Genomic DNA, 288358 nt, shown 5'->3' on the forward strand with positions numbered 1-288358 from the left:
GGTTTGAGGGCCAAATGTGCACCAGGCCACGCAAACATAAATTGAAAGAAAAGATGCTGCAAGGAAAATCTAGATGCTGTTGATTGTTATAAATAGAAATAGAGTTCCACTAAAAGCATAAGTTATCCATAACAAACAACTAATGAAGAGGTAGGGCCAGTGTCCATCAAAATAAGTGCAAACAAACAACAGTATTTTTAATTTAGAGATCCTGGGCACATTTGTGCAGCTCTTGAACCTTTAAAAAGGACCTAGAATTGATAGATTTTATATGGGAGCATCTAGCATGTATACACCTGTTCACTTGATAAAAACTAGTTTTGTAAGCATAGGCAGCATAGCATGTGTTGCTCTCCCTGGATAGTTTATGTAGCTTTCTTTTAACATTCAATACTAGCATAAAGTAAGCCTTTGCTTTAGCTACTTATTAAGTCCAAATACACATTATTGTGTTGTTTCTGCTTTGCTGATTTTGGAGGAAAGATGTTCCTGGGCTGCTATCTCTCACATAAGTCGGACAACAGATTCATTTTACTAGTAAAACCAGTAGCTATAGAGATGTGTCCTCTTCTATTATGTATGATTAACCAGGGTATCCGATTACGAGACTACGTCTCTGGGGCAGGTGTGCAAATTCCCATTATTATGCATTGTCCGTGCCTCTCTCCACCTGCTTGTTTTGACATACAATGTACTCTCTAGCAGGCATTTATGATTTCATGCTCAAAGAATTTATTGTTCTATTGAAAAATGATCATGCCATTCTACTTCTCTCAAGTGAAATAGTTATTTCAAAGGAACACAGTTGCAACATAGTTTCCCCTTTTTGAATTTAAATATTAATACTTGTATTTAACGTTTTCAACTTTAATACCAATAATAGTAATGTTAATAAAGTTTTACCTTAAGAAGAATTGTTATGGGCCAGGGGCTGCAAGAGTGCTCATTTGCTAAGCACTTTTGCCCCCCGCCTTCTGCGCTCCTCACTGAACTTCAGATGAAAATTCTGGCACATGGGGTGTTGTTAATGACCCCTCTTATCTCTTCCACTCTCATAGCTCAAAAGACATCCCCATGCAGCAATATAGTACAATTATAATAAGCTTTTCTTTTTTAAGGGCTTATTTACAAACTCAAGCACCAATGCAATGCAAATATTGCATCCTCGTTTCTATGCAACATTCCTCGTTCTTGCTTCTGCTTCTGTGTTGCTAAATAAGGTGTAAGGTGCAAAGTACAGGGTAAATTGATACAAGGGAGCCCTGGAATAAACACCTGCCTTAAAGGAGAACGGAAGTGGTTAAAAAACGTTTGGCCTCCCTTCCTGCACCACAGCAGTCCCCCAATACTGCCTTGTTTGACACAGCTGTACAGAGTAGCTAAGCAGGGCTGGCAGCTTCCATGTTGCTGTAAGTCATCATCACTGAGGAAAGGATATAAATCAACGCAAGGTGATGGTCGCCAACCCTGCTGGCCTTTTTATCAACATGTAAGACAAACAGAGCAGTATAATGGGAACGCATTAAGGAGCCTAAAGTGTTTTCTACTTTTGCTATCCTTTAAGGAAGAGTTGCTTACAGAGCTTGGAATTTTGTAGAAAACATGGATTCTGGGAGAATTTCCTACATGTTTTGTAAATTAGCTAAAATCCCTGTATAAAGACAGCTGCTTATTGCCACAAATGAGAATAATCACTAGAAAACCAGAATAAACATCTGAGCAAGCACAAAAGCAATATGCACAATTTATAGGTTAGTATTTAGGTAAAAGTAGACACTTAGGGGGTTATTTACTAAACTGCGAATGCAAAAATCACGAAAAATTCATTCATTTATTCAAAATAAAATCGGACTTTTAAAAAATCATGAATTTTTCAGAATTTATTGAACCCCGTGGATGGAAAAGTCAGAATCTGAAAATCCGGCATCTCAGACCTGTAGAGGTTGCATACAAGTCAATGGGAGAAGTGCCAATGGCTTTTTGATGTGCGCTGGGTTTCATGCAATACCCCGAAGTTTTCAGACTTTTTCGGGTGAAAATTCAGAAAAAATTTTGAAAATCGGATGAAAAAATCTGAAAAAATAGTGAAAATCTGATCACTCAAATCAAATCACATTTTCGGGAAAACGTAATAATTAATAAGTGTAAAAAACCCGAGCAGATTTGATGGAAGTTTTTAACAGAAAATATTGAGATAAATTCAGACAAATAACCCACTTATTCTGGGATAATACCAATTTAAAATATTTTGAAGAATTATTTTTATTATTTTTGTGTTTAATTTAGTACAGTTTCACCTCTTTATAACTGATTACATTAGTAACACTTCTGATGTTTTTTTACTATCCATTTCCTTATATATGCACCATGATTAATTGTATTTAGAGAGTGCTGCATACATACTTTTTCAGATACAGTGGAGTTGGTTTAAGAAACATTATATCGAACAGTTAAGGATTTTGGTCCTGCTGCTAAGACAGCTAGAAACTGGAGTTCACCAACAGCTCAGGGGAAACCTCATGGCAGGAAAAGGCAACATACATTACTGATTATTTATCAAAGTCCAAATTTATCTCAACATGTTCTGCCAAAAACTCCAATTACATCTGCATGAGTTTTTTCCACTTATTTATTATTAGATAGTCCCAAAAATGTGGTTTGCGGGAAAAAAATCTGAATTTCAAGTTTTTTTTGGAATTTCCATCCGAAAACTCCAGTTTTGTATGCTTTGAAATTTGTTTTGCAAAAACCTCCGAATTACAGGAAGCCCAACTCATATAGACTCCATTATAAGCAAATAATTTGAAATTGTTACGATAATTTCCTTTTTCTCTATACTAATAAAACAGTACCTTTAACTGGAGCCAAACTAAGACATAATTAATCCTTACTGGGTTTATTTAATGTTTAGATTATTTTAAGTAGACTTAAATTATGAAGACCCAAATTACATAAATATCAGTTATTCGAATATCAATTATTCCGGTCCCGAACATTCTGGATAATAGGTCCCACATCTGTAGAGCAATTTATTACTGATAAAATACTGTCCCTCACAGTGCATTGATAATATGACACAGATAATGCTCTGGTATGATAATGGAATTATCAGGTAATCATAAGATATTCTCCCTATTAAATGGCCACAAACCTCTGAAACTGAATGTAAAAGAGTGATAGGGCATTGAGAAATATTAGTAAATACAACCCTTTGATGAGATACAAAGCAGTCAGAAACAATCCTGGTGTAAGGTGCAGATCACCTGTGCATTTCCAGCCCTGACTACCATCGTCCATTGCTAGATGTGAGAGAGACACGAGCGAGAATACCCATGCTCCCTTATGAATACATTACTGCCAGATGTAATGGTCACATTTGTAATATGTAGGCTAATTGGCAGCAGAATGTATTTTAAACTGGGGAGGCCAAGAAAGAGAAAGCAATGTGCAAAGCTTGCACATACGACACCCCCCTAAAACACCCAAAATATTTAAAGCTGTTATTGTTGCAAAATGCGACAAAGTGCTCCTGCAATCAGCATTTCATTGAAATTACATGTTAACATGTTAATGTGTATGTGTTATTTGGTAAAATGAGAGAATAGGTCATGGTCATTGTGTGTTTAAATATATATATGTATTTGTATATACCGTATTTATAAAATTGGCTACGGGGTTTCATGATTGGTAGAAGTCAAAACAGGAAGTATTTTATTTAAGCGGCACATTTCAACAGGCAGATTAATTTCGAAATAAATTGTTCAATACGGATGTTGGTGTTTGAATTCTGTGCTTACAGGTTTCCACTTACTGTGAGGACAGCTAAATTGATTTTATAGATAAGCACTGTTTTCACCATTTGATAGTGTCACTGTGCTTTGAACATACTGTATCCCTAGAACAGTGATCCCCAACCAGTAGCTCGTGAGCAACATGTTGCTCTCCAACCCCTTGGATGTTGCTCTCAGTGGTTTCAAAGCAGGGGCTTATTTTTGAATTCCAGGCTTGGAGGCAAGTTTTGGTTGCATAAAAACCAGGTGCACTGCCAAACAGAGCCTCAATGTAGGTTTACAATCCACATAGGGGCTACCAAATAGCCAATCACAGCACTTATTTGGCACCCCAAGAACATTTTTCATGCTAGTGTTGCTCCCCAACTCCTTTTACTTCTGAATGTGGCTCACGGGTTCAAAAGGTTGGGGATCCCTGCCCTAGAAGCTGGGTCACCGCCTGCAGTCACATGTAAAGCAAGTGACCGCTTTACACTTTTCCTGTTGTTTTAATCCATTTTATTGACCCAATGAATAATTACCTTTTGATGCACATACACTGTATCATACAATGTCTTTAACATGATATCAACTTTGCTGAGAGCTGAACTGATTATTTGGGCTTTGTGTGTTGTATTAGTGGCTAAGCCTGTTACTGTAGCAGCCAACAAACTGGCCCAGTGGGGACTGAGATCAGACCGGGGCAGAATCCCCGAATACTTTGCAGGTAAATACTGGCCCCGCCTTGGCTGCTATTTTACTGGTAAAATACAAGTGGAAACTCTTTGAACATCCAAATGGAGCCTTAAATGGTACCCGCAATAATAAGAACAACTCCCTCAAATGTATGACAGCCTGCACAAAATTTACTGTACATACTGTATGTATTTTCCTGCAATATGCACAGTTCTGTAGGAAAATTTGAGAGTAGTTCAGTAGCTCACAGCTTCTTCAACATTTTTCATTCATTACCTTGTTCAGTGCAAAAATGGCTACTTTAAGTCAGAAATTCAGTATTCCATTACACATACTGGTCTTATCTGAGGATGCCCATACTTGCAATATATTTCCAACTGGATTAAACTAAGTCTGTGTTCTTACTCTTTTTTTCCATGTGAGCAGAAGTACCTTTTGGTATTGTTTTCTACTCTGTATTTTCTGCAAGAGTAATGATTCAGGAGATTAAAAAAAAAAGTCACATTTCTGCGTGCCAATGACGTACATACTAACTTGACCAAAACTTCTAAGTGCCCCTGAGTATCAGCTGAGATTGCCAAGTTCTTAAGAAAAGAATCATTGTAAAGTCAAACAATGAAATCAACTATTGGCCCATTAAGTCATTCTATTGTTTCACCTTATAACAGGCACAGCAAGAAAAACGTGATTTTCAAAGGATTTACAGAATTAATGTATGTAATGTTTACAAAGCAGAGAATATAATTTTATTTTGTCTTTGTCTTTCCTTATTCAAAGTCAATACAATATGAATAATACAACATACTGGATAATATATGAGGAAACATGTTCATAATGGAAAAGAACCTTCATAATGAAGGTTAAGGGAGGGTTAGCCAATAACCAAATAGACAAAAAATACCTGCCATGTATAATTACTTTACTATACTAGAACTATAAATTCTCCAATGTATATTATGCAATTACAAGCTCTCCAATGTATATTATGCAATTACAAGCTCTCCAATGTATATTATGCAGTTACAAACTGTCCCATGGAAAGTCAGCTGTTGGTAGTCTCTGCAAACAAAAAATGCATCCTATAATCTTGATGTTCATTTATATCAAGGGAAATGAAGAATGAATGTGAATAGCACCAGTGGCCATGGCTGGACCTTTGCATTTGAATAGTTTGATAATTTGATCAAACTAACTCTGGCTTAGAGGGTAAACGTTATTTAGCTAAATCTTGTTGTGTCTAATCAGATTCTTCCATATGAAAGTCATATTTACTCAAGCAAATTTCTGCAAGGGTCCCAAATGTATTTAACTTTGTGTTGCAATTCTACAGAGTTTTTGTAGACTGTACAACTGCAGTCTATAGACAAAGCAGCTGAACTTGTTTTAGCAATTTTTGTAATTTATACATGTAGACATGAGACATAGAAATGTGTAAATTAACTGTGGGAACAAACATCTGCAGGCTTAAAAAGTTCCATAGAAACTAGTGAAGTTATTCAATTGGCAAGCTATGCAAAATTCTTATGAAATTTTAAGAATATTGCAGGCTTTTCATCTTACAAGCTTTTTACAGGATTAGGAAGTGAGGAACAAGGAGGAAAAAAAGAGTATTGGGGAGTTGTATACCCAGAAAGAGCTTTGGCACCCAAGGCTTTTCAGTTCAATTGTTTCCAAATATTACACAGAAATAATTATTTTTTTCAAAACAGTTTTTTTCTAATTTTTTGATGTTTCCTAAGATTTAAGCTAATGTTCTATTTTCCACCCTTTCATGTTTTCCACGAATATGTCATTAAGTGAAGCCATTCTTAGGGATGCGCCGAATCCACTATTTTGGATTTGGCCGAACCCCCAAATCCTTTGCTAAAGATTCGGCCGAATACCGAACCGAATCCTAATTTACATATGCAAATTAGCGATGGGAAGAAGAAACCATTTTTACTTCCTTGTTTTCTGACAAAAAGTCACGTGATTTCCCTCCCTGCCCCTAATTTGCATATGCAAATTAGGATTCGGTTCGGCTGGGCAGAAGGATTTTGGCCGAATCCGAATCCTGCTGAAAAAGGCGGAATCCTGGCCGAATCCCGAACCGAATCCTGGATTCGGTGCATCCCTACTGATTCTATATTCTGCAGTACCTTACAGTGATTATACATCATTTGCATCAGTTCTTGGCCCAAGGGTTTGAAATGTGTTGGAGTGATTGGAAAGTTTATTGAGAGGGGCTGGGGAAGGCCTGCCAGTCTTGGTACCAGTGACAAAATTAGAGGAATGGGGAAAGACCTTTCAGAAAACTAGGTGAAAAGCTGAAGGTGAGGATTTTTATGGTACTCATCTCAGAAATTACCCATGCAACATGCTATATTAGGAAAGCAGCAGTACCTTTAGGCGATTAATGCATGGCTAAGGCATTGCTGTAGGGAGGAGGACTCTTGTGTTTTTAGAGAACATCGGCTACTGGTTCTTTGCCAGGGATGGGCTTCACTTCAGTGTTGATGGTGTATCTATTTTGGTGGAGAGGATGACTAAATGATTGGATGAGATTTGAAACAAGGTATTGGTGGGATGGCTAGTAAGAAATTCTGTACAGATCAGCAAAAAAATGGAATGGACATTTAAATGGGGAAATCCAGGTTCGGACTGGAGCAATAAGTGCTCACCACGACTGCCACATGTATGGCCCTCCAGGCAGTCACCGGGGGCCCCCTCCGGCTTCCCTCTGTGCTCCTGTGCGAATGCAAAGGCGCAACTGTTTTTTTTACGTGGGCACCGATCGGGGGAACAAGTTTGGACTGGTGGGGGCCGATGAGTTTTTTTCCCTGTGTCCCGTCAGCCCAGTCCGACACAGGGGAAATTATCAGGGAGGCCCAGAAGTCATATTTATACATTATGCAAGCTGGTACCAATAAGAAATGTATGTTTACAAAAAGAAGAACGTAAAATTACAGAGCTGGACGTAATGACACTGGATGAATCTGATATCATTGCTAAAACATGGCTGAATGAGTCAAATGACTGGGCAATAAAAACAGAAGGTTATACTTTGTTTCGGAGGAACAGTGCAAATAAAAAAGAAGATAGGGTGTCTATACATAAAACAAGATTTAAAATCTAGGTCTACAGGTTTATGGGCAAGTTAATTGTAGGTGTATGTTACAGATTCCCTCACGTAATGGAAGAGGCTAGAAAAGTCTGCTAGTCTTAAAAAATATACATTGATTTTATTGGATTTAAGTGATTTTATTGCAGGCTGCATTGTTCTTTATTTCTTATTTTTGCCCAGGAGAATTTGGATGCTCTGAGACAATTGTAAAAACTTTCATTAAAAATGGGGACTGATTTATCAGCATTCCAATTCGACTTGTTACGACTTGTTCGACTTGTAACCAGGTGGTTTAGAACTATGAAGATTGGCATGCAATTGTGTTTTCAATGAAACTAAGGCATCTTTAATTTAATTTCAGATTTTCTTCGATTTTCTTCGAATTGATTCTGTTATAAAATATTGTATATTACTATAACTGAATGACTAAGAACATAAAATTTATCATACAAACTAACAAAACATACAAATAATATGTTCAAACATTACTGTCCTTCTGCTAATTCACAAACCTCACCAATAACTTAATAAAAACATTTCTAACAAAATCTAAAATCGAAACATCTTGTCTTTGTCATTCTAAATGAAGTTGTCATGTACGCATACTTGTAGATTATAATACAAAAGGGAACTCCTCAGTTACTTCTAATATCTTTATAAATTGCCGTAGGGGGTACATAAAATATATACATTAGATATATGGTTTTCTGGGGTCCGCTTGTTTCTTTTTGCATCTTTTACCACACACAAAACAGGCTGAATGTTTTGAGAAGGACAGCTTGAAGCTTGGTATTTTGGACTAGAAAGACATGTTAATCAATTTTGTATTGAGCCAAATGTGTACTTTCTAAAAATGTACTGTATATACTGTAGGTATTCTTGGGTAAACTTTTTTTGTGGCTTTACCCCACATACAATGCAGTGAGTGTGTTTTGCAATAGCTGAAGTTATCCCCGTCACATTTCACATGCACTATTTCCGTTTGGGGGGGTCTCTACTTACCAGATACTTTGGTAACCATGCCAAACTGGCATCAAGCTGTTTTTTTCTTTTAAATAACATTTTTTATTCGAGCAATATTTCCAAGATAAAGTTTCCATTACTACATGTACATTTTCCTGAGCAGAAATCATGTACATCTTCACAGTAAAGGTATGACAATGACAGCAATTAACATTTACAGATAATAATAACAGGTAAAGCCTGTACACGTGGTGGCTCGGTTTGCTCAGGTTGGTTCCGTGTGTCCTAGGTCTCATTCAGAATCCAAGTGTGCAGAAATGGAGGGTCAAATAGACAATGTAGTGTCAGATAGGAAATCTTAATGTATTATGCAAACTCATAAATGCAAACAACATATTAACCACTATGTTTTCCAACAAACAAAAAGAAATAAAAATTAAACGATGACCACGTAAAGTACTCTTTCTATCTCTTCACAGGTCTCACCATGTCTCCAAAGCTGCGATGCCGGAAGCCCCATCTATAGTGCTATACACGCCCAATCATATATTGACAGGAGGGGCATCAAGCTGTTTAATGGATTCATTGCATTCATATTTATGATGTGACATCTTAGTAAAACATTAAATATGACATATGGGAGATATAATGCTGTAAAATGAGGCAATTTTTGTGTAATGTGAATGTGTACTTTCCAAAATTATTTGGTTTTATGGGGCAAACTTAATTTTTGGTGGCTATACCTCATATTAAATGCAGTAAATGTGTTTAATTTGCAGTAGCTGATGTGATCGGTTTAGTGGACCCATGGCTCTCACTTTTGTGATGTTTTATCTACTGATATGTGGGAAATATGATCCTGTAAATTGCAAGCTTTGAGGCAATTTTCAGATATTGCATACAAAAAGTTAAGCAATGTTTGAAACAGAAAGACATATTTTAGATTCAGACGAGTGTGTACTTAGTATGCATACTGGGCATCAGGCCCAGACTGGCAATCTGTGGGTTCTGGCAAATATCAGAGGGGCTGCTGTAAGTTGCCATATACAGTCACTATTAATTGGGCTGGTGGGGGGCTGTTTGGGCCTCTGTTTACCTGAAATGCTAGGACATATTTGATTCTCAGTACAGACCTACTCAGCATCAAACTATGCAGAAACCCCTTGCTGATTCATATTAACCCCTGATTTACATATTCAGATTTGTGTTCAATCAATAAACTACATCTTTGAAAAAAAAGTTGGCTTTAATTGTCCAATTGCCATAGTATGTTTATTATATTGAACATGTGTAATGTGTAAAATTAATGTATTACTGCACTGCTTACTGAATTTCTTCCATTTCATGCAGAACCATGCTATAGTTTCTAACCTGGGTGACTGCACAGGCCCGGGCCCGGATTTGGGGAAAGGCCGCCTAGGACTGGGCTTAGGCGGCAGGATTTTAGGGGGCGGCATGCTGCCCAACCACACCCACATTGCTTCAAAAACACTGGGAAAGCGCTGGAGATACAATCATTTTTTAAATTTCCCCATTGATGAAAATTTGCATGAATAAAGGGGAGGGCACAGGGGCAACGAATGGTAGTGGGCCTAGCGGAGCCCTCTATGTAAATCCGGCCCTGGCTAAATCTAAACAGAAATGTGTTGAACTCAACACATGTAAAAGATTGATTTTAACTGGCTGTTGGGCTATATTCATGCTTTAACCTTTCCACAACTACCCAAGTAAATAAACACTGTGCCACCTTGACACTGTGCAAAGTGTTCTTTGTAACATTAAGCTTCTCTAGACCTTAGCATATTTAGAAACAGAACATTGAAGCCGGTGGCATTAAAAATAGGTTAAATGTGCTGTAAAAGAAAACTATTGATACATTTAAAGGGGGAAAATGTAAATATTAGATGTAGTTCCCCTGGAAATATTTTTGGGAACCCCTCTCAGACTGCATAATAATTTATACCACTTTCAACAAAAAAGATAACAGTGGTTATGTCTTTTATTTACCAGGAACATCTGAGTCCTGAGGTGTTTTCTGAACAAAGATTTTTAGTATTCAGTTGTATAGCAGTATTCAGTTGTATGAAATGATATCAAATGTGAAAAACTGGCTGTGGAAAAATTTAGGAACCCTTGTAATTTTGCTAATTTGAATGCATGTATCTGCTCAATACTGATTACTGGCAACACCAAATTGGTTGGATTAGCTCGTTAAGCCTTGAACTTCAAAGGCAGGTGTGTCCAATCATGAGAAAAGGTATTTAAGGTGGCCAATTGCAAGTTGTGCTTCTGACTCCTTTGAAGAGTGACAGCATGGGATCCTCAAAGCAACTCTCAAAAGATTTGAAAACAAAGATTGTTCAGTATCATGGTTTACAGGAGGGCTACAAAAAAAAGTTATCTTAGAGGTTTAAACTGTCAGTTTCAACTGTAAGGAATGTAATCAGGAAATGGAAGGCCACAGGCACAGTTGCTGTAAAACCCAGGTCTGGCAGGCCAAGAAAAATACAGGAGTGGCATATGTAGAGGATTGTGAGAATGGTTACAGAGTAATGGTAGACATAACATGCGAGCACTCACCCCAGACAAAGTCCCGTGCATCCAGACAAACACCTGTGCTGCACGAAGATAACGTCCCTGGAATTGGATGAACTGGACAGCAATGAAGGCAATTGGTACGGAGCACACGGTGGTCCAGAAATAAAACTAATTTATAAAACCAAGTTAGCCCCACCTTTTAAAACCATTTGATCCACAAAGGGTAACATAAGTTTCTCCTATTGGTGATACCTAGTGTCAGCCTAATAACGCCATTAACCAGGTTAAAGCTAATCTATAGGACTAGGTCAAATAAAGATTGCCACTAACACAGGGAAAATTATACAAATATAGAATGGTTACAGACAACCCAAAGATCACCTCCAAAGACCTGCCAGAACATCTTGCTGCAGATGGTGTATCTGTACATCGTTCTACAATTCAGCGCAATTTGCACAAAGAACATCTGTATGGCAGGGTGATGAGAAAGAAACTCTTTCTGCACTCACGCCACAAACAGATTCGCTTGTTGTATGCAAAAGCCACAGTCATTTTGGAACATTTGAAATCTGAAATTGCGTTATTTGGTCATAACAAAAAGAGCTTTGCATGGCGGAAGAAGAACACCGTATTCCAAGAAAAACACCTGCTCCCTACTGTCAAATTTGGTGGAGGTTCCATCATGCTGTGGGGCTGTGTGGCTAGTTCAGGGACTGGGGCCGTTGTTAAAGTCGGGGTCGGATGAATTCAACCCACTATCAACAAATTCTTCAGGATAATGTTCAAGCATCAGTCACAAAGTTGAAGTTACACAGGGATTGGATATTCCAACAAGACAATGACCCTAAACACACTTGGAAATATACATAAGACATTTATGCAGAGGGAGGAGAACAATTTTCTGGAATGGCCGTCACAGTCCCCCGACTTGAATATCATAGGAAATCTATGGGATGATTTGAAGCAGGATGTCCATGCTCGGCAGCCATTAAATTTAACTGAACTTGTGAGATTTTGTATGGACGAATGGTCAAAAATACCGCCATCCATAATCCAGACACTCATCAAAGGCTATAGGAGACGTCTAGAGGCTGTTACATTTGCAAAAGGAGGCTTAACTAAGTATTGATGTAATATCTCTGTTGGGTGCCCAAATGATGCACCTGTTTAATTTTGTTGTGATGCATATTTTGTGTTAATCCAATCAACATTATGTCACTGCTGAATACTATTGGCATGTTATAAATGAAAAGGAAGTTAAAATGTTAGAAAATGTATTGTAATGGATATATATTGAAGTTGCTTATAATTATGTTTTTTTATTAGGCATAATTGTATTTTTTGGGTTGCCATTCCCTTTAATACAGTGTTTATGTTCCCTGAATACACCCTATTTCTTGTTAGAGGGGTATTTGAATTGAATATTGCTTCCAACAAACATACTTTTTGCTTTAAATAAGCAAACAAAAAATAAATAGTGGGCGTATGACAGTACTAGCCCAAGCCTTCACAGCTGTATGCAGGGGCCCCCCCATCTTGAATTTTGTGAGACTATTGTTGGAGTGACAGTTACACAGCACATGCTCTGTGTCCTCTATTTTTGATTTTGCTTTAGACTTATCACTACTACATGCTGTATATCATGATCTGGATACAGGAAAACATTCCTAGACAATACCGCCTACTGTATATTTCTCTAACTTCTTTAATTTTGTTGACATTACTTTATATAATGCATTTTGTTCATGGTCCTCAATAGACAGATGGATGTAGTCACGCATGCATCAATATACATAACATAAGTCTGACACCTTCTTTTTCAACTGCTCCCAAATAGCCAAGTACTTGGCAGTGTTAAGAGTGTTTTTACATGGGCCAGTGCATTTTTCTCCTAACAGAAGTGCCAGCCCAAGCAAAAAGCAGTCTATTTCACTGAGGGCTGCCTTACCATTTGGCACCCCCCAGTGAAATATACTATACATTAGAGATGCACAGACTCCACTATTTGGGATTCACCAAATCCTGGATTCAGTGCATCCTTACTATACATGTCCTTTAAAGTGAAAATAAACTAGCAATTGAAAGTCAGTGACATTCTGTGAATCCATGATCTAATTACTTCTCCTTAGGTTATAGCACGAAAATAAGAATCAGGGAAGTATAGACACAAACTTTTCTTATCCAGAAGGGGCCTGAGAACACAGTGTTCTTTCTGAACAAGAATCAGTGCAAAGTTTAGTGTCAGACTTTTGACCAATAAATATTAATAGCACAAAGAAGGGGAGTGTTAATAATTAATATAGGCATAGAATCAGCATCCAGATAGCTACTAGACTAGAGCATCCTGCTAGTTTCCTACTAGTTAAAGTACGAGTTGTGTTTTCCAAGGCACATTCGATATAGATCTTTGTTTGCCCATGAGCTGTGTGATATCCTTATTAAAAAATGTTCAGTTCTACTCTGGTTATTTCATCGTCATACACTGATTTATTTTACCTATTACTTTAGTGCATATACTGTATCGGGTATCAGTTCCCCTACCTCATTGACCCGAATTAAGTTGTGTCTTCTGCTTACACCTATCGCTAGTTCTGGCTCTGATAATACCAAGGTGTTTAACAGAAAGTTAGAAAAAGTCACGGCAGGAATTGAAACACCATTTCATAAAATTAGAGTTTCAAAGAGGGTGTGACCTTTAGTCTGGAACAATTTGTAGACAATTCACTTCTATCTGCATCAGAGGTAACCTATAACAACAAACCTTAAATACGCTCTGATTATATATTATTGGATTCCGAGCTAATGTTGCCATGGAAAATTGGCAGAGATGATCAGCATGGGGTCAAGAAACAAGGCATGTAAATTCTTATCAGATAATCTAGAAGCTGTGCATGCAAATAATAATCTGTCATGAGATGCAACACTAGTAATTAGTCTGTTATAACTGGTTCTTATTTGCGTGCAGTACAATATATCATTCAAAGCTCAGCGTCATCGAAAGGATAAAAGACACTTGTTTTTCAAACTTGCACCGAAACATAAAAAAAAACTACAAATGATACCCCATTTACTTAGAATGTGGTATGTTTTTTGCACTTTGCATTGCAGAAAAAAGTGCAAAGATCTGAGCCTCCCTGATGAATAGATCTATACCAGCATTTGTCAGAGCTGTATTCATGAAGAACAGGCTTGGGGAGCCAGACATGTCCCCTATCTTGCTTCATTCAGACATGCAGTTTGTGGAACACCGGTGGGCAAATCATGCAGCCACGTCCTGTACCTACTACTTGCCCTATGGCCAGGGCCGGAACTAGAGTCTGGCAGTAGAGATGTACCTAGGAGGGGAGTTGTCAGGTACCTTTTGAAAAGTTTTCTGCCTACCCCTAGTCTGTGCTCTCTTGCTCCGCTGCCTCCCCGGCTTGTAATCATGTGCACCCCCTGTGTTACGTCACACAGCATGCACACGCAGATGGGGGGTACGGTGGGTGACCTTGTTGACTAGGGTGCCAGGTTGGCTTGCAGAGCTAAATACAGGGCCAGATTGTAGGTTCTTGGCCCAAACAATCTCCTTATGCTTCTCCACCTTCTGTTCTGAGTGTGCCTAATGATGCAGGGGAACCCTGGAGCTAAGGTGCCAGTTTTTCCATGATTCCTTCAGTGGGATGTGTCAGCACATTTACACCTAAAGAATCACATTCAGATATAATTGAATTTGTAATCATGACTATAAAAATGTAGGCATATGAGTCCAGATGTGCATTTTGACACACCGGCCACATTTGAGTCAAACATGGCACACTGCACTTGCGTAAGTAAAAATAACCCTTTATAGGATATCAGTCTTAAGGAAATACTAAAAGGAAGTGCAAAGGTAGAAAGCTCAAGAATAGATTAGAAGAGCTGCTAAGGTTATTTCCCAAAGTGTGTCATAACAGTTTTGAATGCTTGTTATTTAAAGATGCCTTGTGACGGAACTATTTAATGCACAAAATGTCACAATGAAGGAAGGTCAAATATATCCATAAACAAGGTCAAAGACATACAAGCCAGGCAAAGGGTTGCCTATATGCCTTTTCATGCCCATTTAAATTACTGAAACTTTTTCCCACCAGAATGGAACGCTGCTGTTGGATCATTTAGAAAGGTTTTCAGCTATATCAGCCTTGAGATGTGACCTCAATAAGGTTCAACCACATTTGTTTAGAGTAAGAGCAGCAATTTCAGTAGTTATGGAAGGGAATGCCAACAAATATATACTATGCCTATGTCGATGGACATCAAAGGCATGGAAGGGTTATATTAGGCCCTTAACACCTGCTGTTCAAAATGAATTATTTTCCTTACTTTAACGGTAGTCAAATCTTCCTGCAATATCCATATAGTGGGACTGACAGTTTGCTTGACTGGTAAGAGCATATGAAGGTCTCCCGACCAATCATGGTTCCTTAATACCTTCATACCTTGTAACAACACACTTTAAGAAGTCTGTCCTTTAAAAGGTGCGTTCCTTAACAGAGGCAGGACTTAATAGTAAAGCTGGTGGGGTTTACATTTTGGAATGGTCCATTTTACCTTGTACCTGATTATGTGATCAATATATTAAAGGGATCCTGTCATCGGAAAACATGTTTTTTTCAAAACGCATCAGTTAATAGTGCTACTGCAGCAGAATTCTGCACTGAAATCCATTTCTCAAAAGAACAAACAGATTTTTTTATATTCAATTTTGAAATCTGACATGGGGCTAGACATTTTGTCAATTTCCCAGCTGCCCCTGGTCATACAACTTGTGCCTGCACTTTAGGAGAGAAATGCTTTCTGGCAGGCTGCTGTTTTTCCTTCTCAATGTAACTGAATGTGTCTCAGTGAGACATGGGTTTTTACTATTGAGTGTTGTTCTTAGATCTACCAGGCAGCTGTTATCTTGTGTTAGGGAGCTGTTATCTGGTTACCTTCCCATTGTTCTTTTGTTTGGCTGTTGGGGGGGGGGAAAGGGAGGGCGGGTGATATCACTCCAACTTGCAGTACAGCAGTAAAGAGTGATTGAAGTTTATCAGAGCACAAGTCACATGACTTGGGGCAGCTGGGAAATTCACAATATGTCTAGCCCCATGTCAGATTTCAAAATTGAATATAAAAAAATCTGTTTGCTCTTTTGAGAAATGGATTCAGTGCAGAATTCTGCTGGAGCAGCACTATTAACTGATTCATTTTGGAAAAAAAATGTTTTCCCATTACAATATCCCTTTAATAATGGTCAACTTTCTTCTATTGCACAAACCTTTGGCAAACAATCATATTTGTTGCTGTCCTTAATCTTCCTGCGATTGGCTTAAGGCACATGAGTTATATAAGATAAATGTGTATAGGCTATTATGCATATTGGATTGGGGTTTGAGTATATAATTTGTATTAGGTATATGTATATGGTATACAATTTGTATTAGGGCTTCTTTATTTTTTGTGGTTTATGAATTATTTTGTTTTTTGTTTAGTACAGTTTAGCAGCTATCTGGGTTGCTTGGGGTCAATTTACCATAGCAACCAGGCAATAGTTTGAATGACAAACAGCATAGGTGTTCTAGTTTAAATTAAAAATCTCATTCCCAATTTATTTTCTCAAAGTGATTTAGAAGGACCTTAGAGTCAGGGTTTTTTTTTTAAAGCACTAGCACTAGTTAATTATTTTTGCAGAATTTATAGTTTATATATTTATTTTCAAGGCACAAGAAATAGCACTGAATGGAAATTTACTAGTACCATGAAACATGAAAAATGTTTCTTTTTTTAAACTATTTTATTCTGCTGGAACAAACCTGTTGTCACAGTAACCCAAATTTCTTCAGTTAATAATTGTATTGCAGCATTCAGGAGACATGGGACTTTCTAAATCAGTTGTATTTGTTTTTATGAAATACAAATGGTTTCTGTTATATGTCTCTATTTTTGAGCAGATGTTTTTGAAAAACAATCTATAGCTTTCCTAAGTAAACGAAAAACCTGGCCTCAGTAAATGCCCGTAAATTGAAAAATTTACAAAATGTAGCTACAGCTAAATATATAATAAAAGGAAGATAAACAGAAATTAAATGTGATTTTCTAGAAGCTGGAATTTCCTGAACTGTCACATGAACTATACACAGTTAAATAGTGATGTTATTACAATAAATTGTGTTCTTTACAGAGGTTGCTGGCAAGAAAACTGGAAATTCTGGTTTGAAACTAACCAGAGACAACTTTTCATCCATGGGTAAAGATTTCTCACCTTGTCTTATGGCAAAAACATCACTGCTTAAGAAAATAAGCCCACATATTCTTCATATTATATCCCAGAAATGATAATGTGTAAAGAAGTAACTATGGAGACTCTTTTAAGTGTAAATATATTGAAAATGTAACATATTACAAGGACATCCCATTATATTTTTGTTTGTTTGTGGGCCGTTCTGTCCAAAGTTTAGTCTTCAACAAGTGAAATGCATGCTCAATTGGGTTCAGATCAGGTGACTGACTTGGCCATTCAAGAATATTCCATTTCTTTGCTTTAATAAACTCCTGGGTTGCTTTGGCTGTATGTTTTGGGTCATTGTCCATCTGTATTATGAAACGCCTCTCAATCAATTTGACTGCATTTAGCTGGATTTGAGCAGACAGTGTCTCTGAACACCTCAGAATTCATTTGGCTGCTTCTGTCCTGTGTCACATCATGGATAAACACTAGTGTCCCAGTGCCACTGGCAGCCATGCACACCCAAGCCATCACATTGCCTCCACCATGTTTTATAGATGATGTGGTATGCTTTGGATCATGAGCTGTTCCAAGCCTTCTCCATATTTTTTTCTTGCCATCATTCTGGTAGAGGTTGATCTTGGTTTCATCTGTCCAAAGAATGTTTTTCCAGAACTGTGCTGCCTTTTTTTTTAATGATTTTTAAAAATCTAGCCTTTCTATTCATGATGCTTATGAGTTGCTTGCACCTTGCAGTGCACCTTCTGTATTTACTTTCATGCAGTCTTCTCTTTATGGTAGACTTGGATATCAATACGCTTACCTCCTGGAGAGTGTTGTTCACTTGTTTGGCTCTTGAAGGGGTTTCTCTTCACCATGGAAATGATTCTGCGATCATCCACCAATTATGTCTTCCGTGGACGTCCAGGTCTTTTTGCGTTGCTAAGTTCACCAGTGCTTTCTTTCTTTCTCAGGATGTACCAAACTGTAGATTTTGCCACTCCTAATATTGTAGCAATTTCTCGGATGGGTTTTTTCTGTTTTTGCAGCTTAAGGATGGCTTGTTTCACCTGCATGGAGAGCTCCTTTGACCGCATGTTGTCTGTTCACAGCAAAATCATCCACATACAAGCCCCCCCTCAAATTAACTCCAGTGCTTTTATCTGCTTCATTGATAATGAAATAAAGGAATTGCCCACACCTGCCCATGAAATAGCCTTTGAGTCAGTGTCCAATTACTTTTGAGCCCCTGAAATGAAGTGATTTTGTTAAAAAAAGGCTTTAATTCCTCACATTTTTGTGCAATCTTTTTGTTCAACCCACTGAATTAAAGCTGAAAGTCTGCAGTTCAACTGCATCTGAGTTGTTTCATTTAAAACTCATTGTGGTAATGTACAGAACCAAAAATTAGAAAACTATGAATGTCATGACATTTATTAAAAAGATCCGAATAAAAAATTACAAAACTAACAGAATGCGCTGAAAAATACGAATACCTCTAAAAACGTAAGGTTATCGGACAATTCCTAGCGAAAAAATATCTGAAAACTTCTAAAAGTCTGAATTGATTTAAAACGGCTCAAAAGGATCAGCGCAGCTCCCATTGACTTCTATAAGACCTCAACAACCTGGCAAAGTTTTGTATTGGTGGTTTCTGTGATTTTTACACTTAATAAATCTCAAATTGTTAGAGCTTGGAAAAAAAAAAATAGGAAAACCGCACATTTTTAAAGATTCATGGAATAAAATGAAATTTGATTGTTAGTAAATGAGCCCTGTAGTGTCAATAGTGATGTACCTTTATTCTTTATTTGTTTTTCTATTGATTTCTTTTCTATGGGCACCACATCAACAATGTAAAGTATTTGTGTCTGCGTAATGAAACGGTCTTCTCATCCTGCAGGACAATGTTTGAAATTCAATGTGAATTTATCAGTACAATAACAAGTAAAACTGTAATGATGTACAATACATGGCATTTTTAATTGATTGCCAGCAGTGAAGTCCTCATTTAGGGAACAAGACAACATTTCACAAGAAAAGCTGTCATTAACCAATGAGCATGCACTGTACTGAGGTTTACAAAAAAAGCATAATTTAAAAGTATGGATATCTTCCCTTATACTCTCCTATCATAATTCTATAAAACAGGCATCCCAAAATCTATTAGAAATGCCAAAGGTTTCTCCAGCAAGAATGATCCATACAGGTGTATCATCAGTCATCTATCATAATAGCGAATTTGCACTAGGCAGAAATGAACGCTAACGAAAAGTCACCGCGTTCGGCACCCTTGACAAAACCCCGCATTTTAGTGAATTAGCATAGTCTAAGTGAATTTTTGCCTGGCAAGTGTAGCGATGGGCGTGAAGCAGTCGCTGGCGACTTTTCGTCCTTTAGTGAATCTGCCCCATCTCTCTTTGCTTCCTGTGCATGTTGGCATAACTTTTCCTCCTCTAACTGTACTGAACTGCCCAGTTGCAAAGCCTCCTGGTTCCACCTCCCCTCACTACTACCATCTACTCTTTTAGAAAGGGAGCATAATTATTAGCACACAAACAACCCAACATCATTTCAACCCTCTTGTTGGGCATGGTTCTTCAAGCATTAATTGAAAATAGATATGTTAAACTTATATCACAGAGGGAGGCTGGTAGCTGCTTGGTAATTAAAATGTGCAGAAATGGGGCTCAACATAGCCCTACTCTTTGTGACATGTGGGGCACCAATATCTGCTCCCAGAGTACAGAGTAACTTACTTATTAGGTGATCAGTGACATATACAAGAGTGTCTCTAAATGGTCTTTTTTTGAATGAAAAAACTTAAATCTGGAAATTATTAGAATTTTTGTTTGTGAATATGGAAAATGAACTTAAACATGTTTCAACACCACTACATATGTTTTAACACCATTATCACCATCAAAAAAAGTTCTCCACTTTTGTGAAATCTCCAAAGTGTGTCAATAGAACCAACTAGCCTGACACATTGGGGTTTGAGTTGTGTTTTCCACGAAAAAAATGAGTTTTCAAGGTTAATTTTGAGTCAAAAATCAATTTTTTAAACTCAAATTTTTCGAGATTTATTATACCTGACCCTGGAAATAGCTCAAATCCGAAGAGGAGTCAATGGCAGAGGTCCCTTGAACCATTTGAAGATGTTTAAAGCCTTCATGATGTTTTTTTCAGATAGTTTTGCCAGCAAACTATATCAATTCGAGCAATTTAAATTTTTTGCTGAAAAATCTGATTCTGATTTAACTGACGGTTTAGTTTGCATTGTTTCCTGGCTGCTTGGCTGGATTCTCTTCAAAGTGTCTAGAACTTTTGCAGAATAACAGCTAAAAGTGCTGTACTGTGTATCCAAACAACATGTTTTGGGCTTATGCTGCTGGAAACATATTTTATGTAGTTATTCTGCAGATGCTTTTGATTCCAGTTTTCTACACTCTGAAGAGAATCTAGTGGATGCCTGTTTCAGAACATCCTAGGGACGCGATCAACAACCAGTGGTTTGTGATCAACATGTTGCTCGTAGTTGGTGCTTATATTTGAATTTCTGACTTGGAGGCAAAAAGACCATTTGTATTGTGAAGCAGAGCCTCCTCTAGTCTTACCAGTCCACTTATTCGGCACCCCCTAGGTACTTTTTCTTGCTTTTGCACCTTTCCACTTATTTTTATATTTAAATGTGGCTCACAGGTAAAAAAAAAAAAAAAAAAAAGTCAAGATCCCTGAACTATGTTATAGTATGTCACTCAGATATTGCTTGGGTGGATTATTTGGATTTATAAATTAGTGATGCTGCTATGCAAAATACAACTGATGTCATCCAAGTCTGAAGCAGATGACTGAACTCATATGTGATTGGTTATACATTTATTTTGTCGCCAGTAAGGTTTAGGCCTGCCTGTTAAATTTATGTCTGCTTGATAAAGGATTTTTAAAACTTACTCCACTGTTTATTTCTTATTTCAGCAACGTTATTACTAAATCATATTGTTGCTTATACGAAATACAAGCAGGGACGGACTGGGGTCCCAGGACCCACTGGGGCTTCGGTCTCAGGGACCCCCACCGCAGCTGCAACCCCCCTTTCAGGTGGGTCAGGAGCAGCAAGGGCAGGGAGTGGGTCTGGTCCGACCCTGAATACAAGATTTATCAAGTACATAACAGAATTGTATTTATTTTGTAATGAATCCCCAAATGGCATGGGACATGCTTTCATTTCAGTGTTTTTCTTTTTTAAAGTTTGAGGTATATGAAATGCAGGTGTCTATTTTCTAATTATAAAAGTGTGTACACAATAATCACATATATATTTACATCTTCATTTTGTACCACTTTGGACCTAGCAATATCCACAGGAATCCATTGGGTCCAATACAAGGGAAACTATGTATGTCATATGCAACTTTACTTACGGGGCTGATTTATCAATGGCTGATGTTTCTGAAAAAAGCTTTGCTTCCACAAATCAAGATTATTTTGCTATTTCTTGCATCTTTTCGCAAAACATTTCTGGAGGGCAAACAGATTCAAGATTCATTGAAAGCAATGGTACCAGCATGTATTTCAATTGAACTATTTCTATCGCTTCTTTTTACTGGATAGTGCTCAAGCAGATCTATGGGTACATCATTCAAGACAAGAAGGTGAATAGTCATAAGCACAGGCTAATCAACCATGTTTTTCATACAATGCACTGTGATGTTATTTGTAATTCTGCACCTCTTTTATGCTGCTATACAAATATTCCCCTTTGTGTTTGCCTTAAAGGAGAAGGAAAGCTACAGAGGCATTTTATTGCCAATACTGCAAGCTAGAATGCTATATTTATTCTGTAGAATGTTTTACCATACCTGAGTAAAAAGCTCTAGAAGCTCTCGGTTTGTTTAGGATATCAGCTGCAGTATTAGCTTGATGTGACATCAATTCCTGTCTAAATCTCTCCCTGCTCACTTAAAGCTCTGGGCTCGGATCACAGCAGAGAAGGGAGGGGAAGGGAGAGGAGCAAACTGAGCATGCTCACGCATGTACACAATAGAAGGAAAGAAATGCTGTTTCTTTTGACAGAGGACTCAGAGCAGCATTAATTTGAGGGTTGACTGGTGTATTTATATAGACCTTTCTGATACTTAGTTTTAACCTTTCCTTCTCCTTCAAAGCCTGGATTTAACTAAGAGGGAGAGAAATTAAAGTGATTGTATAAGGATGTGCCCTTTTTACTAGCTCAGATTGCAACCTGTAATGAAATAAGTGATGTTATTTTTAAAAACATAGTAGTGTACAATATTACTTTGCATTCATACTATGATTAATATGTAAACAACCTAATGTATTCTTCATTAAATATTTATATAAATATATGTTTTGTTTGCCCTTTGCAACTTTGGTGAGATGAGCAGGAAAACAATGTCAAAGTACTTGATTTTGCATAAAAAAAACTTGCTATTCCTTTCCACAATAGCAGTTCTAGAAATTCAGGGTGTGCTTTAAAGTAGAGTAACAAGTAAAATGGAAAGGATTAAAGATTCATAGCAGGTTTAAGTGATTAATAGCAATGACGTCATTATTTTTGGAACCAGATACCCTAAAAGCAGTGACTGTATTAGGAGGTTTAATATAAAGAACAATTAAAGGGTAAATGTAAGACTTATTTGTTACCCCTTGCTCTCCAAAAATGAGTTACAGATGCAAAAGGATTATTCAGCAAAATACGTATTCCACTGTGTTAGTCCTCCATCACCATCTCACTTTTATATCTTCATATATCATATTTCTCTAATTTCATTTTCAATCCATTAGGAATGTGACAGTTGTAGGCATGGACACTCTACCAGGAGCCAAAATCCAGGAAAGTCTTCCTTTGGACTCAGCAATTTGCATCCACATAAGAATGTACCAAAGTATATTGAATACGGAATAGGGATATCACAAAAATGTGGTGAAATCACAAAAATATACGCATAGTCAAGAGAACTGAGCAGTCCCATTGAATGCAAAAAGTAAGCAAGTCGCAAAGTGACCTGATAGTCTAAGCCCTTCCTGCTCTACATGTATAACATTTGTTGTAATAGCAACTTATTGTCCATGTTGCATACATTTCCTATGTTCTTTCTACAGTCAATAATGTATTGCAGTTGCTTGCCTTTCTATAATCAGTATAACACTTATTTGCAGACATATATGTTATAAACAAGTTAATTAAAAAATTAATTTCACAGTTAAAAACACACTTTATGCTGTCAGATATGTTTGATACTAAAGAGATATTTCCATCACAAGTTTGTACATATACTTTCCATTGCACCTTGAGTTGGTTGTAGTTACAGACAATTCAACATACTACATAAAACAAAATTTTTACTAAACTGCATAAGAAGTGATTTAACCTTCAAGCCCACATATTGCTGGGTAAATGTGCGGTTTGCTCACAAAGAAATTTTTCCTCATTAATTGGTAAAGTCAGTATTATAAAAAATACAGCTGTGGCCAAAAATATGCATGTTTCCAAATAACTCCTCAATACTATTCAATAAATAGAAATAGTGACAAGATGACAAGACCAACTTTCTACAATTTTTGTATCACTGTTAAGATGACAGAACTGTTATTCTATACATAGCTTTCAGATCTAAAGAAAAAAAGAATGACAACTGTCAACATAGTGAATATATTTGGTAGCAGCCATTTTGGAAAGAATATCTGAAATATGACTATGAAGATTTTCATTCATCCAGGTCATGGTATATCTAGTATAGGTAAATCTAAAAACAACTGGACTTGCCGAGTAATCAATGAAGACGTTTCACTACTCATCCGAGCAGCTTCTTCAGTTTAACTGACTGGTGTGGGAAGTTCTCGTCATTTAAACTCTTTCACTAATCCAATCACAATGGCACATTGTAACTCTTCAAAGAGGTGACATCTGAAGAAATTCACAGAGGTGTAGATTTTGTGTAGTTACTGTGATAGGATTATCCAATGTGTCATGCAACTCCTAGAAAAAGGTGTTATTTGTGAGAGTTGCATGAATGGATGTGTGAAGTGTTCTGAAACCGCCGGGGTACAGATGTTAGAACAGCATTGTATGTAGCAGACAGGTGGTGTTGAAGGCCCCCACCTCTGTTCAGGGATGGTTTCTCCACCTTGACATGAATCGCCTCTTTCACGCCTCGTTCAAACCAGCGGTTTTCTTTATCCAATATTTGGACCTTGCTATCTTCAAAGGAGTGTCCCATGTCTTTTAAGTGTAGAAAGACAGCTGAGTTTTGCCCTGTAGAGCTTGCCCTCCTATGCTGAGCCATTCGCTTGGTGAACAGTTGTTTTGTCTCCCCAATGTTTAGATCTGTGCACTCCTCGCTACACTGGACTCCATATACCACATTGCTTTGTTTTTCTTTAGGGGTTGGATCCTTTGGGTGTACCAGTTTTTGTCTCAGTGTGTTGCTAGGTTTGAAAAACACAGGGACGTGGTGTTTGTTAAAAATCCTCCTGAGTTTCTCAGACACTCCAGCTACATATGGGATGACTATGTTTCGCCTATTATGTGTCTCCGGGCGGTTATTTCTATTGGTGTTCAGGTTGGGCTTGGTTGCTGCTGTTTTGACAAAGGCCCAGTCTGGGTAGCCACACGCTTTCAAAGCTCCACTAAGATGTTTTTGGTCTTTGTCTTTGGACTCTGTATCAGTTGCCACAACTTCCGCCCTGTGGTGCAGAGTTCTAATGACACCCAGTTTGTGTTCCAGCGGATGGTGGGAATCAAACAATAGATATTGATCCGTATACTTCCGTCTTCAAGTTACCCCCCTCTTGAATTCATATCAAACAGTCCAAAAAAGCAAGTTTGTTCTCGTGGACATCTTCCCTTGTGAACTTGATGTTGTTGTCCACTGAGTTAATGTGTTCTGTAAAGGCCGCCTCTTCATTGGATCTGATTTTAACCCAAGTGTCATCCACATACCTGAACCAGTGACTTGGTGTAGTTCCCTGGAAAGTAAGTAAGGCCCTCCTTTCCACTTCCTCCATGTACAAGTTTGCTACAATAGGAGAGACTGGAGAACCCATTGCACAGCCATGTTTCTGTCTATAAAAAAGGCTCTTCTACATGAAGTACTGTATGTGGTGTTAAGACACAAATCTAGCAACAAACATACTTGGTTGGGACTGAGTTTCGTTCTGCTGCTGAGTGTGTTATCTTGTTGCAGTCGATTTCTTACAGTCTCAATTGCCTCTGTCGTAGGTATACATGTGAACAATGAAGTGACATCATATGATACCATTGTTTCTTCTGCCTCTAGTGTAACGCTGTGAATCTTGGTTACAAACTCTTTGGCATTCTGGATATGATGCACTGTATTGCCTACCAACGGGGCTAAGATGTTAGCCAAGAATTTTGCAATGTTGTATGTCACTGAATTTTTGCTGCTGACAATGGGTCTTAGTGGGGCTCCTTCTTTGTGTATCTTGGGGAGTCTGTATAAACATAGTGTGGCTTCTCTGGGGTACAGGCGGTGGTATAAAACTCGATCAATGGTTTTCTCTTTTTCAAGTTGTTGTAGGCAACCTATTACCTTTTTCTTGTAACCGCTGGTTGGGTCTTTACTTAAGGGTTCATATGTATTGCTATCACTGAGTAGAGTGGTTATCTTGCAGGATTAGTGGAAGAGTTTATAAGCCGAGAACTTCCCACATCAGTCAGTTGAACTGAAGAAGCTGCTCGGATGAGTAGTGAAACGTCTTCATTGATTACTCAGCAAGTCCAGTTGTTTTTATATTTACCTATACTAGAATTATCTGAAATAGAGTGCTTCCTATAGCTACGCCAACACTTTCTACATCTCACAAAAGAATGTGGACCACTCTGCTACAGTTCTCTTTCACTGCACTTTTCAGAGGTCTCCAGTGCTTAATGTTATCTAGGCTAGTTGCTTGCCACTTCTGAACAGTCCACCATTATTAAGTGCTTTTTAAAGGTTACGTTGAGTGATTGTCCTGCTCGAATACACAATCTGCAACAGAAACCTAGCCTGGGTTTAATATTGCATGCCAATTATGGTTTAGTAGCCTGATTTCATAATGCCATGCACAAACTTAAGACACCCAGTTGCAGGGGTAGCAAAGCATCCTCAAAACATAAGAAAACCTCCTCCATGTTGACTGTCAAACCCCAAGTTTTCTTATTTTCCCATCAGGTGGGGTCTTCCTGGGTCTCCTACTACAGAACCCCTTTCACAAATTTGGTGACAGATGGTGAGAGTTAAAACTGTTAACTGAAGGTCAGCTTGACCCTGTCTGGCAGTCGATCTGTATTGTACAGGGGTATAGTTTTCCTTTAAGGTAAATTTCGCTTTCACATAAAAGTCAAGATTATTAAAAAAATATGCACTATTCAATAAACTGCTGATAAAACAGAATCAGCATTTTAACTTTTTTTGCCAATATTTTGCATTGTAATACTTTGTATTAATGTATACTTCGAATAAAGCATTCTGGTTAATATCCTGAGTGAATCTGAAAGGTTCAAGTCAGACCCAGGCTCGATTTGAGTAAAGGTGGCCATTCACATAGATATCCACTCGTTCGCTCCGCAATTTCGCCAAACGAGCGGATCTCTCCCTGATATGCCCACTGTGGGACCGTATCAACGAACAGATGCAGTCCGTGATCCGATGGGATTTTTTCCCTGTCCGATCTGCATCTGCCCGAGGGCAGGGCCCCATACTCGGTCTGTTGGCAGCTTTTATCAGCCCGTGTATGGCCACCTTTAGTATTAATTCAAATCCAAGAGAAAGGTACTCATTGTGGGCAAGAATCATATATCCCTAATGGAAAATCAAATCGGGAGACCAGCTAGAACATATGAACCCGACATTGATCATTTATTATTACATTTTATAAAAAAAAATATGCACTATAAACATCTCAAGTGGCTAGACACAGTACATGTAACCCAAGTGTGTGGCCCCAGTCACAGTGTACGAGCCCAGCAAGCAGTACCCTACACTGAACTCATGAAAAGTTATCTACAAATCTTTGGTTGAAGAGTTGCTTTATTTTCCTACACAAAGGAAGCAGATTTACTGTATTGCAGAACAATGCTCCCATTTCCCAAGTCTCTGTTAAACTGTAAAGGAGAGAAGTCCATTTGTTTTTCACACCATTTGGCCACTGTAAGGAGCTGCCGCTCACAGAAAGCACGGCCGATGAACTGAAGGCCAAGCGGCAATCCCCTACTAGAAAGGCCTGCAGGGACTGTTACAGCTGGGAGACCTGCAGATAACACATAAAAATGTTAAGATATTTTAAATACATACTTTAGCAGCTAAATCATATCAGAGGCAGCAAAACAACATCCCATGTAATGATAATATACTCACAATTTAAAGGGCCACTATAATAAATGTTGGACACTATATACCAAGATACCTGTGATGTCAGATTTATGTTATCATTCTGGTTAGCTATGGGTAAACAAAGCCAGTTATTACTTCTGCTTAGTTAGATTTTACTTTTTCTGACTTGCCACACTCCTAATGCCATCAGCCACCCCTTCTTATTGACTTCTGGTATTAGGAAAGCAACAGGTGATCAGAAGGAAGGTTGCAGCCAGTCAAAAGACATACAGTACCCATGAAGTTCAACAATTTTGCCTAGCTGCTAGTTGATCCAGAGGAAGGCAAAAAGCTGCATGTGAAGCATCACCAATTTTCTTCAGAGGGGGAAAAAATGTCTTCCTGACTCCAAGAGAGCAATGAGACCAGTACCTTGATCAACTTTGCACTGACAGATCCTTTCAGGTAACACAAATTAGTAACTACATTTTTTAAATGAAGCCACAGTCTCAACTATCATATAACTACTGAAATGTTATTACAAGAAAATTAGGACTTTTAGGCAATGCTCCCATCAAACCCAGTTACAGCCAGAATGCTCATGCAATCCAAACTCCACCTACTTTTCCATTATTTCTGCCCCTTTTCAGATCCATGATTTGTGAGCACACAACTTCTTTCATACTTCATGATCGCTGCTTTTTTAAAAATTCAGAGTTATTTAAAAACAATTGTAGATTTATAGGTAGGGCTTTTGGGGGAAAGTTGTGAATATGTATTACCTATGCTCAACTGAACAGAAGGTTTTCTGTTTAGAAAACAGAAAGGTTTTGGTGTTACTAGACCTTTAATGTTACAGAGAATTTAAATCGTAGGAAATTGTATTTGCTGGTGTTGGTGGCACCTTTAACGTGTAATAAACCTTAGACTCATATAAATGATCTTACCAGCCATGTTGGTACACTGAGTGAAGACATCTTCTTCAGCGCTGCGTGTTCTGTTGTCTTCCTGGATGAACTCTAAATAGGGTGCGGCATCTCCTAGCGTAGTTGGAGTTAGCAAAACATGGACGCCACTGTTAAAAACCTTGACAAAATCATCTGCTATGAGGCGCCGAACTTTCTGAGCCTTCACAAAATACTTTTCATAGTTCCTAGAATCAGACAATAAGCAATCAGAAAGAAATTCAACAGAAAGGAGCACAAGGAAAACCTTTACCTAAGAGCTAAGAAATACTCTAGTTGTTCTTGATCTATTTTTATATAATATAATATACTCACAACACACCAATATGATTGACACAATGAAAGATACCACTAAATCTTTTGATTTTTAAAAAAGTCAAAGAGAAAAATTCCAATATTATAGATTCTGTTCTGCATTTGCAGAAGTCCAGGTAGGTGAGGTTAATGGAAGGATATTTCACATAAAATACTGTATAAATAGTAGTAGCAGTATTTTTTTAAACATTATATCTACATTTTGAGCTTCTTACTGCTTTAAAAGAAAGTAGTTTCCAGACAATATTCTTCCTCTCACAACATCATTGAAGCCTTCTCTCCTGGTTGCTGCATACATTGCTTCTGTTGAGTCATCAATATCAGAGCGGTGCCCTTTATAAGAAACAAAATTATTGCATTAACTTTCAAACTTGACATATGCACTTGTTTTAAGGTTGCCTTAAATAAGACAAGTAGATAAAGAACAGGAAGGCAACATGGATAATTGTTTCTGGACTGACAACTTGATTCTGTGATGGTCAAAATGTAGTTTCCACTGCTTCTCAATGATCACCCCTTCTCATAACTGAACATACTGCACAAAAGATTGATTTCTGTGTCTAACACAGAAATTACCCACCAATGTTAATAATTAGCCTATAATGCTGACTGATCCACCTATGATACTGAAAGATCCACTAAGACAAATACGGATGATGGGGGAGGTGGACAGGTTGGAAATCTGTTGATTTGTAGCGGTCAGCTGGTTTTGTCTTATGTAACACCTAACTTTAATGTTTTGTTCTCAGACAAATGCACTCAAATATTAAATAGTAACTGTACTTTATAAAGAAATATTTTAATACAAATATGTGTACAGCATAGAGAAATACTTAAACTGGGTAGTCTTATTTCCTGTTAAGCTTTCTGCTATTCTTGTTATTCGTTCTGCACCTTCACCTAGAGCACTTACAGGCAATTTGTCAACGAGACAAATATTTACGTGTCTGAAAACACCTTGTGGTGCAGAAGAATGGGGATCGCCACATTTAACTCATTTTACATAGAACAATCCTGATTTTCTGCATAAAATTGTATATATGGAAGGCGGCCGTTGGTCACTGTCCTGCTTCTTCCAAGTATATCAAATCACTATGTACTTAAACAATGGTAACATATACCAGAACTCCAATAGTTTCCAGCTAGTACACTTCCATCAACTCAGCTCAGGTTAGTTTAGAAAAAGTCCCGCTACAGATCTCCAGCATAATTTTCCTATAATTAACATGTGCAACTCAAAAGTCCCTCTACTAGGCTTACAAGAAACTATTAGTCACAATTTGAGTAATTAAAAAGAAAACAAAATTGAAAAAACAAAACACCACACATTTATATTTGCATAATTACTGTTAATGATCCTATATGCTACAAAAACATACCAGAGTAAGAAAAAAAAATACCAAAACAGAAAACACACGTGTGTAGACACTACAATTAGGGAAAATATCCAACTTGCTTCTGCATTAGAATTGTAACCATTCACATATCACAACTGTATTGTTACATGGGCTAAAAACGAAAAAAAAAACGTCAACATATTATCAGTACTTTCATAGATCAATTGAAAAGAGATTTATGATTAAGTGAATGCCTACAGCATACTGCTATTTTCAAGAATTTTATTTGAGAATTTCTTCCTCGTTCCTTCAGCAAAGCAAAACCAAATGAACCAGGAAAACTAAAACCTGAGAAATGCCAGACACTATAGTCACACATCCAGTAAATCAGAAGAATAATTAATTCTTTCATATTTCCCAGAACAAACCCGATAATTCAACCCAAAATACTTTAAAAGGGTAGTTCAACTAAATTGTATAATGTACACATTCATTTTGCAAACGGGCTTACATTTTGATTAGGTTCAGGATTGACAACTCTCAGTGCTTCAGATCTTTTAGACATAAATGGATCATTCACCTTAAATATTAACTTTGAATATAATGTAGTGATATTTTGAATAAAACATGCAAATGGTCCTCATTGTTTCTGTTTTTGTTAACTGAAAGATAACTAACCCTTAAAAGAAACACTGATATTGCATATTCAGTTGTATTAATTTAAGTAGTGGTGCCATAGCCAGGGTCCTGGGGTAGATCTTGGTTAATTTAAAATTGCTGAATTTTACAACAGCCTTAAAATACAGTTATGCCCATAAATCTTTGGACAGAGACAACTTTTTCTAATTTTGGTTCTGTACATTACCACAATGAATTTTAAATGAAACAACTCAGACGCAGTTGAACTGCATAAAATGTGAGGAACTAAAGCCTTTTTTTTCTTAACACAATCACTTCATTTCAGGGGCTCAAAAGTAATTGGACAATTTAAAAAACTGAAAATAAAATGTTCATTTCTAATACTTGGTTGAAAACCCTTTGCTGGCAATGACAGTCTGAAGTCTTGAACTCATGGACATCACCAGATTCTGGGTTTCCTCCTTTTTAATGCTCTGCCAGGCCTTTACTGGAGCGGCTTTCAGTTACTGTTTGTTTGTGGGCCTTTCTGTCTGAAGTTTAGTCTTCAACAAGTGAAATGCATGCTCAATTGGGTTCAGATCAGGTGACTGACTTGGCCATTCAAGAATATTCCACTTCTTTGCTTTAATAAACTCCTGGGTTGCTTTGGCTGTATGTTTTGGGTCATTGTCCATCTGTATTATGAAACGCCTCCCAATCAATTTGACTGCATTTAGCTGGATTTGAGCAGACAGTGTCTCTGAACACCTCCGAATTAGAAAAATTTTCCAACCAAAATTAGAAAAACGTTGTCTCTGTCCAAAGATTTATGGGCCTAACTGTATATACACGACTTTCCAAAAAGCACCATAAACGAATTTGCTCCCATAGGGAATAATGTATAGCAACCCAGCTTTAAGTACTCTGTGAAGAGTCAGGGCTGTATTTTTGGTGGAATTGTACCCTGAATAGGATTTTGAATACTGTGGATGCCATTTCTGCCTTAGTTTGCAAGCTGAATTTGCCTGGTTTACATTATGTTAAACAATCAGTCATTTATTTGAAACACCACCGCCTCCGAATAAGCTTCTCTGCTCAACACGAAAGACTCTTACCATATTCCAAGCCATCAAATCGAGCCATGTTAGAAGCCACCTCAGCTGTGCACAGGACATGATAACACACAATTGAATAGGGTGTATGTGGCAAAGAAACTTCCATGACCTTGGCTCCAGCTTTTTCCAACAAGTCTGCTGTCTTTGACCAAAGTGACAAGATTTCTGTAGACAGACCGGGGGCATGGTATTCCTATAACACAAGAAATTACTCACATCAATTAAAACCTTATAGGTGACTGTTACTTGATCTGCAGCATGACTTCTGTAGATTTCATTGTAGAAGAAGGAAGACGCTAAGATAGAATTCATTTTAACTATATGCTCTTGCTAATTATGCATTGCATTATACAAATGGTCAGTCAACATTTACTGCAGATGTGGTTCTCTTTCAAGACTTGTGTAACATGGTCTCCCATAGGCTAAATTCTGAAAAATATAGAAATTTTTTCATACTCACCGTAATTTCTATTTCCAAGTCACTTCCATGGCAGCATTCACCAACATGGGGTTAATCCCGGGCCTATCAGGTCACTGGGACAGGAAAAGTGTTAACCGATCGGTTTAAATACCTTGCTCCTCCAGCAATCCTCGTCTAGTAACAAGCTCCAGAAGAAGGGAGGGAAGTTGGTGAATGCTGCGCATGGAAGTGACTTGGAAATAGAAATTAACGGTGAGTATGAAAAAATTTCTATATTTCCCAAGTCACCCCATTGGCAGACAATTCACCAACATGGGATTTCCCCAAGCCCTTTAAAAAAGGGGGGGGACCAAATTTTTGATCAACCAAAAAACTTTTTTGCATAAAAAAAAGATTGCAAAAATTTTTTTTCCCAAAACCCCTTTTCATCTTGAGACAACATCACATTCCCCCCCGTAAATGAGAATGAAGGTACAAGAAGTTTTTCCCCCTAGAGCCTTTCAGATAGGTCTGGGGGGCCCTGGTTCCCCCGCCCAGGGGAAAAAAACCCCCCTCTTGGGAGAGTGAGCCCCCCGGGGGGTTTAATCTCATTGCCTTCAACCGATTTTAAAAATTTTTGCAATGCAGGAACAATTTTCCCCCCCGGGGGGTCGTAGATTTTAGCTGGTGCCATTTCCCCCTTTTTTGGGGGCCCCCGGGGAACAGGGGGAAAAAATTGTCCAAAAATTTTTGGGGCCAAAAAATTCGTTGGGGGCAGATAATGCGGGGAAAAGGGCCCCCCAAACCCCCTCCAAAGGGGGGCCCCTTTTCGGCCTTGTTAGGGCTTTGGGAAAGGCAGAAGGAAGGGAGTGGTAATTAAATTTCCCCAAAAAACCCTGAAATTTTGGGAAAAATTTTTTTTTTGGGGAAAAAAAACAAAAAATGGTTTCATTAAAACCTTTTTTCCCCGGGGACAATGTGTCTGGCTCTTTTGCTGACAAAGCAAAAATTCTTCCAACCCCCCCCCAAAAAATTTTTGGTTTTAAAAACGACCAGAAATAGGGCTTTCAACGTCGGGGGGCCCCCCCCAGGCTTTTTTCCCAAAAGGCCCCCAAAAAGGGGAAGACCAAAATTAAAAGGGGGGTAAAAAAAATCGTAAGGGCCCAAGGTTGGGGAAAAATGGATTTCTTGAAAGGAACAACCCCCCTTTTTATTGCGGTTTTTTGGGGAACCGGGTTTTAAACCGGGGGGTCCCCCCCCCCGGAAAAAACCCCCCAATTTCAGATAAGGGGGAAAAATTGACCCCCCCGGGGTTTTTTTTTGCTAAAATTTTTCTCTGGAAACCCCAAAAAGGGGGAAAAAAACACCCCTTTTTTGGGGTTTGGGGGGTAGGGTATTTTGGGGGAAACTTGTTTTTGTACTCAAATTCTTTGGGGGAAAAAAATTCCCCCCCCTGTAATATTAGGGGGGGGAGAACCCCCCCGCCTTTTAATAAGAAATTTTTCCAGATCCGGGCCCCCCAAACCAAAAATTTTCTAGCCTCTGCCTTTCAAAATTTCCCTTTTGTCAGGGAAGGGGAAAAAACTCCCTCGGTTTTTCCACTGGGCCCGGGGGGGAAAAAAACCGGCCCCCAAAGGGGGGAGTCCAGAGGTGGCTCTTTTCCAAAAAATGCAGGGGGGGAAAAAAAGGGGGGTTTTTGGCCAATACGGAATTATGGCTTAAAACCAAAAAGGGGGTTTTTTTCATCCACCCCTTTTTTTTCACCCCCCAAACATTGGAAAGGGGGGGAAAGACAAACCCAAAAAAACCTGCTCCAATTTTCCCCCAGGGGTGGGGATCCAAGCTTCTTTCCAGAGGAAATGGTCCCCCGGGGGAAAAACCTGTGCATTTTTGGTTTTTTTCCGTCCCCCAAAAAAACGATTTTTTGGGCCCTTCCCCAAAAATTTTTTAAAAAGCCCCTTTTTAAAGGGAAGCAGACATAAACTCCCCCTTTCCCGGTTTTCCCCAAGGGGTTGCGAAATGAGAAAAAAGCCTCCCCCAATTTTTTACTTTTTTGGAAAAAGTAAAGGGGGGGGCACCCTTTTTTAGATTTTCCCCCTTTCCCTTTTTTTGGGGCCCCCTTTTTTTAGCACGGGGGCTTCTGGGGCCAACCCCTTTTTTTTTCACATAAGACACCCGTTTAACATTGTTGACTGAATCTTTTCCCCGGCATGTAGAATCTTTTTTAAAAGGGGGCCAAAAAAAGCCCCTTTTACGGGGGCCCGGGATTTTCCAAAAAAGTTTGGGGGGGGACAACCCCCGCATTTTGGGGTTTTTAAAGGGGGCCCCAGGACCCATTTGGGGCTCCCCCTTTTTGAAGGGGGCCCGACCGCCCAAAAAAGGAAAGTTTTAAAAAACCGTGCCCCTCAAAACTGCTGGGGGCCCGAAAAACCCCCATCCATTCTTCCCCTTTTTTTTGTTTTGGCCCTTTTTGGGCCCCCAAAAAAAAATTCTCCCCTTTGGGGAAAAAGGGCCTTTTTTTCCCCCCCTTTTTGGGGGTTTTCCCCTTCGTTAAATGTCTTTTTCCCGGGGGAAATCCTTCCCCCTTTTTGGCCCCCCTTGAAACCCCGGGAAAGGAAAACCCGGGGTTAAAAGGGGGGGGAAATAGGCCTCCCCCCCCCTTTTTCCTGAATTCCCCTTTTCCCCGGCCGGGGGAAAAAAAAAACCTCTTTGGGGGGCCTTTCCCCCCGGGGAAAAGGTTCCCCTTAAAGGGGGGGGAAAAAAAAAAAATTTTCCCCCCCCCGGGAAACCCCCCCTTCCCCCCAACCCCCGGGAAAACTTAAAAAAAAAATTTCCCTTTAAGGCCCCCAATTCCCCCCCCCCATTTGGGGGCGGGGCCCCCAAAACCTTCCTTTTAGGAACCCCCAAAGGGGGCCTAGGGGTTTTTTTAAGCAGAAAAATTTCCATAATCCAGAGAGGGGGGTTTTTTTTTCCCTTTTTAATTTTCCCCCCCCTTAAAAACCCCAATTTTTGGGGAAAAATTTCCAAAAATTAAACCCCCGGGGAACCCCCCTTTTAAAAATTTGAAGAAAAAAGGGTTTCCCAAAAGGGTTTTTTCCCCCAACCCCCTTTTTTTGCTCTTGATGTGGAAAAGGGGGAGCTACCCCCCCCGGGCTACTAAAATTCTCCTTTCCGCTTTAAAAAACCCCTTTTTTTTTTGAATTGGGGTTTTTTGGGTCCCTTTCTTTTCCAAAAATTTTTGGGGGGGGCAAAAAAAAAGCTTGGGGGGGCCCCCCCAACCCCCCGGGGGAAAAATTCCCCCTTTTTTTTGCCCCAACCCCAACCCCCCAAAACCCCAAAGGCCCCCCCACCCCTTTTGGCAGAATTTTTTCCCAAAAAATTTTGAGAAACTCCCCCCCCCGGGAAAAATTTTTTGCCCCCAACCTTTCCCCCCCGGATTACACCTTTTTCTCCCCCTTCCCCTTTTTCCCTTTTAAAAACTGAAAATTTTTTTAATTTTTTTCAAAAACCCCCCCGGTTTTTTAAAGGGCACCGTCTTTTTCCCCCCAACCCGGGAAAGGGGGGAAAAATTTTTTTCCCCGCCCCCACCCAAAAAACCCCCGGTTTTAACCTTTTTTCCCCCCAAAAACAATTAAAGGGGGTTTTTTTCCCTTAACCTTTTGGGGCCCTTTAACCCCCCTTCTCTATTTTTCCTTTTTGGAAAAAAAAAGCAAAAACCCCCTTTCCCCAGAAAAAATTTTCCTTTTCCTTTTCCCCTGAAAAAGTTCTGAATTTTGCGTTTCCCCCAAGGGAAGGAAAAACCCCAAATTTTTTATCTGAAAAACATTTTCCGGGGGAGACTCAAAAATTTGGCCCCAAATTTTTTCTTTTGGAAAAACCCCCCCCTTAAAAAAGGGTTTCCCCGGCAAAAGGGGGTAAACCCCCAAAAAAAAGGGCCCCCGCATGTTGTACAACCCCTTGGTTTAAGGGGGGGGAAAAGGCATCCCCAAATTTGGGGCTTGCAAAAAGGGGGGAGGGTTTTTAAAAACCCATGGGCCGGGAAAAAGAACCCCCCTTTTCTTTTAAAAAAGGGGGGGGTACCCTTTTTCAGAACATGAAGGTGAAAAGGGGAAAAAACACCATAGGGGCCCCCCCTTATGTTTTCCCTTTAATTTTCCCTTTTAAGCCCCTTTAGGAATTTTTTGGGGGGAAACCTTTTTCCAAAAGCCAAAAAGGGGTCCATGTAAACCCTTTTTCCCCTTTTTCCCTTTTTAAACAATTTTTAAAATTCCAAATTTTTAAAAACAAATTTTTTCCCCTGAAAGGGGGGCCCTTTTTAACCGTAAAAAACCGGGGGAACCAAAAAACCCCCCCCCAATTTTGGGGGAAAAAATTTCTATCACAAATTTTCCCCGCCCCCAACCCCAAACTCTTGCACCGGGGGGCCAACCCCCCTTAAGGGCAATTCCTACCTTTTTTCCCCCCCCTCAATTTTGGGGCCCTCTTTCGGTTCGCGATTCCCGGGGCCTCCAAAATTTTGGCCCGGGGGACCCTTTTTTTTTCGGTTTCCCCTCTTTCTTCCCGGCCAAAACCCCCCCCCCCCCATTGTGTTTTTCCCCCCCTCCCCAACCAAAAAGGCCCCCCTTCAACCCTTTGCTCCGCTGAGCCGGGGGGCGCTTTTTTGGGCGTTCCTTTTTCGCTGGGGGAAAAAAACCCCTTTTTTTCCGGGGGGATTTTCCCTCTGAAAACGTCCTTTTTGGCGCCATTCCCTCCCCCTTAGGGGGTTCTTAAGGCCCCCAGCACAAACCTGCCCCCCGGGGTTTTTCACCCCCAAAAACCCGATTAGGGGGGGCAAATTGGGGAAACCAACAAAAAAGAGGAAGACCATTGGGGGGTTAAGGCCCCTTTCACCTTTTAAAATCTGGGTTTGGGGCCCCCCCGGGGGACCCCCTTTTGGGCCACTGGAAGGAAAACGAGGGGTTTGGGGGAAAAAGGGTTTTTTTAAAAATCTTAACACCCCTTTCCCCCTTTTTCCCGTAAAAAAAGGCGGATTACCCAAAAAATTTGGGGAAATTGGGTTTGGGGGCCCCCGGGGCAAAAAAAAAATTTAAAAAAATTTATTTTTAAAAAGAATTTAAAAAAAATTTCCCCCCTTTTTAAATAAATTTGTATACAACAACTACCCCAAGGGAAAAACTTTAAAGGTTTCTAATTTTAAAAAGGGTCCCTTGGGGGTTTTTCCTTTTTTTTAAAAAAAACTTAAAAGAAAAAAATTTTTTTAAAAGGGGCCAGAAAAAAATCAGGGTTTTAAAAACAAATGCCAATTAACCCCTTTTTATCCTATTCCCCAAATTCCCCCAATTTTTTTTTTCAAAGGAAGGTTTTCTTTTTTTAATCTTGGCATTTTTGGGGGCCCCGGGTTTTTTTTTCCCGCAACAACCTTTTAAAAAAGGCGTACCCCCAATTTAAAAAACCCCAAATTTTTAAAAAATTCCTTTTTGGAATTCCCCCCCTTTTTGCCCCAAAGGGAAAATTTTTTAAAAAAGGTTTTTGTCATTTAAATCTTTTTTAAAATTTTTCCGGGGTTTTTTGGGAATTTTTTTAAAATTTAAAACCCCCCGGGGCCCCCGGGGGAAAAGCCCAAGGGGGTTTTGGGAACAAATTTTCCGGGGAAAAGGGAGATGGAACCCCCTTGGGGGAAAAAAGCCTTTTTTTTTTATAAATTTTCAGGGGAAAACAAACCTTCAGGAACCAAAACCCCCTTTTTTTTAGGAAAAAGTTCAAAAACTCAAAAATTTTAAAAAACTTTTCATTCCCCTTTTTAAAATCAAAAGTGTTTTTTTGGTTTTTTCACCGGGTTTTAAGGAAAAAAGCAAATTTTGCACACTTCTCATTGCCCTGTTTCCCCCAAAAGCTACCCCCAAAAAAAACCCCCGGGGAAAAAACCCTTAAAAATTTTTTTAAAATTTTTGGGGTCCCTTCTTTTCTTTCTTGCCATTTAGCCCCCTGAAATTGGGAAATTTTGTAATTTCTATCAAGTAATTTTAAAATTTTAAAACCTTTTTAAAATTTGGCATTGTTTCCCCCCCAAGGGCAAGTTTCCTTTTTATTTAATTTGGCCCCCCCTTTTCCCCCCGGCCCCTTTTTTTTCCCCCCTTTTTTAGCAGCAGTTGGGAAAAAAAACAAGTTCTTTTGGGGCTTCCTTTTCCCGCCCAAAAAAAAATTTTTCCAAATTTTTAAAACCGAAATTTTTCCAAACCCCAAAAAAAAAATTTAAACCCCAAAAAACTTTTGATAAAAATCTGTCCGGGAATAGAGTGAAAAACCCAAAAAAATTTTTTGGCAAAAGGGGGCCCCCCAAAAGGGGGGAAAAGGGGAAAAAAAAATATGAAATCGAAAAAAACTTTTCCCGAATTTTTGGGCCCCCCTAAGGGGAAAAAAATCTAGGGAGGGTTGGGGTAAGAGGGCTTGATTTTTCAGAAATCAATTTTTTTTGTTTATTTGGGGAAATTTTTGGAGGGAAAAAAAAGGCCCGGGGAAAAACCTTTTAAAATTTTTTTTTTTTTTTGGAAAAAGTTCCCCCCTTTTAAAAAAAAACCAATCCCCAAAAATAAAAGGGGGAAAAAAAAAACCCCCCTGGAAAACAATTTTTTTCCGTCCCAGAGTTTTCCTCAACCCCATCGAAAAAAATTTCTAAGCCCCATTTACTTTATTTTTGGAAATGTTTTCTTTGAAATCTGCATGTTCTTAAACAACAACAAAAAAGGTTTTCTGTCTCTATCCCAGCCATTCATAAATTTCCATAGATTTACAGTCCGTTTGGTTCAACTTCCAGTCCCTCTTTTCTGTGCCACATTTGGTCAGGCACATCTTTACTCAAAACAAGGTTACAGATATTTGAAGTCTGATAATCTTTTAGAGGACAGATGCGACTTCATTTTAAAATTTCAACCCATGGGCCCACCTAGAGGATCAGCCCACAGTTTTGTAACCTTTCCTATTCTATTTACCACTTGCACTAAAGCAGACTGACCATTTTAGACATGCACTTCAAAGTTCTTTTAGTATTTTTGACCTAGACGTCTCAGATTGATAGCCTCACTGTTGCTCTTTCAGTCTGGAACCAACTGCATACATAATCTGCCCTGCTGCCTTCATTTGTTGCTGTCTGTCAGTGTATATCAGCAAAATTATTCTCCAGCGTACTGCAGCATTCCATATTTAGCAGCTTTCACCCAGTGGCCATTTTTCCTCTGACACATCATCAGTGACACTAACATGCAAACAGGACATGTATGCTGTAAAGTTCATGCAGCACAGAACGCAGGCTTACACAGGCACAACATACTTTGATAAAAAGTTGTGCTGGGGTTGAGCACTGTAATGATTAAGCTGAGCTCAGGGTAGGCGGTTAAGAGGGAAAAAAATAGGATCAGCAATGAAATCTCTTGATTGGCCGTTAGACTGGAGGGTGTGTTTAGTAATCTGAGCAGAGAAGAATTGACCATGCTCATGTGCCTAGAGCCAAAGTAAATTCCTGAGGAAGGGGGCAGAGTGGGTTAGAGGAGAAGGATTTCTAAGTGATTAAGGGGAAGCTGCAGCCTTACTGTTAACCTTTTAACAACAATGGCAGGTATCTAAAGATTTCAAAGAGGCTGTTCACGGATTACATTTTTGTGGGGAGGGTTCACATGTCCTTTAATTTGTTTTCAAATCTACTTTTGTAATTCACAGGTAGCAGTGCCAGGCAATGCCGGCCAGGCGCCTCAGGCAACCACATCGCGCCCCAACCCCCCCCCCACGCGCAGTAGTGTAAATGCAAATGATGACGTGCATGCTCTTTGTAGTCAGCAACACCCAGTTAACCTTCTTCAGTGGCGGACTAGGGATAGGCTGCTTATGAGGTTCATGCCTGAGCCTCCAAGCTTTGCGCCCTAAGCACGTGCCTCTTTTTCCTACCCCTAGTTCTGGCCCTGACAGGTAGGTTGGCAACTTTCTATCCTTCCATGTCAGTAATATGCCAGCCAGACTGACTGACATACAAAATAGTATTAATACCTGCATGTCACAATGAACTGCAAAGGTAAAAAAAATTTGGGATATCCATGAATCAAACTCAATAGCAGCTATTCATTAAGTGCAGTGTCTCGACAGACATTTGTCAAGTTGGCCCAAACCAGGCTGAATTCAATGGTGCTCATTGTGTTTCCATTAAAATCCAAAAAATATTTTGAGGAGGCAAACAAAATTACAAAACAAAATTTTTATGAACTCCCAGGTTTCAAATTAATGACAAGAGCAATAATTATATAAAATGCTTGGCAACAGGCTTTTTTTTTTTTTTTTTTTTAAAAAAAAAAAACCATTTCATTTCAACGACAAATGCACAGTATAAGCACTCAGATTTGGTTTTAGGAAAGGGCTGGTACCAACTGAAAATTGTATTATTGCAGAAGGTCAACTCTTCTGTTCAGGAGGTTTTATCAATTGGATTGCTAGGGAAAAAAACTGGTCTTAAAACTGAACATTATATATAATGGAGTGGCAGTTCCAGAACACCTCACAGTGAAGGGGACGCGAATAAACTGATAAAGAACACACATATTTATTAGCCCAAATGATTTGGCCTAATAAAAATATATTTCAAGAATATTTCAGAATTATAGCATACTCCCAGGGGTGATCCTTGGGCTGCTGCTGCCGCCTGGGGCAGCAACCCCAATGCCACCCCCCTCTCCTGCTCTGCACTTAAAAGTTTCGCGTTGGAGCGGGTCAAAAGGAGCTGCATCGCTAGTGCAATGAGCGCTACACTGCTTGCTTCACTAACAGAGCCAAATTTCCAGTTAAAGTTTAAGGAGGTGGCTTTTTGTAGCCCCTTGTAACTTGCCGCTCACTGCCGCCTGAGGCAAGGTTCTCACCTGAGCTGAAAAGCATGAAGTTGGATTCTGGCTGTTTTATTAGACATCTGTTCACTCCAGCCTTTATCCATTACATTTTTGGCTAACTAACTATATTAGAAACATTTTTTTTTTCGCACAGTCTATCTATTTACCCAGTATTTATTTTCACACTGAACGGTTCCTTTAAGGGACAAGGAAAGTTAAACTAAAGAACTAGGCTAGAAATGTTGTACGTTATTGTTTTGAGCTTCTGTACCAGCCCAAGGCGACAACAGGGAAGATCTTTGTCTCCAAAGATGCCCCAGTAGCTCCCCATCTTCTTTTCCGCTGCTTCACTGCACATGCTCTGTGCTGCTGTCACTTACTGAGCTTAGGGACCCACTCACAATATACAGTACACATAGAATAGAAATGTCACAATATAAGGCTGATTAGTAATTAATACAGATAATTACTACATGTCAGCACAGAAACCAGTACAATTCGCATCAGAATTTAATAATCAGCCCTGTAGCATCAGCTTATATGACAGGCCAACCTAATTTTCTGCTTGAACAGCTGCTCAGAGCCCACTGAGCATGTGAGTGTCGCAGACACCTTCCAAGATGGTGACCCCGTGATAAGTTTGAAGTCCTGGATCATTGCTGCTATTGAAAATCCGAAACTTTAAGGTTGGTGCAACAAGTTCAGTATATAAAACATGGCATTTTTAAACCTATTCATTATTAGGGTTTAGTTCTCCTTTAAGTGCATTTTTTTCCAAAAACACAAGGCTCACTGTGCAGAACATCAAGGACTAAAAAAGAAGGGAAACACACACTTGCAACTTTGTTGGTGTAATCAAATACCTCCATGTTGTTTATTGTAGAGTGTAAGCATAAATACCAAATGTTTCAAGGGCATCATGCCACTACATTTGAATTAGTAACAGCCCTAAAGTGCAATACAGAAAGAAATCTTGAGAGCAACTGTAAATTATACAATCCAGTAAAGCCATTGGTTGGAATCTCGCCCTTACGTGCTAGCATCAAGCATCATGTGAATGAATGTGTCTGACTTATCGTGACACTTGTTCATAGAAACCAATGATATTCTATCCATTCAATAAGGCCATAAGGTGTTACAGTGATCAATCTGTACGTCCATTTAGCTTCGTGTTGTCATAGAATACTCTCCCTACTACCACCCCTCTTTGGTCTTGGAATATGTTTCAGTATCTGAAACTTAAGTCAAGATGGATTGTGACCTATTTCTTTAAAATGTCTAGCTACAGAGGTATTCTTACTTGTGGCAAGATCTGATTTGTATTTTGCCACCCTGCCCTTAGCACATAGTATGGGTTTCCCCACATAACCAAGGCAACAAGGGCACTTCAAATAGTAGACAGAAAATGTGCCTGTGCAGGTGTGGTAACCACAAATTGGTATTGTTTTCCCTAAACTTGAATGCATCACAAATTCCCCTTTGATAACACTATTACACTGACAACAGATCCTACAGGAAAAAGTCCCATTTGGTAAAAACCTTTCGAGTTTTAAACCACCAATTCGAATCCGAGATTTATCACCCCCCTACCCTGGGAGTAACTCTATTCAATAAGTCGCCACCTAAAACCTGCCACGTTCATGTAGAAGTTCGAAGTGTTTTTTTTTTGTTGGTTACATTCATTAGAATTTAAGACAGAGTTTTTTCATAAATAAGGTACCATTCGAGTTGTGACTACATTCAAGTTTGAGTAAAAAACAAAAAACAAAAACACAAACTCAAACTGACATTTGATAAATAAACCCCTAAGTATGATGTAGAGAGTGAGACAAAATTAAAAAGGTTTTAATTTTTTATTATTTTGGCTTTTAAATTATTTAGATTTTATTCAGCAGCTCTCCAGTTTGCAGTTTGAGCTATCTGGTTATTAGGATCCAAATAATCCTAGCAATCATACATTGATTTAAATGTGAGACTGGAATATGAATAGGAGTGACCTGACCAGAAAGATGAGCAATGCAAAGTAGCAGTAACAATATATTTGTAGACTTTCAGAGCATTTGTTGTAAAAATGGGGTCAGTGACCCCCATTTGAAAGCTGGAGTCAGAAGAAGGCAATTAATTCAAAAGCTGTAAATAATGAAGACCAATTGAAAAGTTGCTTAGAATTGGCCATTCTATAGCATACTAAAAGTTAACTTGAAAGTGAACCATCCCTTTAAAAAATTTTTTTCAAAATATCCCATTGTTGCTGGTTCTATTTGAAGATTATATAAACGTCAGACGCTTTCATGCGCATGATGCTTGAGGCAACTATGCAAGGGCAAGTTTCCCACCAATGGCTTTATTGGGGTATACAGTATCATTAACAGTTGTGCCTAAAATGCCATAGGTTATTGCACGTTAGGGGGTGTTACTAATTTAAACGTAAAAGGAAGTTTAACACGGCTATGGTTGTGTGTGCTTTACCACTGACAAAAGGGGTGTGAGGCCCTTGAAACGATTGTTATTTATGCTTGCACTCCGCAATAAACACCTTGGAGGTATTTGTTTACACCAATGCAGCTGTGTTTCTTTTTTCCTACTTTTTTGCTCCATGAACCTGTACAGCTCCTGAGTCTGTCCATTATACTTTGCTAATAGACCATTAACTTCAAAGCACAAAACTACCTGGAAGAGGCAGCCTATCTTGACAAGCGAGGCTTCTCTCCCTGTCAGGAAAACCCACAGGATAGACGGGCTGCCACAAGGAAGACAAAGATCCCTAGTCATGAGGCTTAGATCATCCAAAATCATTAGTTAAAAAGGAACTATTGCGAAAATTAACATTTAACATAAGCTTCGGCATAGCGAAATAAGAAACTTTCTAAATACAATCAATTAAATAATCTGCAGTGTTTCTGAATAAATCAAGTTTAAGTTCTATCCCTCTCTCAGCATTGGTTTCTCTTCATTCTGTCTTCATGCAGGAGTTGGGTGTCAGATATGCATTGACAGTTAGATCCAATATATCTTATAGGGGGCTTCCTTTCCTAGCAGATGAATTAGAGCTCTGATTTCAGAACAAATAACATAACTGCCTTTTGCACAAATCCTGCATGTAGAGAGACACAATGGCTGGTGATTTTAACAGAGTGAGCTTTAATACATCTTCTAGGCACAAGGACCCCCCCCCCATAAGATATATTGGATCTAACTGTCAATGAATATCTGACACGCAACTGCTGCATGAAGACAGAATGAGGAGAAACAGATGCTGAGAGAGGGATAGTGAAGATAAACTTGATTATTTCAGAAACCATGCAGAATTGTTAATTGATTGTATTTAGAAAGTTCATTATTTCAGTATGCTGAAGCTAATATTACATTTTGGCAATAGTTCCCCTTTAATAACGTCTGTGCAAGTACTTGCAAACTGACTGTCACAATGTGGCAACTTCCAAATACCATTGGACTTTATGTATAAGAAATCCATGCCCATTTACCTGATGTGGGTCCACACCCACCTTCATGACAACAGGCTCCAGAATGATGGTATATTTGGATTTACTAAAGGCATCAGACTTTGTGCAGTAGCCCTATATTTGGGCTGTGATATCATGTTTTGGATGCAGATCCAATTTCACATGGTGGGTTGACTCGTCTATTATATCCAAACTGAACAACTCAAGATTAGTGGCAAAAGTAGTATACCAACATTTTTTCCACTCTTGAGCTTAATTGTCACCCCTGCTTTCTGCCATCAAGCTCCAATCTATCAAAATTAAGCAGGACAGAGAACAGATGTAAAATGACATCCTCAGAGTACGCACATATCACCAGATGAATTTAATGCACCTGGGCATTTCATCAGAAGAAAGTTTTATCTCTTACCACACTCATAATGCACCACATGGCTTGATTCAAATTAGATTCAGTAGGGTAATATAAAAAATAAAAATATATTTGTGATAGTGAAATGCAATGTAAAATATTATCATCAAGAAAACTTAAGTTACAAACAACTATAAGGAATAGAAAATGTGCAAGTGGGAGCTAGAGGAGGTAATATAAACAGTGCTGACTCAAGAGATTGGATTTAAAATTGGATTTATTCTGGCATTAAAGGGGTGGCTCGCCATTCTGTTAATTTTTAGGGGCAGATTTATTAAGGTTCGAATTGTTTATTCCAAAAAAATTTTAGTTGTATTTTTGGTCCAAACTCACAATTTCAAGTTTAAAAAAACAAACAAAAGAACCTCGAAATTCGAGATTTATTATACCTCGACCCAGGATATAACTCGAATCCAAAAATACACCACCTAAAACCTGTCGAGGCTCTGTAGAAGTCAATGGCTGAGGTCCCTGGTACCATTTGAAGAGGTTATTAGCCTGCTTGATGTTCGAGTTTTTTCAGAGGATTTTGCCCAAAAACTCAAATGTTTTGAGCGATCAATTTGAGTTTTCGGGTTGCAGGACTTGAACTTGCAGAATCGGGTTTTGCCATTTGATTTTTTCCTTAAATAAGATACCATCGAGTTTTGAGGTTATTTGAGGTAAAAAAAAAATAACACTCCATCTTTGATAAATAGTATAAAATAGTGTTTTATAAAATGCCCTATTCCTAAGAACTTTGCAATTGGTTTTCCTTATTTATGGGTTTTTAATTATTTGCCTTCCTCTTCTGCCTCTTTCCAGCTTTCAAATGGGGGTTACTGGCCCAGAACAATTTCTCTGTGTGGCCACAACTTTATTTTTACTTTTAATTACTCATTCAAACTATTGCCTGGTTGTAAGGTTGAAGACTCTAGCAACCAGATAACTGCTGAAATACCAAACTGAGAGCTGCGGGACAAAGCGCTATGTAATGGAAAAACCATAAAAATTGAAGACCAAAGAGGCAAATTGTCTCGGAATGTCTACAACATACTAAAACACTTTATTTTAAAGGGATACTGTCATGGGAAATTTTTTTTTTCAAAATGAATCAGTTAATAGTACTGCTCCAGCAGAATTATGCACTGAAATCAATTTCTCAAAAGAGCAAACAGATTTTTTTATATTCAATTTTGAAATCTGACATGGGGCTAGACATATTGTCTATTTCCCAGCTGCCCAAAGTCATGTGACTTGTGCTCTGATAAACTTCAAACACTCTTTACTACTGTACTGCAAGTTGGAGTGATATCAACCCCCCCAGCAGCCAAACAAAAGAACAATGGGAAGGTAACCAGATAACAGCTCCCTAACACAAGATAACAGCTACCTGGTAGATCTAAGAGCAGCACTCAATAGTAAAAAAAACCCATGTCCCACTGAGACACATTCAGTTTAATTGAGAAGGAAAAACAGCGGCCTGCCAGAAAGCATTTCTCTCCTAAAGTGCAGGCTCAGGTCACATGACCTGGGGCAGCTGGGAAATTGACAAAAGTCTAGCCCCATGTCAGATTTTAAAATTGAATATAAAAAAAAATCTGTTTGCTCTTTTGAGAAATGGATTTCAGTGCAGAATTCTACTAGAGTAGCACTATTAACTAATGTGTTTGAAAAAAACATGTTTTTCGATGACTACCCCTTTCAAATACGGTAGGGTATATGATTTGAATTATGTTTAGTGGAAAATTATGGGTGTGGAAAACCAATAGCTCACCTCTGATGAAATGCACGAAAGGGGTCAGGTGATGTGAGTAACCTGAGGATGTCCTGTATGATGATGTTTTACTTGATGATTCTATATGTTTTTAAGATGGTTTTTACCCCAATGGATTAGTTTCTGCAAATTAGGTGCAGACATTGGTCATAGTATTAGTGCACTAATGTTACCATGCCACATGATACGTCTATCTTACTGAACAGACAAAAATACTACATTTTTGGTACAACTGAACAAGACATGAGCAATGAGTCGTCTGTGGTTTTTGTAACATGCATGAAGGAATATTACAATTCTCTACGTACAGATTCTCAAAACCTCAAGAAATACTTAAACAGGTTTGGGATCTACTATCCATAGTACTCAGGACATGGGGGTTTCTGAAGGGGAAATGGATCTTTCCATAATTTGGATCAATATGCCTTTAGGATGAAATAAACCCAAAATGATTGTTTTTATGCCTATAAGGGCTAATTATATCTTAATTTTGTTCAAGGTACTGTTTTTTTATTACTGAGAAATACTAGTTGCAAATGGATTGTTTTTCTACTGAAGAATACCTGCATGTTTATAAATCTTTAGGGTAGAGACACACATGGAGATACGTGGAGATTAAGTCACCCGGCCACAAATCGCTTCTTCTTCAGACAACTCATCTCCCCGAACTGCCTTCCCAGCTAGAATCTAAACCACCGGCAGGATGGGCGACTTCGGAAAACGAATCGCTCCAAGTGCCATCCCGCTGACGATTTAGAGGGGAGATTAGTCGCCCGAAGAAGACTAATCTCCCCGAATCTCCACGTGATGCCTCTGCCCTTAAAAACCTGAATAGGATATTTTTAAAATAAAGATCCTTCACATGCCAATAAAAAAATCTTAACAGTGGCCCATTGTTGCAGTAAGAGAGAAACACAAAAGTAAACAGTAGTAATAACACAGAACATTTACTTACCCCATACCAAACTCATCCAGGTTTGTTTTTCCCATAAGCACAGCTCCTTGATCAAATAATTTCTGAACAACTGTAGCATTATATGGAGCAACATAACCTTGAAAAACAATGTGAAAGTCTATTTTTTACATTTATTAAAAAAAATCTAAACCTGCAGTAATGGACTGTCATGCTGGTCTATTGTAATGTTTCTGGGACACAAAGTATTAATTTAAAGGGGAATTTTCACAAAAATTAACATTTAATATAAGCTTTCTTATACAGAAAAGATGTTTTGTAAATAAAATCGATTCAAAATTTTGAACAGTTTCTAAAATATTCAAATTACTCTTCACTATCCCCCTCTCAGCATTTGTCTCTCTTCATGCAGTTGGGAGTCTGATTTTGAATGAGTTAAATCAAATATATTTTTAGGGGGGCTTCTTTTGTCTAGAAGATGTATTAGAGCTCACTCTATTAAAATCACCAAAAATCCTGTCTTCCTACATGCAGAATTTATAGCAGCGAAGTTGTTTGGTTAGATTGTGTTAGATTTTGTACAGGTATGGGACTGGTTATCCAGAATGCTCGGGACCTGGGGTTGTCTGGATAACTGATCTTTCCATAATTTGGATCTTCATACCTTAAGTCTACTAGAAAATAATGTATTTCCCTAATTCTGAGCTTTCTGGATAACAGGTTTCCAGATAATGGATCACATACCTGTACTGGAATCAGTTTTTTGAGTGAGCTCCAACACATCAGCTAGGAAAGAGAGCATACCCTATAACATATATTGGATCTTACTGTCAATGATTATCTGACACCCAACTGCTGCATGAAGAGAGAATGAAGAGAAACAGATGCTGAGAGAGGAATAGTGAACATAAACTTGATTATTTCAGAAACAGTACAGAATTTTTAATTGATTGTATTTAGAAAGTTTCTTATTTCAGTATGATGCAGCTTATATTAAATGTAAATGTTCGCAATAGTTCCCCTTTAAATTATTATTATTACAGTATTTATAAAATAACATATTCTAAAGCATTGTACAAGAAGTGGGTGCATACATTAAACACCAAAAATCCAAAGAACAGACGGCACTTCTGTAAGGTGGGTTTTATTGGAGGTCCTGCTGGAAAAAACCTTACGCGTTTCGGGAGTTATCCCTTAGTCATAGGTTAAAACTTTTAACCTATGACTAAGGGATAACTCCCGAAACGCGTAAGGTTTTTTCCAGCAGGACCTCCAATAAAACCCACCTTACAGAAGTGCCGTCTGTTCTTTGGATTTTTGGTGTATATACAGTGGGGACACTGTCTGACAGAGCACCTGTGTTGTGAGGGGAGAGCGGTGAGTTGTTTGCGGTCCCCTTTTTTTTCCTCTTTTCTATCATACATTAAACATACAAGAAAACCAGGGCCTGAACTAGGGGTAGGCAGAGTAGGCACGTGCCTAGAGAGCAAAGCTGGTGGGGCGCCAGGCATGTACCTGCTCTGTCGCCTACCCCATGACTGGTCCCCTAACTCTCCATCTTCCTGTGCTTCCTCACATGCCGATTGGCGCTTCTGCACATCGGCGTCAACTTGCCAATGCGTGGCGGCGTCAACTCGCACATGTGCGCGCTCAGTTGGCACTGCTGCCGGCCAGGTTGCCTAGGGCGCCTGCCTGGTGTGGCCCGGCTCTGAAGAAAACCCTTGCCTAGCCCAAACGAGTTTAGATTAAGATAAAATTCAAATTGTACGAATTTTTTGGACTTTACTCCCAAAACGCAAAATTTTTGTAATTATCGCCGAAAACCCCCCACATTTTTCAGATCATCAAACTAAACCCAGGGCAGACCACGACAGCTTTAAATTGGGATAGGGACATCTGCCATTGACTTGCACATGACCTTGACAGGTTTGAGATGCCGGGTTTCAGATTCTGGCTTTTTGCAGCATTGAGGTATAATAAATCAAGTCAAGTTTTTTTTCCCCACAAGAGTTTTTGCCCCAAAAATCCCAAACAGAAAAAAAAAAATTGAGATTTAGTAACTTACTCCCTAAATGTATTCCCAGCAGTGAAAAAGATATGAAAGAGTTCTTTTAGGAGTTTGTGATGGGGTTAGAAAAAAAAACAGGAGCTAAATAGTCAAACAGTGCAAGTGAAGTTTATTTTTGCTTGACTAACATCATAAAATAGGATTTGGAATTAAATTAATTATTTCTTAAGGTGACAGGTCCTCTTTAATGTTTACATTTCTAGTAGACTTAAGGTATGAAGTGATTCATTATCTGAAAAAACCCTGTTTTTGAGCATTCTGGATAACAGATCCCATACCTGTACCAGTTTTCCCATTTCCTTAAATTTAGTGAGGGAGGGGGGATCAGTAGCATATTCTTAGCTCCATCGCAAAACAGGTTAATGCATCAACCCTTCTAGGAAACTCTGTGATCTACCACTAAGCCCCAGAGGCAATGTTCCCTACAAAGTTGGCACTCATACACAGAAGTTATGACACCATCACACACAAAAAAAATGTAACGAGTACAGAAAATTTGGAATGCTCACAGTTTTTTAAAAAGTGCACACGGCCTTCAAGGAATTAGAGGGAACATTCCCAAAAGGTCATTTTTACCCGTGTACTAAGCATTAATATGGAAAACTGGGTATAGATTTAGTTGCTTGCAGAAATAATTTAAATCTCAACATAAGGAACATAAGGTACAAACATGTGTGGTCTAAGAAAAAAATGGAATTTCATATAATTTATTTTTCATAAAAACGTGCAACTAAAAGGTGGTTAAAGCCGAAACAATAAGGGTCTGCTGTGCATAAAGGATGTTTTATTTCACTACTTCATTCCAGTGACCCCAAGGGCAAGAACTTTTTTTCTACCCCCATTTAACTGGAAATGATGTAACTATTCACAAGTTTTATCGATTGATTTGCTGCAGACTTCCAGTGTCTAATTACTTTCAGCTTTGCAATGATCACTTCAAAAGCCCCACAAAGCAGTGCCCCTGTGAGGAGACTTACACTCACACAACTGGTTTAGAAGGCTGTTGGGCCAAAGATGCCTATAGCCAGTGAGTTTATAAAAATAGTTAAAGATGCGTTCGTAAGCATGTCATTTTTTCCCCAACAGAACTAATAACACAAAATTAATGTTTACCCTCTGTAAAGACTGTGTTATTAAAAAATGATTCAACAATGTTTTGGCGGATGCTCATATCATAGCTGGCGCCCCTGTTTGTTTCTGCCTAGGAAAAAAGCTTGGCCATCAGCCAATAAATGAAAGTGCTCCTGCAAGTGCCAACATTTTTTTTTTACAGCAAGCTAGTGGCAAAATGTACTCCATTTTCCTGCAGTATGCACACCTTCAAAGTTAAACTGCATCATTGTCATCCTATCCTATATAATAAAGTTGAAGTGTCTCTGCGTCCAGTCCCTGTGTCCGTGGGATTGCGCTACTGCGCATGTGCCCCACGGACCGTCTCTGGCGAATTTTTTTCTATACCCAAGGACCGTCTCTGGCGAATTTTTTTCTATATAATAAAGTTGAAGTGTCTCTGCGTCCAGTCCCTGTGTCCGTGGGATTGTGCTACTGCGCATGTGCCCCACGGACCGTCTCTGGCATTTTTTTTAGACTAGAACAATTCTGTTTTTATAAATGTTTGACTACATATGTTCTAGCGCCCGTTAATTTAACGGGCTTAATGTCTAGTAGACTATAACATGGTAATTGCAATTTTGATTCTGGCTATCTGAGTGAAACAATCAGTACTTTATACCTTTTAACATTCGTGATGCGCATGTTGTCTCTATTCCTGCTGTGCTAAAGTTGTCCTTAATTGCTATAGGAATTCCGTCTAATTCTCCCAAGGGTTTGCCTGCAAAATAATAAGAATAGTTTTTACACCTGAAAAGCAAGAAATAGTACTAGTTCTGCCACAGTCATAGTGACAGAATTCTTGAAACATAAAGCAAGATATTAGCAATTTTATGCTGCTAATATCATGAATGTGTATCAGGATCACCCTCCGCAGGTCGCGGGACAGACAGAGGGCAACATCTTAATTTACTGTTGCAGAAAGTATCTCCTGATGCTTACCCATTCAGGTCTATCACTCCCACACATTGCTGCATCAATAAATTTAGGTTTTTGCCATTCTGCCCAGCCCAACAAACAACCAGTAGAACATCTAGCTACTCATTCAGGACATTAGTAGCATAGAACTGATTATATGATTAAATCTAAAAAAATATAGGTAAAGTAGATTGCAAAAGTGCTCAGAAGAGCACGCTGACCAGTTACATTAATTGAATCTAGATGTTGTATTGCCTGTGTATCTCTGTAAGCAACAACATTTTGTTACATGTCCTTGGTTTTGATCCTGCCATTGGATATTTTTTGTTCCTGTAAATGCCACAGGTTTTTAAAAATGACAACTGGCACAGGTTAGCCTAGCCATTGGAAATCTGTGCATTAGCTCAGAAAAAGCTCAAAGTAATAAGCAATTCTAGATAAATCAGAAATTGGTGGTGGATATGAACAATAATATGTCCCCAAATTTCAAAAGCACCAAACATAAAGGAGTTACGAAGACTTGCCTGATAGTGACAATTCTGGTAATAACAAATACAGATTACCTTGGGCGAATCTTTTATCTGCTTCAGCTGCCTGCTTTAAGGCAATGTCTTCAGTTACAGTTATGTAGGCATTAAGGAATGATGTTTCTTTGATCAAAGAAAGACACTTCTGGCACAATTCAGTAGGTTTTACTTGTCCAAGTCTCAGCACAGCAGCTGCCTAGAAAAAAGAAAACTGTAAGCAGTAGTATGTTTTGATGGATGTTCAAAAAGCTAACAACTCTCTTAAAGGAAACAATAGGGGTCATTTGAAGCCACAAGAGCATGTGAGCAAACTGCAAATGGAGTGCAATTGCCATATTTTTTTTCTGGAGATTGGTTTGAGAGTGATGTGCCAAATTCTTTAGAAGTGTGATGCAGGGTGGCGAGGGTACTCTGAATTTACAGAGATCACCATACCTTAAGTCTGCTTTATAACATTTATACAATAAGTAAATTCAATAGGATTGAACCAATATGGATTCATGCCCCTTAGTTAGGATCAAGTACAAGGTAGTGTTTTATTACAAAGAAAAAGGAAACAATTTTACAAAATTAAAATTATTCTATGTGAGCTGACCTTCCTGTAATTCTGAGCTTTCCAGATATCGGGTTTCCATATTAGAGCTTTCACACCTGTATTTAGCAAGCACAGAGTAGCATCAGAAAGGGGGTCTTTAATTCTGAAAATAAATGGTATACAGGGTGGTGTATATGATAGAACAATTGCCACATTCTTAATCTAACTGTGACTTATTTATTTATATAAGAAAAGAGAATAAAATGGTAATAACCAAATCCACTGCAGTGGGGCTTGAATTGCAGGTATGGGTTCTATTATCTAGAATGACTTGATACTGGAATCTTTATGGACATTTTTATGAAGTCATTAAAAAAACCTTTATTGATGTTTTTCATAAACATATGCTGTTAGTTTACGTCATTACAGAAAAAGCAAATCAGCCAAAAGAGAAAATTAATGTGAATGTAACCAGCCAATTTTGTGACACAATATCAGTGTTTTCCCCTGAAGTACTCTAAGGGGCATGTTTATTACAGTGTGTCAAAAACAGCATTCAAATAACTAGATATCTGCACTTTAATGTATACTATGTATAGTCAGGCACAATAATAACACTGTTTAGTAAAATTTGGCAAATAGCAAAGAGTACTATTCTGGGGTAAAAAAATACAATAACAAAATAGCATTGACCTCTATACTTTTTCCGCCACCAGAATTTATATGCTGCCTAAACTTAGCTCCAGAACAGCCATCAGGCGGGCGCAGCTGTACCAGGCCTGATGGTTTTTTAAAGGAGAAACAAACCCTTAATAAAAAAAAACCCTACCCCACATAGAACCTCCCTCCCTCCTAGCCTAGCCCCCCCCCTGGCAAATGTCCCTAAGTCTTTACTTAGACCTCTGTGCAGATTCTGTCCATCGGAGTTCACAGCAGCAATCTTCTTCTCTTCAGTAATCTTCAGAATGAGACCGGTGAAGCGGCACATGCGCAGTTGGAGCAATTTTCTGTTTAGCATGCGTCGAAACTCACGAAAATTGCCGAAGCAGCCATCTCATTCCGAAGATTACAGAAGCGGCTGAAGATGGCGCCCGTGAACTCCTCTGGACAGAATCTGTACGGAGAGGTAAGTAAAGACTTAGGGGCATTTGCCTGGGGGGCAGCTAGGCTGGGTGGTCTATGTAGGGTAGAGTTTTTTTTATTAAGGGTTTGTTTCGCCTCTAAGTTTGAAGGGGGGCCTGGCCGTGCATCACTTCCCCTGCAGTTGTGAAACAGCGCCGAAAGCCAGCGCCGAAAGCAGTGAAAGTTGGAGCAGAAGCGGACGGATGGAGCCAAAGAAAAGAGAGAGTGTGAGTGTGTTTTGGAGGGGGGGGGGTGATACTGTTGTACCTTTCATATCTTTGTGGCCTTTTTACTGTGGGGTGGTTGGGACTTGGGTCTGGGGTCTGGGTGGAGACCGGGGGATCCTGTAAATTTTGTCGTATGGGGCCCCATGATTTCTAATGGCGGCCCTGCTTGGCTTGCTCCAATGTTGCCACAAAGCCAGTAAATCACCAGCAGGGCTGGTCCTATCAAATGTGGGGCCCAATTGGAACCATGTTGGCGGGGCCCCTAGACAAAGTGTTGCTGGCTACTGACACAACAAGTATTTAGGAAAATAGGGGCATACAGGCACAAAATAGAAAGGAAAGGGGCAGACAAGGTAAGAGAGTGAGAGGGATGAAATAGGGGCACAAAATAGGGGCACACAGGGTAAGAGAGAGAGGGAGGAAATAGGAGAGTGGACTGGGCCAATTAGTTTGGGGCAGGCTGGGCCAATTCAGCTTGGGAGCAGGCTTGGTTGGATTGGGGGCAGGCAGGGCCTATCAAAGTTGGAGGAAAGCTGGGCCTATGAGAGTTGGGGGCGGGCTAGACCTATGGAGTTGGGGGATAGGCTGGCTTATCAGAGTTGGGGGTGGGCTGGACCTATGGATTTGGGGATGGGCTGGACTCTCAAAGTTGGGGGCAGGCCAGGCAGCATCATGTGCTGGGGGAAATACTATCTGTGCTGCCCTCTGGTGCGGGGCCCTATTGGGCCCAATTGGTCCAATAGGCCTAAGGCCGGCCCTGATCACCAGCTGGGACTGGGCCCCTCTGCCCTATCACCTCTTAGGAGTACTCAGTTTTTGCTCTGTGTTCCCACCTCTGCCCTAATCATGTCCCAAAAGGTGGCAGCTCTACTTGTGGCAGAGGTAGATACTGTAAATGAGTGTCCCTGTAGTAAGACAAACACCAATAAGATAAAAAAAAAGAATGCTATAAATACATAGTTTGGTCACATTCGTATATTTCAAATTCATTTAAAACAGTTTTGTTTAGGAAAAAGAGTTATATCTAGCATTTAACAGATACTAGTCTGCTCTACAGCCCTACATACGATTTTACCATTTCATTTTCACGGATTATAAACGCCACTCACCTCCCGCAAACTCATTCCCAGCATTTTAACCTGTGACTGTCACCAGTTTATAAGGAATGAACCAGACATGAAAGACAACCAAAGAGCCGTGATACTACCGGGAGCTGACATGTGTTGATTGGCAAACAAGCAGGCTTAAGTCGAGGGCACGTATTGGCTAACTATTCAGTTACCACTGCTACGATTTGACAAGAGAGGGACGAGGCTTGGAACGCGGAAGCTGATAGAGGACACGGGGGAGAGAAGACTTGTAGCAGCAAAGGGAGGTTAAATGAATAACAACAACTGCATTAAAAAGAGTAGCGATCAGGGAATCAGGTTTTTAACTAGAAAGTGATATTTAATTGAGCGACTCATTAGCAATAGAATTCTGACTATCTGTAAAATTGCATGTATTATAAACGCAGTGTAACTGGCTACATTTCAGTCTTTGGAATTGAACTTTTGGCCATGAACATGACAATCACAGCGATATCATTGTAAATAACTTTCCTTCAGCGCAGTATTGCGTGTACATAACATTTATTAGTCTTGCCTTTTTGCTGAAAATGTTTAACATTGTTAGATGGAACTTCATAAGTGGGGTAAAGACTCAAAGACTCGGAGCCTTAAAACAAGCTGTTCAACAAAGATGCTCCCGTGTTCGACAATTCAGCAGTTCCTTCAGGAGAAATACAGTCATGCCTGCATGGGTTATTGACAAGTATGGGGGCAATGAGGTGCTACGTTTCAATAGCAACATGACATTTCCTGTCATCAACTACCCTAATGAAGTCATCATTAAAGTGCACGCCACAAGTATAAATCCAATCGATGTTAATATGAGAAGTAAGTTGTAAGGGGGGTTGTAATGTGGTTACCATACCTTAAGGGGCAGATTTATCAAAGGTTGAGGGGAAGTTTCGAAGTGAAAAACTTCGAATTTCAAGCTATTTTTTGTGTACTTCGACTAGGGAATAGTCATACTTCGATTCGAATTTGAAAAAACTTTGAAATTCGAAGTACTGTCTCTTTAAAACTTCGACTTCGACCATTCGCCACCTAAAAGCTGCCAAAGTGCTGTTTTAGCCTATGGGGGATCTCCTAGAACCTGTATGGAGGCAATTGGGGGAGTTTGGGAGAACGAAGGTCGAAGTTAAAAAAACTTGGAATTGAAGTACTATCGTACGATGTGAAGTAGGCCGAATTCGGCCCACTTCGACCCCAAAAAAACTTCGACCTCCATTCGGTTGGTCTTTTTGAATGCAAAGTTTTTTAACTTCGACCTTCGATAAATATGCCGAAAAGAAAATTAGAATTTCGTGTTTATTTTAGTGTAATTCGACTAGGGAATAGTCTAAATTCGATTAGAGTTAAAAAAAAAATTGAATTTCAAATTTTAACTTTAAGAATTTGAATTCGACTATTTGCCATCTAAAACCTGCCGAACTGGTCTTTTAGCCGATGGGGGGCCTCCTACAATCAATCTGGAGTTGTTTTACTTATTTTTTTGGTGAAATTTTATTCAATTTGCAGCTCGATCCTATACACCTGCTTTTAAAAAAATCTTTTTTTTTTCAATAAATTTCAATTAGTCATTTTTTTTCGAATTCTGAGTTAATGGGAGTTGATGGGAGTTCTTAAAAAACTCCCATAAACTCGACCCTTGATAAATCTGCCCCATAGTCTACTGAAGAAGCATTAAACGGTAAACAAACCCAATAGGATTGTTTTGTCACCTATATGGATTCATGCAGCATAGTTACTATCAAGTACAAGGTACCATTTTATTATTATAGAGAAAAAGGAAATAATTAGGATATAAATGTTATGCATTTGGAGCAATTGTTTTGCACTAGATTTACTCCAATCCACCTGTATGCTTCTTGTCCCATGTTTTTGAAAACCAACATTAAATCATTCCCAAAAAACTGCAAAAAGCTTTTTTTAACCAAATACATTTCTCACTTTTGAAGATGGATATGGATCTGCAAGTCTGAATATGTCCCGTGATCCACTAAATGTAAAGACTTCTGGCAGTGAATTCCCCCTTGTGCTTGGGAGAGATGTTTCGGGAGTTGTAATGGAGTGTGGACTTAATGTACGCTATTTTAAACCTGGAGATCAAGTAAGTATATTTTCCCTTTAAAATTATGTGTCTTAAATATTGTGTCTTACGATGTACTGTGTTGGAGTTTATGATAAACCCATATATTATATTTTGCATTTTGTGCATATTTTTAAGGTTTGGGGAGCTATTCCCCCTTGGAAGCAAGGTGCATTGGCAGAGTTTGTTGTAACTAGTGGCAATGAGGTAAGACTTTTTATTTGAATTACTAATATGATAAGCAGAGAAAACCCTTTAACAGGAGACATTTATAATGCGTAGTGTAAAGTTGCAGTAAATCTGTATCCCTTTGGCACCTCAGCGATCATGGATATTTTATGTATTATTTTAATCAGAGTATTGCTTTTGTTTAGATATCAATGAAGCCAAAGTCACTTAGCCACATAGAGGCAGCATCATTGCCCTATGTTACTCTTACAGCTTGGGCTGCTTTGGTCAATAGCTGTGGGCTGAACAAGGAAAAATGCCCTGGAAAAAGGTGTGTATTGTATGTTGTTGTTCTTATTACTAGAGAATTACCATATACTATTACTGAAAAACAAGGGATTTTCAAGTTTGACTTTCCTTACTGGAAACCCCTTTAAGGGCAGATCTATGAAAATACAGTAGTCTATTACATTACACTACAGTTAATTATATAAGACAGCAAGCCACACTGAGAATGTTACTGTTAATGCCCAATTACATTATCAAACATAACAGCATACATTTTATCAAGTCCCTAATAATTTCTGGCCTATCTCTAACAGTATAATGTTCCTTGGGTTTTTGCTAAAATATTATGTTTTTATTATTTCCATAAGGTAAACCCACAGAAAAGTAAAAAAGAAAGATCTGGCCTTTTAAGTTCCAAGTTCAGAAACCACAAAAAGCATTAAAAATAAAGACCAGTTGTAAATTGTCTTAGAATTCTGCTTTCTAGTTCATATTTTAAATCAACTCAATTTATGTTAAAAATGTAAGCAAAGCTACTGTAGTTCTGAAGAAATTATTTTATCAAAATATATGTAAGTACCAAGCTCCATGTAACTGTGCGGAAAATAATCATATTGGATTATAAACATAATTTGCCCCTTTTTTATGAGAGTATGCCTTTAAAAATGCATCTTCTCTCAAAGACTAATAGACCCAATAACAATTCCATATACTTTCTTGTTACAGGGTATTGCTTATAGGAGCTTCTGGTGGGGTTGGCACTGCTGCTATTCAGGTATGTTTATAATGTTGCAAACTGTTTGTTCTGCATAAATTGATTCAAAGGGAAAGCTTTACCTGTCCGTTAATAATACTAGTGGAAAGCACCAGGAAATGCTCCGCACTGCTCAATATGTTGGCACCCTCAAAATACATGATATAATAATTATAATAATAATAACAACCTGCAACTATGATAATTCTTATTAGCATGCCAGTTCCCTTAAAGTGGTAATGAAACCTCTAGGCCAGTGGTTACCAAGCTATGTGCTTCCATCCCTGGGATCCTAAGCGGTGGAATGGTTAAATATTGATTTATTTTCTAGGATATTCGTGAACCTAATTTTGGTCCACAGAGGTGTGTCTGAACCCAAAATGTCTGAGGAATTATAGATTGATGCATTTGACTTGTTTAGTTAAACAATGAAGTGTGCATTTTTAATGACTTTATACTATCCAGAATGCTCGGGACCTGGGGTTTTCCGGATAATGGGTCTTTTCATAATTTGGATCTTCATACGTTAAATCAATACTGACACGTTCCTATAAAAATCATAGGAACATGTCAGTATCAAGTAGTTGCTGCACCCGGAATATTTTCCCTGAAAGCCCCCTTCTAAGCCACCCCAGCCCCGTGAAACTGCTTTGACCCGACCCTCCAACAAAGGTTTGCGGGGCTGCTTTCAGGGGAACTATTCCGGGTGCAGCAACTACTTGATAGTGACACGTTCCTATGATTTTTTATAGGAACGTGTCTGTATCTCTTTAAGTCTGCTAGAAAATCTTGTAAACATTAAATAATGCCAATAGGCTGGGTTTGCTTCCAATCAGGATTAATTATATCTTAGTTTGGATTAAGTACAAGCTACTGTTTTATTATTACAGAGGGAAAAGTAAATAATTTTTTAAGATTTGGATTATTTGATTATAATGGAGTCTATGGGAGACGGCCTTTCCGTAATTTGTACCTTTCTGGTTAACGGATCCCATACCTGTGATATATAAATATAACAGTGAATATATATCCGTGATCCCCAACTATTGGCCTCAAAGCAGTTGCTTTTTTTTTTTTTCATGTAAGTTTTATTGTTTTAAACATGTAAAAACAAACAAAACACAACAAAACAACCCATATGCATTATATGGAGTCAAGCATGAAATACAAGTTGACATATAGAGTAGTGCAACACTAAAAGCCATAGTGGGGATTAATTGGACACACTTAGAAGTAGCCTTTGTGCTCTAATATTTAGTTCACCGTTTGCTCCATGCTGGATCGGGAAATAGCATATTTGCGTTATGTAGGGGTGTACACAGGCTACCCTACTTCTGAAACAGGATCAATATCACACCATGGCCCCCAATTTGGTGGGCGAACCTCTAATTTCATATGTGAGTTTGAAAAGTGGGACAGCTTTGTTAAACAACTACTTCCACGCTCCAAGGGAGGATGGAAAGCTACCTACAGTATCTAGTGAATTGCCACTGTTTTCTTTACATAAAATAGTAGGATACGGGACCATAACCTGGTTTGGCAGGGATTATAGCCTCTACTATGCCCAGGAGGCAGATAGCTAGTGTTATTACTCAGTGAAAATCCAGGTTAGCCACCAGGTAAGTTATGACTTGGGAGCAGAAGGTAAAAATTGGTGGATATTACCAAATAGCCAAGCACAGCCTATATTTTGCACACCCAGGAATTTTTTTTCATGCTTGTGTTGCTCCCCAACTCTTTTTACATTTGAATGAGGCTCACGTGGTTTTAAAAAGTTGGGGACCCCTGATATATATAATATAAGCAGGCTCAGGTGCTGTAATCCTTTATGTTTTACTATTAATAGTGATTGGCCGCTATGTTTTTACTTTACTTAAGAGGTTATTGTATATATGGTATGGTATATTTGCCTTGGCATTAGCACTCTATATTGTTTGGCTAAGGCTATACTATTGTAAAGCATGAGTAGTACAGTTGGATTTCATATTGCACCTTACAAACATTCCTAAACCTATGGATTTTACCAAAAGAACATTTGTTCTTGATGCACTTTCTGATTGGAGTACTTCTTACTTGCAGTCAGGCTGCTGTGTGGATATACAGTAATCTGCACCATTAATAAAACCTGGGAACAGTTTTACGGCCCACAACTTCCTGATCACTTTATTTACACAGCTCTTGCCTCGAACTTCAAGCTGGACTTCTAACAGTAACAGCCAAAATGTAGTGATTTTTATTCATGTTCCTTTTATAAAATGTATTCTTTTTCTGTGCACTCTAAAGTTATTGAAGGCCTGGGGAGCACATGTAACAGCAGTTTGCTCAGAAGATGCATTTACTCTAATAAAAAGTATTGGCGCAGATGATGTTGTTGATTACAAAGCTGCACAGCTGTCGGAGCAACTGAAATCACGGGAACTGTAAGTTTTTACTTGCCTATGCTAGTCTTTGATGCAATAAAATAGTACTGCTGTACAGTGCAGAACTGCACTAAATTGTATTACATTCTTGTATTTAAGGAATTGTTCAGTGTAAAAATAAAAACTGGGTAAATAGATAGGCTGTGCAAAATAATAAATGTTTCTAATATAGTTAGTTAGCCAAAAATGTAATGTATAAAGGCTGGAGTGATTTAATGGTAACATGTCAGTCAGAACACTACTTTTCAGCTCTCTTGGTTTACACTGACTGGTTACCCTGGTTACCAGGCAGTAACCAATCAGAGACTTGAGGGGGGCCACATGGGTCATATCTGTCTCTTTTGAATCTGAGCTGAAGCTGAGGATCAATTACAAACTCACTGAACAGAAATGTACCATGTGGCCCCCCTTCAAGTCGCTGACTAACTCAGAGTTATAGAGCTGAAAAGCAGGAAGTTGGATTCTGGCTGTTTTATTAGACATCTGTTCACTCCAGCCTTTATATATTACATTTTTGGCTAACTAACTATATTAGAAACATTTTTTATTTTGCACAGCCTATCCATTTACACAGTTTTTATCTTCATACTGAACTATTCCTTTAAGAGCAGATTGTGATACCCAAACTTCCAGGAAGACCTGCTGCTGTTACTTTTTTGCACTTTTAAACAGACTTTTATCATAAATTAAGGAGTCCTTTCCAGTCTCTTATTGTCTGTTTTTGTGAAATAAGGTTTTCCATCTCCAGTTGCCGTAATGATGACTCAAAATATAATGTTGCCTTTGCCATTTCTGTGACTTGCAAAAATAAGATTTTGATCCTAATGCACTTATCAAAGGAATAGATTATTCTTTATTGATTAGATACTGATGTTAAAGGGGAACTATCGTGAAAATGAAAATTTAATATATGCTTTATCATACTGAAATGAGAAACTTTCTAAATACAATCAATTGCATTTTCTGCATTGTTTCTGAAATAATCAAGTCTGTGTTCACTATCCCTCTCTCAGCATCTTTTTTTCTTCATTATGTCTTCATGCAGCAGGTGGGTGTCAGATATTCATTGACAGTTAGAGCCAATATATCTTATAAGGGCGGCTTCCTTTCCTAGCAGATGGTTCACCCTTTATTAAATATGCCACTGTGCAGTCACAATTTCCAAAATGCTTATTTCATTTGGATACTTTGCGTCTCCTTGAAATGAGCAGAGTTGTTGATATCTTACAATGTTTCAAACCATGAAACTTATTCCTATTACTTGACATTTCAGTATGTGCTTTCATTTGTAGGTTTGATGTAATTCTAGACAATGTTGGAGGAGCAACAGAAGCTCTGGCACTTCAGTTTCTTAAGCCATGGTCAGGAGCCACCTATGCAACGCTAGTAACTCCATTTCTTTATAATAATGATCGGCTGGGCATAGCAGATGGCATGATGCGCACCGGCGTTACTCTTAGTTGCAAAGTAGTAAAGGTAACTTTTACTGTTCTTTCTTATTTGGGCGAGGCTACACAGCGCATTCTATATTTTTATGTTTATCTTGCGGGGGAATGGGTTAACTGGAAATCTATTGGGCCCCACAGGATAACATTTTTAGGGCCCTTAAACCTTCTTGTAAAGTCAGTAAGCAACATATAATACTATAGATAGTAGTATCCAAATTCATACCTCCAAATTTACATCAGTTCAGTTATAATATTATAGTCCACACCCCATCTGCTCCTGTCCTGTCTAATTGGGAACAGTTGGAAAGTAAGAGGATATTTTGGGTATGTGGATGTGAGTAATAGCAATGAGTAGATGGCACAAAGACAATAAAGGCTGATTATGTAATGCAAGTAAAGCTGCTCTGAGTAATTACAATTCACGGATGTGTTTTTTTTCTTTTGATATACAGAAAGGTCCATATTACATGAATACCATCTCCCAGTTGATATCAAGCAGCTAAATTGAATTAGTTAAAATCATTTTTTTTTCTCTATAATAATACATCTTAATCTTTACTAAGCTGCTTAAAATCATATTGATGGAAACACAAGCATTTTGGGTTTATTTAATGTTTACATGATTTTTGTTTAGTAAACTTTGCGTATGGTGATCCAAATCACAGAATGATTCCATATCTGAAGAACCCCAGGTCCCAAGCCTTCTGAATAATACATCCTATATCTGTATAGTTCCCATTAAACCTTATTTTGAAATCCCCCCCCATTTGTTCCATTCCATATCACCACTAAGTATATATAAGTAATATAATAAAGTATATCTTCTGACTTGGGTTGCTCTTTCTTATTTCAGCACCTTTGCAAAGGAGTCCATTATCGATGGGTATTTTTCTCCCCTAGTGGACCATCTCTGGATGAGATAGGAGAACTTGTTAAGGATGTAAAGGTATATTATAACATAATAACAGTTAAAGTAGATTCCTATTTGGTATTTTTAAGTGTTTGTAACAGAAACAAGGCATGTCGGGAATCCTGTTGATTAGCTGTAAGCAATGAACAACTTTCAGTTACAGTAAAATCCTTATGTTCCTCCTTCCAGAACCGAAAGTCAGTTCCAAGCAGCACGATTTTTTTACATAGCAGAAAGCTAGCAGTGCGGACAGCCATGAAACCTTTGCACACAGATAGTGTTCTAGCAGAAAAAGATGTATACCAGCTTCTATTATCTGTGCACTCTTGGCAGAGTTTAACATTAATCCCTCTTTTCAGAACAAACAAAGTATCCTGTACTAGGAGTCTGATGCTCTGCAGTAAATAGATTGTGTTCCCATTATTCCCCTAATCTTCACTAATCATAACCCATTCAGCCTGCCACAGCCCCCTGCCACCTTTTACAGCCCTAACACCGGAAGCCTTTTTTATTTGTCGGTTGATTTCGACAGTGACTGGATTTTATGGAACCATGTTGAATGGTCAGCCTTTTGTGGATTAAGCAGACAATACAGCAAATACGGATGAGAATTTACTAATGCTTTAGATTGTGGTTATCATCATTTTTGAATTCATTTCTTAGGCCTTTGGCTATGCCAGGTCTATTCCCACAATACATCTGATGAGCAGTTACAGATCAGCCTTGTAGTGATTCACTGGATTATACACTCCCATATTGTAAAACATAGCGACTAGTCACATTGGACTCTCATGACTATATAAAGGCTACAGACTGAGTGCATTTATACAGGTCACTGGACTCAAATGCCACTTTTATTATTTTTATTTTGAGTTATTTATTTATATTTTTAGTTATTTATTTATAAATATTATCTTTATTTTTGTGATGTGACATTACTAAGTCAATTAAGCACTGTATATTTTGTAGGATATTTGATTTTTGTGTATTACAGTATAAGCCCTTTTTGTGTAAATAATTTTCCTTTTTTTTTTATAATGGAAGCCTTATTTGTACATCCATATTATTTACATACTTGTGTTTTAAAGGGGTTGTTTACCTTTAAATGAACTTTTAGTATGACGTAGAGAGTGATATTCTAAGAAAATTTTCAACTGGCTTTAATTTTTTATTATTTTTGGTTTTTGAGTTATTTAGCTTTTTATTCAGCACCTCTCCAGTTTGCAATTTCATCTGGTTGCTAGGGTTCAACCATGCATTGATTTGAATAAGAGATTGGGAAATAAATAGGAGAGGACCGGAACAGAAAGATGAGTAATAAAAAGTAGCAATAACAATAAATGTGTAGCCTTGCAGAGCATTTGTTTTTAGATGGGGCCAGTGACCCCCCATTTGAAAGCTGGAAAGTGTAAGAAGAAAAAAGGCAATTCATTAAAAACTATAAAATGAAGGCCAATTGAAAAGTTGCTGAGAATTATAACATACTTAAAGTTAACTTGAAGGTGAACCACCCCTTTAAGTAAATATCATTGACCCCATTGGCCATATTAGGAATTAAAATGGTGAAGCCTTGCTGGTCTTTAAAATCCAATATTTAATTATATTTGAGATATTTATCTCCAATAGTATGGATGTACTTCTCATAATGCTATTCCATTATAATAATGACTTGTCTGATTTTTATTGCAGATTCGGCCTGTGATTGAGGAAATATTTTCATTTTCTGATGTTCCGAAGGCCTTCAATAAGGTGGAAAAAGGACACGCAAGAGGCAAAACTGTCATTAGTGTTACAGAAAGTAAATAAATGTTGCTTATTTGTACCACTGGTGGTTTCCTCTCATTTGTACTGTAATTAAGCTGAAAGTTTCAAACTGTCTGTAATGGTGTTGTTTTTTTTTGAGCAGTAATTTTTATGTGTAGGGGACCAGTTCTGTTTGCTAAAAGTTGCATATGAAAGGACCTATGTCGGCATTTAGCTGTACAGGGGCAGCCACAGTGGTGTTAATAACCCTTTTAGTAGTTCAAATGTATTGCTTTAAGGGCAAAATGTTGAATTGTAAAAATAAATATAAACTAAAGAGATAAAAGACAATAATCACCTTTCTCTGTCTCCTCCAATATGCTTTGGGTACTACTCCAACTACAAAAGCTCCAGATGTGCTGTGTTCAGAGGGAAATCCTTCTTGCTGATCACTTATGTTGATTATTTTCACCTTCCCTGAATATCCTGGAATTGTGGTTGAATAGTGTCTGGGTCTTTCACTGAAACTAAATTATTATACCTGTAGTTTGGTAGCAGGTTCAGACAGTCAGTGGCATGGAGCAGCTCTAACTGGCTGTGTGGGTTATGTGGGTATAACTGCAGGTGGTGTGTGGGTTAGTATTTATTGTAGTATTAATACGGCGATAAGAAGAGTAAGTATCATGCATACATAGATGCTAATGTACTTGGGGGCAAATTTACTAAAGGGCAAATTTTCGACCTCGGAAGGCTCCGACACACTTTGCGCAACATCACCAGTCGTTAATTCACAGCGCATACACTTATTTATCAAAATGCCATGTTACGTCTCGGCAGAGGAACGCTAGTGAAGTTTCGCCAGCGCAGGCATTTCTAAGCAAACTTTCGCTAGCGTTACTTTGTTCCTAGTGAAACTTCGTTAACATACTTGTGCTTTTGAATTTAAATATGGAGGGTACATATAGGTCAAATATATTTATTAGTGATGGTGAAATTGCTGGAAGCGGCCACTGAATGTCAAGCAAAATAAAGTCAAAAGAGATCCTCTATTGTCCTAGACATGAGCCCACCCTAAAACAAATGTGGCATGACCTTCAAATGGTTAAAAAATTTTACTAAAACATATATGTAACAGTTACAACTTTTAAACATAATGCCACATTGAAATATAAAAAAACGCCAGGGTTTTATCTTTTTTATGACTTTTCGGCATACAGGATATGATGTCACTAAGATTGTTGAAAATGTAGCTTCAATTCGCCAGGTATTGCCGTAAAGGGAAACTTAGTGGAAACTTTGCACTTTGATGAATTTGCGGAGTAACGCTCGTTCGCCGCAACGAAAATTCGCCTGGTGAAAGGGCATGAAACTTCGTTTGTGCTAGCGAATTGTCGTCTATGCCTTTTACTAAATTGCAGCTTTGGCGAATTCATGCTAGCGACGGCCACTTTGCCCTTTAGTAAATAAGCTTCATGTAAACGGTTTCTTAGCCCAGAATGGCTGTGATAGATGGGTGACATTTTTATGCCTTCCCAGCAATATATTTCAAAACCATTATCTTTCAGGCTTGAAAGTTTCACTCATCATGAAATGCTTTGCATACCGTATGCAGTTAAAATAATAACTTTGTATAACTGGTCTGAAGGTTCACAAAAAATTTCCATCTGGTCTCTCCTTATTTTTATTAACATGTATTTATATAGTGCCATATATTGCGTAGCACTGTAAAGTAACTGTGATTATACAACTACATCACATGAATTACATACATAGAATATATGGAGTAACAAACATCGATCCTATCATCGGAAAACATGTTTTTTTCAAAACGCATCAGTTAATAGTACTACTCCAGCAGAATTCTGCACTGAAATCCACTTCTCAAAAGAGCAAACTGATTTTTTTTATATTCAATTTTGAAATCTGACATGGGGCTAGACATTTTGTCAATTTCCCAGCTGCCCCTGGTCATGTGACTTGTGCCTGCACTTTAGGAGAGAAATGCTTTCTGGCAGGCTGCTGTTTTTCCTTCTCAATGTAACTGAATGTGTCTCAGTGGGACATGGGTTTTTGCTATTGAGTGCTGTTCTTAGATCTACCAGGCAGCTGTTATCTTGTGTTAGGGAGCTGCTATCTGGTTACCTTCCCATTGTTCTTTTGTTTGGCTGCTGGGGGGAAAAGGGAGGGGGTGATACCACTCCAACTTGCAGTACAGCAGTAAAGAGTGATTGAAGTTTATCAGAGCACAAGTCACATGACTTGGGGCAGCTGGGAAATTCACAATATGTCTAGCCCCATGTCAGATTTCAAAATTGAATATAAAAAAATCTGTTTGCTCTTTTGAGAAATGGATTTCAGTGCAGAATTCTGCTGGAGCAGCACTATGAACTGATTCATTTTCAAAAAACATTTTTTTCCCATGACAGTATCCCTTTAAAGAAAAACAAAACATTGCATAGTTAAATAGTTTCCTATAGTTCTGTGCTGACACCTAGTGGTAGACATATTAAAAATCAAGACGTCCATTTTTGCAATGTGGGTACTGGTTTCCAGATAAGGGAACGTTCAGTCACTTGGATCATCATACCTTATGTCTGTTAAAAATCATTTAAACATTGAATTAACTCTATTGAATTGTTCTGCCACCATTATGGATTCATTCAGCATAGTTAGGATTAAGTACAAGACTCTGATTTATTATTACAGTGAAATTATTTTTAAAATATTTTTAAAAATTATTTACTTAAAAGGATATGGCCTTGCTGTAATTTGAAGCCACCTGGATAACAGGTTTCCAGTTAAAGGATCCCATATCTGTACTAACCCTTTGGGAGGATTTTTTTGCAAAGAGATTCAGTCATTGACACAAAACACATGTACATGAAAAACAACCATCCTAAAAGAATTGCTGAAGTCTTTTCTGAGCACTGGATGTTTGCATGACTGTCGCCACAGAGGCATGCACTTTATTCTTATCACATTTATCTGTCTACATTTTGTAGAAAAGCAGGATATTTAATGGTATTTCAACTTTCTCAAGGTCACTTTGAGAAAATGCCTTTCACTGCAATAGGAATTTAAAGAACCAGTGACACTAAAAAAAGTCGATCCTATCGATTGTCAAGCCAGACTTGTAAAATGTTTTGCTCCAAGCTGATTTCCATTGCAGTGTATCTCTCTGCTCAGCCTTAGACTTGCCAGTGGTTTCAACTTATCTTGTTATGACGTGTACCCTAAAGTCTCTGTGTGAGGTGTTGCAATTAAAGGATACGTAAACCTTTAAAATAAGTGAATGTGAAACTGACGAGGGTGCTATTCTAAGAACTTTTGCAATGTACATTGATATTTATTTTTTTAATTCCAAGATATTAAAGGATACATGTACTGTTAATATGAATTAATTTTGTTACAACAGCAAGGAAGTGGACTGCATGGTGGTCAGAATGGTCTGAAAATTAGAAAGGAAGAATGCCCATCTGAAGTTCTTTTGGTTATAAAAGATTTGAGAAAGGTTTTTAATTTTCTCCCTAATGAGAAGAACCTCGATCAGCTCACCTTCCTTCCTGTGCATACATACTAACTGAGGATACAAATAGAGTCCAAGTTCAACTGTAAAACTCTATGTATGGGGCAGATTTACTAAAGAGCGAAGTGGCTAATGCTAGCGACTTTTCACCAGCGTTGCCACCCGCAGGGACATCGGCAATTTACTAACAGGCGCAGACGACAATACACTAGCGAAACAGACCGCTGCTAGTGGTCAATCTCACTCTCACTTTCGCGAGGTGACTTTTTTGCCTTCGCCACCTCAGACCAGGCAAAGTGCTATAAAGCTGCCTCAATCTTCTGTCACATTATATTCTGTGAGCCGAAAATGCATCAAAGTTCAAAAAACTTTGGCGACTTTTCTTTTTTTCAGAGTGATAGCTTGCAAATGTCTCAACAAACTTTTCGTGGGGGACCTTTTTTTTCCCAGACATTTCCTAACATTAGTCATGTGTAGGGCATTATATTAACTCTCTTGTCTTTATTAAGGTTCCCTGGACATGTGTTTTAAAAAGTGGACTTTGTAAGTATTTGCAGCAACATTTAACATAAAAATGTTCATACAACTTTACATTTCCCGCCCAGTGTTCAGCACTCAGGATGAAACTCTGTATATTAGTGGATTGGCATAGTGTGAGCACATTTGCACGTGGCGAAGTGTTGCGATGGGTACGAAACGGATGCTGGCGAAAGCTTCTGATCGATGATCTCTGTTGTGTAATACACACAACAGATATGTTACACTAAAAAGAAACAGAGAATTAGTACAAAGTTCATAACAGTAAACAGTCTGTGTCGGGGCCACAAGAGGTCGCTGATGACTTAATATTTAACAATGAGATTGTTATAATTATTTCAGTTTTTTAAGTGTTGATAGTGGTGAAATTAAACCGATTTCCCCTATAATAATCCACTATAGCTTTACAAGGAACACAGCATTTGTTAATGAGGTAAGAAAGAGCATATTTGTTTTAAAATAATCCACCTGGGCCTGAGTGTATAGCCTGCAAGAAGGATGGAAGGAGAGATGTTAAATGATCATGGTGTAGCCATGTAGGTAAAATAGGGATTCCAGACTACTGGACGTTTTGTTAAAGGTAGGCTACATGGACAACACCGAAAATAAAAAGCACCATTTAGTATATAACTGTAATTTACAACTAATGGACGGCATCTACATTAGATCCTCATTTATCAACATGAGTACAAAGGGATCATAGAGGAAATGATAAGACATAATGGATAGAATTTTGGGTCAGACCAAGGATGTTAAGGAAGAAAAATACAGAATATGCTACTACAGAGGCCATAGATAATTTTAGGATGCAGTCAACCCATAAAAACAGGGGAGTAGCTCTTGGATGGCTTTCCATGTATGAAGAGATTCAGTAAATTCTCCCAACATAAGCAGACCTGAAGCTGACCCATAATCCTTCTATATATAAACAACTGATTATGGAGGCATATGAGAGGAGGAAAGTAACAACTAAGAAGACATACGCACACATATACAGTATACAGTAATTAATAAAGTTCCCGCTATTGTAAAACATAAGGATATTATAAGTTACAGAGGCGTTCCATGACCATATAAAACCATGAGGACAAAGGCCGAGTGCTTTTATACAGGTCATGGAACTCCATCCATTTATGGGTGTATATTCATACAGGAGATGTAAAATTGTGGGGCCCATGCACAGGCCACTCTAATCAACTGCATCACCTATACCCCTCCCTGGAAATGCATTGTAGCTTAAAGGATAAGTAAGCCTTTAAAGGCGGAATATTATGTAAAAAAAATAAGAATGTACCAGTACATTATACACTTTTAGATACAGAAGGAATGGGTTTTAAAATGTTGTGTTTCTAGTTACTTTATTGAAAATTTCTGCAAAAACCCTACTAGTCCCACCTATCTGTTCCACTTCCAGCTGAATTGTCTGGCTGTGCAGGGGAGCCAGTGACACTCAGCACACTGCAGTGTAGGATAGGAACCAATCAGCAGCTAGGCTCTGACCTGATAGGGAATTGAAACATATCTTTGGTAGTGTGACTGCAGGGCTGTGATTGGCTGTCCCCCTCCTACTGTGCTTCTGGCAGGGACCGCTAGGACATGCCCACCCTTCATTTGAAACATGGACCGGGACCAGCGAAAATCTATGGGAAGCTCAAATAAAGGGGCTAATTTTGAAGAGAATATTTATTTACAGCCAAAAGTAAAACCAGCAACATAAAGTTTACTTTATTGCCTACAAAATGTGTTTTTATTTAAGTTATCCTATATGTTTCCTTTAAAATAAGTGCATGTACAATTGATGATAGCCGTATTCTAAGCACTTTTGCAATTTACATTATTTTTTTTATTTCCAAGATATTAAAGAGGTTGTTCACCTTTAAATTAACTTTATGTATGACATAGAGAGTGGTATTCTGAGATAATCTGCAGTTGGTTTTCATTTTTTTTATTTGTGGATTTTAAATTATTTAGCAACTCTCCAGTCCAGTGGCCCAAGCAACCGTGAATTGACTTGCATAAGATACTGGAATATGAATAGGAGAGGACCTGAATAGAAAGATGAGTAAAATAAAGTATCAATAACAGTAAATGTGTAGCCTTACAGAGCATTTGTTTTTTTAGATGGGGTCAGTGACCCCAATTTAAAAGCTGGAAAGGGTCAGTAGAAAAAGGCAACTAATTCTAAAACTATGAAAAAGAAAAAATGAAGGCCAATTGCAAAGTTGCTTAGAATTGGCAATTCTATAACATACAGTATGAAAAGTTAACGTAAAGTTGAAACACCTATTTAAGGGATGCATGTATATGATTGAATTTTGTTAAAACAGCACCACCTGCTGGTCAGTTTCAGACCATCAAGTAGTCAAGGAAGTTGTCAAGAGAAAGAAAGAGGGTTGGTTTGATGTTCTTCTGATTAGAAAAAAAAACATTAGAAACCTCAAATAACCAGAAGAACATCAGACCAGCCCTTTCTTTCTCCTGGCAACTTCCTTGACTACTTCATGGTCAAAACCTGACCAGTGGGTGCCGTTGTAAAAAATGCATTCATATTAACAGTACATGTATCACTTAAAGGGATACTGTCATGGAAAAACATGTTTGTTTGTTTTTCAAAACACATCAGTTAATAGTGCTCCTCCAGTTTTTCAAAAGAGCAAACAGATTTTTTTTTCTATTTAATTTTGAAATCTGACATGGGGATAGACATGTTGTGAGTTTCCCAGGTGCCCTTAGTCATGTGACTTGTGCTCTGATAAACTTCAGTCACTCTTTAGGGTGGTTGTACATGGGGAAATCTAGTCACCTATGATAAATTTTCGCTACTGTGAGCGACTTATTTCCCGAATCACCCAAAGTTTCTGTGTGAGGCAACTTCGGGCGACTTTGGAAAACTAAATCGACACTTATGCCATTCCAACAGCGACCAGCATTCTTGCTGGTGGGAAGGCATTTCGGGGAGATTAGTCGCCGCAGTAGTGAAGATTTTTCGCAGGCAACTAAATCTCCCCGTGTGCCACTACCCTTACTACTGTAGTTGGAGTGATATCACTTTCCTCCCATTCCCCCAGCAGCCCATCAAAAGAACAATGGCAATGTAACTATATAACAGCTCCCTGGTACATACGAGAAAAACACTCAGTAGTAAAAATCCAAGTCCCACTGCAACTCCTTCAGTTACATTGAGTTGGAGAAACAATAGCTTATCAGAAAGCATTTCCATAGTAAAGTGCTGGCTCTTTCTGAAAGCACATGACAAGGCATAATGACCTGAGATGAATGCCTACACACCAATATTACAAGTCAAAGAACTTGTTTATACTTTAAAAAGGAGAACATTTGACGCAATTGATGGAACACATAACATCAACTGGGTACATTTAAAACTCTGTAGTATGTGACTTTGCAGTCAGTTATCTATGAAAAGTTGCATCAGTTTTAAACTTAAGGAGAAGTAAACAGTTTTCAAAAGAGTATTGGCGTGCCCATTGAATGGAGTAATATTCTTTAAGCGCCGTATTTGTGATAATCTTTTACATATTTTAATTTCAAACACAGTTACACAGGTTCAGAGTTATGAATTATTTTGGTATATTTTATGGGCTAATGCCTGTCCACTTCTTTGGATCACCTTTATGAGATCAAACACCAAGCCACTACGAAGGAGGCTAATAACATGCATTAAACACAGACCAATGACTGTGTTTACTATATGTATAGTGGTCATTTTCCATAAGCTTTGGGGGGGGGGGGTTGGTCCTGTAAAGATTTGTCTGTGTGGCCCAGTGACTTCTGGTTATGCCACTTCAAATGGAATAAGGGTTCATGGAAACTTCCAGCTGAACTAATGAGTAAGCCTCAGTACTTATGTGCACAGAACAGAGTATTTTATCCATACATATGTTAGACTGCACCTCTTTGTGAGGGTGCAGCATGATGGTGTACATTTAGCACACTTCAGAAAATGTTTTCACTTCTAAGAAATCACCAGCACGTTGAAGGAGATGTTAGTTAACAGATGTTTATTTTCAAAAAGCAGGTTTTAAAACAGTTTGTAGAAAAACGCCCACAAGTTTTAAGGACTCGGCAGTACACAAAAATCAGCACATATTTTTGAACAAATGACTACAATAAATGGGTAAAAGTCCAGTGTTTTTTTCACCTTAGCAACATGGTGCATTTCAGCTCTATGACAGTCATTCCTACTGTTACCGATCTATCTTAGGGAGTGAGTGTGATGCTTTTCATTTTAACAGCAGTCAAACCAATCATTTCCCACTTGATCCCCACTCTAGTGTCTGTGGAAGTTGATGTATACCTACACATGGTGGAATGTATCTTGATGACAGAAATGAACTTCCCCATTGAGAATTCAGAGCCCTGGATACACTGTACATTCCATCCAGGCAGCTTGTGCTTATACCTGTACATCCTATCCTCCATGAAATCATATCTAATGACAATGAGAGGTTTAAGAGGAATTGCAGCACACCTACATTTTGGTTATCAGCTGGAGGGAGGCTGCAAAGCAAATCAGGTCACTGTCTCAGCAAAGCCTGGAGTACATTAAGCCCCTTTATTTAAATGAAGTTCAGCAATTTCAGATGCAAACCTCTCCGCTCTGGAAACAATCCTCAAGAAATGGTATTAATCACATTCAACATTAATAGCTAATTCAGAAGTGACTGGTTGTTGCCAATTGTCATTAAAATGAACTATGTAATTATAAGGCAATGCTTATAAAAAAAAGCTGTCAGTAGATTTCGCAAAAAAAAGTGGTATGGCTGTGCCGTTTATAGTGGTTTCATTCGTACTTGAATGGGGAGAGCTATTTGGCCATACAGTATTACATTGGCCAAACAGTATTACATTGGCCATACAGTATTACATACAGCATATATTCATATATAGCGCTGGTATTCATACCTACTTATTGAAGGATGAGAAAACACCTTCTTAAGGTTCCCTTATAAGATACATTTGCGCTCATTAGTATGAGGCAGAGAAGGAATGAGCTAAATGTTCCCTTTAAGGTCCAGACAGGCATTCATGAAGTCATTAGCTCTTTGATATAATAATGTATTTCACTACAAAATGTGCAAAATGCATGAAGAGTTGAGTTCTAATAAACTTTACATTCAATTAAGTGAGGATGTGAAGTTCTCTGGGAAAGGGGGATTTTTAGTTTTATGCAGGGACTTACCCACAGGGAGTGCAGATGTCAAAATGGCACCCTTTCCCCATGGGCACATGTAATATTTCAACAGAGAGAACACATGCAAATATTGTGGGATATGGCTGGACAAGAATTCTAAGGAAAGTAAATTTGAGATTTAAAGTTTCAGGGGCTTATGCCTTTTGTTTCTAACTAACATGTTATGTGTGTTTTGACTAGTTACATTTTTTCAGACCCCTTGGGCTAGCAGATCCAATAAAGAGCAGTTCTTTTTATGTATAGTCCTAAGGTCACCTTAAAAAAGAAATAATAACAAAAGCACACTGGATGGCTTACATTTCCACAGTGCTGTTTTAGTGTAAAGGGAAAGTAGTATATCACAAGGTGGTACCTCAGTCTCATATAATACAACCAACAGAAAACTGACAACCATCTGAACAAACAGACAACAAACAGACAGGCTTGCGGGTGAAATACTGTAAAGGTTCTGACATATCCCTTAATTTAAGGGGCTTCATCAAAATTGCAGAATCCCATGGGGTAAACATGTTTGCAAATCAATTTGGTAAAAATGAGTATATTTGTAAAAATGTAATTTTTGTTTCAGGGTTCTGATCAGAGTCAGTCTTTTTTCTTTTCTTTATCTGATTGAAGTATATTTACAGCTGCAAGAAATCTGGTATGATAAAGCTGTCCCATTCACTCTCAGCACTAGATTCAATAAGTGCAATTCCAGACATGCTCAGTGAAGTCGAGTCCAAATGACATCTTCAGGTAAGATCACCTCCAGCTTGAAACAGTATTTAGACAGTAGATATCCTTAATGAAAAGGTCTCTTATGGCACTGGGCCTTGCATAAGAAATGGTTTGTTGAGGAATTCTTTCTTCTCTTAGCAGTGCAGGTCAGACACGAAGCAATTCTACTGGTTCCTCAGATCCACAGTAGACTTCCCTTACAGAATGCATACTTCCCACAACTGTGTCAGTTTCCCCTCTGTGAAAGGGTTCAGTATAACATGCTGCTGGTCGTACTGATTTCCTCCTGAAAGCAAAAACACAGCAAATGAGATTAGCTTTAATGATGATCCACATGCAGTACAGTAAGTGCTAGCTCAACGTCAATTAATCATATACTTTGCCATTACACATAAATATTCACATGTCAGATTGCAAGCTCTACAGAGCAGGGCTCTCTTTGCCTCTTGTATTGTTTATTGGTTGTATTTTCTGTGTAATTTGTATGGAATGATTTATTGTACAGCCCTGCAGAATATGTTGGCACTTTATAAATATATTTTAGTAATAATTATAATGAAAATAATATTGTAATTCCTGGGGATGTTCAGCTCATTAACTTATGGCAATAAAAGTCCATCGATTTTATTTTTATGCGGATATCCAAGATTAAGGCCAAGCAGCAAACTTGCCTATCAATTTATTAAGAACATATAAGGAAAACTGAAGCTAAACAAGTAGGGTAGAAATGTTTTACATTATGTTTGGGCTTCTATGCCAGCCCAAGGCAACCACAGCCCTTTAGCAGTAAAGATACAGTATGTGTCCCCACAGTTGCCCCTGTATCTCCCCATTTTTTCTGCTGATTCACTGCACATGCTCTGTGCTGCTCTCAGTTACCTTAGGGAAAATATACTGTATATATAGAATAATAAATGTCACAATATAAGGCTCATTAATAATTCACCTTTTAAGTGCCTCAGATAGTAGAATCTATGGTCTGCAGCTCTTCAGGCTTACACAAAAGGACAGACAGACATTGGCTCAGCTGCTGCCATATTTGTTATGAGGCTGAGAGAAGCAGATCTGCACCGTGGCTTATCTCCACTGATTAGAGTAAGATCTGCTTGTATACACATAGCGGAGGTCACCCCAAATATATGAAAGCAGGCTACTCCACCTCCACTCTGCTGTGTGACTGTATGCAAGTGGAGACGGGGCATGGAACAGATCAGTTTCTCTCAGCCTCAAAAAGAAAAATGCAGGATGAGAGCAGCAGAGCTAGCACTCACTCTGCCCTTGGCCTAAGGCCAGGAAAGTGATAATGAATCGACATATCACCAAAGCAGATAGATGTGTCATTTAGTCTGAATGTGTTTGATTGCTTGAGCACTGGAGCATATGTATTGTTAATGTGATCAAATGCAGATTCTAGTGTGGTCAATAAATTGTTACATCTAAGATGCTCAGTATTATTTTACCAGTGATAAAGCTCAGTAACAATTACCGTTTATTAATAAATTTGCCCCTTATATTTAAGCTTCTAAATTTGCTGTATTTGCTGTATTTTGATGATTTCCTTAACTAGCTAGTCATTTCAGGTACTGGAGTGAATTACAACTCCCAAAAGACATTGTGAGACTACACAAAATTTATGCAGCCAGGCTGTTTTGGAAGGGTGTATCGCTCAGCTGTTTTTCCCATCTTGCTCGCATGGCTTCCCAGTCTTGCTCCAATCAAAAGTTTTCCTGCAGAAGCCAGAGGAGTGTTTGCTGAAGTGTGCTGTCCTATTGGCATATGTAAAATGAAGGTATTACAGTGCATGTGGGTTGGGGAGGCACATTTAGACCCCCCCTATATCACCCCCCCCCCCCGGTGTTTCTTCTCGCAAATACACTGTGCAAAAGATTAATTTGTTAAAAAAAAAACACACACAATATACTCAAAAGTCTTGTTTCTATGGGGTGGAAGTATGTCAAGGCAACACAAAAATAAAGTGATTCCAAACCTAGTGAGCCTGGAACCAATACCAGGGCAAAATTACTTTAACTGTGAATATTTGGTTGCCAAATTACTTAGTGAAAAGGAGATAAAAAGGACACAGGTCCATCAAACATAACCTTCTGTCCATGCGAAACTGGCCAAACTTCTAGCTTGAAGAATGTAAAAATAACACAGGGACAGTCATCTTCAATTTCAGACAGAGGAGGGAATCAGAACAAGTCTCTTGATTAACTTTCTAATAAGAATTAATTTCAGCAACTCTGGATTTTCTCATTTGCTAAGAGGTCATCTGTCCCTTTCTTGGAGTTCTCTAATGTATCTACCAGTACAACTTTAGGGAGAGAATTTTATAACTTCACAGCTCTCACGGTAAAACTATTCTCTGTACACAATCTCTTTTGTTCTCTTTCTATAAAGTAGTATCACCACTTAGACCATAAGGTCTTATCTTACAATCAAACATTAATGTAGCAAAGCCTTGGCACTAACACCACTGGCTAGTTTCCTAATAATTACTTCAGTTCAATGACTTCAATGAGTTTGACATCATAAAATTATGCAGATTACTGCTCATAATGCCATTACCCAGGACATAATCTTGAATGTGAACATTAACAAGCCTTTAATTATATTGGCAATCACAGATGTCAAAGGCTTGTCAAACAACATGTGTAAGAGCCCTAAGTAATGTTAATATGAACAAGACTATAGGAACTGAGAGAATACACGCATAACAAGTCTAATGCAAGTCAATGGAGATGGTTTTGGGGTACTTAAAAACACTGTGCTTTATGCATCTACATTCCACCCATGTGCCACTGAAACTGAAATAAACTCTGTATAGTAGTTTTATGTCTTTTTTCATTGTCATCAGGGTGCCTCCCATCTTAAAACAAACTTTAGCTAGAAGTTGTATCTTATATTACAAGAGGATGGGTGGTGTTTAGTTGTTTGCTGTTCTGTTCTTCCTCTCTAACCTGAAATTGAAAAAGCTGTCTGACTGCCAAGTTCAGCAATTAGAATTAGGCTAGATTTTTTATTATTTCTTCTTCACTTCATCGATCATTCTGCTATTCAAACCACTGTCGAGTTGTTGGAGCCAGCAGCAACCAGATAAGAGTGTAAAGTGGTGGTTCACCTTTAGTAAGTTATACAATGGCTAATTTAAAGCAACTTTTCAATTGCTTTTCATTTTTTCTTTTTAAATAGTTTTTGAATAATTCGCCTTCTTCTTCGGACTCTTTCCAACTTTCAAATAAAGTCACAGACCCACCAAAAAACAAATGCTCTGTAATGCTACAAATGTATTGATATTGCTACTTTCTTTTATTTTTTTATATCATTATTTTATTATTGAATGTATAATTGTATCATTTATTTTATTGTTGTTGCTACTCCTTTTTCTATGTACGCCCTCCTTATTCATATTCTCTAGTGTCTTATTCGAATCAATGTTTGGTTGCTAGGGTCATTTATACCCTATATTGAAACAGATTGCTGAAATTGCAAATTGGAGAATAGAAAATAATAGCATAATAGAAAATGATGTAACTCAAAAACCACAAATAATAAAAAATGAAAAACCATTGCAAATTATTTTGATGCAAAATTCTCTATATAATACAGGTATGGGACCTGTTATCCAGAATGCTCGGGACCTGGGGTTTTCCGGATAACGGATCTTTCCGTAATTTGGGTCTTCATGCCTTACGTCTACTAGAAATTCATTTAAACATTAAATAAACCCAATAGGCTGGTTTTGCTTCCAATAAGGATAATTATATTTTAGTTGGGATCAAGTACAAGCTACTGTTTCATTATTACAGAGAAAAAAGAAATAATTTTTAAAAATTTGGATTATTTGGATAAAATGGAGTCTATGGGAGACAGCCATTCGGTATTTCGGAGCTTTCTGGATATCGGGTTTCCGGATAAGGGATCTTTTACCTGTACTACAAATTAATTCAAAGGTGAATAACTCCTTTAATTACTTAACTGTAAACAATAGCATTAAATAGTTACAAAACAAATAAATATTGGCAGATCAAAAAATTGTTCTAAGCAAAATCCCCATTAATTAGCAACATTTAAGGGTTAAACTTGATGAGCATGTGTATTTTTCCCTATGTTACTAGTATAATCTTAATTAAGAGCCATTACAAAAATTGAATAGGAGGCCTTCTTCTAGTACAGGGACACCTTTTGTAGTGAAACACAAAGACTTTACTGACTGGACTATCTTTCACAACTAAGGGCCAGAAATGCTAATAATAGTACCATCAGTTTCACACACATTGGGTTTTTGGTAAAAATCACATGCAGTTCTTTTTAAATATCTCCCTAAAATCACATGTATTAGAGACTCATGAACTACTTATGTTCAATGCATAACCTTAAAAATAAGGCTATCCCCAAAAACAAAGTTTTACAATTGACTGTGTATGGAAAGGGTACTTTGTGCAGTATTATATTTACAGTCAGAAGGTGGCAGGATAACACTGCCAGCTCTCCCATACCTAATTTAATCAGGTTTGCATCAGCCATTTCTTATTTTAGATGTGGAGGACAACATTTTACCATTGCTAGATACTTGTTCATCTAATTATTAGATTTGTGTCATTGCTTCCATTTATTTTCTTGTGCCCTTCCACTTTGCAGTCCAATAATCATTACATTTTAATCTCTCATTGAAAATGATCTGATCTTTACCTCTAACCCAGGGATCCCCAACCTTTTGGACCTGTGAGCAACATTCAGAAGTAAAAGTATTTGGGGAGCAACACTAGCTATGAAAAATGTTCTTGGGGTGCCAAATAAGCCAAATAAGTGCCGTGATTGGCCATTTGGTATCCCCATGTGGATTGCCAACCTACATTGAGGCTCTGTTTGGCAGTACACCTGGTATTTATACAACCAAAACTTGCCTCCAAGCCTGGAATTAAAAAATAAGCTCCTGCTTTGAGGCCACTGGGAGCAACATCCATGGGGTTGGAGAGCAACATGTTGCTCACGAGCTACTGGTTGGGGACCACTGCTCTAACCCCTGCATATTAGTTTAAAAATGAGATAGCACTACCAGAACGTAAGAAATATTATGGGATATGTATGTACTTATTCTCTGCCTGTGACCACACGGGTTTCCTTCCAAACTGGAATAACAACAAGCAGGTAAACTGGCTCCGGATTAAATTGACACGTGTGTGTGTTTGTGCATCTGTGTGAGAATTAAACTGTAAAGTCCACTAGGCCAGGGACTGTGAATAAACATGCTTTGTGCTGCAAAAATATGCTTTACATGTTTTATAAATTAAAGTAGAATAATCACAAAACACAATTAACAGCAGACCTGGCTTCCTTAAATAGCCTAAAAATAGCATTATACCATTATCTACATACTTAATATCACAACAAACAATGTAATGCCACAGACGTGCCATCTGATATTAACATTCACAGCCTTTTGTCATGTTTTCAGTTTCTTTTGCTTCCCATTAAAATGTTTACACTGTGTATATCTAGACAGGCATCTTGTCCTACCCACACATTGCAAAGCCCGGAAGCATTAAACTCTCTACAGAACAGATAAAAGCTGTGACTCATGGTACAATGCCACTACAAGAACAAACAGGTTTCTGACAGTATTATTTTGCAATAGTTTAAGACAAGACAGATGGCATTTTTATTTGAATTACTACACAGCTGCATCTACTGCACTTTTCGTTACTCTGCACTGAAAGGAATACATTGATATTTACTTATTTCATGTTCAATGACTTTTAGTACTCATTTATGAACACTAGCCATTATTACAAATTATATTAGTGGAACAGACCAGGTAGGCACAGTAATCTGCTGCAAAAATGCCTTTTATTCGACACTACGAGGCAGATTTACATAGGGTTGAATATCGAGGGTTAACCCTCGATATTCAACTGCCGAAGGTAAATCCTTCGACTCTGAATATCGAAGTCGAAGGATTTACCGCAATTAGTTCGATCAAACGAAAAATGGTTCGATCCAACGATTAAATCCTTTGAATCGAACGATTCGAAGGATTTTAATCCATCGATCGAAAGATTTTTCTACGACCAAAAAAAGCTTAGAAAGCCTATGGGGTTCGGTAGGTTTTAGGTGGTGAAGTAGGAGATCAAATTTTTTTTTAAAGAGACAGACTATCGAATGGTCGAACGATTTTTAGTTCGAATCGTTCGATCCGAAATCGTAGTCGAAGGTCGAAGTAGCCAATCCAATGGTCGAAGTAGCCAAAAAAATCATTCGAAATTCAACGTTTTTTTTATTCTATTCCTTCACTCGAACTAAGTAATTGTGCCCCTACATGTTTCGAGCCAAATTGCCCTTTGTCAAGTGTAAAAGGGCAATTTGGCTCGTAACATGTAGTGTCGAATAAAAGGCATTTTTGCAGCAAATTACTGCGTCTACCTGGTCTGTTCCACTAATATAATTTGTACTGAATACTAGTGCCTTGGACTAGGTACAGGGACAGACCCTAAGGGGTTAAAAAGCTACGGGAGAAACACCCCATCCAGTGGAAACAAGGAAATTACTAGCCAAATTATGCTTGTTCTCGTCTACTGGAATTGAAAGTTAAATCTATACATACTAAAGGAGTATTTCTATATATTTTTTTAATCGTTTGCCTTCAAATTTAGTTTTTTTAAAGTCTGCAACAAAAATACTGTCATCATTCTCATTAGTGCTTCAAAACAAATATTGAAATCATTCAAAAACCACAAAAGTAAAATTAATTGCAAATTGTCCACTGTCTAAAATACACTAATAGGCAGATTTATCAAAATATGAGATTACAGCTCACTATATGAACTCACCCACCTTCTATTCATCGATTCTAAATAATCCCATAGGAAAGACTAGAAAGTGGTGATTTCTGTGGTGAGCTCTAATTAGGCATGTTCTTTTGGGCCCTCTTTTTGGGCCTAACAAGAATTATGATAAAACCTCTTGAGATTCAATCGTTACAGATGAATCAGGTTGGTTTCTGACCATTAGGGGCATATTTATTATGCTGTGTAAAAACTGTGTAAAAAGCTGTGTAAAATAAATGGAGAATTTTCCTAAGGTGTGTGTAATTGGGAACGTCAGCTTTGCCGCAATTATTTAACATTGCTTCTGGTGGAAGTCGTTCTGGGAAAAAACAAATGAAAATGTTCCGCTAGTTTTTACGCCGCTTTATTACATGGCGAAGCCTGGCAATGTGTGTTGCATTATCCGGCTGTTTTTTACATAGCATAATAAATATGCACCTAAGTTATGTGCCAAGAACCTCTGATAATTTGGTCTCTATTTGTCTTGGCTCAATATATCACAATCCATGTGCCTTCTACTGATATTATCCCTATTTCCTCTAACTGATCATATACAATTTAACTTGTACTGAAAAAACTTGCCTCTGCTTTATGACCTACTGTCATGTCAGAAGCAGGATGTAACATGCAATGAAGGACAGTAAAAGTCTAAGCCTCCTCCTTGCTTAAACATGTCATGTATTGTAAACTGATGCTCATTAAAGCCTTATTTTTCAGCTGTTTTACACAAACCCCTTTCTTCTGCTCATTATTATGATCTTTGTGCTACCCTATTCTGCACATTGCTGATTTTATAAGAATGATGAATATATAATTGTTTACAAAACTACTAGATACAACCAAACATGTACAGATAAAGCAATGTCCGTACATACAGTAAATTATCAACTAATGGCAGTAAACAATATCTGTGAGGACAAGACACTACAAGTCCTATATCACAATTTCTCAATATTTTAATTCACTTTCCCATGTAATTAATATTCATTTTACCTTTGATATCCAATACAAGGTTTGGCTTTGAGCGGGTGTATATCCTGCCATCAGAGCTGATATTCCAGTGCATGCTTGCTCCTGTCTGTTCCAGAGTCAGACCAAGTTTGCTGCCAGCACTAATCAGGTTGCCGGTTGTTGCAAAGGTACAGTCTTCAGCAATCTATTTGTAGAACCAAAAAGAATAAATACAGTGTATTGTCAGGACATTGGCATAACATTAAGATTAGATTAACATTTTGTCTCAATAGCCAAAGTAAATGTAATGGGTGAGCATTTATGACCATTAATAAAACAGAGCATAAAAGCTACTGTGCTTGCATCAAAAATTCAGTACAAGAAGTTGTTTCACACTTAAGTAAGCACACAAGCATAAAACAAACTGTGAGCCAAAACATATTTTCTGAAGACATATGGGAGCTTGTAATGCTGATGTTGCACAAGATTTTTGGGTGAAATCTGAAAAAGAGTAGGTGCCTGCATAGAGTTGCAATGACTGTAAGGAAATTTTTGATTTCTTGGATTTTGCAATTCTGCAATTTTGTAAATAACCAACCTTTCATGCTAACACAAAGAAGCAAAGATTGACAACATTCCACATGAAAATGTGGTGCAATATCTATTACAACTGGAGACCTCAGGAAAAAAACTGGTACACTCTCAAGACCCTTCAAAATATGTTACAGCAGGGTAAAGCCTTCTGACTGAATGCTCCCACAATACTACATCACTAGGAGGAGTCCTAGGGGAGCATCATGTATGCTTGCATCTCACAGTTAGTCGCAGACAAAAACCAGAAAATCTGCTTTCAGAAATGTCAACCCCTCCCCATGATTTTTAATCTGTTGATTAAATGATGATTATTTTAAGATGAATACAACAGGTCATACAGCTAAAATTGCATTATGGTTGAATGGGTTTATCACTGTTGCCTCGCAGTGCTGGGGTTGTACAACCCATTCCTGTGTGGGTTTTCTCTGGGTACTCCTGTTTTCACCTGATATTCTGGTTTACAAGCTCAGAAAAAAAGTGACCATAATATGTGTGTCTGTGGAGTATATGCACCACTGCAGACAGGATTTATGTGTATAATCTCTGTAAAGTACTGCAGAAAATACTATATAAAGAATAAGAATAAAAACACAGGCCTTACTCGACAACGAATGACTCCTTCATGATAAACCCAGATCTGATCTTCAGCTTCTGTGTCTTCCATAACTTGTATCCTCAAGAGCTTTATGTCACTTAAATTTCCATTTGTAGAGAGAAACATTCCACTTTCCTTATTCCGAAGCTTGAAGTAAAGGCTTTTCTATTGGAATATATATGATTAATGTTCTACTTAATGGACCGAAAGGTATCATTCTTTTAAATAAATGCTTTTTGTTTCTAAATGTAACTACAGTCAAGATAAATTCACTTCCTCACTAATTTTTCCAGGATCACCCGTGCATGTGATTCAGTTCACCTCTTTTAAATTATAGTGCTATCTGAACACTTCTATATTTCCTGCTGGTCAGCACTGTGATACTTAAAGGAGATTTCAAACTTGTTTCCTCTTTTTTGTATTTCACAAATGGAAACATTTAGAGAATAAAGTATAATGATATGCTTTTGTGTGTGTGTGAGTGTATATCCAGTACTGCATGTCACAGTTGTACTGAATAATGGCTTACGGACCTAAAAGTGCATTAAAAATCTATATTTTCTACACTCAAATGCCCAGTAAGGATGTAATAGCATTTACAAGAAGACAGAATGTGGGCAGGTATTAGCATAAATTGAACATGACCTGACATTACTGGGGTTCTAGCTCAAATTTCTAGTTAAATGCAAATCCTCAAAAAAATGTTAGAAGTTAATAAACCTTTACTGGCAATTCTGTACTGCCAAGGATTTTGAGAATAGTATGTGCCAATAGACAGGGGCCATGATGTCACTTTGAAAGGTGATCTGAGATTACTGCAGTTTGTTATATACAGTGCCCTTACCAGACAAAAGAGTACAGCATGCAAACCATTAACTGCACAAAACTGAGTTGATGTATTTTAATAAAATATTAACTTGTACTTTGCATATCATATCCATGAAGAAATATTCACCTATATCCCACTGCACCCATCTACTTGAATTTGTAGCATATGACCTATGTCATACAAATTCTTGCAGCATATTGCTTGGGAATACTGAGGGACAAATCTTCCATCAAACATGAGGGCATCTCCCATTCAAGTAAAGTGTGCAAGGAAGAATATTTTGATCTCTGCTGTTCTTAAGAGCATTCAAAACATCCTTTGTATGGTGGACCCTAATGTAAAAATGTACATAAGATCTGCACATGTGATCTGTTTATACCAACCTGTTGAAGTGGGCGTAAAGATCCTATCATATTCCATTCACTAAAGGTACGCCAATCGTCAATCTTGCTAGGTGAAAGAATTATCTGACGACCTCTGTAGTTGCTATACTCATAAAGAACCCATCTGAAAAATATGGTATAGCTCAGAATTAACAAGGCCACTCATCAAAAAAGGTCACCAGTATACATAAACCACTTTCCAGCATAGTATAAATACAGTCTAAATTTATATAGGCCCATGCAGGTGGCCATGTCAATGGTCTGAAAGAGCTTGTTTGCTTTTTTTGACAGTTTGCTTGTAAAAGCATACAATCACTTGAAGAACACTTTCAGGCGATTCCATGAAAACTGAATGGGGTGATTCTGAAATAATTCAAAATGCCCAAAACTGCCCCATGTGCCATAGACCCTAGGCTTCTTGTTCAGTGCAATAGCAAGTGGGACAATTTTGGCTCTTGCTTGCTATATTGTTTAGTCTGTTAAACAAGTATCACAAAAATGTCCTCCATTGACCTGTATGGCAATCGCCTGAAAGTCATCACTATGTTCTCTGAAAACAATGTTTTTCATTGTATTTCACTGTATTCAGATGAGTGTAAGGACAATAGTTTATATCTATACAGGTATGGGACCTGTTATCTGGAAACTCATTATCCAGAAAGCTCTGAATTACGGAAAGGCCGTCTCCATAGATTCTATTTTATCCAAATTGCAAACATTTTTTACTTTTCACTGTAATAATGAAACTGTATCTTGTAATTGATCCAAACTAAGAAATAATTAATCCTTATTGGAAGCAAAACCAGCCTGTTGGGTTTATTTAAAGGGGTGGTTCACCTTTAAAGTAACTTTTATTATGTTATAGAACTGCCAATTCTAATCAACCTTTCAATTGGTTTTCATTATTTATTTTGTATAGTTTTATAGTTATTTGTTTTTATCTTCTGACTCTTTGCAGCTTTTAAATGGCAGCCGCTGACTCCCTTCTAAAAAACAAATGCTCTGTAAGGCTACAAATGTAATGTTATTGTTACTTTTTATTACTGATTCTTCTATTCAGGCCCTCTCCTATTCCAGTGTCTTATTTAAATTAATGCATGGTTGCTAGGGTAATTTGGACCCTAGTTACCAGATTGCTTAAGATGCAAATTGAAGAGCTGCTTAATAAAAAGCTAAATAACTCAAAAACCTTCAATAATAAAAAAAGGAAAACAAATTGCAAATTGTCTCAGAATATCACTCTCTACATCATACTAAAAGTTATCTTAAAGGTGAACAACCCCTTTAATATTTACATGATTTTATAGTAGAATTAAGGCATGACTATCCAAATTCTGGAAAGATCCATTATATAGAAAACTCCAGGTCCTGAGCATTCTGGAAAACAGGTCCCATACCTGTATTTGTACCTTGAAAAAGATCCCAGTTTGGGATCAAAGTCTTGATCTATAAAGCTGGCACTCTGATTCTGCTCGGAATCAAGGTTTAGGATATAGTTTAACACAATATTTTTAATGCTAATTTTCGATACAATTTATTAGAAACCATTAAACAAATTACCCCAGCAGAACCACTTAACAGTGGAAAGCAACATTAACCCAGCACCACCAACAAACAAGAACCAGATTTGAGATTTGACAGGGGCATAGAAAACACAAATGTTTCCATCTTTTATGCTAAATAATGTGGACTATCAAGACAATAGTGGAAGTCCTACCACATGGCTATATCAGATAAAGTTGGATCTAGGAATAGAACCTACTGGGCCCTTCTGGTGTTTCTTACTTTACAGCCTGCACAACTAAAAACCAAAATATTCAAACATATAATATGCAATAATGAAGTTATTACTTACATGCCTCCAAGGACTTCAGCAGACAGAAAATCTGGTGAGTAGCCCATGGCCTGAAGATTTGTTGTTTCTGTGCTTAGTTTAACTTTTCTTCCTTGGAAGTTTTGTTTTCCATAAAGAATAATGCTTGGTTCTGAAAACTCCTGTTGAAGTTGGAAATGTTAAAGCAAGTACTAACATAAGAAAAAGTCATTTTTATTTTAGTCTGATGTTAAAGTCCCAAAATATTGCCAATAACTTAAAATGTCTTTTGGCCACTCAAAACGAAATACTTTTAATACCCTAAAATGCTTACTACTGTCCCCAATTAGCATTTGTAGTGTTTTTAATTAATATTGGAGTCATTTTGTGTGTGCCTCAGTGCAAACTCTGTGTTGTCATATATGCATCAGTGCAGGCTAGATAACATCACATGAAGGAGATTTGCCATGAATTGTCCCAAAGATACTGGCAATGCTTTTTGCGAAGGTTTTATTTCCTTGTGTAAGGAGCAAGGGGCTGGAGGTGAAATTTGGGTGTAGATATGATTTGCTGTTTTAGATATCTCTGTACCTATAAGAGAGTGACTTATAACAACCTTTGCATATATTTGTAAACATGTTATTGTCTTGGGTGACTTAAAACCTGCCAAGTTTTTATTTTTTTTCCAAAAATTGGAGAGAATTCAGAGAGATGCAACTAAAGTAGTAAAGAAAATAGAAGATTTAGACTATGAAGGTAGACTGTCATGGTTGGTTGGAGTTGTTTTCTCTGGAAAAAAACCCATTATAAACTCTGTAGTTTATCTTTACATACCCCACCTAATATAATACCATTGCATATAAACCTATTTTTAAATACAGGTTTAAATAAATCACAAGAATATACTGAAAGACTTTAAGTGCAAATGGTATTTACAGATGACAGCTTGCTATTTAAAATGTATTTAAAAGGTGTGTTGCAGGTGTTGCTTGATTACACACACACCTCTTTAGACTGCTCACTTCTTATTTCAGATTTAACTGTAATGTTGATTAAAGAAGTGTTTTTTTAAAACCTTTTTTCTTGGATACATATAAACTTTACAAATGCAGAAGGTGCTTATTAAAATTGTAGTATAAATAAGGCCATTAATATTATATAAATATATAAATAATCTTCCATAACCTATAAACATAGCCTGCAAATAAATTCTATTATTAACAAGGGCATGCAGCCATTATGTAAAAAATGATTATTATGGATTTTGGGAATATAAAATCTAAATATATGTAACTATATTGATATACATACGTTTATATGTATGTAAATATATGTAACTTTCCTGAAATAATTTTTTTCACTATACAACAATTATACAACATGAGTTCTAAAAAAAAAAATCAAGCTGATAGCAATCCCTCTCGTCCCAAGTTTGATGCTAAATTAATTTCCCCCCAAGTCTTTTTCATGCAAGACTCTTGGATTCTTATCATTTTAATTTAGTAAAACTGCAGTGATTAAGCCTGAGCAATTTTCATTCAATTGTGGTTAAATTGCAGCTATCATTATTTATGAGTGATGATTGTTTTGCTTCTCCAAAAGCCTACAAGTGATGTCAAGCGACAACTAACAAGTGATAAATGCTGCGATCAAACAGGTCTCTCTGTGCCACTGCCCTAAAGGTGACAGGTAACAGCCAGACTAGTGTTTGATTTAAATGAGATTTCATCTGGCACCATGCAAAAAACACATTCACAAGTAAATGTCCTTTATCCTTAAATAACCTTATTTTAACATTTTCTGTGCATTGCATACCTAAGGATGAAGACCAAAGGGATATAAGTGAAAATGCTTACATAGTTTATAATTTGCAAAGAGCGTATAGCTGTCTCCTGTTGGCATCCCATTGCGCATAAACTGGGATAGTTGCCTTCTTCTAATACCCAGAGATTTCCTGAAAAATCTTCCTTGTCATAGGCAACCCATCTAGTTGGAAAAAAAACATGAATACATTTTTTTTTTAAATATTTTACATAGATGTTGTCCACATAAACAGAACCTAGAAAAAGAATCAATAAAAAATATCTCCTTGTAGTTCAATGTATTAAATTTAACATACATGGATAGTAAAGAATGACTTTTATACATATGAATTGGAGCTGCCAAAATGCGACCTCTAAATATGTATTCTTAATAAATTTAAATCTACAGAGAGGCTACTTACAGCGACCACCTATTTATATACATACAGCAATCAAAGTCTATAGATGTCCTAAGCACAGCCAACTTTTCACTATACTACTACACTAGGGAAACTGGTGGGTCTTGACATCAAAGGAAACAAGGTCACAATTATGTGTTTCGTATCTCCACAGACACTTAATTATAGACTGTGGAGATATGAAATGTGTCAGGCTACTGTTTTTTACACGTCTGTGTGGAGGATTGGTCCTTTGAGTGTTGGGTCTTGACAGCCTAAGGGCAATGGCCAACGGGGAGATTTCCTCTGGAGGCAACTTCGGCAATTTAGCGATAAGTTGGGCATACCACCAGCAATTGCAATTATTTGCAATCGAGAGACATTTCCTGGAGATGTGTTGCCCGCAGTCGCTCATAAAAAATTGTGGGCGACAAATCTCTCCATCGGCCACTGCCCTTATATAAGCCATGGGCATCAACAGATGCCAAATTTATTTAATTAACTTTGTTTCATATAAATATGCTTTCACGTTTTGTTCATACGATCACAATCAAAACAAATCAGCAGCCCACTGTAGCCTTTGTTAGGCTTTCAGATAAGGAGCAGCTCATTATTTAGAAGGCTTCTCGGTGGACTGCTAGTGTTTTTATCTGTGCTGGTACAAACATAAAGTAGAATGTGAATTAACTTTAATTTCAGATTTTGCACTGTTTAGTGCAATAACTAACAAAAACCATCAGGGCCAGATTTACATTGTAGGAGCCCTTAGGTCCGGTGCCATTTGTCTCCCCGTACATTCGTGCACATGTGCAAACTTTCATTATTGGGTCCGGAGCATGGGGGATTGGCACATGGGAAATTTTAATAACTATTGTATTGCCTGTGCATTCCCAGTTTCTGAACCAATGTGGCTGTGGTTGGGCAGCATGCCGCCCCCTAAAATCCTGCCACCCTAGGTCTGGGCATTTGTGGCCTTTCCACAAATCCGGCCCTGAAAATCATAGGTATGTTGGAAAAGGGGAGTAAATTGCCACTTTTAAACTTTGCAAAGGTCTTTTTGATTATAGGTTGATTATAGATGTTCCCACCTTAAAATTGGGACTCAATCATCAAAAACAAAAACGGGTTCTCAAAATCTTATGAAATGACCCAGGAATAGCATTATAAACTAAAAACTACTGAAGCAAAAATCAGGTGTTAAATTTAAATAAAAAAAGAAACTATGCTTACCGGCCTGAAAATATCTTGCAAGACTTTGCTATGAACAAATCCTCAATACTATTTGCATCCCCTTCAAACATATGAGTGCTGCCTTTAAAGTCTGGCTCTGAAAACAGTTGAACCTTAAAGAAAGAAGAAAAATTGTTTGCAAAAAATAAATAAATAGTTTTCCATTCTGCCCATTCAGCACATCTTTTATATCTATCTGGAAAGTAGGATTCCAGTTGTGGACCTCATGAAACAAAACATTTTATGGAAAACCATTAACATCCCTTCAAAGCAATTCAACAATTGGTAACATTCTTTTATAATGACTTTTTATTTTAAATAAAACTACAGATTATTTCACTAGAACCAAAGGCTTCTAATCTAAACATTTAAGAGCAGCGAGAGTCCATTTCACAAAAATAATTTTTGCCAAAGGTTTTTTGCCCAGCAGGTTTTTGGCTGTACGCTCAAGATTTTCCAGTACAAGTGGAAACAGACTTTCCTTCTCCTTTAAAGGCACTAATGAGGCACAGCTTATTTACAAAGATGCAAGCATACTGAAAAACTAATCAGGTGGACTTTCTGCATATTTACTATTTATAAACTGAAACTGGAGACCTGCAGGCCAGACGCAACCATAAAAAGGAATTTTATAGCCACCAAATCAGCCTATATTTGTTTAACATGATAATTTTTCCTCATAAATATTTGGCCAATAAGGACACTCATCTGGTATTCTAGCAGCCACCCAGATTGCTTCAGTAGTGGACTCTGGCCGCTTCATCAACATAATTTATTTGCAGAACATATATACTAATATTTCCCATCACAATTTGTAAGATGCTAAACAGATATTTACTGGAAATGATCAAGCTGGTTGAAAATGTCAACCCATATTTGGCTAGCTCATGGGATTTACACCCCTGTGTGTTCCAAGAGATGAAATTAGTTTCAGAACAAATAACAAATAAGCAAAACATTGTGTAGCACTGCATATTAAAACGTTTTAATTAAAGCCAGCAACAATACACCAACCATTAACACTGATCATGCGAGCAAGGAACTTACAGCCATGCTCTTTATCAAGCTGATATTTCCATACTCTACAAACAAGCAATTAACGTGTGATGGGTCAACGTGTTGCCCTGGCACAGTCAAATGTAAAAGGCATTTAGCTAGCGTGTCAACCATCAGAATTTGGATCTTAAGTGGGGAAATAACAGCTTGATAAATGAATCGTTCTGAAACACAAGACACTATATAAAATCACTGCTCACATGATCATTTTTTTATGTGTTGTTGCTCGTTTTATAATGGAATATGTAATATAACCAGCACTTCCAGTGCTAAAGGCTTCTTAAAAAAAATTGAATGATCTATCCCTAAATGTTATAGGATATACAGTTTAGCAAACCTGTTTTTAAAGAGTATAAACACCACTGAAAACAACCATCTGCCATGAGCCTTAAATATTGAGGCTTGCTTAAGTTCAGGATCATTGAAGAGAATCTTCTACCTACTACTTTACTTTGGTGCACATGCTGCATGGGAAGGGATTGCCATGCACTGAGCTTACTAAGCAGAACAATCTCTTCCAAAACAGGGAGTCCAGGGAATTTTTACAAAAAGGAGCACGGACATTTAAATAAAACTGCACCCCTTCTCTTCTGTGGCTTCATGCTCTTCTTTCTACTCCTAGTTGCAGCACTGATAAACATTGAATGAAAACTAGATGACGCTCTATGTTTTGCCTTGTATATAATGTTTAACTTAAAATGGTGGAATTCTTACCTTAAATCCACCCCTCGAATTTTCAACTGCATCCTTGTTGACATGAAAAAAAAATACATTATGATAAGGGAATCACTACTACAAATGTGTGAATTAATTCACAAACATAATTCCATGCATGTACAGTAGGTTTGGTTCTGAGTTTATTTTTTTTATCCTTTTTAATTGTAAGTTGAACAGTCAGAAAGTTACACAAACCTGAGCTCATGCAAGGCTTGCTTTAAAGCAGGGTGGTAAAAAGATAAAGCATTTTGAAGCACTGTTGGATCTATGTAGCTGAATAGTCCACATGAGGAGATTCAGGGAGATTACATCCACAAATAGACTATCATTTAGTCTTCTATAAATATTACTACCCCCATAATACACTCATAAAAAACTATTCTGTTAGCAACACAAACTGAAAATACTGCAGGTCTGGTTGTGTTAGACCTCTTTCTGTGATCAAGAAAATAATAAGAGTACCTTACCATTACAATTGGCTGGACAGAAGAAATCTTGAAGTCCTTGGCACCCCAAGCAGCAAAGTGAGAGTACATTCCTTTCTCCAGAATGTACTGCTCCCCTGTGAAATCAGGGGTTTCATATGCTACCCACCTATACAAATCAAATCAGGTATGCATGATTCAGAAACTGTAAGATCAGCTAAACTAATTATAACGAACATAATGAATATAATTGACTACTCTGATAACAAATAACACACTGCTGTAAACAATACAATATACATATCAGCTGTGCAGATGTTGTTAAATTAAAAAAAATCCTAAAGGTGTTCAATGTTTCTTACACAAAGTGGTGTAGGTGTGGGATCTATTAGCTGGAAACCTGCTATACAGAAAGCTCTGAAATATTTCCCCCATTGTGCCCATTTAAAAAACAAAAATAGTTTTCACAGATTGCATCTTTCTAATACAGGTATGGAATCTTTTATATGGAAACCAATTATCCAGAAAGCTCTGAATTATGGAAAAGCCATCTCCCAAACGGTCAATTTTAAACAAATAATTCCAATTTTAATTAATGGTTTCCTTGTACTTAATAAGCTGCATGACTCCATATTGGTCGAAAAACCTTCTTATTATGTTTATTTAAGGTTATATGATTTTTTTTTAATAAGGGGTTTGTTTATTAAATGAATAAATCCATTAATTAATAAATCCTATTAATAAATCCAATAGGCTGGTTTTGCTTCCAATAAGGATTAATTATATCTTAGTTTGGATATATACGTAGCATTTTGGATAAGAGTTTTTTTGGATAACAGATCCCATTCCTGTACTTGTATACCAGACCTGTGATCATAGTAGTTTTTTTTTTTAAGACAGGCAGATTTAAAGTTACAGTACAGTATCGGTAGTTGATTCCATAAACTTAATCCCTAATTTAAAAAGAAATATATGACAGATGAACGATTATGCATGAGGTAAAAAGGGGATGTTTTTTTTTATGCTTCCTTGGGATCATCTAAAGGCTCAACAGAAATTATGTGAGCAAGGGGTTAAACCTGACGGTCATGGTTCTTTTTGCAGTATCATAAACTGTCACATAAAGGCAGTGTTGGACTGGCCCACCAGGATACCAGGAAAAGTCCCGGTGGGCCCAGGTGTCTGTGGGCCCTCATGCTATTAGATATTTGGCCTATTTCATGGCCATTCCCTATTTCAATGAGAACTAAGTGGCTTAATCAGTAGTGTAACTAGAGGGGGGCGGGCCCTGGTGCGTGACGTGCAGCCGGTCCCAGTCTCCCTCCGTACGGCCCGCATTTTGAGTGGCGCACGGGCTGCCGGGGGGGGGCCCTGAGGGGGTGCGGGCCCTTGCCTGCTCGCACCCCCAGCTCTCCCGGTAGTTCCGCCACTGGGCTTAATAGATGAAATAATAGATTATAGTATTATAGTATGTAAAGAAAAGAGACTAGGAGAATAGAGGTTGAGTGAGGAGAGGAAAATAATAGTAGTGAGAGTAGGCACCTGGTCTAAGATTACTTGGTGGGCCCCTGGTGTCCCAGTCTGACACTGCATAAAGGGGTGGTTCACCTTTAAGGTAACTTTTAAAGGTAAAAATATGTTATAGAATGACCAATTCTAAGCAACTTTTCAATAGGTTTTCATTATTTATTTTTTTATAGTTTTACAGTTATTTGCCTTTTTCTTCTGACTCTTTGCAGCTTTCAAATGGGGGTCACTGACTCCCTTCTAAAAAACAAATGCTCTGTAAGGCTACACATTTATTGTTATTGTTACTTTTTATTACTGATCCTTCTATTCAGGCCTCTCCTATTCATATTCCAGTCTCTTATTCAAATCAATGCATGAATATCACTCTCTACATTATACTAGAAGTTATCTCAAAGGTGAACAACCCCTTTAAAAAGACACAGACACCAGAAAATAAACCTTTTTTAAACATCAAAAAAAAAAATGTCTCTGCATGCTATTTATAATTCTGACATAAAAGTATTTGCTCAAAAGCCTAATACCTATTTTATCCCACATGTTTGTCTATAAGGGGGCTGCCATATTTGTGCAGCAGTAGCCTTTTGGTATTAAAAACTCTGTCAGGTTGGCAAAAGTCAGGTTTAGAAACAAATTACTTTACAAAAGCAGCCTATTAGTTTAAAAACGAACATAACGACCTATAGGTAACTTTTACTGTACATTCATTTTTGAAGAGTAGTATTTTTACTGTCAGTATCATTTTAAGACAATTCAGCAGCTGTTGTTTCAAGTAGATATTAACACAGCAAATCTAACGTACAGGTATTCAATGTCTAAGTATTGATGCGAGAACACGTCATAAAAAGCATGGCATAATGTGTATGCTTGCCATCATGCCCTCCAGATGGAAGCTTAAAGCTGTTAGCAAACAAGTTGCGCTATGTGCTGAGATTAACTGTCCAAATGATTTACTGTTTTAGAATAAGAGGCAAAGTGTTCACGTTCATATTTTCCACAACATGCTGGCACTGGCAGGAGCTGTTGCTTGCCACTCCCTTACAAGTATACAGCTCTGCCAGATTCATAGAAACTCATTTATCCAGGCAAACGAATCGGAGACAGAGAATTAATTGTAAAATTCAGGACACCGCAGACATAACTGAAAGAGTTATGAGAAAAGGCGACAACGAAAACCTTTCAAGTGGTTTTACTTGCCGAAAAAAGAACAGTGATGGTATTGTGTGCAAATAAGAAGTTGAATGCTGAGATCATTAAAATCTTAGTTACCCAACACCCAAGCCTTAATCTGGTTTCAAAGGGTCCAATCTTGGTAAAAACTGTATTTTCTGGCTAGTCAGGGCCTATGTCTGGGAATGGGTATTTGGGAGTCAAACTCTTGTATCTGACCTTGTATGTGTCATAAAAACAAACCTGTAAGGTAGCCACAATTTTTACACAATGATGTGACTTGTTTATCTGATGAAAACTGACCTGTGTAGGATCAGCCAAATCTTATATCACATTATACTTACTGATAAGACTTGGCAATGCCAGTTAAAGGCATTCTTATTTTAAATTGTGTTTTCCTTTTTCACTAATTTCATTTTTTGCAGGTTTATTCAGACATGCAACATAAGGGTACTTTGCAATGTGTATGTTAATAATTACCAACAAGATATGCTTAAAGATTACAGTGGTACTCATCCTTGGCAGACTACTTATAAACTGTGCATGCATAAGACTATTCTTTGCAAGGGGCACTGGGAAAGTGATGCAAGATGGCATTCATTTCTGCATCTATATATCCATAAGGAATCTGAACAATTTGTTATGGAGTGAGCAATATTTAATCACAACCCTGAAAAGCACTTCTAAGAAAGTGAATTTGATCAATATCAGTTTGTTTTTTTAATGTATCATTGCCCATGTAATTCTATAAGATTTAATATTCCAGACTAGACTTTTGGATGATGTAGTATTAGAAAACAAATACAAATTTTATTAAATATTTAATTGGCAAGTTGGATGAAGTCCATCAAAGAACTCTGCAGGATTCTTAGCTTGAACCTTCATGTTGTGTGCACCGTAGTGTATGACTGCAATAATGCTGCATTTGGGTTTGGTCAATGGACTGACAGTGCACCTTGTGGGAGTTGGAGTGTTGGCGAGAAAGAGAGAGAGATTGTGCAAATGCATGTTAAATTTAGGGGTTCTCGTTTGCAAATCCTATCATTTTATTATATTCACAGTTGTATCTGCCTTCAAGATATATCTGCCTTATAATGAGAAATGGCAAAAGGTTGGCGACTACAGTAGTTTTTACAACTATTACTTAAAAATGTTTATGCATAACTTAAAAATGGTAAGTGGAAAAGAACATTCCATTAAAAAAACTGCAAAAACAGAGTCTTTACCACAATGCATGCAGAAGATGCGTTAACAGATGAAATTGTGTGCTTGTTTACATGTTATCACCTAACTGTGCTTGGGGAAAAGCAGGATTCTAGGCTGTTTGTGGACAGCGTACTTAGCACTACAATTCTAAATGTCCCCTTGCCAAAGGATGCAGTTCTGTTGCATAATCAACTGCAGAATAATAACGTAAAAAGTATCAGAACCTCATTAGTGATTTTTGTGTCCTAATGTGCCTTTTCTTACTTTGCCATAAACTTTAGAAAACTCTTGAAACTTGAAAAATCTTCATTCTCTTAAACTCTTGATAAATGGATGTTTGCTTTTAAAATAATTATAACTGATGAATTTTTAATCAACATAATTTAATTCACAAAAATGAAAGGCAGTGGTATTGAAACTATTTAATTTATAAAAACGTAACTTACACTCCGCTCCGAACATGAATGGACTGTGTCTTTGCTCCATATCCTGTCTCTTCCATGTTTGAAATAATTCCCAAAACATTGATATTAGGTGCTTTCTCATCAAAGTCCTTCTCATTGTACATTGTCATATGAGGTGTTGAAAAGTCCTAGTTAAAATACACATTCATCAGTCATTTGTTATTATGATTAGTGCATAAATTAATAGCCAACACTTTTGCTATATCAAAAAGCCATGCAATGTAACATTTTTACTTATATGCTTTATGGCAATACATTTACATACATTACATACTACTACAGAGATTCTTTTAGTACAGTTAAAAAACAATGTCTATTGATGTATGTTGAATTAGAGAAAATAGAATAGTAGTATAAACGTATTAAAAAGGAACTTATCTTATTACGATACAATATGGTGAATGGTGAAACTACTCTCTTATATCCTGTAGTAAAGACATGGGTCTACTAGTTAATACCAGCATCATGGTTATATACTTACAGATACTATTGGCCGTAATGACTGTAGAAATCCATCAAAGCCACCCCACTGACTCCACTCTTCATAATCACCTTCTTCTAGTAAATACTGATGACCTTCAAATCCTGGCTTCTCATAACCAGCCCACCTGGAAACAATATATGAGCTTTAGCCTTTTGTCTATCCAAACAATATAGTAAGATGTACTAATAATACAATGTAAAAAATGTTTTTCTCAAATATTTTATTAAATGCATCACACTGTTCAAGCTATTACAGGATGAGTTACATATCCATGCCTCTGCATTTGTTTAAAGCATTCAATGTTAGATAAATTCAACAAGTGGCAGTGACAAACAGAACTTTGTTAGAAACTCTTTAGCATTACTGAATGAGATAGCAAGATCAGAAATAAGGGGACAAGAACAGCTGCAAAGGCATAAAAATGCCCTGTTTTCACTAAGTACTGAGTTCTATAGTTGATGCATTAAAAGTTGTAACTGGTCTGATAACCCAACAAATAACAACAAACATGTGACTGGTATCTTCAGTTAAACGTTGTCCCTGAGAACATAAACATGTGTCTCTCCAGCTAAAAAAACAGTGGGTTAAAATCAAAGTGAACATGAACTTTTAATGTAAATCGACATTTAAGTTAGGCAACTAAAAGGAGATGTTAAATATTCTGCCAGGTAGTTTAGATATGTGAAAATTCTTTACTCACAAACCACTGATAACTCTCAGTGATCCAACAGTAGTAAATGGTGCAAATTCTTGTTCTCCGATAGCTTCTCCAGTTTCTAGATCTTTTAGCTTTAGTACTTCTTTCTCAAGCTCCACTTGCCTTCCTTCAAACAGTGGCTTTTCATAAATAATAATCTGGAATGTAGAACAGAATGGGAGGCAGTTAATGAAAACTTCTAAGAAAGATACCCCTCCAAAACAATGTCAGCTAAAGCTAAGCATACACTTCTAGATTCACTGCACTTGTGAGGTTGCTAGACAAGCAGATCTTAAATTAACCACCAACATGATGGGCCAAATTGGGATGATCTGACGGTTTGGCTATAATGGGGCCAACAACAAAATGTCTGGAGAGGACTGTACAAATGTGACAGGATTTTTACACCTGCACAACAGATATCTGCCTTGTCAAGCAGGTGTCAGAAGGGCCCCATACACAGGCTGATAAGCGCTGACTTGGTCTGGAGGGAGGTCAGCAGGTTTTACAGGAACATGCTTGGCCAGTTCAAGTTTATTTCTTTACAGAGGAAGATAGAGGCACTGAAAAGAACGTCACAGTATTTTTAGCCAGTAGAACAAAAAAACTTGAATTATCATTGCTGGTTTATTGTTTTACCTGAATACAAAGCAAGAGAAATTTCTTGGAAAATCGAAATTCTGTGTAGTAGAGTTTATTCTGATTGATCTAATTTAAAATCCAGGTTGCTAAAAGCTGAAGAAGTCAAGAGAGTGTACTTATGTGGGTCAACTGCCAGATTAACCTTAATTTCTGTTTAATCCATATTTTTTACTTGCTCACTTATATTCATTTCAGAGCCATTGAACGTGTGCAAGAGTGCTAGAAACCAAGGCAGAATGATGGAGGAGCTACAGTGGTTATGCCCCCAATTACTAATCATAGCACTACCCCTTATACCACTATTGTGGCCATAGATTCAAAGATCCCATCATTAGAATCCTCGAACAATCGGGCTTCCCCATCTCTCGACCTGCCACTAACTATTCAGATCAAATAAAGTAGTAAAAGAACAGATCAGCCGATGTTCTGCCCTTGACAGCAATCGTACGAAAGTTAAGTCCGACAAAAGCTAGTGACAGTCTCCCACTGAAAATCGTACAATCGGCAAAACATTCAGAGAAATTTTTGGCAGACGACAGAAATCTTTTAACCTGGCCGATTGACCAAACGAACGATCTCTGTGGGACGAAAAATGTCGGGACTCTCCACACAAGGTCCGAAAATTGTACAAATCGAGGATCCGTATGATCGGATCTTTGTGTCTATGGCCAGCTTAAGCCATGCAACCTATTGTGTTATTGTAAACCAATTACACACAATAGTATGGCTCTGGAAGGCAGTGCCCAGAATGACAGATTAGGCAAATCTAAAACTGCAAAATGGATTAGTTAGAAAATTACAAGGAATATTCCAATTTTGCAGGGTTCCACCAAAATGGTAAGACATTGCAAAAAATACATTTGTATCTGATCTCAGGATAAAGTACAAATGCAGAGATCAGAAGCAGGTAATAAAAGGAGAGTACAGCACAGCTTTATCTGATAGTATGCGTGGCACAGCTGTCCTCATTCACTTTACAACTAAAGCGATTGGCTGCCAGTAGAATAAATTGTATGCAAATAGGTGGCATTTGGTAGGCTAGTATATTTCTAATTTACAGTAGGGGGTAGTTAATCATATGTATGTGGACCAGTACCCGGTACTATACTGCCTGCTGTGAATAAATTAATTAAACTCTGTGGTCTCCCTTGAGAAGCAAGAATATATCCTTTTTTTTTTTTTTTTTTTTACATTTTTCTGACATGATCACTTTGCTCTACTGTGTCACACATGCTACAATCAGTACATACGCATTTATATCTTACCTTTGGCTCGTATGGAATTTCAACTTTGCGGCATCCCTGAGGAAAAAAAACAGATTGCATTTTTTAAATCTTTGTCTAAAAAACAATGTGCAACTGGAAGGATGTCTATATTGTAACGAGAGGATTTCATATTGTTTGATGGTGTTCTCACCTCAAAAACAATTTTCTGCAGAATGAGAGAAAGTGTCATTCTAAATAACTTTCCAATATACATTAATAAAACAATGTCAGAGGCTTTAACGTTATTTGTAAATGTAAAATGAACACCCAGACAGACAGTGCTGCACATAAAACTTACATAAAAAAAAACTAATGAAAAAGTTTATTCAATGTGTATTGGAGAGTTCCTTGTTATTCACATAGGCACTAAAGTCTTTATAGAAATAACCGTAGTAACCATTAGTTAGGAGGCAGCCTCAGGATGACATTAAAAGGAAACTACAACTAAAATCTAGTCTATACATATAAAACATAACACTACATTTGTTGCATCTTTACTTTCAAGTCCTCAACTTGTTTTGCATATTTGTACTAATAATTAGTATACCATTTTTAAAGGTCTTAGTGATCCTATGTAGGCTTCCATCGTATTCCAAAATGAAAGATTAGGATACTCTCCAGGTTCTATAATAAAGGGTATGCCCTGAAAACCAGGTTCTTCATAAACCAACCACCTTGAAACATAAAAAGAGAAAAGACAGAATGTTATGTACAAGTACCCAGTAATAAACCCATAATAAATATAGTAACATAGTAAGTTAGGTTGAAAAAAAGACGTCCATCAAGTTCAACCTTTTAGGCCTATATATAACCTGCCTAGCTGCTAGTTGATTCAAAAAAATTATCTAGAATTTATTGTTGACTATGAGGAAGATGTTTACACATTCACAACTATTATTTGTTAGGAAGTAAGCAGATTTTAAACGGTTAATAAAACAGCATTACAAAATTCTTCATGTTTATGTAAAACTGCTCTGTAATACCTAGTAATTGGGGCATCATGGAAATGTATAATACATGACAAAATGTTCCAGTATATATGCTTTCACCATAATCCATAGCATATGCACACCAGTTGCTTCTTCCTCAGGCCACAACCCAGCTCAAACACACCCACGCATATTCATTACGCAACCCAAGAGACTCTGCAATTCTTAATATGGATACACAGAATCTATCACACTGTTTATTACAGGCCCTGATCAAGAGCTGCCTATTAATCTATTTTGGCAATGATCATATTCATTGTGGATTCAATTTTAACATTTTTAAAATTTTCTTCTGCTGCTCTCCAGTATGGAATCCAAACTATAATCTTGTTACTAGAGTCCCATTTACCCAAGCAACAAGACACTGATTCACAGAAAATAAAAGACTGGTTACTTTTAAAGTATCATTGGAATACATCTAAAATATTGAGAAAAAAGATACAGACTGAAATTTTCATGTGTCCTTGAATGAACATGAATATCTGCTAAAGAAGCTCTAGGTAACTAAAAAAATATAAGAAGGCAAGTTCTATAAAAAGAAACTGCAAGGCAAATCCACAGCTACTTGAAAAGCATCACCAGTCTGTTGTGTAGTACAATGCATAGTTTAAAACATCATGTATGAAATATGGCTTGCAATAAAGAGGCAGTATTTCCCCTTATTCAACATGAGTTCAATGAATTTACTCATACAAAATCTATGGCTTTTGTTATTTATTGAGGACATTTATGGAAACTGAAGCTACTCCATATTTAGTTCTTGCAAGTTAGATAATTACATTACCAGTATACAACTCCTCTCCCTTTCCTTGTTAGCCTAGGTGCATTATGCAGGGGGGCATGGATAATGTAATTGTCATACACCTTTTGTGATTTAAACAATTGAATAAAAAGTATGTTTGGCACAAGCCCTATTCATTGAACTCACGTCGAACAAGGTGATATACTGCCACTTTAACCCAGGCAATTTCCATGGATAATAAAACAAATAAATGTGGTAATTTAAATAGTGCTCAATGGTATATAATACTTTTGTGTATTACACATTTTGCAGGTGCAAAGTACAATATAGTACAATTTAATTGTTTTGGAAAATGATTTACTTTATCCAAGATATACTTACACAAGTATCCCTAGCAAATGAAAATACGCCGGCACATATCAAATGCGGCAATTCGTTTTCCGAAGTTGCCTCACGAGGAAACTTTGGGCGACTTCGAAAATGAATCGCTGAGTGTGATTAGCGATGGCGTTTTTTAATTTTTTTTTTTTTAAAGGTAGTTTTATTTTTGAATTTTCAAAAAAGAAAAAGTTTAACCATTACAGAAAGGAAAGAAATGAAAAAGAATAAAACATAAATAAAACATAAATAGTACAGTCTAAGGTTCAAGTACAAGACATGTAAAGCATAGTGAAATGGTCACATTGTCAATCAGTGCAAAAGAAAAAAGCTCGTACACAATGACACAGATGAAACACAGCAAAAACAACCTAGGTCACTCCATAAATTAGATCCTCTAGTCTTATATTGGTCGTTTACCGGGAATTATATTAGGGAGCAGCCGTGGGAAGCAGATCAATCCAGGGACCCCAGATCGCGTGGAATTTATCAGGGCAGCCTCTTGCTAGGTAGACTGCTTTGTGCAGTGGCAGTGTGTCATTAAAAACTTTTTTCCAGAGAGTAAGTGTGGGAGAGCTGGTGTCCTTCCAAGTGAGAAGGATGGCTTTTTTTGCATAGTACAACAGCTGTAGATAAAAGAGCCTCTGATATGATTGTAGCACTAGGGGACCCATGGAACCTAGCAAACACAATTCCGGGGATCTTATGAGTAGAAGGGAGAAATTCGTAGCTAGGAACCAAAGGATTTGGTCCCAATACCTTTGAATAAGAGGACAGGACCAGAACACATGCATGAGGGTCCCCACCTCTGTCCCGCATTTGTAGCAGGTGTCTGGGGTGCCTGGATAGATCTTTGCCAACTTTTGTGGAGTCAAGTATGTTCTATGGAGACATTTCAACTGAACCCATCTATCTCTGTTGGAGATAGTGAGATCAGGGACCTGGTCTAAGACCTCCTCTCAAGCTTCCTCTTCCATTTCAGGGATATCTACAGCCCATTTTAGTCGGAGCCCATTTAGGTGAGACTTATAGGAACTGCCCAGAATCGTGTATATCATAGTGACTGGCTTCGGTAGGGCTGGTCTCCTGAGGTGGAGCTCCAGCTGGCTCTGTGAGATATCTAGTGGCATGGAGGGGAACTGTGCCGTGAGGGCATCCCGGAGCTGAATGTATCGGAACAGCATGTGAGAAGGTAGGTGGAGCAGTTCTCGTAGTTACTGAAAGGATTTGAGCTAGCCCCCCTCTATTACGTGGGGCGTTTTTTCATTTTAGCCGGTGCAGAGTCAGGGAAGGTGTTTGGGTAGATGGGTCGCCGCAAAGACGAGGTGATTAGTCGCCAGGCGACCAAATCTCCCCAAAATGCCCAGTGTGGCCTAACCCTAAGGCTTTCTTTATTAAATGTCTGTTGCAAAAATTCCAGAGCCTTGTTTCAAAAGTAACTCTTTCTCTAAAAAACTTTTACTTGTTCTTTACAAGACTGGGGTGAAGTGGAAAAAAATTAATCTCTGTAAATTAAATAGGGCAATAGGCTTACTAAAATTGAACATATTCTTATATCTCATGATGTACAAACAACATTGCCTGAGCTGCATGCATGCTGCAGAACTTAAATTCTGCAGTGTTGGCTGTCTATTTATAAAACAACCAAAATGTTGCACCATTGCCGGCAACATAAACCACCACAAGTAAGGAATTCATATAATTGCACAAAAAATATTCCTCAAGGCAATTTTACACAAATATGTGAATTTCATAATTTACCTGCTCCAAATTATATTGCTGGTAATGGCACAGCCTTTTGGTCATTTTGAAAAGCCAGAGCAACAAGACAATCAAAATATCAGAGAACACAAAGAACAAAGGTGGAGTAATCCAAGTAGGTTAATTCAAAAAGCTTCTATTGTTAATGTTTTTCTTTAGAATGTATTGTACCTGTAAAAGGCCCAGACTACAGTAAGGACAAGGGCACATAGAGTGTTGGCTCTGCTGCTCTGAGTTTGCAGATTTTTGCAGGCTGAAAGAAGCAAACCCACTTCATGCCCCAGCTCCCTTAATCTGCACTAAAAAGCATAGTTTCCTTTTGTGTGCAGGCACACGCAGTGGACGGAGTTAAGGTCGGCCCAAAAATGATTGGTTTCGTGTTTTCGGCCTATCTCCATTAAACTGCATGTGCCCACACACACAAGCGGAAGCAGCACTTTTCAGTGCAGATCGAGGGAGCTGGGGCACTGATCGGATCCGCTTCTCTAAGCCTGCAATAAAATAAAACACACACAGAACAGTGGAGTCAACACCCCCTTGTCCTAAGATCAGATGCTTAAAAAGTGCACACCCAATAAGGCATTGAGGTTCAAACACAAAGTAGACGGTCCATTCAGTAAGTTTATGGAAAACAGATTAATGAAAAAGGGTTGCACACAAAAAAGTATTATTTGTACCTGTTTTTCCCTGCTGAAGACTCTTTATGGTTTAAAATGCACTGAGCAAATGTTACCTTTTATACAAATAATACTTTTTTAGTAAACTTTTGCAATAATATGACTACATTAAAGGTGTGGGATCTTTTATCTGTAAACCAGATATACAGAAATTCTGGGAAGGTCATCTCCCCAGTCCATTTCAAGCTAATTTTTTTTTTAATATTCTAGGAAGGTGAAGTTTAAAAACAGCTGTTTCTGATCAGTAGTGCCAAGAGACCACCCTCTAATGTGCACATAATGTTGAATGCAAAATGGTTTCGGAAGTAAGTTTTTATTACCAACAGCATTACTATAAGTCAAGGAATATTCTAGGAGAGAGCCAATACTCTCTAATGGCAAGAGTGCTTATAGGTGATTTCACATATAGGCACTGGTCACCCAGACATAAAAAGCTGTATAATAAAAGTCCTTTACAAATTAAACATGAAGCCTAAATTATTTTCTTATAAATAAACTCTAATAAACTAGTTGAAATCATATTTTGCCTGCCCTTCCTCAATGCCTTAGGCATAGAGGTGGGGTAAACAATTAATTACATTCACTTTCTATACAGAGGTTCCTAGATGTCACTGCACTCCCACATTCCCATCCCTCCTCATCATCTAATTGTATAACCTGTGCATGGGCAATGGCTTCAGGTCCCCCATTCTGGTGCATAAACAAGATTTTGGCATGATACTAAGCTTGCCTTAATAACAGTGTCCACAAAATGGCTACTGCCTGCTTGCTGTGATTGCGAATTGTGAACTAAAAAAATACAAGATTTAAATATATTTTCTTGTGTAAGTGAAGTTTATTTTGCTTGACGAACATCATAAAATAGGATATGAAATTATTTATTTAGGTGATGGTGCTCTTTAAGGGACTCTGCTGTGCACTGTAAAGGAAATGCAACTGCTAACACATAAGGTACAGTTTTGTTTTCTGTATACAAAGCCCTGACTTCCACCCACTTAGTAAAGAATAGATCTCACATTTAATGCATTTTCAAGACGTGGACCTGAATACAGTTACACATTTAGAAGCACTAACCAGCATGTGTGTCCTAAAGTGTCTGCATGATAAAAATTATGCAGAATCTTTAAAACATAAAACATTATGAACATCAAACAACATATTCTGCATACAGGCACTACATAATGCAATGCCTAATAGAATACAGTTCAGAAATAAGAATTTTAGAACATTTTGAGGGCTATCTATAAACGTTTGTGCACTGCTTTGGGATGGAACAGAAAACACACCAAGAGTCACATCCTGAACTAACGTATCATCACTTATTTCATAACAAAAAAACAGAAGATTGCAAAATTCAAGCTGCAATTAACAGGTTCCCGTTACTTGTTTACTCTCAACATGCAGTGATGTAATGTTGAGCTATACCTCTAAATCAGAAACAGACATTTTAATACCAGCTTGAACTTAAAGGAGAAGGAAAGGTTAAAACTAAGTAAGCCTTAACAGAAAGGTCCATATAAATATAACCAGTAAACCCCCAAAGTAGTGCTGCTCCGAGTCCCCTGTCAAAAGAAACACAGCATTTCTTTCCTTCTATTGTGTACACATGGGCTTCTGTATCAGACTTCCTGCCTTCAGCTTAAACCTCATTGCCCTGGGCAAGAGCATGCTCAGTTTGCTCCTCTTCCCCCCCCCTTCTCTACTGTAATCTGAGCCCAAAGCAGGGAGAGACTCAGGCAGGAAGTGATGTCACACCACATTAATACTGCAGCTCCTATTCTAAACAAACAGAGAGTTTCTAGAGCTTTTTACTCAGGTATGGTAAAACATTCTACAGAATAAATATAGCATTCTAGCTTGCACTATTGCAGCTAATCTATTGGCAATAAAATGCCTCCGTAGCTTTCCTTCTCCTTTAATTATTATCATAAAAAAAGGCTAGTATACTTACACTCCCCAGTGCACTTTAATGGAACAAGTCCTCTGCAATCTCCCATAAACCTGTAGTTCGTCAGTGTCATCTAAATAAGATGTCATGATTCCTAATCCATCTGGTTCTGTAAACAAATCAATCTGACAAACCCTGTAGTCCTGATAAAATAACAAAAAATGGTTTAAGGATTTTGTTAGTAATACAAGAAAAAAAAAATGTGGCATTAGAAGCCCAATACATACACAAAAAGAAATACCACACAGCCAATGTACCCTTCTAATTTCTTCTCATCTATGCAGAAAATAAATTCTGAAAGGGCACATTATAAACTTGTGTGCGCAGTCTTTAAAAACTATGTGATCAGGTCAGAATTAATACAAAATGTTATGCTTTCACACAAAATTCTTTGCGAGCACAGTCACACACCTTAAAAGGGACATTGCACAGAGTTTGGAGTAAAGGGGAGGCTACTCCCCTTTTCCTTCTATGCACAGCATCTGTGTCAGACATAGCTGTATGTTTAGCATGTTGTAATTTGCATGTTAATCACCATGATTAGTTCATTCAGGCAGATTTGCTTAGGCACATGCTGCCTATTTCTATTCTCTAAAATGCAGAGAACAAATGGCCAACATCTGCTTATAATGTTCCCTATGACAGAACACCAACACTACAATTCTGACCTGTGATGTAAGGTGATTTCAATTAGGAAAATGCTTGTCAAAAGCCTTAAATTGCCCCATGTATCATTTCAGCCTCACTTATGGCAGGTAGTAATGAAAAGGTTTCCAGTAGTACAGACTAGATATTTAAGGCCCCACACTACTTAGTTAGTGGGGCACAACCCCCAGGGGTCCTGGATGGTGAGCCTTGCCAACTAAATAGAATAAGGCCCCAATGGAAAAAAACTCAACCAAATTGCATGCATGGACATTTTGCAATTATAGTAGCTATTTCATTATATTTTATTATATATTTCATTATGACCAGCAACCATATCCACCCACAGCGCACAAATGTATGTCAGAAAGAAAATTTGATCTTTGCAGCCCTAAATGTACTTTAGCCCCTTAACTGGACTCCCCCTTGGCACCCAAGGATCCCATGCTCTGTTTTTTTTTGTTTCATCTAAAGCATGACATCAATATGTAGCTATAAGATACAAGCTACACTATGGGGATTATTTATTAAAATCCGAATGCCAAATTTCCAAATTTTGACTTTTTCATGATTTATTATACCCCAAGCATGGAAAAAGTCTTACTCTGGAAATCCCGCATCTCAAACCTGCCGAGGTTGTATATAAGTCAATGGGAGGAATCCCGAAGATAACCTGCGATTTGATTTGTGCAAAAATTCGAAGATTTTGTGGTTTCCGGCCAAAAATCGGAAAAATTTGTACAATGCAAAGTTTTTTCCCGAACAGGAAATTTTTGGGAAAGTGTATTGCTAAATAAGGGGAAATAGCCAGTACAGATTTGGTCAGAGTATATTTCAGAAATAAATAAGAAACATTCAGATTTTGATGATCCCTTAATGTATATCCAAACCCCAAAGAAAATTACTAGTTAGTAATACGGAGTACTTGTTTCTTGTTTCTCCCAGATTAACATCTAACATCATAATGTGGATATGCAGAAAGAGCAAACTTGTTTTAATTTTAGGTTTATCATTAGAAAACTTTAAATTATACATCCCAGAAGACTATACTAAAAATATAATCAGGAAGGAAGTGGTTCAGGAAACCAGGCCCGTGATGCACATTCTTAGTAACCATGATACTGTATGTTTCAAAAAATATTGTAGGAAACATCACAGTAGATTTCAGTATATTCACCTTGACTACCAGCCTTAGAGATCCAATTACAGTGGGTGGAGGGTTTTCCTCTGACTGTGGTTCTTCTCCCCATGGGTTAGTAAGTTCTAAATCACCCTCTTCCAAAGCAATGGATTGCCCTTCAAAATTTGGCTGCTCGTAAAGTATCCAGCTATGGAAAATGGGGAAAAGTCAATTTTACAGCTACGTTTTATTATTACAGATCAAAATAAATGAATGAAAAATTGTTGATTATTTGGAGTTCAACATATTGTTTGCAGAACATCGTGAAAGGCTCTGGACTGTAATACTATGTTGACTTTTCCTGCCCTATAATAAATCTATCTTTCTGCAGGGCAGCATTACAACAAAGAACTGCAAAGGAATGCGAGGGGTGGGAATGTTTGAATGGAAATCAAAAACCTGCCAGTCCACCTGCTTTCTTGTCATTTCTCTCTCTCTGTAGGCCCAGCTTTCATACATTTAGCAGGTGTGCAAAAACTACAGCTAGCCATGCTATAAAGATTTAATCAAAATAAAAGTTAAGAATTTAAATTGCTTATAGTGTGACCCTCACCACAGACTTCCTTGGTTGCTACTGACAACTGCATTTGTGGCAATTTGCCAACTATGTTTGTAAGCTAGTCTCTCAAAATGCTATACAATATAAGCCTGTTATACCACTACATTCTATAGTATTAGGTAGATTCTTTTTACACAGAATTAAAGTAGATCAGTCCAATAAACCCTATACATTCCGGCCTGTGTTCCAAGCCGAGTTTAAAGCTACTGTGCAGAACCTGTAAATGAAAACATCTTACCATCCTCTTATGGTCTTGATACCAATGGTTGGTGACAGCTCCCAAGAGGAACAATCTGCAACATCTGTGAAGATTTCATAGATTGTACCATCACAGTTTGCTTCACTGAATATCACTATCTGTAAAAGTCAGAGTTTGGTACATGTATTACAAGTACTGTGCCATGGAATATTCAGAACTGAAAAAAAAGTATGTATTGCTTTGTTACCTTTCCTGGTCTGGGGTTAATTTTCTCCACGCCTTTCCCAGAAAAAGCCTTAAAAAAAAAAAAAAAGCACCATTACTTCTACTGGTAGATGAAAATATATAGCAGGCACCTATTATGAATATAAATATCATAGCTACTGTTAAAAATAAGGAAATGTTTAACTAGAAGCCAAGGAAATGTTTAACTAGAAGCCAGTAGGATGTGGCACTCCAAGTTCCCTGGGTAACTCCATGACACTGCAGTGTTACATACGCTGCCACTCTGCTAACCTATGGCTGTATATGCCAGAGGGGCTGCTGTAAGATGCCATAGAAAGTGACTACTAAGTGGGCCGATGGGGGCTGTGTTGGCCTATGTGTACTAGGAATGTCAGGGCCTATTTTGAATCCCAGTCCAGTCCTGGCCCCCGGATTGCTCAAGATCTCAACTGACATTTTAAATGAAATTATTGTCCAATTATATGGACACAGTTGAACAGCAGTATTCCCATGTGATGTCATTCAGTATAATTTATAATTCAGTATAACAGTATACTTTATATCTTATCTATAGGGCTCATTTATCAACACTGGGCAAATTTGCTCAAAGGCAGTTACCTATAGCAACCAATCAGTGATTATCTTTTTCAAGCCAGCTGCAAGTAGAACAATGAATGCAGCAGTTTGATTGGTTGCCATGGGTCACTGCCCATGGGCAAACTTGCCCAGTGTTGATAAATGACCCCGTGTGTTTAAATGTAAATATATAAATGTTGAAATATACTGTAACTGTAGTGACACAGACAATTCACACACTTTCTATAAATAAATACATCACGTTGACAGGTTTTACACATAATAAAAAAGTTATACACAGATGTACGGAATATTTGCACAACTTCTTTTCAGCAAATTCGGTTTGTCCTTGAATCACCTCCATTCATTACTTTCTAGATGAAATATAAAGCAAATGTTCATGCATATTAAGAATTAGTCTGTTCCCTCCTACTCTTACCAGCTCCTTCATCGTTTTCAGATGTGCCCCTGCTAGATACTGCACCTCCATCATTAAACTACTTGACTTCACCTCTCTCATCACTGCATGCAAAAGGCTAAAGTTTTTGACTTAGGAAAGCCTTGCTCCTCCCTGTTGGACTCTCCCACTGCCCTGCAGGCCTTTAAACACTCCCTGAAAACTGACATGCAAGGAAGCCTATCAAAGAAGTCATATCATTTATCTTTTCTAGAAAATTCTTTGCAAAACAAGAAAAACACGCCAGTTGCACAAAGCAGTCCTACTTTCTCAGGAGATTCTGCATGGCAGCAACTGCACGGGAGGGGGTGGAAAGCATTTTGCAGCAGTAGCTTTTGTTATTACATGACACATTACTAACTACCATACAATGCTTAGGAATATTAAATTCATCTTCCATTTATTTAAATAAATCAGATTTTTTTTTTTTTTTTTTTAAATAAATAAGGAAAATGTTTTTAGACAGAGAGATGTGTGCATAAACTCCAGTATCATAACAGAGATATAGGTGCATGTGATGCAGACCACCCTCTTCCCTCTGCCCTACCCTGCTCAGCCCTCCACCCTCTTTCCTCAGCACTCCCCCCTCAGATCTCTCTTTTCAGCCGACAGTCTTAAAGTGGTGAGCGAGGGCGGAAGGAAGAGGACTGATGGCGGAAGGCAGAGGACTGAGGGTGGAAGGCTGAGGGCGGATGGCTGAGGGCGGGGTTCATATGACTGAAGGCTGAGAAGGGAGGGTAGAGGATGGAGGTGTGACTGCAGATTTGGACGATGAGTGGCGGTAAAAGCAACCGGTGCGCTATTCCGAAGGCATAGGACATATGGGGATTCCAGTTGGATGCATGGTAAGTGCACTTAAAATACTTAACCAGTGCGCTTGGAGATTTTAAGATTGTAAGATTCAATACAGCATTACTTAGCGCCAACTACAAACACCAGCATGCATTATTAGCAACATCAATGTAGTATGCTCAGCAGTACATCCCACATAGCAATACTGACTGGTAGGAAATCCACATTTCTTTTTTTTTATAACCAGGAACTTTAAAGGGATACTGTCATGGGAAAAATGTTTTTTTTCAAAATGAATCAGTTAATAGTGCTGCTCCAGCAGAATTCTGCACTGAAATCCATTTCTCAAAAGAGCAAACAGATTTTTTTATATTCAATTTTGAAATCTGACATGGGGCTAGACATATTGTCAATTTCCCAGCTGCCCCAAGTCATGTGACTTGTGCTCTGATAAACTTTAATCACCCTTTACTGCAAATTGGAGTGATATCACCCCCTCCCTTTTCCTCCCCAGCAGCCAAACAAAAGAACAATGGGAAGGTAACCAGATAACAGCTCCCTAACACAAGATAACAGCTGCCTGGTAGATCTAAGAACAACACTTAATAGTAAAAACCCATGTCCCACTGAGACACATTCAGTTACATTGAGAAGGAAAAACAGCAGCCTGCCAGAAAGCATTTCTCTCCTAAAGTGAAGGCACAAGTCACATTCCACACAAAATTGTCATTCTGTAATATCAAATGTGGACCGAAACGTCGGATATTACAGAATGACAATAAAATTATTAAACTTTTAAAGGGAGTGCTGGTCAGAAGATGTCTGACAACGGCTCCAGGTGAGTCGAAACCCGTTGATACACCATGCACCAATAAATAACCTTTTGATACACACTGGATGGTGATGGCTGTGAGTGCTTCATGGATTGCTCTCTCTCTCTCTGTTTTTCTGTGTCTAGAGCAAAGTAGAGCCCTTACATTTTATTGTCCGTATAGGATTTAGCGGATTTTGAGGATTCCAGCACATGTTTTCTCTGTGCCGTGATTCAGATTCCATGAAAGGAGGCTGCGTTAATATGAGTGCAACCATTCCGCATGGTATTCTCTGTATTCTCATGATGAGGTCCTTTCAATTACTATTGGCAGTTACCTGTATCACAAGGTGTGGCACTACCCTAATGTTTACTTTCAGCATTCCATTGACCCACTGAATTTGGCAAAGAACTACCATCATTATTACAAAGTATTTATGTAGTGCCAAGATATTTCACAGAGCTGTGACATTAATTATAGACGTAAAAAAGGGCAATCATTCTTACACACATGTGGTAGCACACTGACATATGAAGGTTTACAGGTTTTGGCAATCGTCAACTAAGTGCAAGGGCACACTAGTGTATGGAACACTTCTCTTCACCAGATGAATATCAATAAGGTGGAGAGAAGCGGATGCACTGAAATCAGCTCTTCATGTGTCTGCATTTAAAAGTAGTTTTCACCTGTGTGTGGCTACACAGGGCCCACCAGAGCTAAAACACACATAAGTAGGCATTTTGAAGCACTCAGCTCTGTGTAGCCGTACACGGATGGAAACTGTACTTTTGAATGCTGTACTTTTATAATTGGTGTATTTTATATTTATTTAAAGTTTTATGTAACCACAAAGAGAGGGTTGACTTTTCTCTTCTTTCTCCTGAATTATGGCTCAAGAATTCTATTCATGCTAAAAGAGCACATTTGCAGTTAGAGATGCTGAACTGCAGTACAAAACAGAGAAAATTCATATGCAGTATCTGGATCCATGAATAGCATATTTTGGGCTGTGTCGCGCTTTAGACTTTTATAAGAGTAGTGGGCTGGTTTGAGAAAGGAATGAGAGTATATGAACAAGCATTCAGAATGGCCAGTCTGCAAAAATGGAGGTATTTACACAATTTGGCAGAGGAATTATACAGGTTACAGGAAAATCTGCACTGGCTTCTGAATAAACTGGGATTACTGCCATCTTGCTTCTGTGTGCCAGCAAAATTAAACTTTTGTAAGCTTTTCCCCCCCAGACACTGCTGCTCTACAAACTCATAAGTAGGATGAAAAATTATAAGCAGTTAACAGACAACCACCTCATGGAACCACCAAACCAACAATTACCAGCAGGATGACTACAGAGTTAAATGGGTGGTTCAACTATGAGGTAACTTTAGTATGCTACAGAATGTTCAATTACTAGCAACTATGCAATTTGATTCATTATTTATATGTTATACTTTTTGAGTTATTTGCCTTTTTCTTCAGACCCTTTCCAGCTTTCAAGTGGGGGTCGCTGACCCCCTCTAAAAATGCAAATGCTCTGTAAGGCATCACATTTATTGTTATTGCTATTTTTTATTCCCCATCTTTCTATTCAGGCCTCTCCTTTTCATATTCCTGCCTCTTATTCAAATCAGTGCATGGTTGCTAGGGGAATTTGGACCTTAGCAACCAGATTGTCTAAATCTGGAGAGCTGTTGCATAAAAGGCTAAATAGCTCAAAAACACAAATAATAAAAAATGAAAACCAATTGCAAATTGTTTCAGAATATCGCTCTACATTAAACTAAAAGTTAATTCAAAGGTGAACAACCCCTTTAAGAAGCCTTAACAATAAAAACAATGGAGAATGGCTTCCCTCATTCTTCTACTCTCTTACTTTGCAGTTCATAATTTTTAGTCATATTGCTCTAATTAAAGGTGGCCATAAATCATAAGATCTGCTCATTTGTCAAGGTTGCCCTGCCTTTGGCATATTGGGTTAAAACCAAACGATCAGATTACTGCAAAGGAAATGGGCGCAGACGGAACGAGGACAGCTCATGCAGTCCTCGATCACAAAAAACAAAATCAAACCTGTCTGATATCTGGCCGAGTGGTTTTAAAGTTATTTGTAAATAGATTTGCAATTGAAAGCAACTCTTTATGTGCTCTGGTTCTGACAATGTAGCAGTAATCCGTAGCTGCTGCTACATTGTTTCATGAATCTGAACCAATAGTGCAGAGAATTTAAACATCTAGATACTGCGTTAAATAGTAATTATGTTAACAAATAACTTTTAAACCAGTCAAAATATTAAGTGTTATAAATATGCTTAACATTAAATTTACTTTAATTATGCAAATGACTGCTTTTCCCCTTTAAATCTGTTTTCTAGATTTGTATTTATCTGTTTATATAATAAGCATAAAACCATAAACAGTTTGATCCTTAACCTCATGATAAAGATAAGTGATGTTAAAACGTAAGCAGAATTCATATCTTGAACCGATTGCATATGCAAGTTATCGCAAGCAAGAGCCAAAGAGAACCACGGTCTGGGTGCATGAGTTTAGCGAATTAGTTCGGCCAGGCACTTGGATTTGGCTGAATCTTGCTGATAAAAGCCAAATCCTGGATTCGGTGCGTCCTTTAAACTTACATAAGTACATAATCTAAACTCATATAAGTCAATAACAAAATGAACTGCACAGGTATATTATAGTCATGTTCACATAACATTTTCTTTAAGAATCCTAAAGTTGCTAGACTATTACGCCCAGCATGATTTAACTCTTGATGAATTATTGCAATATGCTGGAAGTCCAGCAATTAAAGTTTGAAGCTATGCCGAATGAAAGGCTTATGTTCTCTTTAAACACTTTTAAGTTCTGTTGTTTTTTAGTATAACAACTTATTTGATTTGATTTTTTCTATTTTTGTGACTTTTTAAGATTTGAGTTTTAAATGTATATTTTCTTCCTCTAGTGGAGTCCTGGGGTCAACCCACACATCACTAATTTAATTTTAAGTTGTTGCAATTTGCTGCATTGTTTGATACAGGAACATCAGCAATGAATGTATCAACTGCTACAGTAGACTGCAGGAAGTAAGCTCAGGAAATATGCAAGTAGGGATGAAGCTAAAAGTTAAATAAAAATCTCAATAACCACAAAAAAACATAACATGCATATAAATTGCAAATGTGCGCAGAAAAGCACTCATAAGTTTACATAAATACATTTTTGTGTTTATCTCCCCTGTAAGAAACCAGAGACAAGAGAAGGTGAAAATTAAACTTGAAGCTTCACAAAATTATTCCTTTCTAAAATCTGGACCCGGAGCAATGGGTCTAAGTTGGAGGTCCAACTATAAGGGCAAGGCCAGACATGCCGTTAAAAAAAAAAAATGCAGGGCGTAAATACACCACTGAAACCACACGCGACCCTCAACATTCGTTTTTCATGCGTTTTTCAGCACGTAGGTTTCTTTTCTTTTTCTTTTCCCAACATGCACTTCTCATTATTCTCATTGAGAATTTGGACGCCATATTTAAAATACGCTGCTTATTTACATAAAGTGTGGTTTCAAACGTGCAGATCCCATAGAGTCTATTGAGTTGGTAGTTTCTTGACGTATTGGCGTTTCTGCTGAAAAACGCCAATACTGGCGTCCTGTGGCAGATTTCGGCTTGCAAGCACCCTGTGTGAATTGCCATAGTGCGTTTTCCATTTGTTTCAGTGGTAGTGCAGTCAATGCGTATTTACGTCTGGCGGAGCTTTTTTAAACACACCACGTCTGGCCTTGCCCTAATATTTAAGAAAGTTGTACTGGCTGACTGCAAGTTGAGCAAGGCTTCTTAACAAAGGTAAAATATACCCCCTTCTTGACGTGAGCACATTTAGTTGGGCTTAAGTAAAAAAGGTGCATAAAAACTATTTCAACTTGAAAAAAAAAGGCTTTTTGTTATACAGAAATACCTGATGCTTCACAGATTGAAAGGAAAGTGGGATGGTTTGCCTATGCTGCAGGGACCAGCTTTCTTCCCCCTCCCCTTCTAGAGATCTTCCACCTTGCTTCACTATATATATATATATATATATATATATATATATATATATATATATATATATATATATAAAATATATAGTGATTCTGTAAAGAAAATATCATGTTCTGTTTGCTTCAGAAACACTACTATAGTTCATATAAAAAGGCTGCAGCGGCAGAAATTAAAAAAAGGCTATATGGCACAGGTTAAATAGTAGATAACAGATAACACCATTATGTTCTAAAGAACATATCTGCTATAAGTTGTGTAACTTGAGCGTTTTCTCCTTTGAATGGCTGCCCCCAATGCTACACAGCACCTTGTTTATATAAAGAAAAGTAATGTTTTCTGAAGCAGAACAGCAGTTTTACAGTGCAGGACAACACTACATTATATTTTTATTACTTTAAAACACTTTCATGTTTGATGTTACTGTTCCTTTAACATTGAAACAATATGAGGAAGGGTTGCACTACACGGTTAGTTGGAAATGGTTTGTCAGAGTAACATGGTTTCCTTTCAGCCTGTGGAATCAGATTTCTACACAAGCCCAAATGCAGGCATAAAGGGGGGGTACGGTTACCCTTAAAGGAAACCTGTCACGATTGAGTTAACACTAGGAAGGCAATAAAACTGTTAAAACAAACCACATACCTCAATTTATTAAACTCAAATCTCACTAAATCTCATTTTATAACTACTTTTGAAAATGTCCACGAGATACTGACTGAAGCCCTGACTTTCCTGAAAGTCAGGAGAGCAAGGCATCATGGGTAGAATTAGCCCTGCACACTCCTCTCGCGATATCTCCAGTTTCTGCAGTTGTCAGGGGCTGGAGGACTACAGCGCGTGAATTTGTATAGGAGTTCAAAAGCACATAGAATGGGGAAGCACATCGGTAAAGTTTATCAGCACGGAGGAGGGAGAAGGAGCAGTGGCGGAACTACCGGGGGAGCAGGGGGTGCGAGCGGGCCAGGGCCCGCACCCCCTCAGGGCCCCCCGGCAGTCCGTGTGCCACTGAGAAATGCAGCCGTATGGAGGGGGCGGGGCCCGGCTGCGCATCACGCACCAGGGCCCGCCCCCCTCTAGAATCGCTACTGAGAAGGAGAGGGTGGGGGTGTCAGATAAGGCGCTCCGTTTGCCGGTATTACAGAGCAGAAGTAGCAGCTAAAGTTTAACTATAGTCCTGCTGCTTTCTGCTCTAAGCACAGATAGTACTGGGAAGCACAACATCAGTAAGGTTTATGAGCACGGAGGAGGAAGAAGGGAGGGGGTGTCATATGTCAGATAAGGAGCTACGTTTGCCGGTATTAGCAGAAGTAGCAGCTAAAGTTTAACCATAATGCTGCTTCTTTCTGCTCTTCATGTAAACAATTAGTCTACTCTTGACAAGCAAAAGTATTGAGTTACTTTACCCTTCACACACACTTTCCTGATTTTTATATTTAACCCTAAATCCCAGCAGTGTCTTTATTTATTATTTATTTATTTTATTATTTATTTATTTTATTAGGCACATTTTTATTTTGGGGTTGACTTTAAGCTAAAGGGGGCTCATTTATAAACACTGGGCAAATGTGCACCTGGGCAGTAGCCCATAGCAACCGATCGGTGAATGGCTTTTTACAGGCAGCTGCAGGTTGAACTTTGAAAGCAAACATTTAATTGGTTATTGTCCAGGTGCAGATTTGCCCAGTGTTTATGAATGAGCCCCAAGAACTGCACAGTTTTAGCAAGTTTTAGCGTTTCGGTAATTTCATAGTTTATGAGATTTTTTAGTAAAAGCCCACACAATCTGAATAGAACGATGTGTTTCAAACAATCCTAATAGAATATCAAGTGCTGGTGTGACATGAGTGGTACAGAGCCAGTCTATCACAGAGTATACTCTATCACTAAGCATCCATGAGATTTGGCAGTTTGGCACAATCCACACACAGAAAACAAAGGGGTCCTGTTTCAACATGGCAGCGCCTATGAAGCACTTTTTACATGTAGGAGATTTTCTAATCCGTTTCAGATATAGACAAAAACAGCTGACTAAAGGGTCAAACTAAGGAGGGAAAAGATATACATTACTTATGTCTCAAGGTGACAGGTCCTCTTTAACAGTAAATTTTATTCAAAAAACATCACAATCTATGCACTGCATACCCAGTGATAATTGGCACATACCATGACAAATCACATCAGCTTTCACAATTAAGACACAATAAACTTACCAGTGAGCCAATATTTGACAGAATATGGTTTGGATCCTCTCCCTTAAAATAAAATATATCCGACACATTTTTGGCAGAACTATCACTGTTCAAAGAACAAGATTTTGTAGTGTTCTCTGGAGGGGCTTCAGGAAACACATTCACAACAGCTGAAGATGGATTTATAGCTGCAGGCAGCTGTAATTCAGAATGTTGAGAAAGTTGTGAAGCAGCGCTGATTTGCAAATTATTTTCCATGATGTCTGGGAATGATAATAGTGAAAAATCATTATGCATAGCCAGCCCTAAAGATTCATTTGTTTCAATGTTCCGCTTACTCTCTTTTTCAGACACCTGAGCAGTATTTAAAGAGTCCATAGTTCTGAAATCAGAATCTTTGTTATCTGTTGCAAATGAGGTAGTAATACTGCTGACAGTGGTCACAGTAGGAGAAAATATATTTTCCTCTGATCGGGAGACACTTGTTGATTTTGATCCAGCGTACATTGATTCTATGCGAGATCGTTTGACTGCAAAGTCAGTAACATCTGCATTTTCCTTGTCACATGTTTCCTGTGGTTTTGAAGGGGTTTCCCTAGTTGGTTTCAGAGATTTCAAAAGCAAACTTTGCTCAGTAGATGCCCGCTTTGGCTTTAACTTCTCAGCAGTCTCTTTGCTTTGCAGTTTAAACAGGGACAGGGGTGCAATGTTACTTGCCTTCTCTTTTCTTCCTAAGCCAAATGAGAAGGTTTCAGAATCCAGTATCTTCTCTAAAAAGTCCTCATGGATGGGGGGCAAACCATAATATTGGCTTGGAGACTTTGGAGTTCTAGCCTTTTTTATTTTTTGAGGAATCGTTATTGGGCTTTCCAGCTTTCTGATTGCTTCTGCAAACTGTTCCATATCTGAAGATGAATCAAAGATGCTATCGTCACTGGTTACAGAACCGCTCAGAATTTTTTCTGGACTTTTTTGGAAATTTTCTAATTGCTCTTCGGTATCCACTGCATATTGCAGAGTGGCATTACTTCGAGATTCTGTTCCACCCACACAACCATTTTGATTATAGATAGAAACTGAATGATTCACGGTGTCGTCAGGCACGCCATTTTTGTCAATTTCATTTGCTGAAATTACATCTATTTTTTCAGAATCTGCAGAACAACTTTGGTTTGTTGCATCTTCAGTGTTAGCAACATTTTGTGACAACTGATTATCATTCACAAAAGCAATTTGCTCACAGGCAGCATCATCATCTTTTAAGGAAAGCACGGTCACACCATGGGTGATATCTTCCTGTTGATTCCCGAGATCCAAACCACTTTGAATGCATATATCACTTTCATTCTTGACTGATTCAGGCAAACTTTCAATAGTTGTTTCAGGGTGCAAATTAACATTACTTTCTTCCTGTAAATCTATACTCTGCTTTTCTTCCTGTGGTATAAGAGGTGTTTCCTGTGTTTTACTGGTATATCTGTCATTATTAGGCATAGTTGACTTGTGAGACACATTTTCTTGTATTCCCTCAGTTACTATTGAATGCAAAACAGGAAGATTTGTTTCCTTCTGTAAAACCGTGCTTAGATTTCTCCCCTGTGTTGTATGTGCAGTGTCTATTATAGAATTTATTTGGCTGACGTTATCACCACAAACAGTCATGTCATCTTCACACACCTTCTCAGTTAATTCTAGTTCTAAAATCTGTGCATTAGTTTGTTTCCGCAAAACTGCACTTTGATTTTCTTCGTGTTGTGTATGTGATGTTTCTAATATGCTTTTCATTTGGCTGCCATTATTACCAGTGACAGACTTTTCAGAGATATCTTCATGGATATTCTCAGTTGACTGTGAGTGAACAACAGCCATAAGACTTTCCTTATGCAAAACTATACTTAAATTTTCCTCCTGAGCTGTATGTGCCATGTGTGGTGCATACCTTGTTTGGCTATTTTCTATAGAAGAGTTGTCTTTGTAGATTTTATTGACTGCTTCTGAGTGAAAAACAGAATACTCTTTCTCTACGTCTGTACTTACATTTAGTTCCTGTGGTTTTTGTGGTATGCCTGTAGTACAACCTGTTTGGCTGACATTGTTGCCAGATATGGCTTCATAATTCTTCCCATCTGTTTCTGTTTGAAAAACAGCAATGTTGGCTTCTTTCTCTAAATCTGTACTCAAATGATCATCATGTGGCATATCAGTTGTTTTTGTCTGCAGAATTTCATTATTAGATTCACTCACTACAGATATATTTTGATTTTCCTGTGTTTGGCTCAGGGTGTCAGCAACTATGTATTGACCAAGCAAAGAGTTTTCATTTACCGGTGTTTGTATATCTGCCTGCTTATGTGAAGTTATGTCTAATAATTTAGCATTCAATGAGTTCTTGCTTTCCTGGTGAGAAACATGTAAATCATTAATGAAAGGTTGTAATTTAGAGTCATTGGAGTCATCAATGTGCTGTTTTGTTTGTTTTGAAACATCTTTCTCAGCTAGCGCATTATGTTTCTCTGTACAAATCTGCACATTATTTTGACCGCTAACACTTATTACAGTTTCAATTTCCTGAGATTTCTTCTCGTTTTCACACAAATGTGTCTTGGACTTTTTATTAACCTGAGCAGAATGCACTGGTGGTAGTTCTTTTGAAAAATCTCTCTCTTCTTCATTGTCATTGTCTTGAACTTTATCAGTATAGGGGGCTGACAACTCATTATTATCTGATAATAAAGGAGTGCTGCTTTTTTGTTCTGTTCCCTGTAAATTTGCTTGCGTTGTAGTGTTTGTATTGAAATTTCCCATACCTGTACTATACTTTTCTTTAAGACCAGAATCCAAATAGTTTGAATCAAAATTTGCTTTGTTGGGCAGCAGAGCTATCTCTTCATTAAAATGAACAGAACAATCTAATGGCAAATTTGACAATGTATCTTCTGCATTTAAACCAGTTTCTGAAATATGTTTTAGTTGCCCATCACTTTCTGTTCCAGATGCCTCTGAAAATGTGGATGTATCTAAGCCATCTTTGTTGTTGTCCTTTAGCGTTTGGTCCAGCAGATGGTTTTCAGGCTTAACTTTATTCTCTAATTTATTATTGCCATAATCTAGCTCACCTGCACCTTTTTTGGCTTTTGCTTCTGAAGGAATGTCCTCTTTTTTGTTTACATCAGGACTTTTCGGTTCAGTGATCTGTTTGCTAGCCAAAATGCAATCTTTTCCTTTAGAAGTCTTACCAAAGTTTAGTTTGGCTCTTCCAACATATTTCTTTGGCTGGGAGATGCTCTTTGTTGCATAGAAATCTATTTGCTTTTGGCTTGTTTTTTTGTTTTCAAACAAAGAAACCTTAGTAGCGGTGTTTCCTCTATGGATGGCTTGTCCTGTCGTAGGGTCCTTCAAACTTTCGGTGCTGCCAGTAAGCTTTGATTTGATAGGCAATTCCACATTCTTTGGTTTAGGTGCACTAAAATATCAAACAAAAAATTCATATTAGTACAACATCTCTTTTAGAAAAAAAATTATGTGAAATTACAACAATATTCAAATGATGAAGAAAACAAAACCACATGCTAAATTACAAACCTAATAGTGACATAATTTTAAGAAATTACATATTCTACAGTTTTAGCCTTAGTTAAGAGCAAATTACTGCATGTTTTAAAAATGATTTTTAGTTTATGCAGTCTCTTTTTGAATGGCTTCTAAAATATGACTAAGGTTAAGTCAATTATTTATCTGATTATTTGATATCTGTACAATACAGGTGACCACTACAAACATTCATTCTTCTTTGCCTGCCTTTAGGCATTACAGTCTTTAACATATTAGTCCATTTTTTCTGTAATTTCATACCCATGTTGCTTTTCATATTGCACCATTTGCATATGTTTGCTTCCATTTCACCAGATCTAAGTCATAGTGTAAATATTACAAGCCAACCTAGCTTTACAATCATCGTCTTAGGAAACAGGGAACTCTAACAGTCAGAAAGCTTGCAATGATTAGACAAACTAATACTGTAGGTTTTGGGGGGCATCTTTAAAACTAAATTGACATCAACATTTTTGTGTGTATTTGTGGATGTTGTGTCCTGTGTTGTGAATTGTGGAGAAGATGTATATTGTGTAAATAACTAGATATGAATACCATTCTCTCTCTCTCTCCTAGTAGTTAAATGACATCTAAGAGAGGTTCTTAATGACTGGTTGCTTTGTATATCAGTTATGACTTGAAAGTCCACAGGCAACACATCTCAAGAGAGAGCTCCTCCTCCAAGGACAGGGAAAAATATAAATACCACTTTTTTGTCTTTATAGGAATCTGTTTTGCTGCCAAATTCATATGCAACTCCAATAAACGTGTAAATATTTTAGTGTTGAATTGTAGTTGGAAAGTTGTCCAGTACAACAATAGCCACAAATTCTATATTAGCTGTTTAACATTATTTTATTTTGGATTTACCAAAATAGCAAATGTTTGCACAATTTTCAAAGCAACAAGGCCAAATATTTAGCTTGTTGAAAGGAAATGGGTGTTTAATAATTAATTGGTTGAATCATTCAATACCTTGTTGCAGTTATTGATATTTAATTTATTTAAAAAAAAAATCTCTTTAAAAAGGCAGGTACAGTTTGACTTTGCAATCAGGCCTGTTAATTTTTAACTTACAAGGTCGCTCTTGCTTATCTGACTCTGTAGAACAACGCAAGCAATTTCAAATATGACCAAATGGCTTGATAAAATGTATCTCTGGAATTATTGTATTAATTATTTTGAAATATAACACTTAAAGAAAATTGCGAATTATAAAAGCTTAACTGTTTAGCAAATATTTTACATAAATATTAATGTTATGGCATAACTCTAAAAATCTTACACTTTTTATGACTGAACACCCTTTATAAAGATCTTCTAATGCAAACATATTGCTTAGCATATGGTATGCCTGGTGATTCCTAAATATTGCATATTTCCTACAATTATACTGTTATAACTGCGGTTATATCTGCTGAACAAAAAACAGAATCAGTTTCTCAACTAGCTACAAAGCTGTTGGGAAACAATGAACATGTTGGTAAGGTCTAACTCCTTTTATAATTATTTGTATTACTGTTTCAGACAATTGCCATTTTATACAGAAATTCTCTAAATGCAATACATGCACAAAGTGCAAAATATGCACCAGAAATGAAAAAAGTTAGTCCTTTAGTTTAGTCCCCTCCTGCCGATCCTAATTCAGTCTCTCAACTGTGGAATGCTTCATATAGGAAAAGGAACGCAACCACGAGGGATAGGAAAAGCCGGCTCTTCTATTCCTACCCCGGAAAGACCTGGGCAACCTGCTAAGGACAGCTGATTTTATCGAAATGTTTGTGAAACTCGATTAAAATGTGAGTGTAAAATTTTTATGCAAGTTTTTAAATATTTATTAAAACGTATTACACAATATATGTCTCTATTCCATGTGGGAGTGATTGGAGGAACTGAGAAAAGAAGAAAGGGTCGTAAAATAATACTACATGGGATTAATACTACATGCGAGTCATACATCAAGGTCTTGTAAGTAAGCACTTTAGCCATTTTTTGGTGGAAGGCACAGAAGTTTGTCCCAAAGGGAAAAGAAAACACTATTATACGTGGTTGAAAAAATAAAAAGTCTTGTAAGTAGGCACTTTAACCATTTGTTGGTGGAAGATACACATGCATATTGAGAAGTAAAAGCACAGCCCCCGAAATGGAGGATTAAAATAGAGGAAATTTTGGAAAAAGGGGAACAAATATAACAAAATAGAAATTTTGTATGCAAGCACCTGGTGTGGAACGAATATTTCCGAAAATACTATACTATATGTCGATTTCTCTTTTTTTCCTCCCTTCATAATTGCCATTTTATAACAGCAGTTAATAACAGCAGTAAAAAACTCATTTAGTACTTAATGCAAAAAAGAAAAATTAATATTAGGAGAGCTAATGTCTATTGTAAAATACTAGCCTGCATTAGAAAGGCACATGTGTACTTACATATTGAGCTTTGTGGTTACGGTGGGCTTTGAGATGTCTGTAGAGGAGGCTTTGTGGTTTATAATGCTGAACTCAGATGGTGACTGAGTGGAGCTGCCCAGCAGAAGGGGACTCTGTTCTCCATCAGTCAGTGTCCTCCTGTTCTCAGACGGGGCACCTGCAGTCTGTGATGTAAACGCCTCAGCACTCTCACATGACAGCGTCATACAATCTTCCCTACTACTTCCAGTAGAAGATCCAGGCACAGATACTTTTTCCACATAGGCGGCTTTTGTTGTGGAAACAGAACCTTCAGTTGCTTTGGCAGGTGTCCCTGGCTGATTTTTAAAAGGAGAACCTTGAGCTTTGCGGGCAGTTGGAGAAGCAGGAATGGAGCCAGACTGATTTTCCTTTTCTTTTTTTTTGCTTATAGGACTGGAGGTTGGGTGTTGCTGTTTACCTTTGTCTGATTCACCCTTAGGTGACAATTTGTGATTAGCCCCTGCCCTGACATCTTGGTTGGCTGATAATGGACTAGTAGTATCAGGTGACAGAGGTAAAGGTTTACTCTCACATATTGTCATTTTTTCTGTCACTGCTTCAAAATTGAAAGCAAGGTCGGTGTTCTGTTCATCTAACATGGGGCTTTCAGTCTTTTTCTCACCATTCTGACTACTCTGACTCTTGAGAGACCTTCTCTTTCTGTTTGTTTTTCTACTGTTTGGGTTTTTTTCCATTGTCTCTCCGTTAATAAAATTCTCTAGTTGTGCTGGAGAGATTGTTTCAGTGGCGTTCGTCAGATAAATATCAAAAGCTAACACATTTGCACCACACTTGCTCTCATCGTATTTTTGTCCATTCAGATTTTCTGTCTGAGATATGGGGTCATTTTCCTGATCTGATGAAGCTTGATGGGAAGCAGCAGCAACAACATGCACGCTCTCGTTTAAACTGTTACGGTCATTTGATGCTTCTTGCAGCTGTAGTCTTTTTCTTTCATTATTTTTAGAGGCAGTGTCTAAAGACAACTTTGCAGCTTGATGTGCTTCACTATCCACAGCTGGAACAAGTTTTTCTTGTTTTGAATCTGTTGGTTTGCTGGATAATTTGGTATTTTTCTTTGTTTGTGCTCTAGGTGACTCTTCTTTATAAACACTGCTTTGCTGTTTTCTACAGCTATTTTTAGTTGAATCACTGTCAGAAGAAGATTGTCGCCTGACAGCTAGATTAGAGAAAGTTCTTCCACTCCTATCAGCGCTACTTTGCTTTTCAGGTCTAGACAAAGAGCTTTTACTTTTGTCTAAAGATATATTAACAGTACTTTCAGTTGATGAGACACATGCCTTGCTCTCTAGTCTAGATGGGTTATTTTCACTGACCTGCAGCATCTTAGATAATCCATTGTCAAAGTTACCATTATTAGCTTCGTTTTCACTTAGACTGACACATGGACTGTCTCCCTCCTCTGAGCACTGCTGTAAAATATTACCTAATACAGCTTCTGAAGGGGAGGCAGTGTTTTCTTGATTCTGGGCTTTTGTTCCAGCAGTCCCCGAGGATCTTTTACGTTCTGTGGTCCTAGTAGTGATTCCAGTCTTTTCATTAGTAGGACTTGTGGGAGAGTCTGGAATGGTTTTGCTTTGTCTCTTTCTGTTGGAATTGAAGAGGTTTCCAATCTTCCCTAAAACAGGTTTTTTAGCACCGTCTTTCTTAGGCGACTCGGCTGGCTGTGCCCTAGACTAAAACAGAAAAGCAGAAAAAATGTATCAGGAAAACATATGCTTAGATTAAAGCAGCATCCTGCATTTACACAAAGGGTGTTGCCTTCCTTATTACATACCTGTATGTAAGTATGTGTACCTGAACTACCCCAGTGCAAGCTCTCCCTCATCTGTTCTATCTGTGGCACTGGCCTATTGATGGCAATACAGAATCAAGATGTGTGGGTATGGGGTTATAGGTATTAATTTATTTGTGTGTGTTATCCATCACCTGTACCTCATTTTATACCAGAAGAAGAATTATTTACCCCAAAATTTTGTGCACTGCCTTCAACATATATACATATGGCTCAATGCCTTGCACCTGCCCTGTTTGTAGTAAATACACGATTTGCAGTTAACCTGGATGCTGTGGAAAAGATACTTAAAGGGAACTATCGCGAAAATGAGCTTCACTGTACTGAAATAAGAAACTTTCTAAATACAATCAATTTAAAATTCTGTACTGTTTCTGAAATAATCAAGTTTATCTTCACTATTTCTCTTCATTTTCTCATTGACAGTTAGATTCAATATATCTTATAGGGGGGCTAATTTTGCCTACTACAGTGCCTTGCAAATGTATTCACCCCCTTGGCTTTTTACCTATTTTGTTACATTCCAACCTGCAAATGTTTCTTAATCTTATTTTATGTGATGGATCTGCACAAAATAGTCTAAGTTGGTGAAGTGGAATAAGAAAAATATATATATATAAAAAAAAGAATTAAAAAAAAAAACTGAAAATTGGCATGTCCATATGTATTCACCCCCTTTGCCATGAAGCCCCTAAAAAATCCTGGTGCAACCAATTACCTTCAAAAGTCACATAAGTGGTGAAATGAGGTCCACCTGTGTGCAATCTGATCAAGTGTCACACGATCTGTCAGTATAAACACACCTTTTCTAAAATGATACCACAACATAGGTACCACAACAAACCTGCCAAGAGAGGGCCGCCCACCAAAACTCACAGACCGGGCAAGGAAGGCATTAATCAGAGAGGCAGCACAGAGACCAAAGGTAACCCTGAAGGAGTTGCAGAGTTCCACAGCAGAGACTGCAGTTTCTGTCCATAGGACCACAATGAGCTGTACACTCCATAGAGCTGGGCTTTATGGAATAGTTGCCAGAAAAAAAGCCATTACTTAAAGTTAAAAATAAGAAGGCACGTTTTGAGTTTGCCAAAAGGCATGTGGGCAACTCCCCAAATGTATGGACGAAGGTGATCTGGTCAGATGAGATTAAAACCCAACGCATCCCATCACCCCAAGAACACCATCACAACAGTGAAACATGGTGGTGGCAGCATCATGTTGTGGGGATGTTTTTCAGCAGCAGGGACTGGGAAACTGATCTGAGTCGAGGGAAAGATGGATGGTGTTAAATATAGGGATATTCTTGAGCAAAACCTGTCAGTCTGCCTGTGATTTGAGACTGGGACGGAGGTTCGCCTTCCAGACGGACAATGAGCCGAATCATACTGCTAAAGCAACACTCGAGTGGTTTAAGGGGAAACATTTAAATGTGTTGGAATGGTCTACTCAAAGTCCAGACCTCAATCCAATTGAGAATCTGTGGTCAGACTTGAAGATTGCTGTTCACAAGCGAAAACCATCCAACATGAAGGAGCTGGAGTAGTTTAGCCTTGAGGAATGGGCAAAAATCCCAGTGGCAAATGTGGCAAGCTCATAGAGACTTATCCGAAGCGACTTGCAGCTGTAATTGTCACAAAAGGTGGCTCTACAAAGTACTGACTTTAGGGGGAGTGAACAGTTATGCACGCTGGAGATTTCTGTTTTTTTTTGTCCAATTTGTTGTTTGCTTCACAATTAAAAAAATGAAATGGTGCAAACTCTCAAACAATCCATTTTAATTCCATGTTGGGAGGCAACAAAACATGAAAAATGCCAAGGGGGATGAATACTTTTGCAAGGCTCACTCTATTAAAATCACCAGACATCATGTCTCTCAACATGCAAAAGGCAGTTATTTTGTTAGATTTTGTTTGTACTGAAATCAGTTATTTGAGTGAGCTCTAATAGTTCTTCTAGGAAATGAAGCTCCTTATAAGATATATTGGATCTAACTGTCAATGACTGACACCTAACTCCTGCATGAAGACAGAATAAAGAGAATGAAAGTCTTATTTCAGTATGATGAAGCTTATATTAAATTTTCATTTTTGTGATAGTTCCCAGGTTGGTGTGCGTACCATTTGCTTTAATAAATGCAGAATTGACAGCACATCAGTTCCCCAGCACTATTTACAAGTACACAAATGACTGTTTGCAACAACAACATAGAAGGTTTAAAAAATATATATGTGTGGAAATATAGAAATGGAAACATATTACTTGCAAAGCATAAAAGATTAGGGAAAGGAAAGAAGATAGAACTGAACAATAATATGGAGATGGATGAAGCAAAATCATTTAGAGTAGAACCCCCAAATCCTTTGCGAAAGATTCAGCCGAATACCGAACCAAATCCGAATCCTAATTTGCATATGCAAATTAGGAGTGGAAAGGGGAAAAATGTTTTACTTCCTTGTTTTGTGGCAAAAAGTCACACCATTTCCCTTCCGCCCCTAATTTGCATATGCAAATTAGGTTTCCGATTTGGTTCGGCCGGGCAGAAGGATTCAGCCAATTCCAGCTTAAAAAAGGCTGAATCCTGGCTGAATCCTGATCCAAATCCTGGATTCGGTGCATCCCTAAAAAAAAGGGGAATAGAAAAACATGAAACTGGTTTGGAACACAATATAGAGATAGCCAAAGAGGAGGGTCAGAAGGAACAACCAAAACAGACAGATCTGCAGATATAGAAATACCTACAACCGAGACACATTTCAGCTACATTTTGACTATCTGCATCATGCTAGGAAGAAAAGGGCAGCGCAAGTGATTTTCCTGCAATTTACATACAAAGCAATGAAAGGAATGAAGATTACAGAGTCAGTAACCCGGAGAAAACTGAAAATGCTCTGAATATGTTTACAGATAAGATTTACTAAGGCCTATGGCACACCATGTGCAATGTTCTTAAAGGGCATGTAAAGTCTAAAGAAGAATAAGGTTAGATTTTGTATACTAAATATGAACTTACTGCACCACAAGCCTAATCAAACTAATAATGTATGCTTTCAAAGTTGGCTACGCATGCTGCGTCTGCATCCGACAGTCGTGTTTTGTCGGATGAACACTGCAAAAAGACTTGACATTTGTATTTCTTACATTATATTCCGTCACATCCGATTTGACGCCTGCGTTTTGGCACAGCACGTCGGATTCCATGGAAAGGCACCAAAGTCGCTGATGTAGTTCTACCCTTAAACTCAAGTGTACATAGAAAATGTTTTCAAATCAAATATAGAAGGTAAAGACTGAAATGTATATAAGCCCTAAAATAATTTGTGAAATATGTGAAGAAAGTAAAATTGGAAGACAAGATGTACAGTATATTGGCTCTGGGAGCAATGTCAGCACAAACTTGTTTCATACTTAAGGAGCATAGTTTTATGGAGAATCAGAGGCAAACAAACCTAATATAATTATATGCAATGTCAGACATCAATGACAGACATAAGCTGAAGTGTTGTAAGAGTCACCAACATTGGTCTGTACTGGGTTGTTCACAGAAATACAGTAGAACCCCCATTTTATGTTTTTCAGGGGAACAGAAAAAAATAGTGTAAAATCCAGGAAAATGTAAAATCAGGGAAATGTATAATGCATATTATATATAGGTAGGACCACAAAACAACAATGTAAAATGAGGGAAAACTTAAAACCAGGGGATGTAAAATAGGGGTTCTACTGTAAATACTTTTTTCAATTGCTTTGCCATTTTTACAGTTTTTCCCAAAATCTAAGTGTAAAGTTTAATGTTCCTGGTGTTTCAGTCTGGCAGCTCAGTACAATCCAACTGTTATATCTAACAACTATCCAACTATTGTATCAATTCTAACAGCTGTATTTATTGAAAACTTAAGGGAGTCTGCTCAGCAGGAACAAAGATAAGAAATGTATGAACAAAATGTATCAATTTAGAACAGTTTACAGAGTCGGCGACCCCCCTCATAGAGCTGCTTTAGAATGACATTTTACACTTCAATATTAGCAAAACTGTGTTACATAGAAAATAGAAAGTAATTGGAAAAAGTCTTTTTTTCTGGTGAACTATCTGAAACCAACTGAACCGAAAAAAAAGTGTTGGAAGGTGAAGAACCCCTTTAAAGGTGACATATCTTTAACACCCTAGGTTGAGTAATGAGAAACAGGTGTCTGGTTAGTTTTAGGTACACAGTGTACTTTTGCTTAGCAATGTAGGTAGCATAAACGTGTTTGCCTTTTTTACTTTTATTCATTAAGTTTTAACAAAGAATGCTGGAAGCTGGAGGAGTGAACGCAAAACAAAAAGTGGGAAAAGCGGCTGCAACGAATTCATTAATTGAATAGGTCATCCGATGCACACATTACTTTGGGAATTATTTATGTTTCATGCCCTAAATATAATTCATGTAAAAATGCAAGAAATGCAGCAGTATATGACATATAATTTGTACCAATACAAAAATGTGTGAGAAATAGCTGAGGGCCAAATAACACAAAAGTCTCACTTCCCTCCAGCAACTAATGTTTCCCCTCAGCTATGGCTGCATTAGAATTCAAAGAACCTGAAGAAGAGCTGGAGGGACACAGCCTGGCTGCAGACTCACAGAACTATAGCGAATGATGTTGTCATTATTTACAAATAATGTGAAAGCAATTCTCAGCAAAGTAAGCACCTGGCATTGTATCAGAATTCAGAGCTGGTTGCTTAGTGCAGCCATGTGCAACCTGCTGTTTTACCACAACACTAGCCTCCAAAGCCCAAAAACTGCAGGTGAGTTGTAGTTCAGCAACATACTTGCTGCTTACTTGTTTGTTCACTAAGCAGCCAGCTACAGGCTGAACTCATGGTTTAGTATGTATGTGGTAACATTTCCAAGAGTTGTCCCATTTCTGGAATAGTACTGACTTTGTTTCACTGGAAATGAATTTGGATGTATAGGTCATATATATAAGCGAGTGTGTATGTCAAATGCGCAACCGGCAGCTCGACGCCATCCCACAGCCAGATCCTACTGAGCACTGATTACCCGCGCAAACACCCGACTCATACTCATTGGCCGCAGCTCTCCCGCCGATACACAGCGAAGTTCAACGCGCGGATTGGGAGTGTGGGAACAGTTTAGCCAAGGGAGAAGTGGGTCTGACACGTCCGTCCACCTGGGCGCATAGATCACACGGCAGGGGGTGTTTGCTATTGCCTATGTCCAGTCGTACCTACCAATGTGCTTGAGGTTTCTTTGTTACAGGAAGAGCTCTCTAAGTAACAGGTTAGCCGTGTGTGGCTCTGTGCCAAACTTCACACGTGTCTTTACTACAATTGTCTAGCAGTTTGACTGCAGGCGGTAAATTTGTGTGGGGAGGGGAGATGGAGAGGGGTCTGAATCCATACAGGTTTACAGGAGTGGAACTAGGGGTAGGGACAATATGACTATGAAGATTAGGGGAAGGGACAGGTCCTGCCAAGGAATTTTGGCACCCTAAGCAAAGTGCCCCCCCACCACCTGGTCCTACATTACTATTTCCCACTTTACCATTCATATTACCCCCATTTGTGCCTGTGCAAACGGTAGTCAATCCCTCAGATTGCCCCCAACCTATACCTGTGCCAGCATAAGACAAAACATCCATCCTAGTGTTACCCCCAGTCTGTAATTATGCCAGCGGCAAATCCCAAAAAAATCCATCATATTGCCCCTAATGTGTACCTGTGACAGCAGAAGCCAAAAATCCATCATTATGCCCCAAACATCTGTGTACCTGTTCCAGCACCTATCATATTACCCCAATTTGTACCTCTGCCAGCAGCAACCACAAAATCAACAATATTGTCCCCAAATATGTACTTGTGCAAGTAGGAGCCAAAAATCCATCATATTGCCCCCAAATATGTATCTGTGCCAGCAGCTGCCAAGAGGGATGTGGGGAGTGCCCGCAGTACAAATGGGGGCAAGAGGGGGTTGGAATAGGCAGTTTATAAAACTATAAAGGCCAAGCAAACCAGGGTTAAAAAAAGAAAACAAAAGCCCCTTAAAAGTGCACACCCATCATGATTGCGCCCTAGGCGGGCACCTACTCCTACCTACTGCCTACCCCTAGTTCCGGCCCTGGGTAGGGAGAAGAGGCTCGTGCCTAGGGCGAAAGCCAGGCACATACCTCATAAATAGCCTACCACTAGTCTGCCACTGAAGAAGGTTAACCGGGTGCCGCTGACTGCAAAGCACACGCGGTTGCGCACGCACGTTCTTGTTTGAGCACGGTTGCACACGCGGGGCGGGGGGCTGGATGTTGCCTGCTTTGCCTGGCACTGCAGGTTTAGTTAGTCATTATAACAAAGTCCACACATATGCCTTGCTTGTCAGCACAGCAAGGAGCCATTCACTGGGAAGCACTACCTCGCACCAGAACCGTTTTAAAATATATTTTAAGCAAATCAGCAGAGTTTATAACAGGAGCAGTACAATATATATGTATGCAACTACTGACAATTACTTCCAGGGTCAGTTTGCTGTTGGTTCCTTGTCAGAGAATAGGAGTAATGTTTAAAAATCAGGAATGAATCAAGTAGAGATGGGTGAATTTTTTTGCCTTGTTTCGCCGAAAAAATGACGCCCATAGACTTGTATGGCGTTGTGCGTCAAAATAAAAAGACGCCCTTGAAAAAAATGTAGCCGTGTGAGAAAATTTTTTTGATGCCCATAGACTCTAATGGGCGTCAGCGACATTGCACTGGTGGCAAATTTTTGGCGAACTGAAACAGGTCAACTTCGCCCATCCCTAATTATAAGTGCCCATGAGGTTTTATTTGGACATTACAAAAAGTTACCTCACAATTTAAAATAATCATAGCTCCACACAATTTTATGACAAATAGTAACGTAGTTCATGAGGTTGAAAAAAGATACGTGTCATTAATTCCAACCTTTTTGTGTAACATGTATTTATTAAAGCTACGGTACTTTCAGTTTGATAATCTATTAAACTTGTCTGACATCTGTTGTTCATAAAACCACTCTTGTTTTAGTTAAAAACTAAAGTTCTTTAAGTACAGAGGGTGTATTCCATTAGGCCCCAGGCCCTTGTTGACGTTAATTCTTCCTAAACGTTTAAACACCATGTCTTGTATCCGCAATTGACAATTTTTTGAGCTCGGCCATGAGCACCTTTACAGAGTTTGTCCTGTAACCATTACTCCTAAATTGTACAGATATAGTCAAGTCCATCATTAGGAGGGGAGAGGGGGGCTGTTGCAGGCCCAGTGAAATTCCAATTTTGCAAGTCATGTGAATTTCAAAAATAACATATAGGGTTAATTAAACCTTAGCAACCAGATTGCTGATTAAATTCCAAACCAATGACTTTATGAACAAAAAGCAATGCCTTTTTTTTAATGAAGACCAAATGCAAGTCTTCTCATAATACCATTGTCTACATACAAAATAACTACTTCTATTGCACGAGAAGCTGCAGGTCTGCAAGGGTGAAAAAATATATAATTCAAATTAAAGTCAATGAATGTATTCCTGTGGCACCAGAAAATATTGTGTAGTGGGCAGACTTAAAAAGGGACCTGTCACCCTAAGAAATAATAATAATAATAATAATAATTTTTTATCATGTCAGTTGAGCAAAATAAAACTTACCTTCACTACATTTATTATTTAAATTTGGTTTCCTTCAGTCTTGGTATTATTACACAATCACAGCAAGCAGGCAGGAGCCATTTTGTGGACACTGTTATTAAGACAAGTTGTGTATCACCCCATAGAGGCGGGGCAGATAATATTTGATTGATAGCTCAGATATTTAAACTCCTTTATAACAGGTATGGATGATTTAATGAAAAAAACAATTTGGGTTCCAAGTTTAATTTGCAAATTACTTTTGTTATACAGCTTTTAATGTGTAAGTGAAAGGTCCACTTTAAGCTTTAAATAATATAAATGTGATGGTATCATCAACTGAATTTCATAGAGGTGCAGAATCTATTACCTCTCCTCCTCTTTTTTAAAAAAAAATAATTATTTGCTTGAAAGGACTCTAGAGAGATGGCTTCCTGTAATTTGTCTGTAATAATAAAACAGTACCTTGTACTTGATCGAAACTAAGATATAATTAATCCTTATTGGAAGCAGAACCAGCTTATTGGGTTTATTTAGTGTTTACATGATTTTCTAGTAGACTTAAGATATGAAGATCCAAATTATGGAAAGATCTATTATACGGAAAACAGGAATAACATACCTGTAATATAAAAAAGAAATTACAGTTGCAAACCAATATGTTTTTGTGTGAGTGTACCCAACTTTTAGTCCTATTTCTGACTCATGCTACAATCTGTTTCTGGAAAATTACTGGCTGACTTTTGTGTTCTCAGAACAATCATTCAGCTATAGTACATCCAAATTACTTATGCTATCAACCACAGAAGTACCACAGTAACACGCAAACATAATTTGTAAAAGCACCATAAAACATTAAATATTTCAGAAAACTATAAGAAAAGAAAAATACTGTATATGCAAATAAAACAATGATATGATGGTTTAAATAAAGCAAAACTAATGTATAAGGATTAAAGAGGCAGTTTCTCTCTATACCATCCAAGGCCAGCACATGAATTCCTTTTTTTTAACCTACATTCTTTCTGACTACAAGAATAGCCATAAAACACTTTAAAGATTAAGTAATATTAACAGGCAACATACCACAGAACACAAATATGTCTAGTGAGGAGGATTAAAAAGGGTGGTGCAGGCAGCCTCCGGCTCATTCCACAAGTGCCCTCCTCCCCATTCCATAACAGTGCTGCCTGAAGGGGTAAACTGGGAGTTGTTATAACATAGATGAGCCCCTGTCATGTCTACATATTCCTGGGATAAGAAAGGGAAGGCAAATATTTGCACCTTATTCGCACTTCAGGGCTTTGATGGGCTTCGGAACCTTGTACACCTCTCTATGTGTACATGAACTTAACTGTGACCAGGGATGTTCTGCAGCTTGTTAAATTATTTATTTATGCCTGGAATTTATGGAACACGTTGTACAGATATTTCTTTAGGGGTACAAACCTAGTAGCTTTTATAAGATCATTATTAAATAAGACAGTATGGCAAAGACTTTGTTGCAGGTGTTAGCTGCTATTGTATTTATCCATTACCTGCTGTGTCTGCCTATTACACTATCATACTATCAGATATCAGAATATCATCAATTATTCATTCCAGGTGGTGTAAGCTGCAGGGCAAGTAACTTGACCACCAGCAAAAATTACTCCTGGGCTTTTCTCCACTACGTGTATTTTCTCCCACCACAGCTATAGGGTCTGCCTCTCCTAGCTGGCTATCTTCCAATGTACACTTAAAATCAATATGCTGGTTAATAATTTAAAGTAATATAATAAAAAGCAGAACAGTTTGCACCAGGTCTAGTAACCCCTAGCAACCAATTATCTTTATAAAAACTGGAAAATCTGACCACAATGAGTTACTAGATCCAGTACAAAATTTGTGACATTATTATCCAATTAAAAGAACATTACAAAATGCACTGTACTGGACGATGAGAGGCCAGCACAAGATTGCTATTTAGCCAGAGAGGCGGGGCAGCTTTACCTTATGTTTGCCAATATGCAGGCCTGGATTTGTGGAGAGGTCACCAAGGCCCGGGCCTAGGGTGGCAGGATTTTAGGCGGCGGCAACCCAACCTGCCCAACCACACCCACATTGGTTCAAAAACACTGGGGTAGCACAGGAGATGCGATAGTTTTTAAAAAGACTGTACACCAATCCCTATTGCTCTGGTCCCGATGATGAAAATTCAATTGAATAAAAAGGAGGGGACAGGGCGACGAACGGCAGTGGGCCTAGGGGCACCTACTATGTAAATCCATCCCTGCAAAAATGATTGTTCTCCATGATAGGGTCAGGGGTTAATAAGCCCTCAGAGGTGATTGGCTTAATGTAGGAATTGCCCCCTGCATATACAGCTGAAGTGGTGAATTACCTCCTTAGCCACTGAATGCTTAATGGCAACTTAATGAATCATCATTGTTTTAGTATCGGTAGCTTCTCAATGTTATTTTGTCATAAGTTTTAAAGGGGCACATTCCCAGTGTATGAATCATATTCAGTTTTTCATTTTATTTTTAAAAAAATGATATTTAGACTGTATTTATTAAGGAATTTTCCTGCTTAGGTATTTTCATCCTAACGTCAATCAGTGTGTTCAGCTTGCAGTTTTATTTTCAGGTATAGGAGCTATTGTTTGAACCTGGGGTTTTCTGGATAAGGGATCTTTCCATAAATTGGAGTGCCACACATTAAGTTTGCTAAAATTAATGGATCCCATACCTGTATTGCCTAATCTGCTAATAGTTTTTATTGTAATACTGTAATAGTTACAGGATCCTAGCAGCTTACCCACAACAGGGCAAGTGAACCAGTCTGGTTTGATGTCATCAGAATAAGGTAAGTTAAATGGGGTCTTAAGCCTACCTGGTAGCTTTGTGCTCCGCCCAATTGTATTTATGCAGAAAAGGAAAACAAATGAACTAACAAAAGTGGTTTTTACACAATAGCCAATTACAAGTACCATTTAAATATGTGTAAAATATTGAAATTTTGCAACTATTTTCAACTTTAAGAAAGGTAAAAGTACAGAATGCAGGCTGTAAATTGTACTTGGAACATTATACTCTAAATACATTCCTCTGTAATGTATGTCCTGCAGCACATGCAAGTCTTTCAAAGCTACCTGGATTGACAATACTTGCTTTATTTGGTTTAAAGTAACCACACCACCAAAAAAAAAATATTGTTTTATAGTAATTAAACTATGATGTTTCAGAAACAATACTATTGTGTCTACAAACAAGTTGCTGCGTCGCAATGGAGGCAATTGAAATAGAGCTAAATGACACAGGTTAAAAAGTGGATAAAGATAAGCTCAGTAGAACACCATTATATTGCTATGTAACTTGTGCATTTTTTTCCATTAAATGGGTGCACAGCAATTGCTACACAATCGCTGTGTAGAATGAATACACAGCAATTTTTTAAATAAAAACTATGGTATTGTTTCTGCAGCAAACACACCAGATTTACCAGTGCAGGACAACAGTACATTATATTTTATTTACTTTAAAACATGTTTTTGCATTACTGTTCCTTTAAGGCACAGACTACTGAACATTCCCATGCTTCCAAGGTTCCAAGTTGTCACAAATGAAAAAAATACAGGCTGAAATTACTATAGCAATGAACTACATCCTGATTACTCATACTCTCAGAATGTAGTATATGTATTCAGCTCCCCTCCAGCTAAGTCTTTATTTCCCATCATGTCTTGTAATTAACAGACCTCTGCAAGGCATTGTGGGAATTGTAGTCTTGGGTGGATGATAGCTGATTTCTGATACATTGTTTATTGAGTTAGGCAAACGGAGAAAAGAACAGCAAATGATCATTTAAATGTTTTTGTTAGTAACCATAACAAAGGTTGTTGCTATCTGACATCAACAAGTTTCAAGTATTCTGAATAATAGATCACATACCTGTATTTAAATGTTTTTCTTTTGAAGACATTGCAATTGTAAGAAAAACATGCCATGTTAAGAGCAAGTCAGGCATAATAGTTGGTATAGTTGGTAGTGACACAAAAGAACAGATGTGTAGTTGAGTAGGACAGGTGTTACATAGTCAGGACTCAGGAAGGGTGGAAGCATTAGGCAGCTTGTGAGAAACAGCACTCTGCAAGTAACCTTATAAAAATGTTTATTACAAAAATTAAGCAAAGGCAGATTAGTAGTATTTATGACTGGAACTAGTGGTAGGCAGCAGAGGCATTGCCTAGGGGGCACAACTCCAAGCTATGGAACAGAACAAATAATTAATTTGAGGGGTGAGTGATTTTGCAAGTTAATGCTGTTCTTGTGCGAGTGGCAGTGGGCGGCACAGGACAAGAAATATTGTTTCAGGCGCCGGTAGTATTTGTATTCTAAAGGGATGGTTGCTATACAGTACAGCAGAATGGCATTTTTTTTTTATTCTCCAATGTATATTGCATTAAATCAATAATATGTCGGCGCTATATATATACATGTTAATAAAATAAAATAATACCTTTCATTTAACTGTTTCCTGGTGTCCAAGAAGCTAATGCTGCCACCTAGTGTGAAATGATTGTTATGACTTTTTTTCAAGTACCATAAAGTCCATCAAGTTCAACCCCTCCAAATGAAAACCCAGCATCCATACACACACCCCTCCCTACTTTCACATAAATTCTATATACCCATACCTATACTAACTATAGAGCTTAGTATCACAATAGCCTTTGATATTATGTCTGTCCAAAAAATCATCCAAGCCATTCTTAAAGGCATTAACTGAATCAGCCATCACAACATCACCCGGCAGTGCATTCCACAACTTCACTGTCCTGACTGTGAAGAACCCCCTAAGTTGCTTCAAATGAAAGTTCTTTTCTTCTAGTCTAAATGGGTGACCTCTGGTACGGTGATCCACTTTACGGGTAAAAAGGTCCGCTGCTATTTGTGTATAATGTCCTCTGATGTACTTGTAAAGTGTAATCATGTCCCCTCGCAAGCGCCTTTTTTCCGGAGAAAACAACCCCAACCTTGAAAGTCTACCCTCATAATTTAAGTCTTCCATCCCCCTAACCAATTTAGTTGCACGTCTCTGCACTCTCTCCAGCTCATAGATAAACAGTCTTAGGGAGCGCACACCATAAGCCAGGGTAACAACCTGGGTGCTAATCCGTAGAGAATAATATAAAGAAGCAATGTGACAGCACTCCAAGGATTTATAACATGAAGATCAGTCAGGCAAACAAAAGGTTTATTATAACTGACGTTTCAGTTCCAGTGCGGAACTTTCATCAGGGAAAGTTCCCTGATGAAAGTTCTGCACTGGAACTGAAATGTCGGGTCAATATATAATGGGACTAATACAAAAATTGAATGTATAAACTACATGGAAGATTTTGCCATCCAAAATCTGACTCACAAAATATGACAAAAATCTTCCTTGTAGTTTAGCTCTTAGTCGGGGCGCTGTGCCGATGAGAAGCAGCAAAAAGCTGGTCCTTTAAGAGACTAATTTCCTGCAATTGCCCTCTTCACACTAGTTATGTGGCCATCACCCAGACCCCTCCGCAGAGGGGAGGGGGGTAGGCATTGCAGGAGCCACCTGAGGATTCTCCTGACCTAGAAACTGCCCTGCCCTTGGTATAATGGTATCATGTTTATGTTTCAGCCCAATTCTAGCCCAACTGTCTTAAAAACAGCTATAAAACTGGGACAAAACTTGATCTGATGCACACCACCAATAAATATTTGCTATCGCCACCAATTGCCATAGCCAGTATTTTTGTAGCCAAAATGATGAGTAGCTGATTTTTTTAAACTCCCATTTGTATTTTTTTACACACTAGGCTGATCTGTCTGTAATTTTCTTTGCCTGAAATCATAGAAATCAACAACTCCTTTAGTAATTCTAAATGTCGGATTCCTTGTATAGCCAAATTGGTGGGGGTGAGGCATAGGAAAATTTAATAAAGATCCTACAGAGAAGTGCAAGAGAACTAAGTGCTCATGCTGAAAGCAATTCTGTCTTGTGTCTGGCTGTATTCAGCACCTCACACCTACATGCCTGCCCCTCCTCCATAGCATTCTCTGTCTGCACATCCTCATCTGAAGGCATTTACTTACTTTAATGGGCCTCCTTTTTCTGTTCAGTTTGTCATGAAACTACAAATAATAGACAGTCATTCCTGGAACTACTAAATGTGGCAGAGGAAAGAATTACTTGGGCTTTTTAATCTTATCATCTTACTACCTTGATTACTCATGCTTGATTTTAGAAATTAAAATGAATTACATTTGAGATTTACAATATATAGACAAACAAGGGCAAGGTTAAGGCATTTTTTAGTAGGGATGCACCAAATCCACTTTTTCAAATTTAGCCGAACCCCCGAATCCTTAACGAAAGATTCGGCTGATAACCGAATCTGAATCCTAATGTACATATGCAAATTAGGGATGGGAAGGGGAAAACATTTTTTACTTCCGTGTTTTGAGACAAAAAGTCACGCGATTCCCATTCCCGCCCCTAATTTGCATATGCAAATTAGGATCCGGTTCAGGCAGAAGAATTCGGCCGAATCCGAATCCTGCTGTAAAAGGCCGAATCCTGAATTCGGTGCATCCCTATTTTTTAGTGACTAAAGTACAAAATGTTTAAATGTTCTTAATATATTGATAATGTGATGAGGGCAGAGGACCTTTTGTTTTTGTCTATATGTCTCATTAATTGTTTAAATTTCAGTGCCCAATGTCCATAGTTGAATATAGCCGGCAGAGTACTGCCACTTGTTATTGAATTCAATAGAAAACAACTAACACTGCTCCTATAGCCTGAAAACACTGTACTATGTGTTTTTAGCCCAACTTACAATCAAATGAGGCTTATTTATTATTATTTATTGCTTTATTTTTTCTTTAACAGAATTTAAGCATTTTTTCAGTTCAGCTGTTAACAGTACTCCAGAAATATACTTTTTCCTTTCTGTTTTAATTGAATTAAAAGGGCTGAAAATTATTGGTGCAATATTAGCAACTATTGTAGTGTAATTGTAACAACTGACTTTAATGAAACTGGGGGATTTATTCTCAGAAGGGCCAAAGAAAAGAAATATCAGCTAATGTATCAAATTAGAACATCTTGTGACTCCCCTTCCCAGCTACTCCAGGGAGTGACAATGTGAAAAATTAAACTTTGAATTAAAAAAAAATTTAGAAAAAAATCATTATTTTCAACTGAAAAAAAGAATTTGGAAGGTGAACAACACCTTTAAAGGAGAATGAAAGCTCCAATCGATGGGGGATGCAAAATGTTAGGGCACCCCCAAAGCATTGTAATGACTTACCTGATACCCTGGGCCGGTGCTCCTGTTAGCAGAAAACTGCACCTGCCCATGCACTAGTGAGCAATCCTCTTCCTTCCTTCTTTCTTCAAGCAGGCATGCATGAGTTAAAAGCCAGACTTTAACAAACAATCTGGCTTATTCACCCTATTATGCATGCTTAGGCCACTGGATGCCGAAGAAAGAAGATTGCTCTCTCGCAAGTGCCCTAGGTCGGTGCAGTTTTCTGCTAACAGGTGCACCAACTCTTGGTACAGTATCAGGTAATTGTAAAGGTTACACCGCACACCTGGAATTTTACTCACTTTATCTGCTTTAGTGGTGCTGGTTATCCTTCGGCCTGACGTGGCCTTCCAATGGCAGCAGTTTCAATTATGGATCCGCACACACCAATTTTCTGCAGTTTTCTTTTATTTGTGTTCACCACCAATATCAACGTTTCGGGGGGTACAATCCTGACGAAGGGAGGTTGTACCCCCCGAAACAGTATCAGGTAAGTCATTACAATCCTTGAGGGGGAGCCCTAACATTTGGGACCCCCATCGATTGGAGCATTCATTCTCCTTTAAGGCCTTGTGAATGTTAAATATTTATTCTTCAATGCCCATTTTTAAGTTGCTTTGATTCACTGTTTTCACTTCCAGAGTTATTCTTAGAATCAATGGGTACTAAGGTGAGAGAAGTTGCCCTTATGTGATAAAATCTAATTCCTAGACCATTCATTGCAGTCTATTTCTGAAATGCAAGAGACAGACAATATAATATAAACAACTACTTACTCCACTTGCTCAGAGGTATTTGGCAACACATGATTTCTACAGTTAAAGTTTGTTGCATGTGACCATCAATAATCTACTTACACGGACAAAAATGGTTTACAAAAAAGTTCTTGTGTTAAATTTTCAGCAATTTCTCTGATTTTCTATAGCTGCTCTATGTCACTGGCTTAGGCTGCCTTCACTATATTGCTGGAAATTATTATACAACCATTATTATACAGCCTATATAAGGTCTACCACCTTGCCAAAAGATTGAATTATGAAATCAATCTCTATATTCTCTGGGACCGCAACTATAACCATCGTTTTAATTTATTGATACAGCACCTGCACCAGTTATTAAAGCAGCAGTTGCTAAAACGTGGGTTTAGTGCCAGCTAGGGGAGGTCCGGCAAAGGCCAGTTAGGGTAAGATAAAGGAATAAAACCGATGGCCAAAAATAACTTGCTGAATAGTAAGATGACATTGCTTTTATATATTTTTCACTTTGTTGTACAATAAGAGGTGCCCTGGACCTAAGTACTAGAAATCACCGGCTGTTCCAACAGTGATAGAATGGGTGCTCAAAACAAAGGAATTAAGATGCTTTGAAGAATATTCAGCTCACACAGACAAACAAACCAGGGATTACTCTGCACAATAGTTAACCTGAATTCTTTTTAGGGTGGTGGCACATGCAATATATATTCGTTACTGGAAGGAGAAAGACAAAAAAACAGCCCATAGCTTGAGAGTTCCTTACTAAGAAAACTCTCATCCCATGCCCCTCCTCCCTTCCTAGACCCCACCCCCTGTTACTTTCCACGTTTTTTTTTTAAAGGAAAACTATACCCCTCAAAAAATGTATGTCTCTATAAAAAGATACTGCATAAAACAGCTCATATGAAAAACCCTGTTTCATGTAAATAAACCATTTTCACAATAATATACTTTTTTAGTATGTATCATTGGTAATCATAAAAAGAAAAGGGCCGCCATCTTGGATCGTATGAGTCACGGTGCACACAAACTAAACAAACTATACTTGTTAGGTCACATGAGCCAATTAGCAGACAGAGTCCTGTCTTTTGCTTCCACACTTCTTCCTGTTAGAGTTGTAGTATTTCTGGTCAGGTGATCTCTGAGGCAGCACAGAGACCATTATGAAATGGTGGTTCAAGGCAAGAGATGTAAAAGGGCAAGATTTACTGAAATATAAATACTAGTTTGGTAAGATTCTTTAATATGACACTTCATTTGATATAAACTGTTGCTCAAGTATTTATTTTGGGGGTATAGCTTTCCTTTAAAGGAAAACTATACCCCCCAAACAATGTAGGTCTCTATAAAAAGATATTGAATAAAACAGCGCATATGTAAAATCCTGCTTCATGTAAATAAACCATTTTCATAATAATATACTTTTCTAGTAGTATGTGCCATTGGGTAATCATAAATAGAAAATTGCCATTTTAAAAAATAAGGGCCGCCCCCTGGGATCGTAGGATTCACTGTACTCACAAACATACCAACAAACCCTACATGTTAGGTCACATGAGCCAATTAACAGACAGAGTTGTGTCTTTTGCTTCAACACTTCTTCCTGTTACAGTTAGAGTTGAAGTATTTCTGGTCAGGTGATCTCTGAGACAGCACAGAGACCATCACGAAATGGTGGCTCAAGGCAAGAGATGTAAAAGGGCAATATTTACTTAAATATATATTCCAGTTTGGTGAGATTCTTTAATATGCCACTTAATATGATATGAACTATCTGTTGCTTAAGTGTTCATTTTTGGGGTATAGTTTTCCTTTAAGCATCACTCCGATATATCTCCCTAGCAGAGCAACACGGCAGAACTTACTATTTGCTTGTTATCCTGTTATTGTCCTTACGCTTGCCTAACGCATTGATTCTTCTACAAGCCTCATGGCTATTTTGTTATTTCCTAACTCTACTCTTTGCTATAAAAACCAATAAAAACATAACAATAAAAAAATTCAGTTCTAATAAAAAGTGCAGATTTTTTATACACCACACTATGGGCACTTGCCTTTTATCTGCCCTTTGGTTCCTTTGATACCACTCAGGAACCTTTGGTTATATTTAAAAAGGATCACAGGACTGAACCTCCACATACAGTTGGTGTACTGTATAAGGATAATTTAAGCATATTTTTAAGTAAAAGTAAAATTCTTTTTCATCAGTTTTAGAATATTTGCAGTGCTTATACAGTGAATAAACATGTTTCCAATGAGTTTGCAATTTATACGACACAGCCACATGTGACATAATGAAGGATGCTACAGGCTTGTTTAAATAAATAGGCAAAAAAAGAGGTGCCATGGCATAATTATAGACAGCAAAAGGTTACATGCCCAAACAATCTAGGTCAGATGAACACCGCTATCGGTAACAACACTGCCAAAAATATGTAATTCTGCACTTCTATCACAGTGTAAATGGCAAAGTATCATTGATGTCAGACCAAACCCCTTTCATTACACCATACCCCTAAATACTGATTAGTATCACATATGCCACTGTCTAGTGTGTTGTCATGTGTGGCCTAACATTTAAAAAAAATTATGCCAGGCTAAAAATTTCCTTTGGCCAAAAGGTGAAGACATCCATGACAATACCCTGTCTTTCTCATGTATGAGTGGTGACAATGACCCACTTCTGTTCGTTGTTTGTTTGTTATTATTGTTTTTTAACGTAAATGGAAAATATTCTGAATTTGCTAAATACTTTGTAAATTGTATCTACGTCGGTTCCATGAAACTTTATTGGAAAAAAATGTAGTTCAAGTTTTCAGTGCAGTGTCATCTTACTAAAATACCAGCACTCTTAACAATTCAAAAACACTGTATAGCCTCTGGTTGTGTGTGCGAATTCCAGAAGATACTGCAGGCCTAGGCAATGCATTTCTTCCCTTCAACACCATAAATCACTGTACTCGTGATTGTTTACTAGAGTAGCTAATCATTAATCTAGAAAAAAATAGAAGGGCATTTATCAACTATAAATCAATAAAATGTGGGCAGAATACTGTTTTTTTTTTTTGTGGTATATGGCAGTGGTGATTGCTTTACATGCAACTCTGTCCCAACAAAGACTGTGGGGCTTTGGGTAACTTTTATTCAATCTAATGGACAAGTATATCCAACCCAAATTAACTATAAGAAAACTGCTGCTTTGTGGGAAATGTTAAAACTATTTCATTGCACTCACCAATGCAATTTTAATTTACATTTTTCCAAAATAAAGGCACAGATACAAACCTTATCTTCTTATTTAGTGTGGCATGAATAAAAGGGTGCATTAAATAGAGAAGATGGGTGGCGCTAAACATGGCAGTGTACAATTCTCTCACCTTAAAGGGATTCTGTCATGGTTTTTATGATGTAGTTTTTATTTCTAAATTGTACACTGTTTACACTGCAATTCATTTACTCTACAATATAAAATTGAATTCCTGAATCAGCAAGTGTATTTATTTAGTTGCAATATTAGTCTGTAGGCAGCCATTTCAGGCCATTTTGCCTGGTCATGTGCTTTCAGAAAGAGCCAGCACTTTAGGATGGAACTGCTTTTCTGGTCTCTGATGAAGTGCAGTGACACGAAACGCGTCAGACCTCATGGCGCAGGGTTATACAGCTTGTTAATATGTTGAATATTTAATAAAAATCAAGTTTTTTACCAATGAATTGATGACCAGGCGATTCCTTAAGTGATCCGAAGAGTGCGCTGTCCAGGATTTTGGTGTGTGTGGAACTGCTTTCTGGCAGGCTATTGTTTCTCCTACTCAATGTAACTGAATGTGTTGCAGTGGAACCTGGATTTTACTATTGAGTGCTGTTCTTAGATCTACTAGGCAGCTGTTATCTTGTGTTATTGAGTTGCTATCTGGTTACCTTTTTTCCCATGACAGTATCCCTTTAAGGAACATTTTGTGGTAGTTAAAGGAAAACTATACCCCCCAAACAATGTAGGTCTCTATAAAAAGATATTGCATAACACAGCTCATCTGTAAAACCCTGCTTCATGTAAACAAACCATTTTCATAATAATATACTTTTCTAGTAGTATGTGTCATTGGGTAAACATAAATAGAAAATTGCCATTTTAAAAAATAAGAGCCGCCCCTGGGATCATACGATTCACTGTGCACACAAACATACCAAACAAACTATACTTGTAAGGTCACATAAGCCAATTAACAGACAGAATTGTGTCTTTTGCTTCAACACTTCTTCCTGTTACAGTTAAGCTGGCCATAGATGTAAAGATTTTTAAAAGATCCAATCGTTATCGTGAGACCACGATTATCTCGAAATGATTGTTTAAATGTACGATGTGTCCATCAACTAAAAAGACCATTTCAGGCGATATTGCCAGCAAAACTGAAGAGTAGCTGCCTGCTTGGCCCTGCAAATATAGATAGATTGAGCTGGGACGATAACGATTTTTAAACCTGGCCGATCAATTTTCTAACAGATCGTAAGATGTACGATCGTTTGAAACCCACTAACCGCATGATAATTTCTAAGGATTGGTCGGACTTCGCTAAAATCGGTCGTTCGGCAAGAAAAATCTTTGCGTCTATGGAGATTGTAGTATTTCTGGTCCGGTGATCTCTGAGGCAGCTCACAGACCATCACAAAATGGGGGTTCCAAGCAAGAGATGTAAAAGGGCAATATTTACTTAAATATAAATACCAGTTTGGTAAGATTCTTTAATATGCCACTTAATATGATATAAACTATCTGTTGCTTAAGTATTCATTTTTAGGATATCGTTTTCCTTTAATCTGGATGTGACCAGATTGGCTCTCCTCAAATCAGTCTTAACTAGCTGGTTCTCCATAGTAAAACTAACATTTATTAACACTAACTAATAAAGTCTATAGCACACGTGAAACTATGTACACAAAGCTGTTTGAAAATGTTGACACTAGTCAAATGGAATGCATGATTATACATACAAATATAGGCACTTGTCAGTATATTCAGATAAGCTTGATGTACCTTTACAAACATACTGTGTTCAAATGCACTTGAATTGCATTTAGATGTCTTTAGTAGTTAAGTGTGAGGAAGTTCAACATAGTTCAATTCAACTGGAGTGCCACATGCACGTCAAAGATATGAGCGTTTGGCATGTACCCATGTTTGCTATTGCACTATTAATGTGTATTAGATACAAAAAAGGAGCATATATACTATAATGGGTTTTGTTTTATAGGTTCAATTGCTGCTTATAAAAAGTTGTTCATAGTGCAGATTCTGTATCCATGCATGGACAAATTGCATAGCATTTCAAGCAGTAGCAGAGCTACCAGAGGAGCTGGGTGCAACTACACACCGGCTGAAGAAGGACGATAGGTTGGTGTACAGATGGGCACCTGGTGCCGATTTCTTAGGCTCTTAGGGCTTTGTTACGTTACTGAGTTTATAGCAGATGCTTGAACTCGAGCACTTGCATGGAGTGGAATAGTTTATATTTATAAATAGTGAAGTTGTAATATATGAGATAACAAGGAAATAATAATCTGCATGAAATGCTGAAAATATATATTATAAATTAACTTATAGGGGCAGATTTACTTAGGTGCAAATTTTCGCCGTTGGAAACGTCGCCATACCACGTCAGACATTATTTAATAGCGAATACGCGTATTTATTGAAATGCAAAACTTCGTCTCCGCAAATGAACGATGGTGTACTTCCGCCAGTGAAAATTCACCAGTGCGAGAGTTTCTCAGTGAATTTTCTAGCAAATCTTTGTTAACATACTTACGTTTACATCAGTTTTATCTGTGTCTTTATTAGTGATGTGGGTTAAATTGCTGGAAGTGGCCACTTATTATTAAAAATGTCCAAGGAAGCAAAATAAAAGAGACCCTCTAATGTCCTACACATGAGCCCACCCTAATACAAATGTGGCATGAGCTTCAAATGGTTAAAAAGTTGCAAATAACATATATTTAACAGTTACTACTTGTAAACATAATCCCTCATTAAAATATGAAAAACCCAAGTGTTTTGTCTTTTTTAATGACTTTTTTTGGAATACAGGATATGATGACACTGACAATAATGTTGATCAATAGACTTTGGCGAAAAGAGTAACGTATTGGAAAGTTTACACTTTGATAAATTTGCGGATTAACGATCTTTCTCCTGGGCGAAATGACACAAAACTCTCTCTTGCACTGAGTTTTTCTGCTAGCAAATTGTCTTCTTCGCCTTTTAGCAAATTGCTGATGTCCCCATGAATTGTTATTTTGGTGAATTTTCCCAAAAAAAATTACTTTTCCCCATACTGTTTACTGTCAAATAACCAGGGCTGGAATTAAACAATTTGTGCCCCAAGGCCACATGGCCTGATCGCCCCCCACCTCTCCCCTACCCCTCTGCCCTGGACCTCTACTTCTCCTTTTCCCATCTCCACCCCCGGATTTGTGGAGAGGCCACATTTTAGGGGGCAGCATGCTGCCCAACCACACCCACTTAAAAAACATCTCTTTGACATATGGAACACTATCCTGTTTGCAGCTTAGCAAATGACACATGATAGCTCATGCTCAATATGAGTAAATATGAATGTCAATGCCTCAAAGTTTACACAAAAAAATATATAAACAATAATGGGGTTATGTACTAAATCTCAAATTTATCTGGTTGGGCTTTTTGGGGCAAAGAATCAAATTTTTTGTGAGAGGTATTATACCCCTATGCTGCAAAAAGCCTGCATCCGAAAAGACCTGTTGAGGTCCTGTATAAGTCAATGGGAGAGGTACCTATCTCAATTTGACGTTTTCGTGGTCTGTGCTCGGTTTATCCTGAAAATCCAACTTTTTTGAGCAATTTGGGGAAAAATCCCTAAAAATTCAAGCTATTCTGGTTATCCCTCGATTTTATCTAGTTTTTTCACAATCTGATTTATTTGGGTGATTTTATTAATAAATAAGGTCAAGTCGAGCATGCGAGTTTGGTTGTGGTTGTTTTTAATAAATTATGAGATAAATTCAGATTTTAGTAAATAACCCCCTTAGTGTTGCTTCATATAAACCTGGTATATGGTCTTATTTTGAGATGATAATACTGCACATATACATTAGAATTAGGAATGAGCCTGGTAAAGATATGCAGCAACTTGCTGTTTCACCAGCTGCCATTTTTTACATGAATCTGTTCTAGAATTTTTGCCATGTTGTCTGTTTCGCAGGAAAAACAATAGCATACTGTTTCAAGATTGACTTGCCCTTGACATCCCTGCAATTACTATACTACTATATCAAGATTGACTGTTATATCCCTTTCTTAGGATTGACGTGCCAGTTTCCAACCCAGCATCAAGATCTCATCTGCTAACTAGCAATCAGAGGGGGCATGAATCCTCCAGCACACCATCCAAACTGGCCAACCAAAACACGTTAACCACAATGTAATTTCGCACTGACTCCAATGCATATGGTACATTTTGCGGTTTTAAAAATTTTTTAAAAGCAAAGCATAATGGGTCAGTTTGGCTCATCAATACTTTTAATTTCTAGCACGTGTATTATTTTTAGCTACTGCACTCTGTTAGCTTATATTTTAGTCAAGGTACGAAATTACACGATGAACCATTGGGCTGGATATTAGTGCAATCTAGACTTGTGCTGCATCCAAATTTGGCATTGTTGACATCTAATGAATCAGCCTGCTCTGATGACATTTGGCTGGATATTAGTGGTGTGCTGGTGCACTTGGATTGCTCACATCATCTAATTGGAGTGTTGGGAGTGCAGGCATCTGCAGTTCCTGTGTCCATGTTGAAATAAGGCTGGCACAAACCAAATCAGAGTCAAAAATTTACGCTTAAAACAATTTTATTGGTGAAAACTACATCTTATTGTTTTGTAAACAAAGCCTGATGCATTTCGTGTCCCTCATGGGCACTCAATTATAACCTATGATTTTAAGTGCCAACGAGGGGCACAAAATGCGTCAGGTTTTTTTTTACAACACAATAAGATGTAATTATAACCAATAAAAGTTTTGCCTTTGATTTGGTTTGTGCCAGCCTTTTTTCAACATGGATATGTGATTACTCCCCCTCAGCTGAAGGTTTGGGGCATGTGCACCCAGATCCACCTTTGTTCATGGTGAGTGGATTTTTTAACTTGATGGGATTTTTAATTTTTCAAGTTATTAACATTATTCTACAGTTCCTGGTCCAGTTTTCTAAGATGATTATTAATCTTTGGTACGACTTTGGTACGACTACATGAGAGATTGTTTTCCAAATGGATAGTTTTGGGTGGCCATTGGCATCTTTATAGATGCCCATAATAATACTTGCCAGCATATTTTTGTTGCACATATATTATACACCCTAAAAGAACACACTCAGGCAAGCTGAGAATCTCAGTAGCTATAATTATACTTTATCTATACATTATAACACAAAATTTTGTTTTTTTTAAAAAATGTTTTGAACCGGCCAACAATTGGATCAGCCTGATTTGGGCCCTGCACAATGGTCAACAATTTAGGCAAACATCTGCTCATTTGGAGACCTTGCAAATTAACAAATATCTTTTTGTATGGTCTGAACCCTTCACTACTAGAGATCTTAGGAATAGGTTACAATAACATTTTTTAAACCTTTTAAAAAATACTTGCTAAGAATTATATTCCAGAATGGGTTTCCTCAAGCATTTAAGTAGTCTTCTGACTCGCAGAGACAGTTAAATATGCTTTTGCAGTACTTCCAAGGAATTCTGTCTCTGGTTTGTATATAAATGCAAAACCTCTTTTTACCAATTGTTGTGCACAGTGATCACCGTGTGTTAAGCACTAAGTAACTATATCCTGCACTTGGCTGGAGAAATAATAATATTATATAATAATATATAAAAGACTGCAAACCAACACAGTCAGCAAGCTTGTGCACAGGATCCTGTAGTAACTGTGTGCACTGTATCACGCTTCCTTTGCACAACTTTGTGCTTAAAGGGATTGTTCACCTTTCAATCACTTTTTTTTCTAGTTTTTTAGATTGCTCAACAGAAATAAAGACTTTTTTCCAATTGCTTTCTAATTTTCAATTTTTTTTTTCATATTTCCAAAATAAAAGTATAAATTTGAATGTTCCTATCTCTGGTGTTTCAGTCTGAGCTCAGTAATTCAGGTGTAGAATCTGAACTATTACAATTTGCTACATTAGTTGATACATTTCTCAGCAATATCTGTGGATTAGCAACTATTGTATCAATTCTAACAGCAGCCTTTAATGAAACTCAGGGATTCAGTTCAACAGGGACAACGTTAAGAAATGTATCAACTAATGCATTATTTAGAACAGAGTTGGTGACCCCCACCCAGAACTCCTACAAATTAAACTTTACATTTCAGTGTTAGAAAATGATCATCAATAAAAAATAGAAAGTCATTTGAAAAAGTATTTATTTCTGGTGAACTATCTGAAAACAACTAGAAAAGTTGTTGGAATGTGAACAACCCTTTTAAGAGTAACCTAGAGGTCGGATATTAGTATTTTATTTTTGTGGTATTTTATTCCTTAATCCACAGCCATAATGGTCGAACATATTTACAGCTAAGAGAAGAGCAAATCCTTAAAGGACATGTAAAGCCTACATTTTCCTACCACGTATATAATTTGGGCACATCTCCCCCACCCAAATGGCATTATTTGTTCTGCTTATACCCACTCCATTCGCCAGCATCATTACATATCCCTAAAACAAATAGCAGCTTTCACCAGGGGGCCATTTTCCCTCAGACACATTGTCAGTGCATTTATATCTGCAAACAGCATATATGCAATGTAAAGTTTATGCAACTGCAAAATGCAGACTAACATAGGCAGACTTTACTATGATGACAAGTCCTGCTTGGATTGAGCACTGTAATGGTTACTCTGAGCTCAGGAGAGGGGCTAAGATTTAAAAATAGGAGCAGACAGCTAGAGCAGAGTTTCTATGGGAACCAGCAATGCCATCTCTTCATTGGCTGCTAGACTGGAGGGTGTGTATTAATCTGAGTTGAGAAGAACTGAGCATGCTCATGAGCCTACAGCCAAAGCAAATTCACGAGGGAGGGGGCAGAGTGGGTTAAAGGAGGAGAAAGAATCCTAAGGGATTAAGGGGATGCTGCAGCCTTACTGTTAACCTTTGAACAATCATAGTGATCATATAGAGATTTCAAAGAGGCTGTTCACTGATTAAATTCTTGTGTGGGGGGTTTACATGTCCTTTAATAAAGAAATTAAGTTAAAAGAAAACATATGTTGTTGATCCATTCACACAGTGCCTTGTGTATAATTTCTAGAAACAAGAATTTATTATCTGGTTGCTACCAACATTCACCTGTACAGCAAGTGTGCAGCAAACTGACTCCTCCTGGAGAAGTTGGGCCTGGAAATGAGCTATTTAGTATTTCTGAAAATCCACCATTTTGAAAAAGAGCGGCAACCCCAGATCATCATTTCCTGGGAAATGTTGGTGTGAAATGCTAAATGCTCTCAGTATCCTATTAATTCAATATGATCTACAGGTGCAGTTAAACTGAAAACATTTTTTTTTAAGCTGAAAAAACAATTTATGCTGTAGGGCTTTTGTGATTAATCAAAATGAGGGGTGCCATTTCAATTGCCCATGTGGGCCAAATGTGCCACTTATTAGTGTGATCCTGCCCTCTAGATCAACAAAAAGACCTGTAAGATAATTCCTTCATGGGTATATTTCCCCTTTAATTTTGGCTTATGCAGAACTGGGGACATAAGGAAGACAATACTTTATTATGTTTCAGTAAGTCACTGCAAGTTTGCTTCTTCTGTTATTTTATTAACTTGTCTGAGAAAAAAAATGAAAATATCTGGTGGATCTCAGAAAACTGTAACAAAACAGCTCTCAGCTGCTGGTCTTCAAATGCAGCATATTTCACAGGATTCTTTTAAAAACATGTTTGTGTAAGGCAAACAGATACTGACTGGTGAATCACACAGGATACAAAGAGGTATCTGTCCAGCTGTATATCAATAGGACCCTCTTTATCCACATTTTGACACGAGGAGAGAGAACATTTCACAGTGTACTCCTATATACCCAGTTCTAGCCTCACACAGCTTCTATTTCCACAATATTCAGTGTACTTACCATGGCTACAAGACAGGCTCCTCTGATATCTGTTATACAGTAGATCCAGTGTAAAAATAATTGTAGGAAGATAAAAGAAAATATACAAATATAACATGAAAACTTCCTTTTCTGCTTTTTTCTTAGTTTTCTCCAGAGCAGGAATCTGCCATTTATTTCCACCCTTTTAGAGTATCCATGGGAATGTGAAGGAGTCAAATGACACTGATGGTATGTGAGTTTTGCAGTTTCTCAGGGACCCAGTGTTTGTGGGAAGAGTTAACAAGGTGTGCCCCTGAGTGGGTGGGGCAACATTTTCCTGACAAAGCTCCAGCAACAAGTACTGAGTCGTCACTTGGCAGGAAACAAAAAAATGCCAAACCTAATTACAATTTACTGTGTGAGATAAAAAAGAGCATGACATGTATTTGCAGAAATAATGAAAAGTCAACAAGAGTCATTGATTCATCTCTCATATATTATGATTATTAAATTCTGAGCGCCCTTACGTCATTATTATATTAGCTGGCTACACTCTGCACAGTGGAAATAAAAAGTTCCATGTCATACCTTCACTGCTAGTTTGCGTATATAGGTATGGGACCTTTATCCAGAAACCCGTTATTAAGAAAGCTCCAAACTAGGGGGAAGACCTTCACCCATAAGCAAATAATTCTAATGTTTAGATTTCCTTTTTTTCAGGAATAATAAAACAGTATCTTTTACTGGTTGGTAATGAATCCATATTGGTGGCAAAACAATCCTATTTGGTTTTATTTAATGTTTAAATGATTTGTTGCAGACTTAAGATATGGTGATCTAAATTACGGAAAGATCCCTTATCAGGAAAGTCCCAGGTCACCAAGCATTCAAGTTAAAAGATACCATCCCTTTACTGTTAGTGTTGTATATAACAAGAATTTATTCTTGTTATATACAACTGACATGTGCATTTGTTTTTGTTATATAGTTAATTCTATCTAACTTTTCAATTGGCCTTTATGTGTCTAGTTTCCAGTCTATTTTTCATATCAATGCATAGTTGCTATGATAATTTGGACCCTAGCAACTGTATGAAATTGCAAACTGGAGTGTTGCGTAGTAAAAAGCTAAATAACTCAAAAACCACAAACCGTAAAACATGGAAACCAATCGCAAATTGTCTCATAATATCCTTCTCTACAGCATACTAAAAGTTAATTTTAAGAAGAATGGCCATACTAGAAGTTTGACCCATAACCTGCCTGTGAGCGATGTTATGCAGCACTAGAAAAGAATATTTTTATTCCCCTTCAGCCTTTTGTTTATACATTTAGGGGCAGATTTATCAAGGGTCCAATTGAAAATTCTAATTCAAATTTCGAGTTTTTTATGACCAAAACTGTCAAATTCGACTAGGGAATTTTTAAAATTTGATTCAAGTTTTTTTTAAAGAGTTCGAATTTAATTTTCGAAATTTATCATACACTGGCCTTTTAAGAACTTGAATTCAACTTATTACCACCTTAAACCTGCCTAAAATTTCTAGCCTATGGGGGACGTCTTCGGATCAATTTGGAGTTGTTTTCTGCCTCCCTGACATTTAAGGTTTCTCGTAATCAAATTTGATTAGATTCGAATTCGATTCAAGTTTGCGGGTCTATCCCATTCACCCAAGTTTCAAAAAGTCATAATTTTTAATAAATTGCAAATGGTTAAATAACTCCCACAAACTCGAAATTCGATCCTTGATAAATCTGCCCCTTAGTCAAGGTTATATCGTTTTTTGCATTATTTTGATTTATTGACACCTCAGAAGATATCTGCCACCATACACAAATAAATGCTGGAAAGCAGTGTCAAGGCATAATGTTACGTGGGAAGAATTCCAGATAGATATTTGCACTCTGTTGGCGCTTGGCAATGATCTGAAACAACCTGACACAACTTGTTTTTTCCTTGTAATTCTTTTGCTGCAATAAACTTAAATCGGTAGTAGCCTTTCACAAAACATGGTCTTTTCAAACACAACATCACAAATAATAAACTCTTTAAAATTTTGCTAAAGATTCTATTTTAATAAACTAGTTATTTTTCCCTAGCTGAGCAACTAATGCATTAAATGAAACAGTTTAGAGAATAAGAAAAAGGCCCACTGAGCTGCCACTTGGAAATATGGGGGGGGGGGATTAAACTAATTCATATTTACAATTTAAGTGTTTAAAAAAACTGTAATTTAATACAGAAAAGTCATTATATGTAGTTCATACAATTCTTTTCTACAATACCAAGTTGTACACCTTTGAGTTTACGTTTAGTATGATGTAGAGCAGGGGCCCCCAACCGCCAGGCCGCGGCCCACTTCCGGGCTGCAGACATACTTGAACTGTGCTGCCGAGCCAAAGCGGGTGCGCGAAATTTAACGATGGTATGCCCAAATTTAACACGGTGCAAGCAGTTGACACCCCTCCTGGTCTTGCAAAAAATTATGGCTTTACACCAGTCCCTGGGGCAAAAAAGGTTGGGGACCGCTTATGTAGAGGGTGCTATTCTGAGGCCATTTGCAATTGGTTTTCATTTCTTATTACTTGTGTTTTTTTTAGTTATTTAGCTTTTTATTCAGCAGCTCTCTAGTTTGCAATTTCAGCAATCTGGTTGCTATGGTCCAAATTGTGGTGGTGACATCCGTTTCATAGGTTTTCCTTACCCAAGGTGGCCATTTTTGTCTTATAAAAATCTTTTTAAGCTAGAAGGCTTTCTCCCTACTGGGTACATTCCACAATTTTACCCCAATACTATTATACACATATTTATTACCTGAGCATAAAAGGATATCTGTAATGTAATATTCTTTTTTACATTAATGCAAAAAAAACTGCCAAACAAAACTCCTACTGTATTCTCATTGTACAAAAGACTAAAATTATTTAAAAAGCAAAATCAACATGGGTATAGTACTTAATACTATTCCCAAACATGATTTAAAAAACATGTTAGACATTAGTGTTTCTTGCGTCATTATGCCTAATCTCTAACTGCAATTTCTTTAATCCAGTTAGTGGAGAAGCCATTTATAAAAGTACTTCAGATATGATTTAAGTTCCAGCCTCTTGATTTGCTTAAATGGATGGTTCACCTTTAAATTACCTTTAGTATGTTATAGAATGGCCAATACCAAGCAACTGTTCAATTGGCCTTCATTATTTATTTTATATAGTTTTTGAATTATTTGCTTCTTCTGACTCTTTCCAGCTTTCAAATAGGGGTCATTGACCCCCATCTAAATAAACAAATGCTCTGTAAGAATACAAATGTTATTGCTACTTTGTATTATTCAGGTCCTCCCCTGTTGATATTCCAGTCTCTTATTCAAATCAGTGCATGGTTGCTAGCGTACTTTGGATGCAAGCAACCAGATTCATGAGATTGCAAACTGGAGATTTGCTGAACAAAAATTTAAATAACTCAAAAACCACAACTAATAAAAAATGAAAACCAACTGGTTTTCAGAAGGGCTTTCCCGCCAAAAACGGCCAAGACATTGATGTTACTGGCATGGTGATCAGCCAATTGCTGACCACAATGTCATAACCCCGCCCCAAAACAGCATCCTCCCTTGACGTCATACAAACCAAATGTCATCGTTCCCACCCCCGACTTCATCTACTTTTGATGGAAGTTTGGGACACTATAGCAGAATATGAAAAGAATCTTGAAGAAGACATGGACTTTATGAAGAGAATTCTTGAGTAAATGGAAACTTTAAACAAGGAATCTGCTGAATGAAGAGCAGAAATTATCTCCCTACAAAACTCCCCTTGTAAAAATGCAACCAAGTACCCTATACTGGAAATTATTTCTAAATTTATCCCCAAGATCAGATACAGTATGATCTATTTACTCTTCTCGTACCAGTGACATCAGTACCCTAGCTTGTTTTAAGGCAAGGAAGGGTCAATCCTTATAAAACTAGAGGGTGATGCAAATTCTATGCCCAACATTTGCAAAATGGATAGCAAATGTCTCACTTCTTATCCTTTAAAATATAAGGAAGGGGGAAAATTAAAATAATGCTAGTTGAAAAGCTTTTTTAGAACAAGAAGAAACAAAGTAATATTAAATTAGTTTGTTGCAGTTTCATGTATATCTGCATAGCAGTGAGTATATGCACAATAATGGATGAACCCATGAGCACAATCAACTGTAGGGTTCTGAAAGCCAGCTTACCGAACAACAGAAAAGTATTCTGCAGATATAGAAGATTTGGACATGATAACACAATATGAGCAGTTCACACTATTTGTAATAGACCTATATCACCTATAAATTTAAAGGGGCTGTATGCTGCCAAAATTTCATTATCAGTTCAATATAAAGGCGCTGTTAACAGCAAAGTAACAAATCAGCAATTTACTGTTATAATCCCTTATTATAACAAATCAGTCCCTTTCCCCAACTGCATCCTGTTTAGGCTGTGAAATAAGGAGATTTCTTAGTGGACTGCTGATTTTTTTGATTGTGTGGTAGTAGCTTTAATTTTCAGCTTCCTATTTTATCCCTGTTTAATGCATTAAACATGAACAATTTAAAACATTAGGCAACAAGTATATTCACAGCAAGTTCTTTCATATACAGAAATTATTATTACTTCTCATCCAGGGACAGATTTATCAAAATGTGAGATCCTATGGGATTTTTAGAAGTGTATTTATCAAATGGTGTACACTAACTTTCACCCATTAATAAATAAACTTCTAAAACTCACATAAAAATAAATATATTTTTTACAGTGAGCTCTATGCTCACATTTTGATAAATCTGCCCCTAATTTACTGTTGGCCGTAAGATATTAATGGGCAATTAAAACAGTAAATTTTGTATACTTAAATTTGATGAGAGAGAAAAAATATGCTGGCTTAAAAATCCTTTTTATATTTAGGGGCTGATTCACTAAGGGTCGAATATTGAGGGTTAATTAAGTCGAAGTCGAAGGATTTAGCGCAAATACTGCGATCGTACAATCGAAGGATTATTCCTTCGATCGAACGATTAACTCCTTCAAATCGAACGATTCGAAGGATTTTAATCCAACGATCGAAGGAATATCCTTCGATCAAAAAAAATTAGGAAAGCCTATGGGGACCTTCCCCATAGGCTAACATTGACTTCGGTAGCTTTTAGCTGCCGAAGTAGGGGGTCGAAGTTTTTTTTAAAGAGACAGTACTTCGACTTTCGATTGGTTGAATAGTCGAACGATTTTTAGTTCGAATCCTTCGATTCGAAGTCGTAGTCGAAGGTCCAAGTAGCCCATTCGATGGTCGAAGTAGCCCAAAAAATACTTTGAAATTCGAAGTTTTTTTACTTCGAATCCTTCACTCGAATTTAGTGAATCAGCCCCTTAGTGTTATTTGATATAGAAATGACACATATTCATTTCTTCTGCCTCTACAAGAACATTACCATACCAGTGTGGTTGGCACCCTGTGGGGCCCAAAGAACAGTATGGAAGTGAAGTTTAGGGGAAGATTCAATTTGCTGTTTTAGATAGCACAGTACTTATAGAAGAGTGACTTCACTTTGAATTCACTTGTAACCTTGATATAACCTCGGTGACCTAAAACCTGGCAATCCTTTCATTTTTGTTAAAACCCACTTGTGAAAAAATTAAAACACTCGCTTTTTTGTTCCAAATCCTATTTTATCACATTAGTCAAGCAAAATCAACTGTAATTACACTGTATAAAGTATTTGAATCTTGTTCCCTTCGATCTGGGAACTCATAATTATAGCAAGCAGGCAGGAGCCATTTTATGGACACTGGTATTAAGGCAAGCCTTGCATCATCTCAAAATCTCAAAATCTTGTTTGTGCACCAGAATGGGGGACCTGATGTCCATTCCAATGCCCTGGTTACACAATTAAATGGTGAAGAGAGCGGGGGAATGTGCAGAGAGCAGTGACATCTAGTAAGTGCTGAATGGAAAGTGAAAGTAATTGCCTGCCCCGCCTCTATGCCTAGGCATAGAGGAGGAGCAGGCAATATTTAATTGAAAGCTGAGATTTTTAAACGACTTTACAACAGCTATGAGTACATTAATAAAAAAAAAGAATTTGGATTTCATGTTTAATTTGAAAAGGACTTTTATTATACAGATTTGCTACCCCTTAATCTGGGTCCAATTCAAAAATGTTTTGGAATCTCTGCTTTACCCACTTTGAACAGTGAACTGCATGACAAGCAATAATCATAGAGGCTGATACCACAGTACAATGAGGCATGATACAAAGCTCACACCCTGTTACTCCTGATCATATCCTCAATTTACCCAGATTATTAGCTGTATTGATTAGCTTTATGACACACATCAGACATCTGTGAATGGGACAAGGACACAAGCATTTGTTTTATGATTTGCTTCTCATTCAGAAATAACTGGCACACATAGAATGATGCCACTACTGACTCCCTTGGAATGCTCTTGCAATATTCACATCACAACTATCCTGTCTGTCCTGAAGCTCCACTGCCTGCAAACACTATTCAAGAAAAGTAATTTTTTTGTCCCTTTTATATTGGTTCATATTCCCTTTGCTGGTGCTTTTAAAGGGGCAGTATACTCCCTTGTTCAATGGACAGAGCTTGTGCTGAACATTCTTTTTGTCTATTGTTAAAGAAAATCTATGTTTTTTATTGCTGGAGCCAAACAAAGAAAACAGGAATTTGAAGCTATTCAATTTTTTTGTATTGAAAGGTGGATAATTATTGTTTATTGTGACTGTTTTGTCTTCTGTTGTGACATAAGGAAGCTTTATCTCTTGTGGATGGAAGGTACATTAATTGCCTTGCATTATAAATTAACAGAAGTGGCATGCACTTCAAACAGGCAATACAGGCCTGCTTGAAGCCTGGAGGGAAGCATGGGGTGTAACATATTAACAGCATTATGTAAAGGGACATTTGGTTACATTATAAATTATTCCATGTTTACAAAGCAAACTCCAATATATCAAAGCCCTGAAAGCAAATTGCCGCTCTACACGCTTTATTTCTCTAACTGCTCACATTTTTTGCTTGTTTTTCTTATAGAGAACAACTGCGGGTCCATTTTTGTTTTTATTTACAAGAAAAGCGTTTAAGGCAAGGAACTTATCTATACTTTTGCATTCAAAGCAGAAGGGGTCCTGAGGAAATATTTCTATGGAATACCCTACCCAACTCGCGGCCCACAGTCCCCCCTTGTGTGGCCCTCCATTAAAGTCTGGCTTCTTCAAAAGATAAAGTCTGGTAAAATTCAAAATGCTGCTGTAATCCCATGTATTGTTTACACTTGTAAAACCCTGCATTTTTTCCCGCCTGTAAAACCCTGCATTGATCACACCTTAGACTGTCAGTGCCTACATTGTTTACCTGCTCACAACTCATATAAACTTTAGGAGCAGCAATGGCATTGCCTCACTGTACATAGTATAGTATTTACTGTTCATCTTAGGCCATACTGTGCCTGCCATACACTGTACCCCATGTGTGTCGCACTCTGCCCGTGGGAGGTGAACCTAGTGGGGGTTTGTAAGCATTTGTAAATAAATTCTAGAGGGTCCCAAAGGTGTTGCAGGTTGCTGTACTATTCAGTGAGGAGGAGGAGGAGGCATATGAATCTAAGGGTATCTTTTAATATGACTTACATTTTTTACATATGAGGGATGAGTGACACCACTGCAGTAAGCACCAACCATTTGGTTTTTTTGGTGTGCTACCACCATTAATGTGGAAATCCTCTTAACATTTCTTGTGATAGCACAGGTGCAGCTTAAAATGGGTGTGGTTTAAAAAGGTGAGTGGTCAACACTGGTTTCAATTATCGTCCCTCCACCACAAAAAACAGAAATATTCCGGCCCTCGGTACCAATGAAGTTGGACAGCACTTCTCTACAACAATCCTGCACATAAGACCAATCAGGCCCAGACGGGTTGTGTGGTTGCAACTGGCCCAGGGGCACCCAATTTATAAATCAAGCCTTGAGCCCAATAAGGGTAAAATCAATGTAGTTGGAATCTGGTCAATATTTGCTCTGACTGTGCTATAGAACCAAATGGAACTTTAGCTTATAGAGTATTCCATGAATATTTACATTTTAGGAGTGATACTGGTTTCCTTACCAGGATTCCTTCTGCCAAACATAAACACGAGAAGAGGGTCTCTTCACTAAAAATGCTTTTCATGTGAATCCACTATGGCTTTACATATTCTGATTATAAAACATGTACTACACTGATGAACCCCAGTCATGCTGTGCCTGCTTTATAATCCAGTGGATGAGCTTTAGCCTATAATGTGTTCCATGGAAATCTCCTTGGAAACTCTTCCTCCACACACCTCTCATTATTTTCTGTTGTCACCAAATACACTATTCATTAGCATGACCCAAACCTACATCTTATCCCTTCCTCACACCAATGTCACTACTCCCTCCTTGCCCCACCACACCTCTTGTTAACAAATATTATGTGTTATAATTATTAGCTAATATATAATAGGCTTGATAAAGAGCTGGTATAGCTCGAAACGTTGCCGATGCACGAATAAATATCATTTATCACAGAACAGAGTGCTGCTGCAGTTACTTCAATCCATGTGTGAGAACCTTTTGCAGAGAGGAGACAGCGTGCACCTGTGACTTCAAACAGTGATTGGTGTGAGTGTGGCTCTTTATCTTTGAATTGTAATAATTATTAGCTATAGAGACACCATCATCAAAACATAACTTTTTTAGTTGTGTCTGAAAAGTGTACATTTTAGTAATGAAGTAAACTGGTGAAAAAGATTCAGCAGCCCTTTAAAAGTAATGATCCAAGTTGTTCAGAGCAACTTTCCATCTTCTGATCTTGTTAGGCCATGTTTTGAGCATCAATGACACTGTACATACTGTTGAGAAGATAAGCTTAGGGAGTCGGAAATCATTAGCACATTAGCAGAGAGGAAGGTTACTGTCCCAGAAACTGTTGCCCCTGGATTCTTTATTCATATATTCTGATGAAGACTACACTGATTTCTGTTGCGTCATATGAAGTGTACCTGAAATCATTTATAGCCTCCAAAACAGCAGTTATTGGGGGCATGTTTAGAGGCACATATTTTCACCCCTGTGATGTTATAGAAGCCCAAATAAGAGGTGTAGCATTTCTTGCCTAATTCTTTCTTTTACCCTGATAATTTCAACCAAAATATAAGCCTGCAGTCCCAAGCCCAAGAACATTAATTCTATTTGATTGTTTTAGACTTTCCAAAACCAGTCTCATTAAGTGTTTGCTCGCTGATGGGGTAATGTAATAAAAGTAATTAATAGAAAGGATATGTGATGTGGATGCATTTTCCATTCTGGAAAAATGTTTTGTTGTGTGTATTTGATAACATTTTGTAATCACGTATGTAGCTCTGGTTCTAACCAGCTCCACCAGTCGCAACCAATCAGCAGGAAGCATTTACTGGTCACCTGTTTAAAAACAAACATCTTTGTTGTATTCTATGGGTTACTGCTCCTGTGTAAACTTATATTCCATAAGAAGGTTAGTGCTTCATCCATCAGTACAAAAAAGAGTCTGCCATAAGACTGCATAACAAAATATCACATCGAATTAAGGTTGCCATACACTGACCCAGAAAAGCTGCCAACAGAATTGGCAGCTTATTGGTCCTAGTAAGAGACCCAGAGATGGGCCTGTCTGATATCTGGTCGAAAATTGTCCAGATGTCTATTGAGAAGGTTTAATTTCCCATCTGGCAAGGCAAGTTGAATCTGTCCTCATCTGACCGATCTGTATGCCCCTCCAAATGATCCAATGAATGGATCAGTCTGATTTAGACCAGAGTGTGGGTGGCCAAAGTCGGCCCAGATCCATTTGTTTGGTGACATCACCAAAGCAGTCACAACAATAGGGTGAGCAAGGGGTTGTTTACTGAAATCTAATAATCCACCTCGCAAAGACCAACGATGGAATAGCTTCAATTTTCCCACATTGCAATGTTTATAGGAGAACTGATTTACTGCACATGCTCTGTGCTGCTGTCAGTTGCTGAACTTAAGACCAACACACAATATACTGAATACATATAGCATAAAAGTCACAATATAAAAAATCAGATTATGGTACATGGCAGCTCAGAAATCAGCACAATTAGAATCAGATTTTAATAATCAGTCCAGTATCATCAGCTTATATGACAGTCAAACTTCATTTTCTGCGTGATGATTTGCGACTACCCCTAAGCTCCATTTCTCAACAGCTGCACAGAGCACACTGAACATGTACATGTCACAGACACTTCTTATAAAATCCAAGATGGGAAAGTCCTGTGACCAGTTTGAAGGCCCGGGTCTACTGAAGATTCTGAACCTTTCGGCTGGTGCAGTAAGTTCAGTATAGAAAAAATATGGTAATTCTAGCCATTTTCATTTTCAGGGCTCAGCTCTCCTTCAACAATAATATTTAATTATTGAAATAATAGGCAGAAAGTATGTTCTGCAGAAGCTTTATTCATTGAACTTATGTTGAACAAGGTGGTATTTAACTGGAAAAATGCTCCTGGTTTCATAGGAAGCTGTTTAGTGCCCACAAAGTATTTCTAGCTGCTGTCTGTCAGAAGTAGCACAGCAGCATTGTGCCTTACTAGAAATAAAATACAGTAAAAGTAGGTTTAGTTGTTATTTAATAGTTTAAACAAAGTTAGATAAAATCAAGCCATGCATTAAAATTAGATAATTTGACTAAGAAGATTTTATGCAGCAGCACAGAACTGATTAATGTGCATAGAAAGGAAACAGCAGTTGTACAAAAGGACTTATTATAGGATCATGGTATCCTTTCAATACCTATACCTCAGTATTATGCTTTAGTTTATCTCCCAAACTCTTTAAAATAAATAGCATCAGTTTAAATTTAGTATACAAAACCATTTAGATATGTCCAAATAACCAATCCATTACCTAAAATGGCAACTTACAAGTATTTACATTTTACAAGTTCTGGTATAGGGTGGTACAGGATTCTTTGAGTCTTTTTATGGACCCTTAGTTTTGTCAGGAGGCTATAATCTACAATGGAAGGAAGCAGGATGCACTTTCCCGAGTTCTGCTAAACAAATATACATGTAGCATAATATATAACATACCATAGAACATAGAACCTTTCCTTAATATAATTAAGGAAAGTCATTTTTGTTTGTAACTCAATAAAAGAGAATCAAAGTCTGTCAGTCAGATCACTTGTAACCACTGCCAATAATGGGAGAACAGATTAAGTTCAACATCATATCATTTAGGAAAGCTACAGTAAGGATAGAGCTAGAAACAGAGAAAAGGTAAAAGTAGATACATAAAACTGGTTAACCCTGGGGTTCAGAATTCCCAGACCCACTTCCCAAAGCCTGTGTAAGCCAACCAAATGCCAAAATAACAAAATCTGGTCAGTGTTGCCAAATTGCTTATACAATAAGCAAGCCTAATTAACATTGGTCTCTAGCAATGGGATCTTTGTCTCTTAGTAACCCACTTTAACATCTGATTTTAAATATGGCTGCCTTGATGCCTCTAATAATTCCTTACCTACACGTATAGGTAACTTTCTCCCAACTCGATCCCTGAATAAGGAGGCTCAGAAACAGGCTTGCTGGAGAGAAGAACCCTTCTATGCTTGTCTGAACACATTACCTATATACATACATGCAACAGGTATAATTTGTATAAAACATCTTCCAGAGCTCATGTTGACATAGCTTGGGATTTTATGAGCATTGTGGCAATAAAATGTGCTAGACTGACTGACTAGGAAATGTTTTTCTAAAATACAAGGCTAAACCTTGGCCAAAGGGCAAAATGTGAATTAGCAAAAAGCACCCTGGAAAAGTGATTTCAGACATATACTGGAGGCTAATCCACTTTAATTAGAAAAACAGCTATTCATTTACTATGAGGTGAAATCTTTACAAAAGAAATAGAGGGTTGTAATTTAACAGATTAGTATAGATATAATTTAATACATGGCCTAAATATTTGTCTTTTATATGGTACACATAACATTTTCCTGTTGACATATTTAAGCAGAGAAACCAACAGATACCTATCTGTGCTGTCTGTAATTTAAATGTAAACCACATGTCATGGTTTGCAAGAAATGCACATTTGAAATGGTTGAGGTTTCCATTAGTCTAAATGACAAGTTGTATGGATATGTATCTGACATTTCTCCACCTGTTAAAATACCCCAACAGAGAGATAATAGGGCACAGTTGGTCTTATTACCAGTTCCAGATTTTAGTAAATCATCAGGAAGTTTAAAAAGCTAAACCTTGCCTGGGATAGTTTACTTGGTCTTTGCTTGGATCTTGCTTAAAGGAGTTGTTCACCTTTAAATTAACTTTTAGTGTGATGTAGAGAGATATTCTGAGACAGTTTTCAATTGGTTTTAATTTTTTATTATTTGTGGTTTATTTGTTATTTAGCTTTTTATTCAGCAGCTCTTCAGTTTGCAATTTCAACAATCTGGTTGTTAGGGTCCAAATTACCCTAGCAACCATGCATTAATTTGAGTAAGAGACTGGAATATGAGAGTGCCGGAATAGGAAGATGAGTAATAAAAAGTAGCAATTACAATTTATTTGTAAGCCTTAAAGAGTACTTGTTTTTAAGATGGGTCAATGATCCCCATTTGAAAGCTGAAAAGAGTCAGAAGTAACAGGCAAATTATTCAAAAACTATAAAAAAAGACAATATGAAAGCCAATTGAAAAGTTGCTTAGAACTAACCATTCTATAACTTTAAAGAGGTGATTCACTATTAAGTTAACTTTAAGTATGTTACAGAATAGCTAATTCTAAGTAACTTTTTATTTGGCCTTCACTATTCTTTTTTTATATCTTTTTTCAATGTTATGCCTTCTTATGACTCTTTCCAGCTTTCAAATGGGGGTCAACAGCCCTCAATTAAAGGTGAACAACCCCTTTAATTTTCCCCAAAAAATTGTGAATTATATAGGTTTCTGCAATGTACTTCAATGCATGATAATTTGCATGTTACGTGTGTGTTCTTTGTATTCACTGTTGTGATCATTTTCACCTAGTAAATAGCAAGTAAAGCAGGTAAAGATAAGTATAACAGCTTGCAATAAGTGTCGCACAAACACTTGCATACGATTGCCATAGCAGGTAATTAGAGCAATTACAAGCAGGATCAGACTTGCCCAGCGGTCCTCACTGGGCAAATTACTCCAGTCCAACACTGACTGCAGAACCTAGACTTTTTAAAATCACAGGCACCCAAAAACACCAGAATCACCTATGGCTTATGACACACTGGGTGCTTTTCAGCATGGGGAAAAGTGCCCAAAATCACCACATGTAAATCTGGAAATGCTCCCTCTTTCCCTTCAAACAAACTTTTTTATACAGACATCGGTGGCCTCCCCAACTGAAGCTGCTGCCTTGGGCACTGACCCTTGGGGGTGCTTATATAAAAGATATGGCCCTTCATTTCCCATTGACTTGATTTGGAAATGCCTGACAGTGTCAGTACTGGGAAAATATGCTAGTGAGACTTTCAGGCTGAAAAGGGCTAGTGCCTGCACCGTGAGGCACTTCCCATTTAAGTCAATTGGTGGGCATTTCAGCTAGCTGAAAAGCCTAAGGACCAATCAATCAGATTGACTGCAGTAAACACGAGACTGCCAATCGGATTGACTGCAATCAAAAGGAGACAGACTTTCTGTAATTCTAAGCTTTCTGGATAATGGGTTTCCAGATAACGAATCCCATACCTGTAAGTTGGCTATGACTGAAGACAGTACCAATGACTCCATTCTAAAGAAAAAAATAATGTGTAATATGGCCAACACATAACCAAAAATGAAGGAGGGTGGAATTAGGAGACTAATAGCACAAAGGACAATGTGATCTCAAGACAAGAATGAGAGGGACAAATACTAAAATCCTAGTATTGGGATCTGACCTGCTTATTTGGAATTCGGCCAATCCCAAACCTTTTTCAGCAGGACTTCAGTGCGTCCCTAATTTAAACAACTTTTTATCAAAGTGTTTCAAAAGCTTCACTGTTTAAATGGGGGATTAGGCCACTGAAAATGTGAGTATAGGGCACAAAAGGGTAAGACACGTGTAACTTAGACAAAGAAGCACTGATCTTACCCCACTGCTTCTCTTTGTGCTCTTACATAAAACTCTGTACATTAGTTAATAAAAGGAAAAATCATGACAAAAACACGTCTACCCTTTGTGTACAGAAAAGGAAAGTGATTCATAGTTTAATGCTGTATCAGACCAAACCCTTGTTATAAACTGTCGAAATAGTTTATGACATCACTGTTTATGAAAAGGGAAAATGATTAATAACCTGCTGAACTGACAGCACAAGCCTGTGGAGTGTTTTCATATCCCTATTATTGATGTAGCTGAATACTGAACCAACTCCTATAAAATACTGATAACTGCATTACTTGCTCATGCTCATTTTTCTATTTTGTAATCAGTTCATGCTTTTTTGTTTTAGTTTAAAGGTGTATTATGAACTGCTAGGACTTTTAATTAAAGGGGACTGGTCACCCAGACATAAAGCTGTATACTTAGGTCAACCTGTTATAAACTGATTTAAAAATCACATCTGTCAGTCATATTTTGTCTTCTCGCCTCTATGCCTGCCTGAGGCATAGCAAGCACTCTCACTTTCATTTCTGCATTTCCTTGATATCCTTGACCTCCTCTCTTCTGCCTCTTCACCGTCTATAAATGAGCAGTGCTGGGGCCCAGATGCAGGCAAAGGGGTGTGGGCCTGGGTGCACCCCTGCACCCCTGGTAGTTCGGCCCCTGGCCTTTGCATAGGCACCTGCATCAGATCCCCATTCTGACACATACAATAGATTTTGGGATGGTGTAAAACTTGACTTGATAACAGTTTCCGAAAAATGGCACCTGCCTTTATCCTCTAATTTTGGATCCCAAAAGAATGATGATGCAATAGTTAAATCATTGGTATAGTATAGATTTTATTTTGCTTCACTAACACAATAAAACAGGATTTGGAATTATTTCTTATGGTGACAGGTCCACTTTAATATCATAGGGGGGTCATTTATGTCTTCCAAGGTAAAACTGCAAAATAAAGGCCCCACTACAAATCCCCTAACATGTGTGTCTGAAGAAATGTCAGAGGTCACAGGCTGCAGCGAGGCCCTGCTCTAAGGCATCACCCTGCCCTCTATGGCCCTAGGGAAACTAAATGACCCGTTATAAGGCCCCTCTATGCTCAATTTAAGCCCCAATGCAAGATGGGGGTATCATTTATTCCTGGCTTCCATTGTGTCTATTCTAAAGCAAAATAGGAAGAAGCATATTATCAAAAATATTTTACCTCAGTTGTCATTACTGTCCCACTTGAATATTTGGAGGAAATTAAGCCTTTAGATTACACACACCTTTGACTAATGAAAAGAAGCTAATTGATTCTCCCAAAATCACTACTACCATCAAGCTCTTGAAAGTGACCCATGGCAACTAAGCAGTCAGAGAAATTAATTTTTGAATATTTTTCTATCTTCTATGTCATTATTTATAACACACACTTACTCAAACACTGAAGCTAAGCAATTTGATGTTCAGCAGGGTTGGGGAGGGAGTTAAATCATCAGCCAAGGCTGGTATTAGGAAATTACTATTACTATGCATTTGTAATTCCTTGTCCTTCCTTCCAACTCCCTGCAATACAACTCCACTGACCCATCTATTTATGGTCTTCATCCATCCTAGTTCCCACTCCAGCCACATCCTTGTCCCAGTCTCAAGCCCTGACTCACCCAGTCCCAACCTCTGATCTATCCAATTCCCCCATAACTCCGCCCACCACTTCCATGACATCACCACCCTGTCCTGCTAAATAATACTGGCAAACTTATGCAGATCCACTGCTGTAGCAATTATTGTTGTCTAACAGGTACCTGGAATATAATGGATTTTTTGTCATCTCAGCATGAACAAATGTTTTCCCAGGTTCATTAACGCAATGCAGAAAACGGATTTCAATACATTAACAGCCAATGTGCATTAACGCTTACTGGTGATTTGTTGCAGTGGGTTACTGGTCAAGGAAAACTCCCAGGTATATACTGATTGGTTTTTGGAAAACATTCATTTATGTGAATTACTTCATGTTAACATAGGGAGTGTAGTACTCTTGTACTACAGCAATGTGAAATATGCTGGTGCTATAAAAAAATGTTAATAATATATGAGCAAAGGCTTATTTATCAATGCAACCAGTACAATTTGTGCCTGTAACATTAGTAGGCACAAGTTGTTTCTGCATGTTGCTCTGGAGCTAATACAGGTGCTCTGTACTTAGGGCTACACAGTAGTGATGTGCAGGTTGACCCGAAACTGACTGGGACCCGTGTGTTTAGTGCCAGTTGGGAGGGTTCTTGGAACCTGAAGCATGCACAGATGTAGCATACAGAGCAAGATGATGTTGGTACTGGTTGGGTGTGAGTCCTACAATGGACATTTTGCAGGTTAAAATTCTGCGGGTTAGGATCGGGTGCAGGTTGAGTTTTTCCTGACCCTCACATCCCTACTACCCATCACCTTGTGTGCCCTGGAACACCCCCAGTTTGTGTGTTCTGAATGAATGTGCCATCTCTCTTCTGCCATTTTTGTATGCAGTACTGCTTACAGAGTGACTTTCAGCCCTTTGCCCTCTACTCTTGAGAAGTGCCAAGAGCTCCTAGGTAGGGTTGCCACCTATCTTGTTCAAAACTACCTGTCCAGAATTTAGAAGTCTGAAACCCAGAATCTGCACTGATCAACAAGACAGTCAGCCAGTCACGGACTGTCACATCATAATCCACTTCCTAAATGTCATCTCCCCGCACCATATGTCACCTGCCCCTGTCTGGGCTTTCAACCACACAAAAGTGGCAACTAGGGTTGCCACCTGTCCAGTTTTGACACAGACAGTTCTGTTTTTGGAATAGATGCCTGGGTCCACTCCCTGCTTGTATCTAGAGCAAATTTTCATTAAGGCTTGGGCAGGGTATGCCTTCACAAATATGCCTGACATCTAAAAAAATAATCCAGCTTCACTGGAGGATTAGGTATTTCTGGTCATCGTGGTCAGGGCCGCCATCAGAAATCGCAGGGCCCCATATGAAAAATCTCCTGGGCCCCCTGGGCTGCGCCCACCAAAAGCCCCACCTACAGGTCCGCCCTCCCCACCCCACAGGTCCACCCCCCACCACACACTAACAAAAAAAAAAACATTGGAGGCTATGGTTCCCACATGTTAATGAAAAAATATTGGTGGTCAGGACCCCCCATTGAAGAAAACATTTGTGGTCAGGGCCCACTCATTAAAAAAAACATTTGTGGTCAGGGCCCCCCATTAAAGATATTGGTGGCTAGGACCCCACATGGGGAAAAAAAATTGGTGGCCAAGGCCCCCCCACGTTATAAGAAAATTGGTGGTCAGGGCCCCCCTTAAACGTCCATGTAAACTTGCCCCCCCAGATGTTTAAAAAAAATGTGGTGCCCAGGGCCCCACCACACATCAGGGACCACAAAGGGTTACCTTTAGGGGGGCCCTGTCATGTTACACTTACTTCATTAGTTGGGCCCACCTGCTGTCAGTGAGCTGCCAACTACAGAAGGGAGGAGGGAGCACAGATGGCTGCATCATCTTCCAGTGACAGCATTTTCTTCCCTTATTGGTCACAGAATTTCAAGTCCTGGTAAAGCTGCATGGTGATTGGATGAGCTGGAGGGGAAGTTCAAACCTCAGCTATCCAATCCCTGAGCAGCTCAACCGGGACTTAAACTCAGTGACCAATAAGGGGAAGTAATGGACAGAAGATACCCCCCCCCTTGTGCTCCCGCCCTGCCTTCCCAAAGTCAGCAGCTCTCAGAAAGCAGGGGGGCCAGGCTAATCAAGAAAGTGTGACGTGGTCGGCCCCCCTTACCCTCGGGGCCCCCTACAACTCTCCCCCCTGTCCCCCCCCTGATGGCTGCCCTGATTGTGGTTCCATGGGGGCACTGGAACTCAGTGATCATACTTCCCTCTGTAATAGGAAAATTAGGACATATTTCAAACTTTCTAATTTGCAGTACTGCAGTGGAACTGTGGAACATTAATTTCATTAATTTCCCAGTTACAGGAGTTTAGGCGTCTTAATATAAAGCAAAATAAGCAATGTATTATGACTGGTTTTTACATGTAAAAACTTACTGTTTACCATACTGATACTTTTGGCTATATAGTGTATGTGTCCCATATAGGCTCTATAGGCTATTTTTAATTCCGTGTTAGATATGTTTTGGTTATATTAGCCTGAGTATGTCTGCCTTTAGTCTCCCCAAGCAAAAAATTATCTTCTGCCTATGGGATAAGGTTAGAAAGTTGGAAGACAGATGTACAGTGCCAAAAGATCCAACTTACACTATGTTTATACCAACTCATGTCACTTGATTTAATCTTTGTATATTGGTGTTTTCATTTTTATTAAAATCCTCTACGTGCACAATGACATCTTACGAGTACTTATAGGTGTAATACTATACATTGAATTAAAATGTTATAATATTCTTCTGCTGATAAAAAGCAACACCTACAATTTCAAAAGTAATTTTGGTTCCCTAGTAAGCTGCCTATGATTTTAGGTAACATGGTAAATAAATGATTTCTGTGCAATTGTAGTTAGGGATGCACTAAATCCACTCTTTCAAGATTCTGCTGAATCCTGAATGTTTTGTGAAAGATTCGACCAAACACCGAACTGAATCCAAAGTCGAATTTGCATATGTAAATTAGGAAAAGAAGGCGGAAAGAGAAAAACTATTTTGACTTCCTAGTTTGTGTGAAGAAAAGTCATGTGATTTTTTGGATCCGGATTCGGTTCAGCCAGGCAACTTGAACCTGGATTGGGTGCATCCCTAATTGTATTAATCAAAGAGCATTTATTGTGATGCATGTGGCTAAATACAATGGTTTGAGAAATCTGACTTTCCTATGCATACTATGCCTATCTCTCAAGTTTATTTTATGGTACTGTGCAATGATTTCCAGACTTACATTTTGAGAGATTTATGTCCCTGGTCATGGGTTGGTTATTAGATGTGAGATGCTAACAAAATGTACTGATCTTCTTATCTAACAATGTACTTTTATACTTTGGTGATGCTTTAGCTAACACTGTACATTTTATTTTTCATGAACAAGTTAATATTATAAGGTCTTCTATATTTTGAGTAGTTTTCCTGCCATTCAGGTGGAATTCTGTATGATACACACATGGTTCCTTGCCTTGTCAAGCCATATCATGCCAGAGAATTGCATTGCAACATATGTATGAAAGTCCCGTCCCTCGGCATCTGGCAAACACAATTGTAAAAACATTAAATGGCTCCTCCTTAGTACTGCATTTTTTTTAATGCTCAGAAATACCTGTACCAAATTTGCAATTCAGCCCATTGCTGTTTTTCTTGCAAATGTTTCAATATAATCTAAAAATCTACAAAGAACAGAAACAAATATTAAAACTATCTCCTGGGGCACTCTCATATCTGACCCAGTCCTGACACTTGCAGTTACAACCACTGTAAACTGCAACACTTTCATATACTTCTATTTGTGTCTGTAAGTTATTCACCCAGGTGTAAGTGTAAAGGGGCCTCCTTCCTTTTGTGCTTCATACACTGGTAGCCTTAGTATAAACATACACTCAAGCACAGTGTCTGGAACAACCTAATAGCTCCATCTTGTGGTAACTTAAAGGAACAGTAACACCAACAAATGAAAGCATGTAAAGTTATGACAATATAGTGCAGGGGTGTCCAACCTTTTGGCTTCCCTGGGCCACATTGGAAAAAGAAACATTTTCTGGCCACACTAGAAATACACACAAACACTAATGCTAGCTTTGACTTATTTTATTGTAAAAGTAAAGAGGGTATCATAAACCTAATGAGATGTTTGACATTGTGTTTGAGAAACTAATGAATCAATATCTGGTTCAATGGAAGTAGTTGCAATGCTCAGTGAATTCTCAAGGTGCTCATAAGATAATTTGTTTCCAAATTTACTCTAAGGGGGTTATTTATCAAAGTCCGAATTTATCTCAATATTTTCTGCTACAAACTCCAATCAAATCCGCTTGGGTTTTTACGCTTATTTATTATTACAGTTTGCGCGAAAAAAATCTGATTTTCACGAAGTTTAAACTATAGTAGAGTTTCTGAAGCAAACACACCAGTTGTACCAGTGTACAGTAACAGTACATTACATTTTCATTACTTTAAAACACTTAAATTATGTGTTATTGTTCCTTTAAAATACCACTTAGTAGCTGAATTCTGCTCCAGTTCTTGGAAGTGTCTTATTTTGAGAAACCTGGAGTTTAACCCTTGGGTGGTTAATGACAAAACGCCCAGAAATATATCAGGGACCATTTATGAGCGGCAGGGATATAGTTATTAGATTTTTGTAATTTGCTTATGAGTATGAGTACAAGTGAAAAGTGCATTCTGTCATACAACAGTCAATGATCAATGTCCACACCCATCATCTAATACGAAAAAGTCGATGGACATTTACCTCATGGGTTTGTGTTACAGATTCCTGCAGGTAGTCCACATTTTCTTCTAAAGGAAGAGATAGCTCGGAAGTCCCTTCAGTCTCTTCTTGAGCAGATGAAAACATTGAATGTGACTGGACTTCTTCACTATCTAGGTTTTCATTGGACCTTTAGGATAAAAGAATAAAAGTGTTTACATAACATAGAATAGGATATGACACAAGCAGTGTTTTGCTTCATAGCTGTAATTCAGTAGGAAGCTGCTATTGAACACTTATTTAGTAAGGTGGACAGGAATAAATACTACAAGGTGCAATGTTAAACCTCACAAAGTTACCAAGCACTAGAAAGTCTTGTTGTGTGCCACTTTTATTATTTTTTAATTCTGCCCAAGAAAATAAACTGATGGGAAGATCACAAATGTACACAAAGGGGCACATTTACTTAGCTCGAGTGAAGGAATAGAAGAAAAAATACTTAGAATTTCAAATGGTTTTTTTTGGCTACTTCGACCATTGAATTGGCTACTTCGACCTACGACTTCGAATCGAACGCTTCGAACTAAAAATCGTTCGACTATTCGACCATTCGATAGTCGAAGTACTGTCTCTTTAAAAAAAACTTCGACCAAGTACTTCGCCACCTAAAACCTACCGAACATCAATGTTAGCCTATGGGGAAGGTCCCCATAGGCTTCCTAACAATTTTCTGATCGAAGAAAAATCGTTCCATCGATGGATTAAAATCCTTCGATCGTTCGATCGTAGGAAATGCAGTAAATCCTTCGACTTCGAAATTCGAAGTCGAAGGATTTTACTTCGACGGTCGAATATTGAGGGTTAATTAACCCTCGATATTCGACCCTAAGTAAATGTGCCCCTTCGTGTAAAATGAATCATATGCAGACTTCAGTGAACAGGGGTATGTCTGTCATGAGGCAAGGTGAGAATGGCATTGCCCCGCAAGTTACCAGGGCTGGCAAAAGGACAGTCTTGTTAACTTTAAGAGCTTTTTTAACTTTTTAAACTGAAAATTCAGCACTTCTAGTACAGTACAATTGTTCTCTCTGCACTAGCAATGCAGCCCCCCCCAAGCTAAAGGTGGTGGGGAAAGAGGGGACAGCATCACAAGAGGCGTCTCAGGGCAGCTTAGGGGCCAGAATTGCCCCACTCACTGAAGTACAAGAGCAAAGTGTATTACGTGTATAAGGGCAGGGTCCTAGGGGCACATATATTATTTTTACATGTTTTAAAGAGCCATATGGATGGTTGTGGTCGTCATGGCATCGCAGGTCAAAGTACAAATTTTCAGGGCCAATGGCAGCTCAGGTGTTAGGTATATGCATATGTGGCTGTATGTTTTACTAAGTGAATTTATTTGAAGGATGTTGGAATGTTTCTGCTTGCCCTTGGTAAATTATGGGAGGAGACTGGGAGATTGCCCATGAGCTTACTGTTACTGATACAAAGCAATTTTGGGTGCAGGCCCGAATTGGCAATCTGTGGGTTCTGGCAAATGCCAGAGGGGCTGCTATAAGGTCCTATAGAAAGTCACTATTTAGTGGGCAGGTGGGAGCTGTTTGGGCCTCTATGTGGGCTGATTGGGCCTATGTGTACCTGAAATGCCAGGGCCTATTTTAATTCTCAGTCCAGACCTGTTTGGGTGTATAGGTACCCTATATTTTCATGTTTTCTCTCTATTAATAACATTGGCATCAGGCATCATTTTTACTGGTCTGGTTGATAAAATACTATGGGTAACACAGAAAAAAAAAAGCGAAAGTTTGACCCATATGTTTGCATCGTCCCACTCTATCAGTCAGAGGTTCCCATCATATGAACAAAATGAAATAAAACTTAACATTTAATTAATAAGATTAAAATAGGTAATATATCCAGAAATTGCGGAGGTTAAAATTATCATTAGTAAGGAAAAGCTGAAGCTAAACCTACTCCAGGTCATGTGCTTCTAAATGGATTTCCAAGGAATGAACCATAATGGATAGTTTCTATCATTCCATCGCATATCCTTAGTTTGGGGGTGGGGGTTTTACTGTGGTGTTAGGGATATGTAGGAATTGCAGGAAAACACATTAAGTTAAATAGGCACTGGTGTCAAAGGAGCTGTGATTATGTGCCTATATGGGACTATTCATTCTATAAGATCCTTAATATGGCCTTCTAAGGCTAAAGATCCCCGACCGTTTTTAGCGAAGTCCGACCAATCCTTTGAAATTATCATGCGGTTAGTGGGATTCGAACGATCGTACATCTGCTTTTCCTTACTAATGATAATTTAAACCTCAGCAATTTCTGGTTGTATTATCTATTTTAATCTTATTAATTAAATGTTAAGTTTTATTTCATTTTGTTCATATGATGGGAACCTCTGACTGATAGAGTGGGATGATGCAAACATATGGGTCAAACTTTCGCTTTTTTCTTTCTCTGTTATCCATATATTTATTGACCCTGCACACAACTTGTTTGTTTTTCACATTTTAATGGAGGGTGCTACCATTTGTTTTTTGAATATATATGTTGATAAAATACTGCTGTACAGTAAATTGTACTTAAAGGAAAACTATACCACCCAAACAATGTAGGTCTCTATTAAAAGATACTGAGTAAAACAGCTCATATGTAAAACCCTGCTTCATGTAAATGAACCATTATCATAATAATATACTTTTTTAGTAGTATGTGCCATTGGGCAATCATAAATAGAAAATTGCCATTTTAAAAAATAAGGGCCGCCCCCTGAGATCGTAAGATTCACTGTGCACACATACAAACCACATGTAAGGTCACATGAGCCAATTAACAGACAGAGTTCAGCCTTTTGCTTCCTCACTTCTTCCTGTTACAGTTAGTGTTGTAGTATTTCTGGTCAGGTGATCTCTGAGGCAGCACAGATAGAGTCACGAAATGGTGGCTCAAGGCAAGAGATGTAAAAGGGCAATATTTATGTAAAAATATATTCCAGTTTGGTAAGATTCTTTAATATGTCATTCAATTTGATATAAACTATCTGTTGCTTAAGTATTCATTTTGGGGGTATAGTTTTCCTTTAAGTACAATTAACCACTTGCATGTCCCAGCTTGGTTCAGTGACCCAATACATGCAATTGTATTTTTTATTTCATTACTGTCATTTCGATACAACAGTAAACGCTAACTGCTAATATGTTACAAAGGCTTTTGTGATACTGAAATATAATTGTACATGTTTTATATATATTGGTATGTATCGTTTATATACCAATATATATGTGAGTTTATAGATGGGTCGGTATAAGTGTGTGTATATGTAGGGAAGAATTTGGTTAAGTTCTCTTATGGTCTAAAAGGCCCACATAATTGTAAATCCCCTGCTGTGGCCAGCTAAAGGTGGCCATAGACGCACCAATATTATCGTACAAAACAAATTTTAGTATGATATTCAGTGCGTGTTGGTGGGAGACAAGCCGGCCGATATCAGCAGAAGACTTGGATATCGGTCAGCTCGTCTATTGGGCTTGTTGTAAAATTTTGATCGGAAGCCTTCAAAGGCTCCCGAACATCAGCCACCGTTAGTGTTGAATCTTCAGATACAGGTAGAATTATATTGTTTCTATCTGTATATCTGAAAACACGTGTATATTGAAATGAACAATCATTCCTGGAAATCTTAATTGTTACGTCTATTGCCACCTTAAGTGTTGAACCTAAATTGGATAAGGCATGGGGAGTGAGTCCTTTGTCCCTCTGCAGTGTGCACTGGCAGATTCCTGATTTGGCCAGAAGGTGTCACTGTTGAGCTATTTCTATAAAAAGCTGAGCTGCCACATTAATCTTAATGAGATAAAAACTCATACACCTGTGGGAAAACATTGCTTTAACCATAAACATACAAGTGCAAGCCTTAGATGGCTTATACTTGAAGATGTAAAATTACCAATGAGAGGCGGAGATCGAAAGAAACTGCTATTACAATGTGAGGCGAAATGGATTGACATATTAAATACATTGGAACCACATGGTTTAAATGATGTACAAAGTCTAAAATGCTTTTTGTAGTAAAGTTCTTTATTTCTTGCAGGAAATGTACAGTGGCAACATTGAATAGACTGAATGATTGTAACAGGTACGAAAAAATTGAAACACTCTCATACTGATACAACTGTAACTAGTGCCCTACGTGTCTTGTACTTTTGGAGTAGGCCCCTAGAGGGCAGTACTGCATTGGAAATTGTTAATTGAATGAACAAAGTCTAGCCACAATGTGGAACTGACTATCTTGTTGGTGGTTTTTCTTGTATTTAAATGTTGGGTATGGGGATATGCACTTTGTGAACACTGGCACCTGAGGAAGGATCAGAGAGATCCGAAACATGTAGTGCTACCAAATAAAAATATCACTTGACTGATGATACTGGTTCTCCAGAGTTGTGATTTAATTTATGAAGACAAGGAGAAGTGGCGGCTCCCATACTCTGTTGGAAGAACCTAACATTGAAAGGACAAAAAGAGGGCCATTTACCTACACCTGATCCAATCACATGCTCAGGCTTCTTTTCCATTTTTCACTCCAGGCGGGAGTGCAGGAAGTTAGTAAAGATGTAAGCCCATGGGATGGTGTGGCTCTTGGAGGGCTTGAGGTACGGGACCCCAACCTCGACACAGAGTGTCTAGAACTCTGTGCAGCACAGAGAAAGTAAAGAAACTGCCTGTGGATGTATGGTGTTTGTTGTGCTCACAAGCAAGCGGTGTGTGCTAGGCTTGGATAGCTTGGGTGCTTGGCTTGAGGATTGAAGACACTGTGGATGCCTGTACCAGCTCTGTGTAAGTCCCTGGTGAGTCCTGCCTAAGGGAGGGTATGGAAGGCCTCCAGTCTGTCAGGACAGGTGTTGTCTGTGTGCCTGGTACATGGAAGCAACTACCTCTGTTCAACAGAAGAGGTATCGCTACCTGGGGAAAAATTAAGAGCTCTTGGGGAAAAGAGACTGTGACTTGATCCAAACAGAGTGGAGTGTGGGACTTTACCTGGTAAGGACTGTGCCAGGGTCGGACTACCACACGGGATCCCCAGGGCAGGGGTTATTGATATGTGATCTGTGCCGGACTGGGCCGGCAGGACACCGGGAAAAAGGGGCCGCCCTCATGGACCCCCATTAGCCCAGACCTGCTCCCCGTCTGGCCCATAAAAAAATAACTTGTGCACCGTGTTGGTGCATGCGCGCATAGTGCACCATATCTGTGTATGAGCGAGCATCGCACCGTGTTTGTGCATCCGCGTGCAGCACACGGCAGGCCAAGGAATTGGAGGTCGGGAGGGGGCCCCCTGGGACTCCCAGGAGGGCCCTTTGTTTACAGCCCCGGTGGGCCCCCAAGGCTCCAGTACGACCCTGTATGTGATTATGTTTTACGCTGCACTTTTTTCAGTTATATAAAATCTTTTTAACTGCAACGGTGTGGTTATTGTTTCCTAGTGGGGCCACCCATAGGTGTATTCCTGGATCCCACTAGGTGGAGGCAATGCCATGGAGAGCAATTCCCAGTACCCTTTCATTAAGCAAAGGGGATTCAGGACCTGTGGATGGTAAGATATTTATTATGTATTTCCTATAATATAAGTGGTGGCAAAATAGGGTTACATTTGATGGCCTTTGGTCTTTCTTCAATCAATTTTTTCAATAGTCAGACCAAAAGTGGGTGCAGAGAATGGCAAGGGATGTAATTTACATTACAAATAACTTTTAACAAATAATTTTAAAATGACTGAAAACCCGTAATGTAAGTTACCTTATGTAAGCTTTAAAAAGTCTTAAAAAATCTGTACTGAGATACAAAGCAAGTTCAGAAAGCCAAAGTGACTTGTATGTTTTTCCACCAGCGATTTACTCTATCCTTGGGAAATCATTAGAAGGAGATTAGATGGCTGTGCTAGAGGAGATTAATTGCGGGGCACAGGGCAAGTAGACTCTTCGTGTGTCAGTGAGCTAAAACACCTCTGTATTAACTCAGTTATTTTTAATTACATAAGAAAAGCAAATATATTTTGCCCTGCCTAATACATACCATAACACTGAGCAGATTATATAGAACCCATTATTAGTAATGTTACACAGTGTTCTAATAACAGGCTTTTGTATAGCAAGGCTCGTGTAATTCCCCTTATCACACGTGTGCTTAATACATCAGTCATTCAAAGACTGCAGTAAAGCTGGTTCTTTGTAACAAAACTTTTATGTACACAGCGATAGAATGTGTTTGCTTGACAAATAAAAGATGCCACTTCAAAAAATAACACTACTAATTTCTAAGGTCTCAGGCTATACATTAAGTAAATCACAAATGCAGTTACAAGTGTGGTCACACTAAAATGGACACAAATGTTATGCTTACTGTTGCCATGTATTAAAGGTGTACTTGTGACCAAACATTCCCCTTGTATAGCTGCACTATAGCTGCAATGCTTATTAATACATCTATTCTACCTCTTCTGCTGAATAGTGTGCATGTGAGCCTAGCGATGCTGTGGATCCATGGATTTGGCAGTAATTCCGGGGTTTCCACAAGAGGGTTGTTCAAAAGGCAGAGCAGACTTGAGGCAAGAATAGACATGCAAATATCATTTTAGTGTTGAGTGCAGGAAGTAATGCTTCCCTACCATAAGATTGTTAGCAGCAACTTGCATCTGATTTGATACAACACACATGCGCAATTGTGTTCACTGAGAAGCATCAGGTACAGTTATGGCCGGCACAACTGCCAGTATTGCCAAAATTGCTGTGGAATTATGGGCATATATTGCATTATTGGTAGAACATGGTCATCAAAAATTTGCAATTTGCCCACTGGACTTGCACTTATAAATAATCCCTGCAATTTATCACCTGGCAGGATCACTGGGGAACAGGATGACAGAAAAGTGCAACTATGTTCCATTGGGAAGTGATGGATTCTGGAACTTGATGTCTGTCTGCTTTCCCATGAATCTGTGCATCACTATAGAAAGCAGAAGGACATCAAGTGCCAGAATTCATCACTTCACAACGGAACAAGGTGAGGGAGGGGTTGCATTGCACTGTGAGAATTAAGAGGGTATGGTTCCCACCTTTTCTGGGTAAAATATAGACCTTTCTATATTTTTATCTTTCTTCACTACTAATAACATTGGTGTACAATAGTTACATAGTTACATACTTAAATCGGGTTGAAAAAAGGCAAAGTCCATCAAGTTCAACCCCTCCAAATGAAAACCCAGCATCCATACACTCCCCTCCCTACTTTTACATAAAGTTTAGTGTTTACAGTTTAGTATCACAATAGCCTTTGATGTTATGTCTATCCAAAAAAAAAAATCATCTAAGCCATTCTTAAAGGCATTAACAGAATCAGCCATCACAACATCACCAGCAGTGCATTCCACAACCTCACTGTAAAGAACCACCTACGTTGCTTCAAATGAAAGTTCTTTTCTTCTAGTCTAAAGGGGTGGCCTCTGGTACGGTGATCCTCTTTATGGGTAAAAAGGTCCTCTGCTATTTGTCTATAATGTCCTCTAATGTACTTGTAAAGTGTAATTATGTCCCCTCGCAAGCACCTTTTTTTCAGAGAAAACAACCCCAACCTTGACAGTCTACCCTCATAATTTAAGTCTTCCATCCCTCTAACCAGTTTAGTTGCACGCCTCTGCACTCTCTCCAGCTCATCTATATCCCTCTTAAGGACTGGAGTCCACAACTGCACTGCATACTCCAGATGAGGCCTTACCAGGGACCTATAAAGAGGCATAATTATGTTTTAATCCCTTGAGTTAATGCCCTTTTTTATGCAAGACAAAACTTTATTTGCTTTAGCAGCCACAGAATGACACTGCCCAGAATTAGACAATGTGTTATCTACAAAAACCCCTAGATCCTTCTCATTTAAGGAAACTCCCAACACACCGCCATTTAGTGTATAACTTGCATTTATATTATTTTTGCCAAAGTGCATAACCTTGCATTTATCAACATTGAACCTCATTTTCCAATTTGCTGCCCAGTTTCCCAACTTATACAAATCACTCTGCAAAGTGGCAGCATCCTGCATGGAACCTATAGTTCTGCACAATTTAGTATCATCTGCAAAAATAGAAACAGCACTTTCAAAACCCACTTCCAGGTCATTAATAAACAAGATGAAAAGCAAGGGACCTAGTACTAACAACACTGGTCCAATTGTTCCATTTACCACCACCCTTTGTAGTCTATCTTTTAGCCAGTTCTCTATCCAGGTACAAATAATATGTTCCAGGCCAACATTCCTTAATTTAACCAGTAACCAGTGTCGAACTAGCCCGTGGGGACACCGGGAAAAGACCTGGTGGGCCCTAACCCTCATGGGCCCCCGCCGGTCCAGATCTCCTCTCCCAATATTCGGGATTCTACAAAAAAAATTCAGCTCCACACAGTGTCGTCTGTGCATGTGCACCGAGTGGCACAGTTCGCGCATGGCATTCAAGAATGCACGCCAATGGGTGCATCACAGTAGGGTGGCAGGGGGGACTGGAGGGGGGCCCTGGACAGCAGTCCCGGTGGGCCCCGGGCCCCCCAGTCCGACCCTGCCAGTAACCTTCTGTGTGGCACTGTATCAAATGCTTTAGCAAAGTCTAAGTAAATCACATCCACTGCCATCCCAGAATCGAGGTCTCTGCTTGCCTTCTCATAAAAAGAAATTAAGTTAGTCTGGCAAGATCTATTATGCATAAAACCATGCTGGCACACACTAATGATTTGTTATGAAGTCCAGTATCTTATCCTTTATTAACCCTTCGAAAAGCTTTCCTACCACTGACGTCAGACTAACTGGCCAATAATGACAGTTACCAGCCAAGCAACAACTGTAAAGGGGGGTGGGGAACTAGTTTAAGCAAGCACAACATGGTTTCCTTTCAATCTGTGAAATTAAGTATGCCTTTGTTAAAAAGTTCAGAAGATTTGAAAAATTTTTACAAAATCCCAACTAAATGAATTTGTGTCAGAAAGGAAGTCTTTCCTAAAGCTAATACATTTAGAGCACCTGAGCCCATGCACCCATCCCTGTCTGCCCCAAGAAATGAACAGGTGGGGGCGGGTGTCACTTGGTCCTTTCTAGTAAAGGTAGTAAAGTCACAAGAGAAAATTGTTAAAGGGGTAGTTCACCTTGAAGTTAACTTTTACAATGTTATAGAATGGCAAATTCAGAGACACTTTTCAATTGTTCTTCATTATTTATTTTATAGGTTTTTCTAATTCTTCTGACTCTTTGACCCCCATCTAAAAAAACAAATGTTCTGTAAGGCTATAATGTATTCTTTCTACTCATGCCCTCTCCTATTCATATTCCAGTCTCTTATTCATGCATGGTTGCTAGGATATTTTGGACACTAGCAACTGCAGACTGTAGAGCTGCTGAATAAAAAGCTAAATAGCAAAACTATAAATAAAAAATAAAAACCAGTGGCAAATTGTCTCAGAAAATCACTCTCCACATCATACTAAAGGTTAACTCAAAGGTGAACAACCCCTTTAACAGTTGTGTTACTCCAGCCTATGATTAAGTGTTTGTGACACGAAACGCATCAGGCTGTGAACACAATAAACCTTTTTCACTATTGAACATTTGCCTGGTGGAAGTTTGCCTTATTGAGTGCCTGCTCCATATCGGTTTTGTCAGTTGTGTTACTCCTCCTATTTTATCATTTAGGGACAAGTAAAACAGGGACAGACAGTGGTAGGGATACTGCATCCTTGGCTTCATTTCCCAGAAAAGGTGTGAACTGACCTGAGACTGCCAGATGACATCCTGAACTGGTCTTACACATTACTCACTGGATGAGATATACTGTAAGCAAGAGATAAGAGGAATTCTGTAAACTGCCTTTGGCACAGTCATCAAACTGGTGACAAACTGGCAGGACTGGTTTTCTTCTGAGCAGATATTAATCAGCAGAGCACACTGATGCTGGTGAAAGGTAATAAAATAGAAATACCAGGCAATACAAAGGCAGGTTCTAGCTTGCTAATCAAAAAAATAAATAGGGGAATATGCTATAGCATTGACCTAAATGAACAATTCATCATTGACGTGTAAATGGTATATTTACTGCAGTTATACAATCCTGCTCTCTTTTGCATTCTTTCAGGAGCAAAAAAAGGCTATGTAAGAATTAAGGAAATAATGAAAACTTTTAGTACAAGAGAACGCCTAAGTACAATCATAAAGAAATAAAAGCCCCAATCATTAGTATGATAGCTGCCATATTGCTGGACTTGACATTCTCCAGTTGGATACTGAATCTGCTTATACACCAGCAGTGCCAAAATAAAATATTCTTTCCATTCAACTTTTGTCAGAAAGCATGTATATTTATATAAAAACATATAACACTTATAAGGACTGACAGGAACAAGGCTATAGTTCAAAAGTTAATTTCTGAATACTATTTAACACTTTTGTAACTACACATAACACTCTCCTGTAAATAAATATAAGGGCAGAAAGGTCAAACACTCTTTCAGTTCTATACCTAGTTAAAGGGGTTATTAGTCTTTCTGTATCTTTTAGTATCACTTCGAGAGTGATATTCTGAGAAAATTTGCAATTTGTTTTAATTTTTTATTATTTGTAGTTTTTGAGTTATTTCGCTTTTTATTTAGTATTTCTCCAGTTAACAATTTCAGCAATCTGGATGCTAGGGTCCAAATTACCCTAGCAACCATGCATTGAATTGAATAAGAGACTGGAATATGAATAGTAGAGGGCCTAAATAGCAAGATGATTAATAAAAAGCAGCAGCAATAATAATAAATATGTTACCTTACAGAGCATTTGTTTTTTAAATGGGATCAGTTACCCACATTTGAAAGCTGGAAAGAATTACAAGAAGTTAAATAATTCAAAAAATACATAAGAAAACATGAGGGCCAATTAAAAAGTTCCTTAAAATTAGCCATGCTATTGGAAGAGAAGAAGATGGCGGCTACGATTTCCGATGCCCTGAATCTGCACCGAGGGGTAAGTAAAGAATTAGGGGCATTTACCAAAGGTACCACCTAGGCTGGGGGCAAATTTGCCCAGTATTGACAAATGACCCCCATAACGAATTTGCAGAAATCATATATAAACATAAATGACCTCCAATTGTATTATTTTTTTCATTTTGGAAATTCTGTAAATCTGCTTTTCTCTATTATTGCTTACACTATGTTAGCCACTTCTCAAGGTTTATGAAAAGTCTTTATGCCAAAATAATTGCCTTGCAACTGAAAATTGAATGCCAATTTTTATGTGAAATAATGTCACAAATGTTTTTAAAGACTGAAATAGGGTCAGTTTTTATTATGGCCAGTATCCTAGTGAGTCTTACTGGGAAAGAATGATACTTATACATCTATTTTCAGTGAATTAATTCATAACACTATTACATTTACATATCTGGTAACAGTTAACCATAATCAATACATTGCTAAATTGGTCACAATAACTTTAATGCAATGTATTGATAATTTATGAAAACTATTCATCAGTGTTTGCAAGAAATACAGCAGAATAGCGATTCTACAAATGATACATTCTATATTTATAGCAAAACAGAGCTGACCTAAAAAGTGGTATTGAAAAACGTGAAATAAATTAAAGCAGGCATTAGCATCACCATAATTGATGCTATTGCATGTCAAATTAGGTGCACCACACATCACTAAAGGGTTATTTTTAGGCACTTTATTATTGGGATGCCTACTTATAGCATGCCATTGAAGTGCAAAAAGTTATGTTCTATATTTGAATTATAATTTATTTATATAGTGCCCCAGAGGGGATTGAGGCAGGTGGTTTATTAAAGCTAATTCCTAATAAAGGTCAAGCAAAGCACAGTATGTTACTGTAATAGCCCCCATCTGTAAGTATGAGTTGTATGTTAGTCGGGTGTATGTAACTTGAGGACTCCTTGTACACAGTACATGTTGTGTTTATAAAGAGTATTTTGAAGCAGAAATGTCTGTATTTGGATATACTGCGCACATAGAATAGAAACAGTGAATAGAAACATGAGTGACTAATGCCAGGTGCTTGCCAAAAAGTCACAACATATCATGTACATGTCTGAGCAGCTTTTCTTTGAATGCACTTTTGATGAAAGTGCATTTATAATTTGGCACTATACAGTATATAATTTTGCTGATTGCTGAACATATGCATCATTATATTGTGTCTTTTGAAATCCAGTGATAAGAATCTCCGTGAGACAAATTATGTATTTATTTATGCTGTAGTTATGTTGCCATGGGGAAGATATTGGATATGAATGCAAAGCAAAAAAGTTTTCTGTGCAACCATTGCTGGCTGCAGAATAGTGTTTTGTGATGCATTACCAAAGATTGTAGAATATGAACACTCCATATTTTACTAAGCAAATTCTCCAAAATTATCACTTGGGCAAAAAGAGTCAGGGTGTCCACAAAAAAAACCAATGTAAACATGTATGCAAAAATTTGGGACCTAACCCCCAACTATAAGCCCATGTGTAACATAAATTAATTAAATGTAAAATATGGACTCATCAAATTTGAATGAAAGATGGTGATGGGTTTGAATGGGATCTAAACACTGATCTATAGTGCTCAACTACTCATAGTTGTTGTTGGACTACAAATGTCAGAATGCTTTATCATATTATCAAGGGTTAAAGAATGTTGTGGACTGTTATCCAGCAACATTAATAATGCAATATATTCTTCCAAAGAGAATTCCACCTAAGCTGTGTAAATCGGGCTCTATTTTTTTATTCCTGCAACTGTAGTTTAAGGCCTTAAAGGCGTGGTTAATTTTTAAGTTAAATTTTAGTATGTTATAGAATGGGTAACTCTAAGCAACTTTTCAATTGGCCTTAGTTTTTTTCTTTTTTAAAGTTTTTGTTATTTGCCTTCTTCTGACTTTTTTCAGCTTTCAAATGGGGGTCACTGATCCCATCTATAAACAAAGACTCTGTAAGGCTACACATTTATAGTTATTGCTACTTTTTATTACTCATCTTTCTATTTCGGCCCTCTCCTATTGAAATCAATGCATGGTTATTTAGACCTTAACAACTGGAATGCTGAAATTGCAAACTGGAGACCTGCTGACCATCCTCAGGGTATAATAAATGGCGAAAAATTTGTGATTCTATAAAATAAAAATCACATATTTTTTGGGATTTTTGCATTCAGAGTTTAGTAAATAACCCCCTAAAAGTTAATTTCAAAGGTGAACAACACCTTTAAGCTGAGTTTTGCTAGTGCTAAACAAGCAACTCCTCCTACCCAAAATTTGATTACAGTGTAATATAATGATGGCAAAATTACACAGTAAACTATCATTGGTGAATAGTGTTGTATGTTATATTTGTCTTTTTTTCAACTTCTAAAAATCAGGTGGCACAGTGGGACAGTTTTATAGCTGGTTTAGATACTCTTTAATATCCAATGATCAAACTATGGAATTTACATAACAGATACAATATAAATACAATACCTAAACTGAGTGTCTAAGGGATTCAAAAACATTTGAAGGAAATGTCCTCTACCTATGATTTCAATATGCAGTACAAAGGGAGAGATATAAAATGTTTTTGCCACTGAAAACCCCCATGGAGCAGGACACACGAAGAAAGAGAGAATGGGCCTGTTCCTGACAGTCTGGAATTTGTATACAGCAAGAATCTAATTTCCAAAATAATTATCTCTAGCCAATGAACTTTTAGCATGCACACATCAATGACCAACTGAAAGACTGAGAGCTTAAAATTAAAAACAAGGCAGCTGCTGACATTTTTCTAACTGCACTAGAGATGCAAGTACAGGTACAGTATGGGATATTTTACCCGGAAACCTGTTATCCAAAAAGCTCAGATTTACGGGAAGGCTGTCTCACATAGACTCCATTTTATCCAAATAATCCACATTTTTAAAAATAATTTCCTTTTTCTCTGTAATAATAAAACAGTACCTTGTACTTGATCCAAGCTAAGATATAATTAACCATTTTTGGAAGCAAAACAAGCCTATTGGGCATATTTAATGTTTACGTGATTTTCTAGTAGACTTAAGGTTTGAAGATCCAAATTACAGAAAGATCCGTTATCCGGAAAACCCCAGGTCCTGAGCATTCTGGATAATAGGTCCCATACCTGTACAACAACAGATTTTTTTGCGATTAGATCAATATTTAACACAAGCCCTATTTATCTAACTCATGTTGAACAAGGTGCATACTGCCCCTACTACGGTTATCAATCATTACAGCCAAAAATCACTTCTGCTGAACTTTTTCAGTGGCCAAATGGACATTAGCTACACTGGGTTTTCTGGGCGGCATTCACCTTTAATGTTTTTAGACTTTGAATACTGTACAAGCTATTATAAACATTACGGTAAGTAAAAATGAAATAAGGCACAAAACCATAAGACACTCTTACAAAGGCTCATAAACATTATACATAATACAACAGATTAGAATGCAGAACAAAAACATCTGAGGGAAAACTTTATTATCATTAGTGCATAACCCCATGTGCATGTCACATACATGCATAATGAATAGAAAACAAAAATGTTCACTACCAACCTTAAGGCCTACGGCACTGTGTACTAAGGGAAGAAATTCTGACTTACCTCCCAAGAACTACCTATGACAGCAAACTGTTTACAGTTTCTGAAATATGTGGTGTGACCTGATCTGGTAGTCAAAAACAAAAATATTATTTGAATCTTTTAATAGTAACCTGCAGCCTAAATATGTGTCAACAAGTCACAATAAGTATGGTTCAAGAATAGTAGAATAATAGCACAGTCAAAGTCAAGCACCAACAGTTCAGAATAAAATTATACAATCTGTACATAAAGCAATACACAAAGTAAAAGGCTCAGAAAGACCTTCAATACAGGATTTTCAAACTACTTGTGATGCAGTGATGTGCCCCACATGGTAGCACTGAAACTAAAAGATATATGTTCATACCTGTGCTGACCTCCTGGTGAGGACACAATTAAGTGAGCATCCTGATGCTGTTTGGGGCATATGTTGGATTGGAGAAACTGAGCCCCACCTTACCTCAAGGGCCCATACATATATACTTTTATATAAGTGCACTCAACCCAAGGTGAATTGGTGATGTCCGCCAGTGTTAGGCCTACGTGCTCTCCCTCAGTATGGTGAAGCATTTTTTTAAATCTGAAATACCTTTCAACTTCTTATGTTTCAGGTCCTTCCACATTTTCTTCTTTTCCTGTACTTTCCCTAGACTATTTCAGTTCATTCAGATTTTACTCTTCTCAATCTCTACTTTTGTCTGTCTTCATGCAGAAGTAGTCAGGTATTCATTGCTAGTTGGATCCAATATATCTTATAGTGGGGCTTTTGCCTAGAAGATTTATCAGAGCTCACTCTATTAAAATCACCAGACATCATGTCTCTCTACATGTAGAATTAGTGCAAAAGGCAGTTATTTTAGTGATTTTGTTTGCACTGGAATCAGTTATTTGAGTGAGCTCTAATACATCTGCTAGGAAAGGGAGCCCCCCTATAAGATATATTGCATCTAAGTGTCAGTGACTATCTGACCCAATTGCTGCATGAAGACAGAATAAAGAGAAACAGAAGCTGAGAGAGGGATAATGAAGATAAACTTGATTATTTCAGAAACGGTACAGAATTTTTAATTGGCTGTATTTAGAAAGTCTCATTTCAGTATGCTGATGCTTATATAACATTTTCATTTTTGCGATAGTTCCCCTTTAGTTTCACATGTAAAGTTTTTCCTTGCCATCCCATGCATGCATTTCCCCGTGTGTTTCATGTCTCCTATGCTATTCCTCTCTCCTCTGTCTTTTCTCCCCTTGAGCCATCCATTCTTCTTCTCTATACTTCCCATATTGTATCCCCTTCCTTATGTCTTATTCTCTGCTCCTGTAATCTATCTTACTTTCCAACCGCAATATGCCACTTAGTTATATGCAGACCAAATCACTATTCTAGCAGGTGGCTGAACTTCGAGGGCATACAGAAGACAAATTATAGCCACATAACTCAGTAATTTCCAAAATGTACGATGGCCAAATACAGCCCTGGTGTCCCAGTATCAGGTACTACAGACCCATGAATTTCCAGGCAGGCCAATAACCAAAGACAAATAATCAGTCGGGCAGATCTGACCAATTGCCTATTGAAGTTAGACTGGAGGATCATTCATTCTGGGAAAAACACATTCATCACAGACCATAGTAGAATTAGGTCTGAAATTGACCTTTACAAAAATCCATTCAGGATAACAAAAAATTCAACCAAGGCAAACAATGCAGCTCATGGAAAGTAAATAAGAAAGAGAACTGTGCATCTACACTGCCAAGGAATGTGAGAAAATCTAAATGACTAAATAAGGTCTAGTAATCATGCACACGCCCTTTTAGGAAACCAATACAGATGCCATTCAGGGCAAAGAGAAAGCTTGACATGAATCTATTCTTACTGCTGAAGAGCCACATTATTTTCTCCATAAGGCCACTGGCTATAATTAGATGTTACAATTCAAGGAACACATCTGTGGCATCTTTCTTACTTGGGTTCTTTTCAACAGAGAGACTATTAGTCAAATGAAAACCATTTATTCAAATAAAACACTGAACAAAACATATTGTTCACAGGTAGACTAAAGCAGAGCAGCTAATAAAAGGATATGACTAGTCGGTGAGTATGGAAAATTACTAAAAGGGGCAATTAAGTGTAAAATTTGGGTACCGTACTTATCCTTTTACATGCTTGCAAACCTAATCTCTGGCACTGATACAAAAGTACTATTGTGCCGGAACTATAGATTCTTTTTGTCTGGTTTGCTTTTTGATGCCAACTTCCATCGCTACAATGTACTTGATAACGGGACCTTGGCTGTCCAAGCTGCAGTCTTCTACTATTCTAAACGTTTGTCAAGCATTTTACTACTTTGTGTTTGTCTGTTGCCCTGTTGCATTATAGATTTCTTAATATGAAATCTTTAGTGATTTTCATATAGATGCATATTAGCGTTTTAAACATGTTTGTGTTTGCACAACATGAAATTACCAAACCAGCTAATACAGATGCAAGATGACAGTACAGAGTAATGCAATGACAAATGAATCTGTGAACACTGCATAGGCACGAGCTGAATAATAAGTAAAAGAATGAATATCTTTTACTACTTCTGGAATGTTATTGTCCCTCGCCCCAATCCAGTGGTGCACTCCATATTTTCTCATATCTCTTAAGGCTCTCACTGGCCTAGCCTGTAAAATACCAGCAAAGCTCAGGGTTGGTATTACAAATTTACCAGCAATGTAAATTTGTTATATTGGTAAATTTGCCTGTAAATTTATAATAACTATCCGGCCACCTCTGATACACCCCTTTCTTCCCCTCTTTGACCATCTCCTTTACTTACTAAATCCCCAGTAAATTCCATGCTGAAAGGGGAACTATCGCGAAAAATTGAATATAAATACTGAAAAAATAAACTTTCTAAATACAATCAATTGAAAATTCTGCATCATTTCTGAAATAATCAAGTTTATGTTCACTATCCCTCTCTCTGCATCTGTTTCTCTTCATTCTCTCTTCATGCAGGAGTTGGGTGCAGTGTCGGACTGGGACATCAGGGGCCCACCAAAAAACCTTAGACCAGGGTCCACTCTCAGTACTATTATACTTCTCCTCGCTGAACCTATATTCTCCTAGTCTCTTTTCTTTACATACTATAATACTGAAATATATGATTATCCTTTTTGTTCTCATAGAAATATGGAATGGCCATGAAATAGGACAAATGTTTAGCAGCATGAGGGCCTACTTACACCTGGGCCCACAGGGAGTTTTCCTGGTATGGACCAGCCCTGGCTGGGTGTCAGATTTTTATTGACAGTAAAGCTGGCCATAGATGCAAAGATCTGATCGTACGAATCGAGGTGGTGTGTGGAGAGTCCCGACATTTTTTGTACAACGGAGATCGGTCATTTGGTTGATCGGACAGGTTAAAAGATTTCTGTCGGCTGCCAATACTATCCGTCACCAGCTTTGGTAGGACATAACTTTCGTACGATTGCTGTCAGGGCCAGAACATCGGCTGATCTGTTCTTTTGTACTTGATTTGATCGGAATGATTAGTGGCAGGTCGGGAGATGTCTGATCGTACTTTGATTCGTACTATCGGATCTTTGTGTCTGTGCCCAGCTTTAGATCCAATGTATATTATAGGGGGCGTGTTAAAGCTCACTCAACTGATTCCAGCACAAACAAAATCTAACAAAATAACTTTGGCACAAATCCTGCATTTAGAGAGACGATGTCTGGTGATTTTAATAGTGTGAGCTCGAATACATCTTCTAGGCAAAAGGAGTCCCCCATAAGATATATTGGATAGATTGGTCAATGATTATCTGACACCCAAATCCTGCTGAAGCTTAAATTCAATTTTCATTTTCACAATAGTTCCCCTTTCATTTCATAACTCTGTCCCATTGTTGTTGGGACTATGCCGTGTCACAATCATGAAGTTATAGGCAGGTCAATAACCTACAGCTTATACAGTTACACCTAGCCACCAAGTCTCCATTGAATTCAGCCTTTAATTAATGGAAAACACTAATAATGGAATGATAAAGACTGGGATAAAGAACAAACAGAGCATGCCATCATTTAATCTCTATATAAGACAAGAGTATACACTTCACAACTGACTGCTGGGAAATCTGCACACACGCAGCAGTGCTTGCCATATTAAATGACCCCTATCATTTTTTTCCAGTATATTGTATTTTAATGCATATATAATGCTATTCACGCTTCTTTATTGTAAATAAAAAGCAGAAGCAATAAGAGGCAGAGCAAAACAGATTACCAGAAGCTTCTCAAAACCCTGTATAATATGTTCACTTCAGGGTACAAATCTTTTTGTTCTGAGAGAAGCCCTTTTGTTTTGCTTATGGATTATTCATGTTTTGAACACTGACAGATGTGAAAGAAATATAATAACAGGAAAGTTGTAAATGAAAGGGCAGATGGCATATGAACAATAGGTGAGGTTGTATGCTATTGGTGATGTTTTTTTAACTTCCTTATCCCCCAGCATTCACTGTCACTCAAATAAAACTACCACGGGCAGATAAAAATGGAAACCCTTCAGAAAGCCACAAATCGTCGTACATCCACACATTTAAGAAGTAAACAAAACGTCGTACATCCACACATTTAAGAAGTAAAGTTCTAAAGAAAGTATAATAAGGAAAAAGTTTTATCACAGCCATATGTTGTACATTGCGGTTATGGTGATCATTTTACAGCCTTGTTGCTTTTACTTCTGCAGAAAATCAGTTGTATGTACTTTACTGACTCATAAACAAGTTAAGTCTTGTTACATGCTAAAGAAAATGTGATTGCATTCGTGCATTTCTGTGTGGGGGATTCAACCAAAACAGACTGCATTTTTAAACCATGCTCTCTTTAGAAGGGTTGCCCTACCTTTTATATGCTCCCTAAGGTCTATGACCTACAGGTTGTATTCTCCTCTGGCATGTGGTATTCCCAGCAATTCATCCAGTTACAGTATGAACAGTATGCTAACTAATCTCTAGAAATAACACTAGATTTTAACATTTTTCTTAACATGCTCATTTACACTGTATTTCCCAAAACCAAAGTAACTTTGTTACAGATTTTGTTTATATAATCATAATTTTTGTGACACCTAGTAAAACCCAAGTTATACATGGCTAGTGAATACCACTGTAATGTTTTATTATTATTTAAGCAATATATCGCTAAGTGCATCCTATTATAGTATGCGCATAATTAGATTAGTCGCCCGTGTTAGATTTGCTCTAACACGGACGACTAATCTCCTGGAATTGCTTACCTGCCAGCATTAATGTAAATCACTGGTGGGAAAACATACGTATGTATGTAAGGTATGTATGTTTTCCCACTGGTAATTTACACTAATGCTGATGGGAAAGCCTCTTCAAGTGATTGGGGCAGATTCCCTACAGGGTCGGACTGGCCTGCCGGGGTCCCGGGAAAAAACCCGGTGGGCCACTAAGCGCTTGCTTTAGTTAACTTGCAATGGCTTCATAAAATTATAAATAATAAAATACGTGCAGTCCGGACCGGGTGATGTGGGCAGTGTGGGCCGGCAATTTGCTTCCGCCCATAGTTGCTGCTTGCTGCCAGTATGACCTCTAGTTGGAGCCGTGCGTGCTGATCTGGCTGTATACCACGTGACCCGGCTATGTGCACGCCTGCATGTAAATTGTATATTACATTAAGGGAGGCAGGCAGGGAAGCAGTGCAGCCAACGTACATTTGTCCACGCATGTGCATTCTTTTAGGATCTTGACTGCCTGAAGCTATGGTAGAGCGCATTTTGGATTTGTTTCTTCCTGGTACTGACCGGATCCATTGCCTATAGAGAGTGTGGTCTTCACATAATTTCAGCAGCACCAGCACATCAAAACAGTGTTCAGCTGCAGCAGAGCTGCCTTAGCAGTGGCACAACTCCCTGTCCCAACAACTTGCACATCATGCCTACCTACCAGCTGCACTGATTCTAAAGCCTCTTGTTAACCCCTTGCTGGAGCTTCACAGAAGGTGGCACAGGTCCTGGCCACTACTAACCAGACAAAAATAAAAAAACATTTAAAGAATTCTATAAATGTCTTTGTGTCACTGTTACTAGGGTGGGGATGAACAGACAAAAAGCTGCAAGGGGTAGTACACCTTTAAGTTAAATTGTATTATGTTATACACAAATTCTTAGCAATATTTCAATTGGTCTTAATTTTTTAATTTTGTATAGTTTTTGAATGATTTGCCTTCTTCTGACACCAAATTCCAAACTGGAGAGTTGAACAAAATGCTAAGTAATTAAAAAATACAAATAATAAAAAATCAACACCAATTGCAAATTGTCTTAGAATATCACTCTCTGGGTCATATTAAAAGTAACTTTGTATGGGATTCTGTCATGACTTTTATGAAGCAGTTTTTATTTCTAAATGACACTGTTTACACTGCAAATAATTCACTCTACCATATAAAATTTCATTCCTGAACCAGCAAGTGTATGTTACCGCCATTCCTGTTTTTTAAAAAAATAAACATTTTAATTTTGATATGTGGGTGGTTTGTGGATTGGGCCCTTGAAATGAGGTTTCCTGGTGGGCCCCAGGCACCCCAGTCCGACATTGATTCCCTAAAGGGTGGAGTAGCTAATGGTAGCGTTAATTCGCTAGCGTTACCGCCCGCAGGGACTTCGCCAATTTCCTAATGGACTCAGGCCTCACTTCGCTAGCTGCGCACTCTAACGCCAGCCGAATTTTCGCTCTGGCTAATGGACAAAACTCCACAAAATCGACAAGATGCGGATTTTACTGAACGTTACCTCATTCACCAGACTTGCCTTCGCCAGCTCAGACCAGGCGCATACCTCCCAACTGTCCCTTTTTCGGAGGGACAGTCCCTCTTTTGACAGCTCAACCTGCAGTCCCTCATTTGTACTGGAAAGTCCCTCTTTTCTATGCACTGAACAGCCAGAAAAAGAAACAAAGTTTCTCACTTAATTGGCTTTTAGCAGAGAGCCCAGAACAGCTAACAGGTGCATATAAGATACTTTGTAACAATTTTGAGACACAAAAACACAGTTTAGAGAAGGAGAAATATTTTCAAACTTTCATAACCTGCCAAATTTTGTAAAACAAACATGGTATCTAGGGGGTGTGACCACATAAAGGGGTGTGGTCAAAAAAATTGCTGCGCTACGTGCGGGAAAATTTTTTTTGTCCCTCTTTTTACTTCCAAAATGTTGGAAGGTTTGCAGGCGAAGTGCAATGGAGTGTATAGGACTTCCTCAACTTTCAGTGCAAAACTTATTGGCATCTTTTCCTTTTTTCAGAGTGATAGCCTGCAAAGGTCTGTAGAAATTTTTTTGGGTAACCGATTTCCCCCATACATTTTCTAACATATGGAACATAAACTATACAGTGGGCTCATGTAGCATTATAACAACTCTATTTTTTTTATTAATGTTCCCTGGACTTGTGTAATGTAATGTATTTGTTGCAACATGTAACTTTATCATTTCCCGCCATATGCAAATTAGCCAATGCTAGAGCATCTTCACTTTGATTGCCGAACTAACACTAGCGAAAATTCGCCATCGTTCCGCGCCCTTGATGCAACTTCACACTTTAGTGAATTAGCATTGTCCTAGCAAATTTATGCCTGCCAAAGTGTTGCCATGGCTGCGAAGCCATTGCTGGCGAATCTTCGCCGGTTAGGGAATTTGCCCCTTGGAATGTTATTGGCCCTCCCCCCAATTAGTGTTGCCACCCGGCCGGTATTTTACCGGCCTAGCTGGTAAAACACCAGCCAAGGCCGGGGCCGGTATTACAAATTTACCGGCAATGTAGCTGCTGGTAAATTTGTAATACACCTAAAAAAAACCCAGCCTGCTCAAAACTAACCTTTTTTCCTGGGCTTCTTGCCAAACGCGTGCATTGGCTCTGCCCCCTTTGACTTCAGGACCCGCCCAGCCAATAGCGCATCATGGCCTGCCCCCTTTAGCGTCACAACCCGCCCCCTTTAGCGTCACAACCCGCCCTTTTAACCCCGCCCCCTCCACCTGCCGGTGAAGATTTTTTTAAAAGGTGGCAACCCTACCCCCAATCCAGCGGTGTACTCCATATTTTCTCAAAAGGGTCTCACTGGCATAGTCGATAAAATACCAGCAAAACTCAGGTTTGGTATTACAAATTTACCAGCAATATAAATTTGTAATACTGGTAAATTTGCTGGTAAATTTATAACTCTCCACCTCTGATCCACCCCTTTCTTCCCCTCTTTCCCATCTCTTTTACTCTGTAAATCCCCAGTCATTTCCATGCTTAATGACATAACTGTCCCTTTGTTGTTTTGACTCATGAATTTATAGGCAGGCCAATAACCTACAGCTTATATAAACTGTCACACCTAATAAACCAAGTCTCCATTCCAATCAGATGGAAACCACTAATAATCGAACATCTCCCATAGACAATTTTGATCAAATAAGGATAAGGGATCTTTCCATAATTTGGATCCTCATACATTAATTCTACTTAAAATTCATTTAAACATTAAATAAACCCAAAAGGCTTGTTTTGCATTCAGTAAGGATTAATTATATCTTAGTTGGGATCAAGTTCAAGGTACTGTTTTAGTATAACAGAGAAAAAGAAAATAACTTACCGGTATACAAATTTGAATTATTTGATTATAATGGAGTCTATGGGAGTTGGCCATCCCGTAATTTGGAGCAAAATAATCTTATTGTGTTTATTTCATGTTTAAATTATTTTTAGCATACTTTAATTATGGAAAGATCCTTTATTTGAAAAACTTTAAGTTCCAATCATTCTGGATAATAGATACTTTACCTGTACAGGTATGGGACGTGTTATCCAGAATACTCCGGACCTGGGGTTTTCTGTATAAGGGGCCTTTCCATAATTGGAATTTGGATCTGTATACCTTAAGTATGCTAAAAAAACCAATTTAAATATTAATTAAAGCCAATAGGATTTTGCCAAGGATAAATGATTTCTTAGTATCAAGTACAAAGTACTGTTTTAATATTACAGAGAAAAAGGAAATAATTTTTAAAAATGTGAATTATTCGATTATTCACTATGGGTGATGGTCTGAAGTTTTGGGCTTTCTAAATAATGGATCCAGATAATGGATCCCATACCTGTATACAGGTATGGGACCTGTTATCCAGAATGCTCGGGACCTGGGGTTATCGGGATAACGGATCTTTCCGTAATTGGGTCTTCGTGCCTTATGTCTATTAGAAAATCATTTAAACATTAAATAAACCCAATAGGCTGGTTTTGCTTCCAATAAGGATTAATTATTTCTTAGTTGGGATCAAGTACAAGCTACTGTTTTATTATTACAGAGAAAAAGGAAATCATTTAAAAAAAATTGTTTATATTCTACCCAAAACACAACAAATTGATGACGAGATGGCTCTTCTACCTCTGCAGCAGCCTGCAGCTTTTCTTCCAAACCCTGGTGAGACTACCATACCTTTTACTGCTTGGATCCGTATGTTTGAAAATTACATTATTGCTGCTGACCAAGGGGAGATTTCTGCTGCTAGAATGTGTGCTTTACTTATTCACTGCCTGGGAGCAGAGGGACAGCGTATATTCTATACATTACCATGACCTGATGAGACTTATAAAACTGCATTTACTGCTATAAAGAACTTTTCCATGCCAAGAGTAAATGTGGTTGCTGAAAGATATAAATTCCGCCAACGTGGACAATGTAATGGTGAATCCATAGAACAATTTGTAGCAGCTTTGAGAGAGCTGGTTGTTACCTGTGAGTTTGGGAATCTAAAAGATGAAATGCTAAGAGACCAAATAGTGGAAAAAACAAACTCACCTTGCATTAGAGAGAGACTGCGCCTAGAGCAGGATTTAACCCTTGCAAAGGCTATTACAGTTGCTAGCCAAATTGAAACAGCAGTGGCAGAGGCTAAAACTCTCAGTCAGGGAACTGCTGGGAATGTGCAGATTGTGAATTCAACACTGTGGCCTAATAATGCACAGTCACAGGCAAAATACAGTGCTAAGGAAAGGGATTCACCTACATTGCAAAACCGTGCAGCAAATACAAATAAAAAATACTGCTTTCGCTGTGGTTCAACACAACACATTGCAAATCATGTTACATGTGCTGCAAAAGCTAAACGGTGCCGAAAATGCACAAAGGTAGGACATTTTGCCAAGATCTGTCGTAGTTCTGCTAAAGATGTTCATGAAGTCACTACTACAAATGTCACAGTATTAAGTGTGGATAAAGCTGGTACATTTATTCCAGACAAGTTTATATGCACTGTCAGTGTCAGTACTGCTTCTGCTGACAAGGGACACTCCATTAACCTGATGCTTGATACAGGTTCAGCTGTTTCTATACTACCAAAGGATATTTTCTTGAAATACTTTGCAACAGATCCGCTTGTTGCACCTGCCCTGAAACTGGTCAGTTACTTAAAGGATCCAATCCCTGTGCTTGGTTGCTTGCCAGTGACTGTACAATTCGAATCAAATACTGCAAAATGTGACCTTTACATTGTGAATAAGGGTACTGCTATACTTGGCAGGGATCTCTTTGCTGCATTAAACATACAATTAGTTGATGGTCTCATTACTACAGCAATGTAATTTTTCCTACCGCACACCTGTAGTTCACCAATCCTGCAACTGATGGTGCGTCTCTTCCGTTGACCCGGCCGGGTTCCTTAGCAACGTACAGTATGTATATATAAAACGGATCCGCACACACTCTGATTAATGCAGTCAGGGAGTATCCCCTTTTATTTAGCCACAAACATCAACGTTTCGGGGGGGGGGAAACACCCACCCTTCATCAGGATAGCCTGGTGTTTGATGGCTAAATAAAGGGGGATACTCCCTGACTGCATTAATCAAAGTGTGTGTGCGGATCCGTTTTCTATACACATACTCATTACTACAGCATCAGTGCCTGCCACACAGCTAGTGTCTAAAATGTCACCACAAAGCAACACTTCACTGGGTTGTGCAAAGAACTTTGTACACAAAGTTAATTTGAGACCAGATGTAAAACTAGTACCATTCCCTGATTCAGCATGGGAAAAACTTGCTATTGATATTGTCGGTCCTTTTACAGATGCTCCTATAGACTGCAGATTTGCTATAACCTTGATAGACTATTACAGTAAATGGACAGAAATTGCATTTGTTTCTGATATAACATCAGCTACAGTAATAACATTTCTGTCTACAGTCTTCAGCAGAGAAGGTAATCCAAAGGAGTTAATATCAGACAACCGACCACAGTTTGTCTCATCTGAGTTTGAATTCTTTCTTAGAGAGAGAAATATTGTGCATAGGAAATGTTCAGTGTATTACCCACAAGCAAATGGAGAAATCGAGCGATTCAACAGAAGTCAGAAAGAAGCACTACAGACAGCAAATCTTACTGGGAAATCTTGGAAAGTATTTACAACAGAGTTCCTACATAACTACAGAGCAATGTACCATGCAACAACTCAATCATCTCCAGCTGAATTATTACATGGCAGACAGATGCGCACTAAGTTACATGTTGCAGACATTAAACTTCCACAAAATACTGTGCCTACAAAATCATCTACTGCTGACATTGTGAAACGTCAACAAGCCAAATGCAAGACTTATACTGACAGAAAATGTGGTGCCAGAGAAGTACACTTTCAGCCTGGATCTTTAGTCAGAATTAAGAAACCAGGAATACTGAAACAAGGACAATCTAAATTTACTACACCACTTGAAGTGAGACACCAGCGAGGACCATACACATATGAACTGTCTGATGGATGCATATGGAATGCAAGTCGTCTTGCTCCTGTTAGATATGACTTTGGAGAAGCTCCATTTGATGAAGGACATTTTCCTTCTCCTGATGTCAACTTTAATAGGCCTGAAGAAAGAGAACCTATAAGGCGTACTGAGAGAATCAGAAAACTACCTGCATGGATCAAGGACTTTGTGATGTGAAGAATGTATGATATTGTTTTAAAATGCATACTGTTTAATTGTTGCTGCTATTATAGTTGTCCAAATGCTTTCCTACTATAGGGGGAATATGTGGTGTTCATGCAAAAGGTCTGTAGATGTCACTGTGCTCATACTTATACTGTGCATACTTCCTGGTAGCATAAAAGTGAAAGTTACTGTTGTGTAATGCCTGCATGAGCCTGCTAATAAAGCACTGTTATACTCTACTCATCCTAGGCTACCCAAAACATAACAAAATGGAGTCTATGGGAGACTCTCATTCCGTAATTCGGAGCTGGATATCGGGATCCTATACCTGTATTACGTTACAATTATGGTGCTGTACACTGTATTATTGGTGTGTACACTTGCACTATTCCTCTGCGGCATAAAGCCAATATTACTGTTCTAGCAGTGCCCATATGAAGAATCTTGTATACTGCTCCATTTAAGAAGCAAGTTAAGTGTAAGGGACCACTGGTTAAATCCAAAACACCCATTGGGAAGCAGACATTGTATAAAAACCCTGATTCTGAGTCTGACATTTGTCAAAGCATGAGTGATACATGAACCATCTTGATATTAAAGGATTTTTAATTGTATACACCATGTCATATTTTAATATATTAGGAGAAAAATTACACAGCTTCTCCACCTCTCTGGCACGCAACATTAAAAAGATAATTTTTTTTTGTTTTTTAACTGCTGTTAATATATGAACCAACCATATTTCATAACTGCCGTTTATGTTAGAAGCATGTTTCTGTAGAAATGTAAGGCCCAACAAAAGAACAAGACAGCAGATCAGAACACCTGCATGTTACTTAGGTATAGTGTTTCTACTTGTCAATGAACAATTTATTAATTCCAAATTTATGTTTCCTACGCCCAATTAATTGACCCGTAATGCATGTTGTGACAAACCCAAGTTAATAGATTGCTGAGAATGTCAGTTTCGTATGCCAAATACATCCGGATATGCACATGTAGTTTTGGAACATTGGCAAGCTAAAGAAAAAAGTATCAGTGTACAGATATTAAAATGAACTGTTCCTCATTTTCAGAGAAATTTGCCAGTGCAATATTTTTATAGCAACCAACCAGAAATTTACACACGTTACCAGTGGCGTAACCATGGATGAAGCAGGCCCTTTGGTCTGCTACCTCTATAACGACACTACCAAAAATACTAATACGGCTAGTGAAGCGTCCTTATAGAATATATAAAACGGCTTTACACTGAACAAAAACAACCTAAACTTTAAATGATGTAAATAATGTTGTGTAATATATATATATATATATATATATATATATATATATATATATATATATATATATATATATATATATATAAAGGACCTGTTTCAAAAATAAATATAGGGATTTAAGAACCCCTATTATAAAAAGTTAATGGAATATAGAAGTTACAGAGAAGTTCCATTGTCATATAAAGGCAGGAAACTGCAGGCCAAGTGTATATATATATATATATATAGGTCATGGAAGTTCAAGGTGTATTTTGATATCCTCATATTTTAAAGTAGGAAGAACATAATTTTTTATACGACTTTATACAACTTATACAAAAATTCTAGATATCCCTCATTGACTTAAGCCCTTCTTTGGTACCCACTTTCCAAATTAGACAAGTAAAGGGAAATGTTTCACATACTTGTTATGAATATAAGTAAGAAAGCCATCATAAATTTACATTCCTGAAAATGCCTTAGTATGTCACATTCATGTGATTATGAAGCTGTGTTTAATAAAGGTCAGATAAAAAGAACATTTATTTATGATAGGTTCTACCTACTCCTTTCTGCTCTTCTTCTATCTAACTTTCTCCCCCTTATTAACTGTTTTCCCAAGGGGTAGAATAAGAAAATTCTCCAGTGCAGTCTCTTTCCTGTATTAGAGTGAAATGTTATTGCTGTGTATACTGTATGTACTGGAATTAATTAAACGTTTAAAAAAAAGGATAGGTTCTACCAATGCTTTCAATAACAATATATAACAATATAAAATTAATTGTAATATATAAGTAATTGTTTTAAATTTGTATTGCACTATGCAAAAGGATCAAAGCATTGTTACTCTGCCTCCACCTGGAATTAGAAGAATGTGGTCCTATATTTCACAAGGAGATTTGTAGTTGATACCCGTAGCTGTTTAGAAACATCTCATAAAGCATGAAATAGCCAATAATCTTGATTTGTGAGATACGTCCTGGGGTACATAGCAATCTGATGGTATTTGTTCTTTACAACTTTACTTTAGAAAACTCAAGAAGACAAAACATTAAGATCTATGGCAGATCACTTCATAATACAATGTAAATCTCCTGCAACATATAGTTGCAATTAGCACATTCCCAGTGATTATGATGAAAATAATACCCAACAACTCCCAACATTTCCCTAAGAACAGCTAGAGGCATATAAAATCACCACATATAAAATTACTAGGATAGAGAATCTCCTCCCTCATTAGATCTGATGAACCGGGAGTCAAGTTTTATGATTTCACACCCACATCTGGCAGTACAAGAAAGCACTTACAGGGCATAAAAAGTAACATAGATTTGCAAGGTCAAAACGTTCTGTACAACTCAAACGGCCCCAAGTATTAAAGCTATGCTTTTACCAATATTTTTAAATGTTCACATTTTGCACTAGAACACTTTACTTGTTCCTTGAATGCACAGTTCTGAAAGTGAATGTCATGTATCAACCACACAAACAATAGTGCCATAATTTATGTCTGTTTCTGCCTACAAGCAAAGAACATTTTACATAACAGATAGCTCCATAAAATGTATATTTAAAGAAAGTAGGCATCCTAGTAATTTCACCATGGGAAGACAGGTTTTTCTGCATAAAATACAAAACAACATTATCATTACCAGTTTGAGCACAATCCCTGTGAGGGAGTTTTCTCTTCCCCATTTTAAAGCTGCTCACATTCTACTGACCTTAGGGAAACATACAGCACCCTCAGAGAACACAACTGTCACTAATTGCTAGCAATATTTTGCTAGCTGTAATAACATAAATAGGGGCCCTTTAATCTTGTGTGAACATTAGGGTTCAGGAAAACCTGACACATGTTTCTTCATCCTTGAGAAAGGTCCCAATGGGGACCGAAACGTTGGATATGCATTTGTGAATAAAACACAACACTTTTTTCATGAAAAACCTTGGAGTGCGGATCCATTTGTCATAATGTATCATTAATCCTTTGATCAGCACACCCACTTTCATTGAATCCGGTAAGAGTGCGTTCACCTATATGGACATTATATATATATCATAAATGTCATAAATGTCATAAATATAACTTGGGAGTGTGCAAATTCTTTAACATTTTGGCACTGGATGTGTAGTTGCTGAATGAGTCAATTCCTGTGAATTGGCACTCTGCTTCTCCCAATCCTTTGGTTTTGACTCACATTATATTATTGTTAACTGGAGTTGTGCATATATATATATATATATATATATATATATATATATATATATATATATATATATATATATATATCGGAAGAGAGGCGAGCACACACAGGTCTTAGCAGAAAAACAAAAAGTGTTTATTTATTATATATATATTAATAAACACTTTTTGTTTTTCTGCTAAGACCTGTGTGTGCTCGCCTCTCTTCCGATATCCACTATTGTCTTGCTGTTAGCACCCAGGCAACAAACACCTTTATACGAGTTGTGCTGGCTTTTTCTTCCTATATATATATATATATATATATATATATATACAGTATATATATATATATATATGTATCAATAAAAGAGCATAATTTCACAAATTACAGAGAGTGCTGATCCTTCGTTTGTTAATATTATAAATCCTTGATCGTACACAAAAATGTGTATAAAGGCAGTTTTGAGCATTTATAGAGTTTGAGTGTTTTAGCAGCAGTGATTAGCAGTATTTCTGGGAGATAAAACAAGATTTGTCATTGCCCTAAAGGTCTGATTGTACTATACATGAAATATTACATACCTTCCCATAAATAGTATTTCCCTTAGGAAATATAATCTGTAGTAAACGTAAAATACAGGTGCATTCAATAAGACTATTGCAATTTCAGTTTTCATTTTGCTGCAGGCAAAATATTTGTACGATTAATATGTTAAAAACTCCTAAACACTATTTAATAGAGCCACTGCTGCTACATGAAATGCATTATATATTTTTATAAATTTTTAGTGAAAAAAGAACTCAAATACAGTACTCACTGCAGTGCGCTATAGTGTATGTATAGTGTGCATAGTGCAAGGGGAGTAGGGGTGGGAATTGTGGTGGATTACAGCAAGTGGCTTCTTGTTAGCATTCTGTCACCATGATCTGTCCCAGCAAAAGTGACAGTAACAAAGCTCCAGTAATGAGTATGCTAAAAAAATCTCTTAATTGGTTGGAGGTTAAGCAGCAGTATAAAAGGGAACTGATATGCATATTGAGGTACATTCACAAAGCTACGAATCTCTGCATTAATGCTTTTCTTTTAAGTATATGCACACTGTGTTAAATCTTATGTAGGGGAGCTTTGTATACTTGTCTCTCCTCTGTGTGTTTTGTGCGAGGATCGGAGAAATCTTCACCCCTGTGAGCTGACAGAAAGGAAGTGCTGCAGAGGAAGTGCTGGGAGAGAGAAGCAGCAGAGGAAGTGCTGGGAGAGAGAAGCAGCAGAGGGAAAGCAAGGTGCTGCAATTTCCCAGATATCACTGTGTGTGAAAAGTCAGTAGGGAACCCCAGTGGCATAATCGCACTCTATTAAGGATGCATAAGGGAAGGGGCCCTGTCAGGACTCTGAAAAGCAAAACTTGCTTTTTTCAGGGCACAGAAAGCCAAAAGGAGTCCTCAAGAAACTGCCACATAAGTATTAATTCCACATAGCAGCTCAGAGATCACCATCTGCATTTTTCTATGAATTTGATCCTGGCTGGCAGGCTGTTTGTATCCTGGTTATTTAAATGTACAGGGTCCTGCAAATAAATCCCTCAACCTTTCCTCTGTGTGTATGATTACGGATCAGGGAAGTTCAGAGTGAGGGGTACCACAGCCCAGTCTGACCCTGGGTGGAGGCAAATCAAATCATAGTGTACCTGCTCTCCCTGGTAGTGGAGACATAGGACTCCTGTAGAGCAACACACTAAAAAATCATTGCTACACTAAATGCAGTAGCAGAATATGGCTATACGATTTTGGGCTATACAGGCCAACGGGGTTAACAACCAGCTAGTATACTAGAGCATGGGTTACATTTGACTCTAACACTTAAGGCTCAGCCTTCACAAAGTGGAAGAAACAGAAATGTGGCTTGGTGCAATTAAAACTCCCACAGGCTACTGTGCATAACTGAATAAAGAAGAGGGCACCAGGAGGTTCTTGCAAATCAAACAGAACAGAATATTTTATTTGTCAGAGACAGACGATCCACAGGGTGACTTACAGTGCATGCAAGCATTTGCAGAATATATTCACAGGCTAGGACGGTACATCAGAGCCAACTGTATATGATCCCCTGAGTATGTAATCAAGGGAGTACAGCATACCACCAGGCACAAATACCTCACATGTGGTCTGAATCCCACCCAGTGGAGTGTTCAGGGAGGAGAACCTAAAGCCTGACACCCTATACACTGTGGTCCCTTCACTGTTGGCACCTCCCGGCCAATAACTCTGATATGTAAATTACAACTAGCTACATGGGCATCCCAGCAAATAGGGAAATCAGGAAGTGTAGGGATTTAAAGCAATAGGGGCACATTAACCCTATGGGTCCCTACACTTACAACCCATATAAACACAAGGAACCATAAAGCAAAGTTAAAGGGGCAGTATACCCTCATTGTTTAACATGAAATCAATTAGTAGAGCTTGTGCTGAACTGAGCAAACAAGGGAACTGAAACTACTCTATGTTTGGTCCTTGCAAGGTAGATAATTAGATCTATTAGATGTCTGTATACAACCCTCTTCCTTCTCCTTTTGTTGTGACTGTTTTGTTAGCAGGAGTCCATAATGCTTGGAGAGTGTCTTGCACTGGTAATCTTATTATCTACCTTGAAAGGGCCAAACATGGAGAAGGCTCCGTTTCCCTGTTTGTATATTTTTAGCTCACAAAATATCAAAAAACACAGATATTTCCTAATTAGAACAATAGGCAAAAATGTTTTCAATACAGTACGCTTAAGTGCCCACTTTAGGCTCAAAACGCGTTAGTTCTAATATAGTCTTTTTAATTTTATAATACATTGGCTACTCCTTTACTATTGGATGGTTAGTAAGTGCGATGTGCTTTAGATTTCTGGCGAATTTTCACAAGCAATGGCCACTTTAGATCTATTAGAGAATAATAGAATAAGCCAGCATTTTATAAATACATGTTATTATTAATAATAATATAATAGTATTGCAAAAATCCCATCGCATGGGATTATATTGTCAGGTCAAAAGGTAAAACAAACCCCATATGTAATAAAAATAGTGATGCACCAAAACCACTCTTTCCGGGATTGTTAGAATATATAATCTTCTTTGAAGCATTTTGCTGAAAGTTGAAGTGAGTCAAAATCCTAATATGCATATGCATATTAGTTAAATTATAGGTGGAAAAAGTGTCTATAGTCACATGATATAAAGTCTAGAGATTATATGGATTCTCATTCTGTTCACATGTCTGTATGTGTACCTTGTTGTACCAGTACCTTAAAGTGCTCCAGAAATAGTTGAGCTCAGTACCTACACTAAACTCTAAAAACTGGAAAACCACTTTGACTTACAAAGAACTGCCTTTTTCAACAACACTGTTGTGTACAATATAAACGTGTTGAAGCTCATACAGAATTCTTTTGCAAGTGAACCCTTGGTTCAACATACCATTCAGGTTCCAGCTGCAAAGCTGCTCATATCTCACGTGACATTTTGCAAATGAAAGCTACTTATATGACATTTGTTATAGTTGGTTTACGTTTAATCTTCATCTTGTCATCTAAAACTGTTATCCAGAGAGCTCTGAATCACAGGAAGGCCATCTCCCTCCCTTTTATGCAAATAATTCTTAAATTATTCATTTTTAAAAATGATTCCCTCTGTAAAAATAAACAGTACCTTGTACTTGATCCTAACTAAGCTGCATGAATACATATTGGTGGCATAACAATCCCACTGGTTTTATTTTATGTTTACATATCTTAGCAGACATAAGGTATGTTGATCTAGTACATAAAAAAACAACAAATCCTAAACCTGCATTGTATTTCTTATTTATGCTGAACTAATGCCTTTGTTCCAGTTTATGCATACCTTCCAACTGTCAAGTTTTTTCGCAGAACAGTTTCTGATTTTGACATCTCAGTCCCAGTTTCTTACTGAAATGTCCAAAGTTTCTCTTTTATCTCATGCACTGACACCAGAAAAATATACACATTTTCTGAAACTTAATTAAATGAGGCTTTTTGGCAGAGAGCCCAGAATACTCAGCACTTGTAACTATCTAAGATAAGCAAAGATGCAATTGTAACTATTTACGATAAGCAAGTCTCTTGGGAGAACTGAGACTAACAGCTTAAAGGGCAAATCACCTTCATTAGCAAAACTGTAATAACACATAAAACCTGACCCTAAACCTGCCAGAAATGTGTTCACACTCCATAACCTGTCAAATTTTGTAAAATGTACATGGCATGTAGGGGTGTGGTCAAAACGTTTGGTCCACATTTGCAATTTTGAAATGTTGGGAGGTATGGTATGGTCTTGTGCATTGTATATGTTATAATGAGTCCTGTGACTTTAGTGTCATTATTAAGCATCACATGTAACTGACTACAAACTTGAGCACTGTTTATACAATACTATTAATTCAATATTTTGTCATTTTCTTAATAAGTAGGAACATCATTTATTTTATATTATTTCTCAGAATAAATACAACAACATGTTTGATTCAATTAAGGAGAATGAACATCACAATCACACGGGGGGGGGAGCAAATGTCAGGCATTATAGCTTATTATAGCTTCTCTTTTATTTTCTCCAGGCAGGGGCTGCCTAATTTAAATTTCTCCTTTAATGAAAATTCTAAAAAGTCACCAAAATGTCCACAAGTACTCCTGCAACTGAAAGAAATATTTTTAACACTGTTTCCCTATAAATTTGAATTTTTTATGCTTCAGCCTCCTGGTTTTACCACAAAACTGTTTCAAAGAGTAATGCAAAGTGGGTAGTCCACAGTTCCTTTCAATATGAAGTGCAAGTGACTTTTAGGGGGTTATTTATCAAAGGTTAAATGTTTTTTATAAATTGAATGTACTCACAACTCGAATGGTTTCTTATTGAAGAAAAAACTCGAATGGAAAAAACTCGATTCAGTGAGTTCGAGTTTTGAATACATAGAACAGCAAAAAAGTTTTTTTTCTGCAGTCAATATTTGGGTACCTCTAGTACAGGGTTATGTCTCGATCTAACATTAACACTATGCACTTACCAAGTAACATCACAAAAAGGTTTTATAGATAATTAAAATGTTATAAAGACCATGCCTTTAATACTGGACACTTAGGGGCCGATTCACTAAATTCGAGTGAAGGATTCGAAGTAGAAAAACTTCGAATTTCGAAGGTTTTTTTGGCTACTACGACCATCGAATGGGCTACTTCGACCTTCGACTACGACTTCGAATCGAAGGATTCAAACCAAAAATCATTAGACTATTCCACCATTCGATAGTCGAAGTACTGTCTCTTTAAAAAAAACTTCGACCCCCTAGTTTGGCAGATAAAAGCTACCGAAGTCAATGTTAGCCTATAGGGAAGGTCCCCATAGGCTTGCCTAAGTTTTATTGATCGAAGGATATTCCTTCGATCGTTGGATAAAAATCCCTTGAATCGCTTGATTCGAAGGATTTAATCGTTCGATCGAAGGAATAATTTTCTGCGAAGTCGAAGGATTTCAATTCCTAGTCGAATATCGAGGGTTAATTAACCCTCGATATTCGACCCATAGTGAATCAGCCCCTTAGGTTACAGACATACTACCTGGCAATCCTACCACAGGATCCTTTTCCACTATGCTCCGAGGAACAAGCAAAAGAGAGCCAGATTGTGCAAGTCAGTAGGCTTTAAAAGCTATATATATATATATATATATATATATATATAGATATATAGATATAGATATATAGATATATACACATATACAGCATAGTCTAATGTAGGGGTTTATAATTTAATAAAAAAGTCACCTTTACTTACAAATGATCCTTTGTTTACCTTTGTGTCACTGCCTTTACCAAACAGAAGGACTGGCTACCAAGGTGGCATAGTGTCAAAAGGAAGGATTTCATATTGTTTCCCTGTTAATGCTTATATGAGCTTGGCATACATGATTTCTCATTAAATGCTGATTTGTGTTACTTAGTATTTCTTTGTTTGTGGAATGGTTGGTTCTTAATATGTTCAGACATAGTATGACCAAATGTGATCAGACATTTCAGGAACTATCTTCTCTACTGAGAGGAGGGCCTGGCTTCTTTTTATTCCTGAAATATTGCTCAGAATTGCAGCCCTGGCATTTCAAGTACACAGCCCCCACCTTTGCCAGAATCCACAGATTGCCAGTTCAGATCTGCTCCCTGCCTACAAAACCTGTCTATCCAACCAATCGATTTCAGTGTTCTATAGGGTATATCTAAATGCAACAAACGATGTAGCCTGGGTTTTCCCATGATGTAGAGCTTCAGTGTACCATATGTAAACAGCTCTGGAGACACAGGCAAAATGTTCAACATTACCCCTTATTAACTTCTATGGCCATTGTCGACTGGCCCACCAGGATACCAGAAAAACCCCTGGTGGTGAATATAGATGGAATAATAGATTATAGTATGTAAAGAAAACAAACTAGGAGAATACAGGTTGAATGAGGAGTGGAAGAATAATAATACTGAGAGTGAGCCCCTGGTCTAAGTTTTTTTGGTGGGCCCCTGGTCTAAGGTTTGTGGGTGGGCCCCTTGTGTAACTCCTGAACTGTGACTTTCACTCAAAAAAGGTATGTAGCATTACCCTTAGAAATCAGACAAATAGTGGCAATATTTATCTTGAGCATTGTGTTGTTTTCTACTTATACCATATTAATGTATACAAATGTGCAGATAAACAAGGATCATTTTGAGAAATCCTGACACATTCCTATCACTTCCTATAATTTTTATTAGCACATATTTATAAAGTGTCAACATATTCTACAGCACTGTAGATGGGTGTATACAGATCGACCATACAGATGACATACAATATTAATACAGGAGGTAAAGCGGACCCTGCTCGACAGAGCTCACAATCTAAATTAACTATATAATTTTACTATATAAAAGGCTGGCTGTTTCTTTTTTTTTTCATAACAGAACTCGACCCTTTCAAAGTCCACCAATATCCTAGTTCTGTGGCATCCAGACACTTTTTTTCATGCATGTCAGTTATACTGGCCTGGGATTAGTGTGATACTATGATAGGCTGGAGTACAAATGTAAAAGGTATATTAGCCTATGGGTGACTGCTGCACAATGAGCCCAGTGCAAGAGGCCTGCACAGAGAGGGTTTGGCATGTCATTCAGTTTGGGCTAAAAGAAAAAGTATATAAAACATTTTCCTAAAACTATTTAGTGATAATGACATTGTATTACTTAGGAATGTTCCAGTAATGTAAGACTACATCTTGGAGCACACTCATAACATCTGACCCAGTTCTGACCACTGTGAACAGCAGCACTATACTGCTATTTGTGCCTGTGAGCTACACACCCACTTAAATTATAAGCATTGTTGGACAGGGGCCTCCTTCATATTGTTTATTTATCACTTAGGGTCAGATTTACATAGGGTTGAATATCGTAACCCTCGATGTTCGACTGCCGAATGTAAATCCTTCGAATATCGAAGTCGAAGGATTTAACCTAAAAATTGATAGAAAGCCTATGGGGACCTTCCCCATAGACTTACATGGCACCTCGGTAGGTTTTAGGTTGCGAAGTAGGGGGTCGAAGTTTTTTTAAAGAGTACTTCGACTATAAAATGGTCGAATAGTCAAACGATTTTTAGTTCGAAACGTTCGATTCGAAGTTGAAGTCGAAGGTCGAAGTAGCCAATTCGATGGTCGAAGTAGCCAATTCGATGGTCGAAGTAGCCAATTCGATGGTCGAAGTAGCCAATTCGATGGTCGAAGTAGTCAATTTGATGGTCGAAGTAGCCAAAAAAAACATTCGAAAAGTTTTTTTTATTCTATTCCTTCACTCGAACTAAGTAAAGGGCCCCTTAATCTTTACTGTAACTGTACTATGTATTTATATAGATATCTACAGGCAAAGGTTCTATTATCTGGAATGTTTCAGTGTGCTAAAAAATATGTTAAATAAATCCAAGAGGATTGCTTCCAGTGACTTATGCAGCTTAGCTACAAGAATGCAAGAATATACTGGTTTATTATTACCAAAAATGTAAATAATTAAATGTTTACTCCAGGAGAAATTGCCTTCCTGTCTTATTTGTAAGGAGCCGCACACACTCAACTATAATGCAGTGGGGGAGCTTACACCATTTACTGTATTGTGACCACCTGTGCATCAAGGTTTCTGGGGGCACTACCCTCCCATAGTCCTGATGAAGGTAGGGTTACACCCCTGAAATGTTGATGCACACTTTTGCCAAAGTTGTTGAGGGACGTTTGCACCACCAGTGCAGTGAATTGTAAGGTTTGTGCAGCTAAAGCTGGCCATAGATGTTGAGATTTTTTTTTAAATGTCTTTATTTATGGAAATTTCCAGAAAAATAGTAGCATATACGGAACATGACATTTCGTATTGAATTACATCAATGAAAGTACAACCGAGGAATGAAAGTATTAATCAGTTACACAATGGAACCCCTCTCGGTACAAACACATCGTGCTGCAGTAGTCAACATAAAGAAATTGGGACATGGCCCCATAGAGTATGAATAGAACATAATAGAGGGGTGAACGTGTATATTCGGACGGCCAGTGAACGCAGCCGAAACATCAAAGATGTAATGAAGGCACAACAGTAAGTAACCAGGGAATAGAAAAAGTAAAGGTCAATAAAGAAAGGGAAAGAAAGAAAAGAAGAAAAAAAAAAAAAAGGGGGAGGAGGGGGGGGAAAGGATGAGAAAAGTCTAAGGGGACTAAGGACAGCTGTGAAATTGCAACATCAGATATGTTAGTGGTGTAAAGAATACTATTGATATAGTAGAACCAGTTATAGATGTTGAGATTTTTAAAAGATCAGATCCTGATCGTGAGACCACAATCTTCTCGGAAGGATCGTACAATCGTACGAATTTACCATCAACTAAAAAGACCAATTTGCCAGGGAAACAAAGGGGAGCTGCCTGCTTGGCCCTGCAAACATAGATAGATTGCACTGGGACCGACAAAGATTTTTTGACCTGGCCGATCAATTTCCTGACAGATGTCGGCTGAAAAATTGTAAGATGTACGATCGTTCAAATCCCACTAACCGCGGGATAATTTCGAAGGATTGGTCGGGCTTCCCTAAAATTGGTCGTTCGGCAAGAAGAATCATCGCGTCTATGGGGAGCTTAAAACCTTTTTCACAGAACTCTTCCTGTTTTTCAGTACTTTCTGAATAACTAATCCTTCACCTGTACCGATAAAATGGTTCAACTGAATCGTATTTATGCATTGTTGCTTTCTGACTCCACCTTGGTGTTTATTCCGTTCCTCCCACTTGCTCATTTGATTCTCTACTTAAAAGGCATATCAACCCAAAAAAAGATTTTTTGCCCAATAAAAGAAAACACAATTATAAGCAAATTTCAAATATGAATCTATAAAAAAAATCGTTAATGCTTTAAAGGGCACCTGTTAGGTAAAAATGTTATACCTAACCGGAAAGTGGACTCTATTAGCCCGCGCCTTTGGTTGGGGATAACATTTTTCCCCAACAGGTGCCCTTTAAAAGTTATTTGTAAATGTAATTGCTACAGAAAGCAGCATTTGCTCAACTTGTTACTTTTTAAACAATGTTTCAAAAACCAGTCTCCTCCAGCAAGACAGGTCTGTTAATAAGTTGGTTTATGTTACTTTGTTTCAAAAGCAAGAGCCACCAGGGCAGAGACTAGAAAGGGGCAGAAAAACACTGCTTTCAATACATATACAAATAACTTAAAAACCATAGAAAATGTGCAATGAATGTATATTGCAAAGTTGCTTAGAATTATGTTTTCTTTTATTATTTCTCCACTGTTTAAAGTAGAAAAATAAAAGCTCCACTTCTTATTCTATTACTCCTGCAGGTACCAGGAATTATGGAGTGCAAGAATGAATTGACCCCCAAGTACTGTGAACAGGTATTTGTAAGTCAGCATTTAACTAGGTCCTGTGCTCCTGCTTCATCTCTCCTCCCTCTGAGAAATACATTAATTTTCATAGAATATTATACAGGTATGGGATCTTTTATCCAGAAACATGTTATCTGGACAGCTCCAAATTACGGAAAGGTGATCTCCCAAAGACTCCCATTTTATCCAAATAATCCAAGTTTTTAAAATTGATTTCCTTTTTTATCTCTAATAATAATATTAATAAAACAGTAGCTTGTACTTGATCATAACTAAGATATAATTAATCCTTATTGGAAGCAAACCCAGCCTATTGGGTTTATTTAATGTTTATATGATTTTCTAGTAGACTTAAGGTATGAAGATCCAAATTAAGGAAAGATCTGTTATCTGTAAAAACCCCAGGTCCCGATCATTCTGGATAACATGTCCCATACCTGTACAGTATTTCGCATATGGCGCCCTTTTTTGTGTCTGAGCCCAAAAATGGGTCACCCTGTTGTTTAGCGTTAGTAATCATGATCCCCGTTAATAAAATGAAGTTTCATCTAGCAGCACAAATAACAATTAAAACAATATATATAATTATAAACTCAGTCTAAATGGCATGTTCTGTAATAAGGGAATTCTTCTAGCAGGTGAACCAGGGATGGGACTACTGATGGTAAAGAAAAAGAAAAAAGGGACTTTACCTGCTGCCTTTCTCATCAAAGCCTGGAGAAGGTGGAGATGTAGATATATGATTCGAAGTTTTCCTCTTGCTCATTTTCAGTCTCCAGCTCCCAAATGATTTTTTCTTGGTTCCTGCTGGTGAGGATGGTTCCTCCAAATCTTTAGGGGAGCAGAGCTCGCTTGAGGGCATCTCTGTAGTCTCTTCCAGATCCTCCTCTGAGTGTCTCCTGCTATCCTGCGATGTCTCCATAGTAACCCCATTATATTCATCCCCAGAACGACTTTTAGAGAAAAACCACCCCAGTTTGCGCAGGCTGCTGCTCTTCTTTCCCTTCTCCATAGTGACAGCTAGTTCCAGTAATAAAGCAATGGATATCCTGTTAAGCACTGTAGGAGACCCTATCGAGAGCAGAAATGTGGTGGCGACAAACTTGTGTGTACAAACATTACCAAAATACTTTGAGCTTACATTTTTATGCCACAGGGATGTCCTTTAGCATACTGGTACCTTAGGAAACAATTCCATGAGGAGGGTGTCAGTGATGAAAGACTTCTACCATCCTGAAGCTAATATGCCACACAGTGCAGATGCTGTGACATCTCCGATTGTGTACTGGCCCGCAGCTATACCTGGATCTGTCTCTGAAACACACAAACACTTTCCTTCCACTACACAATATGCAGCTCCTGAATAATATGTTTTCCGACACCACAGAGGTATGTGCACCGCCACCAGGCTCTAAACTCAGTTCCCAGTACTGATAACAGCAGCAACAACAGCATATACAAAGTGTGTGGGATCAGCTGCTCACAAGGAGGTGGGGCATTCCAGTCAAGCTCAGGTTACCTCCATTCCCTGAAGCCTGCACATGGGAGTAGACATGCTAATTTCAGAGTTATAGAAACACCTAGGGACTGCACAATAGCAGAGGCTCAATTTCTCTTTCCGACTGCCTTAAGGGTGAAGACACACAGAGCTACTAGTAGCAGCTTGAACTGAAGAAGCCACTCGGATGAGTGGTGAAATGTTTCCAAGAAAACTCTAACCCCCATAATAAAAGTCACTAAGTTTGCCCAAGTGCAGTATCCCATAGCAACCAATAAGATATTTGCTTTTAAACAGGTGACCAGTAAATGATTCCTGCTGATTGGTTGCTATGGGTAACTGCTCCAGGGCAAACTTAGTGCCTTTTAATACATAACCCCCTAAATGTCCAGCTGCAGTATCATGACCTGGATAAATGAAAATCTTCATAGACATAGTAGCAGCTACTTTTCACAGATAAAAAATAGATTATAGTGATAATTATCTTTGCTAAAACAGTATTTGTGATTTAGCAGAGGCAATTCTCAGTATTGTCTATGGCAGGGCATTTTGCAGCCACAACAAATTTGTCCTGCTAGTAGCTCCAGAGCTCACAGATGGGTAATAAAGCGCCTTCAAGGGGTGGTTCACCTTTTAGTTAACTTTTATATGGAATGGCTAATTCTAAGCAACTTTTCAATTGGTCTTCATTATTTATTTTTTATAGTTTTTGAATAATTTGCCTTCTTCTTCTGATTATTTTCAGCTTTCAAATGGGGTTCACTGAACCCATCTAAAAAACAAATGCTCTGTAAGGCTACAAATGTATTGTTATTGCTACTTTTTTATTACTTCTATTTCTATTCTGGCCTCTCCTATTCATATACCAGTCTCTTATTCAAATCAGTGCATGGTTGCTAGGGTAATTTGGACCATAGCAACTAGATTGCTGAAATTGCAGTCTGGAGAGCTGCTGAATAAAAAGCTAAATAACTCAAAAACCACAAATAATTAAAAAGGATTATATATCCTATATCATACTAACATTTAACAAACTGAGTTATTAAATAGTGTTTTGTCTTGTATGACAGGAATGCCCATCGCTGTACCTCGCCCTCTGTTCATCCCTCTTTCTCTTTAATCTCTCTCTTTATTGATGCTATTTTATTTAAAAAGAAAAAAAGAGTCCCATAAGACTATATGTGAAATAATATATACACAATAAAATGCACATTCTTATACTAAAATAAATTCAGAGGAGCTCAGAATGTGGTGAATTCCCTTTGTTCTACAGTCACAGGTATTCATGTCCCCACTAATAGCACAATAATGCATACTCGTACAGTTCCACACATTATTCATACAAAAAATGCATCTTCTGTTTCTTACACTCTGTTCAGCTGACAGTGATAATAATTTTAACAACCTCTCTCTCCCGTCCTCCGTCTAAACTTAAAATTAGGTTTTGGATAAGACGGTATTCTCACTTTAAAGCAATACTGACACTGTATTATAGCATTTGTGCCAATCACAGAAATCACATCCTGGAGATGGCACATTGTTTTGAGAAAATCACCAACCTATAAATAAATATCTGAGCTATGAAAGTCAGGTTGTTTCGTGTTAGGTGTGCCTGACTTCTGGTGCACCATGAAATTTTTATATTTTGTAGTTCCAAAAATACAGCAATTTCCACTAAAAGGTCCATTCCCAGGGCACTGGGTCCTATGGATGGCACCTCTGCTTTATTTAGAAAAGTGACATTACAGTAATAGAAATACTTTATTAACAGGATAGCATAACATGCCATATAATCCTTATAGGTACATTGTGATCTATCAGTAGATCTTTAGCTGTGACAAGAAGATTACATCAACCCAACACTGTCCAAACGCAGTACTATCAGATAAATAAAAATGGATGAGATATACTTTTTTCATCTACATGTACATTGTCATTGCAATTGTTTCGCTAGATAGTTAACATCTACCGGTTTACAATTGAAAAGGTATTTTCACCCAGACAAATTATAGTGGGTTAAAAGAGGTAGTTCACTCTCTTTTAATTTTATGTATTATCAGAAGATTAATGGTCGAACATATACTGTTTGGCCTTCCCTGGCTCACTAAATCTCATTTGTACTCAGAATAAACATACATGTAGCATATTTTAATATTTGTCTGTCTTAATAAGGTTTATGGCACCATGGTGATTCAATTAAGGTAGTTTGTTTTGTTGCCCGCAAGAAATCTTTGTTACTGTGGGCAACAGAAGGTTCCTTGTTTCCTTCTCACCAGCTAAAATGCAAATCTCCTGTGGGGAAGCATACACAGGTCTTTGGCTTTCTAAAGTAGCCCAAAGTTTCCTTCCTAGTTTCTTAGAGTACAATGCCATCAATCTATAATTTGTTCCTTAAAGAAAAGGATTATAGACTTAGTTGCCTCACCCCCAATGACTCTTTTCCAGGGTGAGACACCTAAACTGCCATCTCTAAATGACATGATTTACTATCACACATAGAAGAGACCTATGTCATTACAAAGTGAATATATATAGCCGTAGCATATGTCGAAATGTTCTTGTCCAAGAAATTTCTAGAGCAGGCATATCCTTAACCATAGAAGAGATGAAAACAGATGAAAGTTCACATTTTGGTAAATATCAGTAGATACTGTTATTATGATCTTCAGATGCCCAAATTCCTTAAAGAGGAGGAAAAGCATAATCATTAGGGAGTGCTAATTGGCTAGGCACTCCTAGAAGTGATTTTAATTGCTTACCAAAGACCTTGGGCTGGTGAACCTGTTTGCTAAAAACTACATGGGCATAGGGTACTATTATAGGAGAGACACGTGATTGTGATTGATGTGCACTGGCCTCATAATGCACTAAAGCACATCTGGTTTGGGGCTGTATAGAGGATCCACAAACAGGAAGCAATGATAATAACTGGGAGGTGCTTACCATTTTTGTTCCCCTCTTACAAGCCACCCCCTCAATCACTGCGATTAATCATCCATCTTAAATCTACAAAGCATAACCCTCATAATGGTTGGTCTTCACTAACATGTAGTCAGTGACATGCTTTTACTACAGTCTCCTGCATATCTTCAATGAGGACTCATGTGACCTCCAGTCCAAGAGATTATGCTTTACAGTATATAGATCTAGGGAGGTTCGTCTGACCTTTATGGTGCTATTACAAGCTGTTGTGATATCTCTACCTAAGCTTCTCCAGCTTCCATCCTTATTCAGTAAAAAAATCGGTCCCTACTGGTGAATTTTTAAGACTCAAACGTAACTGTTCTTCTATCGAATATTTTAAAGAACAGGCTCTAGAACTTAAAACCAGACTTAAACAGAGAGGCTACTCAGGCAAGATAGTGAAGAAAGCGTATCATAGAGCGCTAGTCACTGATAGAAGCCAGCTCTTAACAACTAAAGAAAAAATACAGGAACCAAATAATGTGGTTAGATTTATAACCACTTATAACGCTGATAGCTCACAGATACAAACCATTCTGGATAAACATTGGCCCATATTATTGGAGGATGATACCCTTGGAACCATATTACAGAAAAGAGCATCAATATGCTATAAGAGGAGTCCGAACTTGAGGGACCTAATCACTAGGAGTCATTTCCAAATTTCACGTAATAGCAAGCATAAAAATTGTGGGTGTTTTCCCTGTGGTGACTGCAATATGTGCACTAAGATGAGAAAAATTACTAACTTTGAGGATCGTTTTGGCAACAATCACAAAGTGAACAACTACATAAATTGCCGAACTCAAGGTGTAATATATTGTATTGAATGTCCCTGTAATAAGAGGTATATAGGGATGACCACACAAATGTTAAAAATAAGAATGCAGCAGCATTGCAGTACGATTAGAACAGCAGGGAATGAGAGTAAGAATGACAAAACAATTTCGACGGTAGCTCAACATTTTAAAAAATCACATAATAAAGATCCTTCTACAATGAAATTTTGGGCATTGGAAAAAGTGGAATTAGGAATACGTAGAGGAAACCTGGAACAAGCCCTGTTGAAACGTGAGAGTTATTGGATCTTTAGAATGAATACAGTGTCCCCTAAGGGAATAAATGAGAACAATTTATTTACATCCTTTATTTAAAATCTTATCAGTTTATTTGCCTTAGTATCGAAATTTAGAAAAGAAACTTGATTTATTCATTTAATCAACTTTTAAACAAAATAAAAAACAAAAAATATTTTAAATTACTAATAAATACGTTTTTTAATAATAATTTGATATATATACACAGTAAAGATTGTTTATGGTTGAATTAATTGATCTACTTCGTGTAGAAAGCCCCCAACCGTTTAAAGAATTGTAACCGTATTGTTTAGATGTATGGAGAAGTGTCAGAGGGTAATTACATTTCCATAGACTCCCTGTGTCGGATAATAGCGTAAAGCTATCCGGTTGCTAGGACGACACGCACAAGATTGGACGCACGTTGAACGTGTAGGCGGGAGGTCTCGCGATAACTCCTCTAAGTGACGCACCATACGGAAGTGTTTTAAACTCTGCGGCAGGGAAGCTTTCTCATTACGCCTTGACAAAGCCATTATTGCGAAACGCGCGTCGGCGTTCCGAGTCCTTTTTAACTCAAAACCTTTTATACCTCAGTCGATTGGGTTTTCAAAGTAGTGGAGGGGGTGGGGAGGTTCCAAACCTCAACCAGTGCTCGGTTCTCTGCTTATCTATCTGATACTAAAGCTCACAAGAGCACGTGGATTTGTGGTTTTTTAGGCCTATATAGTTTTCTTTGAGTCTAGGACTAGAGTAAATTTAAGACCACAGTCCCGGGTACTCTGCCTTCTTTGACTTTGTGGTGTCCCAGGGATAGAAACAAATTAGGTAGTAGATTTGGGACAACTCCACCTCCTTCTTTTTCCATTTTCCAACTTATTTCTGAACCTGAGCAATTGTGTGTTTTTTAATAATTATCCTATTTATTGCGGTCTCTAATCAATTAATTTTTTAACTTTAATCGATTCTAAGCACTAATGAGCACTTTCAATATTATGAATTTTGGTTAATCTGGATGAAATCATTATTATCCATTAACTGTTAAGCACTTGCACTTTAACTTTAAGTGATTGGGAAGGGGGAGATTATTAACCCTCAAAAAAGAGATACACTGTTGCAAAATAGAATTGGTCACAATTAAGGGTATATGTACCAATGTTTTTCTGAAACTTTTATATAGAACCGAATGAAATGAAATGTAATATTTAATTAAATTATAATCAATGAATTTCAATTGATTTAATCTTAGCACAAGCACTTTGGTATCTACATTAAGTTATTAGCAAATTTGCACACATCAGTGACTATTTTAATTAGGTAGGTTTAAACCACTAGAGACTGCTGAGCGAGTTTGAAGCTAGTGGGGTACTTTTTCTTCATTTTTTCAATTATTAACTGGCACTGACCTAGGTCAGACCTCAGCTTCTACCGCAGGGTAATTTTACTCAATAAGGGATCACTTTTTGTTCGATTGATCTCTACCAAAGCACAACATGTACTGAAAGGTGGGATCCTCGTTCACCAACATAGGAGATACAAACAAAGTAAGGATCCCTATTTTGCTACATGCCTTCATTCATCCTCTCTCTGAAATTACAATTTTCTTGCTGCCATAATCACAATTTTCAGAAATGACATTGTTCCTTCCACTACACCCCCAGCAGTTTTGGCAGCATGTTTGGCTGGGTGCAAACTAACTTCCTAAGCACACTGAAACTGAATTACAGTTCATTGTTTAGCAGCTAGCTTATGAAATGTTTCAGTTGAAAGAATGATGGTTACATGGACTACTTCTGTAATATACCTTTGAGATATTGCATTGACCTTTGAGAGATTGAGGAGAGGCTAACCTTGGGGGCTTAAAGATTTGTGTTGATTTGTTTTGTTTATGTATACCAGGAAATTACTTCAGGTGTGGGACCTGTTATCCAGAATGCTTGGGACCTGGAGTTTTTCGGAAAAGGAGTCTTTCCATAATTTGGACCTATAATTTGGACCTATTAATAAATGGTTTAAACATTAATTAAACTCAATGGGATTGTTTTGCCTTCAATAAGGATGAATTATATCTTAATTGGGATCATGCACAATGTACTGTTTTTATTAAAGGAAATCATTTTTAAAATTTTGAATTATTTAATTTCAAATGGAGTCTATGGGTGATTATCTTCCCTTAATTCATAGTTTTCTGGATAACGGGTTTCAAGATAACAGATCTCATACCTGTATTAGAACATTATGCCTGCAGTGGAGATTTTGCAAATTGATTTAATTTATAATAATTGTTGCATGTTTTGTGTCTTTGTATGTTATGCTAATATTTGTCATGTGTGACCAATATTGGTTGTGTTTAATTACAGAGCAGTATCCATACACCAACCACAGAGAACATTGTCCTGTATTTCAACACACACTTAGAATGCCAGCAGTAAAGGATTCAAAATTTGTGACTCATAAGGATTCCAACTTTAATATAGATGGCTTCAGATTACACAAAGTACAAGGCAAACACCAACATGTTTATTTGTAACAAGTGTATTTTGTCTGCTAAGGAGGAGGGTATTAGCTTACAGCATGAGTTCTGTACCCATGTGCATATTCTTTGACTATGGCTCTTGTGAAAAGCCTGGAACCAGTACTGAATGTATCTGAACAGTAACTTCAGGCTCAGTTAACCTTCAGTAGTAAGCCATTCAATAACTTTATTCTAACTGCAAAATATAAAAGGTCCTTAGGGGATCCTAAATTGTGTTTGTTGGAAAAAGAAGACGCAGATGTGGAAATCTTTATGTTGGGCACACATAAAGCAAGAAATACGGTGCCCCAATAAGCTATAAGTAGAGGAGATGCAATGCATTTAAAGCTTGACAAATCTTATGAATATTAGGCGAAGATTACACTTTAGTCAGTAACTGGATTTCTCTAGAATAAAATTGGGTAAGTAAACAACAGATCTGCTGGGGCTACAGAGTTAAATTTAATTTACCTCTATGAAGGTGTCAGATGCTGCAAAAGGATCGCCCACTGCCAGGGGCCAAATTCACTAATCAAAGAAAAAACTGCAACACAACACAGGCTGGTGAGAAAGTGAAACAATGATTTATTGGCTCTTGCATACAACTGGCACAGGTTTTGGGACATACTTGGTCCTTTGCCCAGCCTGATGTAAGACAGTTGAAGGTCATTTCTATGGAACAAATGTTTAAACAGAAATGTTTTCTGTTGCAGTTATTACCATTTAAATTTCCATAACTTTTCCTGCATAATTATTTCCAGTACAGGGGAATTCCTGTGAGACGTTTTATGGTACCTCTCTATACAGAGTATGAGTAAAGTTAGAACATTTTATTTTCTAATTCGAAGACTGAAGACTTTAATCTTCAGATATTCCCAAATCCCAAATTATGTCATATCGTACTAACTTTTTAAGTGATCTTGTTTTTTATTTTTAAATATTATTCCTCTTCTGCCTTTATCCAGCTCTCTAAAAGAGGTGACTGACCCCAGAAACCAAAAAATAGGTTTTCTAGTTATTGTTATTATAATTACTACATTTTTATTTTTAGGAGCTCCTCTATTCATATTCTAGTCTCTTATTAAAACCACTGCCTGGTTGCTAGGGTCAACAAAACGGTAGGAAATCGTTGTTGAAATGCCAATAAAAGTGAAATAATTAAAAACAACACAAAATAATAAATGAAGACAGATTGCAAAGAGCATCATACTAAAAGTTAATTTAAAGATGAACTATCTCTTTAAAGACTATAGCAACAATATATAACAAGAAATAACTATACAATGAAGCCATAATATTTCCAAATGGCAAATAAAAAAGGGAAAAAGGTGCAGTGGTCTTTTATGGAGGTGTACCATATGTAGGGAGTGGCACAGTGTTTGGGCTGTTGTGTAATCAGCCTGAAGTACTGTAACTTGTACAGGTGCTGGGAGTGATGTGTCACCACCTGGGGGAGAGGAGCAGGAAGCATACATCCCAACATAAGAGAAAGAGGGACAAATCTTGACCATGCCCCTACATACCACACCCATTTTACACATCCCAGTATAATTACTGAGTAAAAGGATAAAGGACATAATAACATAATAACAGGTGTGCCAGTATAATGACTAAATAAAATGAACAAAAGACATATTAACCCCAAACTCTAGTTACTAACAGCAAGGTTAAGGTTTAAACATAACACTAGATCAGTGATCACCAACCAGTGGCTCGTGAGCAACATGTTGTTAGATTTCAGTATCCTTCCAGGACAGCGTTTGCAAAAACCCTTTTCATACATTTATATATGAATCTTATATGTATGTCTGGATGTGGTATTATGTTTATATGTATAAATCTGTTACTTCTGTTTAATAGTTGTTTATGTTATTTATAAATACATAGGATTGGGCCTTTTCAGGGGATATCAGCATACTTGCAGGCTATTACACTTCACTAACTTGGCAGTGTTTTAAGGCATCTATGGAGGAGTTAGTTCACTACCATTACCTACCACATATAGGGGCTGATTTATTAATGTTTATTGTTTTTTTTTTAGTAACGTTTTAGCAATACAAATTGTGTATTAGAATAATTACTCAAAACCACAACATTTCTATATTTATTATGTGTAAAAGGCACAAAAAACTAATACAGAACATTGCCATCTAGGATTTATTTTTGTGTTTGTTTGTACTTTCTATTCAGTTTTTTTTAATAACATAGGATGGAGCGCACAACCATAAGAACAGGAACAGCCTGGGTGCCAGTTCAAAGCAAAGTTCAATATTGCAGAAATATGACAGCACTCTGAGGTAGATTACAATAAAGCCAAAATGTCAAACAAGTGAGGTTTATTCAATTTAACGTTTCGGTTCAATACTAGAACCTTCATCAGGGAAAACATATTGGTGCACAGAGGGACGCTTAAAAGAGAGAAATTGGTGCCAACAAATAATTGCTTAGCATGTGTGACGAAAACTTACCCTGGTGGTCTAGTGGGGGGATGGCAGGGACGCCTGCAGCCCCCTCGGCGGAGACGCCCGCCACGCAGAGCTTCTGCGCCTCAGGCGCCAGTTTCTTAAGGAGTGCGCGGCGCGCCTCCTTGGGATTTAAAGGCACGAAATTTAAAACTATTTAAAGGTACATTTTCTTTTACACGCTGCCAGTTATAGGATTTGTTCCTGGTGCTATTAGCTTTTGCTATTTTGTTTGAAATCTGTTCCTGATTACCTGTTTGACCCCTGCCTGGCTTTTGACGATTCTACATTCTGTATCCTGACTCCTTGCCTGATTACCGACTTCAATTCTGCTTAACCCTCTATTTGACTTCCTGGTTTGACCCTTGCCTGCCTGACGACGATTATTCTCTGCCTGCCCCAACCCGACCTGAACTGACTACTCTTTTGCCTAACGCCTTGTACTACAACCTTCTGCCCAAAGACTTTGCTAACAGTCGTGCCTATCCAGAACCTCTTGCCTTGCACCTCTCGTTTAAGTCCTGGTGGCATCCAAGTAGCTGAGGGCTCCTCCCGAGGCCAAAGGCGATGACACTATAGGTGAAGCACGAGCCGAGACCAGGGTGCTTGGCATTTGTTCTGGTGTTGGGTGCCGACCGTGACAGCATGTATAAACATGAACCAGCATATAGTAAAAGGTTTTTTTTATTAATAAGGGCAGTTGAGCATTTTTTTAAAATGTGAGTTTAGTCAAAGTTGAAAAAACCTCTAAAACTACACAAACTCAAATTTTGATAACTAAGGCCTATAATGTTGTGCTGATACACAGCAATAACCATAGTAGGCATATACAAAGAATATTATACCTATAACTGGCTGGGTTTATGTGAAATATCTGTGGTAAAATAATAAAAATGAAGCCTAATTTGGACTATTAATTCAGAGAGGGTAGGAAGAGAGATTCCTAGGAGAGAAGGCCAGAAGGTACATCAAGGCTTCAGAACCCTTCAATATTTGAGTCACGTAAGATAACAGGCCAGGCAACATAGAATATTTTCTTTATGTGCTATATTAAGAAATGTATTTATATGTACACTTGTCTCTCCTCTGTGTTGTTCTGTGCAAGCAAGGGAAGGAGTCTTCACCCCTGTGAGGTGACAGGAAGGATGTGCTGGGAGAGAGGTGCTGCAAGGTCCCAGATATCACGGTGTGTGAAAAGTCAGTAGGGATTCCTTCTCAGGACTCAGAAAGAAACTACCACATAAGTAGGTCATCCCTCCTCAGTAGCAAAGAGATCACCATCTGCATTATTCTATGAAGATGCTCCTGGCTGGCAGGCTGTTTGTATCCTCGTTATTTAGGCTAGTGGCAGATGGGGAGATTAGTCGCCCAGCGACAAGTCTCCTCTTCTGCGGGCGACTCACCGACGGGGTCGCTTTTGATTTCCGAAGTCACCTGAAGTTGCTTCGTATTTTAACTGACAGGAAGGCAGTACAGGGAGATCAGTCGCCCGCAGAAGAGGAGATTTGTGGCTGGGCAACTAATCTTCCAGTCTGCCACTAGCCTTAAAGGTTCAGGGTCCTGCAAATAAATCCCTCAACCTTTCCTCTGTGTGCATGTGATTGTGGATCAGGGAGGTTCCCAGGGAGGGGTATCACAGCCCAGTCTGTCCTGACCCTGAGTGGAGGCATGCCAAATCATAGTGTACCTGCTCTCCCTGGTAGTGGAGACACAGGACTCCTGTAGTGCCACACGCAGGAAAATTAGTGCAGTAGCAGAATAGGACTTCACTTGTTACATTCCAATGAAAAATGTAAACATGAACTTTGAGTTAATATGATCAGCAAAAAGGAAACTGGTTGTCCACTTTAAACCTTTATACTGTATACCAAGCAACATGGCAGGGGATGATAGGATTGAATGCAGGAAATAGCGAGCAGAGCCGGGTCAACCCGGCCAGGCACCCTAGCCAACTTGGCCGGCCACGGCGCCAGCTGAGTGCGTGCTCAAGTGCACATCCGCAAAACTACCCTCAGGTGCTCATGCGCAAAACTGTGTGAATCTGCATGCGCACATACGCAGGAGCTCAGTTACGGAAGTAATATCAGCGCCAGATGGGGGGAGACGGGACCGGACAATGGGGTAAGCGACAAAGGAGGTACGTGCCTGGTGCCCCCCCAGCTTTGCGTCCTAGGCACGTGCCTACTCTGCCTACCCCTAGTTCCGGCCATGATGGCGAGATGGAATATATGTTCTCTTCTGGGGTTTAAAAAGGTAGCACACGCCCTTCAACATGAATACAATGAATATGACTTGCGCTGGAGTTTTTGTTAGTTATTGAGCTAAACAGGGTAAACCGGGAGATTAAAGCTGCTCCATGTTTGGTCCTTGTGAGGTAGATAATTATATTACTAGAGCATAGATAACCTCTCTGCATAAGGGCCCAGTGACAAATCTCCTCTTCTTCAGGGCGACTAATCTCCCTGAACTGCCTCCTCCCCCCCCCCCCCCAGCTACAATGTGAATTGCCAGCGGGATTTTCCAAAGTCACCCTAAGTTGCCTCACGAGGAAACTTGTGTAAACGAAGCACTCCGAGATTTCGATTCTAGTCGGCAGGAGGCAGTTCGGGAGATTAGTCTCACCAAAGAGGCAATTTATTACTGGGCAACTATATCTCCCTGAATCTTCGCGTCTGCCCTTACCCTAACGGACCTCTGTCGAATTGAACGATTCTAACTAAAAATCGTTCGAATATTTGACCATTCGATAGTACTGTCTCTTTAAAAAAAACTTCGACCCCCTACTTCGCCACCTAAAACCTACCGAACCTCAATGTTAGCCTATGGGGCATTTTTGGGTCGAAGAAAAATCATTCGATCGATGGATTAAAATTCTTCGAATCGAACGTTTCGAAGAATTAAATCGTTCGATCGAATGATTTTTCATTCGATCGAACTATTTGCGGTAAATCCTTCAACTTCAATATTCAAAGTCGAAGGATTTACATTCGGCAGTCGAATATCGAGGGTTAATTAACCCTCGATATGCGACCATATGTAAATCTGCCCCTTAGTGATTAAAACAAAAGGCAAAATATACAAGAACTATTCACTAAATTCATGTTCAGCAAGGAGGTATACAATGCTTTATCCATCATGCTTCTCTGAACCAACTCCATGTGTTTTTAAAAATCAGGCAGTGAGCAGTAATTATTTTGCATTGTGCCATATGGCATGATTTCTGTCACAAAATACCAAAGCTGCGCTGGGTTATCTGTGAATTCAGATTTAATTCACATGAACATGACTTAATCACCCACCAATATCCAAGAAAAATAAGTACATAAATACTACCCCTTTTGTGGTACAGGTATGGAACCTGTTATCCAGAATGCTCAGGACCTGGGGTTTTCCAGATAAAGGATCTTTCTGTAATTTGTTCTTCATACCTTAATTAAGTCTACTAGAAAATCATGTAAACATTAAATAAACTCAATAGGCTGGTTTTGCTTCCAATAAGGATTACTTATATCCTAGTTGGGATCAAGTATAAGGTACTGTTTTATTATTACAGAGAAATAGGAAATCATTTTTAAGAATTTGGATTATTTTGGAGTCTATGGGAGACGGACTTTCTGTAATTCTGAACTTTCTGGACAATGGGTTTCCTGATAACAGATCCCATACCTGTACATCCTTACAGTCTTGACATGATCATCATTACATTAAAGTGGTAGTTCAAGATGTAGCTAATTGGTCTTCATTTTTAATTTTTTATAGGGATGCACCGAATACACTATTTTGGATTTGGCCGAACCCCCGGATCCTTCGCGAAAGATTCAGCCGAATACTGAACGAAATATATGCAATATATGCAAATTAGCGGTGGGAAGAGAAAAACATTTTTACTTCCCTCCCAGCCCCTAATTTGCATATGCAAATTAGGATTTGGATTCGGTTCAGCCGGACAGAAGTATTGGGCCGAATCCTGGTGAAAAAGGCCGAATCCTGCCCGAATCCTGAACCGAATCTTGGATTTGGTACATCCCTAATTTTTTATAGTTTTGAATTATTTGTCTTCTGACTCTTTCCAGCTTTCAAAAGGGGAGGGGAGGGGAGGTCACTATCACTATCTTATTGTTACATTGTATTACTTGTCTTTTTACTCAGGTCATATTCAAAACTCGCACATCACTTCTTGTTTGCAGGTGTAATATGGATCCTAGTAACCAGATAGCTACTGAATTTCAAACTGGAGAGTTGCCGCACATAATAAAAAGACCAACTGCAAATTATATCTTCAATTCAGTGGTGAACACCAACTTTCCTCTAACACTAGAAGAGTTATTTGAATTTGGTAGTTGCAACTTTTCTCTGCAGGTGCTTCTAATCTTAAAGGGGTTGTTCACCTTTGAAGTAACTTTAAGGGGCATATTTATCAAAGGTCGAGTTATAGAGGGGTTTTTTTACCTCAAATGAACTCGACTGACCTCGAAACTCGAATAGTATCTTATTTAAGAAAAAACCTGAACATCTAAAACTCGAGCGAAAACTTTAATCGAATTCGAATCGAATTCGACTAAACAAGAACTAAACACGAATGTCCAGTAGGCTATTAACATCTTCAAATGGGTCAATGGACCTCTGCCATTGACTTCTACATGGCAGCTTCAGGGTTTAGGTGGCGAATAGTCAAATTCAAGTTGTTCCCAGGGTCCAGGTATGATAAATCTCAAATTCAATTTTTGATTATTCCCAACTGGAATTTGTGAGTTTTGACCAAAAATCCAACTTGAAAATTCGAATATACCATTCGAACCTTAATAAATCTGCCACTTAGTATGCTGTAAAGAGTGCTATTCTAAGACAATTTGCAATTGGCTTTTATTTTCTATTATTTGTGGTGTTGCCGTTATTTAGCTTTTTATTCAGCAGCTTTCCAGTTTCTAGTAATCTAGTAATCTGGTTGCTAGGGTCCAAATTACCCTATCAACCATGCATTGATTTGAATGAGAGAATGGAATATTATTGGGAGATGAAATGGAATGAAAGTTGATTAGTAAAAAGTAGCAATAACTATAAATGTGTAGCCTTACAGAGCTTTTGCTTTTAGATAGGATCAGTGACCCCATGTGTTAGCTGGAAAAGGTTAAAAGAAGCAGGCAAATAATTCAAAAAGTCTAAAAGAAGAATTGAGACCAGTTGTCATTTTAGAGTAAAGTCACAGCTATTAATCATTGAAACTTCCTATTGTGTAAAACATGAGGACAGGGACAGATGTTAGTTGGTGTTTAATCTCTGTAAAGCGGTAGGTGATATGTTGGTACTATATAAATAAAGGATAATAATTAAAGGAGAAGTCCTACCTTGTTTGTGTTCTAGTGTAACACCAACACAATAATATATTATTGGTACTCTCTCCCACAACAAAATACAGCCCTTTACTCACCCATGCTCAGAAGCTACCCAGTGTGCTACACTTGTATAACTGGAATCTACAGATGCTGCGGATTTTGGCAACACCAAGCTGAGATCTGGTTCCACTTGGCTTTAATCTTTTGTTGCCTTGTGGGCAAGGCTTGCCTAAATAATGACTTCTAATCAGTTTATTACATTTGTCTACCCAATTCAATGTGTTGTACAATCCATTTTCAATATACATGAAATAATCATGTAGTTACAATATCTTGTACGGGATCTATTAACTGGAAATCTGTTATCCAGGAAGCCATTTCCTGGAGGTTCTGTTTTACGCAAACAAATCATATGTTTTTAGAATCTTCCTTTTGTTTCTTAAATAATACAATGGTAACTAAGCTGCATAAATAGTGGTGGCAAAACAATCCCATTTTTACAATACAATTGTAAATTTCAAAAGTACTGAGGGAAGTACCCTGAGTAAGTTTACCTAAATTCATTTCTTTTTTAGTTTATATCCACTCAGGTTTTTGTGGAATTATAGTATCAGAAAGGGTAGGGCTACACGGGCGTTTTCTATGCGATCTGACGCGTTGCGCAAAAACACAGGCGTCAAATAGCATGTGACGGAAATAAGGTAAGTGAATGCATTGTCGGATGGTGTCGAAGCGTTGATCTGACGCAATTCGATTGTCGGATGCAGATACAACACGGGCAAAAAACGTAGAAATCTGAGTTTTCGGGTGAGATATCCAAAAAACTCATGAAAATCGGATATTTTCCCGGAAAGCATATTTTCTGAAAAATGTAATAATAAATAAGCGTAAAAAAACAAAGCGTATGTGATAGAGTTTGTAGCAGAAAATGTTGAGATTAAATCGGACTTTGATAAATAGCCCCCTAAAAGTTACCTATAGGTCATGTTGATGGTTTTCCGCTGATACTGTAGTTCTGCAGTAAGTAATTTTGACTTGAAGTTACTAAACCTAACTGTTCCTTCTTAACCTGTTTATTAAAGTTTCTAATGTTAATGGACTACTAATGCATAAATATGGCAGCCCCCTCATAAAGAAACATGGGGGTAAGAAAGGCCATGTAAAAGCATCAAGGCAAATACTTTTATGGCAAAATTATAAATAGCATTCAAAGACAATGTTATGATAGATATAAAAAATATTATTTTCTGGTGTCAGGGTCTCTTTAATAAATAAGGTAAATTGAGCATGGGAGTTTAGTCGTGTTTTTTTTTAAATTAAAATATGAGATAAATTCAGATTTTAATAACTAACCCCCTTACTTTCAAGGTTTTATGTGTAATAGACATATATAAGCTGATTGCTGAATGTTAACTGTAGGTGAGTTAGGAAATGAGCCTTTCTGTGGATTAAAAGAACTGATGCTGACCCTCTGGGGAAAATTCACTAAACGACGAAGCGCCTAACGCTAGCGTGAATGCGCCAGCGTAGCGCATTTTCGTTAATTCGCCGGATGCTGGCGTAAATTCACTTGTGTTACTTCACACCCTTACGCCTGGCAAATTTGCGCAACGGGCGTAACTACGCAAATTCACTAAATTGCGCATTTTTCTGAACGCTACCTTTTACGCTAGACTTCCTTCGCCACCTCAGTCCAGGCGAAGTGCAATAGAGTAGATAGGGATTGCTTCCAAAAAAGTTAAAACGCTGGAGTTTTTTCATTTTTTATGGGTGATAGGCTGAAAAAGATCGAAAAATTTTTTGGGGCTACCCTCCTTCCCCCCTACATTTCCTAACTCATGGCAACTTAACTATACAGTGGGCACATGTGTAGGGCAAAATAAAAATTTTATTTGCTGTTTTGAAGGTTTCCCAGGCTTGTGTAGTGATGCTACATATCCCTCCATTGTAACTTGAATTTGGCGCCGTATGCATCGCTAGCGTAACTTTGCTTTGCTTGGCGAATTAACGCTAGCGCAACTTCGCAACCTTACGCTTCCCCTGAGCGCAACTTCGGATTTTAGTGAATTTGCGTAGCGCTGGCGAAAATATGCCTGGCGAAGTGCGGTGAAGCGCATGCTGGCGCAACAACGAATCTTAGTGAATGTCCCACTCTATGTCTGGGAAGATGCCCGTTTTGAAAATGTATTAAAGCTGCTCTAAAGTCTATTTACAGCTACAGGCTTGTGACTGACAAGGCAGGAGACACCGTGACTTAAAATAAATAAGTCTTGACTGCTGCAATCATTACTATGCTTTTTTTTCTGTTCTAAAGCGACCAATCAGGCATGTGAAGCCTTTTCCTTCTATTTCGGCCATGCATGTGAGGCACAAACGACATGCAGGGATTAGAGCATTGTGCTGACAAAGACAAGACAATATCAGTACGATACATGGAAGATGTTGCTAAAACATACATATTAGAAAAATGTACTGAATGCATGTCAGGGCAGGCATTGACAATTACCTTGGATTAAAAATCAAGAAGCATTTAGGCTTTTATGCACTGTGCTGCCTGCAGTCAATGCCCATGATTTAGTGACACATTTATCAGATTAATTACCCGATCACACTAATGAGCCAATAGATAAAAGTGCCAACGTAGCATATACATTTATAAGTGAGGTGTTCTCACATTCTTAGCATTACATCTTTATATATGCAGTGTAGCGTTTCCCCCATTACAGTTGTATTTGTGTTAAAGATTATTTCAATATTCTCACTTTTTAAATGGAAATGATGCAAGAGACACTTGATATATTGTGCTACGTAGATTTTAACATGCCATGCAGTTCTGTTTTTTTTAAAGTGTACTGTTTCAAAGGGACATAATTCCTGAGTTGTCTGTACTCTGTTTTGTGTTTTTTTTTAATATACCTCCTAAAATACAGGTTGATTTCCACCAACTGCTCATGTCGCATGTCATTGACAAACAATAGTCCCACTAACACAGTATCTCCCTAACTTTTATTTAAAGGGATTCTGACATGATTTTTATGATGCAGTCTTTATTTCTAAATTATACTGTTTACACAAATAATGTACTCTACCATATATAAAATGTAATTCCTGAATCAGCAAGTGTATTTTTTTAGTTGTAATATTGGTGTGTAGGCAGCCATCTCAGTTTGCCTGGTCATGTGCTTTTAGAAAGAGCCAGTGCTGCACTATGGAACTGCTTTCTGGCAGGCTGTTGTTCCTCCTACTCAATGTAACTGAATGTGTCGCAGTGGGACCTGGAATTTACTATTGAGTGCTGTTCTTAGATCTACCAGGCAGCTGTTATTTTGTGACTTCAAAAGAGGCTGGCACAAGCCTGGAACCCATGAAATAGTAAAGCCGGAGTCAGATGGTAAAAGGTTAAAAAAGCTTACATTTTATTTTTCCAAAAATTAAGAACTTAATTTTTGTACAAGGTCTTGTAACCCATAGCAACTAATCAGATATTTGGTTTCGAACAAATGGGTTACCAGACCTGCTACAAACATTGTCACTTTTGTTATATTACCCTTAAATGTATTAGCAGAGTACATGCACATGAAAATAGACAGCTGTAAAAAAAACCTGTTTTGAGCACTGTTGCTCCCAGCATGCTTCAATAATTCGTGATAATTAGTACTTTGGTTAGTACAAAGTTATTTTAGCACTTATAGTACCTATATTATGAATACTCTTCATGATATTTGGCAAAGGGGTTTCTGACAGCCACATATCAACCTATTGCTCCTGTACTCAAGGTACACAACAGAAAAAAAAAGTAATTCATCTACACTCTACAGTATATATTTTCTAAACTATCAAATTCTGTATATGCCTTGTTTTAGTTAGTACAGAGGCAGGGTTGGACTGGGCCGGCTCGACACCAGGAAAAAACCTGAACCCGGTGGGCACAGGTCATTGTGGGACCCGCTGGCCCAGATCCGCTCCCTGCCTGAAATCACTGCTGCTGCTCCTGACGTCTTTTCCTGGCCCCAGTCGTGAGAAGAGGGGGGGGGGCAGGGGACCAGAGGGGGCTTTGCAGCTTGGGTGGTGGGGTGTGGTCCTATACCTGTATAGAACAGAGACACACCTTACAGCACTAAGGGGCACATTTACTAAGGGTCAAATTTCAAAGTGGTAAAACTTCGAAATTCGACCATCAAATTGTAGAAATTCGATAGTCGAAGGTTTTTTTTGGATTAAATTTAGCTATTTTTGATCTAATTCAAATCATTTGATTGAACGTAGAGATTTAATCGATCGAATGATTTTCCAAAACAAAACTTTGACTTCTAAAAACTTAGCCAAATACTGGCTATAGGTTCTAGGAGGTCCACATAGGCTAACATAGCAATTCGGGCAGGTTTAAGGTGGCGAAGTGTCAAAGTCGAAGTTTTTTAAAGAGACAGTACTTAGATTTTTGAATACTCGAATATTAAACGTTTTTTTCAATTCAAATCGAATTTTGACCTATTCGATGGCCAAAGTACCCAAAAATTACTTCGAAATTCGACGTTTTTGAATTCGAAAATTCACTTCAAATTCACTTCGACTCTTAGTTATTTGCATCTTAAATGGCTTCAGCATTATGACCACATTATTTATATACCATGAGCCATAAATACACGATCCAACAAGGCTGCTACAATCTCTATAATGGGTATGCATTCTATAAAAAAAAGAAAATGAATGACAAAAGAGTGCCCATTATTTTGGTTAACCAACTTTTATTTAAAAAATTGCAAGATGCAACACTTTGCTTCAGATCTGATGCAGAAATAACAGATGCGGAGTTGTCATACTCTCTGTTTCTGCTCTGACTCCCCTAAAGCCAATGGGCTGGAATATGGGCACCAGTGCTATTTTGTCTTTTGTTACAATCTCATGTCTTTGAGTGACATGCTGGTGTCCTTGGTTTTCTTTAATATCTGTATCACAATGAGTTCTTTTTAAAGATCCATCAGCCCCATCCCTGTCCTCTTACCTACTTCCCAGGGGCAAATGCCCTTGAGCCTTCTTCCAAAGAAGCCTTCATCAGAAGGACCACCATCATTAAAATACAAATTAAATAGATGTAACAACACAAAAATGCTGTGACTATACTGTAGATGTTAGACTGGTTCTGGTTCTTCATTTTTAAGACAGGTTTAAACGCCATATATTACAATTTACAGTTTACCAGTCATTGGTGTCTAAAGCAAAGCAGTATATATATCTAGGACCTTGCAGAACATGCTTCACAAATCACTTTGCTACTATACAGTACTGGAAATATGAATTTTGCTAAAGTGATTTAGCATATTTTTGTGGATGTTAAAAATACATTTCACATTTAATAGTTATCTAAAATAAATAGTATTCTGCATATTCCCATCAATAAGCTGTCAGTAACACCCCCAAGATAACCTAAACATTGTTGCAAAAGGGTTTGCATTGTGGATCTGACCTATAACTGAAAAAGAACTTGGGTTTTGTTTAAGTTTACACGTTTATGATCTACCAGTAGAACATTGGCTACAAACAGATCCATTAAATCACCTGGCTGAATGCTTCCCTTAAAAAATAGTTGAAGGAATGAGTTGCATTAATTTAAATACACATATATGTATTTTATCTCAGTGAAGTGTGTTTATGTGGTATTGTATGAAGAATAAGTAGTAGATCTTGATATGAAAATTTCACTAAAAGCAGAGAATGGATTGGTAAAGTGTGATGGCCTATATTCACCAAATTTTCGGGACGGTGTCTAAAAGCATTTTGCCTAGGGAGCTCAGTTTAGTGTAATTTGTGTGTCTGAATCATAGTAGATGCGGTTGAAAAAACCCACATCCATCACGTTCAACCTTTAATTCTAGTAAAGCCTGCCTAAGGGCTAGAGGTGATCTTTAATATAGCGCAACTAAGGGGAGCAGGCAAAAGTTTTGGTAAAAATACAGGGCACCAAGATTTCAGTTGGCAGCCCTTATGGTTACTTGTAGAATAACAACAAAAATTCTGCCTGGTTTATAGATGACAGCCAAGTACAAACAAGATTTTTTATCCTGGGCTTCCTTTCCCATATCAAGTTTAAGGATAAGCTGTTCACTACAACACATATGTGGGTTTGTCACATTACTTTTTTGTCATCATTGAGGTTAGCCGGTTTTTACAGAGCACCCACAGCATGCTTGATGCCCAGGACTCTGGGGGTGGCACTGCCATGACCACTACATAGGGAGAGACTGGTGGTTGGGAGTGTAAAGGTTGGGTAAATGGGGGTGTAACCAAATACTGTGGTACTAAGGTCAGAAGGCATGATAAAATGATAAATGTACTTTAATAGACACGGTGATATAAGCAATTTATGGTGCACAGATGGTTTTATATGAATATACTTGTGAAATTCAGTAGCAACCAGCAGACTGAGGCAAAATCCAGTAAACAGGCCAATAGTCAGGGGTTTAAGGCACAGGCCAAGAGTCAGAACCAGGGAATCCACCAGGACAGGGCTAGGAGAGTCACAGGAGTACAGGAGAAAGGACAAGGAACTGGGCTAGGACTCAGAAACAAGGACAGATGAGGTCTCGGGATCAAGGTAATCACAGGCTAACCAGATCACAGCAAAAGGCTTAATGACCAAGCACTGAATAATAATCAAGGGCAAGGGCTTATAAAGGGTCAAAATACATAATTATCTACACATGGCTAGGGTTGCCACCTTTTAGAAAAAAACTTACCGGCCAGTGGTGATGGAAAAGGGGCGGAGCCGAGGGGGATCATGCCACAAAAGGGGGCGGGGTCACGCCGTGCGATGCCCAGAAGATGAAGAAAAGGTAAGTTTCCACCGAAGGTCAAGGGCTTTTCTTAAGGTTTCTATAAATAGGCCAAAATTGGGACTTAACCCCCAAAGACTACTGCTGCTGGGTAATGCAATATGTCAGAAGATATAGTATTAAAAGGCAATATTTATTCACAACCATGCCATGAAAATATATATAAAATCATGTTAAAAACAAGCAGTACTGCATCTGAAAGGAGGGATCCCCCCCTTTTTTGAGGTTCCTAGATTACACCACCTAATAAATGAAACCAGATGTAAGGAAAAGTGAATGGTTTGGACTTGAACTTAACGCTGTATTGGTAGCTCGATAAAGTTCATGCTACAGTGTGTTAGTGAGCATAATAGCCACTTTTTTAATGAGCATAACAAAGTTAGTAAGCCAACGTGAATCCAGTTGGTCCGATGTTAGTGTGCAGGGGTTAATTCCCAAGGTGTAAATTCCTTGTGGTGCACAATAATTAATGTAGTGTGTTCTGTAAGATATATTCAGCAGCTGAGGCCAACCAGCCGTCAGGTTAAATGTCATCCAAAGTAATCTTACTGGTGCTGGTGTTGTCTAGTGTGGTATTTGAAGCATAATTCATGGAGTTGAAGTGTAATGGCTCATGATCAAACATGTGTATAAGGCAGAAACAAACTGTTCAGTCCTGTTAGATGTTTGACGGGATAGCAATCGCTATAGTGCAATTATGTAGTTCTGCTCTCCATTTTACTCAATGATGTATTGGCCACACATGCTCCCGGTGCTGGTTGGATATAAATCAAGTAAAGATAAGGCTTATACAGACGGTATATCTAGGCTTCCTGCCAGCAAGCCGACTCCAACTTGTGAAGTTCCAGCGGAATGTGTTTAACACCTTATACTTGCATTACCCGACCTCAGGATGGGGGCCCCCTTCCTCCATGCACAGCACCGCACCTCCTCCCCCTTTTCTTAAGGGTATTACAAATTACTGGCAACTATATTGCTGGTAAATTTGTAATACCGGCCCTGGCCTTGGCAGGTGTTTTACCAGCTATGCCGGTAAAATCCCGTCCGGTAGGCAACCCTACACATGGCGATAGCAAGATGGGAAGCGAAAGGGAGCAGAAGGCAGGAATACAACAGGTACATCAAGAAACCAAAACAGAACCGCACTGAGGACCTCCAGTGGCACAACTTGTAAGTGTAATAACAACTCCACACAGAGTCCAGGAATCAAACCCTGGTAAGTACTGACAGGAGAAGGAAGAGGTGCCATCTACCCTTCTATTAAAAGGCAGGGGAGTGTGCTGGAGAATTACATTAAAACTTTAGGTTGCCACTTCACCAAATACTTATACCGGCAGAAAGCTGGTTGCTGGTTTTGTTGGTCCTCCTGCTGTTGTTCATGCTATTGTTCATCCTCTTGCTCATGGGCAGTTAAACTTCATGGGCAGACAGGAAAATGATCTGTGCTCACTGATGTTTGAAGTAAGAAGTACACAGTAACAGTCCCACTGCACATATCTCTTAGACCAGTAACAGCAGCAACAAAATCAGTCAGTAAAGGAGCAGGGAGTGTGAAAATAGAACACTATAGGGGAGAAGAGACAGTAGGTAGAGTAGAGAAAAAAAATTAAAAAGTATTAAAGAGAAGAGGGAAAAAAAATGATCAAAGAAAGCTTTGGAGACTGGGAATAAAAACTGGAATACACAGAAAAGGAGAGCAAACAAATATGCAAAGGATCTGAAATTGAGAGGGAGTAGATTTGGGAAAAGTGGCTGATAAACTGGCAGATGTGAGAGAAGTAGGAGAAAGAAAAATATAAGAATGAAGAAATGTTCCTGCAATGAGAAATATAAGTAAGAAAATCACAAACATTAACAAAAGACAATGCTGGAGTAAGATATGGAAATAGAGGGCATAATAGAAGTTTAGTAAATAACCTCCTATGTGTATGATACTATCCAGAAACCTGTTTTCTAGAAAGCTCCAAATTACATAGACTCCATTTTAATAAAATAATCAAAACTTTTACAAATAACTTCTATTTTCCCTGTAATAATAAAATATCACCCTATACTTGATCCCAATTTAGATACTGAATCCTTATCAAATACAAAATAATCCTGTTTTGTTTAAAGATTTTTTTAGTAGACTTAAAATATGGACTTTCAGAAAAGATCCAGAAAAGTTACAGGAAGATCCTTTAATCAGAAGGCCACTAATCACGAGCATTTCTGCATAATAGGTCCGATACCTTAGTGCCCACTGCTTCTCAATTTATAAAATACTTTATTATACTACTATACTAGGTGAGTAAAACATACAACATTCTATACCTCACAAATTGAAAAACAAAGTAAATAAAACTAATTTAGATTAATTTATCTATGACTCCATCCTTCCTTAGTTAATACTTCTCATTATGCAGGAGCCTGTATTTGGCTACCTTTAGCCTCTCCACACACACAAAAATCAACCTCCGCCTATGCTCCTCCTGTTGTAATTGTTTCCAAAGTGCTGAGACTAAATAATATCATCACTGGATACTCTGATAGCTTTTACCTAAAGTATTAACTTTATATCTGCTACAACCTGTGTCTGCTGTAACAAATGTGAATAGTTACTGAGCTGAGTAGGTTACCTTCTCTGATGTAGGAGGAAGCTTTAAAATTGGTAAAAATCTACTACTAAGTTGAGTTTGGTGGCTATTAGGATATTGTATGGGCAGATCATAGTAAACTGATAGAGAGGCACACACTTTAGTTGGAAATGGGATGTGGTCAGGGCCACCATCAGGGTGGAACATGAGGTACAGCTGTACCGGGCCTGGTGATTTTTACATTTTAAGGGGCCCTGCTATACTTTCTAGATTAACTGGGCCCCTTCAGTCATAGAAGCAGTGTCAAAAGCTGCCATAAGGAAGCTGCTGATTGGAGCCAAAGCTGCAGAAAAAGTGGAGAAGCAGAAGTCCCAGAATGGAGCTGAAGAAGAGTAGAATGAAGAAGACTGTATAGGTAAGTTCCTTTGAATACCAATGGTCTTCTTTTTTTTTTAAACCCCTAGCCACCAATTTATAAAAATACTTTTATGGGGGACCCTGCCCACCAGTGTTTTTTTAACTTATAGGAGCACCTTGGCTACCAATGTTTTTTAACTTATAGGGGGGTCCTAGCCACCAATTTGTTTTTTAATTATAGGGGGGCCCTGGCCACCAATGTTTTTTTATTATTATAGGGGGGCTGGCCACCAACGTTTTTTTTATAATTTGGGGGGGGGGGCTGGCCACCAATTTTTTTTAACTTGTAGAAGGGCCCTGACCACCAATGGCTTTTTTAAATTTGTAGGTTGGTGGCTGGCCATAACTTGTGGGGAGGGGGTAGGACACCAATTACTTTTTATAACTTATGGGGGATGTTTTAGCACTGATAATGGGCTAGGGGCCGGGAGTGGGCCCAGACGGTCCAGAAAATGTTCATATGGGGCCCGTGATTTCTGATGGTGGCCCAGGATGTGGTTACATATGCAAAATGCTTGAATTTATTTTGCTTTCTCTGTACATCCCCCTTAGTATGCATATAATCCAGTTTTCGAATTCTGTATGGCCTCCCCTTACTATTTTCATAGGTATTGTTGGCATTCCTTTAAATGCAATAACTTTTTAGCGTCGCAATACAATAAGATTCAGGTCAATCTTTGCCATTCAGCAGAGAGAATCTACATTAATTTTTTTTTTTTTTTTTTTTCAATAATGTTTTTATTTATTTATATGCGTTACATGTTAAATGGCATATTGCAGGTAAAATAATGTAAATAACAACAAAAAAAAAACAAAAAAACAAGTATAACAAAATAAATGTCAAGTGAGGTAGTAGAGGTGTGACTTCACATGTCATGGTTAGGTAAAGATATTAAGTATTACCAAAATGACCAACAATTGTATCTTTGGTTCCCTTAATCAATCATATCATACAACCGTATTCTTCTTTCATGTAGGTGGCATTGCTAAATTATAAATCGGTATTTTGCAGGATTGACGGTTGACTCGAGAATATTCTATTGAGACGGTGACTCCCGGGGGTTCCGTTAAGCTTTGACTTACTGAGGTGATGAACAGTTGTTCAGCCTCCCGGACAGATGCAGATCCGCATAGCAGTTCAGTTTCGTACCAGGTAGTGTGTTGAAAAGTCTGTATTGTTAGTTGTCTGGTGGTTGGTGGTAGTGTGTCTATGTATGTTGACCAGGTGTTAATAAATTTTCCCGTGTATTTTTCTTTGTCTGTGAGGGTTTCAATCCAATCCATATGGAAAATGTGTTGCAGCTTTTGTAAAACTAGAGATATGGGTGGGGGGATTGAGATAGCCAGTTGTGGAGTATGGCTTTTCTGGCTGCTGCGGCTAAGCGTTCAGCTAGGATTTTTCCTGGTTTGGGGGATTGTATGTCTGACGGGAATTTGCTAAATATGGCCCATGCGGCTGTGATGGGCATCTTTTTTCCGGATATAGTTTCCCAATAGCTGGCGATTCCCTCCCAGAATAGTTTGATTTGTGGACAAGACCATAAACAATGAATTAAATCTGCTCTGTCAGCACCACATTTTAAGCATCTGTCCGAGGTGGCAGTTCCGATGTGGAATCTTTTACAGGTGTGAGATAAGTGTGATGTAATATTTGTAGTGCCATCTCTTGGTATGTGCTGGCGGGCAGACTTTTCATGACGTGTGTGTGGTAGTTTAAGATGTCTTCATTTTCTGCTAGTGGGATCACCGTTTTCCATTTTGTAAAGTTGAAAGTGGATTTGTCAATATCTAGGGTTGTCCTGATTTGTCTGTAGATTTGGGATGTTGATTTAACTGCGTCCCGTCTTAGCCAAAGGGAGTCTAGGGGGTTATTTTTGTCTTTTTCAGTGAGTTTGTTCAGGTGCTGAGTAGCGAAGTGGGTGATTTGTAGCAATGCGAATTGATGGGGTTGTAGGAAAGGGTATTTTTGTATTAGGTTAGAGATGGTTAGTAAGGTGAATTTGTCTGTGACCATGTCTTTTATGTTTTGTAGGCCATGCGTTTGCCATATGTTAAAGACAGTATTGGAGCGACCAGGAGTAAAGTTTTTATTCCTCATCCAGGTCAAGTGTATGGAGTTGAATTGAGAGATGTTGATTTTTTTCCGATATTTGTGCCAGGTATTGTATGTGTGGATAAATAGTGGATTATCTTTCATGTTTTTTGGGATATCTTTTAGTGGCGTATGTAATAGACAGTTAAGTGATATTCCTTCTGAGAGTGTGTCATCTATGGAAATAGTGGTGAAAACGTTTCTATGGTGAAGCCAGTCACCTGCAAATCGGAGAAGGGCAGCTTCGTTATATTCTATTACGTTTGGAAAATTAAGTCCTCCTTCATGTTTTTGTAGTTGAAGTGTAAAAAGATTGATTCTGGGTCTTTTTTTATTCCATATGAATGTTCTAATTATGTGTTGTAATCTTCTGATATCTGTGGATAGTATCCTATATGGTAGCAGTTGTATTTTGTAGAGAAGTTTGGGAAATGCAATCATCTTTATTAAGTGGAGTCTGCCCGCGAATGACAAGTTTGTGTTAATCCATTTGCGGGTCTCTTGTTCTATCTGGTCTATTGTATGCCTAATGTTTAGGTTGTAGAAGTCTTGATGACGTTGTGGTAATCGGATCCCGAGAAATTTAATGTGTGTTTTCGCTTTTTTAAATGGGAAGGAGGTGTTCAAATCTGCAGGGGAGGTATGTTGTAGACGCAGCGCTTCCGATTTATCTAAGTTGATTTTAAATCCTGCTATAGTGCCAAATGTTTCTATCTTTTTAGAATATAGGGTAGTTCGGTTTGTGGTTTGTGTATAAATAGAAGGATGTCGTCTGCATATGCTATTAGTTTGAGTCTTTGAGTGCCTAGTGGTATACCTTGGAATATATCGATATTTAATAGATGTTTTAGGAGGGGGTCTAGCGCAATGTTGAAAAGCAATGGTGAAAGAGGGCATCCCTGTCTGGTTCCTCTTTGGATCAGAAATCTAGTTGAGTTAAGGCCATTGGCTGTGATATGTGTGTAGGATTGGGAATATAGGGTCTTAAAGAGGTTTAGCATTTGTATGCCAAAATGTTGGAACTTAAGAAGTCTTTTGATATGTGTGTGAGTTATCCTGTCAAATGCTTTGTCTGCATCTAAATTAATTAATATACCGTGTTTTCTTTTTTCCAGGGTACATTGATATATCGCCGCTATCACCTTTCGTATGGCTTGGACCGAGGTTCGTTGTTTAAGGAATCCTACTTGTTGCGTGGTAAGTATTTGTGGGAGAATTTTCTGTAATCTGTCAGCCATGATTTTAGTTAGTAGTTTTAAGTCCTGATTGAGTAGGGATATTGGTCGATAGGATGAGGGTAAGATGGGGTCTTTTCCTTCCTTTGGGATGAGTATAATCCTGGCCTCATTAGCTTCATTCCATAGGGGGGAGCCTTGCAGAACGTCATTAAAGATTGTGGTAAGTATGGGGGTGAGTTCTACTATGAGGGTTTTATAGTACTCTGCACTGAGGCCATCAGGGCCTGGTGATTTCCCATTTTTTAGGTGTTTTATTGTTGATATGATTTCTTGCTCTGTTATAGGTGCGTCGAGTATTTCTCTGTCCTGAACTGAGAGCTTGGATAAATGGGCATCGCGTATGAAGAGGAGACCCTCATCTGGATGATCTTGGTTTTCCTCATAAAGTGTTTTAAAATGTGTTTCCATTGTCTTCACAATTTGTTTTGTGTCTAAGGCCCATCCCTCCGCTGTTTTCAGTTTTTTTTATAAAACTGTGTTTGGTTTGAAGTTTTGATATTTTAGCTAATAGTTTCCCAGGTTTGTTTCCCCATCTATAATATTTGTTCTTCATATGAGATATTTTATATTGTGCATTATCATGTAATAAAGTGTTGAACAAATTTTTGGTGTCAGTGTATTTTTTCTTATCTGCTTCTGAGTTTGTGAGTTTGAATGTCCTATAATGATTAGTGAGTTCTTTTTGCAGGGCTGAGTATTTTTCAGTAAAATGCCTTTTCTGTTTTATTAGATATGCTGAAATATGTCCTCTCAGGACAGGCTTAGATGCGGCCCATAAGAGGTTTTGGTCGTCCCAATGCGACAAATTGTCGTCAATATAATTTGCCCATTGTTGTTTTAAGAATGTTTGAAAATCAGCATTATTATTTAAGTAGGAAGGAAATCGCCAGTTATATGATGTTGTCCTTGTAGCCAAGTGCATCAGGGTTAATGTTACTGGGGCGTGATCAGAGACATCAATATTGTTTATGGTGGCCAATAATATCTTAGAGAGTTGCGTGGTTGACAGAAAGAAGTAATCTAATCTGGAGTGTGTGTTATGGGCTCCTGAATAGAAAGTGTAGTCTTTGGTATCTGGGTTTGTGTATCTGAAGGTATCTTGAAGATGTAAAAACTCACAGAACGTGTGTAATGGGGTAATCCGTCTCATTGGGTATCTGGATGCGGCTTCCGATCTGTCCATGAAGCGGTCCCATACTGTATTCATGTCTCCACCGATAATTAGATTTGCGGATCCCCAGGAGTCAAGTCTTTGCATTAGTTCTGTGAAAAAAAAGTTATTATCATCATTAGGTGCATATACGTTCGCTACAGTATATTTCATGCCTTGTATTTCTATATCTATGATTAGGTAGCGACCATTTTTGTCTTTATATGTTTTGGTCACTGTACCATTCAATGATTTATGTAAAAGTATTGCCACACCCCTAGATTTAGTTGAGTATGATGCAGTTATCTGTTCCTGTATCCAGGTGTCCCTTAGTATATTTTTGTCTATGTCTCGCCAGTGTGTTTCCTGCAGAAGAACAATATGGGCGTTTTCCCTTTTTAATAGGGATAATACTTTGCGTCTTTTTACCGGAGTATTAAGGCCACCTACATTCCATGAAAGCATTTTAAGATTTTTAGGTTGTTTATTAGAAGATGTGTTATCTATAGGTTCACCCATTTAGTCTGTGCTAACCTATACCCTGTTTAGGGGTTGCGTAAATCAAGTTTTCCTGTATTAGGGTGGGGACCCTGTCCCAGTGAGCGGGTTCCATCCCCTGGTGATGATTGTTATGGGATTGGGAGCCGGAAAATTGGCAATGGTCTTCTATTTGATTGTTGGTAATCTACATTAATTTGAAAATATATGTGTGTATATTTTAAGGTATAAGAGGTCACCTAAGGAAAGAGTATGAAATTAATTTATTCAAGTTTTTGACCAAGTTATGGGAATCACTGTCTAATTCACACAATAAATATGTAGAATAGTTTTCCATCAGTTATGGCTTCAGGAAAAATAGAAAGAAAATTTGTGGCATGCAGCAGAGGTAAAACAAATTTTCCATTCTGCCTTTAGGTGAAATTCTAGCACGGCCCTGCTCTTGCCAGTCACTTTATTGTCATACACAAAACAAGCAAAGCTTACTGTATATGACAAGTCCATGGATGGCAAGTAAAATAGGCCACCATTATAAGACAGCTTTGTTCACTGTACAGACAAAATTTACATTAAGAAATGTAGTTAATAAGCATCAGAGTTGTATTCTTAAAGCAACAGTGTTTGATGCAACATCTTTCCCCAGCTCGCCCAGTACAGTAGCCCAACTAATTCAAGATGATTCTCCAATGAGAATCCTGCCTGGTCTAGACACCAGGCTAGACCTTTTTTTTTTTGCAATACCTCTTTATAACAATTTTTAGGTTATTATTACAAGCAAATTGGAGTAGTAAAATCTCAGACGTGGTATAAAAAAGAACTCCACATGAAGCCAGTAATTAAATAACATTATGAAGTTGGTATACAGAATGAACAAAATTCAAACAGAAACAATTAAGGAAACATGTTGATGGAAATATCTTGTGAATGGGAATAAGATACTAGCGAAACATCACCTTATATGCAGTTTCTTTGACTCCAACATTAGGGGAAAGTTTCCTGATAGATAACCAAATTTTTGTCCAGGTTTTGGGCAAGATGGAGGATCAACCTCCCATGCAGGTATAAAATTATAGAAAAGTGTTAGCTCTACTTCAATAAGTTGGTAATAAATTAATGACATTGTATTCCTCAGCCTAAAAGGATTACAACAACAATGTTCATACAATATGCTTGGTGGGGAGACTGAGAGTTATAAAAGTGAGAAAGCTGATTATAGAGAAATATTTCCGTTTTAGAAATGACATGAGAATTGTGGAGTTGAGAGAATGATTTCAGACCTTGGGATGATAATAAGTCATATAGAATTTTAAGTTTGTTATCTGACCACCATTGGAAGGCTAAATGAGTTAACCCAGGAGGGAAATCTGGATTCCCAGTCAATGGCTGCATATAATTTTGAGAAATATGTGGAATTAGTTTATGTTTCAAGGGAGTCCACAATTGTAAATCGAGTTTAACTACAGGGTTCTAAATCTTATGTTTCGGAACAGCTTCGGTACTAGCCCATAGAATGTAGGAAACCTGATTTAATATTTGATACTATGGCAACCCATGTACACTTGAATCTCCTTATATTAGATAACCGCAACATACTGGCACAATCAGGATCACACTCCACAGGTTGTTGCTGTATAAAAGTATTTATTAAGCAAAAAAACATCACAGCAAAGGGCCTTATGCGTTTTGTGCCTGGGGGCACTTAATCAAAACGCTTAAGGCCGCTTAAGGCCCTTTGCTGTGATGTTTTTTGCTTAATAAATACTTTTTTACTGCATCAACCTGTGGAGTGTGGTCCGGATTGTGCCAGCCTTTCTCTATTTTTGCAAGTGTTTGCCTCCCCTAGCGGAAGGTCTGGGGCTTGAGCACCTGGACCCCCATTTATTTGGGTAAGTTCACCCCAATTCATACTATTTCAGACACTGAATGCTTCTTGTAAATAGTTTCTAACCGCACCATACTGCTGCTAAGCAGGATGATCACTGGAAAATTCTCTTAAATCTGTAATGATTCTTCCATTTCCAGTATCTAATTCTGAGACCTAGGGGGTTATGTGGAGATTTTGCATTCCCTTTAAACTGGATACTTTCCTGTCATTGAAAACACAATTTTAGGATCATCCCTCCAGGGTCTCTTTGTCACCTGAGCCTATGATTAAGTGTCCCTGCGCGACACGAAACGTGTCAGGCATTATCCTTTTAGATGTGATGTAAAATAAAGTATTATATTTTTTATACTAAATTTTTGGCTCTTGGATTCTACTTCTGTTGGACGTTCCGGAATGGTGCCTGCCTAGTGCTGTTTTGTCGTCTCTTTGTCACCTGCCTGAAATCACATTCCCCCTGCTCCACATAGCAGCCAATAATGTCACTTCCTTGTAAAAATGCTATTCCAGTGGTTTGGAGTCAGTGACTCACATGGATTCCAAGGATGTTTTTTTTGGTTGTAGCATTTCCCAATAAAGTACCTCCATGTGGCATAACCCATGAAGCAGATGGCAAAAAACTTTGCTAAAGATGCAAGAGAATTCACAGTTGAGAACGTCGATTACCAGCACTGTCAGTCATCTTGCTGTTATCCTACACATGGATTTCATGATACTACACTGTAATCAAAAATAATGAGGTAGGGCATACTGCTGTTTGGTTGATCTGTAACCAAAATGCTGTCAAAGCTTTCAGTTTCAGTAACAGAACAGAACATGAAACTAGATTTACACAAATCAAGTGGAGGATTGTTTTGCTGTGTGCTGGATTTATAGTCTTGCAACAGTTGTGTAAAGTGAGGTTGAGCTGTGTTACAATAAGCTACTTCAGTCAGTCACACAAGGCTAGCATAATTTTTCAGTGTGCAGTAGTACAGATGTAAATAGTTTTCCAGCATATTGGCGAATCACTCCACACCCAGCCCAGTGTAACCAACAGTTTATACTGACCAAGAGGGAACTAGCTAAAAGCAGATATCACTGGGTTGCAAAGAGTCTTTGTGATACTATCACTAATAGGTGTATCAGTAGGGTCAGAATAGTGACCCCTGGACCCACTAAATTACCCATTGAGAATCCTCCTGGAAGCCTTGTGGGCAGTGCCGGACTGGGACACCAGAGGCCCACCCAAAAAAACTTAGACCAGGGGTCCACACTCAGTACTATTATACTTCCTCTCCTCACTCAACTTCTAATTGCCTATTCTGTTTTCTTTATATACTATAATCTATTAGTCCATATATTTAGCCTCTTTGTTCTCATAGAAATAAGGAATGACCAGGAAATAGGCCAAATATTTAGCAGTATGAGGGCCCACTGACACCTGGGCTCACCGAGAGTTTTTCTGGTAGGCCAGTCCGACACTGGATCCACAGCCTCAAATGGGAGTTACTTGAATGTAACCATGGTAATATTCCAAGTGGTATATTCAGGGCTGCCATCAGAAATCGCAGGGCCCCATACGAAAAAATTTCCTGGGCCCCCTGGGCTGCGCCCACCACAAGCCCCACCTACAGGTCCGCCCTCCCCACCCCACAGGTCCACCCCCACCACACACTAAAGAAAAAAAAAAACCATTGGTGGCTATGGTTCCCACATGTTAATAAAAAGATATTGGTGGTCAGGGGCCCCCCATTAAAAAAAACATTTGTGGTCAGGGCTCCACTTTAAAAAATATTGGTGGCTAGGACCCCACATGGGGGAAAAATTGGTGGCCAGGCCCCCCCACGTTATAAGAAAATTGGTGGCCAGGGCCCCCCTTAAATGTCCATGTAAAAAAACTTGCCCCCCTTCAGAAGTCTAAAAAAATTTGGTGCCCAGGGCCCCACCACACAACAGGGGCCACAAAGGGTTACCTTTAGGGTGGGCCTGCCATGTTACACTTACTTCATTAGTGTGCCCCCCCCTGCTGTCAGTGAGCTGCCAACTACAAAAGGGAGGAGGGGAGCACAGGTGGCTGCATCTTCTTCCAGTGACAGCATTAGCTTCCCTTATTGGTCAAAGAATTTCAAATCCTGGTAAAGCTGCATGGTGATTGGATGAGCTTGAGGGGAAGTTCAAACCTCAGCTATCCAATCCCTGAGCAGCTTAACCGGGACTTAAACTCAGTGACCAATAAGGGGACGTAATGGACAGAAGATAGCTTCCCCTGTGCTCCTGTCCTGCCTTCCCGAAGTCAGCAGCTCTCAGAAAGCAGGAGGCCCGGCTAATCAAGAAAGTGTGGCGTGGCCTTACCCTCGGGGCCCCCTACAACTCTCCCCCCTGTCCCCCCCTGATGTCTACCCTGATAGACAGGACATCATTGATTGCATTGGCAAAACTTCTAGTTTGGCCTGTCACTGTAGCCTTCAGTGGCAACATCTTCTGTCTAGTAAAGTTCAACCTTTACACTAATCCTTTACACAAAGCTTTACAATATCTGTATGTTCAACTAAACCAAAAATCCTAAATTGTCTTCCCTGTTTAATATATTGAGCCCTAACAAAAGGCCAGGCTGAGTATACTGTAAATATGAACTTCTAGTTTATTCAGGAATACATATGGTTTGTGATGAGTCTGAACATGGACAAACACAAATGGAGCATATAGTTATGATGGAAACAAAGCATACTCTTTTATTTCACGTGACTGATATGCATGTGTGTCTCTCTCTTGTCTCTGATACTCAGGGCTGCCATCAGGGGGGCAAAGGGGGTACAAGTGTACCGGGCCCGGGCCTGAAGGGGGGCCTGGCAGTGCTGCACTTTTCAAAAGAGCTGGGCCCCCCTTAAAGGAGAGTGATAATCCCGGCCCCGGAGCGCTTCCGTCTGGACTGTCTCCAATGGCGCGTACTAACTCCCTCAGCGCTACACCCCACCCCTTCCCGCTCTAAATCCAGCTCTATCAGCTATGCCTCCGCGCCACCTACCTCATTGACTACACCGCCCACCTGGGAGCCGTCCCTATACCCCATCCGGCAGTCTCGCCCCTTCCCACGTCCCCCAGTCCGACCCTGTCTGCCTGATCTTACACCTGCTCTTCCACCTGTTCTTCCGTCTGCTATTCCTCTTGCTCTTCCTCCTGCTCTTCCTCCTGTACTTCCTCCTGCTCTTCCTCCTGTTCTTCCTCCTGCTCTTCCGCCTGCTCTTCCTCCTGTTCTTCCTCCTGCTCTTCCTCCTGTTCTTCCTCCTGCTCTTCTACCTGTTCTTCCGCCTGCTATTCCTCTTGCTCTTCCGCCTGCTATTCCTCCTGTTCTTCCTCCTGCTCTTCTGCCTGTTCTTCCACCTGCTATTCCTCTTGCTCTTCCACCTGCTTTTCCTTCTGTTCTTCCTCCTGCTCTTCCGCCTGCTCTTCCTCCTGTTCTTCCTCCTGCTCTTCCGCCTGCTCTTCTTCTTCCTGTTCTTCCTCCTGCTCTTCTGCCTGTTCTTCCGCCTGCTATTCCTCTTGCTCTTCCGCCTGCTCTTCCTCCTGCTTTTCCTCCTGCTCTTCTCCCTGTTCTTACACCTGCTATTTCTCTTGCTCTTCCACCTGCTCTTCCTCCTGTTCTTCCTCCTGCTCTTGTCTGTTCTTCCGCCTGCTATTTCTCTTGCTCTTCCGCCTGCTCTTCTTCCTGTTCTTCCGCCTGCTCTTCTTCCTGTTCTTCCTCCTGCTCTTCTGCCTATTCTTCCACCTGCTATTCCTCTTGCTCTTCTGCCTGCTCTTCCTCCTATTCTTCCTCCTGCTCTTCTTCCTGTTCTTCCTCCTGCTCTTCCACCTGCTCTTCCTCCTGCTCTTCCACCTGCTCTTCCTCCTGCTCTTCCTCCTGTTCTTCCGCCTGCTCTTCCTCCTGTTCTTCCTCCTGTTCTTCCTCCTGCTCTTCCGCCTGTTCTTCATCCTGCTCTTCTGCCTACTCTTCGGCCTGCTCTTCCACCTGCTCTTCCTCCTTCATTGGGCACTGCCACTGTTATATCCTTGTGCCCAAATGAAGTGGCAAACTTGTAGATTATTGCTGCATAAGTTTAACCCTTACAACAGGCCTGGTGCAGCTAGTAGGGCAGGATCATCGAATCATAGCCCTGCCCCCCAATGTCACTGTCCACCCCCTCCATGTCACAGCCCGCCCCCTCCACATCACGGCCCGCCCCCTGCCAGGTCTCCACCGGGCTAAAAGGTGGCAACCCTAAATGGTGGCCAGTGCTCTTACACAGGTTTAAAAAAAACATTGGTGATCAGGACCCCCAAAGAAAGTAAAAAAATATATATATTGGTGGCTAGTCCCCCCATAGAAATTAAATAAATTATGTTTGTTACCACTACCAAGCTTTAATATATGGAAAATGTAATTTGAAATACCAATAAAAAAAAAACAAAACAGCTCCAGCTTCCAAAGAATGTAATAAAAAAATTGGTAGCTAACTCCCCCATAAAAGCTACAAAACAGTAGTGGCCAGGACCCCCCAACAAGTTTAAAAATGGCTCATACTGAAGAATGCCTTCCAAGTAAAGTGCCCTAACAATTTAATAATGGTACAATATTGTCATTCTGTGAATTCATCGTTGGTGAAACCTGCCACATGCAACCAATACAATTAATGTTTTATAATGAAATGCCATATTACAATGAATGTATTTCTGTGTTATCGTGCGTTATATACTGAATATAAGAAGATGGGTAAATGCACTGTTCTTACACTTCTATTTGCATATGGGATTTGGCATAGGGGCCAATAAAGTGAACCTGAAAACAGCCAGAATCATACTTAATATTTCAAAATTCTCCCTAAAATCCAATCATTAGGTTAATAAAAGTATTGTTGTAGGCTAGTCACATCTGGGGAGCTTTATTTACAGATACCCTCCCCTCATCTCTATTTGAGGTGTGAGGGTGTCTTCCAATGATAGAAGTACATTTTTCCACTTCTCACTGTGATTTCAACTCTTGAATTATATGACATGAAATGTATTGCAAATGTATATTATCAGTCTGCCTCATAGTGACCGTTACAGGCAGCATAGCAGAGGATACTGGACCAGTTGAAAGTTGGTTAGATACAGGGGTGCAGACAGACTTAAGATAGTGGAGAAGAGTTTTGTGTGTATTGGAGTAGTTTTGGAGAGTTTTTGATCTAGGAGGAATAGAGGAGTTAAAGAGGACTAGAGGAAAAAAGGAGGACTAGAGGAGAGAAGGAGGAAGAGAGGAGGTAAGGAGGACTAGAGGTGAGAAGGACTAGAGGAGAGGAAGAGAGGAGTTTAGGAGGACAAGAGGAGAGAAGTAGGAAGAGAGGATATAAGGAGGACGAGAGCACGTAGGAGGAAGAGAGGGGTTAAGGAGGACTAGAGGGAAGAAGGTGGACAAGAGGAGAGAAGGAGGAAGAGAAAAGTTAAGGAGGACTAGAGGAGAGAAGGAAGAATATAGGAGTTAAAGAGGACTAGAGGAGAAAAGGAGGACTAGAGGAGAGAAGGAGGAAGACAGGAGATAAGGAGGACTAGAGGAGAGAAGGAGGACTATAGGAGAGAAGGAGGAAGAGAGGAGTTAAGGAGGACTAGAGGAGGGCAGCAACACCAAAATGAAGTGCTTTCAAATAATGAGGAGAGGCCCAGGAGCCTGGAAGAAGATGAAAAGGAGTCGTGAGGAGAATGAAGAAAAAGCTAAATCAGAGCAGTGTAGAATGAGCAAAAAAGCTAAAAAATCAGAGGAGAATTTTGAGGTGAAGTTTGAGGAGAATAAAAAGATGAGAGAAGATATCAGGAAGGAGAGCAAAAAGCAAGAAGAAAAGGGGAGAATTTATTTTTTTCAGGATAAAATAAATTAATTTAGTTATCATATAGTATCAGTTATACTGTACTACAAAGCTCTAGGTTGTCTCTGGAAATGAGTCTCTGTATCCCATCAAGAGACCATGTAATATTTACTCTCCCCTCTGCCTTTCTCATGTCTAAGGTCATGTTGGCTACTTGGACCAGCAGGAATCAACACGTAGCCATGAAGGTCTCAGAAAAGACACCAGAGACTGAGATGGAAGTCCGCGTGCTGCAGGTTGCTAAGGGCAGCCCTTTCCTTTGTTACGCCTATGGGGCCTTTCAATCAGAGGTAACATTTAATAACCCTCATGCTTTCGTATATTTTGTATGGTGGAATAGAGTATTTCTCTATAAGTTGTTGTAGGGAATGTGGCATAGAAATCAAACAAAATTTGGTATATCACCCAGATGTTGTGGTCAGACCACCATTTAAATTGTTGGGCTTGGAGACCTGGGGTAAACAGTGGGTTCCTTAATATGGGAGCCACTGGTGTATGGGGAGAGTTTAAGCTAAGTTTCATATTTAAGGAGTCCCAGATTTTTTGAGTATGCTGAAGACACCTACTGACCTCTTTGGGTCTTTTACCCAAAGGGCACCAGATTAAAGCAACATGAGGAAAGGGAAAAGTAAAGGTAGCTTTTAGGGAAACCCAGTGCAGACTATCTTCTGTAATGTGTAATGTTAGAACTTGGCCTTATAATAATATAAAAGTTTAGGGAGGCCCAGACCCCCTTTTAGGCCAAAAAAATTATTTTTATTTACTCTGGGGATTTTCCCAGCCCAAATGAATTTTAAGACCAATGATTCAAATTTTCCTAATTGGTCTACTGGAATTGAAACTGGAAGTATTCTAAATAAATACAATAGCTTTGGCAAGGGAGTTTATTCACCCTATCCAAAAGATATGGTGGGAGTTCCATTTTTTCTGAAAAAACAGCCAAAGCTTTAAACATTTGTGGATAATTGAATTTATAAAGAGAATCATAGGAATTTGTCAACTTAATTGCCAATAGAGAAATGTAATGGGGCTGCCAATTAAATTCAAAGTTAAGATAAAGTATTTTTTCAACATCATGTGGAAGGTTAATGTTTAGTGCTTCTGTTTTGTTATGATTGATCTGAAGACCTGAGACAACGCCAAATATGTCTAAAAGATAATAGAGGTTTGGGAGAGATGTTAAGGGCCTAGAGATAATGAGAGTCAGATCATCTGCGAAAAGACTGATTTTATGATAGATGGACACCTCCTATTTCAATTCCCACGATATCAGGGTTAGTACAGATCACTATAGCTAGTGGTTCAATTGCCAAATTGGCAATTGCTCCTTTAGCCCACTGTATAAGAAGGATTAAACGTCTAGTAGCGTCTGAAGCTGGGCATCCTAGGACAAACCCCACTTGATCTTGTGTGTATAATAGTGGGCAGAAAGGTGTTCATTCTTGTAGCTAGAATTTTCCCCAATATTTTAATATCAGTGTTAAGCATTGAAATGGATCTGTAGTTCTTACAATCATATAAATCCGTATCAGGCTTGGGAATAGCAGATATTTTGTTTAGGGAGGTTTACACTTTTGAAAAACTAAGGGGGGGTTTAGTGTTTAGCTTTTGGTGAAATGCTGCAAAAATTTCTGAAATTTTCCCACATGAAACTACAATTTCCTGCTTCTAAGTTCCTCCAAAAGTGCCATGAATGGCAAAGCTTATGCCTGTGGCCTCTGTAGGGTAATATTGCAAAGACCCATGATGAAAAAAGGCATTGAGATCCACTCATATCATCCCTCCCGCACTCACCTCCTTCCCAGAGACTGGCAGAGCAAGAGAGAACTCAGCAGGATTGAGCTTGATCCAACTGCTCCTTTTTCTGATATCAGAATGACGTGGCACAGCCAGAATGATTTCCCATCTGAAACAAAACATATGGTAATTCTTAAAGGGGTAATCCTTTTATCCTGGTCCTCTCCTATTCATATACTGGTATCTTGTTCAAATCAGGGCATGGTTGCTATGTTAATTTGGATCCTAGCAACCAGATTGCTTGAATAGCAATTTGGAGAGCTGATGAATAAAAAGCGAAATAACGCAAAAACCACAAATAATAAAAAATGAAAATCAATTGCAAATTGTCTCAGAATATCACTCTCTACATCATACTAAAAGTTAACTCAAAGGTGAACAACCCCTTTAACATATTGCCTTCCCTTTAGTAGTAAAGATCTGTATCTCCAAATATGCCCCAGAAGCTCCCGATAGTATTTTCTGCTGATTCACTGCACATGCTCTGTGCTTCTGTCACTTACTGAGCTTAGGGACCAACTAACAATATACAGTACACATAGTCACAATATAAGGCTGATTAGTAATTAATACAGATAATTACTACATGGCAGCTAAGAAACCAGTGCAACTAGCATCAAAATTTAATAATCAGTTCTGTAGCAGCAGTTTACAGTACTAAACTTACTATACTTATAAACAGCAAAAATCCTTACACACCAGTGCGTTTACATAATATGGGATTGACCCCAGATAATTTGGGTTATAAATGTAGGCTAGACCCAGGTACCTTTATGCATGTTTTTTTGTTCCTGTACAGTAATCACCGCCTATTGGGAGAATGTGGCTATGCATTTGCAAATCAATTTAAAATGAACTCTGGAGACCCACGGTAATTTCAGTGTACTTTATTTCACAACATGTTTCGGATATCAATTTTAAATTGATTTGGAAGATTTGTGGCGTGATGGGGCCACTACTCTGTTGAGGACACCCTGAAACGTTTGGATTGAGGGACCACTACACCTTTTCTGATCTATGTATTTGCAAACCTACTTGGACTTTCCTCCAGTCAAATCGCCAGAAATTTTTTTGCTGGGTCATATAGACCAGTTAATTCCACAACAATCTAAACGACAAATGTGTTGGTTACTAATTTTTTATGCAAGGAAAGCTATTACACTTAAGTGGAAACTCCGTGACCCTCGTATGTAGCACTATGGAAAAAATTGATAATCGAGGCACTCCCCATGTATAGACTGACCTACATGAGTAGAGGATGTCCAGAAAAAATTGCTAAAATTTGGGATGCATGGACTTCATGTCAGTAAACTGCCACAGATATGGACTCACTTACCTGGTATAGCATAAAACACTGGACTGGCCAATGGGTGGTCCATCCAGCAACCCCAACCCCCCTACCCCCACCAACAAACCACTCCCCCCAACTTTTTTTTTTTTATTTCCAATATTATTTGTTTTATTGTTAAATGGAAAATAAAGGCTAAAAAAAAAACAGCAATAATCCCACAGTTACAATAACTATCCCGGAGACCATCTTACCTTACTAAAAACACTGTCCCACAGTAACAGCAACAATGACAGAGACCAATTTGCCTTACTAAACACAATTCCATAATAACAGCAACAATCCTGGAAACCATATGGTTTTACTTAATACTATCCTATAAAAACAGCAACAATCCTGGACACCATCTTGCCTTATTATACACACTATCCCATAGTAACAGCAACAATCCTGGAGACCATCTTGCATTACTAAACACTATCCCACAGTTGTAGCAACAATCCCCGGTTCCACCGTGCCCTACTATACACACTATCCCACAGTTGTAGTAACAATCCTGGAGAACATCTTGCCTGTCCAACAGTAAGAGCAACAATACCGGACACCATCTTAGCAAAGGTGTGATTCAGTAACCAAGTGAACATTATGTCCCAGTCCAACAATATAAACTAAATTCTCCTTTTGGCATCCCACAGTTACATTCCCTTCACATGAGAATGTTGCCTTACTATACTGACAATCCCACAGATACAGTCCCTACCCCCGAGACCACCTTGCCGTACTATACACACTATCTCACAGTTACAGTCCCTACAGCCTACTATTACTATACACACTATCCTACCAATCCTACAGTTACACTCCGTTCATCTAAGACCATCTTGCCTTACTTAACACACTATCCCAGTTACAGTCCCATCTCCTGAGACCATCATTCCTTACTATACACACTGTCCCACATACAATCTCTTCCCATGATGCCATCTTTCCTTTCTATACACACAATCTTAGTTAGTCTCTTTCCCTGAGACCATCTTGCCTTAATAAGGACACTACCCCACTACTACAGTCCCAACCCCTTAGAAAATCATGCCTTAATATGAACATTATCCTCCAGTTACAGTCCTATCCCAAGAAAATCATATTTTACTATACACATTATACTATACACAGTTTTATTATATTTCTCTATACAAGTCTATAAAATTTGGGGGTTGTTTCTGCAAAACTGTGCTTAGTGCAGAATACCTGTGCTGCAATAGGTTTATGGTTTATTTCTGTACAGGTTATAAGCAAACTTCGGGAGCTGTTCCTGCTGAATGTTGCTTAGTACAAGGGAATATCTATGCTGGTACAGCTTTATGCTATCTTTCTTTACGGGCTATGAATAAATCTAGGAGGCTGGTCCTTCTGAATTACAGTTAGTAAAGGAGAATATCTATGCATATATATATCTGTGTAGAGGCTATGATCAAACCTAGGGTTCTGTTCCTACTGAACTATATGAATGTATAATGTATATATGAATGTATAATGTATATAAGAATGTATATATATGAATGTATAATGAGTGTATATATGATCGCATAGTGTCCCTGCCCCATTACACTTGATAGAAGTACAGGGTGTTGAACTTGTTCCGGCTAGAATTCCGCAGTTTCTGTATTGGACACCAACGTGGGAGTGCATGTCAATGGCATGGAAGTATGGTTTATACTCATGGCAGGAGATATGCTGCAGGCTCATGTCAGCAGGGAACTCATAATGTTCTTCGCTAAATAAAACGTTATTTAGTGTCATCTGTACAGTGACATTATACATGGATTTTATAATTAATAAATGGAACTATATGACAAATGGATGAAGGAATCCATTGTACATGGATTATAAATACAATAATGCACATGGGGCTGCAGGAATGCTGTAATTGCTCCATTAGTTGTGTTGTTTCACCTGCATTTTCTAAAGAAATCAGCGGTTCTATGATCATAAAGTCATCTAAACTGACATGTTCTTAGATGGTCTATGCAAAAAATATGTTGATTGGGGGAAGGTATTGGTACTGGCCTCCTCCACCGCCAGTTATACTTGAGAGCAAATAATTGCCAATACCGGGGAGTCAAAAGTGGGGTGTTCACAGATTTATTGAAGTGCTCATGACACAAGGGTTACGATCAGACTTTTCGGGACAAACGTCTGATCGTAACCCTTGTGTCATGAGCACTTCAATAAATCTGGGAACACCCCACGTTTGACTCACAGAGAATTATTTTTTCTCAAGTATATGTTCTGAGATGGAACACTCACTGCTGAGTTCTAAACTGTCTCTGGAAGCACAAAACAAACATGAAGAACACAGAACGGGCACATGGAATTGCTCTTCTATGGGGGGGAGATCCCCTTAGTCTATTGTGTCAAAAGGCTGCAAACACCTTTGGGTGAGCTTTGTATGTGCTGGGAATCAGCAGAAAAGAAGATGGGGAGCTACTGGGGCATTTTTGGAGACACAGATATTTACTAGTGATTTAACCAATTTGGTACTTTTATTACCAGACACATTTTGAACTCTTTAGAGTTGCGCCAGAGTCTACATTTTTAATACCAGTCCTGACCTCAGCAGGTGTTTTACGTGATAGGCCACATAAATAATGGCCTTAAATAGAAGAACATTCACAGGAATGGAAAGATGTTTTTTTTTTTATCGGCCTATGTAAGGCTATCTTAAGTCATCCTAATTACTGGACATAACTTAAGTGGATGTAAACTACTGGATGTAAATTACTGGATGGAACTACTTGTGCAACATTTTGGGTAGAGGTAAAACATTTCTTGGGTATGCCATACACGGCTGTTATTTATTGTGGCTTAAGGCAACACAAATCCATTCATCAGGAATCATGACAACCAGCCGCTTGGTAGGTTGCAATAATATCAACAGATCGGTTCTTGGAGATGCAATATTTAGTATGTGCCCTTTATATTAAAATAGATATTTAGCACAAGTGAACCCCCTATAGGCAAAAATGAATACTATATGGTGTCTATCACTCTGGGCTAAAATAATAATCATTAATTTAAAAATGTCCAAAAATTCTCTCTGGTCCTTTTTATTCAAATGAAAGGTGGGTGTATCCAATAGTCCCTTTCAGAATAACAGTAGGGGGAATAGCCAATCACAGTCCTGCAGTGTCACAAGCAAAGAAATTCATTCCCTATTAGGTCCGCCCTGCTACTGATTGGTTCCTATGCTGACTCCACTGACCTGAGGTGGCAGCCTCAAACACCCCAGTCCAACATTTGGGTCTTCTAGCAAATGGTCATTGAAAGGGCATGGGTTAGACCAAGCGCTGGCAATTTCTCTTTGTTTCATGCTAGTCCAAGAACATATCACGCATGGCACTGTTTTCTCCTACAAGTTGTATTTTCTAGGAATTACAGCAGTATGGGGCAGTAATAATCCACTCCTTCCTACTACAGGGATGCTACCCTGCTGTATAGGTAATTCACTGAACCACTAGAAAGCGTAGTAAGGCAGTCAAACATCAAGTCATGTCTTTTGGATCTTACCTTGCTGTCTCTCTCCAATTCATTCTTCAACCATTCAAAGTCACTATACCTTCTTGTGCCACAGGAATGGGCAGATTTGTCTAGAAAAAGATTTTTAAAAAATGAATGCTTATTATTGCAGAGGTTTTTCAGTGCAGAGCTGTGTCTCAACCATTCTGTCCCCAAAAAAGAATTTTCATTATATGTAGACGCCTATTAACAAAAGCATTCATAGAGGATAATGTATTATCCAAAAACCATTTGTTCAGGTCACATTGTCTCCTCAATTTACGATATATCGACGATTTGTTGATAATTTGGGATGGCACACAGGACAACTTGTCCCTTTTCCATCGATTTTTGAATCAAATAGAGGATACACTGAAATTTATCCTGCCCATCTGTTCCAACTTCTGCTGCTCCTTTACCCACGTTATACAAAAATTCACCAGCGTGACGTAATTTCAGGACTTCGCCGATTTAATAACGGGCGCTGGTGTAAATTCGCTATTGTGTAGGGCATTATAACAACTTCATTAAAGTTCCCTGAGCTTGTGTAGTGTAATGTATTTGCTGCAACATATACGTCCATTCAAATTTAACTTGACCGCCGAATGCAAATTAGCCAACGCTATTGCATCTTCGCTTTGCTTGTCGAATTAACGCTGGCAAAACTTCGCCATCGTTCAGGGGCCATGGACTTTGCATTTTAGTGAATTAGCGTTGTCCTGGCGAAGTGTGGCGATGTGAGTGAAGCCGTCGCTGGCGAATTTCCACAGGTTAGTGAATTTGCCCCAAAGTCGGATATAAAACCAGCCCAAAAATAGCACAATATGTTGAAAAAGAGTGAAAAAGAGTCTAAAACATAAATGAATATATGTGAAAATATATAATAAAGTTTGGATTTTAATCACAAGTTCATTTTTTATACATAACTTAAACTTCGATAACAAGCACCTCAACTGTTATAATGGGAAATAAAATCTAGAGATAAATAGTTAAATCCCACTTTTATAATAATCATATATTGGAGACTTTGAGACTAAGTCCGCAACTCTCACGAGATTTGAGATTGAGGTGGATGAGATTGCCCTGACGGGACAATTATTACCCCCTGTTCCTTGTCAAGTTGCTTCAATAGAAACTGTGAGCTAGTAGGGACTGAATATTTGTCCTTGGTGTTTAATTGATTGAAAAGGTATACCTTTTTTCTCTTCCATACAAACCTGAACATACTGATTCAAGTCAGATCCCTTTTTCCCTGGATTAGATCATTTTTCCTTTTAATCTATATGTGAAAATACACCTTTTTTAAAATTTTTACTGCTTCCCAAATTTTTACATCAAGCAAAATGGGACAGATTTGCCAGTCACCAGGGGTGTAACTACAGAGGGGGGCTAGGGGGTATAGGGGCCCCATAAGCCCCTAATTCATATGCAATTTCAATAAATATTGTTAAAACAGTTCAACCTCTAGACATTTTGGTGGCCTGTAGATTTTGCGTCAAAATTGTCTGAAATTGAGTTAAGTCACCAGAATGATTAAGAATGACACAAGTGTCTGGTATGCCTATACAACAGCAATTACCCCATTTCTATACAAGAATAAAGAAAAGAAATGGAGGAGGAGACTGATGATAATATTTTAGGAGAAGTGATTAAAAGTATAAAGAAAGTGAATAACAAAGAAGGAAAAATAGTTTGGAGAGTGGGCCTGTGGCCATAGGTTTTCTGGTGGGCATCCCAGTCCGACACTGCCCATACACCAGTGGCTCCCATATGAAGGAACTACAGGTGTGCGGTAGGAGAAATTACATTGTATTCAAGTTATGTCCCATATTAAGGAACCCACTGTTTACCCCAGGTCTCCAATCCCAACAATTTAAATGGTGGTCTGACCACAACATCTGGCGATATACGAATTTTGTTTGATTTCTAGGCCACATTCCCTACAACAACTTATAGAGAAATACTCTATTCCACCATACAAAACATTCCGTTTACAGTAAATATCCCACTTCGTCCAAGCCCAATGGCACCAGGTAAACAGTGCAGATGAGACAGAAACATTTTTTGAGAGATTGGGCCCCCACTCTCCTAACCTTCAAAAATCTGTACCTTTCTTATATAGTAAGATTTCTGACCATCCTCTACCCCAGGGATTACCATACATGTCAGCATGGAACAAGGACTTAAATACAGAGTTAGATTCTGAGGTCTGGGAACAAATCTGGCTTACTGCTAAAAAATCCTCAAATAATGTTTCCTTACAAGAAACTAACTATAAAGTCCTCTTCAGGTGGTACCTGGTGCCTGCTCGCATTGCAAAATTCTTTCCATCAGCTGATGCCAGATGCTTTAGTGGCTGCGATGAATTAGGGACAATGTTCCGTACTTGGTGGTCATGCACTAATGTCCGGAGGTTTTGGATAAGGATCCTTAATATGATGCACTCAGTTTTGGAAATTCTTATTCCTAGAGACCCTGGAATAGTTTTGTTGGGTATAAAACCTAAAGACTTAAACAACACTCAGTTTCACTATTATGACAGCAGCTAAGAGGACCTTGGCTGGTGCCTGGAAACAAAAACAAATCCCAATAGACCCAGTTAAATCCAGAGTAGTTTGGATTATGATTCAGGATAAAATGACAAGCATCTTACTGGACTCTCACAATAAATTCCTGTTGACCTGGGGCCCCTGGATCGGATATCGATATGGACCTAATGTACCCATTTCCCTTTTCACTCTATAAGTAACCCCCTAGTGTAGAACTTATACTTGCATTGTTTATTTTTTGCTTCTCAATTAATGAAGTACTTTGAAGTAGTTATAGTAGTTCAACTGTTGACACATAATTGTAGACAACTGTACTACCAATTGTTAATAATGTTTAGATACTATATGTTACAGATTGTGTCCCTTGTTTTCATTATTACTGCTGTAAAAGTAATATTGATGCTGGAATCACTAGCAATTTTATGGAAATAATGTTCTGTACACAGATGTTGATAAAAACAATAAACATTTATTGAAGTAAAGCATAATTATAAAGCTTAAACATTTATCCATCTTTCTCCTCTTTACCCATCACCTCCTTGGAAGTCAGCAGGAGAGACTTAGATGTTAATTTTAGGCAGTTGCAGCAGAAGACGATGGTTGGTTTACCTTTACCTTGGATGTCACATGGCACTTACTCCTGACAGCCGGAATCTAGGAAGGAGAAATCCTCTAGGACCCTGTTATAGCTGTTCATCATTTTCTTCAATGAAAAAAATGCAGACTCTCCATCGGAGTCACAGAAGTCCTCAACTGATCGCTACAAAAACAAAAATGTAATTATATATTCAGCATACCAAAAAAATCCTCCCAATTTCTAGGTATTATTAAATCTGTCCCCTGCATTACTTTGTGCATGAGTTTATGGTACTGATTATGTGAAAACCCATTCTGGCTCCGGTGTTTGAGTGCGTCTCGTACTAACAGTAAAGCAGCAGTTCCATGTTGCTTGGTTCAGTCACATACTCACCCCTGCTAGTTGCAAAGGTGGTTGTACTTGGCGATTTTCCAGTAGCACCCAGTCAATATGATGGAAGAAAGGGTGCTTCCTGATGTTCCCGGTTGTGCCAAGGCGAAGATGATGGTCTTTCTTCAATAGCTTAAGTAATAAAATATTATTGTACAGAGATCAGTAAATTTATACACATCCTGACAATGAAAACCCAGTAGTCTCATTGTGAGAGCCTGCAATGCACATGATAGAAATGATATTTAGCAGGTTGTGTGAGACTATGCGCTATAGGAAACACAAAACTGATCCATCTATGTGCCATTTGCTAGCCTGTTCATTTCCTTTGGGCTACACATACAGTATTATGGCTTCTGGAGATACAGCTAAAGTGCACAGTAATGACATTTAGACATGCCCATTTCCACGGAGGCCACGTCCTAATTTTCTGTAGCCCGGCACGGATTTTACCTATTTAGGCTTACGTTACGGTATTTAAGAATGCATATATTTGAAAATGCAAAAGAATGAAAAATGCACTTTAAGCTAAATGTCTCATTCATATTATTTCACAGTATCATTGCTTATACTCACTGCTTGCAGGAGATCCACCAGTTCTTTACTGAGCCAGCTGGGATAAATGGGCTCCTCCATGAGTGCTGACAGTTGATTCCCATCTGTGGCGGAAAATGGGAATATGGAGGTGGCCATTTGGTAGATGATGATACCCAAAGACCACCAATCTGCTGCTGCGTTGTACTCTTCTCCTTGGATCACCTTGAAGAGAAGACACAGATTATTTAACAAGGTAATAGCTCATACCAAGGTCAACTCAATAGATTCATACCCCTGCTGCATGTAGTTTGCAGGCAGAGCCATATATACCAATTGCTATTACTGTGCTGTGCAGAATTGGGTTTCTCACCTCTGGTGCCATATATCTGGTTGTTCCAATCAGGCCTGTGGTGGTGTTGTTCCCGACCATGTTGTCCATTGCCAGACCAAAGTCAGCTATTTTTATGTGTCTTTCTTGGTCTAGCAGGATGTTAGCTGGTTTCAGGTCACTGCAAGAATAAGATTTGCCTTGAACAAGTGAGGTAATAAATTATAATTAAAAACACTGGAGAAAAATCAGAGACAAGAGCATTTTACTAACCGATGGATGATCCCGTTGGAATGAAGGAACTGCAGGCCGCAAACCATCTCTGCTGCGTAGAACCTTATTAAAGGGGAAAAAGCAAAAAACATTCCTTCAGTGACTATATATAATATAATTCATTATTGTTCTTTTCTTACAAGTATTCAGAATGATCACAGGCATGCACAGATGTCTGTGTGGTCCAGGACAAGTTTTGGGTCACCTTTTCCTATACCATTTTTTTTTACTAAAATACAGCCTGTAAGTTCTACTGGGTAGGAAACTCCTTCCAATTTGTTTATTACAATGTATTCTCCATCAAAAATCATATGCAGCCATACCCCACTAACCCCTCGTCCACTTGTTAATGAGTAGGATTGACATAATCATTCATTTTGGCTAAAGAGAAGTCCTATTAACTTAACGAAACACAAATTCTGTCTGTCTGTTACTCCCTATTCTCCTTTACAAGTGATATATTACTTACGAGATGGTGTCTTCCTCCAGGTTTCGTTCCCTCATCATCGCAGCCCTAAGTGTACCCCCTCTGATGTACTCCAGGACGATATAGGCATGGTTCTGGTCAGGGAGGCAAACAATGAGAGTGAAACACATGAATAGATAGAAAACAACTGGACAATATAATGTGGGTAGCACCCACTTAGATTTGCGCCATGAAACTACAATTTAGCAGCCCTTGGCACTCCTGCAGTTGGGTGTACCTTTGGTACATGAGGGTTATTAAATGTTACCTCTGATTGAAAGGCCCCATAGGCGTGACAAAGGAAAGGGCTGCCCTTAGCAACCTGCAGCACGCGGACTTCCATCTCAGTCTCTGGTGTCTTTTCTGAGACCTTCATGGCTACGCGTTGTTTCCTGCTCGTCCAAGTAGCCAACATGACCTGAGAAAGGCAGAGGGGAGAGTAAATATTACATGGTCTCTTGATGGGACACAGACACTCCTTTGCAGAGACAACCTAGAGCTTTGTAGTACAGTATAACTGATACTATATGATAACTAAATGAATTTATTTTATCCTAAAAAAAAAAACAAATGTATTGACATTTCATTCATAGTTCTATTTCCAATTATCAACTTTAAAAATATTATCAGTATATTGCAGTGAATATATACTTACTTTGGCAAAGGCCCCTCGTCCAAGCTCAGAGTGGAATCTGAAGCAGTCGATTTTAAATGAAGCAGGTCTTGTGGCTGGAACACAGGGTCTCTTCTTTCTGCTGCTTCCTTCTCCTGTTTGAAAGAAATCACATTAAAAACTTTGTCTCTTATAGGGGAAATAAACTCTAGTGTGTATTAGAGGCTTTATTCAGTTGCATATAAGTTCAAAAAGCCAAAGTTGCTGTCACACATTGAAACTCCCTCATGTAAATCCCTAACTGGCCATTACAAGGTTACTTAATAATGTTATTGTTAATGTTAGCAGGTTATCCTGCACCAGCAGATCAGCAAAGGTTTGGAATGTTCTCCTGCAGTGATGTAGCCCTAGCAGCCATTCCTCTAATGATCCCTGTTCCTAATAATAAAAGGCCATTTTGGATAACTATAGAATGCATTGCATGAAGCTGATTGGAGTATTCTTTATAATTATGCCTGGATTGAGATTTAAAATACACTCTGGTATTTCAAGTACAAGTACACTGAGGCCCAAACAGCCCCCCACTAAATTAAAAATTGTCATTCTATGGCAGCTTCCAGCAGCCCTTTGGCATTTGCTAGTCTGGGGCAGATAATAATTCTCAGGATCTCATTAATATGCCTTTTGCTGTTTTGCCTTGTCAAAACCAGAGGACATTATTTGACTAAAAAAGAAATATCTTATCTATTAGTTTCAATATCTCATCTATAGAAAGCATGTTGTAATTTTGGGAGGAAATAAGACCTCCCCACAATTTACCAAGGGAATATATTGTACAGGTCAATATGAATAGTCAATTAAAAAGTTAAACGGGGGGGGGGTGAGTTGGCTATCTCTGGCATAGGGTTGGCTAATAAGATACCCAGACCTTTCTTCATATCATGTGCCAGTATTTGCTATTTAGCAGATATATTCCCAAATAGGCCCAACTGTTGCAGCACATTAAAGGGACCTAATAATGTTACAATGCACTCAGTTGCAATATTAACAGATAAATGGAAGAGTAAATGGGGAATGGGCTAAAGCTGCTTGCTGATTCTCCTTACCTGCACTTCTCTCTGGGCTCCTTGTTCTTTTCCTTCGAATTCTCCCCTTTTCTTCTTGCTTTTTGCTCTCCTTCCTGATATCTTCTCTCATCTTTTTATTCTCCTCAACCTTCTCCTCTGATTTTTTAGCTTTTTTACTCATTCTACACTGCTCTGATTTAGATTTTTCTTCATCCTCCTCACGACTCCTTTTCATCTTCTTCCAGGCTCCTGGGCCTCTCTTCTTTATTTGAAAGCACTTAGGCTTCATTTTGGCGTTGCTGCCCTCCTCTAGTCCTCCTTTTCTCCTCTAGTCCTCTTTAACTCCTCTCTTCCTCCTTCTCTCCTCTAGTCTTCCTTCTCTCCTCTAGTCCTCCTTAACTTCTCTCTTCCTCCTTTTCTCCTCTTGTCCACCTTCTTCCCTCTAGTCCTCCTTAACCCCTCTCTTCCTCCTACTTGCTCTAGTCCTCCTAAACTCCTCTCTTCCTCTCCTCTAGTCCTTCTCTCCTCTGTTCCTCCTTCTCTCCTCTAGTCCTCTTTAACGCCTCTTGTCCTCCTTCTCTCCTCTAGTCCTCCTTCTCTCCTCTTTTAGATCAAAAACTCTCCAGAAATCCTCCAATACACACAAAACTCTTCTCCACTATCTTAAGTCTGTCGCTAGCTGCACCCCTGTCACTAACCAACTTTCAACTGGTCCAGTATCCTCTGCTATGCTGCCTGTAACTGTCACTATGTGGCAGTTAAACAGTTGAATCCCAGACTGATAACTTACATTTGCAATACTTTTCAAGTCATATAATTCAAGAGTTGAAATCACAGTGAAAATTTGAAAAACATACTTCTGTCATCGGAAGACACCAGTCACACCTCAAATAGAGATGAGGGGAGGGTATCTGTAAATAAAGCTCCACGGATGTGACTAGACTACAACAGTAGTTTTATTTACCTAATGATTGGATTTTAGGGAGAATTTTAAAATATTCAGTATGATTTTGGCTGTTTTCAGGTTCATTTTATTGGCCCCTATGCCAAATCCCATATGCAAATAGAAGTGTAAGAACAGTGAATTTACCCATCTTCTTATATTCAGTATATAACGCACAAGCACACAGAAATACATTCATTGTAATATGGCATTTCATTATAAAACATTAATTGTATTGGTTGCATGTGGCAGGTTTCACCAAAGATGAATTCACAGAATGACAATATTGTGCCATTATTAAGTTGTTAGGGCACGTTACTTGGAAGGTGTTCTTCAGTATGAGCCATTTTGATAAATGCGCCTCATCTTGATATTAGGATTTTTCTAAATAAATGGCATCCTCTCATAGCACCTTAGCAACATTTATCTCCCTAATCTTCCAAACAGCCTGCGGCATGGTGCTGAGACATCTAGGGAGCTGGAGTATCATTGGTCATAATCAGGGTACCATCAGGGGGGACAGCTGATGTTAAGGGGGGACAGCCGATATTAAATTTAAAGGAGGGTCCAGCCATGTTGCACTTTCTGGATCAGCCAAGCCCTCCTTTGAACCCAAAGCACAAGCCGCCAAGCCTCTCAAGAGAGCAGATGCTCCTTAAAGGAAGCTGAAGCCACCATAGAAGCTGCAGAGAACAAAGAAGACCACCCTCCAAACATTAAAGGTAAGTTGCACTGAACAACAATGATCTTTTTTTTAAGCTCTGGGGGCACCTATGTTTTTTTAAACTTGTTGGGGGGGTCCTGGCCACAAATGTTTTGCAGCTGTTATGGGGGAGTTAGCCACCAATTTTTTTTTTATTTATTCTTTGAGACCTGGAGCTGTTTTTTTTTTTTTTATTGGTATTTCAAATCACATTGTCCATATATTAAAGCTTGGTAGTGGTAATAAACATAATTTTTTAAATTTCTATGGGAGGACTAGCTACCAGTATATATTTGTTTTTACTTTTATTGGGGGCCCTGATCACCAATCTTTTGTTTAAACCTGTGTAAGAGCACTGGCCACCTTTTAGCCCGGTGGAGACCTGGCAGGGGGCGGGCCATGATGTGGAGGGGGCGGGCTGTGACATGGAGGGGGTGGACAGTGACATTGGGGGGATAGCAGGTATTGTAGGGAGAGATGGTGCATATAGTAGCAGTGGGATAATAGTCTCTGGGAAGGGACTGTGGCTGTGGAATATTAGGTATAGTAGGGAGAGGTGGTGCCTATAGTAACAATGGGATAATAGTCTCTGGAAGGGGGCTGTGGGATAGCAGGTATAGTAGGGAGAGATGGTGCCTATAGTAGCAGTGGGGATAATAGTCTTTGGGAAGGCACTGTAGCTGTGGGATATTAGATATAGTAGGGAGAGATGGTGCCTATAGTAACAATGGGATAATATTCTCTGGAAGGGGTCTGTGGGAAAGCAGGTATAGTAGGGAGAGATGGTGCCTATAGTAGCAGTGGGATAATAGTCTTTGGGAAGGGACTGTGGCTGTGGGATATTAGGTATAGTAGGGAGAGATGCTGCCTATAGTAACAATGGGATAATAGTCTCTGGAAGGGGGCCATGGGATAGCAGGTATAGTAGGGAGAGATGGTGCCTATAGTAACAGTGGGGATAATAGTCTCTGGAAAGAGAATGTGACTGTGGGACAGCAGGTATAGTAGGGAGAGATGGTGCCTATAGTAGCACTAGGGGTAATAGTGTCTGGGAAGGGACTGTAGCATAGCAGGTATAGTAGGGAGAGATGGCGCCTATAGGTACCTATAGTAGCAGTGGGCATAATAGTCTCTGGAAATGGACTGTGGATGTGGGATAACAGGTATAGTAGGGAGAGATGGTGCTTATAGTAACAGTGGGATAATAGTCTCTGAGAAGGGGCTGTGGGATAGCAGGTATCGTAGGAAGAGATGGTGCCTATATTGCAGTGGGGATAATAGTCTTTGGGAAGGGACTGTAGCTGTGGGATAACAGGTATAGTAAGGAGAGATGGTGCCTATAGTAACAGTGCGATAATAGTTTCTGGGAAGGGATTGTGGCTGTGTGATAGCAGGTATAGTAGGGAAAGATGATGCCTATAGTAACAGTGGGATATTAGTCTCTGAGAAAGGGCTGTGGGATAGCATGTATAGTAGGGAGAGATGGTGCCTATAGTAGCAGTGGGATAATAGCCTCTGGGAAGGGACTTTGGCTGTGGGATAGCAGGTATAGTAGGGAGAGATGGTGCCTATAGTAGCAGTGGGATAATAGTCTCTGGGATGGGACTGCGACTGTGGCATAGCAGGTATAGTAGGGAGAGATGGTGCCTATAATAGCACTAGAGATAATAGTCTCTGGGAAGAGACATTAGGGTATATTTATCAGAGTGAAGTTAATAGTGAAGTTCCGCCACTAGAGTGAATTGCCGCCACTCCCCATTCATTTCTATGGATTTTTAAAGGTGTATTCATCAAAGGGTGAACTTTCACTTTCACCCATTGATAAATACGCCTTTCAAAATCCCATTGAAATGAATTGAGAGCTGCGGAATTTCACTCTAGTGGCGGAACTTCACTCTTTGATAAATTTACCCCTGTGACTGTTGGATAGCAGGTATAGTAGGGAGAGATGGTGCCTATAGCAACAGTGGGATAATTGTCTCTGGGAAGGGCCTGTGGGATAGCAGGTATAGTATGGAGAGATGTTGCCTATAGTAGCAGAGGGATAATAGTCTTTGGGAAGGGAGTGTGACTGTGGGATATCAGGTATAGTAGGGTGAGAAGGTGCCTATAGTAACAGTGGGATAATAGTCTCTGAGAAGCGGCTGTGGGATAGCAGGTATAGTAGGGAGAGATGGTGCCTATAGTAGCAGTGGGGATAATAGTTTTTGGGAAGGGACTGTAGCTGTGGGATAGCAGGTATAGTAGGGAGAGATGGTGCCTACAGTAGCAGTGGGCATAATAGTCTTTGGGAATAGACTGTAGCTGTGGGATAACAGGTATAGTATGGAGAGATGGTACCTATAGTAACAGTGGGATAATAGTCTCTGGGAAGAGACTGTGACTGTTTGATAGCAGGTATAGTAGGGAGAGATGGTGCTGTGGGATAGCAGGTATAGAGAGATGGTGCCTATAGTAGCAGTGGGATAATAGCCTCTGGGAAGGGACTGTGACTGTGGGATAGAAGGTATAGTAGGGAGAGATGGTGCCTATAGTAACAGTGGAACAATAGTCTCTGGGAAGGGACTGTGGCTGTGGAATAGCATGTATAGTAGGGAGAGATGGTGCCTATAATAGCACTAGAGATAATAGTCTCTGGCAAGAGACTGTGACTGTCGGATAGCAGGTATAGTATGGAGAGATGGTGCCTATAGTAACGGTGGGATAATAGTCTCTGGAAGGGGGCTGTGGGATAGCAGGTATAGTAGGGAGAGATGGTGCATATAGTAACAGTGGGATAATAGTCTCTGGTTAGAGACTGTGACTGTGGGATAGCAGGTATAGTATGGATAGAAGTGCCTATAATAGCAGTGGGGATAATAGTCTTTGGTAAGGAACTTTAGCTGTGAGATATTAGGTATAGTAGGGAGAGATGGTGCCTATTGTAGCAGTGGGATAATAGTCTCTGGTTAGAGACTGTGACTGTGGGATAGCAGGTATAGTAGGGAGCGATGGTGCCTATAGTAGCAGTGAGGATTTTAGTCTTTGGGAAGGGACTGTAGCTGTGGGATATTAGATATAGTAGGGTGAGAAGGTGCCTATAGTAACAGTGGGATAATAGTCTCTGAGAAGCGGATAACAGGTATAGTATGGAGAGATGGTACCTATAGTAACAGTGGGATAATAGTCTCTGGGAAGAGACTGTGACTGTTTGATAGCAGGTATAGTAGGGAGAGATGGTGCTGTGGGATAGCAGGTATAGAGAGATGGTGCCTATAGTAGCAGTGGGATAATAGCCTCTGGGAAGGGACTGTGGGATAGCAGGTATAGTAGGGAGAGATGGTGCCTATAGTAACAGTGGAACAATAGTCTCTGGGAAGGGACTGTGGCTGTGGAATAGCATGTATAGTAGGGAGAGATGGTGCCTATAATAGCACTAGAGATAATAGTCTCTGGCAAGAGACTGTGACTGTCGGATAGCAGGTATAGTATGGAGAGATGGTGCCTAAAGTAACAGTGGGATAATAGTCTCTGGAAGGGGGCTGTGGGATAGAAGGTATAGTAAGGAGAGATGGTGCCTATAATAGCAGTGGGCATAATAGTCTCTGGAAATGGACTGTGGATGTGGGATATCAGGTATAGTAGGGAGAGATGGTGCTTATAGTAACAGTGGGATAATAGTCTCTGAGAAGGGGCTGTGGGATAGCAGGTATCGTAAGAAGAGATGGTGCCTATAGTTGCAGTGGGGATAATAGTCTTTGGGAAAGGACTGTAGCTGTGGGATAACAGGTATAGTAAGGAGAGATGGTGCCTATAGTAACAGTGCAATAGTTTCTGGGAAGGGATTGTGGCTGTGTGATAGCAGGTATAGTAGGGAAAGATGATGCCTATAGTAACAGTGGGATATTAGTCTCTGGGAAAGGGCTGTGGGATAGCAGGTATAGTAGGGAGAGATGGTGCCTATAGTAGCAGTGGGATAATAGCCTCTGGGAAGGGACTTTGGCTGTGGGATAGCAGGTATAGTAGGGAGAGATGGTGCCTATAGTAACAGTGGGATAATAGTCTCTGGGGAGGGACTGCAACTGTGGCATAGCAGGTATAGTAGGGAGATATGATGCCTATAGTAACAGTGGGATAATAGTCTCTGGGAATGAACTGTGGCTGTGGGAAAGCAGGTATAGTAGGGAGATATGATACCTACAGTTACAGTGGGGATAATAGTCTCTGGGAAGGGTATTTTTTATTTGTAAAAACTTAGCAATTTACAAAAAGAATCAAGCCATAATACATAGCAAAAACTTACATATTATCCATCATCAAATAAAAGAACGGAGAGTCCATTATTTGGTAGCATGCCAACATCAAATCCAATCCATTTCAAAAGTTTTTCCTCTGTCCATAAATCCTCCCAAACCACCACCACATACTGTGTGACCTTTAAGTCCTTCAACAGGCCACCCATAACACAGCTCCACCCCACATACATATATTTAGTCTTCATGTTTAAACAAAGGAAAATGCATTTGGCTTGATTGCAGTCTTTTTGCTTTTTTCCATCAGAAAAACATAAGCATAATCTCTGCTTCTGAGGTTGGTGGGTACAACTGCTTAACATTTTATTCTGAGTTCTAAACAAAAAGAAATTTGTATGAGACTCAAAGCATATACATCTCAAAAAGTTCAAGCATACATAATACAGGAGGACAGTCACAGCCTTACATCTCTCCATTTTGTGGAATTCTGAGAGCTTGCTCTTACTTCTCTCCCCTTCAGGAAACCCAACTCATCAACTATAGACTTCACTATCTGGTCAATAGAAAAAGCCCTCCGGTCAAGGGATTGCCCACAACGATAGTGCCATAAGTAATACCTCATCACAGATATTATCATGTACATCGTACCTTGGTCCAGAGGATGATGAACAGGAAAAATGCCATAGGCAGCAGCAGTGTAAGACAATTGCCCAATGCATGACACCTTCAGGGTTTCTGATAGCTTCTGACACACAACCTTTGTCACAGGACAATTGACCAAAAAGTGCTCCTGTGTCTCCTCTGTAGGACATCCCCATGGACACTCCCTGCTAGTAAGGTTTAGATACCGTAGATTACCCCTGACAAAAAGCCTTCCCTGAAGGGCAAGCCAGCTGATATCAAAATATTTTGGGGGGATTCTTTTGTCATTAAGCCACCGAAGGCTCTGGGACAGAACATCACCTGTACAATTCTTCAAGGCTAGAGGAGCAGCAAAATAGGACTCAAGGACTCTCCAATAAATCTGCCTTCTAGAGGCTGACCTGAGCACTTCCAAAGTAACATCCCACTTCCTCAGCAATTTCAGCCCCAGCTCCAGATGTGATGGAAGAAAACCACGCACCCAGACTTCCTTCACGCTACCGCCATGTACCCAGCCTCCCACCAGAGGCAATGCCCAGCGCCTGACACAACACTCCCACAGGGAATCAGTTCTTTGGCCCAGGTTCCCAAAATTAAATTTCAGGAAAATTGAGCCAAAGAAAGCCACTGGACACAGCATGTCCAGACCACCCATCTTCCTCTGTAAGTAAGTAATACCCCTTTTAACGGGATTCAGCCTATTCCCCCAGATCAACTGAAAGAACAGACTGTGGATCCGAGCATAGAGAGCTTCTGGTAATGGATACACACAGGAAACAAACAAAAAGATAGGGACCAGTTTTGCCTACTGAGATCTCCCCTCCCAAATTTAATCCCTAAAATTCTAATCTGGTCTGGGGCAGTTGGGAATTCCTGAAGTGGAAAATCAGGCTCCTTGTCCAGCGACCAAAAAGCTTCCGACTTATCCATGTTGACAAGAGACCCAGAGGCCTCTGAGTCGTTTCTGATGGTCTCACTCAGCTTTCCCACATCCCCTGGACATGAGATCATCACTGTCACATTATCTGCATAGGCTACTGATCTAAGGCGCTGGCCACGAGCCACAGGGAGACCCTTCAAACCACTCATCTGCAATCTCCTAAGAAAGGGATCGATCGCAAACACATACAGAAGAGGGCTCAAAGGGCACCCCTGTCTCACCCCGGCCCCAACCTCAAAGTTTTCACCACGCCATCCATTGATTAGTGGGAAGCTTACAGCCCCTTGGTACAAAACAGAAAGCCACTTAATAAATTGTCCTGGGATGCCATACTTTGCTAAAGTTGCCCACAGGTACTGATGATCCACTCGATCAAAGGCCTTAGCCTGGTCCAAAGAAAGAAAGTAGCACCCGATGTTCTGAGCTTTGCATAATTCTTGGGCCTCTCTAATAGTAAGGACTGCCCCAAAAATTCTCCGCCCTTTCACCGTGCAGAATTGGACAGATGACAACAAAGTGCCTGAAAACAAAAGCAATCTAGCAAAAAGTATCCTTGCGAGAAGCTTCCTATCAGTATTAAGAAGGGCAATAGGCCTCCAGTTCTCAACTCGCTTTGGATCCTTCCCTTTAGATAGCAAGATCAAGGAGGATTCTCTCATAGAGGGGGGTAAGATACCTCCTTCCAGGCTGTCTCTAAAGACCTCCACGAGAATTGGAGCCAGCTGATCTTTCAACTTTTTATAAAATTCGGCTGTTAAACCATCTGGACCTGGAGATTTCTTTTTAGCTAAACCATCAATAGCAGCTTTGACTTCATCCTCTCTGATCTCAGCCACTAAAGGCCCAAAATCCAATTGGGTCACATCAGGCCCTGGGGTTGCCTCCAGGAAAGCTGAAATGTTTTCCCTATCCAAAGCCTTAGCCTTAAAGAGATCAGCATAGTAGTCCTTCACAATCCCAATTGAAACCTGCAAATTACCATTGGGATCGGTCAGGCCAGAAATGATTTTATGCCCAACATTCTCCTTGCAGTTAACAAAGGGATCCGGAGAGTGAAAGCGCCCAAAATCCCTCTCCTGCAAGAGAGATTTGTAGCGGCTATACTGGCATTCTCTTATTCAGCCGGGAAATTTTTGACCCATCCTCCCCTTCCGAAATGCAAGATTCCAGCTTACTTACGAGAGTTAGGTATTTTTTATACTTGTTACCCTCCCTGCGTACAGATAGTCTCTGGAAGAAAGTCCTAAAGGAGCATTTGGCATCCTCCCACCAAAGAGACACGGAGTCATAAAAATCAACTCTGTTGAGCTCATGCTGAAGAAGCGCCTTAAAGGATTGTACCATTGACTCACCCTCTAGGGAATCCTCACTGAGTCGCCAAAGACCTTTACCCTTTGCTGGAACAGAGGAGGCTCCCCACACAAAGGAGAGAACCAGATGGTCAGAATACTCCACTCCAACCTCTTTTACATCAGCAAACTCCTCTCCTGCCCCAACAAAGGCTATGTCCAGATGACTACCTCTCCCTGCACATCTGTAAGTAGGAGCTGCCTTTCGATTTCCCAGAGTGGCAACATCAACCAGGCCTGCCTGCTGTATTATCTGATTTAAATAGTATCCTTCAGATCTTCTAGGATTCCCTGTTCGATCCTCAGGCCTAAGCACCTGGTTAAAGTCACCAGCCAAGACAACTGGGAGCGATGTATGCAGGAAGGGTCTTATCTCAGACAGCAGAGCCCGCCTATCTGCCACAGACTGTGGGCCATAGATATTAATAAGGCGAATACGTCTCCCACCCACTGTTACATCTAGGAGAAGACAACGTCCTACTTGGATTTCAAGGAAACGATGTATTTTAACATTGAGGTTATTACGAAATAGCACAGCAATACCCCCGTAAGGCTCCTCTGCTATTGACCAGAAAGACGGACCATACCGCCAGTCAGCTTTTGCCCTCCTAAGATCTGCCCTAGTAGCAAGTCGGGTCTCCTGAAGGAAAATAACCTCAGCACCAGATCTGGGCAGGCTCTCAAAGGCCAAAAATCTAGTCTGCTGACTCTTAATGCTACAGACATTTGATGTTAAAAATTTAATTGGAGACTGTACCATCATGAATGTTTTCTAGATTGGTCTTTCCTTTCTTAACTGGAGAAGCAGTTTCCCTATAACGCTTAACTTGAACACTGGGAAAATCAGACCCCCCTCCATCACCACTCACAACCTCAGATTTTCCCAAAGCATCTGTACCTGATCTCACAGAATTTGTACCTGCCCCCACAGGCTTCCTCCTAACCGGCAGGTCTTCAGCTTCCCTACTCCTCTTTTGGGATGCTAACTGCACCTCCATATTCTCCTGCTCCTCCTCCTTCTGTATCCTGTCAAACTCCTCCTGCTCCTCCCTTTCTGCCCTATTTCCCCAGGCATCTGGGTCCTCATCCAACACTGAGTATTTATTCCCAGTGCTGACTGAGAAGGGTCCCGACCCACCTTCCCCTGGGTCAAGTGAGTGAGCTTGTTTTTTTTTCTTTTTGTTTTTGGCAGTAAGCCAACCATCTTTATCAACATGCCTAGGCCTGGCCTCCTTTCCTTTGGCTTCACTCCTAGTCTCCAGTTCTTTTGCCTTCTCTGGCTTCCTTTCCTTCTTTTTAGTATTTCTTGATTTGGGCCTTTGTCTTTTTGTTACTATTTCATCCTGTGAAGCTGAAACCTCTGCATTGGGCTCCTGACTATTTTCCGCCTCTGGTGGTGACATCTCCCTTCTCATCTCTTTATCCAAGCCTGGAAAGAGACGGACCATGTTGTGATAGGCTTCAGGGCACTTCCTGTGTGTATGACCCATCCTAAAACAGAGGTTACACCTTATTTGATCACAGGATTCTGCTTCATGTCCTGTTGCATTGCATAAGGCACATCTTAGGACAGCACAGGCCCTTGCCAGGTGATCGCTTGCACCACATTTGTAGCAGCGGCGTAGTTGCCCTACATAAAAACAGACACCACGCTCTTTTCCAATAAAGAAAGAATTGGGCAGGTGATCAGGCACATTACCAGACACGTGCAACTTCACCTGTGTCCTCCAAACACCTGCCCAGACATCATCAATGTCATACTCTTTAACCAAAGGGGTTAATACTGTACAATGGCAACGTAGCCAAACCAAGATGTCTTCTGGTGGAACTGCATCATTTTTCATCATAATGGTTATGTTTTTTGTCTCGGGCTCAGTCATGGGTATAACAACTAAATCCTCCCAATTCTTGTGTCCTGCTCTTTTTTGTATGTTGTAAATTCTCCAAAAGTGATCTAGGGCCTCAGGTAATTTAAAGGTGATGTCGAAATCTACTTCTGATTGGGATATCACTGCAGAGAGGTCACTCGAGGAGAATCCCATCTAAAAGGATGGACCTAACAAGAAACCTCCTGGGGGGCACATTTTCCTTTTCTCCATCCCACTTAATCTTCACCCAGTTTTTCCTTCTAAAAGGCTCATTATCAGAGGAAATATCTGGCACAGGGAAAAGTCTCTTCCTCTCCCAAAAATTTGTTAAAGCCTCCATGTTTCCTCAACCCCACCCACATGGATGGACAGCACCTCTACTGACTCCTGCACTTCCTGCTGCTTCTGAACTTGCTCACTCACTTCCACCCCCAAATCCCTGCTTGAGTTGAGATTTGACTGATCACTCCGCTCATTCTCTCTTTCCCCCTCTTGCACTTCCATCACATCTCCACCTGTCCCTTCCACTTCTCTCACCACATCCACCCTCTCACAATTCTCACCCACATTCAGCACATTCACCTCATTCACCTGTTCACTCTCATTAGCAGTATCAATAGAACCAGGCAGTACTACTTCCATTTTGCTTGATGGCACTGCTGCAACTTGGCCTTTTGGACTTGTGATGTTCGTCGCTGGATTCTCTGCTGAAACTTTGCCCACTGGTTTTGGAAGATCTGGAAAGTCCTGATCCAATGTTATCTCAAATGCTGCTGGTTCCTGTTCTTTCCATTGTTGGACTTTAAAATGCTTTTGCTCAGTCTTTTTCTTCTCTTGTTCCTTCACTCATTAAAGGCCAAGTTCTGCCAGTTAATCCTTTTCTTCGATCTTGGTGGTAATGGCTTTACAAAATCAGCCTCACTTTCAGAGGAGACTGGGCTGCTGGTAGTACTGGAATGATTAGGCTGACTTTTTGCTTTTTGTAGAACAGTTCTTTTCTTTGCTCGTCCAGGTGCCAATTTCATATTTTCAAACCTTTGTCTGTTTTGATAAATCTATTTCCAAGGCTCCACTTCTTTATACAGATCCTCTATGCGGGACTCGACTTCTGTTAACTCAGTGTATAATGCGTCTCTTTTTTCTTTATTTGAATTTTTGTGTTCTCCAACTGAGCTAGCAATCAGATTTGTATGATATTTCAGTGATATGTGCAGGCTCTTTTTCTTATTCTGCAGTGTATCAAGCTCTTTAAGAGCTTCTGAAACTCTCTCTGCAGTAATTTCAGATGACTTAACATCCTTGCTTTTCCCTGTAGCAGTATCTGTGTGTTTAATTTTTTTAAGGTGCGCTTTCTCTTTAAATGCATCACTGACATCACTGCTAGCTCCTTGTTCCTTCCCAGTCGGGGTCATCTTGGTTACTGGCATGCCCTCACTAGCAATGGCTGCAAGGTGATCTGTTTGCTGCAGTTTGTCTCCCACATCCTTAAACTTTACTTCACCCACAAGGGACTTACCACATTCTACCTCCGCAGTTTGTAGCACATCCCCACGGGCAAAGCTGTTCTTCTTTCCAGCTGAATCAGGAGCCAGCAGTTTGGTGTCAGATTTTAAAGACAACTTTTCCTCCTGCTTCAGCAATGGGAGCTCAGCTTTCACAGGTTGTAACACACACTGTTGTTTCTCTGCCGCTGCACATTCATTATCTGCCTGCACATTCCTTTCAATTCTTTCCTTTTGCTGAAGGGTTTTTTCCTGATTCCCCCTTACCTCAGTATCAGTAGAGAGACCAGGGTTTTCCACTTCAGACACAGGAGTTTCTCCTTGTGGGATACCACGGCGAGCTTCCACCTGTAAATCCCGTGCTGTTTGAGCATTTTTTTGCCTCATTTTCTTTGCCTCTGAAATAAAGTTTTCCAACTGTACATCATCTTCATTGTTGCTTCCTTTTTTGGATCTTGAGGCTCCTGCAGAGGAAGACCTCAACCTTGGCCTTGCAGAATCTGCCCACGGGCTAGGCCCCAAAGCCTGGGCCTCAGTTTGCCGGGGAGCCCGACCAACTCTAGGAGGGCCTGGGCTCAATCCAGCCATTCTCCACGCTCCTCAGAGCTCCCAAATACACGTCCTCACTCTATAGTAACAGTGGGATAATAGTCTCTGGAAATGGACTGTGGATGTGGGATAGTAGGGAGAGATGGTGCTTATAGCAACAGTGGAATAATAGTCTCTGAGAAGGGGCTGTGGGATAGCAGGTATCGTAGGAAGAGATGGTGCCTATAGTTGCAGTGGGGATAATAGTCTTTGGGAAGGGACTGTAGCTGTGGGATAACAGGTATAGTAAGGAGAGATGATGCCTATAGTTACAGTGGGATATTAGTCTCTGTGAAAGGGTTGTGGGATAGCAGGTATAGTAGGGAGAGATGGTGTCGATACTAGCAGTGGGATAATAGCCTCTGGGAAGGGACTTTGGCTGTGGGATAGAAGGTATAGAAGGGAGAGATTGTGCCTATAGTAGAAGTGGGGATAAAAGTCTTTGGGAAGGGACTGTAGCTGTGGGATAAGTACAGTAGGGAGAGATGGTGAATATAGTATAGTATACTAATATAGTATAGCAGTGAATATAGTAGCAGAGATGGTGTCTATAGTAGCAGTGGGGATAATAGTCTATGGGAAGGGACTGTAGCTGTGGGATAGCAGGTATAGTATGGAGAGATGGTGCCTATAGTAGCAGTTAGATAATAGACTCTGGGAATTGATTCTGACTGTGGGATAGCAGGTTTAGAAGGGAGAGATGGTGCCTATAGTAGCAGTGGGATAATAGTCTCTGGGAAGGGACTGTGGCTGTGGGATAGCAGGTATAGTAGGGAGAGATGGTGCATACTAGCACTAGGGATAAAGGGGCAAATTCACTAAGATTCGTAGTTGCGCCAGGCGTAACTTCGCCACACTTCGCCAGGCGTAGTTTCGCCAGCGCTCCACAAATTCACTAAAATCCGAAGTTGCACTCAGGAGTAGCATAAGGTTGCGAAGTTGCGCTAGCGTTGATTCGCTAAGCGAAGCGAAGTTACGCTAGCGATGGTTAATTTGCATTACGGCGCCAAATTCAAATTTCAATGGAGGAATACGTACAATCACTACAAATGCCTGGGAAACCTTCAAAACATCAAATAAAAATTTTATTGCCCACTGTATAGTTAAGTTGCCATGAGTTAGGAAATGTAGGGGGGAAGGAGGGGAGCCCCAAAAATTTTTTTGATCTTTTTCAGCCTATCACCCATAATATAGAAAAAACGCCAGCGTTTTTTGGGACTTAGAAAAAATTTGAACTTTTTCTGAAGCAATCCCTATCTACTCTATTGCGCATTGCCTGGTCTGAGGTGGCGAAGGAAGTCTAGCGTAAATGGTAGCGTTCAGTACAATACGCGCGTAAGTGAATTTGCGTAGTTACGTCCGTTGCGCATATTCGCCAGGCGTAAGGGTGCGAAGTAACACTACCGAATTTACGCCAGCGTTCGTTAGTGAATTTGCGAAGTAACGAAAATGACCAACGCTAGCGAATTGACGCTAGCGTTAGGCGCTTCGGCGCATAGTGAATTTGCCCCAAAGTCTCTGGGAAGGGACTGTGGCATAGCAGGTATAGAAGGGAGAGATGGTGCCTATAGTAGCAGTGGGATAATAGTCTCTGGTAAGAGACTTTAGCTGTGGGATAGCAGGTATAGCAGGGAGGGATGGTGCAGAAAGTGCATATAGTAGCACGTCTCTGGAAAGGGACTGTGGCTGTAGTGATTGATGGTGCCTATAGTAACAGGGGGGATAATAGTCTCTGGGAAGGGACTGTGTCTGTAGGATAGCAGGTATAGTAGAGAGATGGTGCCTATAGTAGCAGTGGGGATAATAGTCTCTGGTAAGGTACTTTGGCTGTGGGTAGTCTCTGGGAAGGGACTGCAACTGTGGCATAGCAGGTATAGTAGGGAGAGATGGTGACTATAATAGCACTAGAGATAACAGTCTCTGGGAAGAGACTGTGACTGTCGGATAGCAGGTATTGAAGGGAGAGATGGTGCCTATAGTAGCAGTGGGGATAATAGTCTTTGGGAAGGGACTGTAGTTGTGGGATAACAGGTATAGTAGGGAGAGATAGTGCCTATAGTAACAGTGGTATATTAGTCTCTGGGAAGGGGCAGTGGGATAGCAGGTATAGTAGGGAGAGATGGTGCCTATAGTAGCAGTGGGATAATAGCATCTGGGAAGGGACTATGGTTGTGGGATAGCAGGTATAGTAGGGAGAGATGGTGCCTCCAGTAGCAGTGGGCATAATACTCTTTGGGAAGGGAATGTAGCTGTGGGATAACAGGTATAGTATGGAGAGGTGGTGCCTATAGTAACAGTGGGATAATAGTCTTTGGGAAGGGACTGTAGCTGTGAGATATTAGGTATAGTAGGGAAAGATGGTCTCTTCCCAGAGACTATTATCCCACTGCTACTATAGGCACCTGCTATCCAACAATTACAGTCTCTTCCCAGAGACTATTGTCACTAGTGCTATTATAGGCACCATCTCTCCCTACTATACCTGTCATGCCACAGTTGCAGTCCCTTCCCAGAGACTATTATCCCCACTGTTACTGTAGGTATCATATCTCCCTACTATACCTGCTTTCCCACAGCCACAGTTCATTCCCAGAGACTATTATCCCACTGTTATTATAGGCATCATATCTCCCTACTATACCTGCTATGCCACAGTTGCAGTCCCTCCCCAGAGACTATTATCCCACTGTTACTAAAGGCACCATCTTTCCCTACTATACCTGCTATCCCACAGCCAAAGACCCTTCCTAGAGGCTATTATCCCACTGCTACTATAGGCACCATCTCTCCCTACCATACCTGCTATCCCACAGCCCTTTCCCAGAGACTAATATCCCACTGTTACTATAGGCATCATCTTTCCCTACTATACCTGCTATCACACAGCCACAATCCCTTCCCAGGAACTATTATCGCACTGTTACTATAGGCACCATCTCTCCTTACTATACCTGTTATCCCACAGCTACAGTCCTTTCCCAAAGACTATTATCCCCACTGCAACTATAGGCACCATCTCTTCTTACGATACCTGCTATCCCACAGCCCCTTCTCAGAGACTATTATCCCACTGTTACTATAAGCACCATCTCTCCCTACTAAACCTGATATCCCACATCCACAGTCCATTTCCAGAGACTATTATGCCCACTGCTATTATAGGCACCATCTCTCCTTACTATACCTTCTATCCCACAGCCCCCTTCCAGAGACTATTATCCCACTGTTACTTTAGGCACCATCTCTCCATACTATACCTGCTATCCGACAGTCACAGTCTCTTGCCAGAGACTATTATCTCTAGTGCTATTATAGGCACCATCTCTCCCTACTATACCTGCTATCCCACAGTCACAGTCCCTTCCCAGAGGCTATTATCCCACTGCTACTATAGGCACCATCTCTCTATACCTGCTATCCCACAGCACCATCTCTCCCTACTATACCTGCTATCAAACAGTCATAGTCTCTTCCCAGAGACTATTATCCCACTGTTACTATAGGTACCATCTCTCCATACTATACCTGTTATCCCACAGCTACAGTCTATTCCCAAAGACTATTATGCCCACTGCTACTGTAGGCACCATCTCTCCCTACTATACCTGCTATCCCACAGCTACAGTCCCTTCCCAAAGACTATTATCCCCACTGCTACTATAGGCACCATCTCTCCCTACTATACCTGCTATCCCACAGCCGCTTCTCAGAGACTATTATCCCACTGTTACTATAGGCACCTTCTCACCCTACTATATCTAATATCCCACAGCTACAGTCCCTTCCCAAAGACTAAAATCCTCACTGCTACTATAGGCACCATCGCTCCCTACTATACCTGCTATCCCACAGTCACAGTCTCTAACCAGAGACTATTATCCCACTGCTACAATAGGCACCATCTCTCCCTACTATACCTAATATCTCACAGCTAAAGTTCCTTACCAAAGACTATTATCCCCACTGCTATTATAGGCACTTCTATCCATACTATACCTGCTATCCCACAGTCACAGTCTCTAACCAGAGACTATTATCCCACTGTTACTATATGCACCATCTCTCCCTACTATACCTGCTATCCCACAGCTCAAGTCCCTTACCAAAGACTATTATCCCCACTGCTATTATAGGCACCATCTCTCCTTACTATACCTTCTATCCCACAGCCCCCTTCCAGAGACTATTATCCCACTGTTACTATAGGCACCATCTCTCCATACTATACCTGCTATCCGACAGTCACAGTCTCTTGCCAGAGACTATTATCTCTAGTGCTATTATAGGCACCATCTCTCCCTACTATACATGCTATTCCACAGCCACAGTCCCTTCCCAGAGACTATTGTTCCACTGTTACTATAGGCACCATCTCTCCCTACTATACCTTCTATCCCACAGTCACAGTCCCTTCCCAGAGGCTATTATCCCACTTCTACTATAGGCACCATCTCTCTATACCTGCTATCCCACAGCACCATCTCTCCCTACTATATCTGCTATCAAACAGTCACAGTCTCTTCCCAGAGACTATTATCCCACTGTTACTATAGGTACCATCTCTCCATACTATACCTGTTATCCCACAGCTACAGTCTATTCCCAAAGACTATTATGCCCACTGCTACTGTAGGCACCATCTCTCCCTACTATACCTGCTATCCCACAGCTACAGTCCCTTCCCAAAGACTATTATCCCCACTGCTACTATAGGCACCATCTCTCCCTACTATACCTGCTATCCCACAGCCGCTTCTCAGAGACTATTATCCCACTGTTACTATAGGCACCTTCTCACCCTACTATACCTGATATCCCACAGTCACACTCCCTTCCCAAAGACTATTATCCCTCTGCTACTATAGGCAACATCTCTCCATACTATACCTGCTATCCCACAGGCCCTTCCCAGAGACAATTATCCCACTGTTGCTATAGGCACCATCTCTCCCTACTATTCCTGCTATCCAACAGTCACAGGGGTAAATTTATCAAAGAGTGAAGTTCTGCCACTAGAGTGAAATTCCGCAGCTCTCAATTCATTTCAATGGGATTTTGAAAGGCGTATTTATCAATGGGTGAAAGTGAAAGTTCACCCTTTAATGAATACACCTTTAAAAATCCATAGAAATGAATGGGGAGTGGCGGCAATTCACTCTGGTGGCGGAACTTCACTATTAACTTCACTCTTTGATAAATATACCCTAATGTCTCTTCCCAGAGACTATTATCTCTAGTGCTATTATAGGCACCATCTCTCCCTACTATACCTGCTATGCCACAGTCGCAGTCCCATCCCAGAGACTATTATCCCACTGCTACTATAGGCACCATCTCTCCCTACTATACCTGCTATCCCACAGCCAAAGTCCCTTCCCAGAGGCTATTATCCCACTGCTACTATAGGCACCATCTCTCCCTACTATACATGCTATCCCACAGCCCTTTCTCAGAGACTAATATCCCACTGTTACTATAGGCATCATCTTTCCCTACTATACCTGCTATCACACAGCCACAATCCCTTCCCAGAAACTATTATCGCACTGTTACTATAGGCACCATCTCTCCTTATTATACCTGTTATCCCACAGCTACAGTCCCTTCCCAAAGACTATTATCCCCACTGCAATATTGGCACCATCTCTTTCTACGATACCTGCTATCCCACAGCCCCTTCTCAGAGACTATTATCCCACTGTTACTATAAGCACCATCTCTCCCTACTATACCTGATATCCCACATCCACAGTCCATTTCCAGAGACTATTATGCCCACTGCTACTATAGGTACCTATAGGCGCCATCTCTCCCTACTATACCTGCTATGCTACAGTCCCTTCCCAGACACTATTACCCCTAGTGCTAATATAGGCACCATCTCTCCCTACTATACCTGCTGTCCCACAGTCACATTCTCTTTCCAGAGACTATTATCCCCACTGTTACTATAGGCACCATCTCTCCCTACTATACCTGCTATCCCACGGCCCCCTTCCAGAGACTATTATCCCATTGTTACTATAGGCAGCATCTCTCCCTACTATACCTAATATCCCACAGCCACAGTCCCTTCCCAAAGACTATTATCCCACTGCTACTATAGGCACCATCTCTCCCTACTATACCTGCTTTCCCACAGACCCCTTCCAGAGACTATTATCCCATTGTTACTATAGGCACCATCTTTCCCTACTATATCTAATATCCCACAGCTACAGTGCCTTCCCAAAGACTATTATCCCCACTGCTACTATAGGCACCATCTCTCCCTACTATACCTGCTATTATTATCCCCACTGTTACTATAGGCACCATCTCTCCCTACTATACCTGCTATCCCACAGCCCCCTTCCAGAGACTATTATCCCATTGTTACTATAGGCACCACCTCTCCCTACTATACCTAATATTCCACAGCCACAGTCCCTTCCCAGAGACTATTATCCCACTGCTACTATATGCACCATCTCTCCCTACAATACCTGCTATCCCCCCAATGTCACTGTCCACCCCCTCCATGTCACAGCCCGCCCCCTCCACATCATGGCCCGCCCCCTGCCAGGTCTCCACCGGGCTAAAAGGTGGCCAGTGCTCTTACACAGGTTTAAACAAAACATTGGTGATCAGGGCCCCCAATAAAAGTAAAAACAAATATATACTGGTAGCTAGTCCTCCCAAAGAAATTTAAAAAATTATGTTTATTACCACTACCAAGCTTTAATATATGGAAAATGTGATTTGAAATACCAATAAAAAAAAAAACAGCTCCAGGTCTCATGAAATAAATAAAAAAAAAATTGGTGGCTAACTCCCCCATAACAGCTACAAAACATTTGTGGCCAGGACCCCCCCAACAAGTTTAAAAAAACATAGGTGCCCCCCATAAAATTAAAAAATGGGGCCAGAGCTTAAAAAAAAGATCATTGTTGTTCAGTGCAACTTACCTTTAATGTTTGGAGGGTGGTCTTCTTTGTTCTCTGCAGCTTCTATGGTGGCTTCAGCTTCCTTTAAGGAGCATCTGCTCTCTTGAGAGGCTTGGCGGCTTGTGCTTTGGGTTAAAAGGAGGGCTTGGCTGATCCAGAAAGTGCAACATGGCTGGACCCTCCTTTAAATTTAATATCGGTTGTCCCCCCTTAACATCAGCTGTCCCCCCTGATGGTACCCTGATTATGACCAATGATACTCCAGCTCCCTAGATGTCTCAGCACCATGCCGCATGCTGTTTGGAAGATTAGGGAGATAAATGTTGCTAAGGTGCTATGAGAGGATGCCATTTATTTAGAAAAATCCTAATATCAAGATGAGGCGCATTTATCAAAATGGCTCATACTGAAGAACACCTTCCAAGTAACGTGCCCTAACAACTTAATAATGGCACAATATTGTCATTCTGTGAATTCATCTTTGGTGAAACCTGCCACATGCAACCAATACAATTAATGTTTTATAATGAAATGCCATATTACAATGAATGTATTTCTGTGTGCTTGTGCGTTATATACTGAATATAAGAAGATGGGTAAATTCACTGTTCTTACACTTCTATTTGCATATGGGATTTGGCATAGGGGCCAATAAAATGAACCTGAAAACAGCCAAAATCATACTGAATATTTTAAAATTCTCCCTAAAATCCAATCATTAGGTAAATAAAACTACTGTTGTAGTCTAGTCACATCCGGGGAGCTTTATTTACAGATACCCTCCCCTCATCTCTATTTGATTTGTGACTGGTGTCTTCCGATGACAGAAGTATGTTTTTCAAATTTTCACTGTGATTTCAACTCTTGAATTATATGACTTGAAAAGTATTGCAAATGTAAGTTATCAGTCTGGGATTCAACTGTTTAACTGCCACATAGTGACAGTTACAGGCAGCATAGCAGAGGATACTGGACCAGTTGAAAGTTGGTTAGTGACAGGGGTGCAGCTAGCGACAGACTTAAGATAGTGGAGAAGAGTTTTGTGTGTATTGGAGGATTTCTGGAGAGTTTTTGATCTAAAAGAGGAGAGAAGGAGGACTAGAGGAGAGAAGGAGGACAAGAGGCGTTAAAGAGGACTAGAGGAGAGAAGGAGGAACAGAGGAGAGAAGGACTAGAGGAGAGGAAGAGAGGAGTTTAGGAGGACTAGAGCAAGTAGGAGGAAGAGAGGGGTTAAGGAGGACTAGAGGGAAGAAGGTGGACAAGAGGAGAGAAGGAGGAAGAGAGAAGTTAAGGAGGACTAGAGGAGAGAAGGAAGACTAGAGGAGAGAAGGAGGAAGAGAGGAGTTAAAGAGGACTAGAGGAGAAAAGGAGGACTAGAGGAGGGCAGCAATGCCAAAATGAAGCCTAAGTGCTTTCAAATAAAGAAGAGAGGCCCAGGAGCCTGGAAGAAGATGAAAAGGAGTCGTGAGGAGGATGAAGAAAAATCTAAATCAGAGCAGTGTAGAATGAGTAAAAAAGCTAAAAAATCAGAGGAGAAGGTTGAGGAGAATAAAAAGATGAGAGAAGATATCAGGAAGGAGAGCAAAAAGCAAGAAGAAAAGGGGAGAATTCGAAGGAAAAGAACAAGGAGCCCAGAGAGAAGTGCAGGTAAGGAGAATCAGCAAGCAGCTTTAGCCCATTCCCCATTTACTCTTCCATTTATCTGTTAATATTGCAACTGAGTGCATTGTAACATTATTAGGTCCCTTTAATGTGCTGCAACAGTTGGGCCTATTTGGGAATTTATCTGCTAAATAGCAAATACTGGCACATGATATGAAGAAAGGTCTGGGTATCTTATTAGCCAACCCTATGCCAGAGATAGCCAACTCACCCCCCCCCCCCAGTTTAACTTTTTAATTGACTATTCATATTGGCCTGTACAATATATTCCCTTGGTAAATTGTGGGGAGGTCTTATTTCCTCCCAAAATTACAACATGCTTTCTATAGATGAGATATTGAAACTAATAGATAAGATATTTCTTTTTTAGTCAAATAATGTCCTCTGGTTTTGACAAGGCAAAACAGCAAAAGGCATATTAATGAGATCCTGAGAATTATTATCTGCCCCAGACTAGCAAATGCCAAAGGGCTGCTGGAAGCTGCCATAGAATGACAATTTTTAATTTAGTGGGGGGCTGTTTGGGCCTCAGTGTACCTGTACTTGAAATACCAGAGTGTATTTTAAATCTCAATCCAGGCATAATTATAAAGAATACTCCAATCAGCTTCATGCAATGCATTCTATAGTTATCCAAAATGGCCTTTTATTATTAGGAACAGGGATCATTAGAGGAATGGCTGCTAGGGCTACATCACTGCAGGAGAACATTCCAAACCTTTGCTGATCTGCTGGTGCAGGATAACCTGCTAACATTAACAATAACATTATTAAGTAACCTTGTAATGGCCAGTTAGGGATTTACATGAGGGAGTTTCAATGTGTTACAGCAACTTTGGCTTTTTGAACTTATATGCAACTGAATAAAGCCTCTAATACACACTAGAGTTTATTTCCCCTATAAGAGACAAAGTTTTTAATGTGATTTCTTTCAAACAGGAGAAGGAAGCAGCAGAAAGAAGAGACCCTGTGTTCCAGCCACAAGACCTGCCTCATTTAAAATCGACTGCTTCAGATTCCACTCTGAGCTTGGACGAGGGGCCTTTGCCAAAGTAAGTATATATTCACTGCAATATACTGATAATATTTTTAAAGTTGATAATTGGAAATAGAAATATGAATTAAATGTCAATACATTTGTTTTTTTTTTTTAGGATAAAATAAATTCATTTAGTTATCATATAGTATCAGTTATACTGTACTACATAGCTCTAGGTTGTCTCTGCAAAGGAGTGTCTGTGTCCCATCAAGAGACCATGTAATATTTACTCTCCCCTCTGCCTTTCTCAGGTCATGTTGGCTACTTGGACGAGCAGGAAACAACGCGTAGCCATGAAGGTCTCAGAAAAGACACC

General features: G+C 38.7%; 3 protein-coding genes across 7 annotated transcripts; 1 reads left to right on the forward strand and 2 right to left on the reverse strand.

Annotated features, from left to right (window-relative positions):
* Window positions 1-27162: 27162 nt before the first annotated feature.
* qrsl1.L (QRSL1, glutaminyl-tRNA amidotransferase subunit A L homeolog) lies at window positions 27163-55513 on the reverse strand (the record flags this gene model as incomplete). Its single annotated transcript, NM_001087422.1, is given in 15 exon segments — window positions 27163-27574; window positions 28584-28789; window positions 29132-29249; window positions 31987-32178; window positions 32180-32183; window positions 32185-32208; window positions 37763-37766; window positions 37769-37779; window positions 40746-40756; window positions 40759-40762; window positions 47076-47096; window positions 47837-47931; window positions 51593-51691; window positions 52452-52611; window positions 55409-55513. Coding segments are annotated over 15 exon segments (1185 nt in total), but the record flags the coding sequence as incomplete, so codon positions are not given.
* Window positions 55514-55655: 142 nt separating this feature from the next.
* On the forward strand, window positions 55656-65304 carry rtn4ip1.L (reticulon 4 interacting protein 1 L homeolog). The gene is given in 9 exon segments (NM_001097670.1): window positions 55656-56236; window positions 57364-57515; window positions 57633-57701; window positions 57869-57993; window positions 58677-58725; window positions 60988-61124; window positions 62417-62600; window positions 63426-63518; window positions 65172-65304. Coding segments are annotated over 9 exon segments (1206 nt in total). The 5' UTR covers window positions 55656-55956; the 3' UTR covers window positions 65289-65304.
* Window positions 65305-73292: 7988 nt separating this feature from the next.
* crybg1.L (crystallin beta-gamma domain containing 1 L homeolog) lies at window positions 73293-215226 on the reverse strand. 5 transcript variants are annotated; one of them, XM_018263346.2, is made up of 22 exons: window positions 214512-215226; window positions 173806-173953; window positions 124480-126197; window positions 118480-121921; window positions 109618-109665; window positions 109410-109528; window positions 108610-108760; window positions 106791-106930; window positions 100840-100966; window positions 100293-100328; window positions 98389-98543; window positions 97686-97812; window positions 97187-97332; window positions 92880-93006; window positions 92410-92442; window positions 90640-90752; window positions 89066-89195; window positions 87252-87391; window positions 85397-85520; window positions 84191-84349; window positions 83038-83200; window positions 73293-75503 (listed from the first exon to the last, which is right to left on the reverse strand). In XM_018263346.2, the coding sequence occupies exons 1-22, from the start codon at window positions 214829-214831 to the stop codon at window positions 75415-75417; spliced, it is 7755 nt and encodes a 2584-aa protein (XP_018118835.1). In that variant the 5' UTR covers window positions 214832-215226; the 3' UTR covers window positions 73293-75414. The 5 variants fall into 5 exon arrangements, with proteins under 5 accessions (XP_018118835.1, XP_018118836.1, XP_018118837.1 ...); XM_018263347.2 differs by lacking the exons at window positions 173806-173953; window positions 214512-215226 and adding an exon at window positions 153211-153417; XM_018263348.2 differs by lacking the exons at window positions 173806-173953; window positions 214512-215226 and adding an exon at window positions 135946-136001.
* Window positions 215227-288358: the final 73132 nt, after the last annotated feature.

This window comes from Xenopus laevis, chromosome 5L (genome assembly GCF_017654675.1).
Source record: "Xenopus laevis strain J_2021 chromosome 5L, Xenopus_laevis_v10.1, whole genome shotgun sequence".
NCBI classification, from domain to species: domain Eukaryota; kingdom Metazoa; phylum Chordata; class Amphibia; order Anura; family Pipidae; genus Xenopus; species Xenopus laevis.

Excerpts from the sequence above, each read along its gene's own strand:
- crybg1.L (XM_018263346.2), bottom strand. The coding sequence starts at position 214,831 with ATGGAGAAGGGAAAGAAGAGCAGCAGCCTGCGCAAACTGGGGTGGTTT. Across the intron at positions 100,329-100,839 it reads CACTAAGACCTTTAAAAATG|GGATGCCGCAAAGTTGAAAT; the intron begins GTATACTAATTA and ends TTTTTTCCTCAG. Across the intron at positions 89,196-90,639 it reads TGCAAGATATTTTCAGGCCG|ATGGGTTGCCTATGACAAGG; the intron begins GTAAGCATAGTT and ends TTTTCCAACTAG.